Source organism: Kogia breviceps, chromosome 14, assembly GCF_026419965.1.
Source record: "Kogia breviceps isolate mKogBre1 chromosome 14, mKogBre1 haplotype 1, whole genome shotgun sequence".
NCBI classification, from domain to species: Eukaryota; Metazoa; Chordata; class Mammalia; order Artiodactyla; family Physeteridae; genus Kogia; species Kogia breviceps.
Window position 1 is genome coordinate 82,405,165 of NC_081323.1, and position 279,599 is coordinate 82,684,763.

Below are 279,599 nucleotides of genomic sequence, written 5' to 3' on the forward strand. Positions count from 1 at the left end.
CTCTAACCCAGGCACCTTGCCAGTAGCCAATTCCAGGCCATAGCAACGGGGGGAACCTGAGTTCTAATTGTCTTTGCCACTTAACTGCATTACCCAGACAACAGTTTCTTCATTCGCATAATGGGGGTAAACACAGAAAGGGGGATGCTGCCGCCAGAGGGCGCTGTCCTGCGCGCGTGGGAGACTGGCCAGCGCGACCGGATTGGGCAACTCTGCACGGGGCGGGACGTCGGGGAGGCGGGGCTTCCGGCCACCTCCTCCGCTGTTGCCATGGGAGACAGCCGCAAGGAGGCGGAAAGAGCCGAGAATCCGTCTGAGCCGCCTAGGGGAGCGCGAGCCTTGGAGGCCATGGCGGCCTCGGAGCCCGGGTACCGGAGCTGGTCCTTGTGGCCCGAGGTGCCATCCGCCACCTTCTTCACCGCGCTGCTCTCGCTGCTGGTGTCTGGGCCTCGCCTGTTCCTGTTGCAGCCGCCCTTGGCGCCCTCGGGCCTCTCGTTGCGGTCCGAGGCCCTACGCGACTGGCAAGGTGAGCAGGGCGGGGCCGGGCCCCGGGTGGCAGCCCTTTTCCTCCGACCTCGCCAGGCCCTGGGCTCTGGCCTCCCAGCATCCACGCCACCCCGTCTCCGTCCGCATCATCATTCTGCCCACCTGGAAGACCAGCCCCATATTCCACGTCTTTGTGCAGAGCCCCATCTTCGTCATCACTGTAACGCTTCCCTACCCAGATTTGTTCCTTTCCCTGCCGCCATCCGACTGGTCAAGGCCCCCATATCCATTCGTAGCAAATAGGTTTCATTCACCCCTGCTCGATCACCAAGGAGGATTTTTCTGTTCCCCTCGTCACATTCACACCTACGTCAGCTTTAGGGCCCAACCCCCCACTGAAAAAATGTTTTCTTTCGCCTTCGTCAAGACACTTGAGCTTTATCTGTGGCCACCCCTATAAGATCCTGGCTTCCTGGGGTTTAGAATTTCTTGTGCTTCTTCGTTTTTATCTTAATCCTCACTCCGATTCCCTGCTCATGGTGGGAAGGGGGTATCTTGTACCTTTGGGAGAGGTGTTTGTTTTCTCGGGGAGGGTGAGAGATTTTGCAGACCAATTAAGTATAAACATCTGCTCATAAAAGATGTTCCTAGTCTCTGTTTCTTCCCCATTCTTTTCTGGGGAGGAACATGGGAAATTTGTATGACTTGTTGTTTTGCAAAGCACATTCACATGCAGTAATCTCATTTAATCTTCACGGTGATCCCATGACGTAATGTAGGCTTTATTGTTGCCCATTATTTAGATGAAACTGAGGCTTAATGCGAAGACTAGAAGAGCTATTGAGTTATATAATTGACACAGGAATCCAGATTTTTCTTTTTATCGTGTGATGTGTTGGAACTGGAACCTTGGGGTTTACGATCCCCAAATTATATAGAGTTGCTTCCAGAATCTTCACATTTGTACTTGGGATTTCAGTGTCGGAAGTACTCAACAAGCAATGAAGTACTCTTCAGATAATGAAGCCTTACAGAGATGGCCTGACTGAGGTACATGGTTCATAGCCTGCCTCCCTGCTCAAATCTAAAACTGGTCCCGCCCAACCCTACCTGAGATACACACAGCACATCTGTCTTCAGAGACAGATGCAAAATGCCAGCCTAAACTGAGCTCCCTTTTTTTTTTTTTCTTTACTTCACGGCTGCTCTGAGCGTGGGGCTCACGGGCAATGTGAGTATTAGACATGTAAGAGACCTTTGAGGGCCTCGAGTGTATGCCTGTTATTATACAAAGAGAGAACTGAAGCCGATAGGGCCTGTGACTTGACAGAGCTCAACCAGCCTGGATGTGTTAGAGCCAAGATTCCACTCCAAGCCTTTAGGCTCCCAAGTCCAATGTAACTGCCACTTCCCCAGTCCCCCGCCTTCACTTTAGTATTTTGGCCTGTGGGGATGTAAAAGTACATAAGAGAGAGGACTGGTTCTAGAAAAATCAAAGTGAGATTCTTTGCTGTCTTATTGCATATAAAGCATGGCTCTGCCTCGAAGACTGGATCAGCACTTTTAAGAAAGACTTCTGAGTTCTGTATCTACATTATTAGTGATAGTTTTCTAATCTTTGCAGGTGCAAAATAATTCATGGTCCCTTTTTTCTTCCTCTGAACAGCCACTATGGAAGGAGAGGTCAGGATTACAGCCGAGGAGACGGGCACAAAGAGTGTTAAGTGACACCCACTCAATCCACCTGAAGCCGTTACAATTAATTAACCCTCAAACTGCCCGGTGAGATAGGTCAGTATTAAAACCTAAAAAAGGATTATAAAGCACATTACAAATTTAAAGACCATCCCATGCTAAAAAGTGTTATTTTTTTCCCCACGTGGAAGCAAGTCACAGATAAGACTTGCTCCAGGTCTGGGAAAGAGCAAAGATCAGACGTCCACGCCTCTACTTTGAATCCTGGGTCCTTCGTTATTGCCTTCCTCTGCTTACCGCACTGGCTCCGGGCTGATTTTCACTGGCAACGAGAGCCAGCTACTCCCCGTTTCCTAGGTGGGTTGTAACCTGGCTTTCCCTGCTTGGAACAACCCACCCTTGGGCCTCTAACTCGGTTCCCTCTGCAGTTTACAGGCTGGTGACTTACATCTTTGTCTATGAGAATCCAGTCTCCCTGCTCTGCGGCGCCATCATCATTTGGCGCTTTGCTGGCAATTTTGAGAGAACCGTGGGCACCGTCCGCCACTGCTTCTTCACCGTGATCTTCGCCATCATCTGCGCCATCATCTTCCTGTCTTTTGAAGCTGTGTCGTCGCTGTCAAAGCTGGGGGAGGTAGAGGATGCCAGAGGTTTCACCCCAGTGGCTTTTGCCATGCTGGGAGTCAATTCCGTCCGCTCTCGGATGAGGAGGGCCCTGGTGTTTGGCCTGGTCGTGCCCTCAATGCTGGTGCCATGGCTCCTGCTCTGTGCCTCCTGGCTCATTCCCCAGACCTCTTTCCTCAGTAACGTCTGTGGACTTGGAATTGGGCTAACATGTATCCTTCCTAGAAGGTAACTGTAGAACAATGACGTGCCAAAGGGTGGACCAAGTTGTAGGGCCTGGGGGTGTCGAGTAGATAGAGCAGTGAGCTCAGATGTAGGTAATCTGTGTGTTAGCTTCAGCTTTGAAAACCGTGTGGCCTCGGGCAGGTCACTTCCCTTCTTTAGGCCAGAGTTTGCTCATCTGGAAAGATCACTATAGCTCACTCCTCACACTGGCTCAGCACTGCCAGTTAGTAAAATATTCAGTATTGATTTTTTCCAAGGTGTAAACCTACATTTGACTAATTTTTTTTATTGGAGGAACCTGAACTACCCATGGGCTGGAGATGTTCCATGAAAGGAATAGGAAACAGGTTTGTTTGGTTTTGTTTGGCTTAATCTTTTTCTCAGAAGAAAAATGAAAAGTTTTTTTATGGTAGGCTTTCACCATATGGGTAGTTAAAAACTTAGGATAAGCCTCATATTCCTTGTATAAATATTCTGGCAATTAGGGGAAAGTACTCTAAAATACAAAGTGGATTTTTTTTTTAAACATCAGAATGGTAGTGTTTGGACTTGGACAAGGTGCATTCCTGACATATCTTACAATTTGTGATTCTGTGAGCTGTTAGTATGGGTAGTGTATAAATCCACATTGATAACATTGTTCTTCTTTATCTTATTTTTAAATTCTAGTTTAATTTCATTGGTTTTAAACTTTTTTTCCTAACATGAAAATTTAAAGCTATACACTCCCCATGTAAGCACTACTTTAGCTGTATCCCACAAATTTTGATATGTTGTGTTTTCATTATCACTCAGTTAAAACTATTTTCTAATTTTCCTTGGGATTTCTTTTTTGATCCAAGGGTTATTTATAAGGGAGTTGCTTAATTTCTAAATATTTGGTGATTTCCCAGATTGCTTTTTGTTACTGATTTCTTATTTTATTTCATGTGGTCAGAGAAAATTCTTTGTAAGATTACAGTCCTTTTCAATTATTTCTGGCCCAGCATTTGTTACATCTTGGTGAGTGTTCTGTGTGTACTTGAAAGGAATGTGCATTCTGTAATTGGTGGGTATAGTGTTCAGTATATGTTAGTTAAGTCAAGGTATTGTAGTGTTCAAATCTTCTATATCGGGCTTCTCTGGTGGCGCAGTGGTTGAGAGTCCGCCTGCCGATGCAGGAGACACGGGTTCGTGCCCTGGTCCGGGAAGGTCCCACATGCCGCGGAGCAACTAAGCCCGTGAGCCATGGCCGCTAGGCCTGCGCGTCCGGAGCCTGTGCTCCGCAGCGGGAGAGGCCACAACAGTGAGAGGCCCGCATACCGCAAAAAAAAAAAAAAAAAAAAAAAAAAAAAAAAAAAAAAAAAATCTTCTATATCCTTATAGTTATTCTATTTATTACTGGGAGAAGACTGTTGACATCTCCAGCTAATATTGTAGATCTCTCTTTTTTGCTTTCAATTCTTATCAAGTGTTTTGAAGTTCTGTTTATTGGATACATACACATTTGGGATTGTTATATCATCTTAATGAATTTACCCTTTACTATTATGAAATTGACCCTTTAAATCTCTGGTAATATTCTTTGCCCTAAATTCTTCATTGTCTGATATTAATTTACTTATTCCAGCTTTCTCCTTTCTTAGAATTAGGATTCACAAGGTATATATTTTCCCATCCTTATATTTTTAACATGTTTATGTCTACATTTAAAGCATATTTCTTGTAGATAGCATATAGGTGGTTCTCTATCTGACAGTCTCTGCCTTTTAAAGGCTTGTTTAGCCCATTTGCATTTAGTGTAATTATTGATATAGTGGGGTTAAGTCTGCCACCTTGCTTTTTGTGTTCTCTTTGTCTCAAATGTTCTTTGTTACTTTTTACCTCTTTTCCTGCCTTCAAATGCATATTTTTTTAGTATTTCACTTTATCTTCTTTGCTTATTAACCATGCCTCTTTGTTTTATTTTTTAGTGGTTGCTCTAGAGTTTAAATATGCATTTTTAGGGCTTCCCTGGTAGCTCAGTGGTTGAGAGTCCGCCTGCCGATGCAGGGGACATGGGTTCGTGCCCCAGTCCGGGAGGATCCCATATGCCACGGAGCGGCTGGGCCCGTGAGCCATGGCTGCTGAGCCTGCACGTCTAGAGCCTGTGCTCCGCAACGGGAGAGGCCACAACAGTGAGAGGCCAGCATACCACAAAAAAAAAAAAAGCATTTTTAGTTTATCACAGGCTACATTCAGATAATATACCACTTTGTATATAAGAATCTTATTTCATTGTATTTGTTTTCCTTCTTTCCATCCTTTGTGTTATTGTTGTTATATGTTTTACTTCTACATATGTTATAAACCTCACAATACATTGCTACTTCTCTTGTTTTAAACAGTCAATTATATTTTTTTAAAAAGCAACATTTACTCACATATTTATCACCTCTAGTTTTCTTCATTCTTTTGTGTAGATCCAAATTCCCATCTGGTATCATTTTCCTTTAGCCTAAAGAACTTCCTTTAACATTACAGTAGGTATGCTGGTGAAAAATTCTCTCCATCTTTGGTTCTTTGAAAATGCCTTTAGTTCACTAAATATAGAATTCTAGCCTTCTCTGATCTCCTCTCACTTCTAAAGATGTCCTTGCGTTACTTCTGGTTTGTATCGTTTCTGATAAGAAATCAGTAATCATTTTTATTGTTTCCCTGTATAATTCGTTGTTTTTCTCTGGCTCATTTCACAATTTTTTCTTTATCATTGGTTTTTAGCTATTATCTTGTGCCTGGAGGTGGTGTTTTTGTGTTTACCTTACTTGGAGTTTGTTGATCTTGGATTTGTGAGTTTAGAATTTTCATCAAGTCTAAAAACATTATCATCATTATGTCTTGAAGTATTTTTTTCTATCCTCTTTTCTCTTCTCCTTGTAGGTTACCAATTACATATATATAAGCTACATGGTATTTTTCATTGGGTCACTAAGGCTGTTTGTGTTTTTTTTTAATTTTTGCCTTTTTTCCCCCTCTACATTTCAGTTTGGATCATTTCTATCACACTGCCTTCAAGTTCAGCAATCTCATCTTCTGCAGTGTCTACTCTGCTGTTAAACCCACCCAGTTAGCTTTTTATTTCTCATGTTGTATATTTCAGTTCAGGAGGTTCTTCTTTATGGTTTTCATTTCTGTATTGCAATTCTTTGTTTGTTATGTTTATGTTTTCCTTTAAACACATTCACTTACACATTTATAATAGCTCTTTTAAAATACTTCTCTCTTAATACCATCATCTTTGTCCTTTCTGGACCTGTTTCTTTTGACTGTTTTTCCTCTTGATTATGGACCCTATTTTCTTGCTTTGTCCCTTGTCTTGTAATTTTTTATTTTTTGATAAACATTGTGAATACTGTGTTATCAAGGGCTGAATATTGTTGTCTTCCTCTAAAGAGTATTTTTTTTCCTAATAGGTCATTAATTTACTTGTTAAGGCATTGCCTTTTGGGGGTCTCTTCTGAATGTCCTGGGTGTTCAGTGAAGTCTCTTTACTCTGGTTAGAACTTGAGCATGTCCCTGTCCTGTGGGAGCTCCAGGAGTTGTTAATCTTACAGCTCTTGATAGTTGTTGTTTCTTCAGTAGCTGTTCTTTGCCTGACTGGAGGCGTCTCAGCCTGTGTACGTCTACATTAGTATTTAGCTAAAGACTCAGGGAACCTCTTTGGGCCCAAGGGACTTGTGGCCCCATCCAGAAGAAGAGGAGGAGCTTCTCCCTCCTCTCCATTACTGACCTGTAAATCCCAGGCATTTTTTCCTCCCTGAACTCTTTGTCTCTCCAGCTCAGGAAAAAATACTGTACTCTGCTTGGATTCCCAGTGCTTGCTTTGGCAGCACGTATACTAAAGTTGGAATGATACTTGGATTCCCCTTCCTGTGCTGTGGTTTAGAAAGTGCCTCTAGGCAGAAAGCCAGCTTGATCTTGAGGCTCACTTAATTTGTTTCCCTTTTCTTAGGTATCACAGTTTGGTAGTGTTTGTGGTCCAAAGTCTGAAAACAATTGTGTAAAATTTTGTATCCTGGTTTATAGTAATATATGTGGGAGGACTAGTCTAGTATTATTACTTCATCAGAGTCAGAAGCAGAGCAAATTCTTGAGATCATTCTGAAGTCATCAGCCATGACAACTTTTGACTTCCTTACAGCATTGGTTACCACCTGGAATCAGTATTTGGAAGCATACTGTCATCCCTGAAAGAATTTAGAAATAGCAAGAGTGTATTTGTTTATCACAATGACTAGGTACTACTACCATTTGGTGGCTGGTGGCCAGGAATGCTAAACTTCCTATGACGAGTGGAACAGTCCAGCCCAGCAGAGAATTATCTCGCCAGTAGTATTCTAGTTAAGAACACTGCCTCAAGGAACAGTGTTCTTTTGGTGCTTCTGTACAGTCTTCTCTCTGCCAGCACCCCCTCTTCTAGCTATTGCTACTCACAATTTAGGCTTCAGCATCCACATCACATCCTTGGAGAAAAATTTCTCAGATCTCCCTAGGCTAGCTTAAGGTCCCCAGCGTGGTCATCCATAGATAAGCTTTTGCTCGTGGCCACTTATTCTACCCCAGTACTTGGTATATACTAGACGTTCAATGAATATTTGTCAAGAGGATGGATGGATGGTTGGATAAAGGCTGACTCTTTTTGGCTGTCTAGGCAGTGATGGGCTGACACAGGTCGGATGACCAGAGTACCGTCACATCCCCGGGACCTCCCAGGGCTGCCACAGAGGCCCACAGGAAGCTCACTTGGTCACACCGAGACAAGGTTCCTTCTGTTTGGGACAAAGTACAAGAAGATGTCAGGCCTCCCAGAGGGTATTAGGACAGCCTCTTGCTTCATCCCCCCGGAAAGACAGAGATGTGTGCGGGCTTCTGACTGTGATTGAAGGGGCCAGAGGGGCTCAGGAGACAGGATGGGTGTGTCTAGGGGAAGGTGAAATGTTAGCACCTGTCTGCCCTCTCCTGTTGCTGGGTCATGTTCCCTCTGAGGTACAGGGGATAGAAACTCAACTCTTGGTTTCCCCTGAGCTTGAAACTCCAGGCACATATCATGGTGGAATAAGCACTTAATTCCCCTGTACAATCAATGTGGGCACCTGTATCCTATGGGGAGTGTTCAGCCCTCCTCCCTTTAGCTGCCTCCAGTTTTCCTTAATATGCCAACCTCAGATGGCTTCACCTACTGCTACTCCATCGACCTCCCAGAGCGAGTTGCACTGAAGCTCGACCAGAAGTTCCCCTTCAGCCTGATGAGGAAGATTTCGATGTTCAAGTATATCTCCGGCTCTTCAGCTGAAAGAAGGGCAGCCCAAAGCCGGAAGTAAGTTATAGAACTCTGTGCTTTATTCCTAAAGCAATTCCTGGGCATCTAGAGAGTGTGACTCGTTCACTGTCCTGGGGAATAGGGAAGAGGGTGTGGGCAGCCTGGGCCCAGAAAAATCTGTGCACAGATTTCTCCCGAGCACCCTAGAGTCTGCCCAGCTGCATCTGAAGTAGGGACCGAGCAGGAAGGGGCTCTTGAGCGTAATCCCAAGTGATATGTGGCCCCATCCAGTGGCATTAACAGCCCTCAGCGCTGACAAGCACTCTGTGCAGGTGGGATTGGGCTCCTGCGTGTGACGCTGGTAAGAAGCACAGTCCACGCGACTGACCGGGAGCCTTAGGAGGTGGCACGGCCCGAACCTGAGAGGTAGTGTTTTCTTGGCCACCTGGCAGGAGAAGGCGAAGCTTACTGTTTTCCAGTCCAGGCACGTTGACTCTCAATGGAAAGTCCTGGGCAAGCCGCCAGAGCTCACGTAGCCTGACTCCCTCCTTTCAGAGAGAGGGCCCGAAGGGGACAAGAGTCCGTCTCCAGGTAACACAGAGTCAGAAGAGCCCAGTCTAAAGCCAGGGGCTCCTGCCTCCGGGTCCTCCTCACTCCCTGTCGCCGCGGCACACACTGCCGGCCTCGGGTGGCCTTCACTGGCTTTTGCCAATGCTGAGAGTTCACGATGGAGGAGCTTTCCTTTCCTTCAAGTCCCTCCCAAAGAACGCATCCAGTACAAAGTCAAGGTGCTCTGTCAGTGCCCCTTTTCTGCTTCAGCTGTGCAGTACACCTGGCCCCCGCGCTGGCCTGGAGGCAGGACTTTGGCTGAACTGGAGTCTGCTCCTTGTACTTTATTTTAGGAGGTGGACACTCGCAGCCCTCAGCAGCTCGCAGCCCTCTGACCATTTCTTTTTTATTTTTAGTTTTTTCACCAGGCCGCACGGCTTGCAGGATGATCTTAGTTCCCTGACCAGGGATCGAACCCAGGTCCCCACAGTGAAAGTGCCGAGTCCTAACCACTGGACCGCCAGGGAATTCCCCACTCTGACCATTTCTTAAAGGCAGGGACGGGTACTGGGAAAAACAGAAACGCACACTCACCCATTTTGTTTCAGGCAAGTAATTCCTAGAGTCTAAATGGGTGAGAGGTGTTTAAATTTAGAATTAGGTGTATTGTAGCTTTTTGGCTCTTAATTGCTGTTCTCACAGAATCTAGAGAGAACTTAAGGGTCCTCGTTTGCAAACGCTCTCTCCCCCACCCTGTCCCGTGAAGGAATCCCCTCTAAGACAGCTGATGATGTTCACCCCTGGCGGCTGGGGGCTAGCTCTCCAAGGCAGCCCCTGATGAGAAAGGTCTTCCACGCTGAATCGCAGTTACTTCTCTGTAACTGTGACACCGTGGTGCCGGGGGATCCTGCTTCACCGTGACGCGCAGATCTGGCCAGGGACCATGGTGACCCTCTCAGCTCCTTCTGTGTCCCTTGCATGGCGTGGTGTTCGATCCCTCGTTATCCTGGCCTGCTGTAGGCACCCGGGACAGAACATGATGTTTCGGATGACCTGACAACGGGACAGAGGTGGTATTACAACACGCATGTTTGTTTTGGCAGTGGACCTGACTGCCTAGACAGCCTTGCCTCCCTGGAGGCTCTTGTCAAGCTTCTTAACGGCCAAAACCTCTATATTTTAAAATGCCAGAAGTGCTGTTAAGTGTCCTGTATCTGTACTTAAGCCGCTGATTTGTAAGCTTAGGTTTGGATTGAAATGTATACGGGTCTAGTCTAGTTACCTAACACAGGTACCAGTGGTGCTGACATTTGTTCTTCATATTTGGAACCCCACACGAAGGTCACAGGCTAAAACCCTTAGAATGTGTCGCCCTTGGTGGCCCCAGCCGCACGCGTCTGTGGTGGGGTCTCCAAACTCAGCACAGACAGCTCCCCACATCTGTCATGTCGGCTCCTGCCTGCCGGGACTTTGAGTTGTGAGTCTTTATTCCTGAAGACACGGGTAGAATATCTCCCAGCAGACAAGGCCTGGGCCCAAGCCCTGTGTTACCAGTTAGAGCCCTCCCCTCCTCCCTCCCGCAGAGGTGGATCCATTCTCTCTGGGTCCAGTTGCTGAGCCGACCACAAACACACTGACTGCTGTGATCTTGTCCCCACCTCCTTCCGGTCCATCCAGTTTGCAAGCTGCTCTTACACCTCAGGGTGTCTCAGGCGTGGGCCCGATACCCCTTCTTCCTGCTGGCTTACTGCAGGACCATGAGTAGGCCCTGCCCCCTCTGGGCATATGTTTTCTGTCCAGTTGAGATTGACCTTCCTCCACACTTGGAACTTTTACAGGTGGTTATAGGAACCGTCCACAGCATGCTGTAACAGAAAGCAGTATAGTGACCCACGCTTCGCGCCTGCAGATCGAGCGCTGGGGCTGCTGTGTGCCCCGGCAAGAGTGGCTGAGTGACCATTTTCTCTCTGTTCCTTTCCAGGCTGAACCCTGTGCCTGGCTCCTACCCCACACAGAGCGGCCACCCTCACCTGGCCCCGAACCACCCTGTGGCCCAGATGCAGCACACCAGTGGCCAGAAACTGGCCCCCTGGCCGTCCTGGGTCCCTGGGCACACGGCCAGCCTGCCTCCGTACCAGCCCACGTCTGGCCTGTGCTACGTGCAGAACCATTTTGGCACAGTTCCCAGCTCCTCTGGTGTCTACCCGGCTTCTGCGGGTGCCTCCCTGGGCGTCCAGCCCCCTGCGCCCCTCAACTGCCCCGGCACAGTGCATTCCGGGACCCTGGCCAGTTCGGCGGCTACCGGCTCCAAGGAGTGCTCAAGGGTCCTGATCCCCTGAGAGAGAGTTTCCGGGGAAGCGATCTCCCATCTCGGCCTTCCGAGGAAGGTCCTCTCTGAGCTGAGATGTTCTTGACAAAAAGTTACTTACTGAACACCTCTGTGTGCCAGGCTCTGTGTTGGGTATTTTGATGTGTGTCCCTATTTCAGTCTCATTCATCCTCATGACGACTCGGTGAAGTACAGCTTGTCGTGCTCAGTTTACAGATGCAGAAAGCGCAGCGCTGTGTGAGGACGTGAGGTCACGTGGCCTTGTAGTGGCACAGCTGGGGCGCTTGGCTCCAGGCCCAGGCCCCGCCCACGCACTGTCCCGCCCCCCACAGGACACCTGGGAGGAGAGGGCATTGGTGGTCAGTGGCTCGTTTCAGCTCTCCGTTTCCTTCCCGTCCTCGTACGTCGTGCTCGTGGTTATGCCGTGTTCGTGTGTCTGCGCGTGCCCTTTGGGAGCTCCCAGCTGGTGTGCTCGCCAGTCCCCAGGCCTGTGCAGTGTTCCTCCCTTGCGGTGACCCCCCCCCCCGCCCCACACCCAGACTTCTGCCCCGGAAGTGGTGCGACGGGCCGGCGTGAGCCGCAGCAGCATGCTTATGGATCCACAGTGTTGATTACCTTTGTATAAAGAAACAGCCTCCACCCTGCCCTCGGTGTGTGGTGTCTTTGTGGTCTGGCCGAGGAATGCGGAGGGCAGCAAAGAGAAGCACGTCCAGGTCAAATCAGGCAGATGACTCCCCAGCGGGCATCTGACGTGAGGGCGTTAGTTGAGAAGGTCCCCAGAGAGCTGGAAGGACAAACGGGAAGGTTTGGCAACCCTGAGATTGGCAACAGCGGGCAGCCACTGTGGTGTTGCCAGGGCTCCAGGCTGGGTCACCACGAGAAGGGCTGCCTGCAGGACCTTACACCGGGGAGTGACACAGGCACCGGCCGCGGTGGCCTCTGATGCAAGAGGCGGGGAGGAGAGCCCTGGCTTCTTTGTCGCCTGATCTACCCGCAGGGTCTCCTGTGGGCCATATTAACCAGGAAACCTTTGGCAAATGAGCCCAGGAAATGTAGTTTGCAGGGGTCAGGCCCCACGCACACCACGCAGGGCGGGACAGGGACAGAGATGTGACTGAGCCAGCAGGCGCCCGACCAGGCCGAGGGGAGCTCCTGGCCCCTGATCAGCCTTCAGCTGAGCTCTTTGAAGTGGGCTCACGTTGAGGAAACACGCCACATGCAGGTGTCCTCACAGATACCAGCACACGTGGCCTTCGTTTACTCCTGGAGCTGGGTGGCCTGCTCGGGGCTGGCTTCGGGGGAGGCCCTGGGTATTAGAGATGGATAAGACACACCCACAAATCTGCAGCAGTGGACAGGGCAGTGAGTGGCCTGCACTGGGGCTGGGGGCAGGGATGAAGCTGAGACGGTGGCTCCTGAGCCGGATTGTGAATAGGATTCACCAGCCGAGGAGCTGGGGGCCCAGGCTGCAGCTGAGACCCGTCTGCAGTCCCAGAGCCTGGTGTCTCCAGCCACACCCAGCATCTTTCCCTTCGTGCTCACTCGCTGAGTGCAGGCTGCTGGGTGTCCTTGGACACTTTCCCTCCAGTCCCAGCCTGTATCCAGAAGCAGGCGAGGTGGCCACCTGCTCCAAGTGTGACACAGTCACCTCCCTCACGTCTGGCCTTCCTGCTGGGCTGTCTGGCTGGAGCTGCGGAGGCCTTGGGCCTTGGGGACGGTCAGGCTCCAGGGCCCTCACGCGATCCCAAGTAGAAAGCCGAAGGGCCCTCAGAGGTCGTTCTGTTCAGCCTTCTCCTCCACCCCAGCTTTCCCTGACGGGGTTCCAGGGAGGCAGGATGGGTCTGGCAGAGCAGCTGACAGCAGCGCCGGCCTTGGGCTGTGGCCACAGCCGCTACGCTGAGACTGGTCCTTAGTCTGTTCCCCTGGACTTGGCTTGGGCCTCAGCAGGCAGCCGGGAGCCAGGTCAGAGGGGGCATTTCTCCCCCGAACACGCATATGAGAGGACCTGGAGGGGCTCCCAAACCCCTCCCCAGCGCCTGTTGAATGATCCGCCAGTGTGCCTGCCCCCTTCCGCAAACACCAAGTGTGTGTCAAGCCTCAGGCTGGGCCTGGAAACGGAAGAGTGAGCTCCGTGGGGGCAGAGAACCCGGGGCTGACACGCAGTAAAGATCTGTTGAGCAATTGAATGAACTGGGATACCTGGCCTTGGGGAGTTCAGTCTGGGGGTGGGGGGAGTGGATGATTAAAGAACTGTAATTCCGCAACGCTGTTCAGGCGCTCCCAGGAGGCGCCCAGACCAGCCTGGAGAGCGGGGGGGGGGGGTGGGGGGTGGGGGGGTGTCGGTCTCGGATACTCAGCACACACCCTTCCACGGGGGCGAGGGGGTGACTTTGGAGGGAGGGAAAGAGGAAGCCCCTAACCACTGGCTGTTGTTCGGAGGATGAAGAATACAGCACATTCGGGAAGGCCATTATTCCCCGCACACCAGAAACCTCTCTCCTATCCCAGGCCAGGCGGGAGCCACTGTAGCCAGAGAAGCTTCCAGACTTCATCCAGTTTCCCCTTTCTCGTCAGCAGGGGGCAGCAGAGAAGCAGCCCCTTGGCCGCCTCTGAGACGTTCCCTGGGGCCGGCGCTGGGGGTACAGGAGGAAGAGGGGTCGCTCCCGGGAGGGGACCAGCTTTGTGGTTAACCGTGACTCAAGGGCCTTGAGAGGCGTGGACGCCCTGCCCTGCGAGGCCTCCCTCCTCCACACGCCTGCTCCTTCCTTCTAACGTTTAACAAATGCTTTGTGAGCAGCTGCCGAGTTCCAGGCCTGTGCTTGGCTCTGGGGACGTGAAGCTGGAGAAGAGTGAGCCCAGCCTTCAATGCACTCACAGCCCACCAGGGGAGACACGCTGAATGGAGCGAGAGCAGCCAGGTGCAGAGGTGAGGTGAGCCCACCTTGCGGTGAGGTTGTCAGAGAGGAGACTTTCGGGAGGAGGAGAGTTGCCCAGCAAGGGCAGCGCCCGGAGGACGGAGGGTGAGGGTGACAGTGTGAGCCGAGACGGGAAGGCGGGGCTCCAGTAGGCAGGGCGGAGATGTGAGCCCGGAGGCTGGGAGGGCAGGTAGGAAAGAGCTGGACGTGATGGGAGCCCATCCTGAGGCCCTGGCCCAGGGGTGGGACAGGCAGAAACGGAGCCTAGAACGCAAAGTGACTTTCCGGCGTCACACCGAGCGTGTGGCCGAGCTGAGAGCGTGTGCACAGCTCTCCCATCCGAAGTCCAGAGCTCCTGCCCTGCCTGAAGGCGCCCGCTCGCCCTCAGGTGGTGGGATGGGGGAGGGCCCCGGGTAGGGGTGGAGGCAGGACAATCCTGTAGGATGAGGTTCCCCCAAGCGTGGAATGAGGGGACTGGGGAAGGGCAGAGCTGGCCTCAGAGTTGGGTACTGGACCTTGGGCTCCTGAGACCCGCAGGGGCACCTCCCCTAGTCCGCATCCCAGGATGCTCCCTGGCCTCTGCTCTGCCCATCTGTGCCTGGACAACCGCCGGCTGCAGCAGCCGCGTCCCCCAACCCGGACCCAAAGCTCGGCTCCTGAGGCGCCTCCACACCATCTCCAGATCCCAGGCCACCCGGGATCTTGCTCTGTTTTGAGCCTGGAGCCCCTCCCCAAGAAAGCTTGACTGTCCAAGTCACATCCCAAGGCTGCTTCCTTAACGGAACTCCTCCTCCTGGGAGCCTGGCTTCAGCACCCCCAGAGCCAAGGATCAGGCGGGCTACCCATAGAGATGACACGGGGACAGCTCAGGCCTTCCCAGGGCCCGGGGCTGTTGGGACACAGAGGGCCCACACAAATACGCACACACACAAACACACACACACACCAACACAGGCACGTGTAAACACGGACACGACACTTGGAACTCACAAACCTGGGCCCTTACCCGCACATAAATTCAAGTTCAAATAGGTAGGTACCCAACCACAAAAATGCACACGTATGTGGTTAAGTCACACACCTATGTGTATTTGCACCTGTACACGCACAAAATCGTGCATGGGCTGGTCTGTGCCCCAGTACATGCTGTACATACATGCATGTGCACCTGACACGTCACAGAGCAAGGCGAGCCCTTGGGTGGGAACCCCAAACCCCCTCTCCTCGACCTTACCCGACGTGACCCTAGCCTCCCTCCCCAATCTCATCTCCTACCACCCTCCTGCTTTCCCCCGACTGCTGATGGCACTACGTGAGATGACCAGACAGCTGGCAGGAAGCTTCTGGAGATGAGTGAAATCTTTAGGAGCAGGCATGGGTGGTGAGCAGGGCAGCAGGAAAAGCCCAGTGGGCTGAACCTCCCTTCCAAGCGCCTATCACGCGCTGCCCGGAATTCCACTATCAAAGCCATTCCTGTGGATTAGGCTCCCCCGACATTGAGGTAACCCTGGAAAAGATCCTGAGTCCAACCCTCACATTGCACTTGGGAACGTGAGGTCCAGAGAGGGGAAGTTACCTGGCTAAGGACACCCAGTGGATCCATGACAGGGCCGGCACCGAACCCGGGTCTCCTCACTCCTGTTTGCTCTACTGTTCTGGTCGGTGGGTGGAGAAGTGGGCTGGCGGGCAGCTGGGGTCACAGGCAGGCCCGGGCAGCGGCTCTCATCCGGCCCAGCTGAGCCCACTCGGCTGTGCTGACGCCAGGAGTGGTGGCAGGGGGTCTCGGTCCTCACTGGGTGTCCTGAAGCCCCCTTCAATCAGACTCTGCTGCCGAGGCGGGGTGGCCTCGGTGTATGAGAGCTCTCCGAACCCTTCCAGGATGGTGGCACCTCTCCGGAGAGATCAGGCGCTCAGAAGAGCAGGTGAGACCCCTTCTCCCATCAGGCTGGGCCAGGTCCTGGAGGCAGGACACGCAGGACCCCTTCCCAGCCCCATCTGCAGCCTGGGGTCTCCCTGGGGAGAGGAGAGCAGAGAGTCCCCAGCCGCCCCTACCAGGGCTGGACAGGACGGACCTCCACCTCTCCTGCAATCCCATCCACACCTCTAGGGAATTCCCTGGCGGTCCAGTGGTTAGGACTTGGTGCTTACACTGCCACAAGCCTGGGTTCAATCCCTGGTTGGGGGACTAAGATCCTGCAAGCCGCAAAAAAAAAAAAAAAAAAAAAAAAAAAAAAGCTTACCATCCCCACGTCTAGCTCCCCTCGCCGGGCCCACACCCCCGTACACTCACCCTCCTGAAGGGAGATTTCGGGGGAGGCTTTTAGGCCACAGGAGAAACGGTCCCCCCCACGAACCCCAGCGTGGCCCCTTGCCCCCTTACCCTCTGCAGTGGCCAGGCCTTGCCAGGCCTCACCCGGGAAGAAGCGGACCAGGGTGACGAGGAAAGCCCACAGCAAGGTGGAGCCCCACAGCACCCACACACGCGGCCACAGCAGCGAGCCCAGTGCCCGCGCTGCACCCCAGAGCGCAGCTCGGAGAGCGATCGCCCCTCCTCAGGGCTCGCACCTCGGCCCCTACCCCGTCAGGGCGGCAGCCTCCTGGCCCAGCTTAGGTCATCCCCAGGGCCTCCCACTCCGTCGTGCACCCTTTGGTTGGGGTCGTGGGTTGTAATGTGTCCCCCCCAACCAAAATAGGTTGAAGTCCTAACCCCGGTACCTGTGAATGTGACATCATTTGGGAATAGGGTCTTTGCAGATGTAATTAGTTAAGATGAGTCCATACTGGATTCAGGTGGGTCCTAAACCCAACGACTGGTGCCCTTATAAGAAGGCCACGTAAAGACACAGGGACACAGAGACCCACAGGGAGAAGACAGCCGTGTGAAGACGGAGGCAGAGATGGGGTGGATGTGTCTATCAGCCAAGGGACGCCAAAGATCACTGGAAGCCACCAGAAGCTGAGAAGTTAGAAGAAAGTGTTCCTTCCTAGAGCATACAGGGGAAGCATGGCCCCCTGGACACCTTGATTTTAGACTTCCAGTCTCCAGAACCGTGAAAGAATAAATGTCTGTTGTTTGAAGCCAGCCAGTCTGGGGCATTTTGTTACAGCGGCCCTAGGAAGCTAACGCGTGCCAGGTTGTCTCCCCAGGTGGCTACATTCAGCACATCACCAGCCAGCTCAGAATCCCAGGAGGCCCTCAGAGTGGGCTCCTCCCCCCGTACACGGGCCCCCCCGACCCCGCCCCTCGCCAGCTCTCCACCAACAACGTGGCCAGTTCCACAGCATCCTGTGCTCATTCGGTGGCAAGGAACCGGGGGAGGTGAGTAGAAGAGAAATGGCATTTTGAACTCAGGTGACTGAGTCCCTACCGGAAGTAGGGAGGCCAGAAGAGGGAGGTAGACTGCGGGCAGGGGTGTGAGTGGATGTGCCATTTAGGGCCGTGTGATTTTGCAGTCACGAGGTCACGAGGCAGAGATGGCTTGAGGCCTTGGAAAGAGATGGTGCTAGAAGCCAGATTCTGGAGAATATAGACTTCGGCCCCGGGCCCCAGGGAGAGCTGGAATTATAAACTGAGCCCAAGGAAGGAGCTCTGATCAGAAGCCAGAGGGGGGCCTCCAGGCTCCAGCAGCCTCTCCTGGCTATGAGGCCTTGGGCAAGTCACCTGCCTTCCCTGAGCTCAGGGAGAATTGCCTGCGCCACACAGGGAGATTATATAGGTAATACAGAGGGAGGGGGGTTCAAACCATGCTTCTTTCTAGTGTTTGACCTGGGGGCAAGGCACGCATCCTCACCTGAGCTTCCTTCCCCCACCTGCCAAGTGGAAACAGTCATCCCTGTCTTCAGGGAGGTTGTCAGAGGCGCCTGACATGATGTGAATGCAGCTTCAAGGGGTGGGGAAAAGGCTTTTATCAACTGTGGCAAATTGCACCAATTCAGGTGGCCTTCTCCAAGCAGGTGCCTGTGTTTTGCACCTCAGACTCCATGAAAACGGGAACTGTCCGGCTTGGGTTCTCATCCCCAAAGTCTGCCTTCACCCATTCACTGAACATCTACTGAGTACCTACTAGGTGCCAGGCTCTATTCCAGGTGTGGAGATGCAGCAGAGAGCAAGGTGGCCAAATGCCTGCCTTCGAAGAGTTTAATAATCTGTGTGTCAGGGTCAGGGAGGGAGAGAAAGACAATTGGCAAACAGAAAAATAAACAGAAGATAGTAGCTAGTGATAGGGTGGTGCAGAGCATTAAGAAAGGACAATGAGGCATAGAGAGGGGTAACCTTAGATCAGGGAAGGCCTCCTGGAGGAGGTGACTTTTCTGCTGAGACTTGATAGAATCCAAGGAGCAGCCGTGAGAGGATCAGGGTGCAAGCATTCCAGGTGGACAGAGGGACAAGAGCAGAGGGCCAGGTGCGAAGGGTGGAGCTTGGAGGAGAATGGCCTGGGGTGATGCACTCAGTACACGCTCAGTTGATGCTTGTTGCCCTGGGAATCTGCATGTGGGCAGCCTGGGCTGGGGAGGCTACACCCATGCTCACGGCTTGGTGCTCTGAGCCCAGATGACCTGTCCACCTGGCCCACAGAGAGCTCATTGTCAAGGGCACAGTGTCCACCCTCACTCATTCATTTCATTCATTCGTTCATTCCCTTACCAAATAGTTACTGAGCATCTGCTACATCCTGGGCCTCATTCCAGGGGCTGAGGCACAAAGAGGACCACGGCCCCCTCCCATCGAGGTCTGACGAGGGAGACAGAAACCACAGTAACCCTGGGAGGCCCCAGCTCTGGGAGAGACATTTGCTCACCCCAGGCAGAGCACAGACAAGGGAGCAGCCAGCCCTACAGCACCCAGGGAAGGTGTATCAGAGGAGGTAATCTCCGAACCTGGCCTGCAGGGCAGGCCTCCCCAGAAGAGAACGTGCAGAAGGGCATTCCAGGAGGAGAGGACAGCCTGGGCCAAGATACTTGGCCAGTCCAGAAAGTGTGGTATGGAAGGGCCCATGGGGCCCTTCACATCACCGAGAGATCGATGTGAAGAGGCCATGGTGGCCAGGGTGAGAAGGGCCCTGAGGGCCACACTAAGGAGTCTGGACTGGATCCTGTGGGTGGTGGAGACCTCTGTGGGTTTCCCTGCTTGGGTTACCGTGCAGGGGTCTGAAGGGAGCTGCACAAATTCGCGTGACTGAAGCCGGGCTTCTCCCCTGTGGCTGCCCCTGCCTTCCTCGTGTACCCAGGGCTCACGGGGCTGGAGGAGGACATTTAGGGGTGGGCAGAGCTGGCCCTTCCACGTACCTGAGCTCTCTGCCGAAGCCACCAGATCTCTGGATCTCCCTGGCCATTTGATGGGGCAGCCCCTCCCCCACCCCCCGACCCCCTCCCGCCATCAGGGCATTCCTGTGGCTGGAAGAGAAGAAATCTAAAACCCCTGAGCCTTCTTGTCTGTTCTTTGTTGTTCTCCACCCCCAGATATGGTCCCTCTTCTGTTAACTCCCAGGGCTCCAGGTGCACAGAAGTGTTACCTGCCATTACAGGTGAGGTAGAGCAGAGCCAGACTCCACACATGGAAGGATGGAGCCCAGGTGTCCCACTCCCCAGATGCCACCTGCGCCAAGTTCTTCCCCTCTCCGCTGTCTGAGGAAGTGGGCAAATGGAGAAAAGGAGGGTTTTCCAGCCCTCACCTCCTGAGGGCTCTGCCAGGGTGAGGCAAACTCTCCGCCATCTTGGCCGTGGCTGCTGGGGCAGCCCTGAGCCCACGTCCCTCCTGGTCCCCAGCTGTAAGAGAAATCAGCTGGCCTCAACTGCAGGTGTCAAATCCTGCTAATCTGGTATCCCTTCTCCTTATCTGGGATGTGAGGAGGGACAGGAGAGACCAAGACCTCCCCTGGGGCCCGAGGGAGAGGGTGGTAGGCCCCAGTAACGGCATCGCCTCCCCGTCACTCCTCCTCCCCTGGAGGAACCCAGGGGTGGGCGGAGGAGCAATTGAGCGTGTGTATGAGTATGGCGGCTTGGGCAGCTGGAAGGTGGATGCATCGTTGTGTGTGTTCAACGTGGGAGCAGGTGGGTAGGTTTGAAGGTGCGGGCGACCCTGCCTATTAGACATTTCTCCAGTGGAAAAGGTCCTTTCCCGGGCTGGTTCGGCCTAGGGGCACTGATGGCTGTGCAGAAAAGGCCCTTAGATCCCCTCTGGTCCTGAGAGGAAAGAAGCCTTTCCCAGGGCTGCACAGGGAGTAGAGGCAAATCCCACACCCCAGCATCCTGTTCACCCCCAGAGACTTTCTCTCATGAGTGAGAACTGCCGGGGTCCTGCCCTGCCCTGCGTCAGCCTCCACCCAGGCCTCTCCAGTGAGTGTGGCTCAATCCCCCTCGGTGTTCAGCCAGCCCTCTGGGATGTTTGAGGTGGAACTCTCTGCTTGGAGTCTGGCCTTCAGCCTTCATGCTGCAGTCCCAAGTCCTGATGGAAGAAGCCCGGGTCTCTCCGTAGGGCCTGGACCCCTCCCTTCTCAAGGGTGCCAGGCCCTTCTGGTGGCTTCTGCACCTGGGAGAGGGTCAGTTTTCCTGAGAACCAGGGTCTGACGGGGTCAGGTTCCGATTTGCACTGGGAGGCTCCAGGGGGCATTAGGTAACAGTTCCAGCCCTCTCCAGCCTTCAGGAGCCGGGCCCATCCCCCTCCACCTGTCCTGAGAGGCTGAGCTAGGTCAGAGTGAGGGCAGAGGACGGTGAGACCTGGCTTCTTTTTCCCCCGCCGCCCTGCAGGGTCCCCGAGCCTGGCACCCCACACTGGGAGGCAGGGACTCTCACTCCCATTTTATGGATGAGCATATCGAGGCTCTGGGAAGGAAGCCACTTGGCCAGTAAAAGCAGAGTCTTGCTGAACAGCCAGGTCTTCAGCCCACTGTTCCTGCCCTGCTCACAGCCAGGAAGGGGGCTTGCAGAGAGGGTGGCCAAAATACCTGCTGGATGTGGCAGAACAGACCTGGGTCTTCCCAGAGCTCTGTGTGTGTGTATGTGCAGGCATGTGTGTGCATGTACACGTGTTTCTGTGTGCATTTGTGTACATGCGCGTATGCATGTGAATGGGGTGGGGGACCAGATTCCTCCATGAACCCCTCCCCTGCATGGAGCCCACTCTCCCCCTTCCCCTCACAGAACCTCACTCCCCCTCCCCTGTCAGAGAACTCCCCCGCCTCAGGAGACCCTCCCTCGCACAGAACCCCTTCCCAACATATATATAAAGTTCCATGAGGGACTTCCCTGGTGGTCCAGTGGTTAGGACTCCGTGCTTTCACTGCCAAGGGCGTGGGTTCCATCTCTGGTCGGGGAACTAAGATCCTGTAAGCCGTGCAACATGGCCAAAAAAAAAAAAAAAAAAATTAAGTTCCATGAGATCAGAGCCTTGGTTTCATTCACAACGTTATCCCCCATGCCCAGAACTGTTTTGTTCTCCCAGTCCTGGCACACGGCAGGCACTCAACAAATATTTGCTGGATAAATGCAGTAACTCGTTTAATCATTGCAACGATCCTGTGAGGTAGGAATGACTCTCATCGCTGTTGTCATATAGTAAAACCGACACGCAGAGAAACAAAGTAAATCATCAAAAGTCATACAATTAAGAAGCGAGGATTGAATCCAGGAGACAGATGCCAAAGCTCTGGGTTCTAACCTCTGTGCCAGCCCGCTGGGTACGGCCAGGCTCCCCTCGGCTGCAACGTGGCGGCGCTGGGAGTGTCGTCATCAGCTGGGGACACAATTCCTGCTGAGCCTCTCTTGCGGGTCCGCTGGCCCCTCCTGGTCTCACCGCTCCTCCGCAGTGAGAGCCTAGCTGTGCTCCCCCTTCGAGTGGATAGGGCTGCGCCCAGATGGGGACACAGAGAGACACAAGGAAAAGTCCTGGGGAGAAGTCCAGAAGGTTCCTCGCGAGCCTGTGGAAGGCAAAGGGCCAGCTTCTAGCCCAGGGCAGGGAGAACCAGAAAGGTACGCCAGGGTGTCTGCTCCTTCTGCGGCAGAACTTGGTGCTGCAAGTGTGTGTGTGAGTGTGTGAGAGTGAGTGTGTGTGTGAGTGTTTGTGTGTGTGTGAGTGAGTGAGTGTGTGTGTGAGTGAGTGAGTGTGAGTGTGTGAGAGAGTGAGTGTGTGTGTGTGTGTGTGAGTGAGTGTGTGTGTGTGTGTGTGTGTGTGTGTGTGTGTGTGTGTGTGTGTCTTCTGTTGGGAGAGGTGGAGGAGGGGCTGACCAGGCGGGGCTGAGCTGCGGAGAGGGAGGGGCCACAGGGGTGCTGCCTGCTCTCGGGCGTGGGGGGCACCGGCATGGTCCTCAGGAGGCCAGCTTCACTGTGTGACCTTGGTCTCCCTGTTCAGGTCACTCAACTGCAAAACGAAGGTCATGTTGCCCGCCGCGGAGCCTGCCCTGGGAGCTGCGTGGACTGGTACAGCGGCCAGGGGGGCCCAGCTGAGGATGACCCGGCTGCCTGGGAAGACGGTGTGGTCCCGTCACCGAGGTGAGCAGACAAGGGGTGCTGTGAAGGCTGAATTTGCTGTGCTGTAGGGTCCTCAAGACCGTTAACTCTCTGAGAATTTGGGCAGAATTGGGGCAGATCACAGTCTACGTGGGCCTCGTCCACATAATGGGCATTTCTCCCCACTGCTCGGCTTCTGTCTATTCCCTACTGTGTGAACTACACCCAGAGTCAGCCTGTCTCTCCTCTCCTCCCTCCCCACCCCCACACCCGATGTGGTGTGCTCCAAGGACAAAGAACAAGATAAACTCAAGGAGACAATATTGCTGGAACAAAGATTTACAGGACTCCTATCACTCTGTCACAGTGTGACCATTGCAATGTCCCAGAGCCCTCCCAAGCAGCATGCCCTGTCCCTTTCCCATGCCATATAAGGAAAGACATTTGCCGCATTTTTCTCCCGCTCAGCACACTGAAAGTATACATACTCTGCCCAGTCAGCAGATGACTTGCAGGTTCCCTGGAGATAAAGCCAGACCGGCAACCCATGCTCACTGTCGGCTTTCCCTGGCCACCAGGACGTCGGCCCGCTGTTCTTGCAGCGACCCTTCTCTTTAATAAACTCTGTCTTCCTTCCATTCTGCCTTGTGTCTGGAAATTCTTTTCCAACGCCCGCTCGGACAACGACACCCGAGTCATCCTCTGCGGGCTGTACCTCCCTGAGGGCTCTGGGAGGGCGGTAGGTGGTGGGGACAGTGGTGTCAACAGAGCTCACCTCTCCAGCGCTCTGGATCACTGCTCAGAAGCAAACACAGCTGCAAGGTGCCACCCTTCTTCAGGCTCTGGTCCCTTGTTCAGGGCTTTGCTGGGAATGGCTGGGTGTCTGAGGATGGAGAGTGGGCCCCACCCTGGACCCACCGGTGCAGTGAGAAAGCTGTGAACACAGGAAGAAGGCCCACTCGAAAACCATGCTGTCCCTTTCTTGGCCGCCTTTGGCCCAAGCTGGCCGGGGAGGGGGCGGCTGCGTGTTACCACCCTCTTCCTGCAAGGAAGAGGCCAGATGCCCAGAGATGAGCAACACCAGGTGGGAATCAGATCTCTTTTTGCCTCAATGGGGGCCCACCCGTACTGGTCTGGGGTCCTCAGAGGCAGAACCAAAGACCTGAAAGCATCCTATCTGGTCGCCCCTTTCCAGCCTGCCTGTACCTCATCCCCCATTCCTGTCCCCTCTGATCAGTGGCCAACGGAGTGACCGGAACACAGGGAAACAAGCCACAGCTCTTCCCAGCTCACACCCCTTTGATGCCGCCCCCCTCCCCACCCCCCCGCCATCACACACGTTACCCTTTGTTCATCAGGTCATTCAACAGATGTTTAGGAAGGGTCTGCTATGTGCCAGGCGCGGGTGGCAGGATCAGCTTACAGGCTGGAGGGGAGAAAGCCAGTAATCACACAGCCACACAAATGAATATCTAATTACCAACCGCGGCAAGTGCTCTGGGATAAATGAACAGGGTTCAGTGGGGGGTTTAAACCGAGGACCCTGGCTGGCCAGGTAGAGGAGCAGGAGTTCACAAAGGACCCTGAGCAGGAGATGAGGAGGAGACCACCAGAGGGTCACAAGCCACAGAAGGCGAGAGTGGAGGGGCATTCAGAGGGGCCAGATGCCGCTGAGACATTGAGTAAGATGACAGAAAACTGTTCTTGGGGTAAAGCACAAACTTCTTAGTATGGCCATCAAGGCCCTTCAGGATGGCCTCACTGAGAGCTCCAGCCACCCCTGGCCACAGCAGTCACCATGCCTACCTTGCAGTTATTTGCACTGTCCTCCCTGCCTGGAATTCCCTTCTCCTCCTGGCAAACGCCCAATGATCCCACAAGTCTCAGCTCAAAAGCCACCTCCTCCGTGAAGGCTTCCCTGACTACCACCCCTCTGGTAGAGCATGTCACTACATCCTTGGGTGTTCCCTTAGCACTTAGTGCAAACCTCTGTTGGAACACATGGCAGACCAGTTGGGCCTGCCCAATGCCTTCTCCCCTCATCTTCCTTTGGGGAAGCAATGGTCCCAGCCCCAGCAGTACTTTGGGATGGATCTAATCCGATTGTGATAATCCTATGGTCTACTTTTCCAGCCTCCCTTGCAGTTAGAGGTGGCCGTGTGACCCAATTCTGCCCAATAAGACGTGAATATAAATCTATTGCAGCAGGCAGGGTTGGAAAACCTTTGCCTTCCACTCTTTATTCCATCTTGAACACAGATATGATGACTGGAGCCATGGCAGCCATCTTGAGACCATGAGGGAAAAGACAAGGACATTACAGAAATCTTGTTTCTGATACTATTGAACTGCTGAGCCAAAGCTAGCAGCAGACATACTTAGACTTCTTGTTTTGTGTGAGAAACAAAGCCTTCTTCATTTAAGCCATTGTTGATTGGGTTTTCTGTTGCTGGCAGTTGAGTGCCTTCCTAATACCCAGTACTTTACAATTTATTTGGTTGCACGTCTCCTTTCCATACTTGAGAGAAGGGATCCTGCCCCATTTGTCCTCAGGGCCTTCGAATTTAGCAGGGTGTTTGGCAGTGAGTCAGAGCCCAGTAAGGGTCCATTAACTTAAGATTTCTGAGGACCAGGGCCACTCCTAGGTGGAGGTGGAAACAGCAGTGACTTCAGAGGCTTAGTACTAGAGTTGCCAGGTAAAATACAGGATACCCAGTTAAACTGAATTTCAGATAAATCATGAATAATTTTTAAGTATAAGTAAGTCCCTTGTAATATTTGTGTTATACTAAAACTTATTTATTGTTTATCTAAAATTCACATTTAACTGAGTAGCCTGTATTTTTATTTGCTAAATCTACTTAGGGCTATTTTCCACAAAGCGCCCTCACCTGTGTTCAGGGGCACTTCAGTGGGCGTGGGTGGTGGGGCCTTATCCACAAGGGGAGAGGCTATTCCTGGGGCCAAAGCTTGGACCAAATGGGATGAGATGACTCTGGGAGCCTCACCAGCTTTCTGGCTGCAGAATGAGTAAGAGTGAGGCTGGAGAGAGGCCCCACTGTGAGTAACAGCCATTACCAGGAGGACCAGTGAGATAGATGGAGATGTTGGGAACAATGGCTCAGACCTTCCAGAGGGGCAGTGCTGAGACCAAGCCCTTCATGTCCACCGGCAGAGACAAGCATGGAGCCCTCCCCACACTGGCTTGTGGGTTGGAAGTACCGACGAGCTGGTGTCGGGTCCAGCCTGCTTCTCCCGCTCCAGGGCCTCTCATACAACCCACAGCACCTCCTGTCCTGCTTGGCAGGCTGCCGGGTGTCTGCCTGTTTCCCTGTGTACCCGCAAGTCCCTTGAGGGTTCTTCTTCGTGGCCCCCCATCTGGTGTAGCATAAAGGGCTCTGTGATGAAATGTGGAACTTGAGGCCAAGGCAAGGGATGCAGTGCCAGCTTCCTTCAGCCCCAGGAAGGATGCTCCTGGCCTCCCTCCCTGACTCCTTCATTGCTCATTTGTCCTCTGGCCAGTTCCCCTCATGGCCACAAGAAGGCTGCACGAGTTCCTATGTCACCAGTGGACATGACAATATCCAGAGGCCGAAAGGGGCTATTTCCTCTAGTACCTTTCTCTCGGGAGCCAGGAACTCCCTCCCCGTAGCCTCCCAGAAGACCTCCCCTCCTGCTTCACTGGCCAGAGCCAGGTCACGTGTCACCACTCCTAAGCCAGTCGCCATCAGGGAAACCACCTGGGCACAGGGGCTATTGGGAGGCAACCAGCCAGAAAGAGAGGGAGTCACAGCCTGACCATGAGAGGATGTGGGGGACATTTATGGACGGAGCTGGGAAGTGGGGAGAGACTTTGGCATGTTTGGATCAAGCAAGGCGAGATGTTAAGGAAATAAAGTCGCTAAGGATGGGCCTCCAGACCCCTCCCGACCTACTCATCTTTCTATTCATTCCTTCATTCCTTCAAACAGTGATTGAGTAGCTCTGTGCTGGGTCCTGGGTCAATCCTATGAAGTGAGTGTTATTATTTCTATCTTAGAGTGAAGAAACTGGGCCCAGAGATGGCATAAGTTGTTCAGGCTCCCAGAGTACGTGGGGATTGTCATATCTGTCTGGCTCCTGATGCAAAGGTCTGAGTCCCCCCAAGACAGGACCACAGGGAGCTGGGGAGGGTGTGTGTCCCGAATGGGCCTCACTCCACTGGGTCCTGACCAGCCCCCCAGGAAACCCGGGCGTGGCTGGATGGGGCTTCTGTGCTGTTTGTAAGGGGCCAGGGCCTCAGCCAGGGCAGAAGCTGTCTGGGAATCAGCTCCAGCCTCTGCTTCCAGTGCCTGGCAGGGGCACTTGGCAGCGGGGTTGGGGGGTGGGGGGGGGCGTTTCTCAGATACGGATACGGATACATCAGTCTCCACCCCTAACCCCTCACAGCATACCTCTCTGTCCCATAAAAGGCCCCCATGGGCTCGAGCCCTGGGAAGGCAGGACGGTCCTCAGCCCAGGACCTGCCCCGGTTGGCTGGCCCCGCCCAGGGTGCCCACACCTCCAGCTGCCCAGGTAGGTGCTTTCTCAGCATGGGGCAGGGCAGGCTGCAGGGGGGAGGGCGCCAGAGGCTAAGCACTGGAGGGGGCAGTCTTGCTACTACACCCCTCCTTGGCCCTCCAGGGGAGCCCGGTTCAGGGCAAGGAGGGCAGAGAGCAGGCTGCCTGTTCCTGGCCGGTCAACCAAAACCGAGACTGAGGGCAGCTGGAGGCAGGAGGAGGGAGGATACCGAGTGGCTGGCTGGGCCCTGCCCTGCCCTCTGTCCCGTCCCAGCCTGCGGGGTGGTAAGGGAAGGGGGGAGGAAGAAGTTGGTGGGGGGGGCCTATCCCCCACCTGTGTCCAGACCTAGGGGTGCAGCAGGGCAAGTCCTGGATAGGGATGCTGAACCAAAGGCTCTAGTCCCAGCCCCGCCATTCATTCACTCCGGGACCTTGGGCAAGAGCTTCAACCTCTCTGGGCCAAGTTTTCTCATCTGTACCATGGGGAGGTCGCCTGTGATGGTTTTGAAGACTCTTTAGGGCTGACCATCTCTGCTTTAAGTTCGTGGTGGGACTGGATGTGGGTGCCCCACCCTCCTCCATCTTCCGCCCCATCTGCCCTCACCCTCATCCCATCCTGCAGCCATTTCTGACTTCCAGCCTTGCGCCTCCAGGCCAAGGACTGGAGACTTTGGGTAACTTTTCAGGGCCTTGTGGGGCCCAGATCTTCAGGGTCATCTTCTCTCTTCCCCGGAGGCAGGCTGGGCAGGCATTTTTATCAGCGAGAAGGGGAGCGGAATGCCCAAGGCTGCACGGCTGGGGAGGTACAGGACTGGCCTGTGAAGGGCGTGGGGCTGAGTCCCTGGAGAACCGCCCCGAATTTCTCGAGCTCTGTGCTTCCTGGACCACCAGCAGCATGCAGATATGTGCACCTACCTGGCCCCTGGCCTCCGGGATGGGACTCCTTTGCATGCATGGTGCCTGGGGGATTCCTCTGCCGAATAGTTTGGAAGCCACTGCTCTGGAAGACCCAGGAAGCGGTTGGTAGTGAGACTGAGTCTCCTCTGCAAGTAGCCCTACAGAGATGGATGGGGGTGCCGCTTGCAGCCTGGGAGGCTCCTGGACTCTCTGGGAGGTGGGCACCAGCAGCGTCTGGAACTGGGGGCCCCCAGGTACCCGGCTTAGGCCAGGAGTTAGGGTGTTCTCTGGAGACCTTTTAAAAAGGGGAGGAGGGAACTTTCCCGGCGGTCCGGTGGTTAAAGCTCCGCGTTTCCACTGCAAGGGGCGCAGGTTCAATCCCTAGTCGAGAAACTAAGATCCCGCATGCTGCGTGGCATGGCCGAAGGAAAAAATATTTTTAAAATAAAAATAAAGGGGAATAAGTGCTCAATAAATATTGACTGAAAAAGATAAATAAATAAAAAATAAAGGGGAGGAGAATGACCTCGACAAAGGAGGCACCCTCTGCAAAGCAGGGCCGGTGGCCACGGGCAGGCTGGCCAGCCTAAGGCAAAGATGGGAGTTTCTAGGGCTCCTTCCTTCTCCTGCTAAACACTCATCCCTCTTGAAAAACACATTCTGGGGAATGAGGCCAGAGGTGTTTTAATTTCCTGACCTACCACATCCTTTTCTCTTGGCAGACTTGGCAGAGCCAGTGTTGCTAAAATGATTACAATAATCCTGTTATCATCCCCCTGGCTCCGCACAAGTGGCTTTCCTTCCTTGTGGGACGCTACCCTCCAGAAGCGAAGGGTCTCTCACAGGCCCTGGAGAGCGACCTCTGGGGTTGAAAAGTCTCTCTGATCCCAAATGTGGGCAAAGCCCCTCACCCAAGAAATTGCATTGAGGCCCACTTTGCAAAGAATCCTGTGAAAAATAAGCCTGAAAAGCAGAACCCCAAAACAGTGATGGGCGACAAGGGGATGTTCCATTGTCTTTTTCTAGAGAGCTGTCCTCCAAACTCACTGGTTCTACTGGTTCTGTCCCAGAGCTCCAGCTGTGATCTCCCCCCAGGCCGAATGCTAAGCTGGGATTCGCTTCTGCCCCCTCCCCCTCAATAGAAACAATCAACCAGTTTCCCTCATACCCAGACTCCAAGCATTCATCTTTAGAAATCAGAGTATATAATAATATCTCAGCAGATGATTTCCCCTTCTGTTTAATTCTCAGACCAACTTTGGAAGGTGGCTAGGTTCACCCCCATTTTACAGATGAGAAACTGAGGCCCAGAGTCAGAGGCAGATTTCCACAAAGCTAAGTCGCTTAAGTTTCCAGATCCCCATTTGCTGAAAACAATAATATATGTGAAATGATCACTGAAGATGCACTAAGTGAGTTTTACCTTTCTGTCATTACAAACCATCCAACTGTGACTTTATTCAACAAAATGAAACAAGTTCTGGAAAATCGTTTTCTTTTTCTCGAAGGGGACTCCTGTGAAAACTGCTGAGGTCCTGCCAGTGTCTCTTGGGGAGGAAGTGGCCAGACGGAGGCTCCAAGTCAGCGATCTTTCCCTCCACCACCTCCTGTGCTTCCTCCCGCCCCTTCCTACTTTCACCTCATCTTGTTGTTCCTACTGTTTTCAAGGTAATGGGTTGGTATGTTCTACTTGCCTCGTTTATCCGCGAAGGTGGGTGGTAGATTCATGGGAAATAATTGGGATAGATATTCTTACTTTAAACTAAGCCTGTAAACTCTGTTGCGGGGCATTAGACTCACTCATACTGTAAAAGGTGGAAATTGCACGGGGATGGATGTCAGCTCATTCAAAGGGAAACTTAAGCCCGTCAGAGCTTTCACAGATGGATGGACTGCCTGAAAAGGCAGTGAGTGCCCGGTCTCGGGATGTGGGCAAAGAGAGGCTGGAAGTCATTCGTTGTCGAAGAGGCGATTCCGAGTTTAGGGAGGCAGGTGTTCAGGCAGATGCCGTGTAAGAGGGGACCCTGAGAGTCTGCGGGGGGCAAAAGCGAGGAAAGAGACCAACCTAGCGGGCGGGTGGGTGAACACAGGAGAGGAGGTCTCAGGATTGGGGTCGGGCTTAGAAGCCTGGATGGCCTCGGCTGGGGGGCATTATGTCAGCTCAGTGTCCCCACATTGGGGGCAGGTGCTTGTCACCGGGGCTGCTGCTCTTTCTGACCCTACTCGCAGCTCTTCTCTGCTCCCGTTGTGAGGTTTTCATTTCTGCCTGCATATTGTCACTCCGTCCCGACCATGCTGGACACAGTGTAAGATACCTCTGTGTTTCTCCAGCCAGGATCCAGGAAAAAGTATATCTGCTCATTACCTCATCGCAGGTGCTGCCGAGGTAGAATTTGACACCGGGAGGGACCTGAGAATCCAAACCCTTCATAAGCTGTCAGCTAGTCTGCACACAGAGCGGGACAGAGCCTCCGTTCCCTCATCTGTGAAACGGGAACAATAGAGCCCAGCTCTTGGGATTGGGTGAGGTTTTAATTAGATCTGTGGTCCTCAAACTTCAGCCTGCATCAGCATCACCTGGGGGGCTTTTGTTAAAAGCCAGATCTCAGGATCCCCTCTCCCCCAGAATTTCTGATTCAGTAGACTTTGGAGGGAGCCTGAAACGCGGCATTTCGAACAAATTCAAAGCTAACGCTGCTGCTCCTGGTTTGGGGACCATACTTTGAGAACCGCTCAGCTAGACCAGTAGATTCTCTATCTTGGCCAGGAGACCACCAGCCCCTTAAAGCCAGGGACCAGCTCTAACTTATTTCCACTTCTGCTAAGGCCCGTGGTAGGTGCTCTCAGGAAGTGCTGTGGAACTGAATGTAAATGGAAGCCAAGCAGGCTCCTCCTCAGAGGCTCTTTCTCAATGGCTGTCACTGGGCTCCGGTTGCCGTGTCAACAGCTGGAGCAGCAGGCCAGGCGATACGGGGAACGTAATGACGTGGCTGTTTGCAATGGTGAGGAGAGGGGCGGGGGGCCTGACCTAGCCGCACCTGGACAAGAATGCAGAGGTAGGCAGGGGAGACGTGGCTTCCAAAACCTCCCATTACAGAGTCGCCCTCCCATTGGCTTTGCAGAGGCCCCAAACCCAGGAATAATGTAAACTTTCCTTGCATAACAGAGAAAGGAACAAGGGAAGGGGGCTGGGCGGGGGAGGGGCTCATATGTAGGAAACACGAAAGAGGAAGGAACCCTGGTCCCTGAGAACCAACAGACACTTGGCTACTTCATGCCCATTAACCCATTTAATCCTGCCCCAGACCCCGAGGGGCCGCATTACAAGGACCCACGGTACCCCGTCCAAGGTCACACAGATGTCTGGGCCTTGGCAGCTCCAGATTGGAAATCCGATCTGCTGTTGCCAAAGGCTGTGTTTGTTCTTTCATTTCAGGGCTGCCTCTTTGAAACTGTTGAACTTTGGACGAGGTTAGAGCACTAGGGGTGTGGGGTGGCAGGGAGGCTGTGAGGAAGGTCTGGGGACATTTTAACACCCCGGGGGGAGCCAGGCCAGTCATCATCTGAGCTTCTCCTTCAAAGCAACCACCCCCTCCTCTTTATCTGTTTTTGCGTTTGGATCCACCTGGGGTGTGCCCTGCCGTGGACATGCCACCCTCACCCCTGTTCTGGCCCAGTTAACCCCATAAGGCAGTGGTTCTCATATTCCAGTGTGGAGGAGAGTGAAGCTTATTTAAAATGTCAATTTCTGCCTGGCCTCTGGAGAGTCTGGTCCAACGGCTGGGGGTAGGGATGCCCTAGGAAGTGGCAGTTTTAATAGGCCCCATGATGATTCTGATGTAGGGGGCCCATGACCTGCCCTTTCAGACATCCAGCCAGGGCCTCCCCTATCTCCTGTACTTTCACCGTCCCTTCTGGAAGGCCCCAGGTTTCAGTGACTTCTCGTTCTAGCTCCCCACTGCCCCTGCCCTCTCATCCTCTCAGCTGTTCCCTGGGAACAATTCACGTCGTCGCCAGACACTGTGTCCAGACAGGATATCCACAGCTGCCCCCCGCTGGCCAGCTCACCCTGCAGCCAGCAGGCCCACACACCCAACTGGCTTAGCAAGCCCCCGCAGCCAGGGCCTCTGCTCCTTCTCATAAGGACCTGGTTCCTGACCAGCCGGGGAGCCTTGGGGCAGGCTGAGCCAGCTGCCCCTGACATCAGAGGCAACTAGGATGTCTGCCCTTTGTAAAAGAGGTTTGGGCAGAGAACCATCCCATCAAGGGAGAAAGAACAGACTTTGGGTGCACCAGCCAGATGGAGCTGCTGTAGTTCGCTGCCTTAGTTTCCTCATCTGTAAAATGGGGGCAAGACCAAGTGCTCATGGGAGAACTTCAGGAAGTTCAGAGTCCCCCTCGGCACGAGGTCAGGCATGAGGTTTGGCCAGAGGCTTAGAGGTCGGGGAAGCGTGTCTTCAGGCTCCCCCGTCTGCTCCTCTTTGACAATAAGGCTCACCTGGGTCCCTGCCTTCGGCCCTGCTGTCACACATCCATCCTTTGCTCATCACCACGAACCTCAGAGCACCTGGGAGAAGGTGGGGGGGGCGGGACAGGGTTTTTCTCTCCATTTTGCTGGTAAAGAAACCGATTTCTTATCCAGGGAGGCCGTGCATCTGGTTAGCAGTCAGAGCAGAATTTGGCTCCTGATTTCCAGGTGGAGGCTCTGCGCCTCCGTGCTCTGGTGACTGCCGCATCGCTGGCTCTATCAGTAGACAGGACAGCCCCTTTCAGCACAGCTGGAGTGAGTTCCTGCTCAAGGCAAGGGGTTGTGAAGCGGATCTTGGAGAAGGTAAGACTGTGCACCCGAGAAGGAGGAAGCCGGAGTCAGAGGGAACAGGGAAGAGTCAGGCTGGCTGGGACAAGACCCCGAGAGGCTGAACCCTCCAAGGCAGAACTGCCCTGGGTGGGGCGGTGGGGAGCCTCCACCAGCGTGAGAAATGGTACCACTGCGAAGCAAGAGTGGAACAAAGGCCCCCTCCTAGGCTGGGTGAGCTCCCCCGGGGGAAAGGACGGCTCCCAGGGCTGGGGTGAAGTGGAAGGGTTTAGATGTGCTTGACGTGCTCACCGGTGGGTACCGGGCCCCAGTCACAGTTTAAACACTTACTAGTTGTGGGATCTTGGGGAGCTTGGGACACATCCCCTCACATCTCTGAGCCTCTGTTTACTCATCTGTCAAATGGGAATCATCGTGTATACTTTTGAGAGACGATTTGCAGTAACACCCGTAGACCGCTTAGCACAGCGCTCGGGATCTAGTTGGCGCTCAATAAATGGTAATTAGCTCCCCCCTTCTGTCCCATAGCAAGTGGGAGCCCATTGCAAGTGCTCGGTGGACGTTTGGCTCTATAGAGCAAGGAAAGGCTTCAAGGGATCATGGCAATCAAGAGGTATGGATACAGGGTACAGTCCTTAGCTTTGTGGGATGTTATACGTGTAAAAGCTTCTGCTGTGGAGAGCAGCTTTGCTTTAGGGGTCAGTTTCTGGCCCCCCCCCCAGCCCCTGAGCTTTCTTTCTGTTGTAGGTGCCCTGAGCTTTCAGGTTGTTCACGTTCAGAAGAGGGTGTGGGACGCCAGAGAAAGGCCCTATCCCGATGGCCCCCATCTCTCCCTTAGAAGACCACATCTTCCTGATGAGTCCTTGATGCAGTGGTGCCCGCACCTGCACCTGGACAAACCTTCTTCCATTCTGTTCAGTGGAAGGACACAGCCCTTCCAAAAGCGACAAAGCAGTGGCCTGGACAGGTCACAAAGTCCCTGTTCTGCCCTGACCACGGTCCATCCACCTGTCTCCCTCTCATTCCAGCCTTGGCTCTGGCATCCCTGCCCCTTGGACCCTCCTTCTCGTTCACCAAGCCCAAGCCCCTTAACTCCAGGCTGCCTTTCCTGAATCCTCTGTGGCTCAGCCCGCAAATGCCTCCATGCTGCCCGCATCTGGCAGAACCTGGGGGTTGGGAGGCCGAGGGAGAAGAGGCTTCTGAGACAGACCCGCCCTGGAGACACTTAAGACTGACGAGGGCCTCCCTGGTGGCGCCGTGGTTGAGAGTCCGCCTGCCGATGCAGGGGACGCGGGTTCGTGCCCCGGTCCGGGAAGATCCCACGTGCCGCGGAGCGGCTGGGCCCGTGAGCCATGGCCGCTGCGCCTGCGCGTCCGGAGCCTGCGCTCCGCAACGGGAGAGGCCACAGCAGTGAGAGGCCCGCGTACCGCAAAAAAAAAAAAAAAAAAAAGACTGACGAGACATGATTTAAAGTAGGAAATACCCCGGGCCTTGGAGAGCTGGACAGTAGTGAGGGAGCCGTCACTTCTGGAAGGATCAGGGCATCTTCCAGAGGTGGAAGCATCGGTAGGAGATGGACATAGAAACATGGCAGAGAACAACATTCCTAGTGGCTCAGAGGAATAAAAATGCACAGCATATACAAAACTGGATTCATCCAGTTTTGCTACAGTGTAGAATTTGTAGAAGAATGTTATAAAGATCAAGCTGGAAAGATACGTTGGGGCCAGATTTTGACCGCTCTTCCTGCATTCCAGGCTAAGGCAATCCATTCATTCCACAAACTGTTGTGCCCCTTTATGAGAACCGAAACACAGATAGGAATCAGCCTCGTCCTTTACAGTAACCAGTATGGATGGGGGATGGCGTGTGCCTGAGAACCTTGGAGGGAGTCTCAGGAAAAAAGCTCGATACACCAGCTCCCTGGAGAGACTGAGGATCTGTTTCTTTTAAATTGTGCCGGGGGGGCGGGAAATGAACTTTCAGAAAGAGGACACACAGCACGAGCCCTGTAATCATAGGGGTGGTTGGTTTGGCTGTGCATCCCCTGTACAATGTGACAACGAAGTCAGTGCTGCTTGATGACTTGACTTTTAGGCTCAAGGGACAAAGCAAAGAACATACTATGTACAATGCAAATGTTGTCAAGCTCAGCAATGAAAATATGGAAGTTCAGCCAGCTAAGTGGGGAGACAGAGGCGGGGGTACGGAACAAAGGGAAGGGCGAGGATGCTGAGAGCTTCATGGTGCGGCGTGAAAAGATACTGCTTGCGGTGGATGGCACAAGAAATAAAGGTCCAAAGCTATTATTTCAATTATAAAAATGATTAACAGAGGAAGTAAAATAGGTATATAAATAATTATGTTGACATGTGGGCAGGGGAGGTGGGCTGTGGTTTTAATAACCTAACTCATAATTAGCAGGACTCTAGAGGTAACACCTAAAATTTCAGACAACAGGCAGCCACACAAACATTTATTTACCAGCATGGAAATAAGGACCAGAAGGAAGTGCGAAATGAGGTAAGAAGTGATTCTCTCCGGGCAGTGAAGATGAGGTGCAACAGAGGGGAGGTGGCAGGAAACTCTTGTCTATAACCCCACACATGCTGAATTTTGATTTCAGAAAAATGAAGTGGATAGTCACTGTTCTTTACCTATTGGGAGCCAGGAAAAGAGTTGGTTCTTTGGCCAGTGACAAGGTTGTTTGAGTATTTTTTAAAGTATTTACGTATTTGACTTAGAATAAAAAAAACATTCATAAGGCACAAAATGTGAAAGATACAAAGGGTGTACAGTGACGCGTCCTTTGTCCTTGGTCCCAGTTCTCCCAGTCCTCTAGAGACAACCAATGCTATCTTTTCTTCTTTCCACAGAGGTCATACACATACAACCAAATATATCCACACAGTATGTACATTTTTCCCTCCACTTTCCCCCACTGCAATGCTTTTAAAAACACCACCAACAGTAGCATTCTCTGCCTATTGGCCATCTCCTTGTATTTTTCGTTCATCGATTTATCTGAGAGATTGTTCTGTATCAGCAATGAGCTTCCTTATTTGTCTTCTCTTTAGCTGGATGATATTCATGTTTGGATGGGGAAACAATAAATGACAGTGTCTTTTTCCACACAGCTCCACAGACCCTGTGTCATCAAACTTTCAGATTTTGTCATCATTGTAGGTGAAAACCAGTATCTTGGTCAACTTTTAATTTGCATTTTTTCTACGTGTGGGGTTGAATAACTTTTCATATGGTTAAGAGCCATGTGTATTTTTTCTTCTGTGAACTGATGATTTCTATCTTTTGCCCCTTTATATTAATAAGTCTTTTTCTTATTAATTAGTAGAGGCTGTTTATTAGGCAAATATTTCCTCCTGGTTTGTCCTTTGCCTTTGGACTTTGCCTGTAGGTCTTTGTTACACATCAAGTTTTGATTTTTTTTTTTTGAATCAGTTTACCTTTTTAAAAAATTTTGGTTGCTTTGGGTCTTCGTTGCTGCACGCGGGCTTTCTCTAGTTGTGGCGAGCGGGGGCTATCCTTCGTTGCAGTGCACAGGCTTCTCATAGCGGTGGCTTCTCTTGTTGTGGTGCACAGGCTTCTAGGCACGTGGGCTTCAGTAGTTGCAGCACGCAGGCTCAGTAGTTGTGGCATGCGGGCTGTAGAGCTCAGGCTCAGTAGTTGTGGCACACAGGCCTAGTTGCTCTGCGGCATGTGGGATCTTCCCGGACCAGGGATCGAACCCTTGTCCCCTGCATTGGCAGGCAGATTCTTAACCACTGTGCCACCAGGGAAGTCCTAAGTTTTGATTTTTATGTAGTGGTATTCTCAGTCATTTATGGCTTCTGGGGTTTATAGTAGTTTTCTGTCACTTATGGCTTCTAACTCAGAAAGTCGTCTTGGAGATTAACACAATTCCCCCATGGTTTCTTGTAGGACTTTTCCTTTTTCTTCTCTTTTTAAAAATTGTTTACGTCTTTTATCTATCAGGAGTTTATATTAGTGTAAGATGTGTCTCCAACTTACATTTTTTCCCCCAGCTGCCTAGTGAGAATATGTTTTGAGGAGGAAAATTTAAGGGATAGGAAGGTAGGGCACTGAGCAGAGCAGTATAAGGAAGTTTCCCTGGTATAGGTATAGAAGAAACTGGAGGTGGCATTCGAGTCAGGAACTCCTGAGATCATCCAGGTGAAAGGTGAACCCAGGTAGGCCTAAACTAGGGCAGGGAGAGCAGGAAAGATGAGAAAGGGGGAGGGTGGTCCTGGAGATAGGATCCCTAGGACTCAGCTACTGGTTTAATGGTAAAAAGTAAAAGAAGATGCCTGTCTCCTGCCTCAGAGATGCTATTAGCAGAGAGAGAGAACTCAGTGGTATGTGTTCTGGCTTCACAGAAGCAGGGTGCAAGGATTCAGAGGCAAAGTTTGAAGCTTCTCTGGGACACGCAGGGAAGATTGTTCAGCAAGGTGGTGAAAAGGTGAGAGGGAGTATCAGAGATCTGGGGGATGCATTTCCCTACTGCTCTCTTGAGGGCCTAGCATAGGAGTTACACATTCAGCCCCTTAGTTAGACAGGGGTACATCCCACCCTGAGGGCTACTGCGTTCATCCAACCTGTTGGAGAGAATGCAATGGGGGTGAATCAGACATGTTCCTGACTGGAACTATGGAAGCCTAAAACTGGGGCCACGGGAATAATCCTCTCCTTATATAGACCTTTAGTATTTTCAAAGTAATTGGTTGTCGTTGGTGGGTCCCATTTTTAAAGATGGAGAACGGGTTCTGAACGAAGTGAGTTGTCCACTGTTCCAAAAGGAATTCGCAGCAGAGCCTGTAATAATAATAATAATAACAACAACAACTTACACTTCTAGAGCACTTACTATCGCACTGAGCTAAATTATTTATGAACATGAGTTATATCATCTAATCCTCATAATCCTGTAACATAGGAACCACGGCAGGAGGGAGAGGTGGGCTTCTTACCCCCGACAAAGACAGACTATCTTTCCAAACCCGAAGTGCCCTCTGCCCCATCCTGCCTCTTCGGTGCAGTCCTCGCCCCCTGCCTGCTCACTTCCCGCCCCCCGACCCAAGCAGGCCAGCATTCCAGTCCCAGGCTGGAGGGACCCCGACACTCTGTTTATGCAGGTTCGCCATTTTCAGGCGAGGGCACTGAGGATCGTGGAGGAGAAAGAGTCGCGAACACACGCGAGTGGCGGCCGGCAGCAGGAGGCCAGACGGCGCGACTCACGGCTACTGCCCCCACTGAACTGTCAAAGGCGTGAGGGGACTCCCGCCCCCTCCGCGACTACGCGCGGGGCTCCGGGGTCCCTCTGCTGAGCTGGGACGCTGAGGGGGCGTGGCCTTCAGGGCCGTACCAAGAGCGCGGATTCGCAGGGGGGAGGCCTGGCCCCAGAAACAAGGGCACGGCCGGGTTGGGCGGAGCAGCGCCGCCGTCGGCCACGCTCCCACCCCCGCAGCCGGCGCGGGCGGTGGTAGCGCCTCAGTGGTGTGGGCCTGCGTCCTGCTCAGGTGTCCGTACTGCTGCCGGCCGACCGTGGTGAGTACGTGCGTTCGCTGGTGCTGGATTGGCGGGGTCCGGTCGCCAGGACTCTGGGTGCCCGGGCTCCGGGACCCGACGCCTTCTGGCCGCCTCGGCCGCCCGGGCCCTCGGCATGGGGGCGGGCGCTTGGGCCGGGTCGCTGCCCAGTTCGCCAGACGCCGGCGCGGAAAGCGCGGCTCCCATTTCGGCCCTTCTTAGGGTGGCCCTTCCCCTCGAGCGGACCTCTCGCGGAGACTCGAGGGTCGTCGTTTCCACGGCCGAAGGCGCCCTACCGGCCCTTCGGCGGAGGATCGGGTCTCGGCGTGAGAGGGCTCCAGCCCCCACGCCGCCACCCTTGGGCTAAGCCACTTTTCCTCTCCGAGCCTCAGTTTCCCCGTCTGTACAGTGGGCCTCAGGAGGCGGCCGGTTAAACTTGGTTTCACTCACGTAGGACGCGCTCGATGAGTGTGGGTGGGGCCCAAATCTGACCTCGCAGCATCAGGTGGGCTCAGTGGAGCCCGCCAGCCCGACCTCTCCTGGGAAACGTTCTGCGTGCCCGCGGCATTCCTGGGGGACAGTGCTCCTCGCGGGCAGGCGCCTTGGCAGGTGCTTTGCCGGGCTCTGCAGGGCAACCGTGATACCCTTAGCTCGTGGGAGCAATTGGGAAAGAGGTGGAGGTCTTCTGGGCGGCGGGGGCACTTGACCTCGACTTTTTGCTTTTCATTTCTCGATGAGAGTCACCATTGCATGAGCCGGTGACCAGTACTGAGAAGTTTGGGGCCATTTCAAAGAACGTGGCTGCCTCCTCTCTTAGACCGACAAAATACAGCCTTCCTTCTGAGCTTGGCCGAAGCAGGGAATAGTGCTAAGACCAAGGGAGACGGGTCTGGAATGGGTAGTCCTCGGTTGGAACCTTGGCATCTTGGCAGGACACAACTTCTTGGAGCCTCTGTTTCCTACTCAGTAGCCCAGATAGTGGTAGAGCCCACCCTGTAGGCCCCCACAGGGTTGAGGTTCTGAGGCTCAGAAGAGAGGGTCTCGGAGGGTGACACTGAGAACTGTGACATTCCACGTAAGCTGACCTAACCCTCTGGGATCCAGTGTCCTCACTGTGCCGTGCTGAAATTCACAGGCCCACCTGTTTGGGGAGAAAGCACTGATTCATCAACCACTCACAAGTTCTGTCTACACAAGTCCCCTTTGAGTGGTTGTGGGGTTGGCTTGATCAGGAAAAAAGTCCAAAAGTCCAAAATCCCAGTTAGTAAAGCAGTGAACCCGGAAGAAATCACTTTCTTTTCTTTGTGTCCCTCTGCAGAGTTCTCATTTTCCTTTTGAGAGAATGGTCAGTTCTTGATTTTCATACCACCTAGTTTAATCAAGTCTAAAAAAGTGGTCTGCATTTCAGAGAATAGAATATTGGCTTCCAGTTGGGTTGTACTGTTGAAAACTTCAGAGTCATCGTAACTCTCCCAAATCCTTTGTGTCTAGCCCTTGAAAAAGTTACAGGTGGGTTTGAGGTGAAAGGAGTGTACTTCAGCACCTGGAAGTAGCAACCTTGACTGCAGTCAGCATGAGTAAGGCAGGTGAAACTCCTGAGTGGTATGAGTTTGTAAACAACTCATGAGATGTATGAGGTGCTTGTTGCCAGACAAGCCTTAAATTTTAGGACATGCCGGTGACTCTGAATTGATCCTTCCTTAACCCCTTGAACATCAGGATCTGAGTTCAATAAAGTTCACGCATACTTAGGAGATAGACTATTTGAAATCAGAACTGCTTGGCAAATCCAGAACATTTACTTGTTAAACTCATGGAACGTTTCAAGTTCATAAAAATGTAGCCCTTAAGCAACTCTTTTTTTTTTTTTTTTCCCCCTAATAGAGGCTTCTGTAATTGTGGGACTTTTCATGGCTCCAGAGGGCCCAGCTGCTCTGGCAACATCTGCTTCCTCATGCTTTAGGAAGGAGGAGAGCCCTGGATGGGGTGGAGGGTGTGATGTCAGGTGACCTGAGTCCTGGCTCAGTCACTAGCACTGTGTGCCTTTCACCAAGTCACCCCAGGCCCGGGGACCTCAGGTTAGCGCTATGGGGTTTAACTTACATGTCAGATTCATTGAAAAATTAAAATGAGAAAAAAGTGAAATGGAGAAATGACTTTTTATAAAAATAGATTTTATTCTGTTTACAAAATTACTAAGTGCTCATTATTTTTTAAAATACTGTTATATCAGAAGGAGAAAAAATACCATATGCTAACACATATATATGGAATCTAAAAAAAAATGGTTCTGATGAACCTAGGGGCAGGACAGGAATAAAGACGCAGACATAGAGAATGGACTTGAGGACATGGGGAGGGGGAAGGGTAAGCTGGGATGAAGTGAGAGAGTAACATTGACATATATACACTACCAGATGTAAAATAGATAGCTAGTGGGAAGCAGCTGCATAGCACAGGGAGATCAGCTCGGTGCTTTGTGACCACCTAGAGGGGTGGGAGGGAGATGCAAGAGGGAGGGGATATGGGGATATATGTATACATATAGCTGATTCACTTTGTTATACAGCAGAAACTAACACAACATTGTAAAGCAATTATACTCCAATAAAGATGTTTAAAAAAAACTGTTATAGAAATACTCAATATAATAGTGAACATTCCTCATAGCCTTACACTGAGACAAAACAATTACTGCTAGTGGTGTAGTATATATTCTCCAGATATTTTTCTTCACATATAAAAACACTTATTACCTAGATTTTTTTTTTTTTACTTAAAACAGAAGGAATTTTTTACTATTTAAATTTAAAACACAGAATTAAGATGAAACTAGTCATGCTGTTCTGAATCTTGCTTTTTATTACTTAACATGATGTCTTTCTATAGCACTATGTAAAGATCTACCTCATTCCTTTTTCAAAACCTCATTCTTTTAAAAAATGACAGTATCCCAGTAACCAATATTATTGAAAAAAATTTATGTTGTTTGCATTCTTTTACTGTTATGAATTCTGCTACAATGATTAGCCTTGTTCTTTATCTTTCAGCGATTGGACAAATATTTTTGCTTAATGAATTCTTAGAAGTGGAAGAACTGGAACATTTATGAGCTTTTAAATGTATTCATTTAACAGATGTGATTACCTGTGATATATCAGGCACTATTTGAGGTGTTGGGCCTATAGCAGTGAACAAAACACACAATTCCTCCATGGCTCTGACACATGGTTTGTCAAATGATGATATAATTTCAGATTTAACTTTTTACTATATGTCAGATTCATTTGAAAATTGAAATGGAGAAATGACTGTTTTTTATAAAAATGTATTTTTTCTGTTTACAAAATTATTAAGTGCTCATTATAAAAAGTGTATTACAGAAATATGCAACATAGGCAGTGAATGCCCTTCATAGCCTTACACTGAGACAGTTTCCAGATGGAGAAAAATAGTACAGAGGAGTATGTGTGTTTGTAAAAATGGGGTGACTTTCAATGTCAGTAGATATTGCCAAACTTCCCTCCAAAAATGATAATCTTGTTATTTTCCCACGAACAGAGACTCATCATTTTTTTAAAAAAATTTATTTATTTTATTTTATTTTTGGCTGTGTTGGGTCTTTGTTGCTGTGCGTGGGCTTTCTCTAGTTGCAGCGAGCGGGGGCTACTCTTCGTTGCGGTGCGTGGGCTTCTCATTGCGGTGGCTTCTCTTGTTGCAGAGCGCTGGCTCTAGGTGCGTGGGCTTTAGTAGTTGTGGCTCTTGGGCTTAGTTGCTCCGTGGCATGTGGGATCTTCCCAGACCAGGCCTCGAACCTGTGTCCCTTGCATCGGCAGGTGGGTTCTTAACCATTGCGCCACCAGGGAAACCCAAGACTCATCTTTTTTTTTTTTTTTTTTTTTTTTTTTTGCGGTACGCGAGCCTCTCACTGCTGTGGCCTCTCCCGTTGCGGAGCACAGGCTCCGGACGCGCAGGCTCAGCGGCCATGGCTCACGGGCCCAGCCGCTCCGCGGCACGTGGGATCCTCCCGGACCGGGGCACGAACCTGTGTCCCCTGCATCGGCAGGCGGACTCTCAACCACTGCGCCACCAGGGAAGCCCACTCATCATTTTAAAATTCATAATTCTAGGGCCAGTTGCTAACGACTAATGGCAGAGATGCTTTCTTTTTTTTGGCCGCACTGTGAGCGGCATGTGACCTTAGTTCCTGGACCAGGGAATCGAACCTTCGCCCCCTGCAGTGGAAGCACGGAGTCTTAACCACTGGACCACCAGGGAAGCCCAGAGATGCTTTTTTTTCATGAAAATTTATGTGAGACTCTGAGCTAAGTTTGTATTAGGTGTATATATATATATATATATATATATATATACATACACACAAATATATGGCACACAACAGTGTATTCTTTTCTTAGGTTTTCGGACTTTCTTCTCTCTGGATGAATTCATATTTAGGAATCTTACTCTGCCTAAATCTGTGTCATAGCATTTTAGAGCTCTACATCCTAAAAGTGTTTTTGCTTCCCCAACTCCCTCCGCAAGTGAGGTGTTTACATTAGTTGTGTGCCTGCTGGGATGTGTGTGAGTGAAGGTGGCGGAGGAGTCCCATGGCTCAAACCATGGCTCTTTGTGGACTGGTGGCTCCTGTTGGTTGGGTCCACTGGAGCCAAATTCATCAGCCTCTGTTATGCCTGATGCTCGTTGGCATGGCAACACGGTCGGGGATGTTGTGAACAAAGCAGCTGGGGGACCTGGTCCTTCTTCTGGGTGGCTTGTGGAGAAAGCTGCTGACATAGGGGGCTTACTTGTTTTACTTATAAAGAGGTGATGTGGTGGGGGAACATCTAAGAGTTATCCTTTAATTGGAGTGCTGGGGGGTGAGGCATTCTGGTCTGTACGCAGCTGAGGGAATTGTACACGTGCTTCCCTGAAATTAATCTGTTTCAAAGCTAAACTAGAATAACATGATGAGCCAAACTGTGGTGCCATCAGCCGTAGACTGTTTCTCAGAGAACTGGATTCTTTGGGAGATGACCTGCAGTAGGAAAATAGGATGGAAAAAGCTGAGTTTTGGGGCTTCCCTGGTGGCGCAGTGGTTGAGAATCCACCTGACGATGCAGGGGACACGGGTTCGAGCTCTGGTCTGGGAAGATCCCACATGCCACGGAGCGGCTGGGCCCGTGAGCCATGGCCGCTGAGCCTGCGCGTCTGGAGCCTGTGCTCTGCAACAGGAGAGGCCACAACAGTGAGAGGCCCACGTACCACCAAAAAAAAAAAAAAAAAAAAGCTGAGTTTTGCCCCCTGGTTTTAATCACGGAGGCAGATGGACTCTGTAAGGATACTCTGATGTGGGGTTGTGTAATCTGCTTCTAGGTGAAAATCAAGAATGATGTTTAGACATGTTTTTAAAAAATCTCCCCTCGTTTTGTCTTCAGCGCCTTTTCCTGTGGCCCTGTGCACCCCATTCCTTTTGCCAGAGCAGCCTGTCGTATCACTCCTTCCTTTGGCGCTTAGGAAGTGACCGAGATCGCTTTAGCATCACGCCACACACCATCACTGCGCCGGCTAGGCTGGGTCTGTACAAAGGTTGGAGGACTGGGTAGGAACACATGAACTCATGCTCACCTTACCCGAACCCGATGTGCTGACTCTGTATCTGTAGGTCACTTGGGGGTCAGTTTGCAACACTGAAAACAGGGCTGGCAGTTCTTGAAGACACAGGAGAATGGATCAGCCAATTGTGCCCGGCTTTTTTCAGAAGTGGGGTTTCGGGTGGGACTTGTGGTCTTTTGAAGAAGGGCGTTTGTTGGTTTCAGTTAGCGTTTCAGAACCTTTGCAGTTAAGAAACCACATGACATTACCTGGACCTGTTGGACACCATCCCTTATGTAATGTGATTTGCAAACTCTGAAAGGTCATTGAGCAAAGACCGTCCCGCCTGTCTGAAACCCCCGCCAGCAAGGTCTCTGCCCCTGCTAGTGACCTCACCGTCCCCTGGTCCCTGAAGCTCTACGGACACAAGACATTTTCCGCTTTCCCCTTGTCTTCACGCTGGGGTGCCTCCAGCACACGGTGCCAACAGCTTTGGTCTTCGAATCTCCCTCCGCTGCTGCGGTCTTACTGTGGCCCCTGTCATTTCCTGCTGTGCCAGCTCTCGAATTGGCCTCCCTGAGTCCACAATTCTCCCTCCCCGCCCCACCCCATCACGTCTCGTGATCTGTCCATGGTACCATTGCTCGCGAAGCCCAACTCTTGTCAACCCTCCTTTGCTCAAGAATTTACAGTCATTCTCACTGTCTTACTGTTTCCTGTTAATTTTTCCGTCTTCTCCGTCTGCTTCCACGAAGAATGTGGAAGTGGCTTATCATGAAAGGAGTGTCATTCTCCCCATCCCTAATGGCAGTATTGGGGGTTGGGGAGGAATGTGGGTTCCTTGAGAACAGAGGATTCCCCGTCACTTCCGTGAGTGTGGCCAGCGCATAGAATAGTGCCGGGCAGGAAGTAGGCCCTCAGGAATACTAACCGGGTGAGTGGCGGATGAGTGCTTATGGTTCCTCCCAGCCAAGTGTACTGCTGAGCTTTCTCCTGCATGTTGACTGAGGTGCCAAAATTGGGTCTGATCTATGTTTTTTAAGATTATTCTAAGATGCGGTATGAACTTTTTGTAGGATTTTTGTTTCCATCTAGGTGTGAATTTTAAATGTGTCAAGTTCCTCCTGCCATTGATAGTTTATTCAATAATTATTTTTTGATTGAAGGAGAGAAAGAACTTGTGTGCTGCCCCTCCATCATAGTATTCTTTGTCTTTCTGGATATTTCTAGATCAGTTACCTGGATGCCAAAAACATGAATAAGTTTGTTTATTTAAAAAATTCTAATGAATAGAAGGGATCTAATCTAACCTTTGAGTGTCTGTTGTGTGTCAGGTATTTCATATCTCATGCGATGGTCATACCTCTGTGGGGGTGGTGAGCAAGGAGACCGAGGCTGAGTAAGCCATGTGCCCGGCGTCCCGTGGTGTGTAGGTGGCACATCTGGGGTTTGAACCAAGGTCTGTCTACCTACAAGGCCCATGTTCTTTTCATGGCTCAACCGGGTTTTATTTTAGGGTTGTTGCATTTCAAGGCCCACACCCTCCTCAGCAAAACCAAGAACCGGGGAAAGAACCCAGTAATTGAGAGAAGGTCCCAGGACGCAGGTAATTGTACCAAAAGACAGTCAAGGGACGTCATTGTGATGGAGCACAGAATTCATCTCAGCGCTTCGTGGAAGGCAAGGAAAGAGGACGGGATTCACAGCAAACATGATGGAAGAAAGGAAGTGCATCAGTTTATCACAAGAGGCACTTTTCCTTGGGGCTTCATATAACGGTCGCTGAGTAAGGCAGGGGGCAGCAGCCTCCGTACTCAGCAGGCGTTTGAAGAGCCCCTCGTGTGTACCAGGCCCCCTGTGAGGTGCTGGGACTGCACTGTGTGTGGACAAGATCGACAGGATTAGATAGATGGCTTAGGCCAGGGTGGAGGGAATGTTCTAAAAGAACGGAGGAGTGTGACCACAGGTCACCCTTTCTGGGACCCACTGGGGTAAAGGCAGCGAACTTCAGACTCCCTTATAACACTGTCAGGGCAGCTCTTTGGGGGATGGGAGCCAGAGAATAGACCCAGAGTGGTGTATTTTATCAGGCAGGGGTAGAGCAGGGGAATCTGGGAGAGCGAGCGCGGAGAGACCCTTTGCCAGAGGTGGAAGGCAGGGAGTCCACAGCGGAGGCCCTGAGGCTCTCAGCGCATCCTCCACGCTGTGTCTGGCTATTTTGCCGTGAAAGTTGGAAAGCCTGGCTTGCCTTCTCGCCCCTTACCGGGTGACTGCAGGCAGGGAGTTCTCAGAAGGTAGCGCCGGTTACGGTTCAGTGTTCCCGGCTGAAGGGCCAGCGTTCTGTACCAGCGAGTGGGTAGCGAGAGAGACCCTGGAGCTTTTGTGGATTCGGTCGTGCAGCAGGTAGACGGTGAGGGCTGTGTCATGTCAGGCCTCCTGAGCACGAGGGCTGCTGAACGGCAGGGCAACCCCAGCCAGACACCAGCCCAGTGATGCTGTCACCTGATGGTGTAGTCAGGGTATTAAACTGCCAGATGAGTCCCAGGCCAGACGGTGAGGTGGCTTCTGTCTGGAGCTTGGCCTTGTTCTGAAAAGGTGGTGAAGGGCATGCAAATGGATGATGGAGTGGCTCTGATGCCAGTGGGTCTGGGTTTGACTCCTGCTTCTAACGCCTGTCAGCTCCCCGACTCTGGACAGGGCACTCTAATCTCTGTGCTAATTACAGCTCCTGTACCTCAGAGCGTTGCTGTAAGGAGGGCATTAAGTAGTAGAAAGTCATAGGGTGAATGCTTCATACCTGGTAACGGCTGTTACAATTAGTATTTATTTAGAAAAAAATAGATACAATGGCAGGTGGGGACCTAGGGATAAGATAGCGTATGGCTGCTCAAGGCTATTTGGATTTGTCCCGGGTTTCCTGATGTCCAGAGCAAAGCCGGGGGGGGGGGGGGGGGGTGGCGCACATCAGGGGTGGGAGTGGCTGCTGATGGGTACAGAGATTTCCTTTGAGGGGTGGGGGTGATGAAAATGTCCTAGGGTTAGCTAGTGGTGCTGCTTGTGCAATGGGTGAACATACTGAGAACCACTGAATCGTACACTTTAAAATGGTGAATTTGGGGGGGGGGGCGTGAATTATATCTCGATTTTTAAAAAAATAAATATTTATTTATTTTTGTCTGCGTTGGGTCTTCGTTGCTGCGCATGGGCTTTCTCTAGTTGCAGCGAGCGGGGGCTACTCTTCGTTGCAGTGCACGGGCTTCTCATTCAGGTGGCTCCTCTTGTTGCAGAGCACGGGCTCTAGGCGTGCAGGCTTCAGTAGTTGTGGCACGTGGGCTCAGTAGCTGTGGCACACGGGCTCTGTTGCTCTGCGGCACGTGGGATCTTCCCGGACCAGGACTCGAACCCGGGTCCCCTGCCTTGGCAGGCGGATTCTTAACCACTGTGCCCCCAGGGAAGTCCCAGTATATCTCGATTTTTTAAAATCAGGTTTATCGGTCTCAAGTCCTTGAGCAGCTAGACTCTCACTAGTTCTGCTACTGAGTCCCCATCACCTCGAGTGAGTTGTGCACACCTGCGGCAGACACATTCACTGTTCATGGCGTATTTCTGTCCCCACCCTCCCATCCCTTAGCCCTCTGGAAGCTAACCTCAGCTAACGCCCTGTGAGTGGGAGCGCAGTGTGTCCCCTCTGCCCTAAAGCATTTAAGGGTCTGGGACCAATCCCTCCCAGTCTTCTCCCCATCACAGAAGCCCTGCAAGTTACATGTTGAGTTGGTGGCATCACAAGGAAAAAGCTGCGTGAAGCACCACGTCCCTTTACGGAGGCCAAGAACCTGGCAGAGACACCTGGCCTCCACTGGACATCGTGCAAACTTATGCATTACATGACTTGGGGCATAGTGCAGGGCTGGGAGGAAGACACCTTTCCCCGGTGCTGTGGCCTGTGTCCTCATAGCCCCTCCCTCATGCGTGCTGTGTGATGTGGGTCTCTTCTAACCGAAGCCACAGCCGATGCACTGGGACCCGAGTGTGTCCCCACTGCTGGCTGCAGCCGAGTTCACAGCCCTGTCTGTCAGCGGGAGCATTAACTCAGCCTCTGGGAGCATGTCGAGTGATTGAGTGTACCTGCCCCAAGTGACAGCGTGGTATAATGTCAGGCCAGCATTTTGTATTCCTCCCCCACTAAGAGAACGTGGTCAGGCAGTCAGAAACTCGCAGCAGCTCCTGGTTTCGTGCGGGTGGCGTAATAATCGTGGACACTTTTACAGACGCCGTGAGACAGTCCTCTATCCCCGTGGGGGCTGGTTCTTACCGACTGGCTCATGCTGTTCTGTTGTGAACTTAGATAACCCCACTGCCCACATCCTACTATTTAAAAGCATGGTGTGACTTGGCAGGCAGAGATCGCAGAGACGACCTTCCCTTGGTGCTCAGACACACTTGATTGACACCAGCCTTTAACGCACGGCAGTGGCCTAATGTCAAGGCGAAATGCCAGCAGAGCTGGGGATCAGAACAGCGCCATCGGGCTTCCCTGGTGGCGCAGTGGTTGAGAGTCCGCCTGCCGATGCGGGGGACACGGGTTCGTGCCCCGGTCCAGGAAGATCCCACATGCCGCGGAGCAGCTGGGCCCGTGAGCCATGGCCGCTGAGCCTGTGCGTCCAGAGCTTGTGCGTCCGGAGCCTGTGCTCCGCAATGGGAGAGGCCACAACAGTGAGAGGCCCGCGTACCGCAAAAAAAAAAAAAAAAAAAAACCCAAACCAGTGCCATTGAAGGCCCGAGCCTGATGGCAGTCTGGCCTGACCTCATGATAAAAGCTGGCCCCTGGGAAGTGCGTGGCCACGTGTCTATCTGCCGTCCTCCGTCAGCGCCTCCATCACCGCGTGTAGCTGCTGCCCGCAGCAGCCTTATGTGGCTCCTGTCCTCGCCCCACCCCGGCAGAGACTCCGTCTTCGCTGAAGGGCACCGTCTCCTGCTGGCCAAGCCTGGGGTGACAGGCCAGCCTGGGAACCAACCAGGACGGTGATGAGCCAGGAGATGGGCCACCCCTGTGCTCATCTGCAGGTAGATGATGACTAGAGCTGTGACAGGAAGTGACAGAGAGGGTCTCGTATGGCCCTTAAATCTCCCTCGTTGAGTTGCTGGCTGTGGGGCCTTCAGTGATTTACTGGTTCCTTAGGTCTTCAAGTCCATGTCTGTAAAAATGGGTGAAATATTTATCTAAACAGGCTAACCAATCGTAAGAGTCAAAAGAAAGTGGTTGTGTAAAGCACCTAGTGCCGTGCTTAGCACGGGGTGGCCGTGGTGTCGGTGCCGTCCCTGTGCCTGCCACCTGCTTAGTGGGCAGGCAGCGCACGAGGTGCTGATGAGGGCTCCGCAGCCCCTCTCCCCTGCAGTGCTCAGCGCTGGGTTTTTGAGAGTCACGGTTCTTACTCAGCTGATGAGTAAGACATAACCAGCTCAGGGAAGCGGACGGGGAGGTAACTGACTCTAAACGGAGGCAGAGGCTGCCAGGTGCCTGAGCTCAGTGTGCGTGTGAAGCCGGCAGCCAAGGTTTTATGGAGCAAGTAGCATTCGAGTTAACCCGTTCAGATATAGCTTTGATGGCTACGGAAAGAAAGGGAAGAACGTTCTTAGGAGGGAAAACAGTGAAGCAGAAACAGGCAGCAGTGTATGAGGTGTGTCTAGGGGAGCTGATAGCAAGGCCTCACAATAAGGATGCTACTGGATTTTTTTAAAAAAACTTTTGTTTTTATTTTATTTTTATTTATTTTATTATTATTTTTTTTTTTTTGCGGTAGGTGGGCCTTTCACTGTTGTGGCCTCTCCCGTTGCGGAGCACAGGCTCCAGACGCGCAGGCTCAGCGGCCACGGCTCACGGGCCCAGCCGCTCCGCAGCATGTGGGATCTTCCCGGACCAGGGCATGAACCCGTGTCCCCTGCATTGGCAGGCGGACTCCCAACCACTGCGCCACCAGGGAAGCCCAAAACTTTTGTTTTTAAACCAATTTTTGACTTACAGAGAAATTGCAAAAATGTTGGCTTGGCCAAGAAGTTCGTTCGGTTAGCAGATACATTGTTCAATAAAATTCTTGGCGAAAATGAAGAATGTGTATTTTATTTATTTTTTAATTAATTAATTAATTTATTATTTATTTTTGGTTGCATTGGGTCTTTGTTGCTGCATGCAGGCTTTCTCTAGTTGCAGCGAAAGAGAGCTACTCTTCGTTGCGGTGCGCGGGCTTCTCATTGCAGTGGCTTCTCTTGTTGCGGAGCGCGGGCTCTAGGCGCAAGGGTTTCAGTAGTTGTGGCTCGTGGGCTCTAGAGCACGTGCTCAGTAATTGTGGCGCACGGGCTTAGTTGCTCCGTGGCACGTGAGATCTTCCCGGACCAGGGCTTGAACCCGTGTCCCCTGCATTGGCAGGCGGGTTCTTAACCACTGCGCCACCAGGGAAACCCGTGTCTTTTATTTTTACTTAAAACTGAATGAACTTTTTGGCCAACCCCAATAGTTCAGAGTTTTCTTATATTTCTCACCCAGCTTCCCCTGAAGCTGGGTTAGCTTGTTAGCGTCTTGCAAAATTATACTAAAGTTAGCAAGAACAGGCAATTAAGATTGGTAGAGTATCATTAACTATAAACCAGGTCTCGACAGACTTTTTCTGCAAAGGGTCAGATAGTGAGCACTTGAGGCTTTGTGGGGCCAGAAGGTCTCTGTCACGGCTCCGAAGTCTGTTGTTTTAGCAAGAAAGCAGCCGTAGATCATCTGTAAATGAATGAGCATGACTGTGTCCCAGTAAAACTTTGTTTTCAAAAATAGTCAGCAGGCTAGGCTTGGCCTGCAAACCATAGTCCACCAGCCCCTGCACGAAACCCTGCCCCTCGTTCGAGTTTCACCAGTCTTTCCTCTCATCTTCTCTCTGCTCCAGGATCCTAGCCGGGACCCCGCCTGGCACTGAGCCGTCATGCCTCCTGAGTCGCCTCCAGTCTGTATCAGTTCCTTCTCCTTTCATAACCTTGATGCTTTAGGAGAGGGCTGGTCCATCATTTTGTAGAATGCCCCTAACTTTGGGTTTTGTTTGGTTTGGTTTAATACCTTTATTGGAGTACAGTTGCTTTACAATGTTGTGTTAGTCTCTGCTGTGCAGCAAAGTGAATCAGTTACATGTATACATGTATCCCCATATCCCCTCCCTCTTGAGCCTGCCTCCCACCCTCGCTATCCCACCCCTCTAGGTCGCCACAAAGCATTGCGCTGATCTTCCTGTGCTGTGCAGCAGTTTCCCACCAGCCATCCATTTTACATTTGGTAGTCTCACTTTGAGTTTGACCAGTGCTTTCTTGTGATTGGAGCGAGGTTATGCATTTGTGGCAAGAACATCACAAAACTGGTGGTGTGTCCTTCTCAGTGCCTTGTCTCAGGGGTTCATTACAGGTGATGCCTGCCTTGACCTCTTGGTTAGGTTGGTGTCTGCAGGGTTTCTCCACTGCGAAGTTTCTATTTTTCCCTTTGTAGTTAATAAGTATCTTGGAGGAAATACTTTGAGACTATGTAAATCCTGTCCTCCCCACCCTACCCCACCTCAGCACTTTTTGCCCACTGATTTTCACACATCCATTGGTAGATCTTGTCTGCAACAGTTCTTAACTGTGGTATTTGTCTAATGGTAATTCTCTGTTTTTCTCTTTCCTTCTACATTTATTAGTTGGAATTCTACTGTGAGGAAGAGTTGTTCTTTTTCTCCCATTTATTTATTTCATTATTTATATCTGGACTCATAGATGTTTATTTGTTCTATGGTTAAAAACTGCACTAGCAGTGAACAATCCAAAGAGGAAATTAAGAAAACAATTTCATTTATAGTAGCATCAAAAAGAATAAAATACTGAGGAATAAATTTAAACAAGGAGGTGTAAGACTTCTACACTAAAAACTGCAAAACATTGCTGAAAGGAAATAAAGAAGACTTAAATGGAAAGACATTCATCTTCCTGGATCGGAGGACTTAATATTGTTCAGATGACATTATCCTCGTGCTCCCCACCCCCACAAAGCAATGTACAGATTCAGTGTGATCTCTGTCAAAATCCCAGTGGCTTTTTATGCAGAAATGGAAAAGCTGATTCTAAAATTCCTGTGGAATTGCAGGGGACCCCAAATAGCCAAAACAATCTTGAAAAAGAACAAAATTGGAAGACTCATTAATTTCAAAACTTATTTCAAAGCTGCATAATTAAGACAGTGTGGTACTGTCATGAGGATAGACAATGGATAGGTCAATGGAATAGAATTGAGAATCCAGAACTTAACTCATACATATATGGTTAATTGATTTTTTTTTTTCCACAAGGGTGCCAAGGCCATGCAATAGGGGGAAAAATAATGCTGGGACAACAGGATATCTGTATGCAAAATAATGAAGTTAAACCCTTACCCCACACCGTATACAGAAATCAACTGAAGATGGATCAAAGACCTAAATGTAAGAGCTGAACTATAAAAATCTTAGACGAGGGCTTCCCTGGTGGCGCAGTGGTTGAGAATCCGCCTGCCGATGCAGGAGACACGGGTTCGTGCCCTGGTCCGGGAAGATCCCACATGCCGTGGAGCGGCTGGGCCCGTGAGCCATGGCCGCTGGGCCTGCGCGTCCGGAGCCTGTGCTCCGCAACGGGAGAGGCCACAACAGTGAGAGGCCCGCATACCGCAAAAAAAAAAAAAAAAAAAAAAAAAAAAAATCTTAGACGAAAACATAGGGGTTAATCTTCATGACCTTCGATTTGGCAATGGTTTCTTAGGTGTGACACCAAAATCACAAGCAACAAAAGAAAAAAAAACCAGATAGATTGGACTGTTATGGACTGAATGTTTGTGTCCCCTTAAAATTCATATGTTGAAATCCTAACCCCCAATGTGATGGTATTAGGTGGGGCCTTTGGCTGGTAATTAGGTCATGAGCATGAAACCTTTGTTAATGGGGTTAGTACCCTTATAAGAAGAGACATGAGAGTTTGCTTCCTGTCTGCTCTCCGCCATGTGAGGATACGAGAAAGCAGCTGTCTGCAAGCCAGACAGTGGGCTCTCACCACACACCGGATCTACTGATGCTCTGATCTTGGACTTGCCAGCCTGCAGACCTATATAAATGTTTGTTGTATAAGCTACCTAGTCTGTGGTATTTGTTATGGCAGCCTGAGCTTAGACACAGACTTGTTGTTTCTATAGCTGGATAACTGAGATCTTATTCATCAGTCTGCTGAACTGTCCCTTTCTCAGAAACAGAGATACCATCCAAAAATTTTTCTGATATCCTTGTTTTTAACTGTTGTGGCTCGTGAATCCAAGCAGCTGAGTTTGATAGACGTTCACTGCCACCTCCTTCAAGAACTAGCTCATCTTCCTCGGCTTGAGATAGCGAACAAGCAACGCCTGGCCTCATCCGAACCCTGCGGATGTATTTTTTGCCCAGGAAAATTGGGATTTCAACAAGAAGACTATTCTTTTGAATGACAGTGTGGATGGGGAAGTGAGAGTTCAGAGACCGCATCTTGTACCGGAAGCCCAGTGTGGCACCCTTGATCGTGTGCTGTATGTGACTACAGATAGTGCCAACGATAGCCAGGTCCTTTCTGCTTCCCCACCATTCGTCACCCTGGAGCCTCTTTCTCTTTCCAAGGAGGCCGAGTTCTACATTAATGTGGCTGAAGACCCTCACAGGGTGCCCCTGGGGCCCGTCACAATAGCCGTGTGTCCCTTCAGGTGATGTCCACTTTTTCTGGAGTGTTAATAGTCTGCTAAACCTGGGCTTCTCCCCGCAGTAGATGCAGCAGAGAGGACACAACTTTTTTTTTTTTTTTGGCCATACCACACAGCTTGTGAGATCTTAATTCCCCAACCAGGGATTGAACCCAGGCCCTTGGCAGTGAGAGCATGGAGTCCTAACCACTGGACCGCCAGGGAGGTCCTGACATGGCTTATTTTAATCTGCTTCTGCCCTGAAGAATACGAATGGGAGAGAGAAGTAATCCACCAAGGTTCTTTGAGTGCCCACCATGCATTCTGTGCACTTTTACCCGTATTATCCTCGCGGTAGCCCTTTCAGAGTTACCAGTGACGATGATTCTCCATTTTAGATAGGAAAGCAGCTGAGGGAAGTTGAGTTTTGCCCAAAGGCATAGAGAACTGTAAGTGGCAGAGAAATTTTGAACTCGTTTTTATTTTTCTTCAGACCTATGCCCCCATTTTCCCTTTAGGCCCTTCTGGATCCTCTTCTCCCCCCGCCGCCCCCCACATCACTGCCATTTTGCACCCTCTCCCATCAGGAAGCCATCCTAAGCCAGCCTCTGCCCAACCGTGAGCTGCGCCGGCCAGAATCTGTACTGTTCATTTCGGCAAGGAAGTAACCGTGTGCCTTGTCTCTTTCCATAGAAGGGCAGGGGACATCCCCTGACCTCGTTTGTCTTCGCCTGTGTAGCTGGCAGGGTGCTGGGCACGTGAGTTACCCGATGGACGTGGAAAAGCCACTTTTGATAGGAGTGGAGTGTTTCTCCTCGAGGCACTTTCACTTTGGACAGCTGTCTTCAAATCCACATCACCATCAATGTTTCTATGATACTTTGCGGAATGTTTCCTCAAGCATCATTTGTGCAAAAGCCAAACAAGGATTAAAAGCGCACCTGGGGCTTCCCTGGTGGCGCAGTGGCTGAGAATCCGCCTGCCGATGCAGGAGACACGGGTTCGTGCCCTGGTCCGGGAAGATCCCACATGCCGCGGAGCGACTAAGCCCGTGAGCCGTGGCCGCTGAGCCTGCGCGTCCGGAGCCTGTGCTCCGCAACGGGAGAGGCCACAGCAGTGAGAGGCCCGCGTACCGCAAAAATAAATAAATAAATAAATAAAAGCGCACCTGGTTGGCCGAGGCTCAGTGAGAAGTAATTTGCTAAGGTGGTGGTCAAGCCAGTCTCCCAGTTTGGTTCTCTGAACTGCCGCCAGGTCCCACACCCTTTTCACTATGTCCGCCTGCCCCAGGTTTTCTGCTTTGTAACCCAGTGGGCTGGAGAGAAATCAGAGAGAAGATGGGGCTCTTTGGCTCCCTTCAGTGTTATGGTCCCTCCTCTGTGAAACCGCTTCTAGTTAGAAAAGTCACGATTTTTAGTTGAGATTCGAATATTACTTTCGGAAGGTGGTCTTGGTTTCCTATGATATGACTGAAAAGTAGTCTTACTTCCAGAGTCAACAGATGATTTAGAAAAAAGTAGTTACTCCCTTTCTCTAGGGGATACTAAGTAGAGGCATTTGGAAATGTGATGTAATACCGTCATTGTGAAGGAGTAAGTAAATAGAGGTAGGTAGGTTTTTATTTATTTTGTTGTGTTTTATTTTCCTGTTAAGATGGTTCGGAACAAGGACAGGTTACCCTTCACGCCAGAGCAGACCGCTGAGTGTGGATAGAGGTGCCGTCACCGTTCCATGCTGGCCGCTGGAAGTTGACAGAGGCTGAGCTGACCTTGTCTGCTGATGGTAGAAAGATGCGGACAGAGGAGCACTAGGGTTTGGCAGGGGTTCCGAGTCCTATCCTGTGTGTTCTTAAAGCCCAGAAGAGCTGTTGCTGTGCCTTTTTGAGTCATTTCAGACCTTCCGAGCTCCCTTCTGGTCTGCCCTCTGCCAGGCACCGTCTCCCGTCTCCTCACAGCAGCTTCTGGGGCCTGTGTCCACCCCACCCCCCCGCCGCCCCACCTTCCATCCCTTTAGTTAGAGGACTTGTATTGCATCAGGTACCAGGACCCAGGTGCAAGTCAAGGTGAGCCCATCAAGAATGGTTGAAAGATGATGAATTGAAACTCAACGTGCTGCTGTCGGCAGGGGTTGCGGGCAGGGCAGTGGGGGAGGGCGGGGGGGTGGTCCTTCCACTGCAGCGCAGCCTGAGGCAGGTCTCTGGACGAGGCCTCTGATGGCTCAGGTTCCCTGAAAGGCGGGACGGGGCAGACTCTGGGAGCTCTAGACGTCCGAACCCAGAAGCTTACTTTCCTCTCGGTAAAGGTCGGGTTTCTCCCGAGCTCTTGGGTGTCTCCAGACCATATTTCTCTAAACTCTTGAGGAAATCCAGGAGTTTCTGGGAGTCGCCCAGACTATGCTTTCCCAGGACTCTGGTTCTTTCTTTCCGGGTCACCCACTGCCCTGCCTTGACAGTCTCCCCTCCAGCCTTCACACCGAGGTGGGCTCAGGGGACTAAGGAGCCGGTGATGAGTAATTCACAGCAGCAGGAGAGCTGAGAGGTGGAACTAGCGCGTCTCCAGGCTGTGGTCCCCAGTTTGGTGTGTGGTTGTGACCTGGGCCAGCACCTCCCTCTGCACACTCTTCCCACTTAGTACCACAGAGGGTCTCGTTTACCGGGTACGGTTTCCGTGGTGGAGAGCACCCATCTTGTCTGAACTTGCATCTCTCCAATTTCTTCTCTTTGCCCGTCCTTCTGGGGCACAGGTGTTCTGGCCTCCCTGGAGTGCCCACTGATTCTCATATGTAGGGGGTTTTTTGTTTTTGTTTTTTAAAGAATCGATTTTACTTATTTTTGGTTGTGTTGGGTCTTCGTTGCTACGCGCGGGCTTTCTCTAGTTGCGGCGAGCGGGGGCTACTCTTCATTGCAGTGCGCGGGCTTCTCATTGCAGTGGCTTCTCTTGTTGCGGAGCATGGGCTGTAGGCACGTGGGCTTCAGTAGCTGTGGCACGTGGGCTCAGTAGTTGTGGCTCACGGGCCAGGCTCAGTAGTTGTGGCGCACGGGCTTAGCTGCTCCGCGGCATGTGGGTTCTTCCCGGACCAGGGCTCGAACCGTGTCCCCTGCATCAGCAGGCTGATTCTTAACCACTGCGCCACCAGGGAAGTCCCCATGTTTTTGTTTTTTTACCTTGCTTCCCTCTCAGGCTTCTGGGGATGCAGTGCTTTGTGGAGTTACTCTCACCTCCCCAGGTTAGCAATATGTCTTACAGAGGGAAGGCTGTAGAGAAACGTTGAAAATAAATTGCTTTTTGGAAAATAATTTGACAGTGAGTCAAGAGTCCTAAAAATATTTATTCCCTTTGATTCGGAAATATTTCTAAGATATATTCAGAAACTCAATAATCAGAGGTTCTTTATCTTGAAAAGATATCAGTCATCCTGTTTATGGTGGTGTTGTTTATAATAGTGAAAATATCCAGTAAGCTGCTCTATATTCATAGGCTGGAAGGACATTTGAGATTTTTTAAGCTTCTCAATTTAATAAATGAAAAAAGCAGGACAAAATTATATGTAGTATAAAACCAATAATGTTAAAAATAAATATATTTTACAATATACATGTAAAAAGTGGGTGGGACAAAAACAAATAGGTGTTTGGATTATGTTTTCTTTAACTTTATGGTTTTAAATTTAGCATATTTTCTTCAGTAAGCATGTATTTATTTATTTATTTATTTATTTATGTATTTATGTCTGCGTTGGGTCTTTGTTGCTGCGCATGGGCTTTTCCTAGTTGCAGCAAGCGGGGGCTACTCTTTGTTGTGGTGTGCCGGCTTCTCATTGCAGTGGCTTCTCTTGTTGCGGAGCACAGGCTCTAGGCGTGTGGGCCTCAGTAGTTGTGGCACGTGGGCTCAGTAGTTGTGGCTCATGGACTCAGTAGTTGTGGCTCGCAGGCTTAGTTGCTCCGCGGCATGTGGTATCTTCCCGGACCAGGGCTCAAACCGTGTCCCCTGCGTCAGCAGGCGGATTCTTAACCACTGCGCTACCAGGGAAGCCCCGCATGTATTTATTTTTAACTTTTTTATTTTGAAATAGTTTCAGATTTACAGAGAAGTTGCAAAAATAGTGCAAAGAATTTTTGAATATTCTACGCAGATTTCCCCAAATATTACCATTTTACCTTATACTCTCTCTCTGTCTTTTAAAATTGAAGTGTAATTGACCTACAGCTCTATGTTAGTTCCAGGTGCATGATATATTCTATACATTACATAATATTTCTATACATTACAAAATGATCATCATGATAAGTCTAATTACCATCTGTCAGCATGCAAAGACACTACAATAGTATTGGCTCTGTTCTGCATGCTGTGCATTTCATTCCCATGACTCGTTAATTTTGTAACTGGAAGTTTGCTCCTCTTAATTCCCCTCAGCTATTTCATCCCCCCCTTCCCCCCCCCCCCTCCGCCGCCCGCCCTCTCCTCTGGCAGCCACCTGTTTGTTCTCCGACTCTGAGTCAGTTTCTGGTTTGTTTTTTAGATTCCACATATAAGTGAAATCATACGGTACTTGTTTCTCTGTCTGACTTATTTCACTTGGCACAGTGCCCTCTAGGTCCATCCATGTTGTTGCAGATGGCAAGGTTTCATTCTTTCTGATGGCTGAGTAATGTCCATTTTATACATATACCGTCTCTTCTTTATCATCTATCGATGGGCACTTAGGTTGCTCCTGTATATTGGCTGTTGTAAAAAATGCTGCAGTGAACAGAGGGGGTGCATATATTTTTTAAAATTAGTGTTTTTATTTTTTGGGGGGAAAATACCCAGAAGTGGGATTGCTGGATCATATGGTAGCCCTATTTTTAGTTTTTTAAGGAACCTCCGTAGTGTTTTCCGCAGCGGCAGCACCAGTTTACATTCCCATCCACAGTGCACGAGGGTTCTTTTTTCTCCACATCCTCGCCAACGCATGTCTCTCTCTCTTTTTATCATGTCTTTTCCTGACCTTTTTGAGAATAAGCTGTACATTTGGACATATGAATTACTCTTAAGTACCTCAGTGTTTTCGTTTCTAAATTTCAAGGGCACTTTCTTACATAGCCATAGTATAATGATCAATATCAGGAAATTAACATTGATATACTATGTTGTCTAATCATAGCAGTTATTCAGATTTCCCACTAATGTCTTTTATAGCAAAAAAAAACCAAACAAACTTTTTTTTTCCCCTTGGTCCAAGATCGCACTGAACTCTAACCACTCTTCAGTTTCCTTCGATCTGGAGCAGTTCCTCAGTCTTTTTTTTATCTTTCATGACCTTGACATTTTTCAAAAAGTCAGGCCATCTCTTTATAGAATGTCCCTCAGTGTGGATTTGTCTGATGTTTCCACGTGATAGGATTCAGATTATGTTTTGGGGGCAATATCACGGAACTGGTATTTTATCCTTGTCCCAGTATTGGACTTTGATCCCTTGGTTACAGTGGTGTTAGCCCGGCTCTCCACCAGGGAGTTCTGTTTTTTTTCTGATGGAATCAGTAGCTTCTCATCAGACTTTTACCCACAGGTTTTAGCACTCACGATTCTTGTCTGAAACAGTTATTACTATGGTGGTTGCCAACTGGTGACTGGTGACTTTCTAAGCCCTCCATTCTTTCTGCATTTGTTAGCTCACATTCTACTCTGAGGAAGAACTTTCCTTTCTCACCTGTGTTTTTATTTATTCATTTATGTATTTATATCAATATTGACCTTGCATTATTTTTTTACCCTTTGGGTTATAGTCTGTTGCTGGCGCTCAAGTCGTCCCAGATGTCCCAGTCAGACCCCCCTCGTGTAGACCCCTATGTTCTTTCGCCACGTCCCTGTCATTCTTCAAGCCCTTCCTTACCCTTTAGCACAGCAAGGCGACCCGGGTTCATCCACTACTTTTCCTGCCCTTATCCTCAAGTCAGCCACCTCTCCAAGGAGCCCTGCCTTCTTTGGATGGAGAATGATGTTTAGAAACCAAGATTTGGGTGCTAGATGGCTCCCTGCTCCTAGGGTATCATTACTTCTAGGCCCTCGCAGCAGACAAAACCAGGAAATACACACAAAACATATGCATTTCTATGTCCATCTTTATATATTAAGAAACCATTGTGTATACTGATATCTCCAGGTTCAGTCCAGCCCCACAGCGTTCATGCCCCAGTCTCTCTTCCCATATTTGTACCTCCCTCCTTCAGCAGCCAGAAATCCAGCTCCCATGTATTTAATTTCAGAAGTAACACGTGAATACCAACCATCTCCTTATAAAGAACAGGCAAAGCAAAAGTCCCTTTAGACACCCCAATCATATTCTAGGTGTTTCCTAGAGGAAATCACTATTGTATATATCTTCCTGGATCATATTTCTGGAGAAATACCTGATTTTTCTTTTATTTCATTAACAGTTTCCTAATGAAAATATAACTTTCTTTTTTATTTAATATATTTTGTCAGTCTTGCAATGAGAGTACCATTAGCTCCGCGTAACTATTTTTTAACCGTTGCATAGCATTCCATTACTTGGAATGGAAAACATAAGCATCCAGTTTGGGGCTGGTATAAGCAGTGCTGGGCTCAGTGAGAGGCACAGTTCAAGAAGAGAGTCACCAGACCCAAGGATCTGGGCATTTTTTTTTCCCCATAAGAAAACAGCTTTAAAAATATTTTTCTGATTAGGTAAATAGCCATTATTTTAAAAGAAGCAAGTAATACATTAAAAATAAAGTGGGGGGCTTCCCTGGTGGCGCAGTGGCTAAGAGTCCGCCTGCCGATGCAGGGGACACGGGTTCAAGCCCTGGTCCGGGAAGATCCCACATGCTGCGGAGCAACTAATCCTGTGCGCCCACAACTACTGAACCTGCGCTCTGGAGACTTTGAGCCACAACTACTGAGCCCACGTGCCACAACTACTGAAGCCCATACGCCTAGAGCCTGTGCTCCGCAGCAAGAGAAGCCACTGCAATGAGAAGCGTGCGCACTGCAACGAAGAGTAGCCCCCACTCGCCACAAGTAGAGAAAGCCCCACGCGCAACAGCGAAGGCCCAATGCGGCCAAAAATAAGTAAATAGATTTCTTTTTAAAATAGTAATAATAAAAGAAAAATAAAGTGGGGGATAAAATTAAAATCTCACCCCTGAGATAATATTTTGGTAATCCTTTCACATATCATCTTATGTTTATACATACATAAATATTTTTACATCATTGGGCCATAGTACCTATGCTGTTGTATTGTGGATACTTATTTTGCAGTGTGACTTATATACAGTGTATATAATTATATTCAGTATGATCTTTAATGATGAATTCTTACGTAGATAAACTCCCCTGTAACTACCACCACAGATAAGCTACTGCACATAGTCCAGCATGCCAGAACCTTCCCTTGTGCCTCTTCCTCCACTTATGACCCTTGACCCACAGATAAAGGTCAACCTCTATCTAAAGATAGAGGTTCTGACCTCTATCATCATAGACTTTTTGCCCTTTCTTGAAGTTCAGCTGTAAACGGAATCCTACAATAAGGTACTCTCCTGTGTTCAGCTTCCCTCCTTCAGTGTTACATCTGTGAGATTCATCTGTGTTACGGCGTGCAATAGTTCATTCTTTTTCATGTCTATGGGTACTTAATACTTCTTCTTGTTTACTTCTTGTCATTCAGAGAATTTTCCATAGTAGTAACAGCTACATTTATTACAGCACATATACTGTACTAGGCACTGTTCTAAACCCTTTACAGGTTCAGCTTGTTTAATCCTCACAATAACCCAGTGAAGTGGGTGCTACTATTATTATAATAACATGTCCATGACTCTTTATCAGGTTGAAGAAGTTCCCTGTTATTCCTAGTTTACTGAATTTTTTCATCATGAATAGATGTTGAATTTCTCCATCCATTGATGATCAGGTGGGTTTTTTAAAAACCTGTTTATATAGTGAATTACGTTGATGTTTGGATATTGAACTAACCTTGTATTCCTGGAGAAAACTCCATTTGATCATGACATAGCATCCTTTTTACATATTGCTCAATTTGATTGACTAATATTTTAGATTTTTGCATCTGTGTTCACGAAGCATGTTGGTCTGGAGCCTGCTTTTTTGTACTGTCTCTGTCTGGTTTTGGTATCAGAGTAGTACACACCTCATAAAAGAGTTGGGAAGTCTTCTACTTTCTGAAAGAATTTGTACAGAATTGGTATAATTTCTTCCTTAAATGTTTGATATAATTCACCAGTGAAACTGTCTGCTCCTGGAGTTCACTTTTGGTGAAGGTTTTAACTAGTAATTTGAATTCTTTTAGAGGAGCTCTTCAGCTTATCTATTTTTCTCAAATGAGCTCTGACAGTTTGTGTATAAGAAATTTGTCCATTTCATCTAAGTTATCAAATGTTGACATAAAGTTGTTCGTAATTTCCCATATTACCCTTTTAATGTCTGTAGAATCTATTGATGTCCTCTTTTTCATTCCCTATATTGGTGATTTATGTCTTCTTTTCTTCCTGATCATTCTGCCTGAGGTTGATCTATTTGAGAGCAATGTATGTGTCAAGAGTTCTAAGAATTCAAATCTAGTTGAGAATTTAAGGATTTTTTTAAATTAATTTTTTAAAAAATTTTTGGCTGCACTGGGTCTTAGTTGCTGTGCGCGGGCTTTCTTTAGTTGTGGCGAGCGGGGGCTACCCTTCGTTGCAGTGGGAGGGTTTCTTATTGCGGTGGCTTCTCTTGTTGCAGAGCACGGGCTCTAGGGGCGTGGGCTTCAGTAGTTGTAGCACACAGGCTCAGTAGTTGTGGCTCGTGGGTTCTAGAGCGCAGGCTCAGTAGTTGTGGGACACGGGTTTAGTTGCTCCGCGGCATGTAGCATCTTCCCGGACCAGGGCTTGAACCTGTGTCCCATGCATTGGCAGGCGGATTCTTAACCACTGTGCCACCAGGGAAGCCCTAATTATTATTTTTTAATTTTTAAAATTTATTTTATTTATTTTTGGCTGTGTTGGGTCTTTGTTGTGATGCTCGTGCTTCTCACTGCGGTGGCTTCTCGTTGCAGAGCATGGGCTCTAGAGCTCAGGCTCAGTAGTTGCAGCACGCAGGCTCCGTAGTTGTGGCTCACGGGCTCTAGAGCACAGGCTCAGTAGTTGTGGCACACGGGCTTAGTTGCTCTGTGGCAATGTGGGTTCTTCCCGGACCAGGGCTCAAACCTGTGTCCCCTGCACTGGCAGGTGGATCCTTAACCACTGCGCCACTAGGGAAGTCCTAAAATTTATTTATTTTGGCTGCACTGGGTCTTAGTTGCGACATGCGGGATCTTCACTGGGGCATGCGGGATCTTTAGTTGCAGCATGCAGACTCTTAGTTGCGGCATGCATGCGGGATCTAGTTCCCTGACTAGGGATCGAACCCGGGCCCCTGCATTGGGAGCACAGAGTCTTACCCACTGGACCACCAGGGAAGTGCCCAAGGATTTTTTTTTTTTTTAAGAGAAAGATTTTTGTTTAAAGATACTTTTCTTAATATTCTTTAGGGAAGAAATCAGAATAGACGTCAGTAACAGACACACATTTTAATTCAAACTGCACCCCTCACCAGCTGTGTGACCTCAGGCGCACCACTCAAACCCACCTGAGTAGTGCTGTCATCGTTATAAGGAGATAATAGCAATTTCCGTGTAGAGTGGCTGAGACATTGACGTACACCCCAGAAGTGCCAGGCCCCGTGCCTGCTTACGTGGGCACCCGTGCATCTGTTACTCAGAGTGAGAAGTTGGAGGCGACCCTGCCAAAATCATCCCTGTGTGCAGTGTGCCCGCGTTTCCCTGGAGCAGCTACTCACTTCTCCCCTCTGTCCCCACAGCACTTTGTGAACAGTGATTTTTATAGCATTTCTCACATTTGACCGCAGCGTCTTCTGTGTTTCCTTGACCAGATTGCACACTGCTGCACAGCCGGGCCACGTTTTTCTCATCTTTTCTCTCTGTTGCCCATATAGATTTAAGTGCTCAAAAATGTTTTAATAAACGCAGAGTAGGAAAGTCATTACATGATGGTACACATCAAATCAGTGGACCATCAGTCAGCCAAAGAAAATATCATTATAAAGGATTCTTTAGCAACGTGGAAAACTGTGTTACAAAGTAGAATACGTTTTATCTACTTGTTTTAATGAGTGTACGTAGATGCACGTGTAGAATGTATTTATACATGGAAACAATGAAAGAAAACTCGAGAGAGAAAACAGCTCTGTGGGTAGTCAGCTTCTGCCTGACCTTTCATCCTTTAAGATAACCATTTAAGCAGGGTGAGCCTGGGATGGGAGGTGCTGAGTCCCCTGTCGCTAGAGGCTGTACAGGCACAAAAGAAATCACTGGAATCACAGGGCACAAAGGGCTGTCGAGGTGCCTGGTCCAGGAGGCCTGAGGCAGGCATTCCTTCCCTGCCACGGTTTAGCAAGTCCTTCGTCTTGGGGCCAGAAGGAGCAGTGAAGTCCCATCAGGGAGCAGCACTTGTGTCTGTGCAGAGGGAGTTGGGTTTGAAAAGATGTCATGCAGACGTGATGGCGGCGTGCTTGGGGGCTGAGAGACTCATTTACCCCTGAAGCGGCTCTTCCTTAAAAGCCGAAAGCCCAGCTCTGCGGGAAGCACGGACTGTCCTTGGGACCAGTTTCTTGATCGGTAGAGTTAGTACTTCCCCCTTTTTTCAGAGTCCGCCCTGTGCCTCCCCCTCTCTCTCCCTATTTCCTGAGTCCTTAGGATGTGCCGTGGATCACGTGTCACAGCGTCATTGTCTGCTTTCGCTTTCCATAGCTGCTCCTGTTCAACATGAACTAGAAGCGTGTGTGTGTGTGTGTGTGTGTGTGTGTGTGTGTGTGTGTGTGTGTGTGTGTGTGTGTGTGTGTGTGTGTGTGTGTGTGTGTTTCAACGCGCTCAGGGAAAGAAGGTCCAGGAGTCAGTGTTGAAGTATTAACTCAGGTCAGAGACTAGGGGTTTTCCTCCTGGCATCGTCACCAATCAGCCGGTTCAGTTTAATGATCAATAATTTGGCAGGTCTGTGTCCCAGGCCCCTGGATTGGCAGGCACTCTGTCATTAAGCACAGATTACCTCGCCTTGTGTTGACACATCTCCAGGGATGGAGGTGGGGGGCCACGCCTCACAACAGCTCATTTTCTTTCTACATACTTTGGTCAGAAAGTTCTTCCTGGAGAGTGTGTGAACCTCTGTCCCCCGTTACCGCGCAGGGTGAGGGCTCAGTCCCTCCAGACTGCTCGCCACATCCCGCTTCAGATGCCACTCGCAAGTCCGGGTTGTCACCTGCGCTTCTGACCAATCAGCCTGCTACTCGGGTTTGATGAATTTGCTAGAGCAGCTCACAGAACTCAGGGAAACATTGACTTACGTTTACCAGTTTATTGAAGGGAATGATGAAGGATGCAGATGAACCGCCAGATGAAAAGATACACAGAGTGAGGTCTGGGAGGGTCCAGAACCCAGGAGTTTCTGTCCCTGTAGAGTGAGGGTCCCTCTCCCAGCACGTGGATGTGCTCACCAGCCTGGAAGCTCTCTGAGCCCCGCACTTCTGGGCTTGTAGGAAGGTCTCCTCATGTAGTCATGATCAGTCATTCACTCCATTTCCAGCCCTTCTCCCCTCTCTAGAGAAAGGGGTGGAGGCAGGGACTGAAAATTCCAAGCTTCTATTCATGGCTTGGTCTTTCTGGTAACCAGCCCCTGTGCAGGAGCCTACCCAGAGTTGCATTTGAACAAAAGATGCTCCAATTTCACTTAGGAAATTACAAGAGTTTTAGGAGCTCTGTGCCAGGGGCTGGGGGCAGAGACATATATGTGTGTGTGTGTGTGTGTGTGTGTGTGTGTATGCATATATATGTGTGTGTATATATTTCACTCCTTCACTCCTGTGAAGTCTCTTGTACCCATAAATTGCCTTGTGCTAACTTTTAGTAGGGTTACTAAGGTATACCCTCAGAATGCCCCAGAGTACATTGCCTTAGGGCATCTGTGGGTTTGCCCCACTTGGAGTTCAGGCCAGGTGGCCGAGGCCCCAGAGAGGCTGCTAGAAACAAGCCCATGTGGCTGTCCACGACCGGCTGCAGTTCTGTGGTCAGCGCCTGTGGGGCTTTGTCAGCTCCGTTTGTGCTGAGTGATGCTAGGTCTTCCGCCTGCTTCTCGCCAAGTCATGCTTTCACAGATCCAGCTCCCCTGGCTGCCTTCCTCTTTCACGTCATTGCATCAGACACAGTGCCAGTCGTGCGTCTCCACATCCCACCCGCAAGCCCTGTTAAGCGGGGGAAAGGTCGTCAGCTGGGGCATTTGGGCATCTGCATGGAGTGTTGGTCTGAGAGTGTTCTAGTCCAGGATGCCTTGGTCGTAGCTCCGTGTCTGCATTGATCCTTCGGGTGTGACCACTGTTGAGGGTTACCACCCTATGACATGGTTCTGATCATGCCACACCCTCGCCCTGTCGTCATCTCCAACCGGGGCTCAAAGACCTTAGACACATGGAGGGCTCCTGGGCCCTTTGCAAACTGGTCTTAATCTGTTTTTAAAGGCCATTCTCTTCCTCACCAACCTTTTACCCATACACACACACGCATCTCATCACACCACTCTTGAGTCACACTAGGTTCTTGTAACTACTGCTCTTTTATCATTTACACCTTGGCATGTGCTTCCTCTGTCTGGAACGACTCCTACCTCCTTTTCTTTTTTTCTTTTTTGGCCGCATTGGGTCTTCATTGTGGCCTGCGGGATCTTTTCGTTGTGGCTCACGGGCTTCTCTCTAGTTGTGTGTGGGCTCTGTAGTTTGTGGCACGCGGGCTCTCTCGTTGAGGCACGCGAGCTCAGTAGTTGTGGCTCGTGGGCTTGGTTGCCCTGCGGCTTGTGGAGTCTTAGTTCCCTGACCAGGGATCGAACCCATGTCCCCTGCATTGGAAGGCAGATTCTTTACCACTGGACCACCAGGGAAGTCCCGACTCTTATGTCCTTTACCTGACTGTTGGACCCTGGTCATTTTTCCTTACCTGGCTCAGAGTTTGGCCCCTGGGTGACCCTTCTTTGACCGTTTGGACTATCTGACCTTCTCCTTCCTCAGAGCTCCATTTTCCCCTACGCCTGGCCTCCCCATGGTGTTGAAACCATTGGGATATGCCTACAAATCACAGCAATGAGTTGGTGCCCTCCATCTCCCACCGGTGCAATGGTGGAAGAGGCCTGACAAAAGAGAGAATTTAAATAAGATTTAGAGTGTTATAGTACCCAAAATGTTCAGGATACAATTTTAAAAATCACCATACTGAGACCTAGGAGAATCTAAACTTGAGTGAGAAAAGACCATCATACAAGATATAAAGAAGAGCCAAACAGACATCTTAGAACTGAAAAATACTGTAACAAAAAAAAATTTTAAAGGAGAAGAAAACCCAAACCCAGTGTATGGCACCACGGCAGAGTGGAGACGGCAGAGGGAATCGCCAGCGAACTTGAAGACAGAACAATAGAAATTACCCAGTCTGAGCCACAGAGAGAAACTAGACTGATCAAACTGAACACACCCTCAGGGACTTGTGGGACTAATGACAAAACACATTTATGTCATCGTGGTCCCTGAAGGAGAAGAGAAAGAGGGTGGGGCTGAAAAAGTATTTGGAGAAATAATGGCTGAAGAGCTAGTTCCTAAACCTACAGATTCAAAAAGCTGAGTGAATCCTAAACAGGATAACCTCAAAGAAAGCCACACTGTCCTGTCTCGGTTTAGGTGATTGACGAGGTAGACACTGTAGCTAGAGGGGAACACGTGCCAGCTGCACTGCTCTCAGCAGGCTGCCTTGGGGAGGCACTTTCCCCTGAGTAGCTCTCAGGCCCTGGAGGATGAGCTGTTAGACAAGAGCAGGCTTGGTTTCCCTGAGGATTTTCCCCTGTGTTAAAGCCTCTGAACCATGGACGAGTTTTGTGACTCTGGACAGACCCTGCTCCCGCTGCGGCTGTGGGGTCTGGGCTTCCTGGAGGTGGCAGTGCCTGTTCGCCTGGGCTCTGTGCTTGCTAAAGGGGCTGACTGACTGACTCGCTGGCTTCCTTCCCTCCTGTTGCTGCATCCACGGCCGGCTCGCTGTGATGTCAGTGCCAGCTTGGTTGATCGGTCATTTACTGACCAGAAGTTACGTACAGAGAAGGCAAAGCCACAGATACTTCCTGGAGGATGATTTTACACCCCTGGTGTTGTAAACAGTCCGATGGAGAAAGAGCCCTTCTGTTCTTGCCTCGTTTGCCCTTTCAGAAGCTGGCGAAGCTCCCACCATGCTCTTGGCCTGGGCGACCAGCAGTTTGTCCGCCCTGCTCTGCAGGGTGTCGGGCTGCCTGGGGACTGGAGTGGCTGCCTTTGACCTTCAGCATCAGTGGGAACTGGCTAATTGGTGAAATTCAGGAGGAATAGCCCCTGTCTCTCTATCTATTTTATGTATCTATCTATCTATGCCAGTTTCCGAATGCACATTGTCTTTACGATAAAAGTGAAAACTTATGTACAGACCTACTTTGTAATAAAAGATTGACTCAGACCTGCTCTATTTGAGGTGGGCGAGACCTACTTGGCTAGTCTTTTGGTGTACCCCCTTTTTCTGTGCCTAACCTTACAGATGAGGACATGCACAGGCCTACTGCCAAGTAAGGGATTTGCACAGCTGGAGGCAGAGCTGTGGCAAGAGCCTGGTCTAGTTAAGAACGTACTCTATTTTCTCACGACCGTTTTGGGTTTTTTTGTTTGTTTGTTTTCTGTTGCTGACAAATGTTGCTTTTGGCCCCATGGGCTCTGTAGTGTTTGACTAAGTGTGAAAGAATGGTTGATTAATGGGCAGAAAGATCACACAGGGCTCCCGGAGGCTCCTGGGAGGGCCTGTGGGGACCTCAGACTGTCTAACGGCCACCCTGCCATGCCTGAAATGGAGGGACACTCACCAAGCAGGACGGGCAAAATTTTCCCATCAGAATATTTCACACAGCAGAAGAGAGTGATTTTATGTCCCAGGGTCTTGTTTCCCAGACTGTACCGAGGTGCCTCGAGGCACCATAGCCGGCGCCCAGAGGTGCTCAGGGAGAGTCAGCGTCTGTCCCCGTTGGTGCAGCTTGGGGTGATTCTCAGTATCAACGTGGGATCGTCTACATTCCTTTGATCCTCTGCATTCCTTTTGATACTTTGTGTCTTTGCAGAGGTGGGTTTTCAGGGGTTGTTCGGATCCAGCTACTCCTAAATGGAACAAGATTAGGTATTTCTCTTGGCCTGGGGATACCGTGAAAATTTCACTGAAATGTCAGGGGTTCCATGACCACGAGCTGAGAAAGTTTGGGAACCTGCGTCCTGGAGGACTGCCACACGGGCTCACTGCCAGTCCCAAAGTTCTTTTCAATCTGCAGGCTTCACATTAGTGGTTCATGCAAATTTTACGTCCTGTGTGTTGTAGTGAATTCACTGACTCCCTTCATTCATTCCACGGGGAGTTACGGAGCACTAGATTATGTGCCAAGCACCGTGCCAGGAACGTGTGACGCCCGGAAGTGACGGTCGAGCCGAGGTCTGAAGACTGAATAGGAAGCAAGTAGAGGGGGAGCACGCCAGGCACATGTAAAGGCCCTGGGGCAGGGATGCAGTGACGCAGGCTGGAGAGATGGGCAGGCGTGTCTGTGTTCACTTCAACGTGACGATGATGGTTTAACAGCTTGCTCTCGGCTTCAGCCCCCACGCACGCTGCTCCGATCCTAGTGGCAAGCGTAGGGTGAAGGTTTTTCCTCCCATGTTGACTTCCTTCTTGCCAGCCTGCCAATCCTTCCTTCTCACCATGTGCCAGATACAGAGGTGCCTCTGACACAGATACACGTGTCCACTCAGTCACCCCACTTAAACGGGTAGTGAGCACGGCCCTCCCCTGGGAAGCTGGCGCTCCTTTCTAGTTTGCCGCTTGGGTGAGCTGCTTACCCCTTGGACCCTCCGACTCCCGGTTGTAGATCAGATGCTCTCCAGGGTCCTTTCCGCTGCCCTTCTGCAGCTTTTGTCTGTCTGACCTCAGAGTTAAAGCTGCTGGGGACATTCTCAGGTCTGTGGAGACCTCAGGTCTGAGTGCTGGCCGTGTGCAACACGCTGGTGAGGGCCTGCTGCAGGGGCTCAGTCACATTCCCTGTGCGGAGCGCCTGGTCATCTCTGCAGTGGCACAGGAATTTGTGGTGTCCTGACTCTGAGCTCAAAGGGAGAGGCCTGGGATGCTGAAGGAAGCAGCAAGTCAGGTGTTCAAGACAGAGGGAGAGGGGAGAAGAGTGAACATAGCCTAACAAACTGCATTGTAATCACGTGTCTGTGTTGTGCTTTCCAGAACCTAAAACCGCTCCATAATTGTATGCCACACTTTGCCAGCCCACCTACTCTAGAATCTGATGCTCATTCATTGAACAGTTCTATTCAGTTGCTATACCTGATGCTCATTATCTGCCCTTGTGGGCTGACCCTGTAGTGAGGGAGATGGCCAGTGGGCAAAACGTATAATATAATGTCAGGTAGTGATCAGGGCTGTGAGGGGGGGAAGGGCAGGGAGGGTGACCAAATACTATAGCGAGGCCAGGTCTCTCTGAGATGGTGACCTCAGAGCGGAAACCCGAATGAAGCAGGGGAGAGAACCCCGCAGGTAACTAGAAGAGAGTCCAGGCAGCCGTATTAACACGTGCAAAGGCCCTGGGGCACGAGCAGGCCCGGAGGCTTGAGGAGTAGTAAGGAGGCCAGCGTGACCGTGAAGTGTGAGGAAAGGGGAGAGCAGTGAGAATCGGGGTGGGAGTGGTACCCGGGGGTGAGATCGAGTGGGACTAATCGACCAGGTTAAGGACGTTAGATTTTGTGCTGAGTATGACGTGAAGTCATTTGAGGGTATTGATTAGGGAGGTGACAGAGTCTGGCTGACTTTTTCAAAGCCTCCCTCTGGCTACTGTGTGGAGAACGGCCTGTTAGGCACCTCTCGCAGGGTCGGGCGAGTGGGAAGGCCGCCATGCAGCTCCCCTTGCCCTGCGCGCCGTCGCTTTAGACGCCTCCTCCAGGGCTGCGCTTTCTCTTCTGATTGCTGTGGTCGTCTGGTGCGCGTGTCGAGAAACAGTCATTTCGTTTGGTGGGCATCAGTCACCCCTCGGTAAAGTAAGGGGGGCCGGGGGGCCCGAGTCAGAAAGGTGGCCGGACAGGGAGCGCGCGGTCGTTGCTGCGATGTGAGGGGCGCCAGCGGGGGGCTCTCCGGAGTCAGCGCGTCGTCCCTGCCCAGAACCCCAGGCTTCCAGCCGGGCTCTGAGATCATGTGGGACAGGTCCCCTCCCCTCCGCTCCTCCCTGGCAGTAGGCTTGTGGGCCAGATGACAGTGCCACCGCCAGGGTTGGATAGAAAGACGTGACTAACATTGAATAAATATTCAGTGTGTTTATAAGTTAATGCTTAAATATAAACAGTACTCTCTGGGCACTAGAATTAAGATTGTCCCTTAACGTCAGATATCAAAAAGGGTAAGCTGAGATGACTCAGGAACTCAGCATGAGGAAAGCCCCTCAGATTAATAGCGCAGCCAAGAACCAGGCTTGAGGGCCGTCCTGAACGGCCTGTTCCTGGCAGGTCACACAGCTCAGCGGGGCTGATGCCCGGCCCTCAGATGCCCGGGCGCTCAGCTGCAGGGCCCAGCGCGTGCCTTCCTGGGGGCGGTGGCGGCTAAGGGAAGTCAGATGCGCAGTAATCTCCCGTTGCCCAAGTTGCCAAGCTGTGACTGAGGAACTCCTGACCGAGTCTGGGGCCATGGTTGCGGTGGGAGCCGCCCGCTCCGTGACAGGGCCCAGTGCCCAATCCAGAGCCGAGCCGGGCCTCGGCGATAAGAGGCAGGAATGCGCCGCCGGGGTTTTAGGTCCTCTCGCCTCGGTCTTTGTTGGCTCATATCTGCATACCCGCCAGGTTTCAGTGGCGGAAGGTCCAGCTGAGCACCTTCCAGGGAGCTAAGTAGGTTGGTGTGCTGGGCTCCCAAAGACCACCCTCTGGCTCGGTGACTCACCGGGACTTGCAGAGCTCGGAAAAGCTGTTTTACTCGCAGCCACAGTTTATTGCGGCAGAGGGAGGCAGACTGAAATCGGCAAAGGACAGAGTCTCGCAGGAGCCAGGCAGAAGCTTCCAGTTGTCCTCTGCCAGTGGAGTCACGCGACCGCGCTTGCTTCTCCCAGCAGCCACGTGTGGAAGCCCACTCGAGCCTTGGCGTCCACGGTTTTTATTGGGGGTCAGTCTTGGAGGCATCGGGCGCCCAAGTGCCTAAGCTCACCTCCTCAGCCTCCAGCCCCCCAGAGGCGACACCAGTGTGATGTGATTCGGAGCCCCAGGTGTTCCCCTAAATCACATCATTAGCATAAGCTATGTGCGTGACCCAAGGCCTCAGGTATCTGGAGACATCTCACCCGGCGGCACATTCCGAGGCCTCGGGTTATTCCCTCGGAGGCGTCCGGGGGCCGGTCCTGAAGACCTTTGGAATCTGCAGGGTTTGGGGCACCCCAGGCCTGCCACACAGCTGGGGAAGGGGTTCGCTGTGAAGCGGCCCCTCTGTCGTGCGGAAGCAGTGCCTCCGCTGTGCCCTTGTGGGGCCGGAGAAAGCTGGTACGGGGAGTGTGCGGCTTCCGTCCTCTGCGTTCGCAGGGGGCCCAGGCCCAGTTCCAGCCGTCGGCTGCACCCAGGTGTGCCCAGGGCCGTGCAGGCCACGTGTGCCCTTAGTCCTGGTCCAAGGCTGCAGCTGCTGCCCCGAGGCTCTGCTAGTTGCTGCAGCCCTTGGGCCGTGAGCCCCAGACCGCAGCCATCAGGGGGCTTCCCAGCAGGCCTCAGGTGGACCCTGCTGACGTCTGTCGTTCTGTCTCCCAACAGTTTCTTGATCAACATGGGAGACTCCAGTGCTGAGGCTGGCGCCGCTGCATCTGACACGGTGGCTGAAGAAGTGTCCCTTTTCAGCACGACAGACATGATCTTGTTTTCCCTCATCGTGGGTCTCCTGACATACTGGTTCCTCTTCAGGAAGAAGAAAGACGAAGTCCCCGAGTTCACCAAAATTGAGACCACGTAAGTGACTCGCTCAGAATCCCTCTAGAGCGCATCTCTGCCATCCCAGCAGTGCCTGGGCAGGAGCGAGCCAGCTGAGAGATGCAGGGTCTCTCGTATCGTGTTGGGCTGCGTCTTGGGTTTTGCCTTATTGCTGGACTCTGCTTTGGAACCACCTTCCTAATCCCTTATGTTTATACGGCGCTTCAGTGTTCAGAGTCCTTTGATACCTGTTTCTTATTCAGGCTTCACAGGAACCATTCAGAGTAGAAGGCACCTTGCACAGACAGGTGACCTGAGGCTCAGGGCATTAAAGGTCATCGGCGTAGGGCAAGGTGTGGGGAAGGGGCACAGAGCTTCCATGCCTGCTCTGGGGTGCCGCCCTCCCAGCACCTCCGTGTGTTCAGCAACCCCGAAACTCTCCAAACCCCATCCTTTTGGGTTTTTATGAAGGTTTTGTTATGTAGACATAATTGATTAAATCATTGACCATTGGGGATTAGTTCAGCCTCCAGGCCCGCTCCCCTCCCCGGAGGTCAGTAACCCTAAATGAAGGCAGTGACCCTGCCCTCACCGGGCTCTTGTGGGTGACGGTTATGACGTCACCTATAGCACTGGTCCTGCCGCAAGGCAGCTGCTTAGTGTTTGTGTCAGAAAGTATCTCGTACCAAGCACCATGCTGGGTGCTACAAGTATGCAAAGGTGGCCTTTATGTTAAAGAGGCTAAGAAGTCAGGACGTTGAAAGATACTTTGGAAAAATGGTTTGTGAAATGCTTTCGCGTGCATGATCTAATCAGGGCCGTTGCGACAGCAGTGCCCACTCGGTGGGCGGGGACGGCCTCATCGCTCATGATGGAGGGACACACAGGCTCTGGGGACTCCAAGAAGGAATTTCTCCTTGGAGGGATCGGGAAGGTGTGCTACTGGAGGAGGGCCGCGCCCTGAGGCTTCGAGGGCTTTGTCAGCAGAGGGCCAGAGGGGAGCTGGGGGGCTGGGCAGGTGAGCAGGGCCCAGCCTGTTCCCTCGGGGCTGGACAGGTCCATTCCTGGTGTGGCAAAGTAGTTTTGCTGAAAAGATACGGCACCCGGGATAAGGGGGCCAGTGTCCAGGGCCCATTTTTCAGTAGCCCTGCGTTTCCTTGTCTGTAGGATGGAGGTGTGTCCCCAACCCCATCCCCAAGTGAGGCTGAGCCATGGGAGAGCATGGGGCTGCCAGCCTCCCTGTCCCCAAGATCTCTGGCCTTGCAAGATGGACTTGAAACAAAACTCCTGGACTTGTATCATGTAGATTCTAATTGTTTCTCTTTGCCAGGATGCTGAAGCGATATTTCCCTCTTCATAATCCTAAAATTTTAACCCTATATGTTTAAATCCCCTTCTCATCCCTTATTATATCATGTTGAATATCCCACGGCCAGGGGTTCTACGTGTACACTGTACAGGGAAACTGTTACAGTGCAGTGGTTAGGTTCTAGGCCCTGACACTGGGTAATGAAGTGTCATTAGGTTTGAGTCCTGACTCTACCATGTATTAGCCGTATGACATTTGCCCTTAATATGACATTAATCTTTTGAAATCCGTATCCTCAACTGGAAATTGGAGATAATAATAGAACTTACCTTATAGGGTTATAAAAAATAAACGGCATAAACCATCGTAGAGCTCTTTGCCCAGGTCCTGGAGCCCTCCAATGGTATGTATTCATGGTGTGTGGGCTTCTCATTGCAGTGGCTTCTCTTGCTGCAGAGTACAGGCTGTAGGGCGTCTGGGCTTCAGTAGTTGTGGCACGTGGGCTCAGTAGTTGTGGCTCACGAGTTTAGTTGCTCTGCAGCACATGGAATCTTCCCGGACCAGGGATCGAACCCATGTCCCCTGCATTGGCAGGTGGATTCTTAACCACTGCGCCACCAGGGAAGTCCCTGTTCTTATTATTAATACCATCTCCAGTCTTACAAGAGCCCTCCAAGGACACCATTATTACCCCATTTTTCAGAGGAGGAAACTGAGGCACTAGTGATTGAGGAGTTTGCCCGAGGCTACCTAACTCACAAGTAGCAGAGTTGCCTTTTGGACCCAGATCTACAAGCTCCACACCCCCTGTTGTCCCCGCTTTGCCATGCTGTCTTCCGTCTCTTAAGAGGTAGTTAATATCCCTATTTCAAAGATGAGAAAGCTGAGATTCAGAGAGGTCACTTAGCTGATACATCTGGGCCACCAGCTAGATGGTGGCCGCCACCTCCTGCTAGAACTCCCTCACTGTCGTCCCTGCCCACTTGTACTTTCAGTGAACACAGGTGGTTTTGGCCACGGCACAGTGCCTCCCTTACCCCACCAGGTCAGTGGAGGGTGATTAGTGTGGGGACTGTACACACCCAGGGTTGTATCAGGAGTTCTCACCACGACCCCCAGTGGCTTCTAGTTGGTCTTTTAAGGCCTTTTCAGGCCTTCACCTCCTGGGATGGTGAGTCCAAACCTTGGGGCATGGATGTTTTTTAAAAACCGAGCCAATGGGAACAATTGTGTCAGAGCAGCAAGCCCAGGACGCACACCTGCAGCCCCCGACCCTGGACTTACAGGTGCACGGGACTCAGAAGGAGTCCCTGCGTTCACAGGTGAATCTCCCAGGCATGCTGGCCTCTGGGGCCCTCACCACCAGGCTGGATTTGGCTTCAGAACCTCAGGAGCCCAGGGAGGGCTTAGAGGGAAGGTCAGTTCTGGAAGGCCTCCTGAGTTTTTTTCATAAACTATTTACTGAAGTACATAATAGGCAGACATAAAAGTATACAGATCATAAGCACACAGTTTGTCACAAAACGGATAGAATCATGTAAGAAACGACCCCTCTTCCCCCTCCAATCCCACCACCCCCAGGTCACCCACTCTCCTGACTTCTCGTGACATAGACGAGTGTTGTCTGTGTCCCGGGATATGTAGTATTTGGCCATTCTTTCTGAGATTTCTCCATGTCGTGTGTAGTCGTAGTTCTCTCGTTCTCATTGTTGCATAGTGTTTTGTTGTGGGAATAAACTGTAATTCATTCATTCCCATCACGATGGCCCTTTAGATTGCTTCCAGCCTGGGGCACTGTTACCAACAGTCCTGCAGGGAACATCCTGGTACATGTGGGTGTGGTTCCTGTGTGGACGTAGCTCTGTTGGGTATGTGTTGGATGTGGAGTTGGGGGTCAGAGGGAAGGCTCAGGTGCAGCTCTGTTAGATATAGCCAGTTTTCCAGCATCCAGTCCCACCCCCAGCATGTGGGGTTTCAGTTGCTGCCCATCCTCACCAACACTTATTTTTGTCAATTAAAAAATTTTAGCCATTCTAGGGAATTCCCTGGTGGTCCAGTGGTTAGGACCCCGTGCTATCATTGTCAGGGGCCCAGGTTCGATCCCTGGTCAGGGAACTAAGATCGCACAAGCCGTGCAGTGCAGCCAAAAAATTTTTTTTTAATTAAAATGAAATGAAATAAAATTTTAGCCATTCTAATGGGCATGTGGTGGTAATTGTTTTAACTGCATTTCTCTGATGTCCAGTGACTTTTTCATATGTTTATTGGCCACTGAGGTATCTTTTGTGACGGTACATTCAAGACTTGGCCCATTTTTTTCCTGTTGGGCTATTGGCCTTCTTGTTGATTTGTTATAGCTCTTTATATATTCTAGATCTGAGCCCTCTGTTAGATATCTATGTATTGTCAATATCTTTCTGTAAAGTTGCCTTTCTGCTCGCTTCATAGTGTCTTTTTGTGATCAGAAGTTGTTGCCTTAAACTGGCCCAGTTTGTCAACCTTTTGGTTGGCCTTCACCTTTACGGTTAATGCTCTTGTGTTCAGTTTAAGAACTCTTATCGTATGGTCATGAAGCTTTTCTTTTGTATTTTCTTCTAAAAGCTTCACTCTTGTAGTTCTTATCCTTAGATCTGCCATCCAGCTGCAATTGATTTTGGTATCAGCAGATTGTCAAGGCGCTTCGAAAATCATTTTTTCCTGTGGTTATCCATCCACTTGACCCAGCACCATTTATTGAAAAGGGTTATTCTTTTCTCACTGCACTAAAGCATCCCTGTAGATATAAATCAGGTGACCGTATAGATGGGGGTTGATTTCTAGACTACTTGTTCTGTTGATCTGTTTTCTGTCCTTTTGCCAGTACCACATGTTCTGCTTTCTATGATTTTATAGTAACTCTTGACTTGGTAACTGGTAGTCTAGGTCCTCCAGCTTTGTTCTTCTCTTTTAAGATTCTCTTGGCTTTTTGGGGGCCCTGGGCATTTCCATATAACTTTTAGAATCAGCTTGTCAAAGTCCACCAAAACAAACAAAAAAACCTTCTGGGATTTTAGTTGAGATTGGGTGGAATCTATAAATTAATTGGCATCTTCCAGTATTGAGCCTTCTAATCAGTGAACATGATTTTATCCCCCGGGGAGGTCTTTGGAATGGTATATAGCAATTAAACACTGGTTAAAGAGGAGCAGTTATGAGCAGTGCATTCTCTTAATCATAATCATTTTAAAAGTCGCTCTTTCATCTCTCCTCCCACTGGCCCCTCAGCCTTTGCTCAGCTTGTACCTCTGGGCAGAGCAGCAGGGCCAGGGCAGCTCCTGATGGAAGGGAGCCCAGAGGGATGGTGGCTCCCAGAGGAGTCTGAGGCTCGAGGAGCCTCTCTGCGCCCCCAAGCGCTTTGTTCGTGCATGTAATGCAACACTCCTCTGGCTGGGTGGGAATTTGTTTCTATTTCTGTCTCCCATAATGCAGAGGGAACGTCCCATTCCTGTCTGGGTCCCTCCCTCTGTGCAGGGCCTGTCGGAGTGAAGAGACTCAGAGAAAGGCCGTTGAATTAATAAATGCTAAACCTGCATGTGTGTCTGCCTCTAAGGCAAACTAGCTCACAGTCTGGGTGTGGCTTATGTTAAAGTTTTTTTAATTTTTAAATTAGAACATTGAAAACCCTGGCAATTCCATATAAAAGTCACTTACAGCTTCTTTTGAAAAACAAACAAACAAACAAACAAACAAAAAAAACAGAGGACCTGACCCTAGGGTGCCCACCGTGACACCTGCCAGCAGGGAGGGGCTGAGGCTGAGCGGGGCCACCCTTCTAGATGGGGCCTGCACCACAGCCTGTGCCCCCCAGCCAGCCCTAGCTGTCCTCCTGGGCTCTGCTCACAGCCCCCCACCCCCCTGCAGTCTGCTTCACTTGCAGCGCCTGAGTGCTTTAAAGAAAAACAAAGCTTTTTATTATGGCACACTGCAAGCGAACGCCAGAGCATGGAGCATAGGAGAGGGAACTCATGCACCTGTCACCCAGTTTCAACAACTGTCCGCTCCTGGCCAGTCTTACTTCCTTCCCCTTCCCCACTGTTGCTGGATTATCTTAAAGCAAGCATATAATTTCATAATTAATCCTATAATTCATATGAATTATGAATAAAGAAATATGATTTCATTGGAAATATGAACTACAAGAATATTTCAGTCCTCTCAAATTCAGGGACTCCCCTTTTTAAACCTAACACAGAGCTATCCTCCCACCCCTGTAAGTTCACAGTACGTCTCAGTATCATTGGATACTCAGCCGGCATTGTTTGTAGCTCCCTGAGTGACTGATCAATTTTTTTTAACCCTTTTTTTTTTTTTTTTTTTTTTTTTTTAAAATTCAGGATCTAAACCCACACATTGCAATTGACTACCGAATCTTTTAAGTCTCTCTTTCGGAGATCAGGTCTATTGAGGTATAATTCACATGCAGTAAAATTCACCTTTTTAAAGTGTACAGTTTGATGCATCCTGACAGGTGTGTGCTGTTGTGTAACCAGTGTTGCAGTCAAGATACAGGACACTCCACACCCCAGAAAGCGCCGTCCCCCGCCCCCCCACCCCCCCGCCGCCACCCAGGTCCCTTTGCAGTTGCCACCTCCCAGCCCCACCTCTGGCAACCACCAATCTGGTTTTTGTCCCTGTAGTTTTGCCTTTTCCAGACTGTCATGCAAACGGGGTTATGTCATCACAGCGTCTGGTGCCAGGCTGCTTCCCCTTAACAGAATGTCAGGCCTCTCTCAGTCCGTGGGCTTCCTTCCATCCCTGTGATTCCCTCGCGGCATTTTCGTTGAAGAACCCAGATCATTTGTTTCCCAAAGTTTCCCACAGTCTAGAATTTTGCTGCCTGCATCCCACTGGGGGTTGCTTCTGAGAAGCCACAAAAGAGCTCATTTTCCTCCGTGACCTTCGTTTGACGGCCTGCTCTTGCCAGAAAGGCCGGGAAAGCCAGGAGTCAAGGCTACCGGCATCATCTCTATCCATCTTTATCTCCTTTTTCCACACCCAGCTCAGGGCCACTCTTTCTAGAGAGGGTCCTTGGCTCTGCCGAGCACGACGATAGAAACACCGATGGGTTTTACAGAGAGAAGAGCGCAAGGAAAGGCCCCTGAGGCCGTGGAGGGTGGACAGTGCCCGAAGTGTCCTGCATCTGTGGAAATGGCGAGGCTGTGGGCTCAGGACATTCACGCCGCCCCGCAAGCACAGGCGTGGGTTTTCTGATGCCACCTGACCACCAAGGGACCCCTCCTGTCCCTCGATGAGATTGGGGTAGTTTTGCCGTTCTAGCCAGTGCCCGAAATCTTGAACGTGGCCTGTCTGGGAAAGTGATACAGAGCCGAGTGTCATCGGACCTTCTGACCTCTCTGGGCATTACCAGGGCACTCGGTGCTGGTGGCTCCATCTCTGTGGGCCGGGCACGAGGGCACAGGGACATGCGGCATCCTCGGGGGCTCACGTGCAGTTGGGGCACGTGAGGATGGTACAGTGACGATGCTCGAACAGCCCAGGGCGCCACCGGGGAGGGGGCTATGTCAGGATGGAGGTGCCCCCCCGAGCTGAGTCCGGGAGGCTGAGTAGGAAGCTGGGCCAGCGCTGCATGTGCAGAAGCCCAGGGCAAGGAAAGCAGGGCCTGCTCTGGGAAGGGCGCATCTTGGTAGAGTCTGGGTGTAGGTCACCAAGGGAATCAGGGGTCATGAAGGGAGCTGAGATAGAGCAGAGGCCGGAGGATGGATCTACAGGGCCTTGGGGTTTTACCTGACCTCGTGGGGAGCCGACGGGAGGACTGGTGCCAGGGCAGCCCTGAGACCAGCCATTCCTGAATGCAGTTTGGAGTGGATCGGAGGAGGCGTTGGCGCCGACCGGGGCCCGTGGTACAGACGGCAAGCAGGGCACGGAGAGCAGCAGTGCCAGTGGCCCAGAGAGAGGGTGTGTGCTGGGGCTTTCTAACACTTTAATTCTTGCATCCCTGTTTTGCAAGAGGCAAAGCTGATTCGGGGGGGAGGTAACTTACCCAGGGCTGAGAAGGAATCAGCCCCAGAGCAGGACTTCACTCCACATGCCTTGCCCCCACTCCTGCTAGCTCCCCGGCCCGGCCCTGTTGCCATCGCCCCTCCCGCCCCACTCTCCTTTCAGGGCCACTTTGTCTGTGACTAGGGCCACGTCATCCCAGTGTTGGAGGATGTGGCTTTTCCTCTGTCCTGGACAGGCGGGGTGACCCTGAGCGGTTTCTTGGGCCTCGGAATCTGCACAGTAGCACTAGCCCTGCCTGGCACCCAACCGGCCCAAGAGAGGGCAGGCCACCCGGGCCATGGCACGTTGTGGGGTCCCGACAGGCACGGTGCTGAATACGTGTTGAAGGCTGTGTGGGCAGGGGGTCCACCAGGGGAACAGCAGCCCCCTCGAGCCTTGGGGCGCCCTAAGTGACAGGGAGGAGGCTCCCTGGGAGGGGCAGTGGAGTGTGAACGGGGCTGCCGTGTCCTGCATCCTGACCGATGGCGTGGCCAGGGGAGGTGCAGCCTTGCCCTGCACAGTGGGGGCAGATGCGAAGCCGCGGGGGTGCTGGGCTTTCACAGGCTTGGAGTTGCTGCTTCAGCCCCGAGCCTCACTCCCCTCCGCTGTCACATGGGGTAGAATCCTTTGCCACTTCACAGGGTGGGGACAATTAAGTGAAGTAAAATTACACGCATACAGGAGGTACTCAGTAAGTCGTAGTTCCTAGTCCCTTTCTTGTCTTTGACCGGTGGCCTCTCACACCTGCTTCGACCTCCCACCTGTCCTCACTGCCTTCCGTTGGCTCTGGTTCCCGTTCTTGGCCCCGTCCGTGGAGAGAGCTGCTGGTTTTTGTTTAAGCTCCAGCGAACCACTTTGTCTGCACCAAAGGCAGCTCTTCCAAACCATTCGCTTTCTGCCACGAGGCTCCGGGCGGCTCTGCCCCGTTCCAGCCGCCTGCTCAGCTCTCGTCCCCTCTCCCGTTGTGCTGCCCTGGGGACCAGAGAACTTGTCGCCACACGCTAGGCTCTGGAAGGGAGCCGTTCAAAAGCAACTGCCCTGTGTGTCGCCAAGGGCAGGGGAGAGTCTCAGAAGAAATCAGTTCCACTCTGCAGAAAAGTTAAATTTCAGAGTAACCCTTCTGAGCCCTGCGTGGGGCTGGAAACAAAATGAATCGTGCTGGGCCATGGGGTTCATCTCTGTCCGAGTGACTCAGTGCTTCTGTCCACCCTGCCTCTCGCTTCCCCACCCGGCGGGCTGCAGTTGACTTCCGAAGCCTGAACCAGAGACACTCCTGCTCCCAATCTGGGAGCAGAGAGCCCTAATTGGAACCATTTGTGCTCCCTTCTGGAGCGGCGTGGTCTCTGGGCTCCGCGCCTGGGTCGGCTGCGGCCTCTCCTGATGGGCCGTTTGTACTTGGGTGCCTTCGAAGGGGGCTCCTCACTTGCAAACGTCTCAGCAGCGAATGCGGTGCCCACCTTGCTGGGCGTTCCCGGCGCCGCGCGACAGGAGGCCGAGACGTGCGGGTTCCACGGCGCGCTCTGCCCACAGGCGACTGGACCCAGCGTCGCAGGCTCCGTTACCACAGTTCTTCTGTAGGGAGGGAGGTGGGAACCAGATCTAGTTTAATATGATCCTGAGGCGCCCCGGCAGCAGGCTCGCTGCGCTCCCTTTATGGGGAAACGGCCCTGCCATAGCAACCTGCACCACCGCCTTCCAGGGTCCAGAGGAGCTTTGTTGCGCCCGCACCACTTACTTTTTTCTTTCTTTTTTTTTAATTGGAAAGGGGGAGGATGTGGGGAGAAAGGGCTCTGATATAAACAGTTACCAAGGAGACCCGAGCCGAGCCGGGGTTGGAGAGGTTTCCTCCTTCCCTCGGTCCATACAGAAGGAGGAGGGCTGCGTGCCAGACGCAGGGGCTCACGGGAGGTTCCGGCCCAGAGTCCCGGTTCCTCCCTGCTGGAGCCGCCAGACGCAGCAGCTCTCCCGGGCTGCGGGGACCGAGGCAGGCAGGGGCTCAGCAGGGCTTCCGAGGGCACCAGGGCGCCCGGGAGGATGTTCGGTGTCCGCGGGCCAGTCTGCCCGCTGCCGGCACTGGTAGAGAATGGACAGAGCCCGACTCGCTAGCTGCTGGCTCCCCGCCCGTTTCCAGGAGAGCGGCGAGCTGCCTTGTCCCTGCAGCCCGGAGTTGAGAGTAAGAAACCATGGGGTGCGCGTACTCATCTCCGCAGGACGAGCCCATGCTGAGAAGGTCAGTTCCAGACAGTGTCCGGGCAGGCGGCGTGGATGCCCGCGGGCACCCCTACTCAGTGTGGACGGAACTTCTTCCCCGGGCAGGGATGCCTGGAGGCACGAGGAGGGCGCCGTGTAGAGGTGACCGCAGACCCCGGGGCAGTCCCGGGGGGCTCACCCAGGCGCGGCCGCCCCGGCTCCTTCGGTCCTGGTTTGCAGGCTGCACTTCTCTGCTGCCAGAGGAAGGGGTTTAGACCGGAAACCAGAAGGGCCCCCGTCACCCACTCCGCGGCCTGTGAGAGATCGGGTTCCGAGCGCCAGTCCCGGCATGAAGCTGTCAGGAGGGGTGAAGCCAGCCGAGGGCGCCCAGGTGCGGACCTGCTCGGGGCCCGGCAGCCGGGCGTCGCGGTGGGCAGCGGCGGAACCCGCCTGGTGTAACCGGCGGGAACGCGGGGAGCTGCCCGGCGCCGGGCAGTGACGAGAGGCACGGACAGTGTCTTCGCCGCCTCCGCGGTTCCGCTTTTCCCTCATGGGGCTCTGGGCGTGATCCTCCTCTTCCCCGCGGGCCGAAGCTAATGACGGGACCAGTGCTGCCTTCAGAAGTGCACGCCCTTCTCAGGAGCACCCTTCCCCTGGGGGCGGGGGCCCTAGCACCTCCTGCCCGCCCTCTGACTCCCCCAGCGAGACCTGCGTGGAGGGCGCCCCCCCCCCCCGCGCCCTTGCTGCTGGCCCGGATCGTCGGCCCCGTGCAGCTGCGTGGGTGCCCCCCAGCCCTCCTCCCCAGAGCTCAGCTCCCACCCGCTGCTTGGGTCTCGTCCAGGAGCCCCTAGGCTGCCGGCTGCCACGGCTTTCCCTCCTGGGAGCCGTTTTCCTCTCATTAGAGCCCAGCTCTTCCGCGAGGCCTTTCCTGGGTTCTTCGGCCGCAGTGCCTCCTCCCTCAGAAGCCCCGGCATGGCGCCCGCTCCGTCCATTTGGTCTTCGCACACCTCACCCTGTTGAAATCAGACAGGGACCCAGACAGCTCTCTTCTGCCCTCCTTACCCTCGAGAGTTAAACAAGTATCCAGGTGCTGGGCGTGACCGTGGGGTGACTGCAGATGCCGAGGTGAAGTGTTTTCCGTAGAGGAACCCGAGGCCTCAAGAGGCCCGACTCGTCCGGTCACTGGCCCATTTGGTGGCAGAACCAGAATTTGAACCCAAGTCTCTGCTCCTGGTGTGTGGCCCCTCCCCTAACTCCGTGATTCTCCTGGGCTCCTTCTGCAGCCTGGCAACGAGCCCTGGGAAGGTGGAGGCTGCCTCATTCAGTCTCATGCCCTCGGCACCGCCCAGTGCACACGTCACCCGGAGATGGAGAAAGGGCAGCCGGGGGTGCTCCCTGGGCGGTGGGGGTCCCTCTGGTCCCTTTCTTCAGCAGGGCCCCAAATCTGCTCAGATGCAGCTTCTGGGGAAACCTCTGCCCTTTGAGAAGAGAGCTTTTCTACTGACGTCAGACCCTCACAGGTGGGTAGGGGAGCCTCCAAAGGCCTCCAGGCCGCCTCAGCCAACCTTCTGCTGGGCAGAGACTCAGGACTGACCGCCCGAGAAGCCCATAAAGCGTCACGTGCAGAGTGCCGGCCATTGTGCTGATTGCGAAGAGATACACAGGTAGCTCCCCCCAGATTGTGAAATGCAGGCCTCAAGTTGAGCAATGAGAACGCGCTGAGGCAAGCGCCTGGACGGAGTTCCTGAAGACGCACTGAAGACGGCGACAGACGGTCTTCTGCCTGGGCAGCAGGGGAAGCTGCTCTGGAGAGGAGCCTAGGCCTAGCGTCTTCAGGGATAAGCAGGCGTTGGTGGCAAAGGGTTAGAAGAAGGACGTGCTAGGCCACGGCGTGGTGGGTCCAGGGGCACAAGGGAACCAGGGAACGGCGGGCTGGTCATTGTGGCCAGAGCACGTGGAAGGTGGAGGGGGGTGGGTTCGGAACCGGTGGGCCCCTTGCTCTCACTTAGAACAGCTTCTCTGATGGGGCTCTCTACCCAGGTGCAGCTCTTCTGGTCGCCCTCACCAGCCTTCCAATCAATCCATCTCTATCCCTGGGCAGCGTTTCTTAAAATAGCAAGTAATTTGTATCTTCTTAGTACAAAAGCCTTACATTTTCATTGTAGGAAAGAAAAGAGTGGAGGAGTGGGGACGAGAAATTAGCAAGAAAAAGAAACAAGACGCATAATTGTTCTTAACACATCAGCACCTACCCTTCTGTACGTTGCTTTCACGCACAATCGGGATTGTGTCACCTGTGTTACTTTGTAGCCTGCCTTTCCCACTTGACAAGAACGTCAGGTGATGGTCTGTGCGGTTCGGGACAGAGCGGCGTGCGTCACAAGGCACTAGGCTGTTCAGCCTCTCCCCTGTCATTTGAATATAAAACGTATTTTTAATTATAAAAGTAACAGAAAACAAAAATTTGGAAAATTAGGGAAACCCTCTCACCCGTCATCCTAACGCTCCCGTGTCCTCTGTCTAAGATGCTGGTGTGTTTCTCTTCAGGCCACTTTTCTGTGAACAGTTAATCATGTGCGTTCCCCTTCTAAGGACACAGATTCTGCTTTTCCTCGAAGAGGACAAGTGTGAGGGAAGGTGCATCGGTTACCTTGCTGGCTTGTTTTTCTCTTGGCTTTGCGTTGTTGAAGTTTCTCCCAGGGCGTCCACTGTGGCCCGTCCACACCTGGGGAACTGGCAACGGTCAAGAAATTGACGAAGAAGCGGTCCCTATAAGTGACTGTTCCAAAACTCAAGCCTGGCCCCTTTTAGGCATCACCTGAATGCGTTTACTTTGTTTTCATTTTTTTAATTGAGGTGAAATTCACACCCCTTAAAACTCAGGGCTCTCACCATTTTACAGCGTATAGCTCAGTGGCTTTTAGTATCGTCATCGTGTTCTACAAGCCTACCACCGCCTAGTTCAAAACCTTTCATCCGCCCAAAGGGAAACCCTGTCACTCCCCACCCCTCCCCCCAGCCCCTGGCACCACTGGTGCACCTCCCCGTCACTATGGATTTGCCTATTCCAGATGTTTCCTATAAATGGAAATTGCATTTACTTTTGTACCTGCTTTTTTTCTCATGATTTTTCATCAGAAACATTTGTCTAGGTTGCTGGTATTTAACCATCAGTTTAAATTTACATCTGATTTTTTTGTTTAGTGGGTAATATATTCTCATGACTCAGAATTCAAAGCTACTCAGCGGTGGAATTCGTGTCATCGTGCGCCTTGCTTCCTTTCCTAATGGTGTGTCTTGGTGAGCACGCCGTGTTAGTGCTCAGACAGACAGACAGACAGGGTCGTAGGTTGTGTTGTAGTTCAGGCTGCACACAACTAGAGGGTTAGTGAAGATGCGGCCATTCGCGGCTGGGCGTGGGCAGAAGTTGGACATGTGGCCAAGATGCTAGACACAAGACCCCTTTGCAGTGCAGGTTGGAGCTGGGCGTGGGAAGATGGGGCCAGGCCTGAGCGCCTCTGCTCATTCGTGCTCCTGCCCTGGCCCTGCTGAGGTTAGGGATGGGCCAGCCCGGGGATGCCGGGATAAATGGGGAGTCGGGGATGGCGTGCTCCGGGTTCCTGTGCAGCTGGGCCCTCGCTGGGTGGGAAAGTCTGGGTGGCCGGCCCCCCGCTGCCTCCCTGCTGCCCCTCGTGGGGCTGTTGCACCGAAGGGACCTCGGGACGGAGGAGGGAGGCTGGAGTGGCCAAGCCGGGCACCAGGCCTCACCTCCCCCTGCAGCCTACCGTGATGTTATTCAATGCTAAGACCCTGAAAATAGCATTAGTCCTGCACCTACTAACCTAGTGAAGAACCCAGCAGGAGCCTAGACGTGAAACTTCTGATACCTTTATGTTTACGAAATACCTGTCTGAACAGCTTTGCGGGGGCATCCTTAAAAGAAACCTTCACTTACATAAGTTTTTCCACGGACTCCAGGCCTCTAGCCCTGACAGACGTTGCTTCATGCTGTCGTGATGAGTGTGAGTGTGTGTGTGTGTGTGTGTGTGTGTGTGTGTGTGTGCGCGCGTGTGTGCGGTGGAAAGAGCAAAGAACGTGTGTCTTTCGTTCCCTGGGTATGAATGCAGTCTGTGGGGCGTGTACCAGAGAGTGAATTGCTGGGCTGTAGAGTCACGGGAGGCACTGCCATGCCAAGCCACGTTCCAAAGTCGCCGTGCCGTATCGCCCTTTCCCAGCTGCGTGTGGGAATTCCCATTGCTCCACAACCTCGCCTGTTTGAGATCTCGCCTGTCTTGTCGGTTTTAGCCATTCTTGCTGGGTGTATGATAGATCTCACTGTGGTCTTAACTTCCTTTTCTCCGGTATCTAATAGCGTCGAGCACCCTTCCCTATGTTCTTTGGCTGTTTAGATGCTCTCTTTAAGAAGGTACCCGTTCAAGCCTTTTGACAATATTTCTGTCGCAGTATGTGTCTTTTCTGATTGATTTGTAGGGATTTCTCATATTCTCCACCCTAGTCCTCGTCAGTCAGATATGTGTACATTGCAGACACCTTCTCCCTTGCTGGCGCTTGCCTTTCATTCCCTTAATGGTGTCATTTTAAACAGAAACAACGGTACTTTAGCGTTCAGATTTGTCGCTTGGTTCAGACCGGCCATATTTCAAACATCCTAAATATTTACCATCCAGAGATAAATCACCTTTTTGTCTTAGGCCTGAGAGTCCCTCGGGGGGGGGCTCCCTGGGTTGCTTTAGATGGCTCTGCAGGCCTGGGGCAAGGACAGAGAGAAGGAAAAGGACCGGAAGTGGAGAGGGAGGGGCCGGAGGCCAGAGCCAGGAGGTGGAGAGCGGGCGGGCGTGCGGGCAGGGGTACTGCTCGCACCACTGTGTAGCGGGGATGGGGTCCAGGGCAGGGCTTTAGAAGGTGACAGGGTCACGGAGAGCGGAGCAAGTAAAAGTGGCTCCAGGGCAGGGGAGGACTGGGGTGGGGGTTGCGTGTCTTGGGAATCCCATGGGACTTGCTATTCAGGTGGGGTCTTGCTGGGGAACAGGGGTCTGTCGGGTGAGGAAGTGGAGTGAGGCCGCTCTGGGCGGAGACAGTGGTGTTGACAGAAGTCTAAGGACCGTCATGGGAGGCTGGTGTGTGGAGGGGAGAGGCAGGCGAGCTGGGACAGGTTCTGAAGGGACCTGGGCACCCCTGGTCCTGTGGGTCATGGGAGCCGTGGAAGGTTTCAGAGCGCAGCAGTAGCACGGTCAGAGTCTTACCTGGGAAACTCCTGGTTGCCTTGAGGTGGGGACCATTGGCTGTGGATGGTGAGCGGCCGGGGGGTGAGCCTGACCCTTCGTTCTCGTGCTCTCCTGTACCCGGGTGGGTCAGCCCTGGCCCTGCGAGGCCCCGGAGCCTGGGTCCTGCCTCTTCCAGCCCCGGCACCGGACCAGAGGCGGCTGCTGGCGGGGGCACCACGGAGTGGAGCAGGCGGAGCTGGAAATGCCCCTCGCTGCTGCCACGTGCCTCCCGTGCCCATCAGACACTCTTATTTTTCAGGACCTCCTCTGTCAAAGACAGCAGCTTCGTGGAAAAGATGAAGAAGACGGTGAGTTTTCTCTTTGCGCTCGGCCCTGGTGGGCGTGCGGGGGCATCCAGCAGAAGGCCAGCTTCACTGGACGGGAGGAGAAGCCGGGAACCCGGCTCAGCTCCCCGTGTGTGTACTTTCTGGGCTAAGCAGAGCCTCGAGGCTGCTCTGCTGTTGCTGGGACAGTTTACTCCGCTTTTTGAATGTTTACTTCTTGAACAAACCAAACTGTAAGAACAGACCCTCCCTCTGACTCAGATGCCACCCCATCTCCTCCCTCCCAGACCAGGCTGTGTCCGTGAGCATATGTAAACCTCACATAGCTGTGGTCCTAGCACAGCTACAATTTTATCTGTTTGATTTTTGTTTAAGTGTTGAATTTTATGACCAGGTACTTCATTCACATGGTTAAAATCCAAAACATAAACTATTTAGTGGAAAGCTTCTCTCCTATCCCTGTCACCCATCACTGTCCTTAGTATTTTATAGATCCTTCTAGAGCTTCTTTATGCACATATAATAAAAACAAATACAGACTTTTATACTTTTAAGACACAAAAGGTGGCACATCACATACACTGCTATAGATCATTTTTTTCCCACTTAATGGTATGTCTTGGAGCTCCTTTCACAACAATTCAAAGATACCTCCCGCATTCCTTATTATAGTTGCGTGATGATTCCATGTGTAGCCACAAGTACTATAATTTGTTTTAACACTGCCGTGTTGATGGGCGCTTGGAATATTTCTAATCTTTAGCTCTTACAGATAGTGCTGCTGTGACTGTGTAGATCCGTTTGCGTACTTGCAAATACAGTAAAATCCCAGAAGTGGAATTTCTGGATCAAAAGATATACATACGCATTTGTGATAGAAACTGCCAGATTGTGCCCCACCCCTGTAGCGGTCCCACCGCGGGACCGTCACTATCAGTGTGAGAACACCTGTTCCCACAGCCTTGCCGACAGAGTCTGCTATCAAAGTTTGGGATTTTGCCAGTTTTCTAGGTTACAAAAAGGTATTTCTGTGGAGTTCTAATTTGCATTTTTCCTATGAATGAGTTTAAGCAGATTTTCATGTTATGCTGGCTTTTCTTTTCTCTCTCTTTTTTTTTTTTTTTACAGATTCTCTGTTCAAGTCTTTTGCCCACTTTGCTGTTGGGATTGATCTTTCTCAAGGAACTCCTTAACTTATTAGGGTGATGAATCCCTTGTCTGTGATATGAGTTAAAAATATTTTTCCCAGCTAACAGTTTGTGTATCATTCGGCTTATTGTGTGTTTACTTGTCGTTTTGCCATGTTAAAGTTCCGTAGTCCATTTAACTATTCTGTGACTTCTGGACTTTGAGTCATCATTTCATTTGAAAGGCTTCCCCACCCTAAAGAGATAAAGGAATTCTTCCTTTTTTTTTTTTCTAGTATTTTTATGATTTTGTTTTCCATATTTAAAATTCAATCTGTTGGGAATTTATCCTGGTGTAAGATGTAAGGCATGGGTCCAACAATTTTTTACACAGCTCTCTAAATTCTGTGTAATAAAGTCCATCTTTTCCCCACTAGTTTTATCATAAATGTAATTCCCATGGGTATTTGAGTGTAGTTCTGTATTTTCCTGTTCTGGTACTTTGATCTAGCTGTCTGTGTATAAACAATATCATACTGTTTAATTATTATAACATTGTTGTATAATTTTTATAACCTGTTTTAATATCTGTAGTACTAGGCACTTCCTCCCTCCCCCCCCATCACTCTTATTTTTCAGTTTTCCTGGCTATTACTTCATACGTATTCATTTATTTTAGGTAGCAGTTTTATTGAGATATAATTCATATTCCGTACAGTTCTCCAATTTAAAGTTTACACGTCAGTGATTTTTAGTATATTCCCAGTTGCACAAACTGTCACCACAGTCCATTTTAGGGCATTTTCATCATCCCCCAAAGAAACCCTGTGCCCCTCAGTAGTCACTCCCCATTCCCCCACCCTGAGCCCTACGCAACTATTCATCTGCTTTTTGTCTCCGTAGAGTTGCCTATTCTGGACACCTCATGTAAGCGGAAACATACGGTATATGGCCTTTCGTGGCACCTTTCGCTTAGCGTAATGTCTTCAAGGTTCATCCGTGCTGTAGCACGTGTCGGCACGTCATTCCTTTTTATTGCCAAATGACGTTCCAGTGGATGGATTCGCACTTATTTTTCCACAGGATTTTTAGGATCAAATTGTTGATGAAAAAAGAGTTGTTCAAGTTTTTATTAGGGTCATGTTACGTTTCTGTACTGATAGAGGGAGAACTGACATCTTGTACGTGGAGTTTTCCTGTGCAAAGTCAGAGTGCCTTTCCATTTGGTTGAGTCCTTTGTCACTCGGTAACTTCTCACATGTTTCTTGTATGGCTTATCTCTAGGTACTTTATATATTTTGATGCTACGGTAAATATTTAGCTACTGTTTTATATCCTGTTTTGCTCCCTTGACATCATAAGCATTATTTTAAAATACCTTTTTAAATGATCTTAAAATGATTTGTAGAAAATCCAGGAAATGTAAAAGGTATGAGGACACTTTACAGCAATTGCAGTCCCTGTGTTTTATTTTGTCATTTGTACCTGTCAGTCAGGGCTCTGTGCAAGGCCAGAGACCAGGCATTTGGGGCACTGGAAGGCTGCCGCAGAGAAACCTCATGTCTATGGAAAGGGAGCGGGGAGGTGGCCTGTGCCTTGCTTCCACCTTCCAGATCTTGGAGAGCACATCCAGGTGGCTGGACCTAATTTGCTGCATCCCTGGCTGCAGGGAGTCTGGGGGATGGAGCTCTAGCTTCTCCAGAGCTGCTGCGGTGGGCACAGTAGGCAGGTGGGATGAAGAGCCTGTGAGCCAGTCTATGTGGTACCTTTCCCCATTGTCTAGATTTTTATAAAGCACACGCGTTACTTTTGTAAACATCCAGAAAAACTCACCACGATTCCCCATTTGGAGACTCTTGGTATATTTCCCGCCATTCTTTCTCCCTGTGCATTCATATGTATAAACCTACGCATATATGTGGAGTGGATATGTAACAAAATTGGATTATGCTATACATAGTCCTTGATCACTTTTTTCTTTTTACTGAACGTCATTTCTGCATTTTTACACGTCCTTAAAAAATCTGCCCACAGTGTGATTTTGAGCAGCTCGTGTGTGTAGGAGTATCTTGATGGCTCCAGCTGAAGTCAGCTAGGTGGCCTCTGACCCCATGCGCTGCAGCGGCTGTGGCAGTGAGATGCTAGCCCCAGAGCAACTTAGAAAGGACCTGAAGCAGGCAGGAAAGAGGGTGCCCTTGAGGGACCTGCCTGCCCCTGTGGTCACCTAGAGCCTCCAGTGAAGCCTGTGGCTCTTGGCCCCTCGCTGATCCCGTGTGTCTGGCCGTCCCTAGGGCAGGAACATCGTCGTGTTCTACGGCTCCCAGACGGGGACCGCCGAGGAGTTTGCCAACCGCTTGTCCAAGGACGCCCATCGCTACGGGATGCGGGGCATGGTGGCAGACCCGGAGGAGTATGACCTGGTGAGCTCTCGCCGCGCCCCGCCCCCCTCCTCCCATGCAGTGCGGTCCAGGGCATTAAGGAAGTCGCGTCTGGACCGTGGAGACGCTTAAAGGGCGGAGTTAGCCAAAGGGACAGACAGGAATAGGCGTCTCTTGTCATCGGTTCCAGCAGCCAGGTGGCCCCAGTTTTAAGGACATTAAGAACACCTGGCCCAGGTGTGCGCGTATGCGCTCTCAGCAGTGCTCACGCTTAGCCTTCCAAGCTCTCCACCTGCAGGCTTTGCAAGTGCTGGGCAGGTGCCAGCAGAAGGGACTCGGGCACCTAGTGGATTGGTTGTGGCTTAAAAGATGAAAAGGGTCTCAGCAAGTCAGGAGACGAACTGTTTCTTATCTCCCCTCAACCTCCACCCGAGAACTGCGGTGCCAGGAGAGCTGGGCCGAGGAGTCGGGGGGGGGTCTGGGCTCCCGCGCCACTCCGCCCTGACTGCCCGCGTGACCCTGAGCGAGTGCGCACCGAGGGCCTTCCTCGACTCGCCCACAGGGAGGCAGTGAGGGCGTCCGGTGAGGCAGCTCCAGGAACCCGTCAGCCGGGCTTTGAGATGAGGCTGTAAGCTTGCACGTGTGGGCTTGGGGAGGGCCCAAGAGAGCCCAGGAATCGAGGGAAGGGCCCCCATCTGGAGCTGCAGGATCCCCGCCTTCTCCTGTCCGCCACCCTTGGCACGTGGCTCCTCCGGGCCAACACGGGACTGTCTGCAGGACACAGTCCCCGCTTCCTGGCCCCAGCTGCACCCAGCCTGCCTCTGAGGGCGGTGGGGACCCGCTCACCTTGCTCTCTCTCCCCCACACATCGGCTCTTTCGCTGGTCGTGGCTCTCCAAAGGACAGGAAACTTCCAGCAGCCTGCTTGCCTGTTTCTGAGACAGCCAGGCCAGTGGCCCAGGTGGACTCAGTGGGCAGGGAAGTGGGGGGTGGTCCTTAGGCACCCAGGAGGGGCAGGGCTGGCAGGTAGTCCTGCGGAGATGCCCCAGGGAGTTGCCTTCCTGCTTCTTCCCTGATGGGTCATCGCCACACATCGGGGCGGGGGAGGCAGTGTCGGGCTCTTGCGGCTCCAACAACGTGATAAATGCACTTTCCCTTAGAACCGCGCTCTTCTGAGGGCCAGCTGCTTCCCGCCCGTGCCGCTCCATCTCCCACAGAGAACCACCCCACCCCCCCCCCGCGCCTACTCCCCACCCCTGCCCTCGGTCTTGGGGACAAGCACCACTACCCGCCTGCCTCAGGACCTGGGTTTCGAGTTGGCGGAGAGTTGGTTAGGAAGTAGCGCGAGCCCAGGTCCTGCTGTGCCCCAGGGACTTTGTGGGATGATGAGGTTCTCCGGAGGTGGCCCAGGGCACCATGTGCCAAGTGCCAGCCCGTGGCCTGGAACCCAGCATACTTCTGTCAACACCCCAGGCCCTCACCTGTGCTCTTCTGGGCCTGCTGTTTGTTCCCTTTGCTCTTGAAATGCACCCCGTCCACTTGAACCCTTGACTCGCCCATCTGCACCCCTGTTGGGAGCGGGCTTAGTCCTGGTTGCTGGGCCTGGCCCTGCCTTTGTCTCCCCAGGGCGACCTGAGCAGCCTGTCAGAGATCGAGAACGCCCTGGCAGTGTTCTGCATGGCCACCTACGGCGAGGGGGACCCCACTGACAATGCCCAGGACTTCTACGACTGGCTCCAGGAGACGGACGTGGACCTCTCTGGGGTCAAGTACGCGGTGAGTCACCCGTGTGGGCTCGTGCAACCTCCGGAACCCCGTGTCCAAGGGGAACTCCTCCAGTTCTCACCTCTTTTCATCAGCTAGGGCAGGCCCAGGCGCCAGCACAGGGGCTTCGAGCTGAGGGCCTGGTAGGGAGCTCGTGGCAGGGAATCCCAGGAAGGCCGCTCATGGGGCGACACCGTCTTCCGCCCGGGCCCGGCCCAAGAGCTCCCCGTCCCATGTCCCAGCCCCACTTTGCTCGGGAGCATGTGCTACTGGAGACTGAAGGCAAGAAAAGGGAGGTGGGCTGGCCAAGATTCGGCTGGGCAAGGAGAACCTTGAATGGGTGGGGTGAACTGCCCTGCTGCCGCCAGGGTCAAGGCCAAGGTGGTTGAGGAGGGGCCTGGACTGCAGTCACCAAAACAAAGCCGCCTCTGGGGCCTTGCAGTGCGAGGCGTCTGGCAGGGGCCGCTGACCACTGGCCCCTCATCCACACAGGTGTTTGGCCTTGGGAACAAGACCTATGAGCACTTCAACGCCATGGGCAAGTATGTGGACAAGCGGCTGGAGCAGCTCGGGGCCCGGCGGATCTTTGACCTGGGGCTGGGCGACGACGACGGGAAGTGAGTGACACCCTCCCCCCCCCCCCCAAGCAAGGGCCCCCGCCCTTGCACGCGCCCCCAGGCTGTTGTGTGTCGGGAGCCACAGCTTAGGGCTGGCCAGGGCACAGGAGGGGAGGGCAGAGCCATGATGTCAGCGCAACTCCGTGACCCGCCTCACCACAGGGGAGGGAAGGCCATCCCCCCCATCGCCAGTCCCCACCTTCTTTGCTCATCCACACCCTCCCGGCTCACCTGGGGCCTCCGTGGTTACTGCAGACCCTCTGGACGCTTCCTGACGCCCTGGGTTACATCACTGGGCGGGCTGGCGTGAAATGAGCCCTCCAGCTTGGAGGGGTGATGGGACAGAGAGCCCGAGCTCTCCCGGCAGCCCCATCTGGAGCCTGGCTCATCCCCTCTCGTCCCCAGCCTGGAGGAGGACTTCATCACGTGGCGAGAGCAGTTCTGGCCGGCCGTGTGCGAGCACTTAGGGGTGGAAGCCACCGGAGAGGAGTCCAGGTGAGTGTGCGCAGGTGGGCCGGGGCCTCGCGTGCTGCCTGGCGGGTGTGCTGGGGCTGGAGGAGGCTCCGTCAGGGTGCGGGCGGGGCGGGGGCCCAAGCGCTTGGACTGTGCCTGCAGGTGACGGTCAGGACGGGCGTCCTGGCCTCCTCAGGGCAGAGCCTCAGGCCTGCTGACGGGCCGCCCGGCCCTCCGAGCGTCGTGCGGGCCCCTCCTGCCTCCCACGCTCGCGCGTCTCCTTCCTCGTGGGTCACGCCCCATTGCCTCACAGCCCCACTCCCTCCTTGGGACCCGGCCCCCGGCCTCACCCCGCGTCTCCCCTTTGCAGCATTCGCCAGTACGAGCTTGTGGTCCACACAGACATAGACGCGGCCAAGGTGTACATGGGCGAAGTGGGCCGCCTGAAGAGCTACGAGAACCAGAAACCGTGAGTGGAGAGCGTGGCTGGGGCCGGACAGCTGCCCATCCCGTGCGTCCCTGCAGGGCCTGTCCTCCCAGGCCCCGTCCTGTGGGGCTTCTTCACCCCCACTGCCAGGAGTGGGCCTGGGGGAGGGCACCTGCGTTTCCATCTCCACCGCACAGGAGGGCATGAGGCCTGGAGCAGAGAGATGGGAGGCTGCTCTGGGCCCGGGGCCCTGGGGACCGCTCCGCTCCACTCCCAGGGGTCCCCCGCCCAGGGCGTGGCCTTGGGGGGACTGGCCCTTGCTCAGCTTGTACTTCATTTGCCCTGTAAATACCCTGGGGTGGGGGGTACCCACCAGTTCCTGGACCAGGCCAGTGAGTTCAGCTCTGGGTCTAGGTGGAACTTGGGCAGAAGGGCTCGCTTCCTTTAACTCTGCCTCGAAGTCTGGACGTTTTGTCCAGAAACATAGTGTTCTTCTCTGGGGCCCCTTACCTGCCCCTGGGTGCCACCCAGAATCCTGCTGGAGCCGCCCAGGAAAGACCTCCTAGGACCACCAGACTTTGAGACCAGCAGCCCTGCTGCAGCTGTAGCCAGAAAGCCCGGCATCTCAGCGGCTTCACCGAGCGGAAGCCCCGCTCCTGTTCACGTACAGTCCCGGGCGCGTGGGCGGAGGGGGCCTGGCCCGCACAGCCCCTCGGAACCCAGGCCCGCTCCGTCTTGCGGAGCCGCCTCCAGGGGCCGGGCCCTCCTTGTGCTCTGCTCACCAACGTGTACAGAGTGTGAAGGGTCCCCCAGGTTTTTAGGGACCAGCCTGTTTCCACGTCTGAAACGGGGACACTGATAGCCGAGCTCTGCCCCCTCGCGGGGAGCCGGGAGCGCCACTGCGGATTAGGCCGGGAAAGCCCATTACCAAGTTGAAGAGGTTTCCTCGTGACCCCTGGAGGCCGGCTCTGAGGTTTCCTGTGTCCTGTGTGGCCAGAAGTGTCCCTTGGGGTGGGAAGGTCCAGACTGAAGGCCTGGCCAGTCACTGAGCTGCTCTCCCCACCCAGCCCCTTCGATGCCAAGAACCCCTTCTTGGCTGTCGTCACCACCAACCGGAAGCTGAACCAGGGGACCGAGCGACACCTCATGCACCTGGAATTAGACATCTCAGACTCCAAGATCAGGTTATCAACTTGTTGCCACCCCCCACCCCCTCACACCTTTCACTCAGGCCTCCTGTTTGGGTGCAGAGCTGTCCTCCACCCTCCTCCTGAGCCTCGCATCTCCCCCAGGTACGAATCTGGGGACCACGTGGCTGTTTACCCAGCCAACGACTCTGCCCTGGTCAACCAGCTCGGCGAGATCCTGGGCGCCGACCTGGACACTGTCATGTCCCTGAACAATCTCGACGGTGAGTCCTGGGACCCGGGCCTCGCCACCTACCTGGGCCTGAGGTGGCTGGTGGGAATGGGCCCCTTGGCAAGGTCCACAGGTTGAGCTTCTGCTTAGGCCTAAAGCCTGGTGCCCTAGAAGCCCTCATAAGCAAGACCCCAGTTACAGGTTGTAGAACAAACTCAGGGTCGGGGGGAAAGGTAGCTGCAGGGTCTGGCGCTCTCCCTTTTGGGGTTCCCCCATCCCCTCACTGCCATACTCCCTTGAGGGAGTGTGGGTGCCTGGAGACAGAGCCAGCCCGTGTCCTACAGGGAAGAGGGCCACAACCGGCCACTGAAGGCCTCTCCGGCTCCAGGGTCTCCTCACCCGTGAACGCAGTCTGATCCGAGTCAACAGTGCTGATGGCCCTCCAGGTCCACTCAGGGTGCTCAGAGTGCAAGGGGCACTACCGCGGGGCAGGGCTGCCCGGCCTGTGAGTGCCCCCCGTGCCCCTACTGCCCACTGACCTGGGGCTCGGCCTGGCCCCGCCCCTGCCCCACTCACTCTTGTCCTCAGTGACCTGAGCCTGGGCGGCTCCTCCTCAGCAGCTCCGGAGTCCGCCTCGAGAGGAGCTGCATGAAAGGGGGCTGATTGATAGCGGAGTTTGTTGTGCTGGCAGTTGGACTCACGGTCGTGCACGCGTGGGCCTTTCTTGCACTGGGGGGCACGTCTCTTGTGCCATCCGAGGCAGGGCCTTGCTGGGGGTCAGCAGGGGTGTTGGCGCTCACTCTCCCCCAGGAGACTCTGGGCGCCTGTGAAGAGCCGCTCACTGCCAAGAGCTGCTTAGAGAGAGGGCTGCAGAGGCTCAGAACTAGAGGCAGAAGTGGGGTGGTGGAAGAAGTGCCCACACCTGCCCCTGTAGTGCAAGGCCTGAGCCCTGGTTTCTGGGCTTACACAAGAGGGTGCCTGGGTGCGGGGAACACCTGCTGCTTGATGTGGGTGCTGGGTACACGAGGACTTTTCAGCTCATGAAAATCCATCAAGCATTGTCCTGTGACTTGTACGCTGTACGTAGGTCATACTTCAGTACCAAGTTCAAACCCCTCCCCAAAATAGACCCAAGCCCCTAAAGGCTGAGCCGTCCTGGGCCAGCGCTTCTCCTCTCCATGTGGCTCGGCAGCCTCGCGGTTCCACGGGGCTCATTTGTGCACAGGAATAAACGCCCCTGCAGTCATGCCTCTAAGACATGGAGCTGCTCCTGGGTCCAGCCCAGCTCTAGCCTGCTTGTGGGGAGCTGTCAGTAAAGCCAGCCTGTTGACTGTGGCAGTGGAAGGCCCCTGGCAAGGGCTGGCGGGGGCTCTGTGCCAGCAGCTGCCCCTGAGTGTACAGGATGCTGCCCCCAGAGCTTGGCCCTTGGGTGACCCATGCACAGACCTCCACGTGTGTCCAAGCATAAAAACTGACCTGGAGGGGGCTCTGCTGTCACAGCTGAAGGTCCGGTATTGGCATCGCACAGTCATGAGCCTGGAGCCCCCCCTCACAGCGGACCAGGTCCAGCCCGCAGGCAGGCAGGACACACTTGGGGAGCTCCCCCCTCTGCAGCCCTCTCTCTGAGCAGCTCTTGGCAGGGGAAGGGTCCCCGAAAGGGCTGATTCTCCTGGGTGGGGACAGTGACTGCAGGCCCACCCCGGCAATACCCTGCCTCCGATGCAGACTAACTACCTGTCCAGCGTGAAGCCCGAGGGTAGTCGAAGCCGGACGCTTGGCCCCCGAAGTCAAGGAAGGACCAGAAAGAGCTGGTCTTGCTTCCAGTGCTCCCTGGGCTGCCTGCTTCCTGAGAGCAGGCCTGAAGCTTTGCCCACCCCATCGCGTGGCACCCTGCCCACCCTGGGGGTGGCCGCTAACCCCGAACCCTACCTGCCCTCTCCTTACAGAAGACTCAAACAAGAAGCACCCGTTCCCCTGCCCCACCTCCTACCGCACGGCCCTCACCTACTACCTGGATATCACCAACCCGCCACGCACCAACGTGCTCTACGAGCTGGCCCAGTACGCCTCGGAGCCCTCGGAGCAGGGGCAGCTGCGCAAGATGGTCTCCTCCTCAGGCGAGGGCAAGGTGGGCCTGCCACTCGCGCCCCAGCACCCGCCACCGCCTCAGCCCTGCACCGCGGCTCCGGCCAGCACCCCTGGGCCATTCCCCAAGCTGCCTGGGCCCAACTTCAGCCCTGTCCCCCAGGTCCCCGTGTCTCACCTACGTCTGCATCTCCCCAGGAGCTGTACCTGAGCTGGGTGGTCGAGGCTCGAAGGCACATCCTGGCCATCCTGCAGGACTACTCGTCCCTGCGGCCCCCCATCGACCACTTGTGTGAGCTGCTGCCTCGTCTCCAGGCCCGCTACTACTCCATCGCCTCGTCCTCCAAGGTGTGAGCTCCACGCCTGCCCGCTTATAGGAGACATAGTGTTGGCTCCTTGGGGGGGGCCGGGGTCCCTGGGCCACAGCCCCAGCTCTGCCCCCCGTGCCCAGGGCAGTTCACTCGAGACTCCTGGGCTGTGTGTCCAGTAGGCTGGACTGTAAGACTGCAAACTGCTCTCCGGCCCCAGTGCCGAGAGCCAGTCAGGAGAGCTGCCAGGAAGGGGCCTTTGAACAGGTTTGGGCGCCGCAAAGGGTGTAGAGGCGCTGAGCAGGGACCCCCGCGGCAGGGTGGGTGGCAGGAGGGAGGGGGCCTCCGGCACCGCCACACTCACCCCGACCCTGCCACCCCGCCAGGTCCACCCCAACTCCGTGCACATCTGTGCCGTGGCCGTGGAGTATGAAACCCAGTCTGGCCGCGTTAACAAGGGCGTGGCCACCAGCTGGCTGCGGGCCAAGGAGCCCTCCGGGGAGAACGGCCGCAGGGCCCTGGTGCCCATGTTCGTGCGCAAGTCCCAGTTCCGCCTGCCCTTCAAGGCCACCGTGCCTGTCGTCATGGTGGGCCCCGGCACCGGGGTGGCCCCCTTCATAGGCTTCATCCAGGAGCGGGCCTGGCTGCGGCAGCAGGGTGAGTGTACGGGCCCTGGGCGGGCGGGCAGCGGGGCTGGGACGGGCGGTCCGCGTCCCCTTGACTGCCGCTGCCCCAGGCAAGGAGGTGGGGGAGACGCTGCTCTACTACGGCTGCCGCCGCTCGGACGAGGACTACCTGTACCGCGAGGAGCTGGCCAGGTTCCACCGGGACGGCGCCCTCACCCAGCTCAACGTGGCCTTCTCCCGGGAGCAGCCCCAGAAGGTGAGGCCGCGGGCAGGCCCCGGCGGGGCGGAGGGCGGTGTGGCCGTCCCTCCTCACGGGCGCCCCCACCCCCAGGTCTACGTGCAGCACTTGCTGAAGAGGGACAGGGAGCACCTGTGGAAGCTGATCCACGACGGGGGCGCCCACATCTACGTCTGCGGGTGAGTGAGGGCAGAGGCGGGGCGGGGACGGGGCCTACCTGCCCGTGGCGGGAGGGGGGCCCCCTGCCCGGCCCCCAGCGCCACCTCCTTCCCGCCCTCAGGGACGCTCGGAACATGGCGAGGGACGTGCAGAACACCTTCTACGACATCGTGGCCGAGCAGGGGGCCATGGAGCACGCGCAGGCCATGGACTACGTCAAGAAGCTGATGACCAAGGGCCGCTACTCCCTGGACGTGTGGAGCTAGGAGTCACCCGGGCCCGCCGTGCTTTGCTCCTCACGCCCTACAGACTCGCTGCCCCTTGTAATCGCTTTCCTCACTCCCTTCTGCCAGTCGCCTAGACGGGTCCTGCTGGGCCCTGCCACAGGAGGCAGGCCCGGTGACCGACGAGAGACTGCTCCAGGCCCGAGATGTACCCTCGGAGCCGCCAGCCCCAGGGGGCGTGGCGAAGGGTGACCGGGCTGCGGCTCTGTGAACACCTCGGGCCCTCGGTGGCTGAACAGGAGGGGTTCCTCCTCTCAGCTGAGTGGGGCCTGGCCCCTCCCTGTGATTTTCAATGAGTGTAAATAATTTTAAATAACCTCTGGCCCTTGGGATAAAGTTCTGTTTTCTGTATCTGCCTGGTATTGCTTGCGTAGATCTGGGGCCTCCACCTGGGTCTCCTTAACTCAGACCCCAGAGAGACCTCAGGAACCCCGAGACCCCATGCTGTGACGGCACAGAGGCCCCCCAGACCCCTGTCTTACCAGCAGTAGAACACACACCGAGCCAGTCTGAGCTTCTCGCCCTTTATTGAGGCCGCTGGCCCCCGGCTCCCGCAGGAGGAGACACTAGGCCTGAGTCTTCCTCTCCAGCGCCGCCTTCAGGGCCCACAGAGCCCACAAAACCCAGGGGAGAGCAGACAGACCCTCCCAGACAAGAGGAGCCCCCACCCCCTCAACACATGGGGTTCAGAAGCCCCTTCCAGGCCGGGGGTGCAGTAGAGAGCTATGCCGGCAGGCAGGGAAGGCCCAGCCTCATTCTTTCTTGCTCCCGTGCTGCTGGTTGTGGAACTTCTGGTGTACAACCCGCAGGGTGGTGAAGAAATTGCCGAGGAAGAGGAGGAGGAAGGGGAAGCCACACATGAGCACCTGGGGGAGGAATCGGGGTCAAGACCGAAGCCGGGCCCGGCCCTCCCGCGTCCTCTCCAGGGGCCCGGCTCACCTGCCACTCCTTGCACTCGGGGTCCCGGGCCAGGCTGAACAACGTCAGCGCGTTAAAAAGCTGCCAGAACTGGGAGGGAGGGCGGTTTTTACACACAGTCCCTGCTCGAATCAGAGCCAGGGACGGAGAGCCCAATGGACGGGGACAGAGGTACAACTTACGTGTCCAAAGAAGAGGAAGGGCAGCAGGAAGGTGAGGCCCCGCCACATCCAGGACTGGAAGCCCTCTGCGGGGGCCACAACCGGGACAGAGACGACCCCATCACTCAGGCCCGGGTCAAGAGGAAAGGACTTTTCCCTTCCAGCTCCCCCGTCAGGATTCCAGAGAGGGGCGGCCACGCCCGACTCACCCACAGTGAGGTCCATGGTGTGCCTCTCGCCCAGGGCCCGCAGGCGGTACAGACAGCCGCTCTGGTAGTAATACTGGAGGAACTGCACAAAGCCTGGAGGGCGGGGGGACATCAGGACTGGGCTGGAGTCCCAAGTCCCTTTCCCACCCCTCCCGGGGGGGTGGGGGCAGCCCTAAGCTCAGCAGGACCTCTGAGACACTCACTCTGGTACATGGAGAAGGACAGGAACTGGTTCCGGAACTTCTGGTACATGAGGCCGTCGGGCCTAAGGCAGAAAGCAGAGGGAGGGGTCGGGGCTCGGGGATGCCACCTCTCCCTGCCCCGGCTCCCCCGGAGACCCTGGAGCCAAGCTGGCCCACTCACCATGTCAGCATGACTCCTGACAGGAACGTGGACACGTAATGATGGAAAACCCACCAGCCTTTGATCCTGCATCAGGAAGCCACCGTCACTCCTGTCCCCTCCGCCCCCACGATCAGTGCTCCGGGACAGGAAGTGGGAAGAAACCAGTACCCCCGCCAGTGCCCGCTTCTCAGAGGGCGACACCCGCCGCCCCCACCCCGCTTTCCAGGGCAGCTCCAGTGTCACTCCCCGCGCGCCCATCCCCGGGAGCCGGGCTCCGGCCCTCGCCCACCGGGAGCCGTTGTTGATGAGGATGCTCTCACGGATGGTCAGGGTGCAGTAATACCAGACCAGCAGGAAGTTGAAGGCAGCGTCTGTCACCCTAGCAGGGGGCACAGAAGGTTGGTGCCAGAGCCTGGAGAGGGCACAGGGTCCAGCCCCGCGCAGCAGGCCACCCACCTGGAGTTGAGGAGGAAGCGGCAGGTGAAGGAGATGAGGATGAGGATGATGGTGAGGTAGAGCTTGAACTTCTCGTACTCGTCTTTGTAGGCAAACCTGGGGAGGAGGGAGGGGTACACACTCGTGGGACAGGCCGGGATGCTGGCAGGGCCCACCCACGCCTCTGGACACACTGCTGTGGCGGCATGGGGCCAGCGAGGGGGAGCAGCCCCTGAACCCCAAGCTTAGCCAGGGAGGCTGGGGCAGACCGGAAGGGGCCTGGGGCGGGGGACGGGGAGTAGGGTTGAGACCCTGCCCACGACCACAAATTACTTAGCCTGCTTGCTCAGGAGTGTCACGTTGACGTTTCCCAGTACCAGGCTCAGATACAACCTGGGGGGGGGGGGACACCAGGTGAGGAGAGGTAGCCTTCAGCCCCAAGTCCACCGCACCAACCCACACCTGGACCACACCACCCTCCTCCCAACCCAAAAGGGCCTCCTCGGAAACCCTGGCTATACTGTGACCCCCGAGCGCCCAGCCTCCCACCCACAAGGACCCTCCCCCTCACGGACGCTCCCAGGCCCTCCTGACCCTGGTCTCCCTTCCGGAGCCAGCCGCGTCACCAAGCCCTCCTTCATAACACGGAACCACTTTCTTGCCAATCCTCGCATTGCCGTCACCCCACCATCTAAGCTTGTCTCGTCCTTCTCTGCCAGAGGAACTCCGTGAGGTGACTGAAATTTACACTCGTGTATTAAGCAGCTGTCCCCATATGGGCTCTTGTTCACACTCGAGCCGCATCACAGGCTCAGAGGGCTTCAGGGACTTGCCTGAGGCAGCGCAGATTATGGGGTACAGCGGGACTGCGACCAGGCTGCCTCTCAGCATCGCCACGGGCTCCCTCTCCCCTTCTCAGCAGTGGCCTCATCCAACCCTCTCCCAAACCCTCCATCCCATCTCCCTCCGGGCAGGTGACATCTCCCCTGCCTGCCTCCTCACCCTCATCTCCGCACCCCCTCATCCCAGACAACAAGGGCTTACACCCCCATTTCCCACCTCCGCAGGGACTTCCCCCATTGCTCAGTGCACCTCTCTGGGTCTCTCCCTCTGCGGGCCCACCTCTCAGCAGGCAGATATGCTCAAGTCTTTGCTATGTACAGAGTTACACACACACCCAAACAAAAGCCACTCCTCAACTCTCGTACCAAGTTCCAGTCACAGGTTTCTAGTTACCAGTTGCTCCTTCCACTCACAGCCAAGCTTCTGAAGCATGGCCTAAACTCGGCTGTCTCCTCAGCTCTTCTGTCATCCCCAATATCAACTTCCACCCCTACCCTCCTGAGAAGCAGTTCTCACCAAGGTCACCTTGACTTCCAGGAAACACTTCCCCTTCTGTATTGCATTTGACTGACTCCCATACTGCCCCGGGCCAACTGAGCCGAGGCTACTGGCCAGTCCGTCCTTCCTTGCCTTCTGGGACACGCTCTCTCCCAGTTGTCTTGCCGCCTGCAGTCTCTGCGGGATTGTTTTCCCTAAGCCTAGGCTTCTGCCATGTCCTCTGCTGTGACTGCAGCTGATCTAAGTGCATGATTGACCTGTCACTCTCCCCTGACCACTGGGCCAGAGGGGAGCTCTGCAGGCTGGCTCCCCCTCTGGCCTCGTTGCAACCTCTCACCTCCTTCTGTGAGCTACGGCCATGATACCTACTATTTCTGCCTTCCCGGGTCTGCCTGGCTCGCTCCTCTTTATCCCTATGACTCAGCTCAGGCATCACCTACTCCAGGAGACCTTCTCCGACCTCCCAAGTGGTTAGGTAACCCTCGCTGTGCTCCCCCATTCCCTATACTTCCCCCACAGACCACTCATGGCAGTGAGCTGTCACTGTCACTCGGGCTGTCCCTGAGATAGGACTGTGTCTGACTGGTCAGCCAAGAGTGGGTGCAGGAAACCAAGCAGAGGAAGACGGTGCTTCAGGCCTCCCTCTCAGAAATGGCTGTGGCCTGAGCTTGGGGGAGGAATCTCACCCATTCTGCTTGGGCAAGTAGGCCTCCATATCAAAGAAAAGGCCTTGTCGCTCCTTGATCTGGTTTTCCAGCTCCTGCGCAGCTTTCTTGGCCTCTGACGGGAGGGAGGGTTTACATCTGCAGGTGCGGCCACAGAAGCCAGAATCAGAACAGGGGAGCCCCACGTGTGATATCACACCTGACACCTGCGCGGCAGGAGAGCAAATGCAACCCAGAAGCCATGCCCAGGGACACCTGGGAGTCGGTGCCAGCTCCCTACCCCACCAGGTCAGACACCCACCCCCAGTCCGAGGCCACAGGGTATGGGGGGGTGGGTACGATGAGGTATGGGAGGGCATGGGGGAGTATATGGGGACAGGTCCTAACTTCTTCAGGACAAGGGCCAGCTCCTGGAGCTGCTTCTTCTGCCGAGTGATGGAGCTGGTACAGTTGTTCTGCAGCTTGGTCAGCTCCTCCAGCTTCAGGCGGTACAGCCGGTGGGTCTCCTGAGAACCAGGTCAGGGTAAGGCTCAGGCTGGCTAGGGGACTCCCGAGCCAGAGCCTGCTGGGAAGGAGGTGGGGCATAGACTCCTCCAGCGCTCCTTGGGAGGGTCTCAGCAGGAAAGGAGACAGCCAGCTGTGCCAGCCCAGGGAACTCCGAGGGTACTCTCTCTCCAAGACAGGCAAGGAGGCAGGGGTCTGCCTGTAAGCCCAGAAGCCCCGACAGTACCCCTCTCCCAGAAACAGAGGACTTACCTGGAGATTTTCTTAGTCTCAACCCATCTACTAGTTGTTCCCACCCCTCTCTGGCCTATCCTGAATCTGGATTCTAGGCTCATGGGTCTACCTTCTGGACCAAGCAGGCTACCTAAAGCCATCCCTGGCCCTCTCAGATCCTCCTGCCTAGATAGCCTGCAAGCGCAGGGAAAGATGAGGTTGTCCAAGATGCCTGCTGCTCTGGCACTCCCAGCATCTTCCTCCCAGAGTAAAGGTCATCAGGCTTTAGCCCTTGGACCTCTTGCTATAACCATCCCTCTACACTTCCCCCAACACCTTTGACCCAAGGCTTCCCAGAGCACTTTGCCCCAATGGGTAAGTCTTGAGAAGGAACAGCCTAGAGATGGGGCAAGGAGCAGTGTGAGGAAGGTCAGGCAGGGGCTGAGGCCAGGACAGTGGTGACCAGGCTGGGAAGGACTAGTGATAGCAGCTTGGCCAGGCCAGGGGCAGTCAGGCTTCAACATGGACAGGAAAGGGCTGGAACCAGTCCAGGAGAGGCAAAGTCCTGATCAAGTGCCCAGCTGACCTAGGCTCTACCCTGCCTGGGTCTTGTTTCTCATGCCCAGGAGGGGCCACCTCAGCCTACCCCCAGCCACCACTCTCTCCTGTCTGCCTTTCCACAGAACAGCACAGTAGCCCATACCAGCCAGATCCAGACGATTCCTCCCTTGGCTTCCCACTGGTCTCAGAGAGATTCCAATCCCTGTCGGCCCGTGAGGTCTCTTAGCAGGGCCTGGCCCACCCACCTTTCTCCTCACTCTCTGAAGCAGCCACGTGGTCCTGTCTCGGTGGAAGCTGTCCTTCACCCTGGATGGGCCCCGCCCCTATCCAGGGACTTCATCTAAACACCACTTCCCCCGACCCAGGCCAGGCTGCCTCCCGGACTGCTCCCCAGCCACACTCAGCCCAGACCGCGCGGCCCGAGGGCAGGGAAGGCGCTGCTCGCCGAGATCCGGCCCGGCCGGCACCCACGGCGCATTTGCTCAGTGACTGACACAAGACTGGCCCTGGTCAGCTCGGACTCTCCTGGGAGGGGACCGGGTCGGAGTCGGGGCCTCTTTCCGATGCCTCAGAGGGAGGCCGGAGGTCCGCCTGGGTCAGTGGGGTCACTCCGGGGTCGCGGTGGCCGTGCGGGAAGAGGTACCGCCGCCGAACATTCATTTGAGGCCGAGGGGAGGGTCCAACCGGGGACACCAGGACCCGGGGCCTCGCCGCTGTCGGGGGCGACACCAGGGTCCCAGACCCCTGATCCCGAGCTCCCCGCTGCCCGACCCGGGGCTACCCGACCCTTGACCCAGAGCCAGATAGACAGGGCTCGGAACCAATGGGGGCCCGCATCAGCACTTACCTGGATGCCGTGGAAGTCCTGCTGGAGCTCCTCCCAGTCCCGCAGGCAGTCGCCCAACGGGCCCGGAGGCGGGGGATGCATTGCTGCCGGGCCGTGAGCCGGACGAGAGGACAGAGCCGCAACCCCGGCGGGCCCGAGGCGCCTCCGCCGCCGCCTCCTCCTCCTCCTCCTCCGCCCCCGTCAGCTTCCGGGCTCGAGCTGCTGCGACCACCAATGCGGAAAAGCCTGGAGCAGCGGCGCGCTGGCCCCGCCCCCTACCTGAGCCAATCCGGGCCAGGGGTGGGGCGTAGGCGGGGCCACGTGCTCCGAGGGCCGCTTGCCCGGCTGCTCCCAGCTTGGAGGGCGGTGGCGGCCCCCAACCGGGGCACTCCCGGTGGCGCCAACTGTGTGGTGCAGCCAGCAGTGTCCTTGCCTGTCAAGCAGGGAGTAAACCAAAGCCCAGGGAGGTGCCACCTGCCTCAAACACTTTCCCCCTTGGGAAGCTGCTCTTTGGCAGGGAGGGAATTCCGAGCCTCTTACCTCGCTTGGATTTTTACAAGGGCCCCTTTACTGTCTCCCTGTCTCCAAGTTCACCGCTAGTGTCCCTTCCCACAGCCACCAGACTGCCCTGACTAAAACACAAGGCGAATCCCCACCATGTCCCTGCTGAAAACTTTTCTAATGGCTCTGCCCTTCCTGCCAGGAGGTCCCTAAGCCATCGCTCTGCAGCCATCCCAGGCTGTTCCAGTTCAAGTCCCGACTAAAGCCTGCACTTCCTGAAAAGCCCTTACCCCTCTAGCAAAACCCCACTCTTTGAGGGCGTGGGCTTCTATTGGGGCACGGCGTAGTGCTCCTCTAACCCTCTGCAGAGTCCTAGGAGGCCACATGGCGTTCACCTGTATGTCCTCAGCCCTGCCCAGGTGTCAGGGAATGTTTGCTGGATGAACATGGACCGACATGTTAAATTCTCCATCAGGCCCCTTGTCTCCCGGCTCCAGGCTCGTTCTGTGGGTGCTGCCAGTACTCGCAGCACTCAGAAGCGCAGTCAGAGGAAAATTCCTTTTGAGACCTGAGGAATTTCTAGAAACCTGGTTGTGAGGGATGGGAGGGTGAGAATCTTCTTGGTGAACACAGCCAGGCAAAAATGAGTGAGGAGCAAGGAAAGGACATCTGTACAGGTGATGGAGCAGCAGGGAGTGCTGAAAGTGGGGATGAAGCAAAGGTATGCCCTTGTGCCAGGAGCCTCTCAAAGCTGTGAAGCCTGCAGCCTGAGCCTTGGCATCTCTGGGGCTGGGGGATCTCTGCCCATGGGTGGGCATTGTGACATCCCCTGTGGAGCAACACAAGGCTGGGGGAACCCTTGGAGCTCCCACCAGGCAGCCTCCAAAGGGTCCGTGTTATGGGGGACATGAGGGGCAGCTGCTCTGGCAGCCAGATGCTCCTCCACAAGCAGCTTCAGGAGTGCAGTGGGGGTGGGTCCAGGATGCCCCAGGGATGGGGGTTCTCGCTGAGTCTGAGCACCTCCTGTGCTGGCACAAATGAGGAACCTGGGAAGAACCACTGCGGGAGGCTGACACAAGGCTCCAGGCAGCAAAGGCCTTCTCATTCCTGGTTACACACCCTGGCCCACTCTACCCACAAAAAGCTCCCAAATCAGCTTCTTCTGGACCCACAGCTGGGCCACAGAGAAAATCAGTAGAGTGGATCCAAGATGTCTGTGACGATGTCTCCAAGGACAACCTTCTCCCACTCTGACAGCTGAGCCACCAAAGCCCGATTTGGACGCATGTTGGTTTTACACTTCTTGACGTAGGCCCAGGACCTCTGTGAACCCAAGGAGAGAAAAGCAGACTTCAGGATTGGATCTAGGCCCTTTCCACCTTGATCACAGCCAGCTCAGGAGGGACAGGAGGCACTTGCCCAAGGGTCAGCAACATAGCTTAAGGGCAGGACAAAGAAACAGCAGCAGCTTGGGGTTAATAGATTAGGGCAAGGAGTTGTAGGAGCTGGCTCTGCCTGGGGCAAGCCCCTCTGCATTCTGAATATAGAGACAGAAATCATTCTTATGTCAGATGGCTCCTGTGAAGGTTGAGAAAACATATGTGAAACCTCCTGTGGACAGGAAAGCACCATGCCCATGCCTGGCACTCAGTGCTGCCTCAACAAAGATTTGCATTGTAAGTGGCTAAATGAAGGGAAAGGGGAAGAGAACTTCAGCAAATTCTCTGAAGAAGAAAAACTGAAGCTGCCTTCTTTTAGGTGCCCACCCCAAAACGCAGGAAAGGTTATTACATGAAGGAAGGCGACCAGCTGCTCCATCTGGATTGAGGATAGAGGAAAAAGGAAAAGGCAAAAGCAGTTCCTCAACAAACTATGGAATAGAAGGAAACTATCTTAACATAATAAAGGTCATATATGAAAAGTACACAGGTAACATCGTAATGGTGAAAAACTGAAAGCTTTTCCTCTGAGATCAGGAACAAGGCAAGGATGCCCACCTTCCACCACTTCTATTCAACACTGTACTAGAAGTCCTAGACAGAGCAATTAGGAAAAAAAGAAAAGGCATCCAAATTGGAAAGGAAGAAGTAAAATTATTTCTGTTTGCAGACGATATGAACTTAATGATCTTGTATGTTGAAAACCTTAAAGATTAAACACAAAAAAACTGTTAGAAGAAATGAATGTAACAAAGTTGCAGGATACAAAATCAGTTGTGTTTCTAACTAACAATGAACAATCCGAAAAGGAAATTAAGAAAATTTCATTTACACTAGCATCAAGAGAATAAAATACTTAGGAATAAACTTAACCAAGGAGGTAAAAGACCTGTACCCTGAAAAATGCAAAATGTTGCTGAAAGAAATTAAAGAGACTAAAATAAATGGAAAGACATCCCAGGTACATGGAATAGAAGATTTAATATTGTTAAGATGCAAATATTACCCAAAGTGATCTAAAGATTTAATGCAATCTCTATCAAAATCCCAAGAGCGTTTTTTGCAGAAATAGAAAAATCCATCCTAAAATTCATATTGAATCTCAAGGAACCCCGGAATAGCCAAAACAATTGTGAAAAAAGAGAGACAAAGTTGGGGGTCTCACACTTCGTTATTTCAAAACCTTTTAAGTTATTACAAAACTATGATAAAAGAATGTGGTACTGGCATAAAGACAGACATTTAGACCAGTGGAACAGAATAGACAGCCCAGAAATAAATGCTCACATATATAGTAAAATGATTTCAACAATGGTGCCAAAACTATTCAATGGAGAAAGTGTTAATATGAGGAATATATAAGGAACTTCTAAAACTCAACAACAAAAAACAAACAACCCAACTAATAAATGGGCAAAGGACTTTGAATAGACATTTCTCCTAAGAAGATATATGAATGGCTAATAAGCACGCAAAAAGAGGCTCAACATCACTAATCATTAGGGAAATGCAAATCAAAACTACAATGCTATACTTCCTCAAACTGATTACGATGGTACTATAAAAGGAAAGAAAGAAAGGAAGGAAGGAATGAAGGAAGAAAACAACTGTTGGCAAGGATGTGGAGAAATTAGAACCCTTGTGTACTGTTGATGGAATGCATTAGATGGTACAGCCACTGTGGAAAACAGTATGGAGATCCCCCCAAAAAATTAAAATTAGAACTACCATATGACCCAGTAATTCGTCTACTGGGTATATACCCAAAAGAGTTGAAGGCAGGGTCTCAAAGAGATATTTGCACAACCATGTTCACAGCAGCATTATTCATAATGGCTAAAACGTGGAAGCAATCCACGTGTCCATCAATAAATAAATGGATACGCAAAATGTGGTATATACACACAAGGGAATATTATTGGCCTTAAAAAGGAAGGAGATTTTGACATACGCTACAACATGGTTAAACCTTGAGGACATTATGCTAAGTGTAATAAGCCATTCATGAAAAAACAAATACTTTATGATTCCACTTATATGATGTACTTAGTGTAGTCAAAATTATAAAGACAGAAAGAAGAATGGTGGTTACCATGGGCTGGGGGAGGGGAGAATAAGGAGTTATTGTTTAATAAATATAGAGTTTCAGTTTTACAGGCTAGGTGGTGGTGATGGCTGCACATTATGAATGTATTTAATATTACTGAACTATATTCTTAAAAATGGTTATGAAAGGGGCTTCCCTGGTGGCGCAGTGGTTAAGAATCTGCCTGCCAATGCAGGGGACATGGGTTCGAGCCCTGGTCCAGGAAGATCCCACATGCCACGGAGCAACTAAGCCCATGCACCACAACTACCGAGCCTGCGCTCTAGAGCCCGCGAGCCACAACTACTGAGCCCTTGTGCCACAACTACTGAAGACCTCATGCCTAGAGCCTGTGCTCCGCAACAAGAGAAGTCACTGCAATGAGAAGCCCACGCACTGCAACAAAGAGTAGCACCCGCTCACCACATCTAGAGAAAGCTCGCATGCACAGCAACAAAGACCCAATGCAGCCAAAAAAATAAATAAATTTATTTTTAATAAATTATATTAAAAAATGGTTAAGACAGTAAATTTTATGTTATGTACGTTTTAATGCAATAAAAAAGAGAAAAAAAACTACGAGATATCACCTCACGCCCATTAGGATGGCTACTATTTTTTTAAAAAAGAAAATAATAAGTGTTGGTGAGGAAATGGAGAATTTGGAAACTTATGTACTATGTATGGGAATGTAAAATGGTGCAGCTGCTATGGAAAACAGTGGTTCCTCAACAAAGTAAAAACAGAATTATCATATGATCTAGAAATTCCATTCTGGGTCTATACCCAAAAGAATTGAAAGCAAGTGGCCAGTGGGGCTTGTGTTCATGGGTTTAACAGGACAGTAGTAAAGAAACAGTTCTTAACTGGAGTATCAGCCCAGGGCTAAGTGCAAAGAAAGCATACAGAAACACCCTTTTTCCATTCTTCCCCTGAAAGAGATATATTTGCGTACTTTAAAAGTTGCTGCCTGAGGGTCTGTCTTCCAACCAGCCTGAATCTAGGTGCACACTGAGATCCTTCCCTTTGGAAGACTGACAAGTCTTGGCACACCCTCAACTACTGGGAACCACTAAGAACAAAGTAAGCTGCTTGAACAATCACAAAGGTGTGAGAGATAACAAAGAGATAGGGAAGGATTGGACAATGCAGTTCATCTCTTACATGAGACTGTTCCTTCAACACTAGGAGAGGTGGCTGTTTCATCTAATGCATAGAAACCAACACAGAGGGTTAAGGAAAATGAAGAAACATAGGAATACGTTCCAAATGAAACAAAAAGAGAAACCCTCACAAAAACACTTCAATGAAATGGAGATAAGTGATTTACCTGACAAAAGTTCAAAATAACAGTCATGAAGATGCTCACCAAGGTCAGAAGAATGCCTGAACAAAGCGAGAATCTCAACTAAGAGACAGAAAATATAAGGAAGTACAAAATAGAAGTCTCAGAGCATGCAATAACTGAACTAAAAAATACAATAGAAGGAAAAAATACAACAGAAGGATTCAACAGCAGATTAGATGAAGCAGAAGGCTCAGCAAACTCAAAGACAGTAGAACTCATCCATTCATAGCAGGAAAAGGAAAGAATAATTAAAAGCAGGGAAGATATTGAAAAAGAATATATACATGTATAACTGAATCACTCTACTGTACACCTGAGACTAACACAACATTGTTAATCAACTATACTCCAATATAAAAGTTTAAAATTAAATTTTTAAAATCAGTGAAGATAGATTAAGGGACTTAAGGGACATCAAAAGGACCAATATTCACATAATAGAGATCCCACAGGAGAAGAGAAAGAGGAAGGGACAGAAAACTTATTTGAATAAATAATGGCTGAAAACCTCCTTATCCTGGGGAAGGAAGGAAACTTCCAGATTCAGGAAGTCCAAAGAATCCAAACAAGATGAACCTAGAGAAACCCACACCAAGACATTATACCTAAATTGTCAAAGTTAAAGACGAGGAAAGAATCTTAAAAGCAACAAGAGAAAAACAACTTGGGAACCCCCATAAGACTGTCAGCAGATTTCTCAGCAGAAACTTTGTAGGCCAGGAGGGAGTGGCATAATATATTCAAAGGGCTGAAAGAAAAAAATTGCCAACCAAAAATTTCTTTACACCTGGCAAAGTTGTCCTCCTTCAAAATTGAAGGAGAGGTAGAGAGTTTTTCAGACAAGCAAAAGCTGAAGAAGTTCATCACCGCTAGGCCTTGCAAGAAATGTTAAAGGGACTTCTTTAAGCTGAAATAAAAGGGCAGTAATTAGTAACAAGAAAACATATGAAACTATAAATCTCACTGGTAAAGGTAAATATATAGTAAAATTCAAAATAATCTAATGTAAAAGTGGTGGTTTAATAACTTCAGATGTATGGACACACACAGACTGAAAGTGAAGGGATGGAAGAAGATATTCTATGCAAATGGAAACCAAAAGAAAGCTGGGTTAGCTATACTTATTCGGACAAAAATAGACTTTAAGACAAAGACTGTAGTAGACACAAAAGTAGGTCACTATAAAGGGGTCAATCCAACAAGAGAATATAACACTTATAAATATTTATGTACCCAATACAGGAGCATCTAATTATACAAAGCAAATATTAATAGTCCTAAAGGGAGAAGTAGACAGCAATATAATAATAGTGGGCTTTAATACCCCACTTTCATCAATGGATAGATCATTCAGAAAGAAAATCAGTAAGGAAACACTGGACTTAAACTACACATGGACTTAACAGACATTTACAGAACACTCCATCCAAAAGCAGCAGAATACACTTTCTCTCAAGTGCAGATGGAACATTCTTCTGTATAGACTATATATTAGACCACAAAACAAGTGTTAATAAATTTAAATTTAAAATCATATCAAGTGGACTTCCCTGGTGGCACAGTGGCTAAGAATCCACCTGCCAATGCAGAGGACATGGGTTCAAGCCCTAGTCTGGGAAGATCCCACATTGCCACAGAGCAACTAAGCCTGTGTGCAACAACTACTGAGCCTGCACTCTAGAGCCCACAAGCCACAACTACTGAAGCCCACCCACCACAACAAGAGAAGCCACCGCAATGAGAAGCCTGTGCACCACAATGAAGAGTAGCCCCCACTTGCCACTAGAGAAAGCTGCACACAGCAACAAAGACCCAGTGCAGCCATAAATTAATTATTTAAAATGTAAAAAAAAAATTTTTTTAAATCATATCAAGCATCTCTTCTAATCACAATGGTATGAAACTAGAAATCAATTACAAGAAGAAAACTGAAAAATTCACAAGTATGTGAAAAGTAAAGAACATGCTACTTAACAACTAATGGGTCGAAGAAGAATTCAAACAAGAACTCAGAAAATATCTTGAGACAGATTAAATGGAAATATAACATACCAAAACTTATGAGATGCAACAAAAGCAGTTCTAAAAGGGAAGTTCATAGCAATAAGTGCCTACATTAAAAATAAGAAAGATGTCAAATAAATTACCTAACCTTACACCTCAAGGAACTAGAAAAAGAACAAACTAAGCCTAACGTGAACAGAAGGAAGGAAATAACAAAGATCAGTGGGGAAATAAATGAAATAGAGACTTAAAAGACAACAGAAAAGATCAATGAAACTACGAGCTAGTTTTTTGAAAAGTAAAACAAAATAGACAAAGCTTTAGCTAGATTCACCAAGAAAAAAAGGGAGAGGACTCAAATAAATAATACCAGAAATGAAAGAGGAGACATTAAACTGATACCACAGAAATACAAAAGATAGTAAGAAATCAGACAACCTAGAAGAAATGGATAAATTCCTAGAAACACACAACTTACCAGGACTTAGCCATGAAGAAATAAGAAAATCTGAACAGACCAGTTACTAGCAAAGAGACTGAAGCAGTAATCAAAAACCTCCCCCGCAAAAAAAGTCCAGGACCAGATGGCTTCACTGGCAAATTCTACCAAACATTTGAACAAGAATTAATACCAATCCTTCTCAAATTCTTCCAAAAAACAGAAGAGGAGGGAACACTCCCAAATTCATTCTATGAGGCCAGCATTACCCTGACACCAAAACCAGACAAGGACACCACAAGAAAACTACAGGCCAATATCACTGATGAACATAAATACAAAATCCTCAACAAAATTTTAGCAAACTGAATTCAACAATACATTAAAAGGATCACACACCATGGTCAAGTGGGATTTGTTCCAGGGATGTATGGATGGTTCAACATCTGCAAAACAATCAATGTGATATATCAAATTAACAAAATGAAAGGTAAAAACCATATGATCATCTCAAGAGATGCAGAAAAAGCATATGACAATATTCAACATCGATTTATGATAAAAATTCTCAACTAAGTGTGTACAGAGGGAATGTACCTCAACATAACAAAGGCCATATATGACAAGCTGACAGCTAACATCATACTCAACAGTGAAAAGTTGGAAGCTTTTCCTCTAAGATCAAGAAGACAAGGATGCCTACTCTCACCACATTTATTCAACATAGTATTTTAAGTCCTAGACAGAGTAAGACAAAGATATCCAAATCAGAAAGGAAGAAGTAAAACTATCTCTCTTTACATACAACATATATATAGAAAACCCTAAAGACTTCACAAAAAAACTGTTAGAATAAACAAATTCAGTAAAGTTACAGGATACAAAATCAATATACAAAAATCAGCTGTTTCTATACACTGATAATAAACTATCAGAAATAGGAATTAAGAAAATAATCCCAGTTGCATCAAAAAGAGTAAAATACCTAGGAATAAATTTAACCAAGGAGGTGAAAGACTTGTACACTGAAAACTATGATACTGATGAAAGAAATTAAAGAAGACACAAATAAATAGAAAGATATTCCATGCTCATGGATTGGAGGAATATTGTTAGAATGTCCATACTACCTAAAGCAATCTACAGATTGAACACAATCCCTATCAAAATCCCAATGGTATCTTTCAGAAAAATAGAATAAATAATCCTAAAACTTGTATGGAACAACAACACCCCAAATAGCCACAGCAAACTTGAGGAAGAAGAACAAAGCTAGAGTCATCACGCTTCCTGATTTCAAACTATATTACAAAGCTATAGTAATCAAAGCAGTATGGTATTGGCATAAAATATATACACATAGATCAATGGAACAGAACAGATCCCAGAAATAAGCCCATACATATATGGTCAATTAATTTAGGACAAAGGAGCTAATAATATGCAATGACGAAAGAATGGTCTCTTCAATAAGTAGTGCTGGGAAAACTGGACAGTCACATGCAAAAGAATGAAACTGGTGGGAATTCCCTGGTGGTCCAGTGGTTAGGACTCCGTGCTTCCACTGCCAGGGGCTCAGGTTCAATCCCTGGTTGGGGAACTAAGATCCCGCAAGCCGCACAGTGCGGGCAAAAAAAAAAAGAAAGAAAAGAAACTGGACCACTATCTTACACCATACACAAAAATCAACTCAAAATGGATTAAAGGCTCAAATGGAAGACCTGAAATCACAAAACTACTAGAAGAAAACATAAGTGGTGAACTCATTGACATCAATCTGATGGTAACTTTGGATTTGACACCAAAAGCAAAGGCAACAAAAGCAAAAATAAACAAGTGGGACTACATCAAACTAAAAGGCTTCTGCACAGCAAAGGAAACCATCAACAAAATGAAAAGGCAACCTAAGAAATGGGAGAAAATATCTTCAAATCATGTAACTGATAATGGGTTAATACCCAAAATATATAACGAACTCATACAACTCAATAGCAAAGAAACAAAAAATCTGATTTTTAAAAGGGCCAAGATTCTGAATAGACATTTTTCCAAAGAAGACATATAGATGGCCAACAGGTACATGGCAACAGCCAAAATGCAACTCCCTTGGAGAACCCTGAACAGACACTGGTCCACAGACTGACAGCATTGGGGGACACACAGATGGTGCTGCTGGCCACAGCCTTGCCCAGCCTGAGTCCCTGGGCCTGCCCTGTGTGCCCAGCCTCAGGTCTCTAACCCAGATCTCGGGTTCCTTCCCTTTGATGTGGTATGCTGGGTAAAGCCCTGGACTTGGGGCTCCCCTCCCTGACCCTTCCCTCCCAAACCCCCCATCCCCAATTAAGGCCCCAAGTCGGTGCTGGAGACCCATTCCTCTGAGGTGCAGCTCTGACCCCACCTCCTGGACCAGGGAATACATACCTTCAGGGTCTGCTCATTTCGGTGCATAAGGTAGGCCAAGATGGCCGCACAGCTGCGACTGATGCCCATGGTGGAAAAGACCAGGATGACAGAGCCAAGCTCCAGGTGAACTTCTGCAAATGGAAGGAAAGGTGTGAGGTTGTGCATGGCCCCCTTCCTTGTGGATCTGTAAGATAACGGGCCTCAGTGGGTCCAAGAGTAGGTTCAGAACCAGCACACCATGGTCTAGGCAAGTCACGTGACATCTCTAGGATACTGTTTCATTGCCTGGCAAATGGGGATCCTCAGACCTAGCTGGCACTTCAAGAGAATCACGCCTGGGCATTCGGCATTATCATGCAAAAGCCTTTTCTGGGTTATGCAGGCTTCCATCCCAGGAAGGTCTGCTACCAGTTGACCTCCCCAGGTGGGGATAAAAGAACTATACCCCAAGGGCACTTGGGTGCTGATAGAGGCAGTGTAGCCTGGATGTGAATCACAACCAGTAAGTACTGGCTGTCGGGCTTGGGCACTCTAACCCACAATTTCCTCATCTGGAAAATGTGATAACAGTACACTACCTACCTGATAATATTTTGCACTGTGCTTAGCCCAGTGCCTGGCACACAAGTGTCAGCTAACCACACTCAATAATGCCCCTGGGGCTGTCAATCTCACCCAGTGAGGGGTGGGAAGGAAATCTAAGCTGGCATCTTAGGCTGGTTGGTAACCCCCAAGAACTGAAGATAAATATACCAAGTGCAAAATCACAGACTATCAGAGCTGAAGGATGACTCAGATGATTAAGGCCAACTGCCTCATTGTATGGATAAGGAAACTGAGGCACAGAGAAGTTAAGGGTTGGCTCAGAGCCACCCAGTGAGGTGGGGCTGGAGAGGGGGCTTCTTTGGGCCACAGGGCTCTGCCACCCCATGATGGGACCCAGGGAAAGTCTCAGTCTCAGCTCCTAGGCAAGTGATAGTTACAACCTCCCAGAAAAATAAAGGATGTCTAGGCCAAAATGCCATTCTCAGGCTGGGGGCCGTGCTGGTGCTGAGCAGGCCATCCTGGGGTGGGCCTCTAACTGGACACAACCTTGCTCTCTCCAGGGATCTTGCTCTCCTTAAGATGACTGAAAACTCCACCCTCAGTGAGGCAAGCGGCTGGTTGGCACTGCTGTGTGTGGTAGGAGAACAGAAGGGGCACTGGGCCCACACACTGGGGACCATGGAATTCAGAGGTGGAAGGGCTCTGGAGTCTTCCTTCTACCCCACCACACTGACCAGATAGGAGGGCCGGGACAGAGTGAGATTCACCTGCAGGTCACGAGAGCCTAGCCCAGAGCAGGTCTTCATGAACATATGCACCCAGGATGGGCCAGCACCCTCATTTCACAACAGGCACAGTGATGCCAAGACTGGAGCTTGGCCAGGCATGAAAGGGCATAGCGATCCAGCAAGGGCCAGAACACAGGGCTCTCAATCCACAGTCTGGGGCTCTCATTTGGCCCCACTGCTCTCAAGGTACACACGTGGCTGCCCATATTGCCAATGACCCCCCCGGGAGGCAGGCTTGTCCCGGGGCTTGGCCACACCTGGCTGGGCATGTGCTGGGCCCTGCCCTTCTTCTCCTGAGAGCTGGGGGCGGCAGTCAGCAATAGGCACGTGGATGAGGTACCACAGCCCCTCTGCTCCCTGGGCACAGACCAGTTGCTGCCTGGTTAAAGAATGCTCCTTACCAATGAAGTGACAGAGGTGGCGTAAAAAGGGTGTAATGTTGGCTTCGAGGGAATCTTCTATCTGGATGTGCAGGAGCTTGTCGGCATCACCTACAAAACTAAATGGAAGAAAAGCACAGGTAATCAGGCAAACTCACACAGAGCCCCACTGTGGCATCCTTCACCCACAGCAATGGGATCATAGGGGAAGGAGGCTGAACTAGCATCAGGGAGATATGGGCAAATAAATGAACCCCTCTCAAAAAAACAGCACCTACCTCATAGGGGTGTTATGTAGATTAAGTCAATTAATCTATGTAAAGCATTCAGCAATCTGCTTGGCACACGGTAGTGCCCAATGTGACATTATTATTATTAAACAAACCTGATGCGTTCCTAGAACACAGTGAAGATAGTGAGGGTGGAAAGGACTATGTAATGAAACTGCTATGTTACATGGAGAAAGCAAGGTGAGAAGGATGGAGAGTGGTGGGCCTGCTATTTTCGATAGGATAGTCATGGAAGGCTTTACTGAGGAGGTAACATTTGGGCAGAGGTTTAAAGGAGGTGACAGAACAAGCCAGGCAGTTGTATGAGGAAAGAGTATTCCAGGTAGAGAATACAAGTGCAAAGGCCCTGAGGGCAGTATGTTTCACATGTTTGAGAAACAATAGGGAGATCAGAGTGGCTAGAGCTTTATGAACAAGGGGGAAAGAGAAGGGAGATGAGGCATGTGGCATGTTTAATGAGAACATGCCCACAAGGAGATTGGCACAATGCCTAGTGTGCAGTGAGCACTTGGTAAATGTTATCTATGAAGACTATGGCCTACTGGGGACATTCATTCACTGTGGTGTGCAGAAAATTGCAGCAGATTCAGAAATGAAAACATCCTGGTTTAGTTTCTGCATGAGCACTTGCTGTGACAAATACAAGCGCAATTCACCCTGCATTCATTCATTCGTCCATTCATCCTTCCCTTCCCCCTCATCCCTCTCTCCCTCCCCACCTGACCACCCATCCACCATCCATTCATCCATCTATCCCCAACCATTCATTCTTTCCTCCGATACTCACTCAATGCGTATTGTGTGCCAAACCTTGAGCTGGACCCTAGTGTACACAAGATGAATCAAATAGGGCCCCTCTCAGCTTCAAGGAGCTCCCAGTCTGATGGGGGAGGCAGGCACATAAACAAATGGCCCCAATCCAACTGGCTAGGTTTTAGGATGAAGACCTGCACATGCTACTGAAGAGGAAGGGCAGGGAAAAGTTGAGGGAGCTGGGGAAAGCCTTACAATGGAGGAGACATCTGGGTGGAGAAGACTGAAGGATACAAGGTTAATATATATAAATCAACTGGATTTCTATATACTAGCAACAATCAGAAATTTAAATTTTATTTGATTTTTCTTGGCTAGGCCGCACAGTTTGCAGGATCTTAGTTCCCCAACCAGGGACTGAATCCAGGCCCCAGGAGTGAAAGTGCGGAGTCCTAACCACCAGCAAATTCCCAAGAAATTTATAATTTAAATATACCATTTATAATCACATCAAAAATATCAAGTACTTAGGAAGAAATCTGCTACAAGATGTGCAAGAACTGTACACTGAAAACTATAAAACACTGCTGAAAGAAACCAAAGAGCAAAGTAAATGGAAAGATAGACCATGTTAATGATCAGGAGATTCAACATTTTTAAGATGTCAATTCTTCACAAATTGCCCTATGGAACCCATTCAGTCCCAGTCCAAATTCCAACAAGCTTCTGTATAGAAACTGACAAGTTGATTCTAAAATTTATATGGAAATTCAAAGGAAACAACTTTGAAAATCAACAACAAAATTAGAGGACTAACACTACCTGACTTCAAGATTTATTATAAAGCTACAGTAATCAACAGTGTGGAACTGATAATAAGGTCCTACTGTATATAGCACAGGGAACTATATTGAATATCCTGTGATCAACCATAAGAGAAAAGAATATGAAAAAGAATATATGTCTATAACTGAGTCACTTTGCTGTACAGCAGAAATTAACACAACACTGTAAATCAACTATACTTTTTAAAAAATTAATTATTTAATTTATTTATTTGGGCTGTGTTGGGTCTTCATTGCTGCGTGCAGGCTTTCTCTAGTTGCGGCAAGTGGGGGCTACTCTTCGTTGCAGTGTGTGGGCTTCTCATTGCAGTGGCTTCTCTTGCTGCAGAGCACAGGCTCTAGGTGCGTGGGCTTCAGTAGTTGCAGCATGTGTGCTCAGTAGCTGTGGCTCACGGGATCTAGAGCACAGGCTCAGTAGTTGTGGCACACAGGCTTAGTTGCTCCATGGCATGTGGGATCTTCCCGGACCAGGGATCAAACCCATGTTCCCTGCACTGGCAGGCGGATTCTCAACCACTGTGCCACCAGGGAAGCCCCAATCAACTATACTTTAATAAAAAATTTTTTAAAAAAGAAAAAAAAGTGTGGGAAACTGGTATAAAGAAAAACATAGATCAATGAAAAAGAACAAAGAATCCAGATATAATCCTGTACACATATAGTCAACCAATTTTCAACAAAGGCATCAAAGCAATTCAACAGGAAAAGGATCACCTTTTCAACAGTGATGACTTCCACATGCAAAACAATAAACTTTGTTCCGTATCAGGCACCATATACAAAAACTGATTTCAAAATGTACCACAAGGGACTTCCCTGGTGGTCCAGTGGGTAAGACTCTGTGCTCCTATTGTAGGGAGTGCAGGTTCGATCCCTGGTGGGGGAACTAGATCCTGCATGCATGCCACAACTAAGAAGTCCACATGCCACAACTAAGACCCGGAGCAGCCAACATAAATAAATAAATATATTTTTTTAATGTATCGTAAAATGTGAAGGTTAAAACTACAAAACTTTTAGAAGAAAATATAGGAGAAAATCTTTGCATAATTCAAGTGTCCGCATATGCATGGGTCTGTGTTTGGATTCCATTTTGCTCCATTGGTTTATTTTTCTATCTTGTACCAATATCACAATGCCTTACTTGCTGTGTTTTTTTTTAAGTCTTGGTATCTGGTCAAGTAAATTTTCCCATTTGTTGTTATTCACTATTCAGCTATTTTTTGCCCTTTGTATTTCCATATAAAACTTAAAATTACTGTATCAATTTTCACAAATCCATTGGAATTTTATTGGCATTCCATTGAATCCGTAGATCAATTGGGCAAGAATCAACATCTTTACAAAATTGATTCTTCTAATCCACAACTACGGTATATCCTGTTTATTCAGGTGATTTTTACAAACATCCTCTAGCTATTCAGATAATCATTAGTAATTCACAGTAATGCTGTATACTTTTCTGTGTAGAGATCCTGCACATCCTTCAACAGGTATAATCCTAGATATTTAATATTTTTGTCCTATTATAAATTATATGCTTTTAAAATTTCAGCAAACTTATTTAATTCCAATAATTTATCTGCAGGTTGTTTTGGCTTTTCTGTGTGTACAATTAGACTGTGTATAATGAAAGGTATTTTTCCCTTTTGAGTCCTATTTTATTTCTTTTACTTGCCATATTTCACCAACTAGAACCTCCAGTACAATGTTAAATAGAAGTGGTGATAGTTGCATCTTTGTCTTGTTCCCAGGCTCAGAGGGAAAACTTTCAACATTTCATCATTGTGATGTTTGCTATAGAGATTTTTGTAGAATTTTATTTTTAGATCAAAGAAGTTCCCTTCTATTCCCAGTTTGCTAAGATTTTTTAAAATCATGAATGTATTGTGAATATTATCAAATGCTTTCACTGCATTTACTGAGATAATCCTCTACATTTCCTCTACATTATCAATATGGTAAATTACATGGATGGATTTTGCGGTGCTAAAACCACCTTGCATCCTTGGAATAAACCCAATTTAGTCATCATGCATTATCCTTCTTATATATCTCTGTATTCAACGTGCTAATATTTTACTTTAGGATATTTACATCTACTTTCATGAAGAAAATTAGCCTATAATTTTCCTGTATTATAATGTCTTTCTCAGGTTATGAAATCAGAGTTTATGCTGGTCTCATACGACAAGCTGAAAATTATTCCTCTTTTTTATTCTTAAAAAAATTTTAATATTGGGTTTATTTCCTACTTAAATATTAGGTAGAATTCATCACAGAAGTTATCTAGACCTGGAGTATTCTCTATGAAAAATTTATTAGTTATTGATCCTAATAAAATTTTCTATTTTGTCTGATGTCAGGTTTGATAGGTTGTATTTTTTTGTTCAATACATCTAAATTATGTTTATCACAATAAAGTTTTTATAATACCCTCAAGATATTTTTTATATCTGTAAGATATGGTAGAATCCCCTTTTACAGATGGTTATTTGTGCTTTCTCTCTTTTTTGCCAAGGGTTTATTAAATTTATTATTTTTGTAAAACTATTTTGACTTTCTAGATCCTATTTTATTGTTTCTAGTTCATTTTATCTGCTTTTATTATTCCTTCCTTCCTTATTTGAGTTTAGTTTGCTGTTTCTTTGGTAATGTCTTGAGATAAATGCTTAACTAGTTGATTTTTAGCCTTTCTTCTTTTTAATAGATGCATTTAAAGCTATAAATTTCCCTCTAAGCACAGCTTAGCTACATTCCACAAGTTCTGATGTATTCTATTTTCATTATCATATAGTTGAAACTATTTCATAATTTCCATTGTGAGTTCTTTTTTGATCCATGAGCTGTTTTAAAATTTATATCTAAGCTTCTAGGAATTTCCTAGTTATATTTTCAAATTATTGCTTTCTACATTAATTCCACAGTGGTTGAAAGCCAACTCTATATGATGTGAATCTCCTGAAATCGGTTGAATCTTGTTTTAGGGACTATCATATTGTCAGTTTTTATAAATCTATTTCTTTTTAAGTAAGCATTGGTAGCTTGAGTCTTTTGAGGAAATTGTTAATTTTTCAAATGTATTGGCATAAAGTTGCTCATAATCTTCCAAATTATTCTATTTTTAATTAAAAATTTTATTGAGATCAGTGTAGATGATCACTTATAGTTTTTATCAAATTTGGAAAATTTTGGCCATTGTTTCTTCAAACATGTTTTCTGTTTCCCCATTCTCCTTTCCTTTGGAGATTCTAATTACACATGTTAGGCCACCTGAAGCAGTCTCAGTCTCACTGAAGTTCTAGTTTCTTTTTAAAGTCTTTTTCTTCTCTATGTTTCACTTTGTATACTTCTATTGCTGTCTCCAAATTCAGCAATCTTTTCTTCCACAGTGTCTAATCTTTTAATTCCATCCAGTATATTTTTCATTTAAGACTGTACTTTTCATCCCTAATATAGGGCTAAGTTTTTCCTTACTACTGAAGCAGTAGTCTTCTGAGTACTCTGTTTGATGCACTGTTTATTGTGAGTTTTGTTTAATCTGACTGGAAGCACAAACTACTCCTGGCCCCATGTAATCTCTGGGGATTGTACGTCCTGTTGATTTCTATTGGTTTTTCTCCCTGCCTTGAGTAGTTTTCTCACATGCATGTGCTTATAAGTACTTAGCTGAAGACACAGGAGGACTCTCTGCAGATGTCCAGTCTTTCTTTATACTCCGCTATTTTCCATGCAGGTCTCCTGCAAATTCTAGCCAACTCAACAGCTCTGAGTCCTCAACTCTGAACCCTCAACTCAGAAAGAATAATAGGATCTGTGTTGGCCCCCTCCCTGTACTATGACCTGCAAACAATCTCCAAGCAATAAGCTGGTTCGATTGTGGAGCTCACCTTTTTTTTTTTTCCTCTCAGGAATCATTGTCCTGTGCTGTCTGTTGGCCATTGTCTGAAAAACCCTTGTTTTAGATGCTTTGTCTGAGTGTTTTTAGTTGTTTAAGGTGGGGTTGTAAATCTGGCGCCAGTTACTCCATCATGGCCAGAAATGGAGATTCTTCTCACTTACATTCTTTTTATTTTTGGCTGCACTGGGGCTTCATTGCTGCAAGTGGGCTTTCTCTAGTTGCAGTGAGCGGGGGCTACTCTTCATTGCAGTGTGTGGGCTTCTCATTACAGTGGTTTCTCTTGTTGTGGAGCACAGGCTCTAGGCACATGGGCTTCAGTAGTTGTGGCACACGGACTCAGTAGTTGTGGCTAGCGGGCTGTAGAGCGCAGGCTCAGTAGTTGTGGCGCATGGGCTTAGTTGCTCCATGGCACGTGGGATCTTCCTGGACCAGGGCTCAAACCCGTGTCCCCCGCATGGGCAGGCAGATTCTTAACCACTGCGCCGCCAGGGAAGTCCTCTCACTTACATTGTTGAAGGATATATTCTCTGGGTACAAAATTGTGGGTTGGCACTTATTTTCCTTCAGTGCTTTAAGATTCTATTATTTATTGCTAGTTAACAAAATGTCCTAACACTCAGTGGCTTAAAACAATAAAAATTTATTATCTATCAATTTCTATGGATCAGGAATCTGGGAGCAGCTTATTTGGGTACCACTGGCTTAAAATCTCTCATAAAGTTATAGACAAGCTGTTGTCATCTGGTCTCATCTGAAGGCTCAATTAGAAGCTAATTCACATGACTGTTGGCAGGATTCTGTTTCTCACAGGCTTTTTGACTGAGGGGCTCAGTTCATCGCTAGCTGTTGGCTGAAGACTGTCAGGTCCTTGCCATGTAGACCTCTCCATAGGACAGCTCACTGCATGGTAGCTGATTTCCTTCAGAATGAGTGAGCAAGAGAGAGTGAGCAATACTGATGCCACAGTCTTTCGGTGACTCAATATCAGAAGTGACAGCCCATCACTTTTGCTTTATTCTATCCATTAGCACACATAAGTAAATCTAGCCCACATTCAATGCTGTGAATGGTAGGAGGTTGGGAATCACCAGAAAGGCTACCGACCACAAAGACACATTCCATACTTCCTTCCAGTTGCAGTGATTTCTGTTGATAAGTCAGCTGTCAGTCTAATTATTGCTCCTTTGAAAGTAATGTCTTACTTCTCTGTTTCTTTTATTTTTTAAAATTAATTGTTTTTTTTTTGGCTGCGTTGGGTCTTTGTTGCTGCATGCGGGCTTTTCTCTGGTTGCGGCGAGCAGGGGCTACTCTTCGTTGCGGTGTGTGGGCTTCTCATTGAGGGGGTTTCTCTTGTTGTGGAGCATGGGCTCTAGGCATGTGGGCTTCAGTAGTTGTGACACACGGGCTCAGTAGCTGTCACTCGTGGGCTCTGGAGCGCAGGCTCAGTAGTTGTGGTGCATGGGCTTAGTTGCTCTGCAGCATGTGGGATCTTCCCGGACCAGGGCCCAAACCTGTGTCCCCTGCATTGGCAGGCGGATTCTTAACCACTGCGCCACCAGTGAAGCCCTCTGCTTCTTTTAATATGTTCTCTCTTTCTTTGGTTTTCAGCAGTCTCACTAAATGCCTAAATGCGATTTTCTTTAGATTTATTGATTTTTATATAGTATTTTTTATTACCAGATGCCTTACTGAATTCTTGTGTTATTTATATAAATTCTCTCTGAGCTGGATTTTATTAGCTTTGATCAGGAGCTAGAAGAGGTAGGTTGTACAGTGTGGGGCCTTGGTGATCATGACTGACACAGCTGGGAAAATACAAGCTGACAAGCAAGGCTGTGCAGAACTTTCCTGCTCTTTGAACAATGATGAGTGAGGGTGTGTGTGTGTCTGTGTATGTATGTTCCTAGCACCAAGGAAAATCTGAGGCATAAAGGTTGCTGTATCAAATGTTTCTGTTCTCTCAAAATTCATATGTTGAGGGCTTCCCTGGTGGCGCAGGACATGGGTTCGTGCCCCGGTCCGGGAGGATCCCACATGTCGTGGAGCAGCTGGGCCCGTGAACCATGGCCGCTGAGCCTGCACGTCCGGAGCCTGTGCTCCTCAACGGGAGAGGCCACGGCAGTGAGAGGCCCGCGTACAGAAAAAAAAAAAAAAAATTCATATGTTGAAACCTAATCCCCAAAGTGATAGTATTTGGAGGTGGGGCTTTGGGGAGGTAATTAGGTCATGAGGATAGAAATTGAAACCCTTATGAGTGGGATTAGTGCCTTTATAAAAGTGACCCTAGAGAGCTTTCCCCCTTCTGCCACGTGAGGATGCCATCTATGAACCAGAAAGCAGGCCTTCATCCAATGCGGAATCTGCCAGTGCCTTAATCTTAGACTTCCCAGCTTCCACACCGTGAGAAATTCTGTTGTTCATAAGCCACTGATCTACAGTATTCTGTTATAGCAGCCCAGATGGACCAAGAGAGGGGTCACTTCTCAGAGGGCCTGAGTTAAGTACCAAGAAAGTATTACTTTTGGTAAGATTTAAGTATGGGATAGGGGGCAAGTGTGGGGTCTCAGTCAGGGGCAGAGGATGCCATGGCCATGCCAGGCAATGAAGTGCAGGCCAGGAATAGATGAAAATAAATGCAGACCCTACTCCAGTGTATGCTGACTTCTAAAAGCCCTTTCAATCTGTCAGTGCATGCCACTAGGAATCTTATATAAATAAATGATACTAATATAAACAAAAAAACAAAAAAAACAATGGTGTTTCTACTTACAATGGCCCTGTCTCCATGGAGACGTTGACATGTGCTTTGATTTTCAAATCCTTCTGAATTTTAGGGTCGCAGGCTTGCCTGAAATTTCCCAGGTAGATCCTGCCTGGCATTATCTCAACAGGGTACGGCTGGAAGGCATCCAGTTCCTGAGGTGGAGAAGGAGAAAGGCTGCTATGATAATAATCCCCAGAGAAGAAGTTGTTTTTGTTTCGTCTCTTGAAATGTGGCTCAGCAAACAAGCTTAGAAAGACAAACTGGGACAGTGAATGAGACTAACCCAATGTTCATTGTGGCACTATTCACAGTAGCCAAGACACGGAAGCAACCTAAATGTCCATCGACAGAGGAATGGATAAAGAAGACGTGGTACATGTAACACATGGAATATTACTCAGCCATAAAAAAGAATGAAATAATGCCCTTTGCAGCAATGTGGATGGACATAGAGATTATCATACTAAGTGAAGTAAGTCAGACAGAGAAAGACAAATATCATATGATATCACTTATATGTGGAATCTAAAAAGGTGATACAAATGAACTTATTTACAAAATGGAAAAAGACTCATAGACATAGAAAACAAACTTCTGGTTACCAAAGGGGAAAGGTAGAGGGGGGAAGGATAAATTAGGAGGTTGGGATTAACATATATACACTACTATATATAAAATAGATAATCAACAAGGCCCTACTGAATAGCACAGAGAACTCTGCTCAGTATTCTGTAATAACCTATATGGGAAAAGAATCTGAAAAAGAATGGATATATGTGTATGAATAACTGAACCACTTTGCTGCTGTACACCTGAGACTAACACAGCATTGTAAATCAGCTATATCCCCATATAAAATACAAATTAAATTAAAAAAAATAAAAACAGGGACTTCCCTGGTGCTCCAGTGGTAGAGAATCCACCTTCCAATGCAAGGGACACGGGTTCGATCCCTGGTCAGGGAACTAAGATCCCATGTGCCGTGGGGCAACTAAGCCCAAGCACCACAACTACTGAGCTCACGCACCTCAACGAGAGAGCCTGTGTGCCACAAACTACAGAGCTTATTCACTCTGGAACCCGCGCACCACAACTACAGAGCCCACACACCCTGGAGCCTGCACGCCACAACTAGAGAGAGGCCCGCGCGATGCAACGAACAGCCCACGCCCCAACGAAAGACCCCTCATGCCTCGACAAAGATCCCACGTGCCGCAACTAAGACCCGACACAGCCAAAAATAAATAAATAAATTAATTAATTAATAATAAATAAAGCTTTTTTAAAAAATTAAAAACAAAATTACCCTTTGATCCAGCAATCCCACTTTTGGTATATATCTAAGGAAATGAAATCACCATCTTGAAGACATATCTGCACGTGCCCCACCCCCCCAGGATCATTTGAGCATTATTCACAAAAGACATAGAAATGACCTAAGTGGGCTTCCCTGGTGGCGCAGTGGTTGAAAGTCCGCCTGCCGATGCAGGAGACACGGGTTCGTGCCCTGGTCCGGGAAGATCCCACATGCTGCTGAGCGGCTGGGCCCGTGACCCATGGCCGCTGAGCCTGCGCGTCCGGAGCCTGTGCTCCGCAATGGGAGAGGCCACAACAGTGAGAGGCCCGCGTACCACAAAAAAAAGAAAAAAAAAAAAGAAATGACCTAAGTGTCCATCCATGGATGAATGGATAAAGAAAATATGGCATATATATATACAATGGAATACTGTTCAGCCATAAAGAAGAAGGAAATCCTGTCATTTGTGACAACATGAATGGACCTCGAGGCCATTGTGCTAAGAGAAGAGAATAAGTCAGAAAAAAAACAAATATTGCATGATCTCACTCATATGTAGAATCTAAAAAAGTGAAAGTCGGGACTTCCCTGGCAGTCCAGTGGTTAAGACACCACACTCTCAATTCAGGGGGCACAGGTTCTATCCCTGGTCAGGGAACTAAGATCCCACATGCCACATGCCGTAGCCAAAAATAATAATAATAATAATAATAAAATAATAAAATAAAATAAAATAAGAATAAAAAAGCGAAACTCATGAAAACGAAGAGTAGAGTGGTGGTTGCCAGGGGCTGTGGGGGTGAGGGAAATGGGGAGATGTTGGTCACGGTTATAAACTTCCAGATATAAGGCAAATAAGTTCTGGGGATCTAACGTACCACATGGTGACTGCAGGTAACAACACAGGACTTCCCTGGTGGCGCAGTGGTTAAGAATTCGCCTGCCTATGCAAGGGACACAGGTTCGAGCCCTGGTCCGGGAAGATCCCACATGCTGTGAAGCAACTAAGCCCTTGTGCCACAACTGCTGAGCCGCACTCTAGAGCCCGCAAACCACAACTACGGAAGCCCGTGGGCCTAGAGCCCATGCTCTGCAACATGAGAAGCCACTGTGATGAGAAGCCCGCACACCGCAATGAAGAGTAGCCCCCACTTGCCGCAACCAGAGAAAGCCCACGCACAGCAACGAAGACCCAACGCAGCCATAAATAATTAAATTTATTTTTTAAAAAAATACAGTATTATGTACTTGAAAGTTGCTAAGAAAGTACATCTTAAATGTTCTCATCTCACACACAAAAAAAATGGTAATTATGTGAAGTGACGGATGTGTTAATCTTATGGTAATCAACCTGCATATATGTGTATCAAGTCATCTTGTTGTAAACCTTAAATTTACACAATGTTATATGTCAATTATATATCAAAGCCAGGGGGAAAATTACAAAATTTGGTCATTTCCAAGGAAAGATTATTAGAGCACCAATCAGGTGTTTAAAAACAATTATCATCAAATAATAAGACTAATCTTATAAACAAGTTGGAAAACAGCCAAAAAAGCATGCCAGTCTAAGACCGTTCTCAAAGCATGCCTCCAGGAAACTGAGACCTAATGAAAATTCCCCTAACGGTTTCTTGGGTGACCTATTACAGTTCAGATGTCTGTAATAAAACAGTGGCTACACATCTGTTGTTGGCATGGATTGAAAACTTACCTGTTACATTTAGTAAAATAAAACCTAGGCATAACCCCAAAAGAAAAGAAAAAAAGAAATCCACTAACATTGTATGAACTGATGTTTCTAATATGATCTGTTTAGAGACCCTTTGTTCCCATCAGTTCTCCATGGGAAATGCTAACCTACATAATTTCAAAGGTCAAACCAGCTCTAAAATGCCTCTGGCTCCAAGTCTGACTCAGAAATAACATATTAAGTACCTCAAGCTATCTTGCTGTCCAATTGAGCCTTTCAGAGCCTTCTGGCTTCAGCACATCTCCCCTCACCGTGAACCTACCACAAGCCCACATTCCTCCCAAACTGTTAGCCTCAAAAGCCTTTACCAATGAGCAGACACCACGCTGAACCAACCCTCAAGTTTGTGAGACACACGGCCCTTCTACATGCAGGAAGGCCCACTACTTGCGGATGTGACCCAAAGCACTCCCCAGGGTTCAGGGTGACCCCGCCCAGGACGCTCAGCTTGCCAGGGGCCAGATGAAATCCTCCTGGTTTCATTCGGAAAATCTCACACAATACCCACCACAAATCTGTCAACTCTTCCTGATGCTTTCGAACCAGCTTCCTTTCCTGTGGTTGTAACAGCTGTCGGGGAGCGGGTGTGGGACGGATAAAACATGCTCTGCTGTTCATTCTAGAGGACACGATTTTGACAACCACATCGACAAATGTAAAAGAAACCGGTATCACGAATTAACATGCCCACACCGAGCCCGCTGCCTTCCCCCAACACTGCCACCGCCTCCTCCTGTGTCCCCTTCTCAATGAGCCACGCCACTGGCCACCTGTCACCCGCACCTGAACCGTGGCATTATTCTAGACTCCTCCCTCTCCCATGCCCCCCGCCCCATGTCTAACCAAAGCCTTTTCCTAAGCATTTCTTGCATCTGTCCTCTCCTCTTCATCCCCGCCTCCTACCAGGTCTCCCCAGACCCACTCTGCCCGCACTGGTCTAGGCTCTGCTCTACAATCAGAGTTGATCATTCTCAAGGGTAATCTAACCAGGTGCCCCTCCCCGGACTTAAAACCACCCAGTGGCTCACCAGCATCTCTCTCTAGTGTGGTCTTCACACGTGCCCTAGTCACAGAACCCCTTTGCTCAAAGTGAAATCTTATTTAAGGGGTGCCACATATAAAATGGGAAATTAGAAATCGCTGTGTCTAAAGGAGCGGGGCAGTCTCAGAGCCCAAATCCTGTGCCTCCATCTCCCTTCGCAGGAGTTCCTTGGGGAGCAGTAGGGACACTCCTGCTTTACACTGTGTCAGAACACGTAACAGGAAGGGAGTGGGGCTTTCACTCTTGCCCCTGAATCAATAACAAAGGTCCCAAAGCAGGGAGTGGCAAACACTTGGAACATACCTTCTGAAGAGGGCCACAAACAAGCAGAGTAGAACTCACCCACCCAGGCCCTGCTAGATACCTCCAGCCACCACCCTACCCCCCCTTCCTAATCTACTTAAGAAGGTTGGGGGCAAGGACAGGTCTCAGGTGTATACCCGTCAAAACTGACCAAACTGTACATTTTAAATAGGTGCAGTTCATCCTATGCCAATTCCACCTTCCTAAAGCTTTAAAAGAAAAATAAAGAAGGTGAGGTATCAGCATGTGACATCTGCAGACCAGAAAGACTCCCTCCCATCACTGCAAAGCCAGTAAGGGTGCTCCTCTAGGAGCGAGGAGGAGTGCCTGGCAGGACAGAGAGGCTGGCTGTACACCTGTTGAGCTGAACTACCATAGCTCAGTGGAAAAAGGAGAAGAAGGCCTTTGGAGAACTTGACATATATACCCTGCATTTGGGAACAGGTATGACCCCAGACACAGGTCCCTACCTTTTCATAGAGGTTGACTGGAGCAGCCAAGCCAGCAAGGCAAGAAGGGGCCTCCCCCCCCGACTGTCACACTCCCCTGCGGCTCATTCTGGGATTCAGGTGAAAGAATATGGACGTGGTGGGAGGTCATGAGCTACCAAGGGAAGGGCAGGGAATTGGGGTTACTCCTGTCAGGAATTCTCAGCTGGCTCTCTCTGAAGGCTGCTCAGTAACAGACGGGGCCCCCTGAACAGCCCCAAGAAAACCAGCAACAAAGGCCAGCAGCAGCACACAGACCCTGGCTGCGGCAGATGAGAAGAAGGCACTTCCCCACCACTGACAAACAGCCAGTCACACAAGACAGGGCCCACACTGGACCCCCAGCCCCAAAGGGACCAGACCCAGAAGAGGGGATGTAAGGAAATGTCCATAAAGCTATCCCACACCCCTCCCCACTCCCAGCCCTCGGCCCCCAGCAAATGGAAGGCTACCCAGCTCTGGAAGATGAGAAGAGAGGAGATTTGAGTTGAGATTGGAATGTTAAACTAGCCTAGATTGTACTGGACTGTTTTTATGCCCTTTTCAAAAAATTACTTCAAAAACACACAAAAGTAGAGAGAATAGTATAACAAACCTTGGATCTATCACCCTTCTGCAAGCATTATCATCTAATGGCCCATTTTGTTTCATCTATACCCCTGACTTCCCAACCCTCCCCAGATTATTTTGAAGGAAATTCCAGACATCGTATCATTTTAATTATAAATATTTCATTATGTATCTCTACAAGATAGGGACTCATATTTTTAAAATCATAGCCATAATAATGTCATCACAACCTAAAGAAATATATAACAATAATTCCTTACTATCATCAAATTCCAGTTCATAGGCACATTTCCCCTGCTGTTTTATAATATGACTAGACTGAAATTTTCCATAACCAAAAGCGGCCAGAAAGTATGGTATCTGCCCATGATGCTGCAAAGGGCAAGAATGAGAGCACAGTTGAAGGCAATTGCCGGAAAGAATGAAACCTCTGCAGGTTCACACTCCATGACACTCGGACCCTTCAAGAAACCAGATACTATAAAATGCCCCCAGGGACCAGTCCCTGCCTGCCTATCATTGCCACCCAGTGCCTGCCCTACCCTCACCCCATTCCCTTCTGGTTTGGCTCCAGGAAGTAAGTGCTCCTCTGGGCTCCAGACATCTGGTACACCCCTTCGCCACACCTTATCACAACCCGTCTCCCCCTTTTTACTGTATCCTCTGGACCCAGCCAGTGTTTGTGAGGCCAGACGGCTAAGGAAGGCGAGGCAGCCTCGAATCAATCATGATGGCCCTGCCTGCCCGTGTGACTTTGACCACGACCCACCATCCAGAACACCCTGCCCCGGATCCCTGCCCTCTGAACCAACCTCATCTATGAAGCACCACCCTGGATTTTGCCTGAACCTGGCAATTATAAATTCATCACACTGGACTGCAGCTCCTGGCTGCCCCACGCCCATTCGCAAGCCATCTTTGACATCTCCTCCATCTTTTCCATGTCATCTGTCTCCTTCTCCTCTTTCTCCAACCCTGCTCCCTGCCCCTCGGTCCCCAGGGGCAGGCCACGCTCCCATCCAAGCCTGCCCGTGCTCAGCTCCCTGCCTTACCTGCGGCATCCAGATGACCTTCCGTGTCCGGATGAAGTGGTACTTGGCCGAGAAGCTCTCATAGCCTCCTCTCAGGATGCGGATGGGGTGGCGGGAGAGGTGAGTCAGGGTTCTGCCACACTCAACGGCAGCTCCAAGCACAACTCCTAAGAGTAGAGACCAAAGAGATCAACGTCCCCTGTGTGCTCACCATTTGCCTAAAGGACCAGTGGATAGGCACTCCATTCTGAAAAGCAATTGTCTAGAAAGCTGAAGCAAATACAAATAGAGATGAATGGGGCTTCCCTGGTGGCGCAGTGGTTGAGAGTCCGCCTGCCGATGCAGGAGACACGGGTTCGTGCCCCGGTCCGGGAGGATCCCACATGCCGCGGAGCAACTGGGCCCGTGAGCCATGGCCGCTGGGCCTGCGCGTCCGGAGCCTGTGCTCCGCAACGGGAGAGGCCACAACAGTGAGAGGCCTGCATACCGCAAAAAAAAAAAAAAAAAAAAAAAAAAAAGAGATGAATGTTACAATTAAAATTTAAAAAGCAATTCACCACCAAGTAAGCTGATCTTTTTCTGTAAACTCCGAGATTTCATTTTTTTTTTCATATTGTCACAAGGAAGGATGATTCAACATGAGGGGAATGTGTATATACAACATCACATATTATATACCATACAATTCATCTATTTAAAGTATATAAATTAATGTTTTTTAATATATTCACAGTTTTGTAACCATCACTGCAGTCAATTTCAGAACATTTTAATCACCCCCAAAAGAAACCATGTACCAGTTAGAGGGTTTCATTCTTCATTTCCCTCCAAACATCCAGCTCTAGGCAACCATTAATCTAATTTCTACAGATTGACCTATTCTGGACACTTCATAGAAATTGAATTATACAATACACGGTGTTCTGTGTCTGGTTTCTTTCACTGAGTATAACGTTTTCAAAGTTCATCTATGTTGCAGCAAGTGTCAGCACTCCATCCTTTTTCATAGCTGAATAATATTCCACTGCGTGGCTCTCCACCTTTTGTTTATCCATTGATCTATTGATGAATATTTGGATGTTTCCATTTTGTGGCTATTATGAATAAGGCTTCTATGAACATCTATGTGCAAGGTTTTGTGTGTACATGTTTAATTTCTCTTGGTATATACTGTGGACAAAGAATGTTGCTTGCCATATCAGTAAACAAAGGATGCCGCGGCCATCAAGCCATCAGCCACTGCAGCTGCCCCCGACTGTGCAATCTGCCATGAGCGGGCAAATTATATGCGTGTGGTTTTTGGGTTTTGTTGTTCTGTGGTTGTGATTTCTTACCGAGTGAGGATGGGGGCTCCATAGCACTAAAGTGAGGTCAGGTATGGACTGTAGAGGGCGTTGTCTTTACTGACCAACATTTCCTAGGATTTCAGGGTCCAGCCGACAATCCTAGGATTGCAGACTGGAGTCCAACAGGATGAGCTTAGGGAAGAGGGGACAATTTCCTGGCTAAGGACCTCCTGAGAAGAATGGTTTTATTAAAGGTGGAAGCCTAGCGCCACCCAGTGACCGCTGGTGTGAATGCCCAACCCATGGAACTCCACCCATATATATTAGTCACTGAGCCACAAGCAGCAGCAAGGGGCGGTCAGCCCAAAGCAGGGGCTGAATGGAGAATGCAGTGGAGCCCCAGTGAAGCAGATTAGAACTGACCACGTTCCAGCATGTGGCTGGAGTGACTGTTCTCCAGCATCACTACCCTGGCCTTAGGAGACCAGACAGAGCCAAACTGCCCAGATTTGAAACCTGGCCCCACCACTTACTAGGTGTGGTGGTTTAAAAACTCTCTCCACAAACCTAGAAAAATGGTAAAGATGAACCGGTTTGCAGGGCAGAAGTTGAGACACAGATGTAGAGAACAAACATATGGACACCAAGGGGGGAAAACCATGGGGCGCTGGGGAGGGTGGTGTGATGAATCGGGCGATTGGGATTGACATGTATGCACTGATGTGGATAAAATTGATGACTAATAAGAACCTGCTGTATAAAAAAATAAATAAAATTCAAAAAAATTTTTTAAAAAACTAATACTACCCGGGCTTCCCCGGTGGCGCAGCGGTTGAGAGTCCGCCTGCCGATGCAGGGGACACGGGTTCGTGCCCCGGTCCGGGAGGATCCCACGTGCCGCGGAGCGGCTGGGCCCGTGAGCCGTGGCCGCTGAGCCTGCGCGTCCGGAGCCTGTGCTCCGCGACGGGAGAGGCCACGACGGTGAGAGGCCCGCGTACCGCAAAAAAAAAAAAACAAAACAAAAAACTAATACTAAACTTTCTTTGGGTTATTTGTATGGAAATATGTTCATATAAATGCTTCAGACATTACATGAAATTCCTAAAAATCTTACACGTTCTGGTATAATGTTATAAGTCATAATTCTACTTATTATTTTTAAATGTATGTCTCAGAAATAACTAAATTTCCTTGTTAATTGCAGTATTATGAACTTTCATCAAATCTTTAACTGTGGTCATTTTTAAGTCTTTTGTCATTTACAGACAGTTCTGGGTGTACTCTGATGCTTTTGCAAATACGTTCCTATAAAAGGGTTTCATCTTCAAGGAATTCATGGAAAAGACTGACAAGTACAGGTTTCTGGTAACTGACTGCACTGCTGAAGTGAATGAATAAGCATTTTCAGAACTCTAATGGAAAACTGATGAATTCACAAAAGTGTTCACAAAAGATCAAGATGAAAAAAAACTTAATTACATGGGACTGAGTAAACTGATGAGAATGATTATAATTTTTGTGACTTTCCGTTTGAATAAAAAAAAACCTCTCTCCACAAATTCTTTCAAACGCCTCCCTTTAAAAGGTTGAGTTTAGGGACTTCCCTGGTGGCGCTCCCAACGCAGGGGGCCCAGGTTCAATCCCTGGTCAGGGAACTAGATCCCACATGCATGCTGCAACTAAGAGTTCGCATGCCACAACTAAGGAGCCCGCCTGCCACAACTAAGATGGTGCAACCAAATAAGTAAATAAATATTTTTTTTAAAAAAAAAGGTTGAGTTTTAATTCCCCTCTCCTTGAGGGTAGGCTGTACTCAGTGACTTGCTTCTAATGAATAGAAAGTGGCAAGAGTGACTGTTTAAGTCCCAAGACTAGGTCATAAAGGGTACATGGCTGTCCCTTTCTCTCCCTCTTTCTTGGATCACTTGCTCTGGGGTACACCGGTTGCCCTGTCGTGAAGCCATCTAGGCAGCCCCAGGCAGAGGTCCGTGCAGTGAGGAACTGAAGACTCCTAGCTAGTCCCACTCCTAGCTAGTGACTCATCTCAGAGGCACATTATCCTGGCCTGGCCAAACTTTCACAGGACAGCAGCTCTGGCTGACGTCATGACTACAACCTTAGGACAGGCTAGCACCTCCCGGCTGAGCCACTCCTGAATTCCACAGGAACAAAGAGATAATTAATGTTTATGGTATTAAACTACTGAGTTTGGAGGCAATTTGTTACACAGCAGTAGATACCCATGGTCCCACACCTGGGGAATGAGTTACTTCACCTTCCTGGACCCCAATTTCCTCATCAATAAAGTGGGGATGTTACCTATTACGGCATAATTCTCCATGGTCTTTCATGTTTCTACATACCCTCTGAACAAAGGCACTGGCTTTTCAAGGATATGTGTATAACAAACAGCCTTGGATGACAGAGACAGTTTCTGCCTCCAGAGCCAAGGGCGGGCAGGTTTTCTGCCCATTTGTTAAAAAAGATTCAGGCACCCTAAGCTCAGAGTTCTCCATAATACCACCCACTGCATTCTGGCTACTTTTATTGCTCTGAGAAATAAAGCCCTTTGTCTCTGACCCAGGAGCCTCATGTCTTTTGCCAGCATCCATGAAATCATGGCAGGCTCACTTGTCATCTTGCAAAGAAGGAAAAATCCCAGACCCTTCCCAGTTCCTGACACTGCCATCCTCGTCGGGTTGCTCTGCAGATTGCACGAGGTGACCCAGGCAGAGCTCCTGGCATGTGACAAAAGTGCTCAATAACTTAACTCATATTCTTGCTGCTATCGTAAAAACCCACCTTGATCGCCTTCATCAGAGCTGTCATCATCGTCACCTTTTAGGGTTACCTTCAGGGAGCTGGTGTTGTTATCATACACCACACAGTATTCCACACACTCCAGATCCACAGAATCCGGGATAAGATATTCACCTGCCCTCTAAAGAAACCACAAAAGAAGGCTATTGGCGGGTGGGTTCAGCTGAACCCATATTCCCTGTACACCAGCCCTGGGAGGAGCAGGAGGTAGGACGGTGTCCATCTCCCTGACCACACACAGGCACGGAAGCACTGACAGTGGACCAGAGAGTCTACTAAACTCCAAGGATCTGCCACACCCATATTCTCTCCTGATGGAAGCTGACCACAGCCGACTGGGCCAGAGATAATGCCTGGCCAAAGAACAGTGGTCTATGGACCAGCTCACAGCCCATGAGGTGCCCTGGCATGAGTGCTATGAGAGCGGTCGTGGCCCCCTTAACTAATGACATTCTCTGTCTGGGGGAGAGTGTTGGCGCTGGGGACTGAATCCAAAATCTGCCATGAAGAGGGCAGTAAGCAGAAGGCTTGAATGGACAGAAGTCATAAGCAAGCAGGTATAATGAGGCAGACTGTAAGTTCAAATGGAAGCTCTGTGAGAGCAGGAACTTTTGTCCCTTTATAGCCACTGATGTAACCTGAGCTTCCAGAACAGTGCCTGGCACACAGTAGGCCATAAATATGGTTAAAGAAAGGAATGGGCAAACAGCAGCAGTGAGGTTGTGAGGAGGAGCTGGGGACTGGCTGAGGTATCATTATGCTGGACCATAAGGGCAAGAACAACAGGTGCCTTCTGCCAAGGAGGTGATGACCTCTCCCAGTACCAGAACTGCCCAGGACTCCAAAGGGTGTCCCAGAGCTCGGGAAGGCCCAGCTGGTAGCAGCAGAGAGGTGAGTCTTCACTTGTTCACAACGCTTCCTGAAAGCCCCCACTACTCAGGGGAACCTGAGCCTGGCTCTGTCCCTTGTGACCTGAGCTGACTGTCATAGAGGCCTTGACAGAGGATATTCAGGTGGGATAGGACGAGTGTGCATCTACTGTACTTCAAGGTAGAGCAGTAAGGCCCCTGGAAGTACAGACCCAGGACGCTCTCCAGGATTCTAAGGATAGAAATCACATTCGTTTAACAGAATTGGGAGACAGACGGCGCTCAGAGGATGCGCAGGGTTTAGACAGGTGCTAATGAGCGGGTAGAAGGCTCTGCGTATGGAGAAGAGCACGAGCAAAGGGGAAGGTGAGAGCAGCCCCTAGAGGCTTGAGCAGGTGTGAGCACAGGAGAGTTGTGGCCGAACATCCACTTTTACTTCATAAACATTTGTTGAGGACTCACTTTGTACTTACACTGTGCTAGGTTCTGAAATACGGAGATACAAAAAAAAAAAAAGAAAAAGAAAAAAAACAAAAAGGGAAATGCCCGAGTTGGCCTGGAGGACTCAGAAGGGTCTCGTGGGACAGGAGGCATTTGAGATAAGACTGTGAGGGCAAGTGGAAATTTGCCAGATGGACAAGGGCTGGGGGAGCATTCCAGGCTGAGGGAACACATAGCCGTCATTCATTTTTCAGTTAACAAATAGGTTCCAAGCACCTACCAGATGCCAGGGAGCAGAGTGGGCACCCGGGATACAATGATGAACAAAGCATACACGCCCCTGGGTCACAGAGAGCAGAGCCCAAGGGACCACACATACTGTCATTTCCTAGATTGTAAGAGACCATCGGTTGTAAGATGCACCACCAATTTCATAACATTTGCAATCAGGAGTGTACACAGAAGGAGAGGTGTGTTGGCACATGACGCTACTTCAGGCAGGGCGGGGAGCAAGTGGTTCTGGGAAGACCTGAACTGGTGATCTAAAGCCCAGACCTCCTTCCTGGGCCCTGTTGCTCTCTGTGTCCCCTGCACACTGGGTTCACCTTCTCAGACCACTTTGTCCTGAAGCCTGAGTCACGACCACCAGCGATCCTCAGACTCCCATCCTCCAAACTCCACCACCAGAGTAGGAGGAGCAGCCTTCCCTAACGCCAATTCTGATGTGCTGTTTTCTTCCCAGGCCAATCATCGTGGCCAGGGTCTGGATCTTATTCTAGGGAGCACCACTAGACCCCCATGATTTAAGCAGAGAGAGGAGTTCCCCTCAAAAAAGTAGAGGCACCAGGCAGAAAAACAACAGATGTTGGCCACATTCACTTTTGGGGGAAGAGACTTTGTCACTTTAAGGTGCAAATCAATTGTAGGATATATTCCAATCTCAGAAGTGTTAAAATACAAGGACAAATGAGCATCTAGAACCCAGGAAACACGGCAGGACAAGGTTGTGGAGGTGTCAGGGGAGAGTGGAAGCATGCCGGATGAGGCTGGAGAGAGACGCGGAACCAGATCCGGTGTGTGAACACCGACTTGAGGGCTGTATGTCCTGCTGATGCTGGGGTTCCCTTCCGGCCTTCAGGCCTGTAACCTCCTGGCCAGAAAGTAGGGGAGGGGAGGTGTGAGGTGTCAGCCTGGCCGAGGGGCTGAGGCAGAGGGAATGCCTCTTTTCCAGAGCTGGGGGTACTGCCAGAATCAAAGGAACACACAGATTTGAGAGGTGAGTTGGAAGCTGAAGCCATACAGGATGAACAGGCTCCGAATCAGCTGCAAAACACCAAGGAAGGTCTGCCTGAAATGGAGATGAAGAGCTAGAGTATGGAGCCGGAAAACTGAAAATCCAGAGAGGAAAAAAGCAGATAATGACACACTAGGGTGGGGAAAGGGAGGTGTCAGGAGCAAGCTTATCCCAGAAAAATGCTCGAGGCAGGGCACAGGCTCCCTGGCAAGTTGTGTGGGAGAGGGCCAGAGGTGGAGTGCACAGCAGCACGGTGGCAGTGGGAACAGGGAGAAGGGGGAAATATGGCAAGACAGAATTTTGGAAGTAAAACTGACGGGATGGCTAACTGCATGTGGACAGCTGAAGCTGTAAGCTTGGATGAAATCTCGGAAGAAAGCATACTGACCGACAGATATACAAGAACAAAGTAGTGGTTTCTTCAGGAGGCAGCAGGAGAAAATGAAGCTGAACCAAAGAGGTAGAGAAGAAACCAAGGAAGCAAGGGAGACCCTGCAAGTCAAGGGCAGAGAATGTGGTCAGGATGGGAGAGGTCAAGGTGGAGCCCAAGTGAAGGCTGCCAGGCTCAGCAGGGACCAGAGAGAGAAGACTCCCCATGGGGCTGGAGGGAAGGGCTTCACTGCAGGAGCGAGGCCGGTGACTGTCTGCAGGGCCCAGTCATTACAAAAGCTGGACCGGGAATAGGAAGACAGGATGGAGATGGAAGGGAGGGGAGGGAAGGGGTTTCTGTCTCTGGGTTATACTATTTCTATGGCTTGTTGTCTGTTACCCGAGTAGAAGAGATGCTCCATGAGGCAGGGAGAATGAATTAAGGGCATCTTGTATTCTGTTGTATCCCCAAGGTCTGGAACATTGCCTGGCAAGTCAAGGAATTAAAGCAACATCTGCTTAATGAAGGTGTTGACGGTGGGGGGCAGTGGGGAGACCTTAAGGACTGTGAAACAGTGTAGGAGACCCTCATGGTGGACACACAAGGGCAGTCCTGTCTCTGCCGCCCCCAGTGTCCAGTAGTAGGTGCTGCCTCCTGGACCTCGGACACAATCTCCCATTCTCCCCACCCTCCTGTAAGGTAACCCCAGATTCTGACTCTGCCCATATACCTTCTTCACAAGACGGGCTGTAATCACATGGCTTTCATCATACTCCCGTTTGGAACGCACATCTGAAAAGGAAAGGTATTTAACTAATAATTGCACTTGCAAAGGAACACATGACCAAACTAGAGCACTTACAGAAGCATTAAGGTATATTTGTTTGGCAGTTAGGCAACAGTTGTCGTGAAGTTAAAATTCAAAGCATGTAGTTGTCCTATTCTAGGCTGCCCACAGAACTCCCCTGCCCCCTCCTATCCACACCCACATCCCCCGTAAGGAACAGTGAGACTCCGCATCTAGGATTTAGGGGGAGTTCTCTCTGAGGTCGAAAAAAGCAGGGAGGGGAGAAATCAAAGTCAGAGTAGCCTCATACTAAATGCCCCATGGAATTTTAGACCCAAATTCAGACTCTAGAACCTAGGAGTTGAGGTTCTAATGCCCCTGTGAGGACAGAAGTTGTGGTATTGATGTCCTCTAAGCTGGGAGGAACATGGAACATAAATCCTAAAAAAGAACCGTTATGCATAAATCTTAAAAAGGACTGTTATCCAAAATACACCAAGGATTCTTAAAATACAAGAAAACAATCAACTCAATTTTAAAATGGGCAAAAGATATGAACAGACACACCACACCAAAGATGAATGGCAAATAAGCATGTGGAAAGATGCTCCACATCGTATGTCATCAAGGAAATGCAACTTGAGACATGAGACACCACTACATGCCTATCAGAAAGGCAAAAATTCAAAGCACAGACCACCAAATGCTGGTGGGGATGCAGAGCAACAGCAACTGCCATTTGTTGCCGGCGGGGATGTCAAATGGTACAGCCATTTTGGAAGACAGTTTGGCAGTTTTTAATAAAACCAAACATTCTCTTAACAGCAGTTGTGCTCCTTGGTATTCACTCAAATGAGTGGAAAATGTATGACCACAGATGCTTATAGTAGCTTTTTCATAACTGGCAAAACTTGACAGCAGCCAATATGTCCTTAAGTAGGTGAGTAGATAAATAAACTGTGGTACATCCAAACAATGAAATATTAATGAAACTGAAAAGAAAAGAGCTATCAAGTCATGAAAAGATATGGAGGAAAGTTAAATGCATATATGTGACAGAAGCCAATCTGAAAAGGCTTCATTTCACACTATCCGATTCCAATTATATGACATTCTAGAAAAGGCAAAACTGTAAAGATCAGTGGCTGCCAGGGGTTAGTGACAGAGAGGGATGGATAGGCAGAACATACAGGATTTTTAGGTCAGGAAAACTATTCTGTGTGATATTATAATGATGGATATTTGTCAAAACCCACAGAATGTATCAATACATCAACCCTAGTGTAAACTGTGGGCTTTAGGGGATAATGATGTGTCAATGTAGGTTCATCAACTGTTAACAACTATACCACTCTGGTTTGGGATGCTGATAGTTGAGGAGGCTGTACCTGTGGGGTGTGGGGGGAGTCAGGGGTTATATAGGAACTCTCTGTACTTTCTGTTCAATTTTGCTGTGAACCTAAAACTTCTCTAAAAAATGTCTATTTTTTAAAAAAGACATAAGCAAGCACTAACCACAAAAGAAAACATTGATAAACCTAATCCTATTAAAATTTAAAACTTCTCTTTTCATTAAAATACAACATTGAGGGGACCTCCCTGGTGGCACAGTGGTTAAGAATCCGCCTGCCAATGCAGGGGACACACGTTCAATCCCTGGTCCAGGAAGATCAACTAAGACCGTCCGCCACAACTACTGAGCCTGTACTCTAGAGCCCGCGAGCCACAACTACATAGCCCACGTGCGACAACTACTGAAGCCCGCACACCTAGAGCCCGTACTCTGCAACAAGAGAAGCCACCGCAATGAGAAGCCCGCACATCGCAATGAAGAGCAGCCCCCGCTCACCGCAACTAGAGAAAGCCTGCACGCAGCAACGAAGACCCAATGCAGCCAAAAAGTAAATAAATAAAAAATTTTAAAATACAACATTAAGAAAGCAAAAGGGCAAGCCAGAGACTGAGAGAAAATATCCCTAATACAAATAACTAGGAAAATCTCGTATCCAGAATTTATAAAGAACTTACAAAAATTCAGACATCTGAAGATATCTTTATCTGAAGATACCTGTATTATGAGACACATTTAGAAACAGCTCAAGACCACATCCCTAAGCTGACTCCAGCCCAGTAAAGTGCCTGCCTAAGGAAACTCAAGGCTTCCAAAGAACTTACTGTTTATTCCAGCCAGCACCTGAAGATAGGGCCCCTGTCTCCCAGGCCCTGTGGAGGGTAAGAACCTAACTCGGATAAGCACCAGTTAGCAAACCCCGCTGGGTTTCACATGGTCCAACTCCCATACCCTTTATGTAGTTTTTCGCTTCCCTGAGTTCCACTCATCTCCCTCCCTATTCCCTCACTCTCCCTTTAAAAGGCCCAGTTGCCTCTGTGCAAATTGAGGTGGAGTTCCATTCACACTGGACTCTTCCCTATGGCAACAGTATACTACCGATTAAACTGTGTTCACCACTCTGACTAGTGTCTGGCTTTGCTTATCTTTAACATTATTTAACAACAAAGAATGAACAAACTACAGTATAGCTACATACAACAACATAAGCGAATTTTAGTCATATAATTTTGAGCAAAGGAAGTCAGAGACATGGTCTATATGGCTTAAAAACAAGTGAAACTCAGTATAGTATATTATAAGCTTGTTTCACTCTTAAATATAGATGCAAAAATCTGAAATGAATAGGAAGCTAAACCTAACAGTGTTCACAAAAAATAATATAATATGATCTAGTAGGAACTCTGTCATACTAGAAAATCTTTAAGATATTAAAGAAGGCACTTCCTTGGTGGTGCAGTAGTTAAGAATCCGCCTGCCAAAACGTTAAAAAAAAAAAAAAAAAAAAAAAGAATCTGCCTGCCAATGTAGGGGACACGGGTTCAAGCCCTGGTCCGGGAAGATCCCACATGCCGTGGAGCAACTAAGCCTGTGCGCCACAACTACTGAGCCTGTGTGCCACAACTACTGAAGCCCGCGTGCCTAGAGCCCATGCTCCACAACTAGAGAAGCCACCGCAATGAGAAGCTCACGCACCACAACAAAGAGTAGCCCCCTCTCGCTGCAGCTAGAGAAAGCCTGTGTGCAGCAACAAAGACCCAAAGCAGCGAAACATAAATATTTTTTTAAGATATTAAAGGAGAAAAACTATGTTCATTTTAACAAATTAAGAAAATTTTCAATTCATGTCATGAAAAAAATTCTTAGTACATTAGGTATACATGGTAACTTCCTTAACGTGATAGGTAAATTACTCAGTATCTACAGTAAACATCATACTGATCGATAAAGTGAGAAACAAGACAAAATGCTCACTATTACTCTAACAGAGAAGAACAAACCTGACTCCATATTGGATCTATTCCTTTATCTCTAACCTTTGTGCTCTGTTGCCTGTGCTTAGTCATGCTGGCTCTACAACTTTGTAAAGGAATGTTGCCTATAGCATGAAATATATATAATAGCCCTTTCTCAAGGTTCTGACTCCCAGGCTTGACCTTTAAAAGGTATAACATTTGTCTTGTTGGAGGTTTACAGGAACATTGTGGACAGCTGCAAGAAGAAAGGATTATTACATACACTCTGGAGTCTGGCCAGCATCAAGAAGTTTGCAATAACCAGCCATATGCCCTCCCCTTTTAGTATAAAATGGGCCTGAATTCTAACTCAAGTAGGATGGTTCTTTGGGACACTAGTCCACTATCTTCTCAGTCTGCTGGCTTTCCAAATAAAGTCACTATTCCTTGCCCCAACAACTCATCTCTTGATTTATTGGTCTGTGGTGCAGTGAGCAGTACAAGCTTGGACTTGGTATCATCACTGTTCTTTTTTTTCTTACACATCTTTAATGGAGTATAATTGCTTTACAATGGTGTGTTAGTTTCTGCTTTATAACACACTGTTCCTTTTTAATACTGTACTGGAGGGGAAAGGGTATAGCAATGTAGTGAGACTTAAGAACTGAAACAGAAGAAATAAAACGTGTTATAAGCAGATGATTGTTTTACATAAAATCAGAAAATAGCAACAGAAGGGGCAGATAAGAGTCTTGCTGGTTTTGCTGCCAGTATAAAGGAATCTACTGGTACTTCATCCTCTGAATAAAACCTGCTTTTACCACTGCTTCTTCTCCCACCAATAGAAAAATGTGGAGCAGTGTCTAGAACTACACTGGCATCACATCCTGTTACCATGTCGATAGATGAGTCTCAGGATACTGATGAAGATGCATGCATCCACAGTCATGATGGAAGTGACCTAAGTGATGACATGTCAGAGGGTAGTGATGATTCTGGACTTCACAGGGCTCAGCCAGTTCTACAAGACACTAGAAGAAATGCGAAGAAGGTCTTGGCAGTCTAATGGACTGAAGGAGATTTTGTTTGTATCTTCTACGCTTTTTTTTAGAAAAGAAAAAGATCACAGCAAACATTTCAATAGTGCACACGTCCTTGAAAAAGCAGCTGAAGGAAGAAGTAAACTTTGGACAAGGCTTTAGTACCTAGTTTGTAAATCCATTACATTTTATATTCATTCACAGTAATAGACAATCTTTTATTTTGAAAATTGCTTTGATAGTTTCCGATGTTGATTTTTAAGTGGTACTCTTTTCCTTAGGACTTTATGTATACCTATTGATTGTTGTATAAATTTTAGCAAATCCAAGAAAGTTAGTATGCTAAACTAGCAGACATCTAATCTGTTAGCTCATGCGTTTAACTGAAATGAGAAGGCCAGGATGGCATTTTATTGCCTTGTGCAGCTACAACTTGTTTTTCCCCATGTCTATCTTTTCCTGTTTCACTTTATTCTCAGTTCCTTGTTTAGTTCTATAAAAATTGGCACTTAATAGCAAATTATTTGAAGAATTTGCCTGCTTTATATAATTTTAGCATTAAAAAATTTTTAGAGATGATAAGACATTTAAATTGAAGTAAACATAAACCAAAATGTGAGAAATGGAGACCTGATTGAAACAAAAAGGTGTTTATTTGGGCTTTGTTAGGACTGCAGCCCAAGAGACACCAATTCAAGAAGCACTTGAATTGTGTTCCGCCAGATTAAAAAAATGAGGGAGGCTTATAAAGGGCAAAAAAACTTCACAAGGTTACATACATTGTTTGTCAAGAATTAGGATTGGAGTTGGCAAGAGGTAAGGGCACTTGTTAAGCAAGGATTGGTTGGGGATTGAGATGATTACACAGTTTCAGTGCAGGAAGAGGGGGCTCAGACTTTGACACTACAAGGGTGAAGCTAGCAGCTGCTAGCAGATACTGCTTTGAAAATGGCTGGTGGTGTCCATGAGTTTTATACAGTTCAGAAAATTCAAGCTCTCAGTGATGTAAGAACATGTCTAAAACCACATCCACAGTGGCCACCCAGATCCATTTTGGATGCCTGAACCATAGATACTCCATTTTCACTTTTAAATGATCTTAAATATGTCATCAAAAAGTTTTTTCAACAACTGACATTGTATCAGTCCAGGCATTTATTTCCTGAGTTTTGATCAGTATTTCTTATTTGGGTACGTTAATCACCATAAAAACAGTGATTTTGATCCATTTTTGCTGCTGTTGCTGTTGCTATAATGGCTTAAGATGTTGCACTGTCATGGTTTTAACCTATGTAGTTTTTTCTAGAAATAACATGTGTTGAACAGTAACACTTTATACCTATATACACGTTTACTCTGGTCTCTTTGGAGGAATGCTTTTAGCCTTATTTGCAAAATGTCATTTTTCTTTGCTGCAATTATCTTTTGCAGAATATTAGTGTGTGCAAGTTTGAGCAATGAAACACGAAATGTGCAAGTTCAATCCACTGCATTGATTTTCACATCTTTTCTCCATGCCAGAGTCTGTATTTTATATGCTACTTATTTTGAATGGATGTAAATTCACAGCTCTCAGCTTTTATTTTGCAATAACTCAACCCCTAGGCTCTATAGTGAAAGGATTTTCATCTTAAATACCAGCCATCAGTAATTTCTTTTTGTTTGTTTGTTTCTTTTTGGTCTGTTTTGGTACAGCTACTTCCTAAATGACAGTGTTAAGTCATATATTTGAGAAAAAATGGTTGGTATCTATATGGCTACTCAACTGAATAAAGAACTCGAAGTGATATTTGGAAAGTGCAAACCTGGAATGAGGAGACATGATAATTCCTTCAAACTATACAGAAACTCACTTTTTTTTTTTTTTTGTGGTACGCAGGCCTCTCACTGTCGTGGCCTCTCCGGTTGCGGCCTCTCCCGTTGCGGAGCACAGGCTCCGGACGCGCAGGCTCAGCGGCCATGGCTCACGGGCCCAGCCGCTCCGCGGCATGTGGGATCTTCCCAGACCCAGGCACGAACCCGTGTTCCCTGCATCGGCAGGCGGATTCTCAACCACTGCGCCACCAGGGAAGCCCCAGAATCTCACTTCTTTAATAGCTACCTATGGCTTCAGAATTTCACAACAAACTCAGGATAAGAGAGACAGTATGACTGCTGGCAGACCAGCTGCAACTTCCTATGAACACAATGAAAAAGACTAGTGAAACTCAAGTACATTCTAGATTTAAAATCCACACTTTCCCAGGGATCTCCACAAACTAGTACATGTCCTCGTTGTCCCATTGAGACAGGCTGGAACCTGGGACCCTTTGCTGCAGTATTTGCACCTGGACAAAAGTCTCCTCCAGCAATAAATACAAAGAAACTATAAGGGACTAAAAATAACTACATGCATGCCCAGTTGGGAAAATTATGAACAACAAGATACAAAAAGACCAAAAACCCAACTGCCACTTCTGAGGAGTTGAGAGCAAAAGCAGGGTGCTACACACGTACCCTGCACACAGCACTACCAAGGGGGCAGGCAGACCACCTTATTATTATAATTCAAATATATACTCTCTTACTGACGAAGGTGACACAAAGCAGAATTAAAAGCCAAATATGAAGATTGGTTCAAGACGGCAGAGTAGAAGGATGTGCTCTCACTCCCTCTTGCGAGAGCAACGGAATCACAACTAGCTGCTGAACAATCATCAACAGGAAGACACTGGAACTCACCAGAAAAGACACCCCACATCCAAAGACAAAGGAGAAGCCACAATGAGACGGTAGGAGGGGTGCAATCACAATAAAATCAAATCCCATAACTGCCAGGTGGGTGACTCACAAACTGGAGAACACTTATACCACAGAAGTCCACCCACTGGAGTGCAGGTTCTCAGCCCCACGTCAGGCTTCCCAACGTGGGAGTCCGGCAACAGGAGGAAGAATTCCTAGAGAGTCAGACTTTGAAGGCTAGTGGGATTTGATTGCAGGACTTCGACATGACTGGGGGAAACAGAGACTCCACTCTCGGAGGGCACACACAAAGTAGTGCGTGCATCGGGACCCAGGAGAAGGAGCAGTGACCCCAGGGGAGACTGAACTGGCCTACCTGCTAGTGTTGGATGGTCTCCTGTAGAGGCAGGGGGTGGCTGTGGCTCACTGTGAGGACAAGGACACTGGCAGCAGAAGTTCTGGGAAGTACCCCTTGACTTGAGCCCTCCCAGAGTCAGCCATTAGCCCCACCAAAGAGCCGGGAAGGCTCCAGTGGTGGGTTGCCTCAGGCCAAACAACCAACAGGGAAGGAACCCAGCCTCACCCATCAACAGTCTAGCAGATTAAAGTTTTACTGAGCTCTGCCCACCAGAGCAACAGTCAGCTCTACCCACCACCAGTCCCTCCCATCAGGAACCTTACACAAGCCTCTTAGATAGCCTCATCCACCAGAGGGCAGACAGCAGAAGCAAGAAGAACTACAATCCTGCAGCCTGTGGAACAGAAACCACATTCACAGAAAGACAGACAAGATGAAAAGGCAGAGGGTGATGTACCAGATGAAGGAACAAGATAAAACCTCAGAACTAAATGAAGTGGAGATAGGCAGCCTTCCAGAAAAAGAATTCAGAATAATAATAGTGAAGATGATCCAGGACCTTGGAAAAAGAATGGAGGCAAAGATCGAGAAGATGCAAGAAATGTTTAACAAAGACCTAGAAGAATTAAAGAACAAACAGAGATGAACAACACAATAACTGAAATGAAAACTACACTAGAAGGAATCAATAGCAGAATAACTGAGGCAGAAGAACGGATAAGTGACCTGGAAGACAGAATGGTGGAATTCACTGCTGCAGAACAGAATAAAGAAAAAAGAATGAAAAGAAATGAAGACAGCCTGAGACCTCTGGGACAACATTCGCATTATAGGAGTCCCAGAAGGAGAAGAGAGTGAGAAAGGACCTGAGAAAATATTTGAAGAGATTATAGTTGAAAACTTCCCTAGCATGGGAAAGGAAATAGCCACCCAAGTCCTGGAAGCACAGAGAGTCCCAGGCAGGAGAATCCCAAGGAGAAACACGCCGAGACACAGAGTAATCAAATTAACAAAAATTAAAGACAAAGAAAAATTACTGAAAGCAACAAGGGAAAAACAACAAATAACATACAAGGGAACTCCCATAAGGTCAACAGCTGATTTCTCAGCAGAGACTCTACAAGCCAGAAGGGAGTGGCATGATATACTTAAAGTGATGAAAGGGAAGAACCTACAACCAAGACTACTCTACCCGGCAAGGCTGTCATTCAGATTTGACAGAGAAATCAAAAGCTTTACAGACAAGCAAAAGCTAAGAGAATTCAGCACCACCAAACCAGCTCTACAACAAATGCTAAAGGAACTTCTTTAGTGGGAAACACAAGAGAAGAAAAAGACCTACAAAAACAAACCCATAACAATTAACAAAATGGTAATAGGAACATACATATTGATAATTACCTTAAACGTGAATGGATTAAATGCTCCAATCAAAAGACACAGGCTTGGGCTTCCCTGGTGGCGCAGTGGTTGAGAGTCCGCCTGCCGATGCAGGGGACGCGGGTTCGTGCCCTGGTCCGGGAGGATCCCACGTGCCGCGGAGCGGCTGGGCCCGTGGGCCATGGCCGCTGGGCCTGCGCGTCCAGGGCCTGTGCTCCGCAGCGGGAGAGGCCACGGCAGTGAGAGGCCCGCATACCGCAAAAAAAAAAAAAAAAAAAAAAAAAAGACACAGGCTTGATGAATGGATACAAAAACAAGACCCATATATATGCTGTCTACAAGAGACCCACTTCAGACCTAGGGACACATACAGACTGAAAATGAGGGGAGGGAACAAGATATTCCATGCAAATGGAAATCAAAAGAAAGCTGGAGTAGCAATACTCATATCAGATAAAATAGACTTTAAAATAAAGAATGTTACAAGAGACAAGAACACTACATAATGATCAAGGGATCAATCCAAGAAGAAGAGATAACAATTATAAATATATACGCACCAAACATAGGAGCACCTCAATACATAAAGCAACTGCTAACAGCTATAAAAGAAGAAATAGACAGAAACACAGTAATAGTGGGGGACTTTAACACCTCACTTACACCAAGGGACAGATCATCCAGACAGAAAATTAATAAGGAAATACAAGCTTTAAATGACACAATAGACCAGATAGATTTAATTGATATTTATAGGACATTCCATCCAAAAAACAGCAGATTACACTTTCTTCTCAAGTGCACACAGAACATTCTCCAGCATAGATCACGTCTTGGGTCATGAATCAAGCCACAGTACATTTAAGAAAATTGAAATCATATCAAGCATCTTTTCTGACCACAACACTATGAGATTAGAAATCAATTACAGGGAAAAAAAACATAAAAAACACAAACACATGGAGGCTAAACAATACATTACTAAATAACCAAGAGATCACTGAAGAAATCAAAAAGGAAATCAAAAAATACCTAGAGACAACTGACAATGAAAACACAATGATCCAAAACCTATGGGATGGAGCAAAAGCAGTAATAAGAGGGAAGTTTATAGCAATACAATCCTACCTCAAGAAACAAGAAAAATCTCAAACAAGCAATCTAACCTTAAATCTAAAGGAACTAAAAAAAGAAGAACAAACAAAACCCAAAGTTCGGAGCTTCCCTGGTGGCGCAGTGGTTGAGAGTCCGCCTGCCGATGCAGGGGACATGGGTTCGTGCCCTGGTCCAGGAAGATTCCACATGCCACGGAGCAGCTAGGCCTGTGAGCCATGGCCGCTGAGCCTGTGCGTCCAGAGCCTGTGCTCCACAACGGGAGAGGCCACAACAGTGAGAGGCCCGCATACCAAAAGAAAAGAAAAACCCAAAGTTAGTAGAAGGAAAGAAATCATGAAGATCAGAGCAGAAATAAATGAAATAGAAACAAAGAAAACAATAGCAAACCTGGTTCTTTGAGAAGATATACAAAATTGATAAACAATTGGCCAAACTCAACAAGAAAAAGAGTGAGAGGACTCAAATCAATAAAATTAGAAATGAGAAAGGGGTTACAACAGACAGCGCAGAAATAAAAAGCATCCTAAGAGATTACTACTACAAACAACTCTATGCCAATAAAATGGACAACCTGGAAGAAATGGACAAATTCTTAGAAATGCACAACTTTCCAAGAGTGAACCAGGAAGAAATAGAAAATATGAACAGACCAGTCACAAGCGCTGAAATTGAAACTGTGATTAAAAATCTTCTAACAAACAAAAGTCCAAGACCAGATGGCTTCACAGGTGAATTCTATCAAACATTTAGAGAAGAACTAACACCCATCCTTCTCAAAGTCTTCCCAAAAACTGCAGAGGAAGGAACACTCCCAAACTCATTCTATGAGGCCACCATCACCCGGATACCAAAACCAGACAAAGATACTACAAAAACAGACAATTACAGACCAATATCATTGATGAATATAGATGCAAAAATCCTCAACAAAATACTAGCAAACAGAATCCAACAACACATTAAAAGGATCATACACCATGATCAAGTGGGATTTATCCCAGGGATGCAAGGATTCCTCAATATCTGCGAATCAATCAATGTGATACACTATATTAACAAACTGAAGAATAAAAACCATATGATCATCTCAATACATGCAGAAAAAGCTTTTGACAAAATTCAACACCAATTTATGATAAAAACTCTCCAGAAAGTGGGCATAGAGGGAACCTACCTCAACGTAATAAAGACTATATATGACAGACCCACAGCAAACATCATTCTCAATGGTGAAAAACTGAAAGCATTTCCTCTAAGATCAGGAATGAGACAAGGATGTCCACTCTCACCACTATTATTCAACATAGTTTTGGAAGTCCTAGCCATGGCAATCACAGAAGAAAAAGAAATAAAAGGAATACAAATTGGAAAAGAAGAAGTAAAACTGTCACTGTTTGCAGATGACATGATACTATACATAGAGAATCCTAAAGATGCCACCAGAAAACTACTAGAGCTAATCAAAGAATTTGGTAAAGTTGCAGGATACAAAATTAATGCACAGAAATCTCCTGCATTCCTATACACTAATGATGAAAAATCAGAAAGAGAAATTAAGGAAACACTCCCATTTACCACTGCAACAAAAAGAATAAAGTACCTAGGAATAAACCTACCTAGGGAGACAAAAGAACTGTATGCAGAAAACTATAAGACACTGATGAAAGAAATTAAAGATGATACCAACAGATGGAGAGATATACCATGTTCTTGGATTGGAAGAATCAATATTGTGAAAATGACTCTACTACCCAAAGCAATCTACAGATTCAATACAATCCCTATCAAATTACCAATGGCTTTTTTTTTTTTTTTTTTTTTTTTTTTTTTTGTGGTACGCGGGCCTCTCACCGTCATGGCCTCTCCCGTTGCGGAGCACAGGCTCCAGACGCGCAGGCACAGCGGCCGTGGCTCACGGGCCCAGCCACTCCGCGGCACGCGGGATCCTCCCGGACCGGGGCGCGAACCCGCGCCCCCTGCATCGGCAGGCGGACTCTAAACCGCTGCGCCACCAGGGAAGCCCACCAATGGCATTTTTTACAGAACTAGAAAAAAAAATCTTAAAATTCGTACGGAGATACAAAAGACCCCGAATAGCCAAAGCAGTTTTGAGGGGAAAAAATGGAGCTGGAGGAATCAGACTCCCTGACTTCAGACTATACTACAAAGCTACAGTAATCAAGACAGTATGGTACTGGCACAAAAACAGAAATATAGATCAATGGAACAGAATAGAAAGCCCAGAGATAAACCCATGCACCTGTGGTCAACTAATCTATGACAAAGGAGGCAAGGATATACAATGGAGAAAAGACAGTCTCTTCAATAAGTGGTGCTGGGAAAACTGGACCGCTACCTGTAAAAGAATGAAATTAGAACACTCCCTAACACCATACACAAAAATAAACTCAAAATGCATTAGAGACCTAAATGTAAGACCAGACACTATAAAACTCTTAGAGGAAAACATAGGAAGAACACTCTTTGACATAAATCACAGCAAGATCTTTTTTGATCCACCTCCTAGAGTAATGGAAATAAAAACAAAAATAAGCAAATGGTATCTAATGAAACTTAAAAGCTTTTGCAAAGCAAAGGAAACTACAAACAAGACTAAAAGACAACCCTCAGGATGGGAGAAAATATTTGCAAATGAATCAACGGACAAAGGATTAATCTCCAAAATATATAAACAGCTCATGCAGCTCAATATTAAAAAAACAAACCCAATCCAAAAATGGGCAGAAGACTTAAATAGACATTTCTCCAAAGAAGACATACAGATGGCCAAGAAGCACATGAAAAGCTGCCCAACATCACTAATTATTAGAGAAATGCATATCAAAACTACAATGAGGTATCACCTCACACCAGTTAGAATGGGCATCATCAAGAAAATCTACAAACAATAAATGCTGGAGAGGGTGTGGAGAAAAGAGAACCCTCTTGCACTGTTGGTGGGAATGTAAATTGATATAGCCACCATGGAGAACAGCATGGAGGTTCCTTAAAAAACTAAAAATAGAATTACTATATGACCCAGCAATCCTACTACTGGGCATATACCAGAGAAAACCATAATTCAAAAAGACACATGTACCCCAATGTGCACTGCAGCACTACTTACAATAGCCGGGTCATGGAGGCAAACTAAATGCACATCAACAGATGAATGGATAAAGAAGGTGTCGTACATATATACAATGAAATATTACTCAGCCATAAAAAAGAACGAAATTGGGTCATTTGTAGAGACATGGATGGATGGATCTAGAGACTGTCATACAGAGTGAAGTCAGAAAGAGAAAAACAAATATCATATATTAACACATATATGTGGAACCTAGAAAAATGGTACAGATGAACCGGCTTGCAGGGCAGAAATAGAGACACAGATGTAGAGAACAAATGTATGGACACCAAGGGGGGAAAGTGGCAGAGGGGGCGCGGGGTGATGAATTGGGAGACTGCCATGTATACACTAATGTGTATAAAATGGATAACTAATAAGAACCTGCTGTATAAAAAAACTAAATAAATTTTTTTTAATAAAATAAAAATAAGCCAAATATAGTATGGACACTGAGGCTTTTCCCTTGTCTGTAGCCTCCCCAATCTGTTACCCTGAAAGGGCCTTTCCCACATCTAATTAACCAGTAGCTGCTCTCAGGAAAGGATATCATCCACCACTCCTTGGGAATATAACACTTAAGAATTCAGTGTTATCACTTATTGTCTTGAAAAATGATAATAAACTTCTTCATGACCTGGACCTGAAATTCATGACCTGGATAGCTGTTCATTCTCAGAGGGAATTATCATGTGTTTACTAAAATATAAATGTTTTAGGCTGAAAATAAAAGAGCCCTGAACCTGATAGATTCACTGGTGAATTCTACCCAACATTTAAAGAAGAATTAATATCAATCCCTCTCAAACTTTTCCCAAAAGATTGAAGAGAAGGGAACACTTCCTCATCGTATGAGGCCAGCATGACCCTGATACCAAAGTCAGACAAAGACACAGCAAGAAAAATACAGATCATATTCCTTATAAACACTGATGCAAAAATCCTCAACAAAATGCTAGCAGAGCACTTTCAACAGGATTATACACCATGATCAAGTGGAATTTATTCCTGGAAGGCAAGAATGGCTCAACATTCAAACATCAATTTAATTTACCACTTCAAACGAATGAAGGAGGAAGAAAAACTACATGATTATCTCAATCAATGCAGAAAAAGTATGAAAAATTCAAGATGAAAACACTTGACAAACTAGGAATAGAAAGAAGTTACCTGAACATAATAAAAAAACATATATGAAAGACCCACAGCAAACATTATACTCAATGGTGAAAGACTGAAAGCTTTTCTTTAAGGAACAAGACAAGGATGCCCACTTTCACTACTTCTATTCAACAGAGTGGTGGATGTCCTAGACAGAGCAATTAAGCAAGAAAAAGAAACAAACGGCAACTAAATTGGAAAGGAAGAAGTAAAATCATCTAAGTTCACAGAAGATATGATCTTATATGCAAAAAAGTCCTAAAGATTCCACACACAAGAAAACCTGTTAGAATAAATGAATTCAGCAGAGCTTCAGGACAGAACACCAACACAGAAAAATCAGTTGTACAGTTGACCCTTGAACAACATGAGTTTGAACTGCATGGGTCCACTTACACGCAGATATTTTTCAATAATAAATATTACAATGCTAAATAGTCCATGGTTGGTTGAATCCACGAATGCAGAAGAACCACAGACACAGAGAGCTGACTATAAGTGATACACAGGTTATTCCCCACGTTGTTCAAGGGTCAATTGTATTTCTATATACTATCAATGAACAATCTGAAAAGGAAATTAACAATTCCATTTTCAATAGCATTAAAAATAATAATATACTTGGGAATAAAATTTAACGAAGGATGTGAAAGATTTGTACTCTGAAAACTACAAAATGTTGCTGAAAGAAATTAGAGGCAAAAAAAAAAAATTCTGTGTTCACAAACTGGAAGACTTAATATTGTTAAGATGTCAATACTACCCAAAACAATCTACAGATTCAATGCCATCCCATCAATACTCCAATGATGTTTTTTGCAGAAATAGAAAAATCTATTCAAAATTTATGTGGACTCCCTAGGGACCATGAACAAGAGAGTCTTTTCAACAAATGATGCTGGGAAAACTGGATATCCACATGCAAAACAATGAAACTGGATGCTTATCTAAACATCACATACAAAAATCAACTCAAAATGGATCAAGGACCTAAATGTAAGGCCTAAAAGTATAAAAATTGTAGAAGAAAACATAAGGCAAAAGCTTCACGACACTGGATCTGGCAACAATTTCCTGGATATGACAAGCAACAAAAGAAGAGATAGACAAATTGAACTTCGTGAAAAATTTTAAATGTTGCATATCAAAAGACAACATCAACAGAGTAAAAAGGTAACCCACGGAAGGGGAGAAATTATTTACAAGTCATATATCTTGTAAGGAATTAATACCCAGAATATATAGAGAACTCCTAAAACTCAAAAACAACAACCCGATTCAAAAATGGGCAAAGAACTTGAATAGAAATTTCTCCAAAGAAGATATACAAATGGCCAATAAGCACATGAAAAGATGCTCAACATCACTAATCATTAAGAGAAATGCAAATCAAAACTACAATGAGATACCACCTCACATCCATTAGGATGGTTACTAAAAAATAAAAATAAAAACCCAGAAAAATAACAACGTTGACAAGGATTTCAAAAACTGGAACCCTTGTACACTACTGGTACAAATGTAAAATGGTACAGCTGCTACAGAAAACACAATGGTGGTTCCTCAAAAAATTAAAAATAGAACTACCACATGATCCAGCAATTCCACTTCTGGGTATATTCTGCAAATAGTTGAAAGCAGGGTCTCAAAGAGATATTTTGTACACCCATGTTCATAGCAGCATTATTCACAACAGCTAAAAGGTGGAAGCAACCTGTGTCCATCGATGGATGAATGGATAAGCAAAATGTGGTATATACATACAATGGAATATTATTCAGTCTTAAAAATAAAGGAAATCCATGGGCTTCCCTGGTGGCGCAGTGGTTGAGAGTCCGCCTGCTGATGCAGGGGACACGGGTTCGTGCCCCGGTCCAGGAAGATCCCACATGCCGCGGAGCGGCTGGGCCTGTGAGCCATGGACGCTGAGCCTGCGCGTCCGGAGCCTGTGCTCCGCAACGGGAGAGGCCACAACAGTGAGAGGCCCGCGTACGGCAAAAAAAATTTTTAACAAATTTAAAAAATAAAGGAAATCCTGACACATACTACAACATGGATGAACTTGGAGGACATTATGCTGAGTGAAATAAGCCAGTCACAAAAAGACAAATACTGTATGATTACACTTATATGAGGCACCTGGAGTAGTCAAAATCAGAGACATAAAGTAGAATGGTGGTTACCAAGGTTGCAGGGAGGAGGGAATGGGGAGATATTGTTTAACGGGTATAGGGTTTCAGTTTTACAAGATGAAAAGAGCTATGGAGATGATGGTGTACCACCAAACTGGACATTTAAAAGTGGTTAAGATGGTAAATTTTAAGTGTATTTTAATCACGATGTTTTTAATTGTGGGGAAAAACATCATAATACAAGTTCATGCCAATCAGAGAGCAAAAAATTTAAAGGGTGACAAAACCAGGTATTGGTAGGTATGTTTCTTACACTGCTGATTGGAGTATAAAATTGATACAGTGTCTTTGGAGGGCAATTTGACAATAATGTAGTGAAGGTGAATATGCAACTTGGTACTTCCATTTCTGGGAATATATCCTGAAAAAACTCTTGCACATGAATAGGGAGAGAGATACAAACTGTTCACTGCAGCACTGTTCATAATAGCAACACAATGCAAGCAACACATCACAATCAATTAGGAATGGATATATATTGCAACTACCAGTTAAAATAAACTAGATCTTCATATACAGAAATGCGGGAAACAGATGAACCAGTTTGCAGGGCAGAAACTGAGACCCAGATGTAGAGAACAAACGTATGGACACCAAGAGGGGAGAGCAGCAGTTGGGGGGGGGGGTATGATGAATTGGGAGATTGGGATTGACATGTATACACTGATGTGTATAAAATTGATAACTAATAAGAACCTGCTGTATTAAAAAAATAAATAAAATTAAATTTTAAAAAAAGTTGCAGAATCACTGTACATTATGGTACTGTTTATGTAAATGTTTGAACCATACATTATTTTAGGATGCCTGCCTATGTAGTAAACATGTAAAAATACAGAGGCAGTCATCTTTGGGGAGGGAAAGGAAGAGGATCAGGATGGAGTACAAAAAGAGGGGTACATTTGTGTAACTTTTTATTATGTTAAATCTGAATGGTGGGTACATAAGTGCTTATGTGTATTACTATGTGTTTGTTAGATGTTTAAAATATTTCACTAAAAACAATAGTAAGAGGATCAAACGTGAGTCCTCCGGGAACTTTTCTTCTAGATTTATTTAATCTGGTAATATTCCAAGTCATGTTACAGTTAATAGTAGCATTTTGAGCTATGCCTAATTAGTTTAATAGTTTTCTAAAGTAATTTATTACCCTTCAAAGTTTGTTAATTCATGAAAAATAGTCTTTGAAGGACACTGTTCACAACATTTTTTAAAGTACTTACCCAATAAACAGAGATAGTTGGGTTCAGTTAATCTGGATAGTTTTGTGACCTGATTCAAGATGTTGTAAAGCTCTGTTGGTTCACACAAAACCAAACCAGTCATCCTACAGGGAAGAATCAATCATGTAAAAGCTTAATGCATCTTTCTATTTTAGACGAATGACCACAAAGTAAGATAATTAAACTCTTTCCTAACATGCCTTCAAACAAAGGTGAAAATAATCATGAACGTGATCAGGGAAAATTCCAAAATTTATAGTGAAATGTGTGTAGGGGAGATAAACATTGCACATGATGTATCTGAACCATATAAATACAAAGCAGGCTGTAAAATAGTCACCAATTCTCTCTTTCAGTAAATAATTACTGAGCACTTACCACATGCCAGGCACTGGAAATAACTGTGGTAAACTAGACCTACCCTCATGAAGGTTACAGTCTAGCATGGAATGCAGACATTGGACAAAAAAATACACTGTAAGTAGGAAAAGCGTTATAAAAGAGTCAGCATTCAGTGTCATGGGAGATGCTAATAGGAGGGCCTCACCTAGCTGGGAGTAGAGAAGGGCTGTCTGAGATGTGATTGCTAAGCTGAGACAGGAGGTTAGGCAAGACCTAGGCAGGTGGAGGAGAGAGAGAGGATGGAGGAGGTAGGAGCTGAGAACAGGAGGGAACTTAGTATCTGAGAGATTTTCAAAAGGAGCCTGGTGTGGCAACAGTGGGAAGAGAGTAATGAGTGAAGACCGTGGGGGGGCCGACACAGGTGCCCTTGTGAGGGGCTTTTAGGGTTATGATGAAGATCATGATGGTCTGTGGAAGGAGAATGGCTCACTTGTACTGACAGAGCTGCCCAGCCAGCCTGGGCTCTGGCTCCTGATTACAGGGCTGCTCTTGGGACACTAGTTCCTTGGCACAACTGTCTCTGGTGCCCCACGGACACGGAGGTGGAAGGCTGGGCCCGTGCAGCAGCTTCCTGCAGGGAGGCTACCTTTTAGCTGGGGTGGGGGCAGCCAGAAGACCTCTGAAGGCCAGTCAACTCCAGGGGTAATCCTACTCAAAACAGTTAGGGTCCACTTCAGAATTACCAGAACAATGCTCCCCAGAAAGGCTAACCCCTTGACTTGGGCCCTGGATCCTTCTCACTTGCTCAGGGACTTCAGCTCTCAGCCTCCCCTCCAGCATCATCAGTTTCACCCTCCATACAGGTAATTCCTAGTGGCACGCAAACATCCTCTGTACCAGGCTCTGTTCTCCTTTACAGCCAAGCTTTCTCAAAAGGGTGGTGTTGACACGGCCTCTATGTCCTCACCTCCAAACTCTAGGTCCAAACCCCTGCTGTGCCACCTACTATTGGCTGCCTGACTTGGGGGAATAATTAGCCTCTCTGTGCCTCAGTTTCTACTTCTGTAAAATGGGGGTAAAAATAGTACTGCCATTTCCGTAAAACAAGGATAATGGTACTTGTTGTGTGTGGAATAATGAAATTACACATATAAGACATTCTGAGCAGGGAGGAAGTGTTCAGTAATTGTTAGCTATTGGTACAACCTTCTCCCCTGGAACTTCTGACCCCAAACCACAGAAACTGCTCCTATCAAAGTCATCAAAAATCCTCATCTTGCCTAATCCACTAGTCATTTCTCTTTGTGCTCAAACATGGAGCCTCAGTAACCCAGCTGAGCGCTCCTCCTTCCCCCAACACTCTCCACTCCCAGGACACCCCACTCCCCAGGCTTCCCTCCTACCTCTCAGACAGGTCCTGCTCTAAATCTCTCCATGAGAATGCCCTTGGGCACAGTCATCTCTTTTCTTCTCTATCTACACTCTCACCCTGGGACAGAGCTTCTCAACCTCAGCACCACTGACACCTGGGGCCAGATTATTCCTTGTCGTGGGGCCGACCCGTGCATTGTAGGCTGTTCAGCAGGATCCCTGGCCTCCACCCAGTAGATGCCAGTAGCAACCCCACCCTCCAATTACAACCACCAAAAATGTTTTTAGACGTCACCAAATGTCCCCTGGAAGAGGGGCAAAGTCACCGTCAGTTGAGAACAAGCATCTAAGACCTAGAGTCTAGGTGATTCATCTAGCCCCTTGAATACCCCCTGTACAATAACGACTCCCCAACTATGTCCCCCACTTGACCTCTCCACTGAGCTCCAGGCTCCACTTGGACGCCTGATGGACATCTCAAATAAAACATGGCCAAAAAGGAAGGTTTAAATTACACGTGCCCATACCTCCAATATGTCTTTTAGTCTTCCCTGTCTCGATAAACAGCACCATTTAGCCACCTAGTTACTCAAGGTCACATCCCTAATCTCTCTTTCTCTCAGTCCCTCACATCCAATCTATTAGCTCTACTACTAAAATATATTCCAAACCTAAGTCCAGGGCTAGCATCCTAGACCAAGGTACTAGCATCTCTCTCCTGAGGATGCAATACTTCCCAACTGGGCTTCCTGCTTTCTCCCTACAGTCTAATCTTCACAAGGCAGTCAGGGTGATCTTTGCAAAATATGAGTTCGTCTTCACCTGCATTATTGCACTCCTTTATTTGCTTGTTTTATCATCAGTCTCCCCACAGTGGAATATATGGCTCCTGAGGGTACGGACCTTGCCCTTCTTGTTCACTGCTGCGTCCTCACCCAGTGCCCAGGATTTTTGATGCAGACTAGCGCTCAATAAGCATGTGTTGAATGACTACATTATTACTAGTCACCATTCCTGCCGTCACCAATGGGGCCATCCTGACCTGAGGCCATACTTCTAGGTGCTACATAAAGATCCTCCCTAAGGGGGCTTCCCTGGTGGCGCAGTGGTTGCGAGTCCGCCTGCCGATGCAGGGGACGCGGGTTCGTGCCCCGGCCCGGGAGGATCCCACATGACGCGGAGCGGCTGGGCCCGTGAGCCATGGCCGCTGAGCCTGCGCGTCCGGAGCCTGTGCTCCGCAACGGGAGAGGCCGCAGCAGTGAGAGGCCCGCGTACCAAAAAAAAAAAAAAAAAAAAAAGATCCTCCCTAAGGACATCCCAACTCGTACCCCCAGGTCCTCTGCCTCTGAAAGTCCTGATCTCAGGCCATTCTGGAGGTGGTGAGCATAGGGGAGAGAGGATGGGTTTTGTGTCTAGTCCCACAACTTTGTTAAGCCAACCTAAAAGCTGGCTCCTAACCTATCTGGTCTATTGCTCAGAGCCCATCCTCACACTCGCACCTGCTTTTTTCCCCATTACAACCTCCATCTCTTTATTCACTAGCCAAGGGATTGTCTCTGGGTGTTCAGGTAAAAACCCATCCAGCCCCAGCAATCAACTCCCTCAGACATCTCCTTCCCAAAGGGGGCACTCTCCCTTGTCAAGCAAGAGCTGCCTCACTGGGACTTCCCTGGTGGCACAGTGGTTAAGAATCCGCCTGCCAGTGAAGGTGACACAGGTTCGAGCCCTGGTGCAGGAAGATCCCACATGCCACAGAGCAATTAAGCCCACGCGCCACAACTACTGAGCCCACGCGCCTAGAACCCGTGCTCTGCAACAAGCGAAGCCACTGCAATGAGAAGCCCGCACACCGCAGCGAAGAGCAGCCCCCACTCGCCGCAGCTAGGGAAAAGCCTGCGCGCAGCAACGGAGGCCCAATGCAGGCAAAAATAAATAAATAAATTTATTTAAAAAAAAAAAAAAGAGCTGCCTCACCTGCTGGTAAACTTCAGGAGGGTAAGTACAGTCCTGAACCTAATGGCACACTTCTGAGAGAAGACACATCCCTGTGAGCCGTGATGAGGAGGGCCACTAGCCCAGGTGGGTGGAGGACTGGACGTAGCTAACAGCCCTTTCAGCACTACTCCAAATTCTGAAAGGTGTAAGATGTTCTTGGCTCCACCATTTGGGCCCTAAGAATATTTTGATGTTGAGCTTTTATATAGAACCATTAAACAAATGTCGGTGAGGTTTTGCAAAAAGTATTTTTCTTAGATGAATTCCACTAAGCCAGTTTAACCTCTTAATTGATTTTCTATATTTCAGTTAACCAATTCCAATTCTTTTCATTTTCAATTTTGTTTAGCCAAAATTATTTCTCCCAAGATCAAGTCTTGTTTCCCTGTGAATTTTACAATAAATATCTGATTCCTTAATCAGATTCTTATTGTATCGGATTTTTACCGAGTATGGTTTCTGCCACCGTGAGTTTCATTTGTAATGATTATTTCTACCAAGTCTCATTTCCTGGTGATCTATTCGAAACAGTGGAGTCAGGATGGCAAGTTTAAGACATCCCCCTTTAGCCTCTTTTAGCACAGCACAGCTCTTGAGACTTTCAGGGCATTTAGTGCAATAGCTCTTGCAAGGGTGATGGGGCAGGCAGGTAGGAAGGGAGGTCCTGGGGACGTAGCTTAATAGGGTGAGAGGAGACCAATCTTCCTATGAACTGACCCATCTGGGAAATCCACACAGATTTTTGGGTGGCAAAGAGCCACCTACTGTCAGGAGAGCAGGGTGCCAGCACAGGCCTCATCTCTGCACACTGGACACACCCACCAGAAGGAAGGTTCTTCACCCTCCCTGTAATGATCTGGCCTGAACTTCAACCTAGGGGGCTTGTGTGGGGCTCCCTCTCTACGGGTCCAGACACAGCTGGGCTGGCGAGCTCAGCTCCAGTAAAAGACCGTGTCTATCTTTGAGAAGGGATGTTTCATTAGGGGTCATCATAGCCTGAGACTAAGGGGAAACTGGCCAGATCCAGGCCTTCTTGCCTCCTTATGCCTGACCAATTCCATTCTGACTGATGACGTCACTGTCAGAGGCTGGGCCTGACCCCATCCTTCGCACAGGCATTCCAGGGTACTGAGAGCTTGGTCTAGTGCTCAGGCTCAGACTGTCCAGGTGGACACAATTGATGGGCATTTGCTTCTAGTGGAAAAGAGGCATCACTCAACGCTCCTGGAGAAGTCAGACTGTAAGCTTTACTCTGGGTTCCTGGCTCAGGCTGAGCAGGGACCAGAGGACTGCACAGATATGAGTCAGGGTCCACAGCCAACCCCACTATGCCCTGGTTCTGTGTGGGAAACTGAGGCTGTGCCAGGATGACCCAGGCTTAAATACAGTGACAGGCATCAATGGTCTCACCTGTAAACTGAGGCAATAATACACACTGGAAAGGCTGTAGAAATGTTATGTTGAAATAACAAACATAAATTGCCCAGAACTGGGCCCAACACAGAGTAGGAACTTAGGAAACAAATTCCTTTACTCCTACTTTCTCTTTTCAATTTCATCTAGGAGCCTCCGGATGTCCACTAGACAGAAAGCACCATTCAGAGAATCTCAGGCCAAAGACCAGAGTGGGAGCTGGCCAAGTTTGTAAGCAGGGGGATCCAGTGATGCTGCCTAAGGGTCAGGCTCCTAAGGGATCTGGTATAGTCTTTCCTCAATCCCAACCAGACACCTTCCTTGTGGTCTGAACCCTGACAAAGCTAGAGGACACAGTCACAGGCCGCAGTACCCCAGAGCTGTGGAGGCTGCAGAAGTGGTCCTGAAACCATTTCTCAGCTCAGAGAAGCTCCAGGTCCTGTGGCTAGTGAGGCCACCAGTATCTCCAGAGGCCCAGACTCAGCCACCACATCCCTGTCCCTTGTCTATCTTGCCTTCATTCCCATGGCCCCAAACCTAGGCCCACGACACCCCCAAGAGGTACCCTAGTGGTCCTGGGAGGGTGACAGGCCTACCCATGCAGCAGTTCACATGTCAAAGGTAGCGGCTGAGGAACTGCTACACAAAGGCTGTGTGGCCACCAGGTCTGGTCTCACCTCCTCCAACTCTGTCTCCAGCACTCGTTTCTCCTCTGCTCAACTGGGCTAGTGCCCCACCTTCTGCACCCGACACGGGTTCCTGGACACGATCAACCTCTGGGCTCAGCTTTGTTCTCACTTCCCTGACCTCTGACTGGCCTGGAGGACTGCAGGCTTTGCTCCCGACTCAGATCTGCCACCATCGGCGACTCTCAGCTCTTGGGAGCTCCTTGCCAGCAGCTTCTTGCTGCCTCTGCTGTCACCAGTCCACCATCTCCTAGTTGCTCTGCTGGCATATATCTTGGAAAGCCACACCCTCTGACTTCCAGCTGGGCCACAACTGAAAGTTAAGCTATATATCTAAACAGTTCTGTTTTAAAATTTTATGTCCCCATTTGCCGATATTCTAGAGACCCTAGAGGAAAATAAAACTCTCATGTAGGTGGGATGATTACCACCTTTCTAATTCTTCATTTTATCTCCAGGGATCTCAAAGGAAACATTTGAAATACTGCACTTTGAGGTACGATTTTAGGGTTGAAGAGAAGGTAGGTTAGCATAGAGTATGTGCACCTAAGAGCAAAAATCTGACAGCTCGACTGTGGCCTCAGCCTATTGTAAGGAACAAAATGGTCAGTATAGGCGCACGTGTGCGGCTTGTGTGGGGGTGTGGCAAGGAGGACATCGATGTATTTCTATACTGTGTATAAAAACATGCAATGAAGAACTAGTGAAATTAATCTATGGTGATAGAAGTCAGGAAGTAGCTGTCTGGGGAATGGGGCATGAGGGAACTTTCTGGAATAATGAAAATGCTTCTATAGCTTGTTTCGGGTGGTGGTTAGAAGACTACAAACTGTCAAAACTACCCAACTGCACACTGAAGGTCTGCATACTGTACTGCATGTAAAGTATATGGCAATAATTGTTTTTATCCCCCGTATAGAACCATGTGTTTATTATGTGTTCAAGGATACAAATGTGTGGGTGTGTGGCCCACCTGTACATCCACGAACTTGGTGTGGAGTCTGGGCTGTGAGAAGCCACGTGAGCTTGGGCACACAGAAAGGACACACTGCAGACGTTCAGCTGGGCCCCCAGAGCTGTCAATGAATCCTTTTCTCACAGTTCCTGATTTTCCCAGCATTTCCCCAATGGCTACAACTGTCATCCAAACCTCATCACCATGCAGCAACTTCCCTCATTTTCTAGGTCTTGCCTGGGAAGGCTAAGGCCACGGGATGCAAACTGCCCTACCTCACCAACTGCCCGCTGGGTGCCCTTCAAGCTTCTTCCCAAAATCAAAGGGATAAGTGTCCTCTGACCTCATCTTTTCCCACCTAATCCTTTTGTCTCTTGACTTCTAGCATCTCAAAGCTCTTCACCTCTATTATAGTCTCTTTCTCCCTGATTTCAAATATTCACAAGTCTGAGCTTTCTTGAAGCAGTTCACGAAACCAGAAAGAAAACCCCTAGAATAGCTTGGCCTCTGCCCTCTGAAGCTTGTGCAGGCATGGAGGCTGGTGGTGGGCCCCTGCCTGGAAAAATCGGAGGCTGGTTAGCTGTTAGCAAAGAGCGGCAGCTGCATTTGAAACAGCCTACACCCCCAGAATTTGTTGGGGTGAAGGATACCTATGTGTCTCCTGTAGACCAGATGTGGGCCAGGCAGGAGAGAGGGCCAACTAGAAGCAATCTTAAAGGGCCTTTGCCCAACAGGGCCACTTGGACAGACAATGGACCAATCTCAGGTACTGGAGGATTCCAGAAAACAGGGGTTGAGGGAGCAACTGGAAACAGCAAGGCTGAGGTGTAACCACCCCGGTCAAGGGAACTGCAGGTAAGAGAGACCCACAAAAGCACCCCATGGAAGTGTCAGCCACAAACTCCCGTCAAGCTCAGAGAATTCTTACTAATGCCAAATGGACCTTTCCTGCCCCTATCTTTATTCTCACAACCCCCCTCCACCAACACTGATGGGCCTGAAGCCTGTCTTCAGGGATGAGGGGTAGTGAGGAAGTAAGATGGAAAAATGGAGAACTCAACGCGTCTCCACTCCCAAGGTGGGAGCCTGAAGCAAGCTCAAGAGGGGAAGGGGAGAAGCTTTAACATTGAATTAAAGTTCAGAGTTTTGACTATTCACGTGAACTGGATATTTAGGCTATTGCAACAAGTCTGTCCTGGTGGCTAGCCGTAATCCAAAGGCAAGCAAAGACTTAAAGGAAGAATGGGGATGAAGACATACAGCCGTTTTCTGACCGCACTAAGCTTCCTGATTGAGGCTGTGCATGTTCGCGGTTAACAGTTACACTTGCAAAGCAGGGCATGGTGCCTGGCACCAAGTAATGCCTGATACAGTAGCTGCTAAGAGTGTTATGAACCATTTTGCAATTTAAAGGGAAGCAACTAGGAGTTGAATGTGAGGACGTTTTCTAACAGTCAAGTGGCTGGGATGGCCCAAGTAGAGGATTTGGGAGGTAGTGATTCCTTGCTGTGGACATGCTGACAGGGGCTGACTGACTTGGCAGGGATGGGAAGGAGTTCCAGCCCCAGATGTGGGAGTGAGCATATGAGAATGTGACTCTAGTTTCTCTCCCCTGGCCTCAACTCTCCCCTTTATAGGGATGACTTCAGCCCTGGCCTCTCTCAGAGGTTTCAATCCCATATTTCCTCTTGGACTAATTCCCCAAGTGTCCACTGATATTCCTATATGGACAACTCACCATCACTTCCAATGTAGCCCATCTAAAACAGAGCTCTTTACTTTTTCTCCAGCCAGCTCTCCTTCCTCACAACCCCTGAATTCCATTTCTGTACATACACACTTCTCTCAGGCTGGTTTCCCACATCACTTCCATTTGTTTCTTAAACCCAGATGGGCACAAACGCTGATCAATTCTTCCCTCTCCCTCATTTGGCCCCACTTCACTATTTCTAAAACCATCACTGTAACTCAGATATTTATCATCTCATTAGATAGCCTCCTGAACAATCTCCCTGCCCTGCACATTTTTCCCTTGGAATCTTTAACACACCAAAGTCAGTCTAATCTTCCTCAAACACAGTTCTGGTGGCATCACAAAAGCCTTTGATAAATACCTGCTTCCCGAGGAATAAATCACAAACGTCTCAGCTAACATTCGTTAAGTCCTGCACAATCTGGGTTTTCCAGCCTCGTATCTAAAACCACTCAACTCTCCCCAAATTCAGAAACCCACTCTCAGCCTGGTCAGGTGCTGGACAATAAATAGATGAAAGAACCTGACAGTTTACCTGTCTCCCCACTAGACTCTGAGCTCCCGGAAGGCAGAAAATGTCTGGATCTTGTTCATAGCTGAACACCCAGCTCCAAGATTGGACTTGCACATCTTAGTAGCTCAATAAACAAGTGGAAAGGAGGGAGGAAAGAGTAAGCCAGTCACCATGCACTCCCTCCTGCGGATAGGTTCTTCAGCACCTGTGCTAACTGTTCTTGTCACCGCTGATTCCCCGACCACTGTCCCCAGGGAGGCGGTCACTGGTCCCCCCACTGGGTTCGTACACTCCTCTAAGGTAACAACCTGCAACACACCTACCTGTCCCACTTGACCATGAACTCTTTGTGGGCAAGGAATTCTCTGTATGCCCAGAAAACAGCAGTGAGGCAAACGAAGCTCATAAGGATACTGATCAACTTAAATACGCTTCTTGTGAGTAGAAACGGTACCTTTACTTTCTTTCTGGTAGACTCTGAACGAATCCACTTAATTGAGCTCAGCCATGGTTTCTTGGCCCCTAAAGCAGAAACAGTGTGGCCGGGTTCACAGCACGGCTGGACAGACCTGAGGGGCAGGAACTGGGTGACTTCGCGGATTATCACCTGTATACCTGTTTCCTCATCTGTAACGCGGGACTGCTTTCCTGTAAACTCGTAAAACAGTGTCTCGCGCCACGTCAGTGCTCAGGGTGGGCCATTCTTGGTAGGAGTGTCTCTAAAGCTTTGTAAACTCTACTAGAAGGTCCTGGGCACCGGGAGGGACGACGACACTAGCGGGTGGACGGGGTGTGTGCGATGGGGGGGGGGGCGGGGAGGGGTGCACGGGAGTGACTGATTAGAGGAGCCTTCATCCTCCACCCCAACCGTGGGACTCGCAACCTCCCCTCCCCCCTTTCCTTTCCAGAGCTTCCAAAGCTCGGAGCCCCTCCCGCCTCCAGGGACAGGAGGGGTGGGTTGGGCTGAGCTCGAGGGGCTCGAGCCGCACCCATTCTGTCGGGCCTGCGGCGCGACCTCAGCCGGTCTCCCTGTCAGAGCCTCTGCCTGGGGGCCCCACCTACAAAATCGCTCCTCTAACGCTCTTCCAGCCTAAAGCCGGTCTTCTTCCACCTCTCGGGTGCGGACTCTCCCGCCCACTCCGACCGCGTCCCCTCACAGGCCGCACGGAGCCCGACCGCACTACGACCCACCCCAGGACTGCGCACGCGGAGCGTCCCTCCGCCGGCCTCCGCGACAGCCCGGATGTGGCCGAGATACCGCGAGATCTAGGAGGTGGGGCGCCGGAAGCCAGGCCACTCTCGCAGAGCCGGGAGGTCCGGTGCAGCGTGGAGGTCGTTGGAGTCACTGTCCTGCTGTCAGCTCCTTCGCCGGCCAGTCCGCGCCCCGCCCGTCTCAGCCATGCTCTCCGCCCTCGCCCGGCCTGCCAGCGCCGCTCTCCGTCGCAGCTTCAGCACCTCGGCCCAGGTAGGTCCTGCGAGGGACTGCCTGCAGGTGGAGGCTCCCCGACCTAGGCCACGTGTGTTCCTGGCTCGCGAGCAGCCTTGACCCCCGGGCCAGCCTGGACCGCCGGGCCACCCGGGGCTGGTCCTCGGCTGTGGCGTCCTGGGCCGGCCCTGATACCGGGCAGGAGGTGCGGGGGAGAAAGCCCAGGAGTCGGGGGTGGGGAAGAAGTCCAGCTCCAGGACCGGGGCGCTTCTCCGAGCCTCCCAGTTCGTCCCCGGGCCCCCCAGAGGGTCTACTCTTGACCTGCGCTCCTTCAAGGTGGAGAAGCCAGGGCTCTAGGGCCGAAAGTAACTTATTTTCCATAGTATTTTGAGAGACTAACCTCGTTCTTGCAGCGCCCGTACAAGCATTGTGTAATTTTTAACTCCGTAGTGCAGACAGGTAGAAATACCATGGGCCGAGCACTGGTCCAAGGTTACACAGTGTTTTGTTCAGAGGATTAAAATTCAGCTCTCCTGACCACTGTGAGTGACTTTTTGGATCATCAAGCCTTTCCTCTGAGAAGCTGAAGACTCTGCTTCCTCTTAAGGACCTTTTGAAGGCTCCTTCCTGCGGTGGGCGGACTGGGCCTGCCCCCGGGTGTTGTTAACTGCGCGGCTTGGCCTGGGACTACTTAAGCCTAAGCTATTTTTAGCCGTCGTCTTCTAGGGCAGCGATTCTCAAACTCTGGTATCAGAATCACCTGAAAGCTGGTAAAGATCAGAGGCCGAGGCTCATTGAAGGAGGGTAGGACCTGGGCCTCCGTGTTTTTTTTACCGAGTTCCCCAAGTGATTCTAATACAACCAAAGTTAGAACCCAGGAGATGCCCACATTGCCTCTTAGAGTATCACACCCCAAAAGGGAGGTGATTATTAAATGAGGTTCCACGTTTCTTACTTAGCTGTTGTTCGTCAGATCAGTTTCCTGTGCATTCAGTTCATTCGAAAAATAAATATACAAATGAGTACATTTGAGTATCCGTGTTGCCCAGAACTGTGCTGGGCGCTGCAGGTGATACCAGGATGAGTGAGAAGTAGCACTTAAGCCAACAGTGAGTAAACAAATGTAGGACAGGTGGAGGTGATGAAGATTGATGCTGAGGAGTGGGGGAAGGGGGTTAACTGCAGGTAAGACAGTGGGATTTGCTGATAACGATTTCATGAGGTGTATGGAGAGAAAGAGGAACATGGAGAAAGCCAAGGCTTTGGGTTTTGGAGTTGAGGTTTGCTGAGGTGGGAAACACTGCGAGAAGAGAGTGATTGTAAGGGGGTGGGTATCAGGAGCTCAGATTTGGACATGTTGAGTTTAAAATGCCTATTGGACATCCAGGTGGAGTTGTTGACGTATATGAGTGTATAAGTCAGAAAGATGAGCTTGAGCCAGATGGTGCGTTGGCCTAGGGAGACTTCAGCCTCAGTGTATTTCTGTCTCTCCGTATGTAGTAATACGTATGACACAAAAACCAGAAATTTAAAAGCCATAACAGATTTTAAAAAGCAAACTTATGAGTGAAGGAAGTGTTACTATATATCCTTTTTCAAAGCCCCATTGCTAAACAGTATGCTGTTGCCAACCACTCCTCAATGTGTAAAAAGATATGGAGTTTGGAGACAGCTTGTTTACAAAGAGATCGTGAGCTAACCTGCAATACCAAAGATTCTCATCTCACTGTAAAGATATCACCACTTACAAGTTATGTTTTTATACATATTAACTAAGTTGATGAAACCTTATCATATACAAACAACAGCATCACCTCATCACACTGAAAGCGGTCCCCTCTTCCCTCTCCCTGTGTTGTGTGTTCGTCTTGTGTGTCACATGGGACTGATTCACCGAAGGACCCTAGTTGAGAGCACCGGGTCACTCTGTTTCTGGGTAGAGTTTAATTCTTCACCTGATAGATAAAGCTACAGCCTTGACATTGACATCCTGCACACCAAGGGAGCTGTCTTATGCTCCCCACGTTGGAGCCCTGGTCAGCCTTGGGAGCCAGGCTGAGTAATCAGGGCATGAGGAACTTGAGAAGATTTTTGCTCAAGGAAATGATTAAGACTTTGAATTTTTGGAAGGGTGGTTTAGAAGTGGAGCTGAGGACCTAAGTTAGATAATGGAATCAGGATGGAAATCAGGGGCAGGTTGGGAAGATGTTTGAGATGCCAAGTCCTTTCGTGTCCTAACTGGCTGTCTCCAGTCAGGGAAGAAGCAGAAGATAGCTCTGAAGTTTTGAATCTGGGTGAACACGGACGCCATTTGGGAACAGGGATGGGAGAGATAGTAAGGACAAATTTATTTACACAGTTGGGTTTGTGGGACCAGTGGTATGCCTCACAGAACTGGGAACGTGGAGTTGGAATTTGGGAGTCCCTAGGATTCGGGACAGGATGTGGGAGTGATCGTTGAAGGTCTGGAGGTGGGTGAGATTGCCAGAGCTCAGGTTCTGGGTTGGTCCAGCTAGTTTTCCGTGAAGTCAAGGGTCCACCTTTAAAGTACCAGCTTAAAAACAAACAAACGAAACCTGAATTCCAATCTTAGATGTAATATATGCTTTTTAGAGTTTTAGTTTCCTCGAGCAGATTACACTGTGTGGTGGTGGTTTGGGTTTTGGCTTGAGTTTGAGTTTGTTTGGTTTGATTTTTGTTTTTGATAATGGAAGCCTGTTATTACTAGCACCTGTCGCTGTGGAACACAGCGTGCAGTGATCGTGTAAAGACCCGGAGTGCACGGCTGCCCTAGAGGACCGCGCGCCGTGCTTTGAGTGCTTGTGGCTGCTCTTCTCTCGGTTTGTCTTCTTCCCTGGCAGCTCCGTGCCTGCTCGCCGGCATAGGCTCCCCTTCTCATTTGTGAGTTTAGGTTAGAAACAGCCTCACTCACAATGGTTAAGAATCCGCCTGCCCATGCAGGGGACACGGGTTCGAGCCCTGGTTCGGGAAGGTCCCACATGCCGTGGAGCAGCTAAGCCTGTGCACCACAGCTCCCGATCCTGCGTTCTAGAGCCCGTGAGCCACAACTACTGAGCCCACATGCCACAACTACTGAAGCCCATGCTCTGCAACAAGAGAAGCCACCGTAATGAGAAGCCTGTGCACCACAACGAAGAGTAGCCCCCGCTCACCCCAACTAGAGAAAGCCCATGCGCAGCAACAAAGACCCAACGCAGCCCAAAATAAATAAATTTATAAAAAATAAAACTGCACATTGAAGGAAAGGCTTCTGTTACCAGTCCAGGTGGCGATTGAGTGAAGTTTGCTCCCCTTTCGGAGGGTACAGGAGTATGCCCCTGACTGTCACAGCATCTAGAGACATGAGTTCTCCCCCATTTTCCTGAGGCAAACCTCTGAACTTCAGAAGGAAAGGGGGCCTTGGGAGTGGTAGGAATATGATCGCATCTTCATTTGGTACTGCTGCAATAAAAGAGACCCGGTGCAGTACTCTGCAGTTTACCATGTGAATCCTTTTAATGCTGATTCCATCTTCACGGTCCTCTCTCTGTGCCTCTTTCTAGAACAATGCTAAAGTAGCCGTGCTGGGGGCTTCCGGAGGAATCGGGCAGCCGCTTTCCCTTCTCCTGAAGAACAGCCCCTTGGTGAGCCGCCTGACCCTCTATGATATCGCTCATACACCCGGGGTGGCCGCCGACCTGAGCCACATAGAGACCAGAGCGACAGTAAAAGGTACTGAGCACGCCGACCCTGGAGAACTTACATCTCTCCTCCCCCGTCGGCCAGGATTCAGGTTTAGAGTGACATTCTTAAGTGAAACGAGGTGTTCAGAGACTTGGGGTTTCCATGTTCATTTTAGAATTAAATTTTATGAATTATTGCACCTTTTTTGACTTGAGTCTACAAAAATTTAAATAGTGTCTTTGAGATTAACAACGGTGGTCTCACCTTACCATTTTTAATTTTTTATAAGTTAACAAGTCATATGAGGATGGAGACGAGGCAGCCTCCTGCAGGGGTGCGGGGGCAGTAAGAAATGCTGCCAGTTGCTCCCCACCCTGGGCCAACCCTCCGCGCCAGGGTTTCCTTTGCCAGCTTCTTCAAAGCATGGCCACCTTAGGAAAATCCAAGGGAAATCTAGGTATGTCATCCAAGAAGTCACTCATAATTAATTACATATAATTATGTATATCCTGCTTATTTTACCTGCACATTATAGCAGCATTTTTCCATGTCACCAAATTCTTGGTAAAACCATTTTTAAAGGTGTACTATAACTTATCATTTATTTGTTATTATACCCACACGGTTGTCTATTGGGCTGTTTCCTGTTTTGCTCTACTGTAAATAGGTAAGCTGTGTAAACATCTTTATCTTCACATCTTGTTTCTTAGAATCCTTTAAAAAAAAGAATCCTAAAAGTAGAATGAGTAGGTATGACTATTTTAAAGCTTTTACTATAAAATATAAGATTGCTGTTCAGAAGACTTGTGCTGCTTTCTGTCTCTGCTGTCAGTGTGAGACTGTTTGATGGTGTTTGCATGTATCTTCGTTTGGGGTAGACAACACAGGAGATTGACTGTCAGATCATTTATTCGTGTGCCTTCCGTGGTCCCTCTGAATTAATTTGCTCATTTTCTTTTGGGCTGTATATTTGAGTTTCCAAAAGCTCCCGCAATAAGGGAGAAGTCAAATCAAAGCAGATTTTGGCCAATTTCCCTGAGATCTTTGAAAGTGGTCCTTTTTTTCCTCAGATGGCAGGAGTAAACAGAATGGATGCTAATATTTAGTCCCTGTTTATCAGCGCGGGGATTTTCTCTCCTGGCCTCCACGGTGCCCTCTGATCTGACTCCGAGACAGAGCTTTTGTTAGGAGGACCGTGCTGTGGAATAAGCAGCTCTTACTGGGAGCTGAGAAGGACTTAGAAGTGCTGGCGAGTTGGGTTGGATAAGGAAAAGCAGCCGACTTGGCTGATTCTGTGGGAACCTGGACGGTTACTCTGTTCCGAAGCGGGGCTGGGCCAGTGAGGCTGGAGGAAAGTGGAGTGAAAGAGACTGTCCTGCCAGCCGGTGTCGTCAGGCCCCCAGTGGTAGTTCTGCAGAACAGGAACCCCCCCCTTCATGGGCGGGCCTTCCAGCCTGTCTTGAGGCCTGTGGCCGGCCTTGGACTGAGGTGGGCCCCTCCTACCCGGGCTCTGTCCCCACAGACGTGCTGGCCTCTCCAAGTCAGCAGTGGTGAAATTGCTCACGTGGGTGTTTTTTCCAGGCTACCTCGGACCTGAGCAGCTGCCAGACTGCCTGAAGGGCTGTGACGTGGTGGTGATTCCAGCGGGAGTCCCAAGAAAACCAGGTGTGTGTTGACCTCCTTGCCTAGCATCTCCCCCACAAGTCCGCTGAGGATGTGGTTTTCCGTGAAAAATGGATCTGGTCAGATCTCTCTGCTGCAGAAAAATTTCCAAAGGCTCCCCAATGCCTGTGGGGTACAGATGAGGCCCTCCACCTGTCGCTGGGTCCCCTCGCCCAGTCTCATTCTGTTCTGTGTGCACACTTTTTGCATGCCACGCCCTTTCCTCCACCTGCCTCCACCTTGGAAGCTGCACTGATCCTTGGTGATCCTCCTCGGGTATAACCCCCCCTCATTCCCCTCCCCACGCTCCACCCTCACAGACCTCTATCTTGGCACTTGTCACACTGGGCCATTTTCCCTACAAGATGGATGTACTTGAAACAGGGACCCTGTCTCACTCATGTTTGAGTTTTCCATAACAACAAACACACACAGTGGGGTACACGTTTGGAAATTCGTCCCCTGCTTTATGGACACCTTGAATTGGATCGTTCTCAGGCATGACCCGGGATGACCTGTTCAACACCAACGCCACGATTGTCGCCACCCTGACTGCTGCCTGTGCCCAGCACTGCCCCGAGGCCATGATCTGCATCATTTCAAATCCGGTGAGTGCCGGCTGCTGATGCCACATGAAAGTCCACCGTTAGCAAAAGTGTGCTTCTGTGCTTAAAGGGGGAATAATCAGGTTCGTGTGCTGAAACGGATAAAGTGGGTGAGCTAATAAGAGGCCCGTAAATTTAGTTCCATGGGATTCCTTCTGGCATAGACCAGGTGAGTCTTAACCTGGTTTGCTCATCGACCGTGTGTGCCTTTGGGCAGACCGCTTCCCCTCTCGGTATCTTAGATTTTCCACCTGGAAGATAAGCCCATCCCGGAGGCTGCTTCCGCCGTGATTGTGCTAGCCTGTTGACTCCTCTTCCCGTGTTCTACTTGGGGTTTGCAATCCCTGCTTCCTGGCGTCCCCTCCGTCCTCGCACTCACACGTGATCCCGTACGCAGCCCCCCAGGCCCTGCTTACTGGTGTTTGCGGGAAGCTAGTTCTTCAGTTCAGAGACTCCGGGTGCTGTGTCCCTCCTGAGGAGTCGGCTGTGGCTCCCACGCCCGCCCTAGCAGGGCCTCGGGTTGCATTTGACAGCAGCCCCTCCGTTCCTCCCTGCTGGTTGATCTGGACTCTGGTCTCCCGAGTACAAGAAGGATCCGGGTGAAAGTGCAGTGATACTGTTGTTGACTCAGGAACGTGGCCGCTGATAAACACGCGGAGCTTGTGCCCGTGGCCTCTGAGAAGAGGCTCCTGCCCTTTCCAACCAGCTCACCTTTCCTCGGGGGCAACTGGTCAGAAGTTCTTGGGGGGCTGATTAACCGGTGCCTGATATAAATCTCGCTGTTTTTGTCTTGTTTTGATTCTTTCTATGTACCAGGTAATGTGTTAAGCACTTGCCACGTATTAAGTCACTTAATCTTCACAACAACCTCATGAGATAGTTGTCTCCCGTTGTAAGAAACTGAGTTCTAAGGAGTTGAGGTAACTTGGCCGGGGTTACGGCAGAGTGACAGAGCTGGGACTGAGCTTGGAGCTTGGAGCTTCTTGCTAGGCTGTCTTTTTTTTTTTTTTTTTTTTTTAATGGCCATTTGGGCTTACTCCCAGCTGGAGCAGAAGGTGCCTCGTGGAGCCTTCATCCCATTTTTAAGTTAATAGTTGAAGGGTCACGTGCATGTTTCAACTTTGGGCTCGGAGGCCACCGAGGGGAAGAGTGCCTCCCTCAGTGAATGGTCTCTTCTTTCTCGTGGTGGGGAAAAGAAGCAGTCTTTCAGAGTAGGGGGCCTTCCATCGTGAAGGTCGCTTTTCAGGGCAATCTAACGTGACAGCTTAGGGCTTGTTAATGGTCTGACAAAAAGATGTTTCCTCCTGTCGCATGGCTCTGCCTTCAGAACGCAGGCAAGTTGTGCCCCTCTCTCTTGGATTTACTAGGTTAACTCCACCATCCCAATCACAGCAGAAGTTTTCAAGAAACACGGAGTGTACAACCCCAATAAAATATTTGGGGTGACGACGCTGGACATTGTCCGAGCCAACACTTTTGTTGCAGAGCTGAAGGTAAGAGCTGCATCGGGCACCTTTCAAGTTACCTTTCGGAACCTCTCTGGCTATTCTTGGCTCATTTACGGGCATGGAGGACACCGGGGCCCTTACAGGGCACGTGTAACCGGAGGGTTTAAATGTCTTTATAGCTCACCTCCTTAGTGGGAGGCAGCTTGCGCGTTTTCTTGGGGAACACAGACAGCAGGCCCCTGCGGGCCGAAACCGGCCAAGCTTGCTCTTCTGCCTGCTGCATCAAGGGTTCGGCTTTCCCTGGGTTTCTCACTGGCTAGACTGGGTTGCGCTCTTCGTGTCCTTGGGCTCAGCTCTGAAAACTGGTCCTAACAGGTTTTACCCGCTAATCACTAGACAAATGATGAAATCAGCAAACGTGAAGAACTTGGGAAAGTGCCTGAAATCATGTCAGAATTCTTGTCGCTGGTCTGTGTTCTGACTCCCTTCTTGGGTACCTGCAGGGACTTACCTCCGTTCTGCTCCTGCTGGCTGCCTGCTTCTTCCTGAGCCGCCAGGCTTGTCCCGAGGGGGGATTGGCACCAGCGCCAGGTCTTGGAGTCCTCGGTACCTTTCACAACTCGCTGTCTAGTCTGTTGGGTTATGGACCCAGCAGAACCACTTCCTCTGGCCCAAATGAGTGTCCCTCCTGAGCTTCAGGCCGTTTTTCGTGAACTCGTGGAGGAGGGGGTCCTCCCAAGTCGGAAATAATTGTCGTGCACACAGCTTAGTGAGAAGGGCGCACACAGAACCATTGACCATTGACCTTCCTCTTCCTCCCCTGCGCCCAGCACTTCTCTTCTGGGGTGTGGACGGTAGGTGCCCCGCTGTGATTCATGCTCTGGCGTGTTCCTCAGGCTCTGCCCTCCAGGTGGGGTCGGATCCCTGAGATGTGGCCCCGGGGCCTGGGAGCTCTGTGAGTGAAGCAGAAAGAGACACTTTAATTCCAGAGACAACTGAATCAGCATTCCAGTGCACGTGTGTTTAGACTGTGGTTGTCTTTGAGTCAGGAAAGGCTTTGCGGAGCGGGGTCTCGGCGAAGCCGAGTCTGAACGCGCCCAGGCCGGGAGGCGGGGGCTTCCCAAGGCACACACCCCGGTTCCTGGAAGCAGCGGTGCTCGTTCTGTAGGGCTTCCGTGGTGCTGCTAGCTCCAGGGGGAAGCATGCGTTTCCCCCGGGCCCCTAATCCTGCTGCAACAGTAGATACCTGTGGCTATTAGAATTAATGATAATAAATTAGAAACTGTGGTCCTCTGTTGCACTAGCCACACTTGAGATGCTCCAAAGCCCCACGTGGCTGCTGTGTTCCCACAGAGAGTTCTGTTAGACCGTGGAGGCTTGGCCTCGAAGCTTTGCCATGTGAGGTGGGGAAGCATGTCTCCGCCCTGGCGGGAGAATCTAGCGCTGGATGCGTCAGTTAAGGAATGCGCCCTTTCCCTCAGGCTGCCTGGCATTCTGAAAAGTTCCTGAATTGCATGGAGAATGAAAGGCTGCCCTTAACCTCGCAGCCTCTGGCTCCCCCCTCGGCCGTCTCTACCCCCGCCTTCCACTGGGCTTGCCCTTTGCACTTCTTGCTCTGCTGCTGGTACGTGCTCTGTGAACCCCCAGGTCTTTGTTCTTTCTGCTCCTTTTGCCTAGAATACGCTTCCCTTGGTGGAGTCCTGCTCCTTCCCAGGTGAAGCTAGGTCTGCCCGTGGAGGCCTTCTCTCAGGTGCCTTCCAGAGCCACCCTGTGGCTGGCTTCACCCATCGCATTGGAGCGCCTGTTTGTGTCTGTCTCATTTTGGACAGTGAGCTTCTCAAAAGCAGGGGCCCTTTCTGTTCGCGCCTGTATCCCTGGTGACCGGCGTGGTGCCCTGGCCCGTAGACGCTGCCGTGCACGTCCATTAACTGTGCTGCTGGGTCTGCCCACCCTTGTGGCTGGGCTCCGCAACCCAGGCAAGGCTGGTTCCTAACTTACGGGGTCTCTCTTTAGCAGCGGCAGCATTTGGGGGAAGGTGGCAGCATTTGGGGACTGCTCACCCCCTCCCGTTACTCCCACCGGCTTCTGTTTTTGACCGTGTTAAGAAATACCTGGTTCGCAGATTCCTGGGGGCAACGTGCCTCCGGTTTAACAAATGACTCAGCCGTCCCAGCAGGCCCCACTTAATGAACCTTGGCGTTGTGGCCCCTTTCAACTTGGTTTCCTTCTTTCTGTTCCAATCACTGTGTGAGTGGACAGGCTTCTCACCCCTGGGTGTTCTGGAATCTTGCTCTGGTACGAGGTATTTGTTCTCTGTAACAAAGTGTGGGCACCTAAGTCCGAGCTAACGCGTGGGGATGACATCAGGTGTGGGAAAGAGGATTGTCATCCTCTGATCCCAAGAAGCTATCGGACTGATGGGGACCAACTGGGACCCTTCAAGAAGGCAGTTTTCAGCGCACTGTGAAGGGAAAGCCTCGGAGTGACCTCACCAGACACCGAGTTACTCACCGCATGTGTTGCAACTGACGTTAGGCCGCGCAGGGGGGGCCTAGTGGGACATGTGAGCGCGGCTGGGGTCAGGCGGCCTCTTGCCCGCTTTCCGGGTTCTGTGGACTTTTCCGGTATTCGTGCTTTAGGTGCCTATGACATGTTTGACACTCAAAGTGCTTGTTGAAAGTTAATCAAGCTCTACGCTTTTGGTGACCAGGGTTTGGACCCGGCCCGCGTCAACGTTCCTGTCATTGGCGGCCACGCTGGGAAGACCATCATCCCCCTAATCTCGCAGGTGTGTGCGTCACCCTGCCCGGAAGCCTCGAGACCACGAGCACAGTTCAGAGGTTCACTTTGGGGCCCTCGGATCAGGCTGACACGGGTCTCACCACGTGTCGTTACTTTGAAGGGATTCCCGCTGCGGGGCTGCGGGGCTGCGGGCGGCGTCCGGGGCTGGGCGAGGAAGTGTGGTCAGAAGGCGTTCACAGCGGCCAGCTCCTGCACAGTGAAAACTAGTGGCGGAGACACCGCTGCCCTCCTGATTAGGTCAGAGCAGGCAGAGCTGCTTTGTTTCCGAATGAGGAGAGACAAGGTAGACACCACTGAGAATAAGATAAATCACGTCATCACCTCGGGAGAAAATACTGAGGAAGCACCTTTTAAATCTCAGTTGATGGACATCCTACAAAGCGAGCATTCAGTACCCTTGACAGGTGTCCTGAAAGCCAGGGGAGGACTGCGGAAGCGGTCAAAGGCGAGATCCCTGGGTGCTGGTGGGTCCTGGGCAGGACCCTGAACGGAAGGGACGGTAGTGGAACAGTCGGTGACCGTTGAACGAGGTCTGCGGTTTAGTTAATTTCCTGCTCTTTGTAACTGCACTGCGGTTATGTAAAGTGTTGTCAGGGCAAGCCAGGTGAGGAAAATCTTTCTGCTATTTTTACGACGTTTCTCTAAGTCTAAAATTAGTCCAAAATAGAGAAAGTTTTTTTTTTAAATGAGTAGAGAACTCACTACACCTCCCAACGAAGTCGGCTTTTTCTTTAAAGAAAAGGTCTTGATTTCCCATGTGGCAGTGATGCCGGGGCCCGCTGGGCGTGGGACTGGGAGGTGACCGGCGCCTGGCCCTGCTCACATGATCCCTGTGACTTCCGCTTGCAGTGCACCCCCAGGGTGGACCTCCCCCAGGACCAGCTGGCCACCCTCATCGGGCGGATCCAGGAGGCCGGCACGGAGGTGGTGAAGGCTAAGGCCGGAGCAGGTGGGTGCTCAGGCAGCCCCAGGCTTTTAGAGGCAGAGCCGAAGACTCACGAGGGCCCAGCAAGGAGCGGGTCCTTTTCTAAGTTTCACCTCCATCTGCTTGATAAGCAGCCCCCCCAGAGTCAGAGGGCAGCGCGGCCTGCTGGGGGGCGTGGAGTAGTGTTTGAGGTCAGCAGAGCTAATTCCATGTCATCTGCGGGTCTGTCACTTCAAGGGATGCTGATGTAAATTCCTGATGAGACTGGAAAGCTGGAGGTTATGCAGATGGGGTTTTCGCTGGCGGGTAGCTCACCTGGATCTTACGTTCGCAGCGCTAGCTTGGCTGACCTGCCTTTGTCCTCCTAGGCTCTGCCACCCTATCCATGGCGTATGCTGGAGCCCGGTTTGTCTTCTCCCTCGTGGATGCGATGAACGGAAAGGAAGGAGTTGTCGAGTGTTCCTTCATTAAGTCCCAAGAAACGGACTGTCCGTATTTCTCCACACCATTGCTGCTGGGGGTATGTATCCTGGGGGCCAGATCTTGGCCGGCAGGAGGGGCATTTTCTGTAGCTGAGACTCAGCAGCTGTGCTCCGTGCGTTCGCTCCACGATTCAGCAGAAACTGCATCTCACCACCTGGCCTGTGCTTGGAGTTTTGAGGGTAGAAGCATCGCAGAATCAATCAGGAGCGGGGAGAAACAGTCTGTGGGGCTGACGGGAATCTCACGGCGGCGGCAGCGGGCCAGCAGCGGCCGCCTGGGTGTCTCCCAGCGAGCCCGTCGCTGTGTCCGAGGCGGCCCACGGACAGCCCTCACGGAAGAGGCCTCCCCGCGCCAGGCTGTGGCTGTCCTCGTTCCGGCCTCAGGGCCTGCCGAGGCGCGTGCCCTTGTTAGGCCCTCCAGGTCAGGCGTTCCTGGGTCAGGCCCTCCAGGTCAGGCGTTCCTGGGTCCTGCTCCTTGTCCCACTGGTTTCCCTTCTTGAAATGCACTGGGACGGGGCCCTTCTAGTCACCTTGCCGGCTTCAGCCAGGCTGGTTTGGGGCAGCTCTCTGTTCTGCTTGACTCCTACCGAGTCTTCAGTGAGCAGGTTGCCACGTCTTAGCCGAGGGCACCCGCTGGAATCGGGCAGACGTGTGCTCGCCTTCCTCATGCCCAGAAAGAAGCCCTTCCCCAGACAGCCTGGTGTCCAGAATCCCTGAGACCGACACCAGCCTGCAGAAGTGACTGGGGTCAGCTCCAGAACCAGCTGAGCGCGGCCGAGCGCGGCACGGTGGGGCCTGTGGGAGAGGCCCCGAGGCTGACGGTCCTGGTCAGGGAGGCTCCGAGGAGGCGGCCTGGACGCCAGCCTGCTGTTTTCCTAACGTCCGACGTGTAGCTCCTTAATTACGCTGGATTCAGGTGGCTATCAAAGTGTTTCTTCAGTCCTTTACCAACTTGGGAAAAAAACTAGATCCCAAAAGTACGCTCTGTGTCAGGGAGAATAACTCAGGCGCTACTAATGATTGAGTTATTTGTGTGCCAAGCAACCCACGTGTGTCCTCACAGCCTCCTGTGGGGTCGATAAGGAAACACGCTGGGCGGGTGCGTGACAGGTGCGCACACAGTGAGTGCCAGAGCCCGGCTCCCAGCCCAGGGCTGAGTGACAGAAGCTGAGCTCCTGCCCCGGCTCACGCCCGTCCTGCCCCGTCCCCGGGCTGTGCGGCTCCCTCGGCAGGCTGCCCAGAGGCCACCGGTTCGACAGGCGAGGCAGGGCTGATGAAGTTACGAGCGGGATTTTCTGTAACAAACCCATTCATGGAAACTTTCTTGTAAAATCTTAACCACCTCCCCTCTCTCCTTCAGAAAAAGGGCATCGAGAAGAATCTAGGCATTGGCAAAATCTCCCCTTTCGAAGAGAAGATGATCGCCGAGGCCATTCCTGAGCTGAAAGCCTCCATCAAGAAAGGAGAGGAGTTTGTAAAGAACATGAAGTGAGAAGGCGGTTAGCGAGCAGGCCGTCTCCGTAACTTATTAAGGCATCGTGTCGCTGTAAAGCCACTTCACACACCTTGGTCTTCTCAGTTTGCTTTGATGATGAGTATTGTATTAGCGACCTACCCCTCCCAAATCTTGGGTCAGTCTGTCGGTGCATCAATAAAAGCAGGCTTCGATTTTCTTTTTTCAAGGTCTCCGATTAAATACTGTGCTTTCAGAACCCCACTGGAGCTGACTGCAGAGTGTGTGTCTGGCATCTCTTCCATCACGAATCAGAATTAGGTGTTATCTAAAAAGTAGACTGAAACATCATGGTCTCATCAGTAGCTTCAAGTCTGTAATCTTCATCAGTAACTGCTCTCCCAACCCTGCTCTTTGCACCATCGTGTCCCTCAGGGGTGTGAGCTGAAGGAAGGGCCAGCTTGGGTCTGATTCCTCGGTGTCCTCTCGCCCGTGCGGGTGGCAGCTCAGTGGCCGACGCTGGGCCGCTGTCTTCTGTCGCAGGTTCTTTCTGTGTGTTTTTTGTGGCCAAGCAGACAACACCACTGGCTGGACTTCATCCTCTTCTGATCGAGCCCCGATATTCGGTGGCAATGACTAGCCAAAGAGAGAATTGTGAGGAGGGCTGGGCAGGGGCAGGAATAACCAAACCAAAACACCAGCTGCAGCCACAGGGCTGAGGACACAGGGGAGGTGGCTTCGTGTCTTCATCAGTGGCCAGAAGGGACTTTGTTGCATTAGCTGGGCTTAGGATACATGTGGGGAATTAAAGGGAGACCTGATTCCCTTCGGGTACAGTCTGCTCCCCAGAAGCCGTGGCCGCTGAATTGGAAACTGAGAGCTCAATACCTGAGAAAGAACTTTCTGACAACAGGTGGTGACCTTCCGGTGAAAGGGCAGGTGGTCATCGAGCTACGCCCAGTAGACAGAGACCCATTTATCTGCAGCTTTTTTTTTTTTTTTTAACTAAAACTGAAGTGGATTTTATCAAGTATGACATCATTGTTTTCTTATATAAGTGATAATGTTCATTGTTTAAAACCTAAAATGAAGCCAAATAATACAGGAAATTATCTCCGATAATAGTATTTCTGCTCCTAATTTTGCGTATTTCAAAAGTTGAGATAAAGCTGCTTGTGCCATTTTGCAACCTGTCCTGGTTATTACTGTGTAACACACACAGTTTAGTTGCTTTTAATCCAGTATTTTATTGCATCTCACGATTGTGTGGTTGGCAGGGTTCCGCTGGAAGGGTCTTCTCCTCCAGGTGAGGGGGGCTGGCCAGTCAGGCACGTTCAAGATGACGGCTCCGGCGCATGGCTGCTGTTGAGGGGATGGTGGGGCAGCTGGGCTCCACGAGGCCCCCACAGCAGGGAGCGCAGATTTCTTACTTGATGGCCTGGGGTTCCCAAAAGTGCAAAAGCAGAAGCTGCCAGGCGTTAAAGCTTAGGCTCAGAACCGGCACAGCGTCGCGGTTGCCAGATCCTCGTGGCTAAAGCGAGTCACCAGGCGAGCCCAGGTCCGTGGTGGGAGGGGCCTCAGGGGTCCTTTGGGAGCCAACGCTGGAGATTCTCTACCGCACGCGCACAGTTCTTTTACTTTAAGTGTGTCCGTGTCTTCCCATATCGCTTGTTTAATAGCTGGACGATCCTTCGGGTGAATGTACTATAAAACGTATTCCACTGTTGGATCATTAGGCGGTTTAGGTTTTCGCTACTATGAAGACCATGGCTCTGAACGGCACGGTGCTGTTGGACTAATGCCTCCTGGAGGTTCTGTACGTGAGGCACCGTGCCAGCTCGGGGGTGCGTTTGCTGCTTCCTGGCGTCCTTGTCACAACCCTGACAGGCAGCACCTAGTGCGATGACTCCGCAAGTGGTCTTGGTTTAGGCTGGTCAGGTCGGCGCCAGTCTCCATACACCGGTGGTTACCACATAAGGCCCATCCAAGGGGTTTGCTTAAAATGCAGCCGTCTCCTGCACTGTTGTTGGAATGTAAGTTGGTGCAGCCACTGTGGAAAACAGTATGGAGGTTCCTCAGAAAGCTAAAAATAGAATTACCATATGATCCAGCAATCCCTCTCCTGGGCATATATCCGGACAAAACTATAGTTTCAAAAGATACACGCACCCCTGTGTTCATAGCAGCACTATTCACAATAGCCAAGACATGGAAACAACCTAAATGTCCATCGACAGAGGAATGGATTAAGAAGATGTGGTACATATATATGGAATACTACTCAGCCATAAAAAAGAACAAAATAATGCCATCTGCAGCAGCATGGATGGACCTAGAGATTATCATACTAAGTGAAGTAAGAGAAGGATAAATACCGTATGATATCACATGTGGAATCTAAAATATGACACAAATGAACCTATCTATGAAACAGAAACAGAATCACAAACAGAACAGACCGGTGGTTGCCAAGGGGGAGGGGTTGGGGGAGGGATGGAGTGGGAGGTTGAAGTTAGCAGATGGAAGCTTTTATGTATAGAATGGATAAACACCAAGGTCCTACTGTAGAGCACAGAGAACTATATTCAATGTCTTATGATAAACCATAATGGAAAAGAATAGTTTTTAAAAAGAATGTATACATATGTATAACTGAATCACTTTGCTGTACAGCAGTAACACAGCATTGTAAATCAATTGTACTTCAATTTTTTTAAAAAAAATTTTTGACGCAGGTTTCTGTGCCCACCCCTCCGAAGTTCTGATCTAGCAGTCTTGAGAGGAAGGACCAAGAACCTATAATATTCCAGATCCCTCCAGATTCCGCTGAGGGGGATGGGGTAGTCAGTGACCACACTTTGGACACTGGCTGCCCCAGAGCTCTTTTCACTATATAAGTCTCCTGCCTTTCAGGGCTTACAGATAAGTCAGGGATGAGAGAATCAGAAAAATGCAGATCAAGTACCACAGGACTCAGAAGAGGACGTGGTTACTTCTGGACATCTTGGTAGAGGCCAGGATCAGAGAAGACTGCCCCATCAAGATGGCCAGGAGGGAGGAGGAGGAGAGGGCATTTGAGCTGGCCCTGTAGGAGGGGTAGGATGCTGGCAGGCCAGGAGGGCAGGGTGGTCACGGCAGGTAGGCAGGCAGGCAGCGACAGGACCAGGCTAGGCTTAGGAGAATGGGCTCGAGAGGGTTTGAGGAATGGCCAGTGTTCACACGATGAGAGGAGTGAGGCCATCTGGGGTGGGGGGGTGGGGCTCTTGCATGCAGGCTGCAGAGCTCGGACCTTGTCCTGCGGGTGGTAGGAACAGGGAGGGTAAAGGCGCTGAGCAGGCTGGTGACACGATCCTAGGAGGGGGCTTGTTAACATACAGATTGTGGCCCAGGAGCCTGGGGAGGGGTCCAGGTGATGTCCTTGCTGCTGGCCACACTTTAGTAGGAAAGATGTGGCAGCGGGGACTGCTCAGGACGCTTTGACAGCAGAAGGGACAAGGGCCCGAAGCGGGGTGGCAGTGAGTGGGAAGGGAAGGAGGACGGGGACATGGAGAAAACACCAGCATCTCCCAGCCCCATCTCTACCACCCAGAAGTCCATCAGCCCATTGGCAGCGTGGGTTAAACTCACCACACCCCCACTTTCAAGCTCCAATTATACACCTCCCAGTCTGTGAACTGGCTGTCATCCCTACCTTCCGGTGGCCTCCTGACACACGACTCCTCTCCGCCTCAGCAAGGAACAAAAACCCGGGGGCTGAGCGGATGGTGTTAATGCCCTTGATGAGCTGGCTGAGCCTTTGCCAAGGGAAGCCAAGAACCAGGGCCAACTTTTCCTGGCAGCCCCTGGAAACCCCTATCGACTAAATCACCCCGCAGGTGTGCAAGCTGTGTCCCCCTGTCCAGGCCGTGAGCACTTCTCCCTCTCTCACATTTGCTGAGCACTCACTGCTTCCCAGGCCTCCTAGTAGAGGCCGAATAATGGCCCCCAGAAACGTCGGTTCCTTATCCCTGAAACCTGTGAATATGTTACCTTCCAAGGGACTTTGTAGATATGATGAAGTTAAAGATTTTAAGATGGGGAGATTCTCCTGGATTATCTGGGTGGGTCTAATGTAATCACAATGGTCCTCCTAAGAGGGAGGCAGGAAGAGCGGAATCAAAGTCAGAATCAAAGCAGTGGGGCTTCCCTGGTGGCGCAGTGGTTGAGAGTCCGCCTGCCGATGCGGGGGACGCGGGTTCGAGCCCCGGTCCGGGAGGATCCCACATGCCGCGGAGCGGCTGGGCCCGTGAGCCATGGCCACTGAGCCTGCGCGTCGGGAGCAGGCGTTGCTGTGCAACGAGAGAGGCCACAACAGTGAGAGGCCCGCGTACCGCAAAAAAAAAAAAAAAATAAGAAGAATCAAAGCAGTGGATGTGGTCACAGAGGTGGTCAGAGCGAGAGATCTGAAGATGCTACATGTCAAGCCTTGAAGAGGGAGGGAGGGAGGGCCCACAAGCCAAGGAGTGTAGACAGCCTCCAGAAAGGCAGGCAAGGAAATATTCTCCCCTAGAGCCTCCAGAAGGAAAGCAGCCCTGCTGACACCTTGATTTTAGAAAGTCTGACCTCCAGAACTGTTAGATAATAAATGTGTGTTGTTTTAAGCCACTAAGCTTGTAGTCATTTGTTACAGCAGCCATGGGAAACTGGTACACCCTCCTAGGCATTTTGCACACATATTCCCTTTTATCCTCATCACAGTCCTCTAAGGTGGCTACATGAGCAAGAGAAGTGATGCCCAGAGAGGTTGAGTAACTTTCCAAGGTCACACAGCAGGTCAAGGGAGCTGGGATTTGAACCTAGGCATTCTGGCTGCAGAGCTTCCTCCGCCCCAGTCAGCAAGGTGCCTGCAGCCTTGGGGAGGGCAGGGCTGTCTGAATGTGGGGTGGTTCTGTGCCATGAAGCCAGAGCCTTGGATTTCTTGGATTCTTGGCTCACCGTGCTCTGATGTTTTATGTGCTTTGGGAGTTGGGGGGTTGCCCTATGTGCCTCTCACCGCAAGACAAGATCGTGGGGGCACTCCACAGAGGATGGGGGGACCATTGACCCCACATCGGGAGCCTGAATGGAGGGGACCAGCCACTCACAAAGGAGCTGGTGTGCCCTCAGGAAGTCACAGAGCCTGCCACTGCCCAGCTGCTCTCAAGGCCTGACGGAGAAGCCCCGCCCTGCTCCCACCCTGTGTGTCTGTCTGTGGGTGGGGGCAGGTCTGTCAGCTCATGCAGAGCCTTCTCCCCATTTTAGAGCCATTGCACATTCTCCCAGCTGGCAACCCAGCCCAGTGGGACAGCTCTGGTAGGAAATCTTGGCAAATCCCTCTTTCCTTCTCTCTGTCCCCTCCCCTCCTTCCTAAGAGCTGGCCTGGACCCTCTTAGGAGAGGCCACAGCCAGGCTGCCTCACCCCCTGACCTGAGCCCTCCATCACTCTGTGAAGACTGCCCCTGCTCCCTAAGCCACCAGCCCAGCTCAACTACAAACCCCACCTCCGTTGCCTAAAAATAACTCCTCCCCGCCCTGCTCTCTCCCTCCCAGGCTCCTGCTGATGCTAATATTCTCCCAGCCAGGCTGAGAGCCTCTTGCCAGGCAGACGCAGGCCAGTAATTAGGTTAACTCCCTGCCAGAGATGGAGGTCGGCTGGCTGTGGCTGGGGTAGGGGTGATTGGGAGTGCTTCTTTCACGGGCTGGGGTGATTCTGCGTGATGGGTGTGTATGTGTGGGCTGTGTGTGCGTATATGTGGGGTGTATGTTTGGGGGGACTGTACGCTCTGAAATCGGTGACTGATGCCAGATGTACCTGGCCTGGGCTCAGGGAAAAGCTCTGGCTCAGGAAAGGGGTGGGAGGCAATAGGACCCTCAAGCGCCTCCCACTGAGCGCTTGGAGCGGACCAGGCAGTGCCTGTTTGCATCACAGAGCATCTTGTCCTCACCTGGAACCTTTCACATCTCACAGCTGTTACAAACGGGAAAGCAGGGAGGGGCTGCCCGGGAGCGGCCCCCTTTCCCCCCCTCCCGATGCGAGCCCAGTGCAGCTTTAGCCGCCTTTACTGGATGGCTACTCTGTCCCAGGCACCTCCTGGGCACGGGTACGTGTAGGGTAATTAACAGACTGAAGCTCGAGTCAGGTGACCTTGTGGGCGGTGATTGGCGGGTGGGGCCTGAATCCCTACCGATGCCTGAGCTGACCCCAGCCCCGGGCACTTTCCACGGGGGAGGAACACGGTCATCCGCCAGCTGCTGGTGGGGGGACTGTCCCAGCAGCTGTGGGAGAGGCTGAAGGAGGAGGCCACTGCCCAGGCCAGGCCTCTCCCAGGGACCCTGACCTGACTTAGGACGTTTCTTGTGACAAGTGTCTCAATGTCGAAAACCAGCTCATCAAGCCTGCCACACCCTGGGCAGCAGGGCTCAGAGGAAGCTGAGCACAAACAGGAACTGATTTCCAGAACGAGTGAAATAGCAGCACAGAAAGCACTTACAGGAGCAGAAACGTGGAGACAGGACAGGAATTGCGGAAGTTTCAGTGGCTCCGTGCTACGTTACAAATTTGACTCCACGCTTCCCAGTGCGACAGAACCTTCCGGAAGGAGAGTCCAACAGGGCTGGAGTAGTCTAGAAGGACAGCCTGAGAGGTGAGGCTGCTGAGGGCCAACAAGGGGTCACCTCACTCCAGACCCCAGACCTCCTCCCCATGCCCAAGCCCCCAAGGCTGTGCAGCCTTGAGCAAATTACTTAACTTCTCTGGGCCTCGGCTTCCTCACTAGTAAAATTATGCCCATTCCCAGGCTTGCTGAGAGGATTTAGTGTCTAAAATCCACAGCAAGGACTTCCCTGGTGGTCCAGGGGTTGGGACTCCGCCCTTCCACTGCAGGGGGCACAGGTTCGATCCCTGGTCAGGGAAATAAGATTCCACATGCCACGTGGTGAGGCCAAAAAAAAATTTTTGTTTAACTGTTCTTTTTTTTTTTTTTTTTTTTTTATATATATATATATTTTTGGTTGTGTTGGGTCTTCATTTCTGTGCGAGGGCTTTCTCTAGTTGCGGTGAGTAGGGGCCACTCTTCATCGCGGTACGCGGGCCTCTCACTGTCATGGCCTCTCGTTGCGGAGCACAGGCTCCAGACGCACAGGCTCAGTAGCTGTGGCGCGCAGGCTTAGCTGCTCCGCGGCATGTGGGATCTTCCCGGACCACGGCTCGAACCTGTGTCCCCTGCATTGGCAGGCAGATTCTCAACCACTGCGCCACCAGGGAAGCCCCCCCCAAATTTTTTTAATTAAAAAAAAAATAAAGTCCACAGCACACAGTAGGCACTCAATAAATGGTGACCATCCTTGCCATATTTCTCACTTGGAGGTCAGGGCCCTGCTGGGGCTCCAGGTCTGAGGGTGAGGGGCTACTGGGAGGAGGGCTCTGGCCAGAGATAAGGAAGCTAGGGTCCTGGGGACAGCTCCAGGCAGAGCACAGGCGCAGGGCCCTCCCACCCCGCAGGGCTGGGCCAGCCTGGGCTTTGTCTGAGCTGGCCTCAACTCGGGAAGCAAATTTAGCCTGCTGGGGTCCCCAGAGGGATCATTAAACACGGCCAGGGGAGAGAAAGAGGGAGGCTTTTTGGTAGCGTGCAATTACATGCATCACGTTTATACCAATCTCTGCGTGTGTACACACACAGGTGCAAGCCTTTCCCAAGCAGCCCGCTCTTTCACCGTCCCCGCCTGACAGCCTGTCCCAGGCCAGCTGCCCTTTCCCCAGAGCAGTCGGAGAGGGCAGGCCCAGGCTGGTGCAGTCTAGGACCCTGGAGTTCCCCAGCTGCTCCCACCTGGCTCTGCCTTCCAGCCCTGGCCCCAGCTCACTCTGGCTGCCACTCCAGCTGGGGTGGGGCTGGGGGGCTTCTCTTAGGCCACTGAACAGTCAGGAAAGTGCCCATGAAAGACATGGCGCCCAGGTTAAGACCCGCCCCCTAAAGAGACCCTCAGTTGATCCCCTCCTGCCTCTGGGTGCCGCGGGGGTCAGGTTCAGTGTGGGTGCACGCCTCCTACAAGCCGTCTCTAGCCATCTCTGTCCCAGGGTCTGATGTGTTGGGGGGCGTATTTATGCACGGATGCACACGTGTGGGGCCCATGTTGACGCGGGAGTGTGTGTGCTGTGTGTGTCTCAGGTGTGGGTCGTCCAGGTGTAGAGATGTAACAATGTTCCTGAGTGTGTGTGTGTGTGAGTGGATATGACATGTGTCTGGGGCTGTGTATGGGACTTAGTGTATGGTGGGTTAGGTGACTGGGATCACTTCTGCTGGCAGACGAATGTTGGAGATGAAACTGGGTCACAGCCTCCAAGACAGCCTCAGCTGCCGTCTCTGCGGCTGCATCCCCTGCCTGCCCGCCCTGTCCTGATCGGAACACATGGACCCAGGTGTGGTGCTCAAGGCCTTTAAGAAGAGCTCACTGCATACTCCTTGGGGATGGGAGTTCCCAGAACAGGGGACCTGCCCATTGGGACAACCTGGATTCTTCCTGGACCTGGATGCAGTAGGTGCCCAGTGTAGGATGGAGAGACGATGGGTGTTGGGTGAGGGTCTATTGTGGCCTGCCAAGAAAAGAAGGGAGGTGTACATCCCGGGCTATAGTGATGGGTGAAGGGGCAGGGCTGCCCTCTGTCCACCTGCACCCCTCCTGTCCCTCTGCTGACATTCTCCTGTCTTCTTTTACTCTTTTTGTCTCCTCACCCTAACCCTCCCTTCTCCTGGGCATTTAAAATTTTTTATTAAAATACAATAATACATAAAGTATGGAAATCATACATATACAGCTCAATGAATTTTCACAAACTCAGCACAGCCACGGACCAGCATGCAGATCAAGAAACAACATTACCAGCCCTCCTAAACCCCTTCTAGTCGCGCCCTCCCCAAGGACGACCACTTATCCTGACTTCTAATACTATAGTTTTGTCTAAGTAGTCACTTTTAATCCCAATACCTGCCTGAGTCCCTCCCCCAACCCCAGAGCAACATTAACTCCTCCCTGAATAGGAGACGTGAGAAGAAAGCTGTGAGGTCATACCGTCTATCCCCACCACCAGCAGGCAAAGGATGGAGCACCTACTGGCCCTTGTCACAGATGCCTGTCGAGGGTCTCCACAGCCCCTGTCTAAGTGTTTCAGGGATGAGTTCCATAGCTTGGCCATGAATAATTAGCTTCTGTGAGTGTGTCACTTAAGGGGAACGCTAGCTGCTATAACGAATAAATATAACAAATAAATTCTAAACTTTCTGTAGCTTATCGTTACTTTTTTTTTTTTTTTTTTTTTTTTTTTTGCGGTACGCGGGCCTCTCAGCGTTGTGGCCTCTCCCGTTACGGAGCACAGGCTCCGGACGCGCAGGATCAGTAGCCATGGCTCACGGGCCCAGCCGCTCCGCGGCATGTGGGATCTTCCCAAACCAGGGCACGAACCCGCGTCCCCTGCATCGGCAGGCGGATTCTCAATCGCTGCGCCACCAGGGAAGCCCTATCGTTACTTATTATTTCTCATTCTCAGTCCTAGGCTGATGTTCCTGGTCAGCAGGCAGCTCTCTTCCTCATGATGATACAGGGACTCAGGCTCCTTCCATCTTGTGGCTCCCTCTCCCCTCCCCAGGGCCTTGGAGTCCTGTACAACCTGCCAGCACATGGGGGAAGAGAGGGGAGAGAGGAAAGAGAGCGCACACCTGCTTCTTAGGTGCCTCTTCCAGGAAAATGGCCTGCAGGCCTACTGCCTGCACATCATTGGTGAGAATTGGTCACATGGTCTATCTGTATGCAGGGAATGCTGGGAGATGTAGTCCCTGGATGGACATTCACATCCCATTGACAACTTGGTGGGCGTCTCTGCCACAGTGGGCCTCATGGGGAGGCAGAGCCCAGAGAGGACACAATCTCTTTGCTCCTGCCCTGACCTTGCCTGGTGGACGAAGTTCACTGACTCAGTGCCTCATTCACGGATCCATTTGAATGACTTCTCATTCACTCACTCATTTGCAAATGTATTCACTAAGTTATTCACTCACTCGTCTATTCCCCAGGCCCTTGACACACATTGTATCCACCCATCTGTTCACACACATCCACACACATATCTACACCTCCTGTATACCTGTAAGACCCCAAGGGGCAAAGTAGCTGGGCCAGCCAGAGTCACACCCACCATGTGGACAGCTCAGGGTGGGTTTAGGCTCTGGGGTCCCAAAAGGTCCAGGGGGAAAGGGGGACGCATTGAGGAGACAGGGAATTGGCAACCTGACTCTGGGAGGTCTGTCCCTCCCACAGGGCCCACACTGGAGGGTGAGTTGCAGCCTCAGGGAAGCGGAGGAACTGTGTGCCCTGGTCAGGAGCAGGAAAAAGGAATAAGACTGTGCTCAGCTCTGAGGTCAGTGGTTCAGGGGACAAGCTTGGCTCTGAGTCGGACAGATGGTGGCTCGAGTCATGGCCCAGGTCACCGATGGGCGGGGTGGCTGTGGGCAGCGCTGGACCTCTCTGACCCTCAGCGTTGCCGTCAGTGAGACGGGACAGCGACCCCCATCTCAGGAGCTCACTGGAGGATGAGAGGTAATGAGGCTGAATGCAATTGCTGGGATAAGGCAGCGTTCAACGTGCGGGACCCTCTCACTCCGGCGCTCAGGCTGAGTGGGACCTGGGTCTGTGGGGGACTTGATTCCAAGCACCCAAGTGGGTGAGGCCTAGGCTGCTGATGACGCCCCCCAACTCCAGCCCAGTATGGCTTTGGGCCAGGGGTGGGGCTGAACCATTGAGACAATTATGAGGCCTCGGTGGGAGGGGGATTCTTGTGTAAAGGGAGGCAAGCTGAGGAATGGGGGAGGCTGCTGTCTCTGCTCATTTTTTATTAAAGATCTGCTTCAAGGTCAGCCCTGCCCGTCTGCCACAAGGGACTCCTCAATTTCCCAGGCTCTGCAGAGAAAATGAGAGTGATGCGCTACGAGGAGGGGAGGGAAATGGAGAGGAAGAGGCCTGGGGTGGGCCAGGCAGAGAGGCACCGAGAGAAAGAGGCCCGGTGGTCCCTGAACGCAGAGTGGACCCAGCAGAGTTCTGGGCTCTGAGGGGGCCCCCAGGCGACAGGGAAGGGAGCGAGGAGACAGACGGGGTAACAGGAGGGAAACGCTTTGGGGTTGGACCAGGGGAGAGGAGTGAATAACTAAGGTCTCAGGACCCGACACTCAGGTTTTGTCATTTTCCAGATAAAAGACAGCAGAACATCACTGGCCTGTCACCTGCATTACCAATTCACTGCAAGCTATGACCACGAGATGACCTATAATAATTAGAAAAGGAGCACAACCCTCAGAGACAGGTATTACTAGCCCCATTTTACAGATGAGGAAACTGAGGCTCAGTGAGGCTTAAATCACTTTCTCAAATCCACAGTTAGTCAGCAGCACATCTGGGCGTCAGACCTGCATCCTGACTCCAGAACCCACTCCTCCCACTGGGTCAGTCATACCTTCCCCACACTTTGGAATCAGCTCAAGAGTCTCCCTCCCAGGTTGCTCCAGTAACCGTGAGGCAAAGGAACAACCCAGGGGATGAGGAGTACAAGTTCTAGGGCAGATGGGAACCATAGCATTCTTCAAGTTCTTCAAGTTCAGGGACATGATTGTGGGTCTACCCCAAAGATGTGACTCAGTAGGTATGGCTGATTAAATATGGCCACCAGGACTTCCCTGGTGGCGCAGCGGTTAAGAATCCGCCTGCCAGTGCAGGGGACACGGGTTCGAGCCCTGGTCTGGGAAGATCCCACATGCCACGGAGCAGCTAAGCCTGTGCGACACAGCTACTGAGCCTGTGCTCTACAGCCCACAAGCCACAACTACTAAGCCCACGTGCCACAACTATTGAAGCCCACGTGCCTAGAGCCTGTGCTCTGCAGCAAGAGAAGCCACCGCAATGAGAAGTCCACTCACCACAACGAAGAGTAGCCTCTGCTTGTGGCAACTAGAGAAAGCCTGAGCTCAGCAACAAAGACCCAACGCAGCCAAAAATAAATAAAGAAATTAATTAATTTTTTTTAAAAAAGATGGCCACCAACTCCTTGCCCCTCCTCCCATCAAGAGCAGGGGATCTATGTCCCCTACCTCTGGATATGAGTGAGAAAGCACTACTTTATTTATTTATTTATTTTATTTTTTTTATTTTTGCAGTATGCGGGCCTCTCACTGTTGTGGCCTCTCCCGTTGCGGAGCACAGGCTCCGGACGCCCAGGCCTAGCGGCCATGGCTCATGGGCTTAGTTGCTCCACGGCATGTGGGATCTTCCCGGACCGGGGCACGAACCCGTGTCTCCTGCATCGGCAGGCGGATTCTCAACCACTGCGCCACCAGGGAAGCCCAAGAAAGCACTACTTTAAATGGAGTGCGCTCCGTAACTGCTTTGACCACTAGAAAATGGGGAAAGTGCTGTGCTTCCTGAGCCTTGGTCTCCTTAGGAGTTTGGTAATGTCTACTTCCTCTCTTTTGGAACACTTGCTCTCAGAGCCCTGAGCTGCTGTGTAAGAAGGCTGACGACTCTTCTGGAGACACCATGTGGAGAGCCCTGAGATGACGCCGAGAAGGAGAGAAATGGAGCTGAGTCCAGCCCTCCAGCCATCCTCACCAGGGCCTGAGACATGCGAAAGAAGGCATCCTGGCATCCTGGACCTTCCAGTCCACAACACATCCATCACCTGAAAAGCACCTAGTGACCCCATTTAATGCCTCGTGGAGCAAAAGAATCACGTAGTCAAGCCCAAATTTCTGACCCACAGGCTTGAGAAATACAGTAAAATGGTTGTTACGCAGCAGTAGATCACCATTAGAGTAGGTCTGGAGAGACTCAGATACCAGCACATTCAACAGGCACTTCAGGCGGTTCTGATGCAGAGGGTAGAGGAAACACTTTGAGAAGTGCCAGAAGAGAGGGGCTGACTCCAAGGCCAAGTGCCCCAAGGTGCATGTCTACATCACATCATACAGAAGGATAAGTGGAAAGAGACAGAGCCAGAGAGAAAGGGAGGAGTCGATTGTTTGAGGAGTGGAGAGGCAAAAAAAAAAAAAAGTGGGAGATGGGGACGGGGAACAGAGAAGAGCTTGGAGGCAGGCAGAAATCCAGACAACTCAGCTCAACGAGCAATGATTCTTGCCTCCTCCGTGCTAGGGTGGGAGATGGGAGGTATGCACAATGCATCCCCGCCATCATGGAATTCACATTCTAGACACAGGCTGGCCCAGAGAGAGGGTGTCAGAGACAGGGCAGAATAAGAGAGAAAGGGAAGGGCCAATTCTGAGGTCAAAGCCACCGTAAGCCACTCTCTGGGCCTGGGAACTCTGGTGAGTGAAGCACCCCAGCCTGGCCCGGTCTGGCCTCTCATCACAGGGTCTTTCCTGCTCTTGCCTCTGGGCATGAGGCCCCTAGGAGGGGTGGTCAGGCATGGCACCTGGAAGGGGAGCTCCCCCTGGAGCTGAGTGTTGAAGAACAGGGGAAGTAGGGAAAGGTGCTACCGTTGGGAGGACAGCAAGTATAAAGGCCAGTGGGGGAGGCAAGGGTTGCTGGGGAGGTGGGCAATGTCAAATCCAGTGACGGATTGAAGGCCAGGGAGTCTGGCTATGCGGGGAATGGGAAAATATGAATCTGCTGCAGGTGCGGGGCTCTGAATCAGACCCTGGATCCCGTGTCTGGAAAAGCTTATTCACGGCACTATTGTTTTCATAATACAAATGGCAGAATGGAAGACAGACAGAATTTTGGCTGGTGAGGCTCGGCAGAGATGGATGGAGAAAAGCATCAAGGGGAGAATTTAGACATTTGATCAACAGATGTTTATTGAGCATCTACTATGTGCTGGAGCTGGGAAGACAGCAGTGAGCAAAGGCCTTGCCCTCGTGGAGCTCAAGGTCCAGAGTGTGAAAACAGGAAAAAACACAAGTGGATGAGTAATACGATGGGTGGGGATAAGATAAAAAATAAGGGAGGGTACCCCACAGAAGACAGACAAATAACCAATAAGCACACAAAAAGATCACATCACTGATCATCAGGGAAATGCATCAAAACCACAATGAGACACCAATTCACACCCATTAGGATGGCTCTCCTAAACAACAACAGTGACAGAAAATAATACGTATTGACAGGGATGTGGAGAAATTGGAACTCTTGCGCATTGCCGGTGGGAAGTATAATGGTGTTAGCTGCTGTGGAAAACAGTATGGCAGTTCCTCAAAAAAATTAAACATAGGACTTCCCTGGTGGCTCAGTAGTTAAGAATCTGCCTGCCAATGCAGGGGACACGGGTTCGAGCCCTGGTCTGGGAAGATCCCATATGCCGCGGAGCAATTAATCCCGTGTGCCACAATTACTGAGCCTGCGCTCTAGAGCCCGTGAGCCACAACTACTGAGCCTGCATGCCACAACTACCGAAGCCCACGTGCCTAGATCCCGGGCTCCGCAATAAGAGAAGCCATGGCAATGAGAAGCCCGCGCACCACAACGAAGAGTAGCCCCCTCTCGCCACAACTGGAGAAAGCCCACACTCAGCAATGAAGACCCAACGCAGCCAAAAATAAAGTAAATAATTAATTAATTTGAAAAAAAAAATTAAACATAGAATTACCCTATAATCCAACAATTCCACTTCTGGGTATTACCCAAAAGAATTGAAAGCAGGACTCAGACAGCCATTTCCACACTCATGTTCATTGAAGCATTATTTACAATAGCCAAAAAGTGAAAACAACCCAAAGGTCCATTGATAGATGAACGGATAAACAAAATGTAGTCCTTCCGTGCAATGGAATATTATTTGGTCTTAAAAAAGGACATTCTGACACATGCTACGACATGGAAGAAACTTAAGGACATTCTGCTGAGTGAAATAAGCCAGACACAAAAAGATAAATACCGTATGATTCCACCTATGCGAGGCCCACGAGTTGTCAGATTCATAGAGATAGAGAGCAGAATGGGGGGTACTAGGGGCGTTTCATGGGTACAGAGTTTCAGCTTGGGTTTGGGTGATGGCTGTACAACATTGTGAATGTATTCAATGCCACTAAGCTGTAAACACTTAAAATAGTTAAAACGACCAATTTATGTCATGAATAGTTTACCACAGTAAATTTTTCTAAAGGAGAATAAGAGGGAACAAGAGCGCTGGGCTGGGAGACGTTATTTCATGAGGTTCATTGGAAGGGTTCATGGATCGAGTGCTATCCAAGCAGAGATGCATGTTTCAGGGGGGAGTGAATGGGGAGGGAGCAGGCACTAGGCCGGGGTCCAGGACCAAGGCTTGGGCCAGGCAGGCGGTGAAGAAGAAACACAGTTCCAGTAGGTAGAAGGTCTGCAGGGAGAAGGGGTAATTGTAGGGCTCAAGGACTCACAGGGCTCTGGCCTGGAGACTGGACTTGAGAGCTAGGGTGCATGGGCCAGGAACCCAGAATGAAGTCGACAGCACCTCCAAAGGTTTAACAGAAGAGAGCCTGATGAAGGGATTATGCACCGAGATGGGGTGGGGATACGAGAATGGACCACCGAGGGATAGAGAAGCACCCAGAGACTTATAACAGCAGGAGCCATTACCACCTCTGGGCCTGAAGTGTCACAGGGAGGAAACTTAATGCCAGAGCTTGACTAGAAGAATGGAGCCGTGGATGAGGGGACACTGGACAAGAGCTGGAGAGGAATAGGCAGGAGAATTAATACTTAACTTCTTTCTCCTCCCGCCCTTCATTCTCCTGGTGATGCTTCCCCTTGGATGAACCCAACCAGAAGCCAAGAACAAGGGAACCTGGGTAATCAGTCTGCAGAGGTCAGTCTCCCAAGACCCAGAACAGGGCAGAGAAGGATGGGAATGGACCAGAGGGGCAAGTGGAGAAAAACCAGGGCAGATGGTGACGCCATTTGTTGAAATAAGTAACACAAAGGAAGGAGCTCTTTTCGGAAAATTAGCAGGCTGGTAGGGAAACCAAGATAGAGGTCTATTCCTCTGAGCCAGGGCACAAGAGTGCAAGGGGTTAGGGGGCTGCCGGGGCTAAGAGACTGCCTAGCCTTCCAGGGCTCCCCCATCCCTGGTCTGGTAGAAGAGAGGGCCCAAGGCAGCTGGGGAGGTTTGCTTGCAGCCAGCTTGCAGGCCCCTCTCCCCTTCTCCCCTAAAGCAGCCCCCACTGTGAAGCCAGGGAGCAGGGGTTGCAGAGGCAGATGAGGGGAGGGCAGGAGGAGGTGTGCCCAGCCGGGGCAAAGTGTTCCCAGGCACTAGTCCCAAACAGAGTTGAGGTGGGGGCTGATCAGGAACCAAATCATGCGGTGAGGTTTCAAAAACCTAATTTGATTTCGTTTAAGGCATGGGCTTCGCTCTGGGAGGATGCCGCCTCCCTGCACCTCCTCCGGCCACCTCCCCCACCCCCCGCCCTCCCCTCCACACACCCAGCCAAGGCTCCCCAGGCAAGGCAACGCCTACTACCCCTCTGCCTCGGGAGGCCCAGCCAGGCAAAGGGGGCAGCCCCTCCCAGGCAGGGGGAGCAAACACACTGGTGCTAGGCCAGCTCAAGGCCCCAGCATATGAAATATTCATGCAGCCAGAAGGCAGGAGACCAGCAGAGGACTCACCCCTGGGGCTATGGGGCTGCAGTAATGGCAGCAGCAGCTGTAGCCCAACCCTCTCCCCCCCACCTCAAGCTTTGTTCTGCAGACTCAAAGGGCCTGCAGTGCCAATATCCCAACCACACACACGCAGACCCCAAGATACACTCCAAGGACACAGGTAGGTGAAGAAACTTGGGGGAAAGGAGAGAGGAGGGGAGGAGGGCACACACAGACAGGAATATAGAAACAGACACGTGCATAAACACGTGCAGATTCATAACAAACATTCACTTGAATGACCCCCAGTGTCGTGCAAAGGCCTTCTTATAATCTGTGCCCCAGGTGCCTCACTTGCCTCATCCTAGTCCCTGCCCTGCCTCAGGTTTGCTCTGGCACTTCAGCCCTGCTTCCTGAGACAGCACAGGGATACCACTGGTGGCTCCAAGCGAAGGCCTCCTCGTTCCTGGCCTCCTTCCTACCACTGAAAGGTCTCTGTGCTTTCGATGCTCCTTACAGAGCCCGCCCCACCCGAGTCCCTTCACTCCACCGCCTCACTGTCCAGCCAAGGAAGCGGAGGCGGGAGCTGCAGGACAACAGGCTACCAGGGTCCTGACTTGAACTCAGGACTCCAGACAGCCAACCCAGCACCACAGAAGGTCCAGAGATTCCAGTCTCAAAATCCTCTCCCCTTTGGGATGTCTCCCACCACCCCGCCTGGCCTCGGTCAGGCCACCAGGATGCACGATGAAAGAGGGCATCCCAGGGGGATCCCGTGCCCCGGGCTCCTGCCCCATCCCCTACCCGTAAGTCGTGGAGCAGGTCACTGCCGTGGAGGCTCCGGCTCCCCGACAGATGCCCAGTCCCTTGGCTTGGCTGCCGTCGGCCTCCAAGACTGTGGGGGGCGCTGTGGACGCCGGGCCGCTCTGGCCGGCAAGCGGGCAGGGAGGCCGCCTCCATGGTGGTGCGCTGTCCAGCATTTCAGCAATCGGCGGCGGCGCCCGCGGAGAGACGGAGGGCGCGGGGCCGCGGGGGCGGCAGAGCTGCCCTGCCAAGCCGAGCCGAGCCGAGGCGGCGGCCCGGAGGCCGCCCAGACAAGCGGGGCCAGAGGGCCTGGCTCCAGCGCCCGGCGGAGCGCAACAATCAGCAGGGAGGTGAGAGCCCCTGGCGGGGCGGGGGCATTTCCCAGAGGGGCTGGGGCTGGGTTGAATCTTGGGCCTCCCCAGAGGGACCGGGGCCCACGGTCCACAGATCCCAGAGCAGAGGGTAGAGGTTGGGGGACTGTTAGTGTGTTTGGTCGTGGGTGCGAGGCACCTGGGGAACAGAGATGAGAAACGTTTTTCATTTTGCTGAGAGGGATGGAGAAAGTGAGAACCGTGCCGGGTCATGGTCAGGACTGCCCTGAGTCATAAATGACCGTGGCCCGGCCCATAAGGATGATAGAGAGGCACCCAACTGCAGTCCAATTGCTCCCCCCCCCCCAATTGAGGAGCAGGACCTTCTCCCTAGGGAAGGGAAAAACCAATGAAGGACCCTGTGAAGATGCTGGTCACTGGCAGGGATGAAATGAGCAGGTCCCCACCTGAATGCTGGGCTGCTGTCCAGCACAGGGTGGCAGCATAAGGGACAATCTCGCCCCTTTCCTAGCTGTCCAGATGCCCCTGGGGAGGCCGAAGCCGGCAACGAGAACTGGGTCTCACACAGGATGGCATTTACTCTCTCACTGGGGAGAGAATGGAGGGCACAGAAGAGATAATAGCCACTAGGAATTTGTGTGTGTGTGTGGGGGGGGGGTTCTCCGTGGTCTCTCTGGATGCCCAGGGAGAGTTTCTGGAGCTCAGAGTGGGCCCAACCAACCCCAGAGCAAATTCCTGGTTAAAAAAAAAAAAAAGGAGAGATAGAGAAGAGACGCAGCCTCTTTCTTGTATCCTCCTCCCCCTCCATCCCAGAGCTCCTGCTTGGACAGTGTTGAAGCCTCCTGCAGTTCCTGCTCTTGGCGGCAGGTCCATTGTGGGGATGGACTGGAGGGGGGCGGCAAGGGAAGCACACCCAGGTCTGACCTGGTACTCTAATGCCTGTTCTCTATCCCAGCCATAACTTCTCACTCTCCTAAGACCTCCCGCACTCATCCACTTCTGGCATCAAGGGGCCTGGGCTGGTCTTTCATCCTGTGACAAGAGAAGGCAGGTACTTTGATGGAGAGCAGGGCAGGGTTTGGAGAGTTTCTCTGTCTAGGGGGCATCTTAAGGTCACGGTCCCAGCATGTGCCAGATCCTTCCCCAGGCAGAAATAGGACCAAGCTGGCTAAGAAATTGCTCCCACACATCAGCTTTTTGGTTCCTTAACTTTATGCCCCATCCCACTCTCCCATGAGGGATGGAGGAGAAATTCTTAGAGAGCGAATAAAGAATGGTTTGGGTTTTAAAAGGTGGGGTTGAATGGGTAGGGAGTCATGGACTTTGAAGTGTGAGAGACATGGGTTTATATCTAAGCTATGTGACTTCAGGTAAGCCACTTAACCTTTCTGAGCCTGTTTCCCAATCTGTAGAACAGGTATAGCATTAACAGTATCTACTTTGGCGGTCAAAGACATAATCCAGCTATTAGATAGGAAACTAGCTGTAAGCTGTAAAATGCAAATCAAACACAAGTAAGAATTTCTTATGGAGGAGCTAGACAAAGGTGGAAAAGTTTCCAGCACTGTTTGAAGTACGTCTTTCTCTTCCCAGAGGAGGTGGACACTGGCTGAGGGCCTCGTACCAGGCTCCATAATAGGCACATATGAGGCTACAGTTAACTCGGTTCATCCTCACGAAAACGTGACAAGAAACCCATCAGTGTCCCTATTTCACAACTGAGAAATGAGACTTGAATGACTTTTCCAAGGTCATGAAGCCACCCAAGCTGTCTTCCCTGGGGCAGTTGTGGAGCTGATAATCTGTCCTGGCCCCTTGATATCAAGACCCACTTAAATGCCGGTTTCTTGATTCATGAGGCCAGCTTTCCAGGTGAGGAGGCTGTAGCATATGGGTGAGGGCGTGCAGCGCAGTGAGGCGCTGACTCCCCCCAAGGTCACTGGGATATTTGGAGGTGGAATGTGCTTTGAATTATCCAGCTGTGTGCTCCCATCACAACCCACCCCCGCCACCATCATGCCTGCCAGAGGGGGAGGCTGGGTCTGGCAGGCCCCATCTGCCCACCTTCGCACCCAGTCTCACCTTCTCTGCCTGCCAGCCTCTTGCTGACCTTGGCAAGCCGGTCACTGCCTGTTCCTTTCTGAGCAGTTAGCCCTCACCCTCTGTGATGGGGCCACGGTCACAAGCAACTGCCAGCAATGCTGGGGTCAGCCTCGCCCACTGACTTTTCCTCTGCCTGCTTCTTGCTGCCAGTGGGGCAGAATCACAGCTCCTCCTGTCCCAGTAGCCAGCCATGGGTGCTGCTGAGGAGACGGGGGAGAGCCCACCCTTTCTCTCTTAACTCCTACACACACTCCGAGCCCCTGCCATGGGCCTGTCACTTCACATACAGTATCTCATTGCATCCTCACGTAACCTGGTGCCAAAGGTGCCACTGTCTCCCTTTCACAGGGGAGCAAAACAAGGCCTGAAAGTGACAGGACTTTCCCAAGGTCACAGAGCAAGGTCTTGGTGCAACTGTAGCCCACTGCCTCAGGGGCCCAGCGTGGCTTCCACAACACCACTCAGCCCTCGATTCTCCAGGCTCTCCTGAGTGAAGATCGGCCAGGACACTGTGGGCCAGTAGGGGTCGGGGGGTGGCATGTGATGGAGTCCAAGGACCTTCTTTCTGGGCCCATCTCTGACCCTGGCTCCTTGCGTAACCTTGAACAGGTCTCTTCCTGTCTCTGGGCCTCAGTGTCCTCAACCATAAAACGATGGGGCTTGACCAGATGACCCCCCAAAGGCCCTGCCAGCATTAAGGTTTTTTGCTTTTTTTTTTCAGTACATGGGCCTCTCACTGTTGTGGCCTCTCCCGCTGCAGAGCACAGGCTCTGGACGCGCAGGCTCAGCGGCCATGGCTCACAGGCCCAGCCGCTCCACGGCATGTGGGGTCTTCCCGGACCAGGGCACGAACCCGTGTCCCCTGCATCGGCAGGTGGACTCCCAACCACTGCGCCACCCGGGAAGCCCAGCATTAAGGTCTTAAGATCTCTCTGCTCCATAAATCTGTGCGTCCGGAAGCCTGTGTTTCCATCAGCAGAGATCAAATTCACCTCCAATGTTTGAAGCTTAGGTTTATTAATTGCAGCTGAGATATAAAATTCACCCATCCCTCCTAACTACAAACTTGTGGTCTTAACTCAAAATGGGAAAATATGGCTTGGAGAGGCCCAGTGGCTCACCCAGAGATCCCAGGACTCTGTGGCAGAGCCAGGATTGAGCCCTCCTGGCCCAAGATTTAAGATGACCTGCAGGGACACTGAAGATGCCCTCCACACACCTCCCAGAGTTGTTCAGCAATGTCCAGGAATCCCCCGGGACACATAGGCTCAGGCCCCACATCCAGGGAAGCAGCAACGGTACGGTGGTGGAAGCTTATTCATAGAATCTCGGGGAGAGGGAGGGATCTTTACAGCTGATGCTCTAAAGAGAAGATGCAGGGCCCTGCCACAGGGGTGGGTCGGTATGGACACTAGTCCAGGCTGTAATGGGGGAGGAGCAGCCAGGCAAGAAATGGGGAAGTTCCTTCTCAATTCTAACACCTGGGCTCAGGGAGAGCGGGAAGCGTTTAAGGAAAGAAAGGAAGAGGTCACTCGCTGAAGGAAGGGGGCCCCGTGGGGTCTTGGAGGCTCTGGGAGGGGAAGGAGCTCAGGGAGGTGGTACTTAGAGAAGGGAGGGCAACTGGTTAGTGGAATGAAGTTAGAAGAGGGGATGGAGGCTCAGTAGGGGGCAGTGAGTTCAGAGAGGACGAGGCCCTTAGAGAGGAGAGAGAGGGGCATGAGAGCGTGGGAGGCCCAGAGGAGCCCATGACAGGGAGGGACCATTACCAACAGTTACAGACCCCAGCCTGGCCCAGCCGAGGTCTTTACTGTGGCTTAGTGCCTGCTGACACCTCTGGGTTCCTGTCTCTTCACGTTCTTCTGGGTCATGAGCACAGGAGGGTGACAGCTCCATCCCCAGAGGCCAAGCCCTGTTGACTCTGTGTCATCCAGAACGGGGCTCTCAGGGGGCCTGGCCAGGTGAGCCAGGCCTAGGCTGCCTGCTGATCTGGGAGAAAGACCTCAGCGGACATGAGTGCCTGGGCTCCAGAGCAGCCCCCAACCCCCAGGGTCTCCCTGCTTACAGCCCAAAGCCGCCAGCCCATCCGTCTGTGGCGCTGCTTCCTAGGCAGTCAGCCTGGCCTCAGCATCCTGCCGCCCCCGCCCTGGCCTCCTGCCCACTGCAGAGGCTGCTGTGCCAGCTGGAGCTGGCGGGCAGGGCCACAGCTCGCTCAGCATCCTGCCGGGGCCTGTGAGGACTAGAGGGGGGCCTGAGCCCAGGGAACCAGACCCTGAGGCCCAGGCAGGCAGCTTACTGAGCTGGGGCACTCTTGGCCTGCCTATTTCTAGTGTTCGGAATAGCCTGTGGTTCTGAGACTTCTCCCTGTACTGAACCCCATTCCCACCACCATTCCCAAGAACTCCCTAGGATGGAGACAAGTAAGGTTCGTTGAATTCTTTTGATCTTAAGAATGGCACATCCTCACTGTGCTAGGCTTGGGAAATAGAAAGCCAAGGAGAAAAAAGTCGTATGCGGTCCCGCCACCCAGAGACAGCCACTGTGAACACAGAGGGGTATTTCCTACCAGGATTTTGTCCATGCGTTCATAGATACGTAGCATTAAATAACTGGGAACACCCTGATGAGGGAAGTCGGCATGCTGGTTTTTTACTCTATAGTGAGAATTCTCGGATGTCTTTAAAGACTCTGCAAAAAGCATACTTTTCAAGGCCACATGAGCACTGGGCACAGGTGGACCAGCTTCCCAGGGAGCCCGTGAGAGCTGGGGGGAGAACTTGCCCCTCCCCTGCCCTCTCGGGTGGGGCACACCTTGGGGATATGCTGTGGGCCGTGGGTTTCCCTTGGAGAGGATGGCTCTGAGGCCTGTGACAGGTTTAGCCAGGGACTGAGGTGGGCCTGCTTCCTCAGGACACCCCTCTGCCAGGGACCGAGGTGGGGAGGGCCAAGGCTGCCAGGGGAGGGGAAGCACAAGAGAGTCGTACATCCCCTGGGCGGGCTGAGAACTGGGACCCACCCAGACCTTCGGAGAAGGAGCTCAGAGCTGGGAATCGGGTGATCGCCAACCTCCTGGCCTCTGATCACATCTAGGCCCCAACCTCCACAATCAGATCTGTCTCTGCCTCCCGTGAAAGGGGCACAACAATACCCACCTCCAGGTGCGCGCTGACAAGTGGTTCAGGTAATGAGTGTGAAGAAACCCAAGGGGAGATGAAACCCAGTGCGCTGCCCAGAGGTGGCGGTCATTTGAATGTGTGAGGCCACACCATTAACATCTATTGAGTCCTTCTGATTTTCTGGGCATTGTCTGAACACCGGGGACATAGACGTGAATCAGACACCAACCCTGACCTTGAGGAGCTCCCAGACTAGTGGGAAAGGGAGGCGTGAGTTAACTGACAGTGATGACCATAGAGGTTCTGCTAGGACTAAGATGTCCACAGTGACGTGGGCAGCCAGAGGAGACTGGGGAGAGAGACCGTTAAGTTGGGCTTTGGAGGATGACAGGAGAGGTGCCAGACAGAGAAGGTAGAGACAAGGCACTTCAGACAATGGCGTGGGCCGTGGCACAGGGGTATGAAAAGTCCTAGTGAACGAAGGGGATAGTCAGTGATCTAACAGAGCCATGGCACAGAGGGCGTGCCCAAGGATAGAGCGCAGCCCCGGGGGTGTGGCGAGCCAGGTCAGGTCCTGAAGGACCTCGAAAACCACTGTAAGCGCTGCGAGTTTATTTGGAAAGTGATGGGAGTCAAGTAGCCTTTGGAGCAGTGTCATGAAATGAGCAGATTTGCACTTAAGGAAGCCTACTCTGGCTGCCTTCGGGAGGAGGAGGAGGATGAAGAGAAAGAGCCCAAGGGCGAGAGGCCAGGGAGGAGATGATGGCACAGCAGCAGGTGAGACGGGTACCGGAGATGCAGCGCTGGGAGGTTTGCCAGGGCATGTGCACGTGCTCCAGGCTGGGCTCACCAGGGGCAGGGTGAGAGGTAGGGCAGCTTTGGCACAGCCATCAGCACCAGAGAACCAGGCTGGGGAAGTGGGCTTCAGGACGGGCAGAGGGGCCCAGTATCCTCTTCTCCCAACAAGGGGCCGGAAGGGGCCTCCAGGATGGAAGGGAAGCTGGGGCACTCGGCAGCTCCTGCCTCCAGGCAGCCCTGTCCCCCCTCCCTACCTGGCATAGTCTAGCACATGCTTCTTGGCCCCTGTGACCCACACATCATTGTCCCCAGAACAGCTCTCTTATCTGCCTCCCGGATTCTCTCTTCCTCTGTCCTCTGTTCCTCAGACATCAGAAAGCAGAGACGGTCATTCCTTCATTCATTAAACATCCGCTCAGCAGCTCCTCTGAACTGAAAACTCAATTATCCTTGTCATCCCCAAGCCCTGTGCTCAGCGCTGGAGAAAGGGAGGCGCCGCCCTCCGTCCAGTGGCGAGCAAGGCCCGTGAGCTGGTGAACGTTTAGGGATGGAATATGGGGTATGGGGGACCATCCCGGGGGCTGCCTGGGCACTGGTGGGTGGGGGTGGGCAGTTGCCTGCCTGATTGACTTTGGAGCCAGCATCACAGATGGTCCTCATAGGATGAGTACAGGTTTGCCAGGGGGAGAAAAAGGGGAAGGGCGTTTCTGGCAGAAGGACAGCATGAGCAGAGCCATGGAGGAGAAAAGAGCCCCGGCACTTAGGGAACAGTGTGGCTGGAGAGGGGGGGCCCCGTGAGGGGCCTTAATGCCAGTCAGGGGGGTCCGGCCTTTCTCCTGAAGGCAGCAGAGAACCCAAGCGATGTTTCCAGCAGGTAAGCACACGGCCAGAGCCGTTTCAGGAAGGTCACCCCTGAAGGGCAAGCGTGATTGGACAGATGGAGAGAACAGGGGGGCCTGCGGTATGCTTTCGGGACATGGGTCACATGGCCTGATGCAGCTCTGCTCCTCCCCTCCTGGGACACCCAGAAACCACGGCAGCCATGGTCTCTAGGTGCAGAGTACTTACCTGCCTTGGCATTTCCCAAACAGTCCATGAACCGCAGGTTCCTGGGAGCCACCCATTCAGAATCTGAGCGTAGGGCCTGGGAGGTCAGGATTTTTGAAAGCTCCCCAGTGACGCCCCATGCTAGCGGGGAGAATTGGCACCTCATTGCTTTGCAGATGCTGCTCCCTTTGCCTAGATGCCCTTCTTCCCTCTTCCTCCACCTCCTTGCCCTTCAGCCTCTACTCCCACGTCTTTTGTGCGATGCCTCGTTCCAAGCTCCCTCTGTGTGCCCCCAGGTGCCCGGGACCACCTCTCTCTCAGCCGCTTTTATGCTCTGTCCTGATCGTTGCTTACCCTTCCGTCTCCCTCGGTAACCGTCACGAACATTTGGAATCTCCCGTGTGACTGGCGCCGCTGCAAGGGCTTCATGTGTCCTAACTCACTGAGTCCTCACAACATCTTAGGACGGAGCCAGGACACAGCAGAGGATATTGAGGCACAGAGTGGTGGTTAATGTCACCAGCATCATCCAGCTAAGATGCAGCAGGCTGCACTGTTCTGTGACGCCCCAGACGAGGAGCTCCTTGAGGGCAGCCCCCCTGGGCTGTTTATCGTTGCAGGTGCTCAGTGGAAGCACAGGGCCTGGCATATGGGAGGTGCTCAGTTTCCTCATCTGGGCTTCAGGGTGACAAGTCCCCTCCAGGGCTGCCCTGCAACTTGGGAAAGTCCATGGCCCTGGTGGGGGTGGTAGGCTATGAGGTGTGTGGTCTGGGCTGGGGGTTGGGCTGTCAGCAGAGGCAGGGACTCCTCGCTAGGATTTTGGGGTGCAACAACTTCCCAGACAGGAGGCCTTTCTCCCTCCTCTGCTGTGCTGAGGTTCAGCCTTTCTCATAGAAATCAGACCCTCTCAAACCCGGTCAGGGGCCCGGGAAGGGTTTGTGGCCGGGGTGGGGTCGGACGCCCTGATGAAGATTCCGGGCCTGATGGCAGAGCTGCACGAGTAGCCCCCCACTCCCAACCTGAACTTAAGGGGCTCGCCTCTTCCCAGAGCAAGGAGGGCGCCCGCCCCCTGCCATTCCTACCTCCCACCCACAATCCCTCGGGAGCCATAGGTTATTGTCAATGATGTTGTTAATCAACTGCTTAATTAACTATTTAGGCTAATCAGATTAATTGACATTAATTGGTTACCATTTGTCAAGGACCCTGGAAAGCTGTGCCTCTCAGGGTTGGAGTGTGTGACTGGGTCTGGGCAGGGGAGGCAGAGAGGAATTGTCATTGCGCTGCTGGGAGGAGCAGGTGGCAGGCATTGCAGGACCGAGGGCACCGGGCCAGCTGCCCAGGGGCTGTGCGTCTCCCGGCAGCTCTCAGGGCTGGGTCCTCGGACTCCCGAGTTCTGGGTCTTTACACTTTGGGAAGTGCATCACCTCTTCCTATCCCTTAGTTGCATTTTTTAAAAAAGGTCTGATGAGGGACCAGAGGTAAGAGTGAGACATTTTCCATCCCCAAGGACTGTAAAGACCTCAGAGAGGGGAGAGACCTTAAAATCCTAAATAAGCCGCAATATAAGTAGGTCACCACATAACAACTGTGCAGATGACTTGCACATACTCAGTTTTTTAAAAAGAGAAAGACGAGCAGTGTAGGGTAGATCAAAGATGCAAAATATTAAACTGTGATAAAATGCTCAGATCTGCATTGTTTAGTCAATTACAGCCCCCAAAACCCACAGTACATTTTCATGCCTGTTTTAAAATACAACTTACTTTTAAATTATAGCACTTGAAACAAAAAAGAAAAAACTACTATGAAATGCATCCTACGTTTTGGAAAAAGAAAAAAAAAAAAAAGCCAACCCACTCAAAACTGGGAGTGTGAATCTGTCTTCGGTGCCATCCTCTCGAGATTACACGATTCCCACATCCAGTCCAATGCTGGGCTGGAAGACGGTAGCCTGCAGCCCCATCTGGACTTTTTCACTGACTCCTACCCCACACCCCCAAGGGTCCCTTCCCCTCTCTGGTGAATCCCTGGCCTGTCTTCCTGATAGAGTGCTTACATGGGACACAGGAGGTGTGGATTTCGAGTATTCTGGAGCTGAATACAAATGTGAGGGGAGAAAAGGGGGTCTGTTTTGGTGGGAGGGTCAAGTTCCCAGGATGGGGGGCCCTTCCTGGGCAGGAGGAGGGCTCCTGGCTTGGTGACAGAGATCTCTAGCTTGGTAAGGGGAGAGCTAGAGAATGAACGTGGGGTCTCTCTCCCCCTTTACTGCCCCATCCTGCCGCCCCTGGGGGAGGAAGGACCAGGAGAGACTGGAGACTGTTGCCTAGCAACAAGAGGCGCATCTGGATCGATGGGAATGGCAGATGAGGCTCTAGCCCCCAGCCCGGCTCTCTCTTTGATCTCACCCAGCCCAGCAGAAACCTGGTGGGGGGGAAGCCCAGGGCAGCCTGCCTGATTAAAGCTGAGTCAATAGAGGGAATTTTCCATAATGAGATTGTGTGGGCAGTGGAGGCAGCTGCCCTGTCTCCCCACTTCACCCTCCCCAGTGGGTGGAAGGTGCTTGTCTGTCTGTCCAGCACACACCCTTCCTGCTGATAGCTCCTGGGAGGGAAGGCACATCACCACCCAACAAGTGTTGGGCTGCCAGGGACTCAGAGCCCAGCCCTACCCTGGCCCCACTAGTATCCAGGTCCTGGCACTTAGTCCAGATGGGGAAACTGAAACCTGAAAAGGGAAAGAAATCTGGTCATACAGCTTCTAGCCCATCTTCCCCTTCCTCAGCCCAGCTCCCGGGTGTGAACCTGGGCGGGTCTGACCTTTTCCGGGAGGAGAAGCGGGTAAAGGACGTAATGAAGCTGATGACAGCACAGGGCTCCTCTGATTTTACTCCAGGGTCAGCCCTAGAGGCCAGCTTGGGAGAGTCCTCCGAGAGCATGACACCTAGGTGGCTCTCCTAGGACACCTCCCTAAGGCCATCTGGCTTGGACCCTCCCCAGGACACAGAGATCACCATCTCCCTGGCAGCCCAGGCCATCAGTGACAGCTCAGCCATGAAAATGTTCTTTCTCAGTCCTCTCCCTGCAATCCCAAATCTCTACTGGAGCTCAGGCAACCCCGGGGAAGCTGCCCGCTCCCTAGCTGGGAGGCTACAGCTCCTTGAAGGCCACTGAGGGCCCTAAAAAGCAACAGAGTGGGCTGAGTGGGTGCAGGGATTCCTTTGTTCCACCAGAACGCAGGAGAGGGAAGCCTAAAACACTGCTTGCTGTTTGATATCAGTACTGGTCTATACACGCTGCCTCCTGAGTTAAACTGGTCTGTATTATTTTCAATGACCAGTACTGTGTGTTCTGCTCTATTCCACTGGCCTAGAATACTGGTGTGCATGGGTCCGTGGGTTCCCTGATGTATCCAGTCTGAATTCTTGGTTCCTCTATGGCCTGTCCTGGGCTGCGGTGGTCTGCACTGGTCTCATTTGGGCTATATTGCCTATGCTGTGGGCCCCTCTGTAGGGAGCAGACAGCTGAGGCCTCTTTGTCCCTGGGGACCTGCCATCCAGATCCTCTGCTCTGGGAACCCAAATCAGAGCCAACAGGAATAAAGACAGGGCCCTGGCTTGATGGGCAGGAGCCTAGGTGCCAGGTGAGTCCTTCCTATCCATTCAATGACAGAGCTGGACTCCAGGGCTTACAAAGTATATGACGATGTGGCCTTTGCAAAGATTAACACACATCAAGTCTGGGCATATTGAGAGCGGTAACCAGGGACCTTTCCCACTGAGGTCCCCAGAGATGGAGATGGTTTAAAAAATAAGTAGTGAGCTCCCCGTCAGTGCAAACACAAGCCGGGTTTCAATACATATTCACAGAGGGCTGCTTTGTGCCAAGCTCTGTGCTAGGCGGTAGGGACAGAAAGATGGACACACCCCAGTCGCTGCCCTTGGACAGCCCTCACTCGGCCAGGGAGCAAATAGTCACAGCAGAACAAGGGAAACACTGAGAGTGGTAACCAGAGGGTAAGGCTCTGGAAGCAGCCTAGAGGCACATCCCACAGTGGAGGTCAGGGAGAGCTTCACAGAGGAGGTGATGCTTGAGCAGCGGGCTACAGGGTGAATGGAAGGGGAAGGACATTCCAGGCAAAGGGAGCGGTCCGGGCCAGCATGTTCTTGGGTGGAGCCGAGTGCCGCGTTTCTGACATACAGGGGGCTGGACAGGTTGCCCGGGACGCAGGTGCCAGCTAAGCTGCCTGGCTTTCTCCTGTGGACAGTGGACAGGCCCTCCCTCCCTTGCCTACCCCCAGACACCCCCCCTTGGATCTGGGAGCTGGGCCAGCCTGCCCCCACCTCCGTTCCACAGCACCGTCTGAGTCCGCAGGGAGCGGGGTAGCTCCAAGCCTGCCCAGGCACGGCTGCCCCCCGCCGAACCCCGCAACCCAGGGCTGGGGGCGTCTGGGAGAAAAGGCAGGAGCAGGCCCGGGCTGTGTGCAGGCCAGGCTGCCCGTCCTGCCTGCAACCAGCCCTCCCCTCAGCCCAGCCAGACCCAGCCCGGGGGCTCTGGCCAGGGCCTTCCTCCGGCTCCATCCGGGCGGCAGGAAGCTCCAGCTGCTGAATAATTGAAAAGAAGGCTTTCAGCTTTCTCCCTCCCCACTGCAGCGTCTTGAGGGTTGGGTAACAAACAGCAGTGCCAGCGCCTCCTGAGAGAGACTCCCAGAACGCAGGGAGGAAGCTTGCTCTGCTAATCCACTCTCTGCCGCCTGCCCAGCGCCTTCCTCCCAGGCCTCGCCCGCAGCATCTTCTGACCCTCGAATACTGGTCTCTACGGGTCCGCGGGGGTTGGTATCTACTAGTCTTCACAAGTTGGCACTGATTTGGTACATTATCTACCTTACGTGTTCTGATTTATACTGATCTATACGTCTTCCCGGTTAACTCATGCCTGTAGTGGTTTAGACTAGCTGGCATTGTTTACGGGTAGTACTAACAGTTAACACTTATACATAGAACTTAACTACCTACCTGGGCACGGCTGCACTGTACATATGTTAATTCCTTCACCCCTAATGGTGGGGGTACTTATATTAACCCCATTTTACAAATGAGGAAACTGAGCACAGAGGTCAAGTCACTTTAGGGCACATAGTAATTGATTTGAACCCAGCCTGGCTCTTCTGTCACTTGCTGATCCGTACAGATCTGTCTTGGTTAATGTGGACCGGGCTGTCTCTGAGAGTCAGACCTTTCTCCAGGGCAGAGGTCACCAAAATCGAGGGCACCAGGCAGCAAGAGAGATCTTTTTGAAATGCAAAGCTAACTGTGACCTCCCCAGTTCAGCAGCCTTCCTTCACTGGCTCCCGGTTGCCTGCAGGGCATGGTCCTAGCTCCTCCAGCCCCTCCTGGCCCACTGTGCCTGCCTGTGCATGAGCCCATGCTCTTCTTTTTTCCTCTCCAAGCCTTCTTCCCACACGCCCCACACTCTGTGCAAGACATCCTTCCTCCCCTTCTACATCCGCCAGCTCCTACTTATGCTTCAAGAGTCCTCCTCCAGGAAGACCTCCCAGCTTTGATCCTCCCCAAACACACTCCAGCTCAGTTGATGTCTCTGCCACATCCCAGCACTTATCTTGCTACCTCACAGTGCTTCTCCCCCTGCATCTCCTCTGGTGAGCCTCAGACTGGCCACTCACCGAATAGCTGTGACATGAATGAGGGACCCGCCCCTAGAGCTGAGGGCCCATCTCCCAGTCCTGTACAGGGCCCTTACTCCCCAGCCGCACCCCCTTGGGCAGGGAGCACAGGGAGGGCTTCTAGTTTGTTCCAGCCATGACCTGATTACCTTTGCCACCTCCCCACGCTGGTGTTCACGGGCTGGAGGTCTGGAGAAGGGTCCCCCCCCCCCCCGGGAAAGGGAGGGGTTGACAGGAGAGCCCCCTCCCCAGAGTGCTCTGGGGACACACCCTCTGTTGTCAGGAGTACAGCCTGGCTTCAGGGCAGGGACTGGGGTGGGGAAGGGGCACACCCAGATTCCTTGGACACAGTGGAGGTGGGTTTTCTTTGCCAGCTTCATAAAATACCTTGACAAAACCATTGTTGTTACACACTTATTTTTACAGAGACCCAGACTTAGTTTCACAAGCTAAGTGCCTGGTTCCATGTGTGTTTGTCAGTTCCGTCACGTTTCTGACAGTTACAAAGAACTCTTTCCTCCAGGAGCCTCGGGAGGCACGTCCCTCCCCACCCCCTCTCCCCACACTGAGCTTTTTCTCTGGGCGGGCTCACCCTGTATCAGTAGCCCCCACCTTCGCGGGAAGGCTGCTCCCCCATCATACATCCCACTCCACCGTGACCCTCTTAATCCCAGGTCGCTGGACCTCGCCGTACCTTTGCCTCCAGCCCGTGCCGTCCCCTGCTTGGACTCCCCCTTCCTTAGACTCATCCTTCAAAGGACCAGTGTAAACACCCTTGCCTTTGTGAAGCCTTCCCTGACCATCGCAGGCAAAGGTAGACCCTCCATGGTCTCTTTTTTGCTCCTGTAGCATTGGGAGGGTGGGGGGCGAGGGGTCATCAGGATCTGTCTTCATAACAAGCTTGTCACTGAAAGAATGAACAATCCCACCACCTTATGAGCTAGGGAGTATTGTCTCCATTCTACAGATGAGAAAACTCAGGCTCAGGGAGGTTTGGTGACATTCCCTGATCACCCAGGGAGAAATGGTATAACCAGAATTCAAGCTCAAATCTTCTGATTCCAAACGCAGTGCTCCTTGTTCCTGAGCCAGCGGGAGCAGAGAAGGACCTTAGTGGCAAGAAGGTGGCTACACTGTGTATGACCACAGGTCAAGAGTTTACTTGACGTTGTAGGAACCTGTACCTCTGAGGGTGCAGAGGCCCCGAGTCCTGACATCATCACCGGGTAGGAGGGTCTCTGGCAGGCAGGGGTGGGGAAAGGAGCCCCCAGGGGACTGAGTGCTGCCCCCTGGGGGAGAGAGGCTCCTGAGCCCCAGGAGCAAAGGGGGCCCCTGGTTTGGTGCCATGGGGGCTGGAGGCTGAGACACTGAAAGTGAGTTGGGAGGGGTTTGCTGAGGCCAGCGGGGATGGGGGAAGGTGGCCCAGGTCGCCCTTGCCCTGGGCTCCGGCCTCTGCCCTCTTCTCCCTCCACAATCAACAACCTTGCTTACCCTTGGGTCTCAGTCCCCAGCTATGTGATGACATCCCCCAATCAGACCCAGAGCTCAGCCTTCTGGACATGTTCACACGGATGTCCAAGGACCCCTCACCCCCACCGTGTCCAAAAGACGACAGTCACCACTGACAAATAATCATCGCCATTTATGAGACATTCATTGTGTGCCAGGCCCTGTGCTAGCATTTCACATGCATTAGTCCTTTACCAAGACCCTACGAGGAGGGTGCTATTATTAGTTCCAATTCACAGGCAAGGAACCTGAGACACATAGTTTAAGCCACATGATCAAGGTCACTCAGCTCATGAGTTCCCGAAGAGCACGGCCCTGTCTCCCCGCCTCAAACCGAGTTCCCCGTGGCACGACCCAGTCTCCTTCTCAGACACATATGTGGTCCACGGTTCCCTCTCCCCAGACCTGGTCCAGTCACTAGCACCCTTAGCATCCTATCCCTCTGAGCCCCAAGGTGAGTGACGATCTCATTAGCTGAGAGGCCTCTGTGCCTGTCAGCAGGCTGGACCCTGCAGTACAGATGGGCTATTTCTCCTTCAATTAATCTCTACCAGCAGGACTGGACTTGCAGGTACCGGCAGCCAGACTGTGTTCCATCCTGTCCTCAGCCAGGCCTGCTCAGGGGACCCAGGCTTGGGACTGAGGGAAGGAGGCAAGCGCGGGGACTCAGGAGTGAGGCTTGGAAGTCAGGGCTATGGCCCTTTAACCACTTCCCGGCTGTCGGAAGGGGAGATGCGCCCCCCCCCCGCCGCGCCCCCCACCGCCAGTCAGACAGCATTAAATTCATGACTTAATCTGAGCATGGGTTTGACTGGCCCAGCATCTGGGCCTGCCCTTGGGACCTGACCCAGTGCTGGGGACAGCCTCAGGCTGAGCTCTGGGGGGAACTGGTGTGGCCCTGGCCACTGGCTATAGCAGCAGGAAGGAGGTGGACTGAAGGCTTGGCGGTGTACGTACATAGTCAGTATTACCTAGATTTCCAGAGCAGGAGAAGACCTGTGGGGTCTTTGAGTCCAGTCCCTCATTGTCCAGTGGGGAAACCAGGGTCCGGAGACGGGGAAGAGACTCGCTCAGGGTCTCACAGCCAATCAGGGGTCAAGAAAAGACTTCCCATGTTGCCACCCTGCCTCCAAAGAGACACAGCATCAATGTCCCCAAGGACCTTAACAAGTCAGGGTCAGTATTATGGCTTTAGACCTCATAGCTGCCTGCTTGACCCCCAAAAGCCCCTCACCCTTAACACAGCCCAGTTTGCCCTCCATTTTCCCCATCACAGTAAACGGCTGCACCATCCCCCTGGCCACCCAAGCCAGAGACCCAGTGTTATCCAAGGTGCCTCCCTCCACCCCACACCTAGGCCGCCTACAGTCCTGCCCAGTCTGTCCATTTATTTCTTTTTCTTTTTTTTGCGGTACACCGACCTCTCACCGCTGTGGCCTCTCCCGTCATGGAGCACAGGCTCCGGACGCGCAGGCTCAGCGGCCATGGCTCACGGGCCCAGCCACCCCGCCGCTGCACGTGGGATGGAACCCGCATGAACCCTCGTCCCCCGCATCGGCAGGCAGACTCCCAACCACTGCGCCACCAGGGAAGCCCTGTCCATTTATTTCTTGAATTCTGGCCAGGGCCCAGCTGCTCTGGTGTCCCTGTCTCCAGCCCCTCTCACCCCTTCTGGGAAGCCTGCCCTGACCAAGCAGGTGGAGATACAGACACTCCTCAAATTCTCTTTTATCACACTACACCGCGATAACTACTGGTTTCCCAAACCAGCCTGTGAGCTGCCAGAGGGTCAGGATGGGGTCTTGCTTGTCTCCAAATCTCCAGCATTTGTTGCTGGGGGAGGGGGCGTGTAGATGCTGGGCAAGTGTTTGTTGTGTTTGTTGAGTGAATATAATAGTTTATCTCCTATTTGAGTAGTTCCTGTAATGGGGAACTCACTCATCCTGGGAGGAACTGCTTAGTTTTTTAAAAGTTTTGTTAGGGAAAAAATCCTACCTTGGATTTAGCTGAAGTCCACTCAAGACGACTTCACCGCAGGAGTCCTGGCTTTGTCTTCTTGTCTTCAGGAAGCACCCAGATTAGCTAGGGGCTTGCTCCCTTCAGTGTGGTTCAAGGTCCAGCACAGGTGAAACTTGTTAGAAATGCAAATTTTCAGAGCCCACCCCAGATCTACCGAATCAGAAATTTCAGGGGTAGGCCATAGCCATCTATGGTTTAACAAGCCGTCCAGGTGACTCTGCTGCCTAATAAGATTTGAGAACTGCTGCTGTAGAACCGGCTCCCAATTGCTGGTCTACAGATGCTCTATATCAGAATCACCTGGGGAACACTGACAATTTCACCCCCAGAGATTTTGATTCAGTAGGTCTAGGTAGGAATCACATACAAACTACAAGACACCCAGTTTAGTTTGAATTTCAGATGAACAATGAATAATTTTCTTTTAGTATAAGGATGTCCCAAATATGAAATTCATGAAATTCAAATTAATTTAACTGTGCACCCTGTACTTTTATTTGCCAAATCTGGCGACCCAACCCACTTCTCTTTTAGTCAATAAATTTATTTATTTATTTATTTATTTATTTTTGGCTGCTTTGGGTCTTGCTGCGCGCGGGCTTTCTCTAGTTGCGGCGAGTGGGGGTTACTCTTTCGTTATGGTGCGCAGGCTTCTCATTGCGATGGCTTCTCTTGTTGCGGAGTACGGGCTGTAGGCATTGCAGGCTTCAGTAGTTGTGGCACACGGGCTCAGTAGTTGTGGCTCACGGGATTAGTTGCTCTGAGGCATGTGGGATCTTCCCGGACCAGGGCTTGAACTTGTGTCCCCTGCATTGGCAGGTGGATTCTTAACCACTGCGCCGCCGGGGAAGCCCCACCCAACCTACTTGCAACAAGCTTCCCAACAGATTCTACCAGGTTTGGCCTAAATCCTCTACAATCCTTCAAGTATCTGCAGATTGGGATTCTGACCGCGTGTATATTCTTATCATCACCTCCCCATTCTAGACATATTTTTGTTGATGTAGCCTAAGATAGCATGTACTTTTGGCAGCCACATCATGATACTGACTCCAATTGAGCCTGTGACCACTGAAAACCCCTAAATCCTTCCTAAATATGCTGCTTCTAAAGTATGTCCACCTCATTCCAATTTTAGAAAGTTAATTTGGGATCCAGCTTCAGGATGTGGCATTTCTCACTATCCTGTTCCACCTTCTTAGACTCCTTCCATCTTTTCAGCCTGTTGAGTCCTTTCAGATTCTGACTCCGAATTTATGAGCCTTCTCAAATGGTGTCCGCAGTGAATCTGATCATCAGGTTATCAGAGTTCCATCCAGTCAATGGTGAACGTATCGGATCAGATGTGGGTGAGGACAGAGCCCTGTGGTCTTCCACTAGATACCCCCATCTAATGTGACATTGACGCATTAATCAGCTCCCTTTGAACATAGGTTAATCTATCTACCAAATAAAAGAGTACAGAATGTTAGTTTCCACCAGCACAATGGCTCTTTCTTCTTATGAAACCTCACAAGGATTCCGTAATAGATAATATCAGACACCCCGCAGAGAGACTCGGTGCCTGCAGTAACTAACTCCCTGGTCTGCTGGTCCAGCAACCCTGACTTGGAAAGAAGTGGACTCAGTGGGCAATCACTTGTTCTTAGGGTCCTGGGCTCTCCTCTAGGGGTTCAGGGGTCATCCTTTCAATAACGTGCCTCTGATTCCTGCCTGGCCCCCTCCATCACCAGGTGAAACTGCTAGAGTCCACCGTCTGTCCTAGTGAAAATCCAGACAGCATCTGCCCTCTGTCTTCACATTCCTCTCCTTTCCTTCAGTCACTCCTGAAAGATTGCCTACAGCCGCCTAGCCATCTTACCCAGGCATTCTCCCAGTGCCAGGGATAGGATTTCTCAAGGTCTGGAGATCTGAGTGCATTCAAAACTGCTCCCACCAGCTTCCCCTCCCCTACCCTCAAGGAGCTCAGGCCAAGTTCCAGGCTGGGGAGCCTCTCGCACATCAGAGGGAAAGCATGCAGAGCAGCATTACTCAGAACCTGGCTCCACGGGCTCTCGCTGGGACCCAAGCACTTTGTCCCCACACGCTCAGTGCACCTCCTGAGTTGCCAGGTGCTGGGTAGTCTCTGGGGAGCCAGAATGAAGGGATGGATGGTCCCCTTCACTCAAAGGGCTAGAACAGTGGTCAGATGCAAACAATAAATTGAGCCTCAGTATCTGAAGAGGTGAGGACAAAAGCTGTGGGGGCACAAGGAGAGAATGACTCATCCTTCCTCAAAAGCAGGGAAGGCTTCCCAGAGGAGGTGACATTTGGGCTGGGCCCAGAAGGATGTGCGGGAGTTCCCCAGGTGGAGAGAAGAGGAAATGGAATTCCAGCACAGGGGAACCGCGTGGGCAAAGGCACAAAGGAGTGAGAGCACATGTTTGGGGACAGATGACCCAGGCTGAGGGGCTGGATGTTGGCTACAGGATGAGGTGTGGCACGGGATGAAGTTGCAAGATAGCGTAAGGCAAAATGCAAAGGGGTCTCGCAGGCTGTGTCAAGGACTGCCCAGCATTCCTCTGTCCCACCTCCCTTTTTGCCTCCTCCTTGTTCTACCCCGGGGTGCTGGGCTCCACATGTTGCAGGCACTTTGCTGGCCCTAGGAGTTGAGGGATAACTGTCCTCAGCCCTCCGGGGGAGCCAGACCTGTGTGCCCACAGTGACACAGTGAGTGGCTAGAGCTCCAGGAGGGTCGCACCAGCCAGAGCGGGGAGGGGGGACTTCCAGAAAGTGGGGAGGCCTGTGAGCAGTGATTTTGAGGTCATGCAGGAGTCAGGTGCAGAGCATCCCAGGGAAAGGGAGCAGCAGGGGGAAAAGGCCTGGATGCAAGAGGGTCGGAGAATCTGCGTGGGAGCAGCAGGGGGACGGCTAGTCCAGGAGACAGGCCATGTCGCGACTTGAAGCCAGAGTGACAAGAAGCCACTAGAGGCTGTTAATCAGGGCACGATTGGCTGATTTGCTCCTGGACCAATCTCCCAGGTTGCTGAGGAAGATGAACAGAAAGAGGTCGGGGAGGTGGGGACAGACAGGATGCTGGGGCCAGAGTGGACCAGAGGGAGAGGCTTGAGCTGAGGCGGTAACGAGAGAGGAGGCGATGGATAGATGTGAGCAATGTTGAGTAGAGGGAATGAGGGAGCAGACTTGACGTTGGTGAGCTGTGGTGGCCCAGGACGGGGGGGTTCTCCAAGCTCCACGCGTGTCCCGGGCTGGAGGCCGTAGCTATGCACTGGAGCCAAGGCAGGTAGCAAGCAGGGATCCCAGAGCTTTGTGTGGGGCTTGGTGAGTGGGTGATGCCTGTGGGGTACCCAGCAGAAGGCCTGGTGGAGCTGGGGTGCAGGGCTGGGCTAGGGACAGACGGGAAGCAGGGTTAGAAGGACAGCTTTGTTCTGTAAATCCCCAAGAGCCCTCCTCTTCTGATGAATCTGGGTGATGCTCAGAGAGGAGCAGTGACATGGTCAGGGTCACAAAACAAGGAGCAGGGAAGCCTGACCTAGAACTCAGACATTTGGGGGGATGGAAATATGAAAGGAGCTTGTGCTCCCATTACCATTGTCACCTCCTGTCACTCTCCCCTTCAGAGCCTTTTTCCTCTCACAGTCCCCCTCTCTTCCCTGCCTTTCAGACTCCACGGCTCTGAACACCCCTCACCCGCCATCACTTTGAAGCCAGTGAGGGGAGTATGTGTTTGGGCGGGGGGCTTGTACCGAAGGAGGGCCCCATCTGGGATGTCCAGACATGCCCAGTTCCTTCTCTTCTCACCTCCCTCCACCCCTTCCCTCCCTCCCATCCCACTCCCTGGGAAGGAGGCCTCCCTGTTGCTTAGCAACTAGCAGAGCCTTGGAGAAAGGAAATGGAAATAGCTCAGGAGGTGCCTCCCCTCTGCTAAGATAAGTCCTTGGGGTGTGTGTGTGTGTGTGTGTGTGTGTGTGTGTGTGTGTGCACGCGCGCTCACACATGCGCAGGGTGCGTGCAGGCACATGCTCTACTTTGGGTCTAGCATGAAGCCACAGCTTCTCACCTCCCAAGCCATGCTGACTCCTACCCCATCCCAAGCCGGCAGGAGGATGTGGCTGCCTGGACAGTTAATGTCAGGGCCACTTTTGGTCACATCCTCAGAAGCAGTGTTCCCAGAACAAAGGAGGGGACAGTCCTGTGGGCTTCAATCAGGCCCCTGCCTGGAATGGACTTTGGAAAAGTTAGCCAAATCCAAGTGGGAACTGAAAACTGCATCTGAGGTGGGAATGGAGTTGAGCCTGGAGAAGGTTCCATCTTCCCGTCTGGGCAGGGCTGTCCCAGAGCAGCCTGGGAGGGGGGAGCACATGTGGTCTGTGACTCCAGGGGCCAGAGCCAGGAGAATGGGCACTGGGGAGTGAGAGGGGGGTGTTAAACTGAGCCTGAAGGAAAAACAAGAATAAAACCAACAAATTCTCCCAGAGACCGACTTGGTTGCCTGGGGAGCTGGCAGCAGGCGTGCAGCAGGCACGGGCCAGGCAGGCAGGGGCCAGGCATTGGTACAAGGGAGAGAGGGTTGTCCTGAGTGGTACTAGGTCCCTGGAGATGAGAAGGTTCCTTAGAGGCCATCTAGTCCGGCCTGAACTCACCCACCTTACAGATGGGAAAAGCCCAGTGTCCGTCCGATTCCCCCTCATGCCCTGGGGTGTGACCAAAGGTGCAATCCTGTCACCAGCCCGGCTCTGCAGCAAGAGGGGAAGCGGATTAGAGCCGTGAGTGGTCCTTTAAATCTCCAGGATTAACCCGCGCCGAGAGGAGCTTAGCAGGTGGCCGAGAAGTGACCATCCCGCCGGGTGTCTGTGTCTACCCCGCAGGGCCGAGGCCAGCAGCTCCGGGAGCAGCCACCATGTCCTCCACAGTGAACAACGGGGCGGCCAGCATGCCGTCCCCACCCGACGCGGCGAACGGCTTTCCGCAGCCGGGCGCTTCGTCGGCGGCCTGGCCGCGGGCAGAGGAGGAGCTGCGCGCCGCGGAGCCCGGCCTAGTGAAGCGCGCGCACCGCGAGATCCTGGACCACGAGCGCAAGCGACGCGTGGAGCTCAAGTGCATGGAGCTGCAGGAGATGATGGAGGAGCAGGGGTGAGTCGGGAGGGGGCGGGGCCGGGGCGGGGCACTGGGGGCGTGGAGGGAACCAAGAGCGGTGCCGGGGGCGGAGCCAGCGTTGGGACCCGGGAGCCTGTAAGGTCAGAATTTGAACCATTGCAAGCCCTGCCGAACTTTCATTCATTTATTAGTTTATTCTACCAATAAGCCATCTTGAACTCCTGCTCTGTATCAAGCTCTTACCTGGGCTCAGATTCGCAGAAGCCAAGGAGACACAGTCCATGCCTTCCAGAAATATCCAGCCCAGTGCAGGAGATAGGCCTGTAAACATCAATGATAAATCAAGGCCTCAGTTTCCCCTTCTATAAAATGGGTGGATCGAGCTGCCTGGTCTCTGCCAAGCAGATGCTGCAGCCAGGCAAGAAAGCACAGTGGGCCCCTACTATGTGTGAGGGCTACCTGTGGTTTCAGCAAAGAAATCCCACCCAACAGCCACACCCGGAAGCTTAGGTTTCACCCTATCTAGTTCAGAACCAGTCACAGGGGCACACAAGTGTGCCAAGCACTGTGCTGGGCAACGCTGGACCCCAGAGCCGAATCGGAGTCACTTCCTCAAAGACTGCCCTTCCAACCCCTGTTCCCCCACCTCAGAAGGGAAACAAACATGTTAACAACCAACTCCACCATAAGACAGATTAGAATCATGGTTATAGGACAGGACAGGAGAGGGTCAAGTGCTTCAGGAGCTCAGAGGGGAGATTATGAGAGAAGACATTCGAATGGGCCTTGAAGGACGTTTAGGAGTTCGTCAGGCTGAGAAGGAGGGGTTGTGCATTAATCAGTAAGGATTTAGGGACCTCCCCCCGAAAATCCAGTGGAGACAGGACAGCCCTCACATGCGGAGCTGGAGGCAAAGAAACAGAGAACAAAGCCATTCCCATCTGTGCAGCTCCAAGGAAAGCTGGTATTCCCAAGCCTCCCTTTTGCATCTGCCCTGAGTACTTTGAAACTGCTGGGCCGGCTGTTGAGGGAGTCAAAGTGGGGAGCAGGGCCTGCCCATCAGGCTTGCACTGTCAGTGAGCTGAGAAATCAGAAATGCCCAGTGCATTAGGGCCTGGAGCCACATGGGGACAGACAGCCTGTGTACAGCAGTCCTTCCAAACCACACCTTTGTCTGTTCATCCAGGCCTCCTGGGTTCCCTAAGAGGCAGCCAAGACAAGGCTCACTGTCCCTTTGGAGCCCGGAAGACACCGAGGCTCAGACAGAGATAGTCACCACCACCCAAGGCCCTCAGGAAGGCAGGGCCAAGGCTGCCAGGCAGGGCCGCTTGTAGGAAAAGAAGGGGGCACGGGGACTTGGTGTTCACCTCCAGGTGGGGACCAGGTGGGGGTGGGGAGGGTCCCTGCAGAGAGGGATGGATGGATGGAAGGCTGCTGAAGACAGACAGAAAGGAGGCTTCCAGCTGGCAGGGAAAACAGGTTTGATGAGCTGTGGATGTGGCCAAAGAAATGAGATCCCCAGGGGCAGGGTGGAGTAGCGGCTGGGAAATGGAGTATCCTTCCGCAGAGAAAGTCCCAGGCCTTAATTAAACCTGCAAATCCTGCTGAATTGGGAGACTCGAGCAGTGGAGGGAGTGGGGGCGTGGCTGGGAAACAATTACTGGGACAGTAGAGAACCAGCCTTCTGTGCTTCATTCTAGGAAAACACCCCTTTCCCCTCCCAGAGCCCCGCCCCTTCCCCGTCACAGGGCCCCGCCCCTCCCTCTCACAAAGCCACGCCCCCTTCCTAAGCCCCTTCCTCTTCACTGAACCTTCCCCTTCGGAAAGCCCTCCCTCTCACAGAGCCCCAACCTTTCAGGGGCCTTCCCTCCCCAGCCGCCCCACCCCGCCGGTTGAATCTCCCCCTGCACTGGGAGGCATATTATCCGACGAGGGCAGCCTCAGGTGGAGGGGGACGGCATTTGGCCGTGTCCTTGGTGTCCGTCCCCTGGCATCAAGGACTTACGCCTCTCTAGGAAGCACCCATCAGGCCTCCAGCTGTTCCGTCAGGGGCCCTTCCCCCACCCAAGCTCTCACTCCAAGTGGTCCTTAGACTGGAGTCTCCCACAAAGCTAGCTCTCAAGTTACCATCCACCTCCCCTCCCCATCTCTTAGCGGCTGCGCGGTCGGTAGAGGGCACAGCCACTCTGGAGCCCAGCAATCCGGGCTTCCAGCCCTGGCCTGTGACCTTGGGCAAGTCACAGCTACTGGCCTGTTAAATAGGGAGTTGTTGGGTTCCCCTGGTGGCGCAGTGGTTGAGAGTCCGCCTGCCGATGCAGGGGACACGGGTTCGTGCCCCGGTCCGCGAAGATCCCACGTGCCGCGGAGCGGCTGGGCCCGTGAGCCATGGCCGCTGAGCCTGCGCGTCTGGAGCCTGCGCTCCACAACGGGAGAGGCCACAACAGTGAGAAGCCTGCGTACCGAAAAAAATTAAAAAAAAAAAAAAAAAAGAAAGAAAGAAAATAGAGAGTTGTTCTGGGAATTCCTTGGCTGTCCAATGGTTAGGACTCCACACTTTCACTGCTGAGGGCCCAGGTTTCCATCCCTGTTCGGGGAACTAAGATCCTGCAAGCCGGGGTGGGGGGGGGGGAGCGGGATGGGGGTGTGGGGATAAATAAATAAATAAAAATAAGAATTAAAAGTTTAAAAAAAAATTTTTAAGGTGGGGTGGGAGTTGTTCCGAGTGTCCTGTGGACTAAGGGACATGCAGGGCTCCCGCACGTGGAGCCAACCCCCAGAAAGTGCTCCACAAATACTAGAGACCTTTGCTGTGTTATAAAATCCAGCCATTAATATCCATTCCTAGAAACGCTGGGTCATTCGCATTTATTTACCAGCTTCTCAGGCATTTGACAAACATTCCCACTAGTCACAGGAACACACATTCTTTGGCCCTGTTAAAAAGAAATCCCTTCCTTAATATTGATGGATGGCGGCTAATTCACTGGTGATTGACCCTGCCTTCGGAGTCATCTTCCTGGGCAGCCTCCACGTGCAGCCGGCAACCACCTTGGGGGTGGGGACAGCGCCCCCAGCCTTTGTGATGTGAAGCTCCAGCTCCGGCCCCAGACATCTCCCCACATCCTACCCATGCCCCTTCCCAATGAGGACACTCAAGGTGGACAGAGCACGGCTCTGCCCCTAGCTGGGTTTGGAGCTTTGAATCCTCCCTTCTCTCTGTTCTGTTTCCTCATCTGTAAAATGGGAATAGTAAGGCCACCCACCCCCCTCAGAGCTGTGGTGAAGATCAAATTAATGACCGAGGAAATAATTACCTAGGAAATGCAGGATCTGGGCAAAGACAGGCAGAATGAAACATTTTCAACTCCGGGACCCTCTTTTAAAATGCACTGTTGGGACTTCCCTGGTGGCGCAGTGGTTAAGCGTCCACCTGCCGATGCAGGGAACACGGGTTCGAGCCCTGATCCAGGAAGATCCCACATGCCGTGGAGCAACTAAGCCCATGCGCCACAACTACTGAGACTGTGCTCTATAGCCCGCGAGCCACAACTACTGAGCCTATGCACCACAACTACTGAAGCCCACGCGCCTAGAGCCCGTGCTCTGCAACAAGAGAAGCCACCGCAGTGAGAAGCCCGTGCACTGCAACGAAGAGTAGCCCCAGCTCGTCGCAACTGCAGAAAGCCCGCGTGCAGCAGTGAAGACCCGACGCAGCCAAATTAAAAAAAAAAAAAAAAGGAAATGCATTGTCCCCCCCACCCCAGCCCAAGAGGGCAACCCAGGAAGTCCCCAAGCAAAAATGAATTTGGCACATCCTTCCCGAAGAGTGAAGCGGCAGTGAGGGAGCCAGATAGACTTGGGAAGCAGCGGAGCCAGTAGGCTGCGGCGCTGAGACAGGCAACCTTGCCCTGCCTACCCGCTTCCCCTGTCCAAGCCCTTGACTTCTAGCCAGCCAGGCCTCCTGCGTGGCCTTAATTTGGCAGGTGCTGCCACATCTGCAGGGAGTGGATGATTTGGATACCAGCCTCCCTCTCCTCAGCCTTTGCCTCCTGGGAGAGCAGAGGGGAGAGGCCCAGGTGATTCCTGACCCAGGACCACGCTGACCTGGGAGGGGTCTAGGGTAGGAAAAGGCAGGGAGCCTGGGACGACTAGACCCTTTGTCCCCACGGCTCTGGGACAAATAATCCTCAATCAACTCCATTTCTGGAGCACCTACTACGTGCCAGGCACTGCACAGAGTGCTTTATATGCATCATCTCCCTTAATCCTGTGACGACCTTGAAAGGCAGGTTACTATCCCGTTTCACAGATGTAGAGGCTCAGGCTAAGAGAAGTATGCGGACTTGTCCAAGGTCACAGAGCTAGAGAGTGGGGGCTCTGGGATTCGAAAACAGGATGGCCTGGCTCTTCTGCCTCTCCTCGTAATGCCTCAGCTGAGAGGTGTGAGGGGAGAGGAGACACCAGGGTCACACTTGAGACCACTTCGCCCAGTCACCAGATGTCCTCCCTGGGTCCCAGCTTCTCCCAGCAAGAAACCCCGGCACATAACCAACAGTGGCGCCCCAACAGCAGGTGCTGGCGTTAGTCACCTCGCCTTACACCTGCCGGCTCTGGGATGAGCCCTAAGTCCCTGCACACGTCCTGCTCCAGGTCTTCATGAAATCCTGGACTTCGCTCCCACCTCCCAGCCTTCACATGTGCTGTAGATCCCCAGGCATGCGGCTTGGACCCTGGCCTGAAGCCCCTCCCACACAGCTGGGGCTCTGGCCCCCGCCTTGCCCTTCCCGACCCTGCCAGGTCCCAGGCCCCCTGCCGATGGCCCAGCCAGCTGGTGTCTCCCTCCCAGGGGTCTCTGAGTTGGGGGCTCGGCGGTGCTGAAGGGCCGGTACTGTTTTTCTCTGTGCTGGTGACAATGACAAGCTGAGGTCTCCTGAGGAGAAGGTGAGATGGAAGCAGTTCCTCTGAGCCTCCACTGCTCAGAAAAGGACCAAGGATGTGACTCAGGGGATGTTTACAGCAGGAGGGATTCCCTCCTTCAGAGCCCGGTGACCGAGGGCTCTGTCCTGCCCAGCAAGCGAGGCCCAGGGACCTCCGGCTGAATGCTAAACAGGGACCAAGGTGGCCACTTACAAGCCAAGGGCCAGGGCTGCTGAAGCTGGGTCGGTGGTGTCAGTACAGCAGGACCTGAGACACACACACTCCTGCGGAAACGGTGGGGGGTTGGAAGAGACGGGCTCCTCCCCCTGCCAGGCTGGACTCCATCCTCCCTATGGGGAGGGTTAAATTAGGAGATTGGGATTAACATGTACGCACTACGATATATAAAACAGATAACCAAGAAGGACCTGCTGTATAGCACAGGGAACTCTACTCAATATTTTGTAATAACAAAATAAGGGAAAAGAAGCTGAAAAAGAAAAATATATATGTGTATATAGAGCTGAATCACTTTGCTGTACACCTGAAACTAACGCAACATTGTAAATCAACAATACATCAATAAAAAAAAAAAGAAAAGAAAAAAATGGTGAAAAAAACTCCTCCCTGTAGTGGGCCACAGAGGTGCCCAAACCTATAGAGGGTGACACCCCAGCCGGGGGTCAGGGGACACATGGTGAAGAAGTAGGTAGTGCTCCCCTCCTAACCGCCCCCCTCCCGACATATTCAACCGGTTCCCGAGTCCCAGCCGTCCCCACCCGATGGCATTTCGTCCGCTTCTCCCCCTCCATCCTCACGCCCACTCTCTAGCTCTGACCTCAGCACCTCCCCCCTGAACCCCTGCCGTAGGCCAGGGCCAGCCTCCCTCTCCTCCAGCCACACGGCCACCAGAGCCATCTTTCCAAAATGAAAATCCCACCTTCGAACTCTTCAATCCTCTCCATCACCATCTACTCATTTATCAAACACTTTTGCCTGCCACGTAAGGTGCCAGGTGCTGGGGACACAACAGCAATTCAGACAGACAAGGCCCCTGCCCTCGGGGAACTCCCAGGCCAGTGCAGGCTGCAGAGGAGTCAACGGGTGGTGACTAGCACACAAACCACCTGCCAGGAACCGGGAAGCTCAGTTTGCTATGGAAACACAAACGCCGACACCTAACCTGGTTGGGGGGTGGGAATCCATCGTGCTGTAAACACGCCATGAGTCACATCTTTGTGCTTAGCCACGGTTACTTCCGCAGCAGAGCCAACCTGGAAGTTAATTTATGAGTCAAAAGCTGTATTCATTTTTCTTTAAGCCTTTTGAAAAGAATTGCCAGATTGCTCTCCAAAAAGGCAGGGTCGGCTTCCCTGGTGGCGCAGTGGTTGAGAATCCGCCTGCCGATGCAGGAGACACGGGTTCGTGCCCTGGTCCGGGAGGATCCCACATGCCGCGGAGCGACTAGGCCCGTGAGCCATGGCCGCGGAGCCTGTGCTCCGCAACGGGAGAGGCCACGACAGTGAGAGGCCCGCATACTGAAAAAAAAAAAAAAAAAAAAAAGGCAGGGTCAATCCCAAATGCTTGCTGCAGGAGAGGAAGGAAGGAGAAAAGAGATGGGGTCCCTGAGAGGGAACAATGTACCATTTCCGTGGACAGGCTGAGCGGGGCGGGCTGGGCCTGCTGTGTGCACAGAGGGTGGATGGTCAGATGACACAGAAGGTGGGACCCCGGTTCCTATGTGGTCACCATATTTTCTATCCAGGACAATGACCTGCAGCCCAGGAAGGGGAGAGGGTGGGAGCCTGGGACCCCGGGACCCCAAGACTCAATCAGCAGCATCCACTGGACAGCGGCGTGTGCTGGGCACAGGGCCGGGGGCTGGGTGAGCACAGAGCAGCAGGGACATCTGTCACAATGGTGGTGTGAGAGAGGTTACAACCAAGCCCAGGGTGCGGGAACAAGGATGAGGGGTAGGTAATTCTGGGCTTTGGTCCCTAGCCTCAGGGAGGGAGGGAGAGCGGAGCAGAGAAGTCGGGACCTTCCAGCCAAGGCCCATCCCAAGTTGGGAAGCAGTGGATCTACCCCCGAGATCCTTGGCCAGCCACCTGGCAGCGTAGGATGTGCTGAGGATCTCCCCAGGCTCTTGCGAGGATCAGAGGTCCTTGAGGCCAGGAAAGCAGAAAAGGCCATGTATGTGTCAAGGCCACGGGTCTCACTTGTCCCCTAAAATGTCTCCAGAGAGTGACTGCAGCCTGGACGTGGGAGGGAGGCCTGCCCTGGGGTGGGGGAGGGCCAAGAGGAAGGGCCCCGTCTCCCCTGGTGGGTCTCCCCACTTCTGGGAGCAACACTTCCTTTAGTTTATGTGTTTGTTTGGCTGGTAGTTTTGTTTCCTTAGTTGATTGGTTGGCTGAGTCGGTGCAAAACAGGTAGGCCTTGAGCTTCCCCAGCACTGAGAATCCTGGTGGTGGCGTGACCTTGGACAGGTTGTTGCAAGCTGGAAAGTGCCCGCGTGACTGAGGGCTGGGGGGATGGGCTGGGGGTCGGGCAGGTGGGGAGGAAACCAAAGCCAAGACAGCAGTTCTCATCTTCCCTGTACCCCACAGGTACTCAGAGGAGGAGACCCGGCAGAAGGTCAGGACTTTCCGGCAGATGCTGATGGAGAAGGAGGGAATGCTCACCAGGGAGGACCGGCCCGGGGGCCACGTGTGAGTGCTGCCTGGGTGGGGCAGGGCACAGGGAGAGGGCAGGCTCAGGCAGCGGCTGGGGGCCAGAGGGGCCTTTCCCAGGGATCCCTAGGGTGGTCGGGGCTGGAGGGGGGAGAAAGAGGAGGAGGAGGAGAGGGCATGGCTCTTGTCCACTGGCAGCTCTGGCCTGGCCCGGGGCACAAGCAGGAGCCGCTGGGCACCTGGGCATCCCCGAGGCCCTCTCCCTGTGCGCTGGGTTCTATCTATCGCCCAGCGGTAGGGGAGGCGCCCCACATCTCAGCTCAGGGAACCCTGGGCTGCGAATCAGGAACTTGAGCGGCGTTCTCACCCCAGTGTTGTCAGCGGTGGGAGGGCGAGCCCCTCTGCCCCAACTCCCACCCCCTGTGACGTGACCTCCAGAGCAAGCACAGACTCTGGAAAATAAGAACTACTGCACCCAATGCCATTGCTGGCTTAGCCAAAGGCTATCGGGGACAGAGGGCATGGGCTCTGCGGCGGCCACATCTCTGCAGCTGTCACAGGACAGGAGCAGCACTGGGGTGCTGTGGCCCCCCCGGGTGGGCTTTGGATCAAACAGGGGAGTTACAGGGAGGCAGACTTTGTCTCAGATTACAGGAGAACCAACCGTCAACCACTCAAAACCCTATGAAATGGAGCAGCTGCTCTAGGAGGGCGGGGACTGCAAGTGTCCAGGCATGGCTGGGCGATGGCATCTTGCTGGGTCCCTAAGTCCCTGTGCACCTTTACTGGCACAAAAATACAACGACAGCAGCACCTTCTGAGCGACCTTCCTGTTGCCGTTGTCTTGAGGGCAAACAGCATGGCAGGAGTGGACGGACCTCAATGGGCAGCGGGGAAGCCCTTTCTGCAGAAATTCTAGACTGCTGGGGGATCCCCTCCTAACCCCACTTAACCTCGCCTCTCTGGCTTGAGCAGGAACAGAAGCAGAGCAGGGGGCGGGGGGGGGTGCTTTCCGGGCGGCCCAGCGGTCAGGACTTGGCGCTTCCACCGCAGGGGGCGCGGGTTCGATCCCTGGTCGGGGAGCTCGCATCCCGCATGCTGCACAGCGCGGCCAAAAAGACAAAAGAAAAAAAGAAGAAGCAGAGTCATGGCAGCCTCGGGTTTTGGGGGGGCTCATGGGTGATCTGGGGGAGCCTGGCTCAACGGGCATGCTCTCTCCTCCCCAGAGGTGGGAAGAAGTCACACCACCACCACCTCCTTCTCTCCAGCTTCCCAGAACCCACAGCACCCCTCAGCAACTGCTGTGGCCACCTCACTGATGCCCGAAGGTGCCCCCACCACCAAGGGGGCGAGCCCTCCTCCCTTCCCTTCTCAAACTTCCTGACAACCACATCCTCCCTCTGCAGCCTGTACCACCTCCAAACCCACCAGGTCCTGCCTTTCTGACCTGTGTCCCCCCAGATCCCCCCAGGGCTCCGCTGGAAAATCAGCCACCCTTTCCTCTTCCATCCAGTGTGAGGGCCGGAGGCCTCGTCCGGAATCTACCTTTGCCACCTTCTCTGGGCCCTTCCAGCGATAACCGCCCCTCCAGCCCAAACCTGCCATCCCACCTGCCCTCTCCTGGGCATCTTCTTAATCTACTCCCTGTCCTTCCTCAATTCTGCTATCTCCTCCAGCTTCCAGCCCACATGTTTCTCTCCTTTTTCCACCAAATTTCTGCAGAGCATATGGTACACGTTGTCTCCACTTCCTGAAGCCATGGAGGTCTGGCTTCTTGCCCCCATGACTCCAGCGACCTGCTTGGGCTGTGGCTGCCCGAGCCCCACTTAGCATGGCCCGGCCTCCTCCGCAGGCCTGGCCTCTCCGGCACATGCCACCGCTGTACTGCCCCGGTGGAGACCTGCTTTCCCCCTGGCTTCCAAGATTCAGTTCTTTGTGAGCTTCCTCCTACCCTCTGGTGGTTTCTGTTCCTCCCTCACTCCTGCGCACTTCTCAGATGTCGGCTGCCCCCAAGGATCTGTCACGTCCTCAGGTCTCTTCCTCAGGTCTTCCTTCCCTCTGCTTCCTGGGGAATCTCATCCATCCCCCAGCTGGAACGCTCTCCTGTTAGTGGATGACTCCCAAGTCTTTTCCAGAAGTCCTGGTCTTCTCTTTCCTGGAATGAATGAATGATGCATTTGAGAACTGGGACACATGGGGCGGGATGTCGTGGAGAGGCTGCAGTGTCCATCATCAGAAGGAAAGTCCTCGAGGGTCTGTGCTGTATGCCGACCCCTGCGCTGGTGCTATGAGGGGGGTGGGCTGGGGGGAGGGAAAGGCTGCCCCTGCTCCCTGGGTGGAAACACAAACCTCCAACCTGAAACCCGGAATTACCGGCAGCCACGGACAAGAAGAACCAATGTGGCCACTTGAACAACTTAGTCTCAAGCTCTGTGCGTGTTTGGTGGGGGAAGAGAGACAGGCTAGGGCGGTCGGTCAGGAAGCGTTCCTCGGAAGATGCAGTGTCAGGAAGACTTGACAGTCCAGGAGGACTCCTGCTCTGGAAGCAGAGCAGAATCTAGACTTGGCAGGGTCCTGGGATCCTACTAGAATATTAGAAGCCCTTGAGGACAAGTTGGTCACCAATTTTGTTTACCGCTGCATCCCTGGTGCCTAAAACAGTGCGGTTTGCCCAGCCTCAGTTTCCTCCTTTACACAGGGAAGGGTTGAGACCAGAAGCCTTCTTCTAGCTCAGGCAGCCACAACGGTGTGAAAATAGCGTTGCAGTGACTGCAGCAGTGATGGTGGCCTGGATTACTCCCGGGCTGGGAAGAGTCGTTTGTGGTGCTGGACCCAAGGCCAGAGGCGGAGAGGTGACAGAGGGTTAGCAGCAGCTTGGTCATATGCCTTCCTGCGGACCTGGCATCCGACCAGGTCTTCAGTTCTTAGTTCAGAGTACGGGCTAGTGGAGGGAGAGCGTGTGCCCTGGCAACAGACACCCCACCCCTCTTAACCTCTAAGTTCCATATTAACCCCCTGAGCTCCGTATCCCAGCTCCACCACACCCCAGCTGTGTGACTTGGGTAGGTCCTTGATTTCTGTGGGCCTTCATTTCTTTATTTATAAAATGCAGATATTAGTAGCATCCTCGAAGGACTGTAGAGGAAATCAATGAAACAGTGACTGTAAGTGTCAGGATTAGCGGCTGGCGCACAGCAGACGTGCATCACCACTGGAGGATCGCCGGCACTGTCTCGGGCCCCTCGGGCTGCTGTAACACAGGACCGTAAACTGGGTGCCTTGATCTACAACAGAAACTTACTCTTCACTGTTCTGGAGGCTGGAAGTCTGAGATCACGGACTAGTCCCCTCCAGTCTGCTCTCCACACTGGACACCAGAACATCACACCGCCATGTTCTGGGTGTGGCCCCGTGGATGGTAGGAGCCAGTGGAAGGCTTTTGAGAGGTGTGATGCGGTCAGACGGGTGTTTAGGGACTTTCTCCTTTGGCACATGGACCAGGTGGGTGAGACTACAAGGAGAAACAGTGGGGCAGCTGGCACTCTAATCCGGCAGAGAAGTGATGGAGAGTGTGGTCCCAGGGACACTGAGAGAGGACATGCTTTTGTCTGGAACCTGATGCATGTGGGGAGTCCTATTTTGCCCCAGAAAACTTCCGTGGTTCCCCACCCTCCAGGCAGTCAAATTTGGATTCCCTGGCCTGGCACTGAAGGCTCTCCACACTCTAGACCCAGCCTGGCTTCCCACTCCCGGTATCACGCAGTAGCCAGCCCGACCTGCTGGCAGCTCGCAGCCACGTCCTGCACCTTCTCACTTCCACGCCTTTGCTCATCCTGGGCCCTCAGCCGGAAACACCCTTGTGCACGGTCCGAATATACCCCATCATTCAAGGCTGCCTCTAAAAACCACTTTATTCCTGGGATAAAAGTAAAATCTTCTCCTCTTTGGGATATATACAATGTTTTCTTTACTTCTATGTCTGTTATCAGTTCTTTGTTCTTTTTTTCACTTTAATAGGCAACCTTTAAGACTAATTGTTTTCATCACTATATAATGCACATCCCACATACGGACATAAGATTACATTGCATCTTGGTTTGTGAGAGCGCAGAACCATTAAAGTTTACTCCGGATACTTTAAAAAAAGAATAATTGTTTTCATAGTTATGTAATATAACAAAATGTTTGGGAGAGAGGGTTTCTGGAAAACAATATTCATATGCTACTTCCTAAAACAATGAGCAAATGCCAGTGTTTTTTTTTCTCCATGTGTCTAATTTTATACACACTGTGACCTCTCCATGCCTCCTATTTTTGCTATGAGGATATCAATGATGATACCCACATCAGAGGCTTGTTGAGTATTAAATGACTGAATGAGATTATATAAAGTGTTCAAAACAGCACGCGGCACCTGCCTGAGATGAGTAGCATATGCACCTGTCATATTTTTGCCCTGTGCTGTGAGGAGCTGCAGGAGAGGCCCCAGGCCTGATGAGGCAGGAGAGGCCCTTGTTCCTGCCGCCGCTGCCCCCTCCCCCCGGCCCCGGGCAGGCCTGGCACACAGGCTGAGCGAGTGAACAGGGCGGGCAGCCCCTTTGCCTGCAATCCTCCTCCTCTTCTGTCTGGATTCATTCATCTGTCAATTGGCCATCAGGCTCCTGGCAAATGGGAAACAGAACCAGCTAATTAGCGAAACTGCTGTCAGGAGGAAGAGCGTATGCCTGGCAGTCTCTTCCCAGGTCGGAGCCCTTCCTGGGAGGCCTGTCCAACAGGTGTTCCATGCAGTGCTGGGTTCAACCTCGCTTTGCCCTTGGTCCCTGTGCAGTGGACTCCAGCTGGGCTTACTTTGGTCAGCTCTGTGGGGTTCAGTTCGTTCTGTCACGGGGGAGAAACGCCTCCCCGGCCTATTCCGCAGTCGTGGTGAGGAGTAAAGTAACTGACAAACGTGAACTTAAGAGCAGGAAATGCTAAACGAATCTAGAATTCAGTGCGCACACCCACAACTGTGTCTACAGAGCAGGGAGGGGACGGCTGAGCTAACATCCGCAGCAGGGAAGCCCAGCCAGCAGAGTCGAGGGCCGTCCTGTTTGCACCTGAATTCTCAAAGCCAATTGCATAGGTGAACTTAACATTCTTAATCAAAGTTTCCCCCCAAATAGGAGATGTTGCTTTCCCTCTCTGGGCCTCAGTTTTCTCATCTATGAAGTAGGGGCGTGAAGTAGGCAAATTTCTCTAAATCAGGAACTGGTTCTGAGTGGGATTTGAACTGTGGAGAGCCATCTAAACATTAGAGAACATTCTTATTGGTGATATTATCAGCCAGGAAGGTCAGGACAGGAGAATCCAGTGTTCTAGCCCTGGGAGAGCCTGCAAAGTGGACATAATGGTACCAGCTGCATAAAACCAGCAAGAGAGGCCTCAGCATAGGCCCATTTATACCCCTGGAACTGCCAGGAAAAGTCTTACCAGAAGGTTCTGAAACCTTGTGCATCTCCGAGCCTGGATCTCCCCACGCCTGTCTTCCAGTGCTCCCAGCAGACAAGATCAATCTCCCAGAAAGGACTGGAAAGTGAGAGAGGTCAAATGATAAGGTCCCAGGGAGGGAGGATGGGGCAGAGGGGAGGGAGCTCTGTCCCTGAGACAGAGGTAGAAAGGAAAGATGTCTCTAGGGGTGCCGCCAGCAGAATGAGGGCCCAGTGAGGGCCTGTATTCAGTGGCTAACCCACCTCGGATATTAGGAGGCAAAAGGAAGGATTCCTGCAGAAGGCAGGGCCCAAACTGAGCTGTTTTCGTTTGTAAATAACCTGCATCATTTTTGTGTTAGGATAAACGGAGGCTGCCTCCAGCCACTGGCTCACCCACTCAATGTTTGTGGTGCCCCTCAGTTTTGCTAAAGACTGCGTTTTATGTGTCAGGCGTTTGTATGGCTGAGGGCTGTGTGGGGGCAGTGGGCCCTGGGACAGGCCCAGGAGTTGGAGATTTCAGGGACAGGAAGTAAGAGGCCACTGGCTTCGGGAAGAGGAGCTCGGGGAAGAGCAGAGAGCTTTGAATGAAGGGATGTGTGGCTGTTTGGCTCTGCAGGGCTAGGGGAATGACGTGAGCCTCCATCACCCCAGAAACACCTCCCGTCACACCTGTGTGACTTCCAGGCTGCCAGGGCCAGGATAGGGTTTGGGATCCAAATGACATTCTTGACACAGAGCCTCAAGGCTAGCTAACCCTGTCAGATATGGGTTACATTCTTTTGTTTTTCAAATACAAAAGTCAGTCTTCAAAGAGCTGCTTAGTGGGTGCTCTGCTGGAGATTTGTCCCTGAAAATTCTTTCACCTTGTAGCTGTGATCTACCTTCCTTGCTGTTTCTCTTTCATGTGTCAAAACCGCTTTTCTCCCCGGAAGAGGAGGTGTTGGCGCGTGAGTGTCTGACAGAGGTCCCTCCATCTAGCAACGGTGACCGTGTGTGCAGGACAACAGTCGCGGGCCAGGCCTCACGTCGGGAGCTTCATAGACTCTTACTTAATCCTCTCCTCAAAGCTGGGATATTCTTTTCCTCGTTGTACAGATAAGGAGCTGGAGGCTCAGTGAGCGTGGTCGTGCCTGAATTCAGCCCTGTCTGTGTGAATCCAAAGCTTCTGTCACGTCCTTAATGCTCTGCCATCCAAGCCCTGGCCTCCCTCGCTCTGGGGAGGAAAAAGATGAGCCTGGTGAAACCAGGGCTGAGCCTCCATCTGGGAGGGGCACTGTCTAAGCCGGCACGGAATGAAAAACGGAAGGTGGGGGGGGCATCACCCTGGAGCTGGGCCTTTGGAGGGTTATTTCCGGGCGTGTTCAATAATAAACAAAGTTACACAGCATCTGGGACCTCAGTGAACTGTCCCAACAACGCTACCACGTAATTAGCATTCTCATCTTGGAGAAGAGGCTCAGAGACAGGGCATGGGTCACACAGTGACTCGGGGACAGCACATGAGGGCACATCTGCAGCTTCAAAGTTCCTGCTCTTGCCTGAAGCCCAGCGGCCTTTAGAAAAAATCTCCACTCTTCCAAGTGCCCGCAGGGAGCAAACATCTGTGGCAGAAGATGGCTGGGGGCTCCCAAGCCGGTAGCAGGGACAAGATGACGCGGCCCCTGCTGAGTGAAGAGGAGAGCTCGGCAAGATGGATGGGGGCATCGGGGGGCCTGTGCCGACTGCCACTGGGCAGTGATTGATGACAGCCTGGCAGCGGGAGAAGAGCCCGCCAGGCCTCCGGAGGCTGCAGAGAGGAGGGCGAAGAGAGGCTATGAATATTTCAGAGATGCAGCAAGGGCTGGAAGGAGGCACTCGGCAGGGGAGGGGGCTCGGGGACCGCGGGATTAAGGACGGACAGATATCAGAGAGGGGGCAGCTAAGAAAGAGGGAAGGGGCTCTCTGAGAAAGCGGGGATCAGTGAGGGAAAAGGGGAGCTGGGGAGGGGACGGGGGCTCTGGAATAGGACGCTGGGGTTAAGGCTGCAGGGATCCGCGAAAGGGGCTCAAAGAGGGAAGAGGGGGCTCAGTGGGGGGGACTGGGGCGCACTGAATGGGACTGAGGGACAAAGAATCAGTGTCGGGAGGGGCCTCGGCGAGGGGAGGGGCCTCACTAAGGAGGAGGGGGTCTCCCAGAGGGTGAGAACTTCGAAGGAGGAGGGCTAAGTGAGGGGGGAGGGCTCCGTACTCTTCTCTCTCTTTTGCAAAATAGGGCATCGTTGAGGCTGGCGCCCTGTAAGGGAGGCTCCCGGTCGGGTTCCCCAGATCCCCGCCTGACCCTCTAAAGGTCGGGGCCGCAGACCCGGGTGTCGGCGCATTCCGACCTCGCCGCCCGCCCGGCCAGGCCCCGGTGCGCCGCGCGGAGAAAGGGGCCGCCGGAAGGCCGGGCCGCAGTGGCGGGTGCTGAGCTTCCCTGTCGCCGGCAGCGTGGCGGAGACCCCGCGGCTGATCGAGGGCACCGAGCAGGACCTGGAGTACGCGCCCTTCGACGAGGACGACGGCCCGGTGGACTGCGACTGCCCGGCCGCCTGCTACCAAGGGCACCGGGGCTACAGGTCAGCGCCCGCCGCGGCGGGGTGGGGGGGTGGGGGGCGCAGATGGGTCCCCCCCTCCCCCCTCACCTCTGCCCCACCCCCACCCCCCGCCCCTTGTCACCCAGGACCAAGCACTGGTCCAGCAGCTCGGCGTCGCCGCCTCCCAAGAAGAAGAAGAAAAAGAAAGGCGGCCACCGGAGAAGCCGGTAAGAGCTGCCACGGGCCAGCGGGGACGGCAGGAGAACGGTGGGGCCCCCAGGCGCCCATCCCTCGGCTGGCAAGGCGCCAACGCCTCACTGTGGGCCCCGCCCCTCGCTGAACCCCTCTGCCTTTACTGAATCCCTCCCCCTCACTGCGCTGGCCCCCCCCCAGAGCCCCTCCCCTTCACCAGGCCCCTCCCCCCACTGAGTGCCCACCCCCACCACTGGCAACTCACCCGCCCCAGAACTGGACACACGGACCCAGCCCCCCCACCCTCAGTGCACCTGCTCTTCATCCCCCAGCACCCTCCCCAGGGGTCCTGCCTCCACCTCCAGCTTGAGTGGCCAGGGGAGGAGGGGTTTGGCTGGTGTCGTCTGCGCTTCCCTGTCTCTGAGTTCCTTCTCCCCTGGGCTAAGTGAGACCCTGGCCTCTGTCTGGGGCCCCAGCTAACCCCGCCCAATTGTCTGTCTCCCCTTCTTTCTCCCCCGGCCCTCAGCAAAAAGAGGAGACTAGACTCGGAGTGCAGGTCAGTGATGAAGGCGGGTCCGTGATGGACGGGCTGGGCCTGGAGAGGGTGTCTGTGGGTGGGAGAGAGGCCACGGCCGTCCCCCAGAGGCCGGCGACCTGCCAACCTCATGGACCCTGGACAGGGCCAACATGCCAGCTTTTCCCCACAGAGGCCCGAAATGCCATCACTGGAGCCTCTAACCTGTGGGTTTGAAACAGTCCTCTCTCACAATGCCCACAAGGCTGGAAAGGTGACAAGGGGACAACACAGGCAGCCCCATCAACTACCCTTAGGGACCTTGTGGACCTCAGGGACCGACCCTCAGGGCCTCGGTTCATTCTGTACGATGGCAGGTGGCTTCAAGCCCTGGAATCCCCTTTCCGGCTTTGAGGCCCCAGGCGCCCGGGGTTCCCCAGCCATTTCCACCGCCCCTCATCCCAGGGCCCCAGTTCACTAGACCCCCACCACCACTGTGTCCGCAGCTGTGGGAGCTCCTCACCCCTGCGCAAGAGGAAGAAGAATGTGAAGAAACACCGCCGAGACAGGTACCCTCGGCCTCCCCCGGGGCCTCCTCTCACTTCCGCCGCCCCCCCCCCCACCGCCCTGACCAATGCTGTGCAGATCCCGCCCTCAGGCCACCCCAGGCATGTTCAAGAGAACCCTTTTATGGCCCTACAGGTCTGATTCTGGGTCCCGGAGGAAGAGACGGCACAGGTGAGTGGCGCCCTTTGGAGACGGGACAGGAGGATGTGGACAGAGGCCAGTGCCCCCATGCAGGGACCGAGGAGGCCGTGATGGGAGGGGTGTTGCCAGGGTCCTGTCCTGCTCCATCTTCCCACTCCAGGGACTCCTCCCCAGAGCCAGACAGGGGACTGGGGGGCGGGGGGCGGAGGAGGAAGGCCAGCTGCAACCCTTGCTTGCCCCATGAGTCAGCCTTGCCTTGGGGGCCCCAAGAACTTCGAGACAACACAGCATACTGCTCCAGTGTGCAAGGAGCGCAGCCGTGGAGGTGCCAGTTGGGAAGGCAGAAGCATCAGGACCCCAAGTTTGCAGGGAAAGGGCATGGCAAGAAGGGCGTTCTTGAGCCAGGGAGGCTCCGGGGGTAGGAGACGGGGCGAGTGGGCTATGCCTACAGGTGGAGCTTCTGGGGGGCAGGTATCAGCCCCCCACAAGCCTGACTGCCAGGCTATGAAGCCCCCGCTCAGGTGGGGCTGGGAGCCAGCGGGGGTTCTGAGCAGGACAGTGACTTGTTCAGGACGGACTGTAGAGGGGAGAGGAGGTGTAAGGCCGGAGCCCAGGCAGAGGTAGGGGTGTGGAAAGTAGTGAAAACTCGGCATGGAGGAAAGGACCAGGTGGGTCACTCACATCCCCACTGTTGGCGTTGGAGCCAGACCCCCTCCCAGCAGCCCTGGGGAGGGGCAGAGTCCCTGGTCCCATTCCCGCAGTGAGAATTTGCCCTCGGCCGCTTGCACGGTGGGGGAGGAGCCTAAACAAACACCTCCTCCTGTCCCTCCAATTTCCCGTCTCTCCCCCTTGTACCGCCTCCCCTCCGGTCCTTCAGGGTCAGCGTGGGCCCCTACTGCCCCCCAGTGGTCACCAACCGCTTGCACAGAGCCTCTGTCCCGCGCCCATCAGTCCTGGGAAAGACCTAGAGGTGAGCTAGGGCCAGACCAGCTCCAGAGGGCGAGACTGAGGCCCAAAGCAGGCGGCAGGAGTTCTAGAACCCAAACCTCTGGACTCCTGGGCCTGCCCCCCACTCAACTCTGCTCTTGTATGAAACACATTCTGGTGTTTCTTAGTATCTTCTCACTTTTTGGTCAGAAGGAGGCATCTGTTCAGGACTAAAGGGACTGAGCAGGAATCTGGTGGCATCAGGGAGGGTGAGGCTGAGAGACCTACAGGGGTGAGATCTTAGAAGCCTGATCAGAAACTCCTCAGTCCATTTGTCAAAAGCAGAGGAGCTGGGCTGTGGGGCTCAGCCCAGAGAGCTGGATGAGATGTGATGGGGTTTGAGTAACCCCAAAGCAGGAAGATCGTCATGTCCAAGGGAAAGCATTTCTCTCCTAAACCCCTGGTGAGCTGGCCCAAGGCTGGGCCACAGTCTGAGGGGACAGAGAGGCAGGAGGCCTGGACCCTACCCTAGAGAGCCCCATCTGAGGGAACCTGGGGCACAGGGGACACAAATGAGGTGTGGAGGGGCCACCCCCACCATGGCAACTCATCAGAGGGGCCTATCCCAAGACCAATGCCAGAAGGAAAGGGCAGGTCACCCCTCCTTCCGGGGCCATAGCCACATCTCCTATGGCACTGCCAGAGGGAACAGCAGTTAGGGCCCAGGCAGGGGGTGACCCAGGCCAGGACTTAGAGGAGAAGGAGGGAATAAGGCCTGGCAGAGTAAAAGGAACAAAAGCAGTGGGGTGGGGTGGGGAGTCTCAGGTACAAGAGAGGAACACATCTCAGATCCATACCTGGACACAGCCAGCTCCAGAGCTCGAATGCGCCGCCCTCCCCCGGCCAGCTCGGGGCTCAGGCTGTGCTGTCACGGTAGCCTCTGCTTTCTGTAGATCTCGAAGCCCCAAGAGCAAAAGAAAAGAAAAGAACAAAGAAAGGAAGAGGTGAGTACCCTCCACCCCTCTCCAGCCCCACAGCCCACTCCCCTTCTCCCCCTACCCCCAGAAAACCTGGCCTTCTAGAAGCACAGAATCAGGCCCTTGAAGATAGCTCATGTTGTCCCCACCGTCCAGAAGGAAAAATTCAGACCAGAGAGGAAGCCAAGAGCCCCCATGAGTCGGCGGCAGAGCTGGAACTGGAACCCAGACCTGTGGCCTCCCAGGCCAGGGTCCTTTCAAGTTCAGTCCTTGTGACTCCCCTGCATCCCCCGCCCCACCACATCCCAGTCACAAGAACACCAACTGAGGGGCGAGTGAGGTCTTGGGGGGCTGGGACTGTCTACAGAAAAGGACGCCTTTTTCCTAATTCTGACAAATGACCACACGGAATAGCTCTGTGCCCAGCATGGGCAGGGTTTGTGTTATTTTTGTATGAGGCTATTTTTGTAAGAAACTACTGTGGGGGGCTGGGGGGGGAGACTATGGGGGCAGCAGCGGGGGGCAGGGAGGTCAGCAGAGGCTTCCATCGGGCCTTCACAGGGATCCCCCCTGGGGAGGTGGGGCAGAACCTGAGTACAGCCTGATTTCTTTCCCAGGCCACATGCAGAGTCCCCAGGCCGGAGGTCCCATCGCCACAGCAGCGGCAGCTCCCACAGTCCCTCACTGTCCTCCCATTACAGTGATTCCAGATCACCCAGCAGGTAGGCCCAGGGCCACTGTGGGCGCTCAGGTGTGATTGAGCTCCCTTTCCGCTGGAGGGAGGGGACCTGCAGTTTAAACACTCCCCCATCCCCAGGGCTGGGGAGCGGGGCTGACAGACAGCAGCTCAGCAGCGGGTAGAAATTTACCGGGGCTGAGCTGCTGCCCAATGCCCAAGGGCGCCCCAGACCCTGAATGGAAACCGAGGCAGTGTGAGGGCTGGGGCCTTGCTCTCTCCATGACAGGGTTTCCCGGCGCAGCAGGGGGACGGGGGTGGGGGTAGGGCTGCCTTTCGAGCCTGGCACCGGCCGCTTGCACACGGGGCGTCCCAAGCCGGCTCCCCCCATATAGGCTGAGTCCCAAGCACCGAGACGACGGGCGGAAGACGGGCAGCCAGCGGTCCAGCGGGAGCCGGTCTCCTTCCCCGTCCGGCGGCAGCGGATGGGGGTCACCCCAGCAGAACGGCGGCAGCAGGCAGCGGAGCGGAGCTCACGGGGGCCGCCCCGGCTCGACGCACAGCTCGCTCGATGTACGTACGCTTGGCTTTGCAGAGGGTTCCCGCGCCGCGCGGGCTGCGCCGAGCTGGGTCTGGGCGGAGCTGGGTCGGGCCGGGTCGCCGCGGGGGAGGGGCCAGTGAGTGCGTCACGGGGGCGGGGCCGGCCGCTCCCCCCGCCCAGGCGCCCCTCCCCGCACCCGAGCGGCCAGGAATGCTGGTGTCAGGGTGAGGGGTGCCTGCACCCTTGACCTTGGCAAACTGAAGGTTGACCACAGGGGCGCTCAGCCAGTTGGGTAAAGAGCCGGAAAGGAAACAAGGCCTCCTGCCTCCCTTCCCCCAGGCATATTGGGATGGGAGGGAGCATGGACATTGGTAGGGGTCGCAATCGGGAACAGGATTCAAGAGTCAGGACCTCCCTGGGGCATCACTTGGGCCCTGAGCCTCCCCCTCCCCACAAAGTCCTTTACCCCCCTGGAAAGCCCGCCCTCCCTCAAGCCCCTCGTAGCCCCTCTCCCAGATCCCTCCCCCATCTCAGTCCCCTTGCTGCCACAGAGCTGCATTTCTAAAGTCCCCCGCTCCAAGGAAAATCTGTCCCTTCCCGAGCACTGCCCGCACCTGGACAGGTGTCTCCAACCTGTGGGCTCCACTTCCCATGGCCCATCCTTCCTAAGGCATCTCCCAGCATACTCACTGCTCCCTCAGAGATACTGTCCCCACCCACCACCACCAACACCCCGGGGTGTGGTGACCGTAGGAGCTGGCGGAGCCTTTCCCAGGTAGATGAGCTGGGCCAGGGTGGGAGGCTCTCCCAGGCCCCCGAGGCGGGGCGGGGGAGGCCCACATCCCCTTTTGTCAGTCTTAGAGTCCAGGGTAGAGTCCCCTCAGGGAGAGGGGACTGCAGTGCTGGCAGGGGCACTAGATGGGCACAGGGGAATGGGGGTGAGCAGGCCTGCAGGTCCCCTGCCCCTAGACCTCCAGGCTGCCCCAGGAGCCTCAGCAGGAAGGGGGGAGTCTGCCCCTCCCCAGACCTCAGGTCTCAGCAGCAAACATGTACGTGTTGGTCAGTTTCATTTTGATTTCTGGCTGTTTCCTTTCACTCCCTTTCTTTTCTCAAACACCCTTACTCTCAAGGCCTCAGGGAGGAAAGTCAAGGGCAGCTGACAAAAAGCTCTGAGTCTCAAGATCAATTTTTGTTTAACGACATTACCTGTCTTGAGACTGCCCCACCTGGACAGGCTGGGCAGGGTGCCAGGCACCTGAGCTCCAAGGGACCTCGCTGGGCCACATGGGGAGGATCCCGCCCATATCCCTGGACCTGTCTTAGGAGTGGGAGAGCGCTCACAGAGGTAGCTGAGGGCGGCCCGGACAGGGACTGGTGCCACAGGCCACAGAGGTGATGCCCAATCAGAGCAAACCTAGAAGACATTGTCCCCGACCCCAACCCCAAGGGCACAGAGCCGGAAGAGCGCAATGCCCCAAACACCTTCTCAGTGGGAACTCCACATCCTCTGAGAGGCCCAGAAATGCAGGTTCTCTCCATCAGGGCCCTCCCCGCCCCGCCCCCCCCACCCCCCGCAACCCGCCTCTGCCCTGGAAGCCTAAGCAGTACCCCCCAAGGGCCCAGGGCCTGCGCAGACGAAATGGCATAGCGAGTAAGTAAACCGCAGGAGACAGCAGCCAGGGAAGGCGGCCTAGCTTCTGGCCTCAGGAAGGAAGCCTCGGCATCTTGTCTCCCTCCCAAAAAAATGGGACCAAATTTGGCATCGCCCTGGGAGTTTTCTAGAAGACAGCACTTTGTTACTCTTCTCACAAAGCATGCTCCCCAAATCCTCTCCCTACCCTTTGGGCCCTAAGAGGTCTGGGACTTCAGAACATCCCAGGCCTCTCACCCTCACCTGACCCCCTCTTGGCCTGCAGATCCTTTCTGAGGAGCAAAATGAGACCAGTTCTCATTCCAGGGAGGTGAGATAGGGCCTGGGGTCACAGACTTGGCCATTAACCAAAACTGTCTTTGGGAAAAAGTACTGGAGGGTGGGGTGGTATTCTTGGACGCTACCATTAAAAAAAGAAAAAGAGAGAGAGAAACAAGTGGGAAAAGAAAAAGCTCACCGTTTTTTAACCCCGTCTATGTTTTTGTTTGTTTTTTTTTAGCCTCCCATTTGAAACGTGGTAATATTGTGATTCCATTTCTTGTTTAGCCGGAAGGGAAGAGGGTGGGGAAGTTTCTGTAACTTTTCCTGTTATTTTGTTTCTGTTTGTATTTCCCTTTTCTTTCCTTTCTTTTCTTTTCTTTTTTTTTTCCCTTTTGTAACATACAGAAATGCAAAGTATCTCTCTGTTTTTTGTTTTTTCTATCTTCTATGTTGTTCTAGAATTTTGCTTTTGTGCGTGTTACTGTGGGAACTTCTCGTAATGCAGAGATGGTTTTTGAATCTCAAGTGAACATTAGTCATATACATGTCTCTCTATATTCTTTTTCCTTTGTAATCAGAATTTAAAAGGGAAGATAACTTTAAAAACATGACTCCCACACCAATAGCTCCTGTCAAATCTTTGGCAGCAGCCAGCCCTCTCCTCAGCACCGGGGCATGAGCTGGGACTGCTTCAGCTTTTAAATTAACAAAAATGGTGCAGCTGGTGCCTCTGTGTCTCAGCCTATGAGGAACCTTGGAGAGAAGCTGGGAGACCCAGGGAAGGGGAGAGACTTGTCCCAGGTCACCCGGGTTGCTTCCCAGAGCCCTGAGCTTCCTCAGTTCCATCTAGAATAAAATGGCTGCTCAGCCCCTTCCTGCCAGGCCTCAGATCCTTGGGAGGCCCCAGAGGAGGGAGCTGAAGGCACCTGATAGAGTTTAACTCAGGTGAGGGCTTCAAAGCCAGATATTCCCAGGCAAGAGAAAAAGTCCATCCTGGGCTTGAGACTGAGGCCAGCGGGGTGCTAACTCCCAACACATCTCTTAGATGTCCCATCCCAGGCCAGGGCTGAGCCCCAAAAGGATTTCTGGGTTCTGCTGCTTACTGCTGTCTGTGGCTCAGAGAGGTCAAGTGACAAGCTCAAGGTCACACAGCTTTTTAGAGGTAGATCCCAAGATGTGGGAGAGTTGTCAATAGAAAACACACTCCAGGAGCCCTGAGCAAGGGGAGGAGGACGTGGGAAGTGGCTGCTGGTTGTCTCAGCTCCTAGGTTCCCCCTGAGGACCCCGCCAGATGTCAAGGGCATGCTCCCAACTCTCCCGATTCTACACGATTGCTGCCTCAGAGACCCAAGGAGCCCTGCGCCCTCACAGTTCACACACATGTAGGGAAATAAATCGTGAGGCACAGAGAGGAAAGGGAGTGGCTCAAAGTCACACAACGTGGGACGGAAGAGTAAGATGACCTCACGGGACAAGTCCTTCCATCCCATCTCACCTGCCTCCCCCCACCCCCAAGAACACAGACTGGTGCTAGCTTAGCCCTCCCAGCACATAGGCCAGAAAGGCTGTGCAGGGTTTGCACCTGCTTGGCTGCACCTGCCCCTAGCATGTGAAGTGTTGAAGGAAGCCTCATTGTTTGGTGAGGCTGGCAGAGGAGGTTGCCGAGCAAGGCCCCCGGGCTCTCTCTGGCGGCTGCCATGGGCTCAAATCTCATCACTTAATGGGGAGCCTAGAATGACCCCAGGAAGAGGTGCCCGTGACTCTCCCTGACCTGCCTCATCCCAGCCTGCCCCCTCCCGACCCCCAGGAAAGAGCAGTGACCACGGCTGCGGTGGGGCAGTCAGGATAGGAAGGGACATCTTGGCATTTCTTCCAGGATGAAGCCAGAAGACAGGAGGGATACATTTTGCTGAAATGATGCTGAAGCCAGGGGGAGAGGGGAGTTGACTTGAGGCTGAGCCAATCCTCCACATTCAATCTGTGGCTGCCTTCCCTTTTAAATGCGTGATTCCCTTTCACCCCATCTGTCCACTCTGATTGCCCTCGTTTAAACAGCTTTTCTCTCTTCTGTCTGGGTCCACCTTCCCCTCTGTCTTCCTGCCTCTCTCTCTGTTTCCTTCTGCCTCTGTTTCTTTGTTTCTCTGTCGTCTGTCTGTCTCTCCCCCCGTGTCTCTCTGTCTCTTCCTGGCCATCTCTCTCCCCTGACTTGGGCCTCTCTCCACCTGCTGGCAGCCCCTCCTTCACCCATGCTGTGGTTCTGTTTCCATCAGCTGCTTCCTGCATGCCCTCTGGAGGTTTTCTGTTGTTTGAAGGTTAAGGAAAGGTTGGCTCTTGGAGCCTGTGGGTTTAAAAAAAAAGCAGCAAACAGAAATGGCTGGGCAGGAGCCCCCTCCCCTCCCGGGGACTAGACCGAAAGCCGCATGGCTGCCCTGTGCCGATTCAGAGGGGGAGCGCAGCTTAGAGACACCGCCTTCCCCCGATTCTGCATTCCCAATGCGGAGACCTTCTTTTCTTTTTTATTATTGCATTCCCGTCCCTGACCACTGAGAAGGTAGGTATCCTGGCTCCGCTGTGCGCCTCTCCCATCTCCAGATAAGCCCCGCCACTCTGCTTGGTTTGAATGTGGTTTTCTTTCTCTCTCAATCTCTCAATCTCGCTCTGGTTGGTTTTCTCCCCCTCCCTTTTTCTTTCTACTCATTTGTAACTTGCATTTTCTCCAAATGAGCTACAAAGCTGTGTTTCCTGGTTTGTCGTTTCGTTTTCTCGACTTTTCCTGACAACTTTTCTGGTTCATTCTTCCCCCCTTTCCCACCTTCCCCTTCTCCGTCTTCCTCTCCCTCCCCGCCCCCATCCCCCAAGCCTCCCTCACGCCCTCTCTCTCTCATTTTGTTGTCCGAATGCATTTCTGTGTGGTTTAGCATTCCGAGTTTGTGTTCCCTTCCTGAACTGTATGCTGCGGTGAAGCCAGTTTGATTTCTGTTGTCTGGAGTAGCTGCTAAGCCCCTCACCCTCGCGCCTGCCAGTTCCCGGGGCCACCTTGGGCAATAAGCAAAATGGTGGAAGGGCCTGTGCTGGGCCTCTTGGCCTCCAGATCTTGGAAGGAATTCTGGCTGAGGTCAGGCCTGAGGAAAGAGCTCTGTCCCACCCTCCAGGGCCGGCCGGGCTCCCACGGTCCTGCCCTGGTGGCAGGTGCAGCAACTGGCACCAGGACTGAACCTCACCGCTCCATCTTTTGGGCGTAATGGTAGTTGAACTTCAGGGGTGCTGTGAGCTGGCCAGGAACAGGTACCGGATGTAGACGACCTACTTAGCAAAGTCTCTGTGGGGGCAATTTGAGAGATGGAGGGGACGCTCAGCTCTCCCACGCCCTGCCTGGACCACAACCCAACCCAGCCAGGGGCTCCCTCAGTCCCCCGGCATCCTTCCATCTTCCAAATGTGGGCGAAATGTGGCCCCTCAGTGCAGACGATCCAGAAGGGACAGTCAGTAGGGGCCGGGGTCCCTCAGGATGTTGATGGAGAAGCAGGTCTAGGTCCTGAGACCTGTGACTCCCAGCCCAGTGCTCAACCAGCCACACTGAGGATACACGTCAGGAGCAGGTCCTCAGGGACCCCATCTCCCCATACTTGCCCTTTTAAACTGTTTCCTGTCCCACCTGGGAGCCGCTGCAGAAGTTTGACACCCCAACCCTCGTGAGGCCTGTGTGGGCCTCCATCCTCAGCTTTGAAAAGAGAAAGCCTGGCTATTCCTCCTCTCCTTCCCCCATGCTGGTCCCAGGGGCAGGTCCTGGGGAGCTCACCCACCAAAGCACCCCTCATCCCTGGGTGGTGCTGGAGGGCAGACAAGGAAATTGTTCAGGGAGGGAGAAAGTGCTGCTGGTCTGATGGAGGAGACTCCATCCCAGCCTGATGCGGGAGTGGAGGCCTCGCCTTCAAGGAGTACCTGATGTCACCAGGGCCCCCCAAATAGGGTTTTCAGATGCTGAGTTAGAGGGGGTAGTTGTTCCAGATGCTCACTTGGTCTTGTCCTTAAAGATACCAGGACTGGGCAAGCACCCTGTCCCTTGCTCCTCTTATCTTTCCCCTCAAAAATGTCTTACATAAGCAAAAGACGTCAGGTAGCAGGTGGTACCAAGGAGCAGAGGTGCCCCTGGGAGCAGGGCTCAGAGGCAGGCGAGGTCCTTCACTCACTCACTCACTCATTCATTCGTACATGCACACACTAGGCCAGCACATGCTGGCACTCCTCCGTCCCAGGCCCCATCTCGGTGTCCATGCTGGGGGAGAGGCAGGCAGAGCTGGCTTCACAGGCCCCGCCTGTCAGCCTGGAGGAATGATGGAAGTCACCCAGAACGAGGAGAGGGGAGAGCTGAACCATGGACGGGGAGCTCCTGCTGGTCACGGTGGCCCCAGCCCTGACACAGCCTGGCAGAGTCCATACTGAGGGAAGGAACAAGGGTCTGTGGGATCATAGAGGAGAGCACCTGACTCGGGGTGAGGATCAGGAGAGGCTTCCTGGAGGTGGTGACCGCTTGCTGGGGTAGGGGGGTGATAGGCATTAGCCGGGGGAAAGAGGCAAGAGGGACACGAGTCACAAAGAGCAGGCTTCTGGGGATGTTTGGAGGTCCCTGGCCACCACAGTCCTGTCCGTCCATGAAGTTCCATGGTGTCTGGACTTGGATCTCCCTCAATTCCTGGGAAGAATGAGACCCAAGCTGGGGAAGAGTCTCACCCTCTGGCAGGATCACGGCGACTCTTTCTCCAGGGCTCCTGGAGGGATGGGTGGATAAGGGTGAGGCTGGCTCTAGAATTCTCCCCAGGGAGGTGCTATCTGCCACCCTACCCAACATAGCCTTCCTCCCATCCTGCTCCATCCTGGCACTTGGGAGATACCCATGGGGCCCCAGGCCTTCCTGCCCTGCTCTGACCCTATTCATCTGTAAGGGGACCATGAGTAAGAGCTGTCCTCTGAAAAGAACCTCTCAGCCCCTATACAGGCCCACCTAGCAGAGAGCCAGCTATCCCCCACTTTACCAATGGGGAAACTGAGGTTCCCAGCGTTGGTCTCGTCCTTAAGGTTTCACAGCAAACTCATATCAGAGCTAATCCCAGAGTGTTCCACTTTGCCGATTACTATCATCTGGGGGCTCTAACAGCCATTTGGCTTGAAGGAGGTGAGAGGGAAGTGGAGAAGAGCTTGGACTTCAAGACATGCTAGGCAGGAAGCTTCCGGCTCAGCACAGGGAGTCTGGCCCGGGGGCTTGGATCTCAGTGCTTAGGATCCTGGAGACTTCTTTCTCATTTGCCTCCTCTGGAGGGAAAAGGATGCTGGATGACAGAACCTAGTTCTGGGGGCTTGGACGCTGTGAGGCACTGGCCGCCTGCTGGGGTGGAGGGGGTTATGTGTTAGGGAAGACAAGTGTCTCCTGGTCTACTGAGAATGGATTGCCATTTCAGAGGGGCCATGGCGGAACAGCCAGTGTCCATCTCTCCTAGCGGAGGTAAGCTGGTGATCAGGAAGTTCAGAGTGCCCAAGGGGCACCTCGGTACCCAGTGATATCCATTCTGCCTGCCTATGTCTGCCCCTGCCCTAAACAGAAGTCTCTCCCAGGTCTTCATGGCCCATTTGCCTCTGGACAGCTGCTCTCCCTGCTATGGCTGGTGTTCATTGGCTGCTGCAGCCATCAATCACGAGCTAGCTGTGCCCTGCCCCAGAGGGAGCTGACTTCGTCTAGGGATTCAGGCTTAGCACAGAGAGGTCTTAATGCCACACCCCCACCCCCTCCAGGAAGCACCCAGGGCCATGCCAAGGAAGCCACACTCCTTCCAGTCCCTGGCAGCAAGGTGCGCTGAGGCGTGGCAGCTGGTTTTGCTCTCTCCTCCAAAAAGGCTGCCAAAAGAGCTTGACCCAGACCCTGCCCCTTTCCTAGGACTCCCTGGTTTGGCCCTGGCCCTTGTAAGGGCATTTCTTCCTCAGCAAACCGCACTGAGGCCCTACTAGATGCCAAGTTCTGTGATAAAAACTGAGGTTACAAAGCTGAATCCAACACCACATTGGCCCTGGAGGTGCTCAAAGTCAAGTTGGTGCTGGTGATTGGGGGGTGGGGAGGGATGGGGGACAGACTTACAGACAGACAAGTGCAATCAACTGTTATGGGATGGAAGCCCAAGGACAGGAGGAAGGGTCAGTTCTGTGGAGGGAGGGGGATGGAGAGGGTGGTCAGGGAATCCTGGAATATTTGCTCTGGAAGGGACATCCAGAAGCAAAGCCTGACCGTCTCATTTTGTGGATGGGGAAACTAAGGCCCAGACTAGGGAAGTGACTTGGCCAGGGTCACTCAGTGAGATTGCGGCAGGCTCTCAGACCCCTGCTTCCCAGCCAGGGCCCTTTTGACGGTACCATGTGCCCTTTCTGGTTTTCTGTAGCCCGATGCTTGTGTCCGGACTCCACTTTTGGAAAAACATTCGACATCTCTATCCAGTGGTCACCCAAGAGGTGCCTGCTCAGGCCCGAGGAGCCGGGCACTGCTAATCCTTTCTCCAGAGGTGGCATGGCCTCCTCTTGGCCTAGAATGGGGTGGTTGCGTTTTTCTCTCTCTCTCTCTATCTCTCTTGCATTTTTGTGAATCTAATGATGAACTTACGCTACCACACTTTTCCCTTCTCTTACACATCTTACCTACTAAAGGAGGAAGTGCCACTTTATTGGTAAGTGGACGTTAACCAAGAGGGACTTAAAAAATCAGAACTTAAAAAAAAAAAGAAAAGAAAAAGAAAAAGAAAGAAAAAGAAAAGAGAGAAACAGAAAGACAGTCGGGTGCTACTGACAGCTCCACAGATCTCTGCAGGGCCGGAAAACAAAGAAAGAAAAAATGTTAACAGAAAAATGTCAGTTCCCCAGGAGTTCAGACATTGTTTTTGATTTCGGTATCTAATGACATTTGTGGATTTTGTTTTTTATTTCGTTTTTCCTCCCTTTCTTCGGTTCAGTTTTGAGTTCAGTTGTCCCGCCTCGCCCCCACCCCCATCTGTGTGCCGTGTGCCCCCTCCATCCCCTCACCCACCCCCAAGCGCTGGGCGGCCTGGCCTGGTGGGCTGGCCCTGGCCCGGCCTCCCGGTGCCGCCCTCTCTCTTCTCTCTGCCGGGATCCTCCGTCCCGTCGAGGGGGGGGGCAATGCCAGCCCCCGTGCCCGTCCTGGATCCCCCCCTCCCTGACAACACCCCCCCCCCGCCCCACCGCTCCGTCCCTCTTGTGTTTTGCATGCCGAGAACCTTGCATGAGCTGCACTGTTGAGGCCAGAAGGTGGACACTCAGGAGAGGCAGAGGCAGGGCAGGCGCGGGGAACCGTGTGTGCGATGCTCCGGGACTGGCAGCCCCCGGCCTGGGCCCGGTGAAAGCCCCCTCTCCTTCTCTCCCCCCACCCCGCCCGCCCACTCTCTCCCCCTCGGCCTCTCGCTCCTTCTCTGCATCTGTCCTCCCTCTCTCTGTCTCTCCTCCTTTCCTGTCTCCGCTCTGTCTCTCTGCTTCTCTAACCTCTCCCCGTCTCTTTCCTCTCGGCTCTGCCTCTGCCTCTCCCCCTCTGGATTCTCCGTCTCCTCTGTCTCTCCGTCTCTGCCCGCCTCTGTCGCCCTCTCCGTCCCCTCTCCACCCCCTACGTGCCCTCTCTGCCTCTCTCCCCGTCAGAAGCCCAGCTCGCCCTCGCCCAGGGCCCGCGACCAGGCGGAGGCCGGCGTAGCGACGCCGCCCGCGCGGGGGAAGGAGAGCCCGAGCCCGCGCTCAGCGCCGTCGTCGCAGGGCAGAGGAGGCCGCGCGGGCGGCGGGGCGGCCAGGCGGCGGCGGCGGCGACGGCGGCGGCGGCGGCGGAGGCGGCGGCGCTCGCGGTCCTCGGCGTCCGCGCCCCGCCGCAGGGGCCGCCGGCGCGCCCGGCCCGCGCCGGCCCGGGGCTCGTCGCGCTCGCTCAGCAGGGCCCGCTCCAGCAGCGACTCGGGCGGCGGCGCCCCCAGCCCCGGGCCCGAGCCCGGCTCCGAGCGAGGTCACGGCGGGCACGGGAAACGGTGAGCGGGCTCGGCCCCTGGGACCCGCACGGGCTCCCCTCCCCCACCCCTCGCCCCACCGAGCCCTCTCCCCTCCCCGGTCATACCCCCTCCCCGCGCACTGAGCGCCCCACCACTGACCCCTCTCCCCGCAGCGGACCTGTCCACGCGCCCCCGCGCTAAGATCCAGATCCTCCTCCCACAACAGAGCACCCTCCTCCCGTACTCGCCCCCCCACCCCCCGATCACTCTCCCTCGACAGCACGGAACAGCTTCTTCCTCACTGATTCCTCTCCCCCAACCAGAGCCCCCTTCCCTCCTCCGGGAACCTCTCCCCGACCCCCAACACAACATCCTCGGTCCGCACTAACCCCATAGAACCCCTTCCCCTCCTGAGTCCTTTCCCCCCCAAGGCGCCCACTCACTCTCCCTAAGTGAGCCCTTCCCTGTCACCGGGCCCCCCTCCGCCCGCTCCTCCCCTGCCCGGGGCCCACTGTCTCCCAGCTGAGCCCCCCCTGTCGCCGTGCCCCTCCTCCAGGGCCAAGGAGAGGCCCCCGCGCGCCCGGCCCGCCAGCACCTCCCCGTCCCCGGGCGCGCACGGCAGGCACGGCGGCCCGGAGGGGAAGAGCTCGTCGCGCAGCCCGGGCCCGCACCCTCGCTCGTGGAGCTCCAGCCGCTCGCCCTCCAAATCCCGCTCGCGCTCCGCGGAGAAGAGGGCCCGCAGCCCCAGCCGCTCGCCGTCGCCCAAGAAAACCGTGGGCCGGTAAGTGCGGGCCCAGGGGTGGCGGCGGGACCGGCCGGGGCTGCCGGGCCGCGTCGCTCATCTCAGGCCGGGCCCCGCAGGGACAAGGACGGCGAGGGCCGCGCGAGGCACGCCGAGGCCGAGGCCGCCCGAGCCCGGCGCCGCTCCCGCAGCTACTCGCCCATCCGCAAGCGGCGCCGGGACTCGCCCAGCTTCATGGAGCCGCGGCGCATCACCAGGTACGGAGGGGCCGGGGCCGGGCCGCGGGGACCTTGGGGGTCCTCGACCAACCGCACCTGGTGCGGGGAGGGGAGGGCGCCGAAGGAGAGAAGTTGAGGGGTGGGAGAGGGAAGAGGGCGCTCAGGCTAGGACTGAGGTGCGGGGCAGGGGTTGGGACCCGAGAGGTAGAGGTGCAGGCTCACTGCGGGGAGGGAGGCCTCCAGAAGGGAAGCGTCCTGAGGGCCATGGAGCGGGGGCGGGGGGGGGGGGCGGGGGCGGGTCTGGGGTCTGGGTACAGCAGCAGGCAAGGAGTTCAGCTCTGGAAGATTCCAGCCATCCCTCTTGGAGCCCCTCCCTCCTCCTGCCCTCCCCACATTCATCTCCTGGCAATGATGTGTCCTTTTCTCCTTCATCTCAAGGTCCAGCCTGCTGAGTGGCCTGTGGCCAGCCTGGGGGCCGGGTGGACCCCCTCTCCACAGGCTGCAGGGGAGATGCCCATGTGAGCTGACTGGCTCTGCTCAGCTGTCTGTCTGCCTCTCCTTTTCTCACTAAGCTCTCTGCTCACTTCCCAGTCCCCTGGGGAATTTGGAGGAGGGGGCACCGGCAGTCTGTGCTCTGGGGCAGCTGTGAGGGGAACCGGCCCCTCCCACTTTGCCCACACAGTCTGCTGGGACTGGAGGCTCTGGGCCTGGGTCACCAGGTGAGACGATGGTCTGCATTTGTGGAAATCACCCTGCAGCCCTAGATCCCCGACATGGGGTAGAGGGCCACAGGCAAAATTCTGAGCCCAGCTCTGCCCTGGCCTTGCTGGGCCGCCATGGGAGATCAGCGTGCCTCTCTGGGCCTCAGTTCTCACATCAGAGCTAGAGGCCAGGCTGCCAGGCTTGGGACCCCCCCCCCCAGATACCCACTTAAGCAGGGGGTCCTAAGCCTCCACAGCTTCCACCTGGCACCCGCTTCAGCCCCCTCCCAGGCTGCCTCCTCCTCCTCCCACTAACATACACCTGTTTTCTTCCTCAGAATTAACCCCACGCAATGGGGCATTGTCGCCCCCTTAACTCTGTTTTCTTTTCTCTGGGTCACAGTCTCCTGGCTTCAAACTAACTCCGGGCCAGCGGGAGGTAGCTGAGTGAGGAGTGGGGCCGGCAGGCCTGGGCCAGGCCCTTGGGCATGGGCAGCAGTGGCCAGGGGGCTCCTCTTGTTCTCTCTGAGTGACCTGAGAACCAAAATCCTCCATCCCGTGGGGAACAAAGAAGCAGGAATGGGCCATATTCGCAAAGCCTCCCACGCACAGAAGCCACTGCTTAGCTTGGCTGGTGTGAGTTGTCTACACTTAAAAGTTGCATCTATTCAACAAATTTTTATTGAGCACCTACTCCAGTCAAGCAGAGACCTGGTCCCCTTTCCCTGCAGACAAGTGAGGAAAAACAAAGTGATCAACATGAAATTGGACCACTGCATGTCCAGTCTTGCTGGGGCAGGGGTGGAGGCGGGGAGAATTCCAAGGTCAAGGCTCAGGGGAAACTGAGGCAGGGAAGCCCTGGCCACTGCTGGGGAGGGGCTCAGGGCCTGAGTGAGGGCCCAGGACTGGCACAGCTCAGGGCCTTGGCTGGCCTGTAATCAGCTCTTCCCTCCCGGCAGTGCCCGAAAGCGTCCCATCCCCTACTACCGGCCCAGCCCCTCGTCCTCCTCCAGCTGCCTGAGCAGCGACTACTCAAGCCGGAGCCCCAGCCCGGGCCACAGCCACGGAAGCTACAGCAGCCGCAGTCGGACCCGCAGCCGCACTCGCAGCCCTTCCCGGACCCCCAGTCCCAGCTACCACAGCCGGAGCAGCTCAGAGAGCGGGGGCTTCTGAGCCCAGCAGACCCAGTTTCGTGCCCCCTGGCACAGGGAGAGGCGAGGGGTCAGGACCCAGGAGCCGCAGGGGGCCTGCACCCCACTGCTACAAAGAGGTGCCGGGTCCAGGGAAGACCTTGAGGGCGGGGGCCCTGAAGACAAAGAGGAGCTGGATTCTGCTGCTTCCAGAGGCCCCGCCCTCACCTCCTGCCCACCCACCATGTCCAGGGAACAAAGAGCCGTTTCGAACACAGGGATCACCCTGCCCCGCTTCCTGCTTGATGCCAGCTCACCAGGCTGGGGGCCTCAGCTCAGTGGACCCAGGGACACCTTTGACGGTGCCAGACCTGGGAGCCTCCCCTGCCACCACATAGGACCCTCAGCTCCTCTCTACCACTGGGCGGACACGGAGATGGGAAGGCAAGTCGCGGCTAAGTTAGACAGGAGGAAGAATGGCCTGACCCTGGGTGCACCACCATCCGGGCTGAGGAGCAACTTCCTTCCAGCCGGCTGCGGGCTGGAGGCTGGCCCCAGAGCCCTCCCAGACCCCTCCCCCCGGCCCAGGATGCCCAGACTGGGTGGGCCCCTAAGCCCCAGCCTGTGGGGCCAGGGAGCTCACCGTTGGTCGCACGTCTCCAGGCCAGGCTCTCCCCTCCAGCCCTCGCCCCGTGCCCTGGGCCAAGGCCACGCCAGCCAGGCCTTCTGCATGACGCGAGGTGGGATATACAGACCACAGCTGCATCTGACCCGGAGATCAAAAGGCGTTCGGGTCAGGAGGCGGAAGAGAGAAGCCGTAGATGGAGGAGGAGCCTGTGAGGGGAAGAGCAATGCAGGCGTCTGACTGAGCAGGCCTCGGGGAGTCCCGGCGTGCCCAGTGGCTGGGACCTGGGCCGGATGGCAGCAGGCCGAGGATGACGTGCCCTTTGGGGCTGCCCAAGGGAGCAGGGAGCCAAAGGGAGCGCTTCCTCCTCCTCTTCCAGAGAGGGGTGCCACACCCCTTGGAAGAAAGGGTAGAATCTAGACTGTGGGCCTTGGCCTGGGGCATGGATGGGGAAGCAGCTGCCCCCAGCTCTCTACTGCTGCTCCCAGCCCCCTCCTCCTGGGGCCCTCAGGGATCTCACGAAGTCTTCCTTGGCCCAACGGGGCAGATGCCCTGGGCTCTGGTGGGGGGAGGGGTCTGGGGTCTGGTCCGGGTTCCCCCTCTGTTTCCCCCTCCTTCTCCGCGGTGCGGATACAAATTGGACTCTAATAATAAACACTTGGTGCCCGGATGGCAGGTGGTGAGACCAGGCCTCTGTGGATTTGGGTACCTGGGGAGTGTGGGGAAGGCAGAGGGTCCTGGGGTCCTTGCCTCTGAGAAATGAGGGAGACTCAAGACTCCTCGGGATCAGGAGAAGAGCTGGCACCAAGGGACCAGGACCCAGCACGTCCACCTCGTGTCTCCACACATGAGTCTGTGGAGCCTGCAGCTTGGTGGGGAGAAAAACAGGGACCCAAAAAGGCCTTCTTCCTAGCCGGGAGGCCCTGTGGGCTTTGAATACCCCCATTCCGCCCAACGCCCAGACACCCAGCCTTGCTTCAGCGGTGAACGGGGGACAGGACAGGCCCACGCGCAGGACCCTCCATAGCGGCGGAGTGTCCGGAACAGCTGGTACACGGCGCAGAGCAGCACTGGCTGTGAATGGAGGCTCCACGCGGGGCTGTGAGGAAGCCGAAAGGGGGTGTTGGCCTCAGAGTGGGCGGCACAGGGCCTGCCACAGCGCGAGTCATAAGTGGCCGCTTAAAAGAAAACACCGCGTGTCCAGCCCCGATGGGCGCTAGGATGGGGATTGGGAAGGGAGAGCTTGGTGTGGCTTTTTACTCTTTAAGAGCTACTCACACTGTCTTTCCTTCTTTTGTAGCGATCTAAACCGACGCACACATTCTCCTCCCTCCTCCTCCTCCTCCTCCTCCCCATCTTCTTTTCTTTTAGAGTGGCAGATCTTAACCTTGCTTTGAAGCAGCTGCTCTTTGGGAATCTGATGGAAGTTGGGAACCCTTTCCTCAGAAGAATGTGCGCACGCCCACCATCTGTAGGCAACTTCAGACCTCACAGACACTGCAATCCTTTAGGGCTCCACAGGTCAAGAACCCTGGCCCACCTCTACTGAGAGGGCAGCGGACGTGGCCACGGCTCTGGGCTGCGCGTACCACGACACAGGGGATGTCCTTGGTCTGGTCTGGGCTGCAGAGCAGGGGTGCCGTGCTCTGAAGGCTATGGCTGTGTCAGCACATGAACGCTCTCTAGTTTCTATTCCCTCAGACCGGAAGGGGCACCTGAGGAGGCCTTTGGCCAGCGGCTCTGTTTCTGATCTGAGGAAGCTGGTCAAAGAAGTGTCAGTGATCTCTTTAATGCTTTACACAGGTTCAGCAAAACTAGGCCTCAGGCTGGGAGTTCCCTGGCGGTCCAGTGGATAAGACTTCATGCTTCTGACACAGGTGGCACGGGTTCGATCCCTGGTCGGGGAACTAAGATCCTGCACGCCACGTGGCACGGCCAAAAAAAAAAAAAAAAAAACAGCTGGGTAGGGGTTGGGGCTATAGGGAAAGCAGACTTGGCCCTGCTCTGGAGATGCCACCTCTTGGAGCGGATGGGGGCATGAAACATACCCCAAGGTGGGCATGAAAGTTCAGCCTGTCTCACACGAGCCCAAAGCTACCCCTTCCCCTTCCCCCCTTCCATTCCGTTCACTGCCCAGCCGGACCGCCTTCCTCATCTGCACCCCGCAGCCAGGCTGCAACCAGGTGACCAGGCAGTTCCACTTCCTTTTCTGCCCCACCCCCACTCCCGGCCTCTAACCACGACCCCTCCTAGGCCCACCTCCTCACCAGCTGGCCTGCCTAGGTCTGTCTGGCCCCATCCAGTCCAACCCACCATATCTACAATTCAAATCTGACCATTCCCTCCCTCTTTCCATACTTGCTTACTCAACACCTACTATGTGCCATGCCCAGTTCCTGGCTCTGAGGACACAGTGTGGAATTAAGGAAACAGAACTCCCCACCATGAGGATCCCGTGACCACGTCCCCCAGCTCGTAGCACTTGGAAGGCCTTCCGAATGGCCAATGGCTCCACCTGGAATTGCCATCCTCTCCCGCCGCCACCCTCCAACCTCGGCTCCCACCACTGTCCTTGACTCCAGCGGACCCTCCTCCCCGGGCCCCCTCGGCCCCAATGCATGCCCTCTCCACCTCCACAGGTTCCCGAGAGCTCATGGCTCCAGGCCCAGCTCGGCTGCCTCCTCCTGGGAGCCTTCCCATCCCCAGCTGCAGCGGCCACTCCCGCCTCTGGATTCGTCCAGCCCTAGGTCTGTTCCTGCCTTTAGGGTATCAAGCTCTTGATCTAGTTATTTGTTGGCGGGTCTCTCTCTCCCTGAATCTGTGAGCTTCTGGAGCCCAGGCCATGCCTTCTTATCTATGCATTCCCCAAACAGTCACCCTTAAGATGTCTGTTGAATGAGTGAAGGAGTGAACGAGGCAACTATGGCATGAGGAGGGGTTCCAGCAACCGTGGGGGAGGGTGGAGACCGAAGGCATGGTGGCAGCAGGAAGACCCCAGAGGGCGACAGAGAGAGAGGAACAAAAACTGCTGCTTGGCGGCGCGCCGGAAGGGCTACACACCAGGCCTGGACAGAGAGGAGAGATTCCTGGGGGAGGATCCATGGCAGCCTGGAAGCCTGAAGCTCTCGTCCTCAGCACCTCCCTGGCTACCTGGCGCCCGCTCCGCTGAGAAGGACAGGGAGGGCACCAGGCCCCTGTCCCTCCCGCAGACGGAGGGTTAAGACTGAACTCTTCTGCTCTTACCTTGGGAAAAGGGAAAAACACTGGAAGGCAGGCAGGAAAACAGGAAATTCCAATTCTATGTCGGGTAACAAGGAGGGGGAGACGGGGGCAGGAGTGGGGGAACCTTGGCTAGATGTGGCATTTGGGGCATAGGACGTCCTCTCCTCACCTCTCTCTCTGCACTTGGGGCCTCAGGGACCCCTCCATCCTTCCCCTCCCCGCACACACAGCAGCCAGGAGGCTGGACAAGGCTTTCCCGGGTCCTGGCAAATTCGCCCCTTTTTCTTCATCTGTTTCCTACAGCCCCAGACCCAGGGTAGCAAGTCACAAATGCACAGGCCCAATTTGGGGGTCCCAGCTGACTACCCCCCTCCCCTGCCTCTCTGCGGTGCTCTTGGAAGCCCCCTGGCCTACTCCCCCCCACCCTCCCACCCCCGCCTCTCTCAGCCGAGGGCATATTCAGCAGACCGACCTTATCACCAGGCGCCTACCCTTCCTTTGCCAAGGGCCCCTCCACCTGAGAAAGGCTCTCAGGACACCCAGCACGGGAGGGCGCTCCAGCCACAGGGCCTCCCACCTCCATGGCCACCACAGGGGATGCCCCATCTCCACATCCTCCCTCATCCTCTGTCTCGACTCACCATATACACATCCCCGGGGTGGGGTGGGGGGTCGTGGGGGATGGGGGAGAGTAGAGAGTGGCGGAGAAACTGTTGATTCACCAGCGCTGGAAGGAGCCTTCGAGAACATCCAGTCCGATGGTCTCATCGTACAGATGAAGAAAATGAGTCACACAGGCCGGCCGTTGGCCAAGGTCACAGAGTTAGAGACATATACGTCCCCAGACTCCCAAGCTAGACAGATTCTTTCTACTGGACAGCAGGGCGAGAGAGGTAGAAGGATGGATCCCCAACCCTCCCGCCCGGCCCCTCCCCGGCACCCCTTCAGCAGTGATGGAGGCGAGGTGACCCCAAGGCCAGCCAGAAGCCGAAGGCCTAGGAGATGGGTTTTGGGAAATGGACTCCCGGAGGGGCAGTGTCTAGACACTTCCAGAAAGATCCAGAGCCCCCCCACCCCCATGCACCCTAATACGGCTGCCCACATTCTTAGTTCCCAGCAGGCCCAGCGGCTGGCACTTCATCAGCTGTTAGGCCTCTCCCGGGAGATTGGCCAGCTGCCTGAACACTCTCGCACTTTCTGAGGCTGGGCCAGGGAGGGAAGGGCTGTGGCAGCTGGAGTTGGCAAAAGCCTGCCGAGGGAGTGGCTAGTGTGGCCAAGTGCTCAGGCGCAGGGCCAGGCCAGGAAGCTGGGAGGCTGTTCTGGAAGCTGCGGCAGAGTAACGGAGCCTCTGGGGCTAGGGATAGGGGAAGGGCCTCTGATTAAGGAATCCCTGCCGCGTCCTCCTGCTCCCCAGCCCCTTGGCTTCTGGGAGATCCCTGCGGGTGGCATTGTCCTCTTAGTCGCAGAAAAACTACCCCTGGGAGCTCAGTACCCTAGAGGAAGGGTGCTTGGTCAGGGCTGGAAGTGCACCCAGAGAGGCTGGCCCAACCCTCCCTGTCCCACAGGTAACCCTGGGCTGCACACCTCACGCTGGGCCTGCAAGCCACAGCCCACGGCCCCCCCCCACTGGGCTGCCTGGGAAGTCTTCCCCCTGCCGGATAAAGAGGCAGGAGGCCTGGGTTCCAATCCAGCTTTGTGACCTTGGGGCAGTTGTGACTCTGTTTTCTCATCTCCAGGATGGGACTCTGATAAGATACTCGAACATGCTATAAAGCACATACAACCAGGTAATTCTCATTAATCGAAGTCTCAATATCCAAAATTAAAGGCCCTCTTTCCTTAGTAACAACGAACACTTCTAAGCACCAGGCACTTCACGGGACTTATCATGTTATAGATTCACCGCAGCCCTGCAAGATGGGTGTGTTTAAAAAAAAAAAGATGGGTGTGTTTTAAAAAAAAAAAGATGGGTGTGTTATTAGCTATGTCTTGCAGATGGGGACGTGCCAGCTCAGAGAGGTCACCAGGCCAGTAAACAGCAGCAGGTTCAAGCCCAGCCTTGTCTGGCTCCAAAGCCCAGTTTCTCCTCCACCCCTACCCCTTCTTACTACCACCCAGAGCTACCCAGTTCCCCTCCCTTGTGATTGGCAGCTCTGATCTGAGAGTCCCTCGAGAAATGACCCATTGAAGATGGAAGTGGAGAATTCCCTGGCAGTTCAGTGGTTAGGACTCCACACTTTTGTTGTAGCAAAAATAGAAATGAGACTTTTCTGATAAACAGGAAAATAAGGAAACAATGAACAGGCTGGGGAAACAACATAAACAGGCCTGAAAGAGTTAAGCAATCTTGGTTATTCTTTAGCTGTTACTACTAACAAACACTTGTAGCTAGACTCGTCCTTCACAAAGATGATTGCTCTCTGACTCCATACAAATTACCCTTTGCAACTGGCATTTCTTCTCCCCCTACACTCCCCTGTAGCACTCTTCATTTCAGAGAGAAGGTCACGGGCCCATAACTTCAGGGACATCAGACCCGGTTGCTGAGCCACCCTATGCCAACTTTGGCCATGAATTTGCAGAAGAAAAGAAATGCAAGACCTATACCCCGGACTGCGAGCCCCACAACTAAAACCTTCCCCGATTCCCCAAGGAGGGGGCACAGTTCTTGAGGCGTTAGCCTACTGTGTCTTCCCTTTGCCTGGCAAAGAAAATTAAAAGCCTCTCTATTTCTTATCTTCCAATTCTCTGTCTCCGTATTTTTATCCAGCATCGGTGCCCAGGGAGCCAGATTTGGCAACACTTTCACTGCAGAGGGCCCGGGGTTCAATCCCTGGTTGGGGAACTAAGATCCCACAGGCCACCCCAAGCGTGATCAAAAAAAAAAAAAAAAAAGATGGATGTGAATTCTCAGTTCTGCTGCCTCCACCTCCATGGGCTGGGTGCTGGGGGTGGAGTCCTGGGTTGCACAACTTCCCCGAGCACGGAGGCAACAGTGATGAATCCTCCCCACCTTGGTTTCAGGCAAAATGAAGGGAGCTCTGAAGATAGCTTCTGTCTACAAGGTGTGGTGGCCAGGCAGGCAGCCCCCACCCAGAGCATGGCTGGGCCACACTTGAAGGCACCCATGATTACATTTGACAGCTCCCGCTAGGGTGGGGCCCCTGGGCTCCAGTCTGGGCCAAGGTGGGCAGGCAGGGACGCATGAGGGCCCTCCCTGGCTCCTGACCTCACCCTGACTTTAAGAGCTGGGGATAGGTGGGGCTGGGAGTGCCAGGGCGTGAAGGCCTGGGGCTTCCTGAAGCTGAGACCCTTGGGGGGCAGCGAGTAGCGCCCCATGGAGACTGGGCTCCTGACGTGATCCAGCAAGAGAGGCGGGGCAGAGGGCAGGCATCCAGTCTGCCTCGTCTCCTTGGCCCACGAGAGTTCCAGGTGCTTAGAGGCCTTTCCAGAGATGACCTCAGATTTGTGGCCCAACCCCAGCTCTTTCCCGATGGGGAGCAGGTGGGTAAGAAAGAAAGACATCTAGGAGTGCTCTCTCTTGAAGAGGAAATTGAGGCTCAGAGAGGGCATGAGACTTGTTGCTACCCCAGCTCATTTTTTTTTTCTTTAATTAATGAATTTATTTATTTTTGGCTGCGTTGGGTCTTTGTTGCTGCGCGGGCTTTCTCTAGTTGTGGCGAGCAGGGGCTACTCTTCCTTGCGGTGCGCGGGCTTCTCACTGCGGTGGCTTCTCTTGCTAAGGAGCACGGGCTCTAGGTGCACTGTCTTCTATAGTTGCAGCACGCGGGCTCAGTAGCTGTGGCTCGCGGGCTCAGTGGTTGTGGCTCACGGGCTCTAGAGCGCAGGCTCAGTAGTTGTGGCGCACGGGGTTAGTTGTTCCAGGGCATGTGGGATCTTCCAGGACCAGGGATCAAACCCGTGTGCCTTGCATTGGCAGGTGGATTCTTAACCGCTGCGCCACCAGGGAAGCCCTACCCCAGCTCAATGAGGTGAGTGGACTGGAGTCTGGCTTTTAGCCCCTCAGGTGTCCTGGGTGGGGTGGGGCAAGTCCTGCGTGGAACAGGCAGGAGTACAGCCTCAGCCCAGCCCCGGGAGACGGGCAGCAAACAGAGTGGGTCTCAGAAGCAGAGGAAGTAAGGGACTCCAAGGTGGGAGCCCCATGAGGGTAAGAGCCCTGAGCACTAGAGAGGCAAGAGCCTTACCCTGCTAGTGTCTTACAGGAGGCCGTAGGCCAGTCACCTAATCTCTCTGAACCTCAGTTTCCCCATCTAAAAAGGAGGGATAAAAAGACAGAAGTCAGGAGAAGGAAGGCTGGACTGGGGTCATGCCAATGAAGGCAGGAGAGAGAGGGAACGTTAGGATTATGGCAGGACCCTAGGGGCAGCATCCTGTCCCAGAGGTGGGAGGGGGGATGTGGATCCCATAGGTGGTCAGATAGGAGGTGGGGCAGGCCTCAGGCTTCAAGCAAGTTTGAAGGAGTTGTACTACCAGGAGCCCCCTCTCCCTTTGTGCTGTGGGAATATTAAACAAAAGGGGCTTTGAGATCATAATCTGCAAAGAGGAAAAGGAGACGCCTTGGCCCAAATCACACAAAAAATCACTGGCAAAACCCGATGAGAATCAAGGTTGCTGCATTTCAAGTTCCCTGTCCAGGGCTTCTCAAGAAAAATAGATATAATGGGGAGCTTTGACAGTAAACTTTCTCCTGACCCCCCTCAGCACGGGTCCTCAGGGTCTGTGATCTGGATCTGCCCCACTGGGAAGTCAAGGGGAAAACGGCCAAACCTACACACGCCACCGCCTCTGGAACAGGGAGACATACACGCTCTCTTTCCTCCCCACTCTTTCAACTCCAAGGAGCTAAGAATAACAATAATTCATTATCATGTACCGGGTCCAGGACTAAAATGTTTACTTGCATTAAGTGGCTGAATCCTCACACCAACCCAGTGATGGAAGCATTTTCATCATCATCATCATCATCCCCATTTTCCCGATGGGGAAACTGAGGCACAAAGACTCGCATTTGCACAAGTTCATCCAGTGAGTGGCAGGACCTGGATGTGAACTCAGGCGGTCTGGCTCCCGAGCCCACACTCCTAACCATGCTGCTTCTTAAGACATTATTTCAGACACCCTGGGGTCCAAATCCCGGCTCTGCATATTCCTAGCTGTGTGGCCTGGGACAAGCAGCCTGACCTCTCTTTCGGCTTTATCCTCCTGGACTGTCCACAGACCGCGGCCTAGCGGTTTAGCACCCAGGCCTGTGAGCGACCGGCAGCGGGCACTGCACCAGCACCGGGGCTCCAGTCATTTGTTTTCTCAAGCAAGAGAAGGTTCCAGATGTGGGTAGGGCCTTCCTCGCCCCGCCCCGCGCCCGGGTATGCAGTGGGGGGAATGCAGGGGGAGGGGCTGCTCCGGCCCGTCACTGCCATTAATAGCGACCTGAAACACGCCTGCTAAAAATACCCGGCTGGAGGCCCATAAAAGCGCTGCTGGGGTGGGGGCGCCCGACACTTCTCGCACTACTCCGAGCCTCAGCCGGACGCGCCCAGACCAGCCAGCATGGCCGAGCGCCGAGTCCCCTTCTCGCTCCTGCGGGGCCCCAGCTGGGACCCTTTCCGCGACTGGTACCCGGCCCACAGCCGCCTCTTCGACCAGGCCTTCGGGCTGCCCCGGCTGCCCGAGGAGTGGTCGCAGTGGCTGAGCCACAGCGGATGGCCGGGCTACGTGCGCCCTGTGTCCGCCGCCGCGATCGAGGGTCCCGCCTACAGCCGCGCGCTCAGCCGGCAGCTCAGCAGCGGCTTCTCGGAGATCCAGCAGACTGCCGACCGCTGGCGCGTGTCCCTGGACGTCAACCACTTCGCCCCCGAGGAGCTGACGGTCAAGACCAAGGACGGCGTGGTGGAGATCACTGGTGAGCCCCCCCGGGGACTGGGGGCGCCGGCCCCCGGCCTCTCGCCGGTCCTGGGGAGGAACCCTGGTCAGGGACCTGGGTTGAAATGCGGGGCGGGGGGCGGCGGGGGGGGGGGTTGGAAAGTGAAAACTTAGCAGAGGACCCGGGGGCAGAGCCCGGGGAGCGGGGCGGGCCTCCTTGCCCTGCCCCTGGCCTGTATCCCCTTCTCTGGAGTTGGGGGATGCTGGTAGCTCCTAATGGATCTTTTAGCCCTAAAGAGTCTCCGCTAAGGGAAGAAACGCCCCCTCCCAGCGGAGACCCCCACGGCCCCAGCCCCACCCCACCCCCAAGGGACCAGGTCTCCCCGCTCCCACCCGCGCCTACCCACGCCGGCCTAAGGTTGGTAGGAAGAGGGCGTCGCCGCCTGCGCCGCGCCGTCTCCGCCCCTAGCCCGTGTCCGCGGAGGGGGCGTGTGCGTGTGCCCGGCGCTGCGGGCCCCCCTTACCGCTCCCGAAGCCCCTGAACCGAACTTTCCAGAAGCTTCTGAGATCACGGGACAGCCAGGAGCACCCAAATCCCTTAGTCAGTCTTGCCTGTCCTGAGTGCTGGCCGCCAGGTGGGACGCGTTTGGATGTGCGCCAGCTGGAGGGGCCGCCCCTCCCTGCCTCCTCTGACCTCCTTCCCCACCCCCTCCACTCCCCTCTCCCTCAGGCAAGCACGAAGAGCGGCAGGACGAGCACGGCTACATTTCCCGGTGCTTCACGCGCAAATACACGTGAGTCCCGGCTCCAGAGGTTGGGGGGACGGGAGGAGAGCACAGGGACACACAGGTGTGTAATGCTTCTCCCCCCTTTCTGCGTGTCCAGGCTGCCCCCCGGGGTGGACCCCACCCAGGTCTCCTCCTCCCTGTCCCCCGAGGGCACGCTCACCGTGGAGGCCCCGTTGCCCAAGCCAGCCACCCAGTCGGCAGAGATCACCATCCCTGTCACCTTCGAGGCGCGCGCCCAGCTTGGGGGCCCAGAAGGTGGGAAGTCTGAACAGCCTGGAGACAAGTAAAGGCCCTAGGCCAGCTGCGCACCCCACAGTAGCCATCGCTGACCATCCCCACCCAGCAAACCTCTCTACTCTTTTGATATCTTTACCTTCCGTTTTTCTCAAATAAAGTTTGAAACAACTGCCTGCCACTGCCTCGGACCCTGGTGTGTTTGTGGAGACATAGGGGTTGGTGGTGGTTCACACGCTCATCGCCTTTGCTGAGGGCCTGCTGTGTGCCAAGACCCACGCTGGGCCCCGTGGGTACAGGTGTCCATCACAGGGCACAGCCCTGCCCTCCAGTCCCTCGTTTATTAAAAGAGAAACAGTCATTGTTTACGGCAATTAAACACCCCCAGGGCTTTAATTGGGGCTTCCCTGGTGGCGCAGTGGTTAAGAATCCATCTGCCAATGCAAGAGACACTGGTTGGAGCTCTGGTCTGGGAAGATCCCACATGCTGCGGAGTGACTAAGCTTGTGCACCACAACTACTGAGCCTGTGCTGTAGAACCCGCTTGCCGCAACTAGAGAAAAGCCCGCATCAAAGACCCGATGCAGCCATAAATAAATAAATAAATAAATAAATTCACGATAAAACAAACCAAGCCAGGGCCAGGTGTGGGATCCGAGGAAAGCAGGAGATGCACCTGGCCCTGGCTTAAGCACTCAGGAACACCTGGGCAGGGGGCAGGTAAGGGGGGACAGGACAGGGTCTAGGGAGGAGAGCTTCCTGGGAGCTCAGAGTTCCTTCCTGCCCTCCTCATAACTTCATTAATCCTGGGGAAGACGGGCAGGACCAGGTAGATGGTATGGGGGGGGGGGTGGCCACCCCAGGTGGCATTCTGAGGGGAGATTGGCCTCATCAAAGGACCTTTCCCGCCAGGCCAGGCCGTGCAGGTAGCAGGGGGCCTGGGTCCTCAGGCCTGAGGGTGCCCTGCAGAGAGCGAGGGCAGGTATGGCCCAGGTTTTGGTGGAAGAGAGGCAAAGACCTGCCAGGGGAAGCAGTGGCTGCAGGAGGGCCTGCCTTGACTGTCCCCGGCAGGAACACCCACACCTACCTCAGCCTTTGTCCTTGTCCTCCTCCCACCCTGTCCCCTGCCCGAGGAGGGTTCTGGGCTGGCTAGGGGAGGGAGAAAGTAGATGGGGGCTTTGGAGCCCAGTCTGAAAGTAGATGGGGAATTTTGAGACCCCAAATTCTCTCCACCAGCAAGGTCCCGGAGCCGGGGGCTATGGCCAGACACCTCTGGGCACATGGCCCTAGTTTGTCAGGGTCCCTGAGGGGAGCGACACCCACAGGGAGGGGCCTGGGGCACCCATACCCCACCTCTCACGCCGTCCAACTTCTCAGTTTCTCCTCCCTGGTGCGGGCTCCCTGTTGGGACACCACGATCTGGAGCAGGTGTAAAGCCAAAGGAGGGCCCCGCCGAACCTGGAAGGAGGCCAACAGGGAAGTAAACACCTGGAACAAGGACGGTGCCGGCCCGGCTGGCAGCACAGGTATGGGCCCGTTAGCCGGGACACCGCCGAGTCCACCCACCCTCCCACCTGGTTTCCTGAGCTCTGATCGCCTAAATCTTCCACCCTCTCCCCGAGACGCACACCCCCCACGTCTCAGATGTCTCCCGGATGCCTCCACGCTCCTGTGGCCACGACCAGAGTCAGCCTGTCCAGTTCTCACCCTTGCTCCGCTGGCCAGTGCCCTTGTGGCTGGCAACAGGATGGGCCTGACCTCCACGGGGGTGGCCGGGTGCCCCTATCTGGTCGGAGAGAGTGCAAGGCTGCCGGGCTGCCAGCTCCTCCACTGGTGCCCGGAACGTGTGGGAGAGCTAGTTCCAAGCCTTTGACCAGGTAATCCTCACATCAGCCCCAAGAAGAGGTGCGGTTACTGCTGCTTGACAACTGGGCAGTGAGCCTCAAAGAAGTGAAGAGGCTTGCCCAGGTTCACACAGCTCGTCCTGGAAGGGGCAGAGGACCATCTGCGTCGCCCCAGACACAAGAGGTCAGATTAACTCAGACACAAGGCTGGCAGGGGGGCTCCACAGCTGGAAGTGCTGCTGCATCAGGCTCCGTGGGGCCTCAGGAGGAGGACGGGGATGCAGCTGAACCTGGGGGCCAGGGCCACTCGAGGGGGCGAGGCTGCAAAATGGCCCGGAGAGAGCTACCCGGTCTCAGGCCCAGAGTCCAGGGCCATGGCCTGGGGTAGGCAGGGGTCAGCGCCTGGGTGCTGTCGGTGCTGTAGGAATGGAATATAGGTCCGGGGCTCAGGCCATCAGCTGGGGCACAAGGGAGGTAGGAAATGAAGAATTCAGTCCCTGCAAAGGAAACAGGCTGCAGGCTCCGTGGGAAACCAAAATAGGAGGTGAGGAAGCTGAGGCAGATGCCCTATAGGCGGCCTGGCCACACAGTGGGGGGCGGAGCAGAGGCAGGAGGGGAACCTGGGGCTGGGCTGGCCCTACGCCCAGAGCTCATCTCAGAAGATGTGGGATCTGGGCAGCACCTCTGGGCGGAGTGGTGGGTGGGGCAGGCTGGCTTAGGTCGGAGGGGTCTCCACGGGGAGAGACCAGTTCTGGATATTAAGATGCCTGGTGAGTCCCTGCCCTACGGATGTCCCCGGCCTCTCCAAGCCTTTCCCTGATTTTCAGTGGGTTCCTCTCTAAACGCCTCTGATGACATCCAGGTCTGCAGACTCAGACACTGGCCTCGGTTCAGTGAGTGCTAGCATCTGGGGCCCTCTGCTCAGCCGAACGGTGCCTGAGGGGCAATGCCCCCGCTCCAGGCCAGTGACAAAGGCGCCCTCAAGGACCTCAAACCCCTGTGGCGGCTGCTCCCCTCTCATCAGCTCCAGCTCCCCTAGGGATCCGTGGGGTGCACAGCTGCTCTCAGTCCCAGGCCGATCCCTGGCTCTCTCCTTTTCTCTCTCCCTCCCAGTTATGAAATCTGCCCTCCCTGTTGGCACCTTCTCTGGGCCCAGCACCCAGCCCGTAGGTCCAAGTCCCTGCTTGAGCTCAAGGGGGCAAGCGGAGGACACAGCCCAGTGACAAGCAGCATTCTACCATTAGAGAGGACCCAGGACAGCCTGCGGAGTCTCAGTGGAGCGGGAAAGAGGGATTTCCAAAGGTGACCCTTGTGTGACGCGCAAGGGGGAGTTGCATGGGCGAGGGCTGGAAGGCTGGTGTGGTCAGGCTGGAGGAGGGGCTGCAAGCAGGGAGGGTAAGTGAAGGAGGTGCGGGGGCCCCATCTTGGAGGGCACCGAAGGCCACGCTAAGTGCAGGCTAAGCAAAGGGTTTAAGCATCCCTGCTTTAGAAACAGGGTTCCAGACCTTAGAGCAGAGTGCTTGAGAGGGGCAGCCGTGAGGCACGGGCAGTGTGCTGCTGGGACGAAGTGGACATGGGTCCTGCCAGGGAGAGGGGGAGAAGGGGATCGCACGCCAGACGTGGCAGCGGCAGGCTCCGCAGTGTGGGGTGACACACCGGATGTCGGGGTGCTGGGGGGTGGGGGAAGGAGGGGACCTCTAAAGTCCTGAGCTCCCTGCCTGGGGCTTGCTGACTTCAGTCTCTACAAGGTCAAGCAGCCTCCAGACCTTGGCTGCTGGGGGAGTGAATTGTTTCCAGCTGCCCTCATCTTCCCTGCTACTGAATCAACCTGGGGTTTGCCAGGGAGGCTGCTCTGTGGCAAGGGTGGGGTGGGGAATAAAAGCTGCCCAGAGAATGGCTGCGGAGGATCCCAGCGCTGGATCCAAAGGGTATGGCCAGAGCACCTTGTGATGGGGGAGGGGCAACCAAGCGAAGGAAGAAGAGGAGGGTAGGGTTGGACTGGAGCCCCCGCCCAGGGTTGACCAGGAGGTTGACCATTAGTGACCCCACACCCCTGGCTGGCTGGCAGCCACACAAGCCCTATGTGCCCTGGCAGAGCCCAGGGCAGGGCAGAGATCAGCCTGGAGGGGGTTCTATCTGCTGGCCTTACCCCAGACCCCCTGCGTCTCTACACTACACCCAATCCCCATTTGCACACAGTGGGACCTGGGGGTTTGGGACAGCCCTGCAGCCAGGACTCGGCGCTGGGTCCAGACGTGCACAGCAGCGACTGAGCTCCAGCTCAGGACCAAAGCAGGGAAGGAGGATGCAGCATGGGTGAGGGCAGCTGGGCGAGCCTGGGCTGGTCTTAGCCAGAGTCTGCCCCTGGGCCCTTTAGCTCAGACCCTGATGAAATGGGGGCTAAGCCCTGCCCTCATACTGTTCTCCTAGGGAAGTGGGCCCTGGGAATGTGTGCCCCCCCCACCCCAAAGTGTGTACTGTCTGTCCATCTACCACGCCCCTGTGTTCCAGCCTTGAAGAGCACAGGAGCCTGGGGGCGGGAGTTACTCCATCCCTGGCAAAGATCCTCTTAGTCAAGGGCTCTGGGTCCTCCCCTCCCTCCTCCACCTGCCCAGGTGACATTGACTTCATCATACGCATCTAACTCTGCCTCCTAAGGATGAACCATGTTCTCATGGGCCTGTTACGAGACAGCTCTGCCAACAGCTAGTTGTGCAGGGAAAGCTGGAAGCATGAAAAATACCAGGAAGCCCAGGCCTGGCTACGAAGGGACGGCTCCAGATCAATAACAAAATCTCTGGATGGTCTCAATAGGAGCGTGGAGGGCGGAAGAGCCTCACTGGCCAGTCGGCCACTTCCATCTCTTCTGAAGGGCAAGGGAAAGTCAAGTGCCCAGACAGGGCTCCCAGCTTGCAGCCCAGGGGCGAAAGGTAATATGCGGGGACGCTGGCGAAACCTGACCCGCCCTAGGAGAGGTCCCTGCAGTTTAATAACCTCCTACTCTTCCTTCCAGCCTTGCACGCCTACCAGCTTGCAACACCTCCCTGCCCAGGGTAAGTGGCAATGGTTGGGTCAAGATGCAGCACTGGTGGTCCAGGGGCTGTCTCAGTGGAAGGAAGTCTACCCTCACCCCCACCTCGGGCTGAACAGGGCAGAGCCTGCCAGGAAGGTTTAAAGAATAGATAGGGGTTGGGACTTCCCTGGTGGCGCAGTGCTGAAGAACACACCTGCCAAGGCAGGGGACACGGGTTCGAGCCCTGGTCCGGGAAGATCCCACATGCTGTGGAGCAACTAAGCCCACGAGCCACAACTACTGAGCCTGCACTCTAGAGCCCGCGAGCCACAACTACTGAAGCCCACGTGAGAGAGGGAGACCTGCCTCACCCTCTGTGCCTTTGCTGCATAGGTCTTCTATTACTAATCACTCTGGCGTGTACTGGGCACCTGCTAGCTGCCAATCAATCACTCCTTAGCTTATTAAATCCTCACAGCAACCTCATGCCATTGAGAGGCAGCAGAGGATTACAGTTGTGCTTGTGGCCACTGGTCAAACTGCCTGGGTTCAAATCCCCACTGGGGCACTTACTAGCTGTGGGACCATGGGCAAGTGACTAAGTCTGTTTCTTCCTCTGCAAAATGAAGCTGATCATATGAATTAATACATGTGAAGCCTTTATTTTTTGAGTAAGAGAGAAACACTCACGGGAATTAATTATGGGAAGATAACTTTGATCTTATTAAGATAATAATATGGAGATCACCCTGATTAGAGAGTGAAATCACTGGTGACCTTCCCAAAGTTGAGGGAGGAATTCCCTAGTGCTCCAGTGGGTTAGGACTGCATGCTTCCACTGTAGAGGGCAAGGGTTGGGGAACTAAGATCCCACACGCTGTGGGCTGTGGCCAAAAAAAAAAGGTTGAGGGAAATATGAGGAAATGGTAACCGTTCTTTCAGTTTTGTTACAAAAGGGAAGGAAATGGGACTTGAGCTTTAGAAAATAAGTGTAGAGAAGATTTCAAGACTAAAGACACTTAATGAGTTTAAATGATGTGAGGATGGATGGAGAGAAGCAATGGAGAAGTTGATAATGGAGATTTAATTTATAATCAGGGATATAAAGTTCTGAGAAAGAAAAGAACAGACTGTCAGGGACTTCCCTGGTGGTCCAGTGGTTAGGACTCCGCACTCCCACTGCAGGAGGCACAGGCTCAATCCTTAGCTGGGGAACTAAGAGCCCGAATGCCACACAGCACGGCCAGAAAAAAAAAAAAAAAAGACTTAAAAATTTTTTAAAAAAGAAAGAAAAGAAAACGGAGTTAGAGTAGATGTGACCATTCAGTATTAACGAGAAGAAAAGGAGTGTTAAAAAAACAAAATTCAGCTGAGTAAATTTGAAGCTCTAGCTGGCTTTAGCCAATTATTCATGAATTGGGCAGCCTCGCATCTAGGATAGAAAGGAGCTCCCCAAAGTGAAGCCTTGGAGCAGTGTCTGGGGCACCCAGGAAGCACTCAGTCCATGCTAGGCATCTTTATGAGGTAGTCTGTAATATTCTCATTCTACAGATATGCAAACTGACCTCTGAAGGACGAAGGAACTTGAGAAGTTACGCCTCACAACTAGGACAGGATGGGTTGAGAATTCAAATCCTAAACTCTTAAGCTTTCTACCACTTTGAGCCCTTCATTTGGAAAATGACACACGTTGCTGAGTGACGGAAATCTCACTTTTCTAAACAGTAGCCACACTGAAGTTGGTCTTCAATTCCTAAATCCAGGTTTGACTGTGCCTTGAGCAACCCATCTTCCCTCCCGGCCTCAGAATACACAGCTCTATGTTGGGAGATGAGAAGGGCAGAGATTGGGGTGTCTGCGCTCCCTATCATTTCTGAAATCTGATTCTGGGGGAGAGCTCCGGCCGGCCACCACTCAATTCCCAGTTAGGAGCGTCTATCGGGGAGTGCGGGGGAAAGAAGGGTGTTCAGCCGGGACGGGAGCTGGGCTGACACCGGGGGCAGGCGGCAGGCGAGGCTGGAGAGGAGCTGGGGCCTGGCCGTGGAGGGCCTTGAGTGCCAAAGACAGGCAGGAGCTGGCCTCAGTGTCCCTCTGGACCTTGGGGCCCGCGTGTGAGGTGATGGAATCTGACAGACCCCAGTCGCCATCTCCCTTTGAGTCCCTCCAACTGCTCTGTGGGACGGGCAAGCTGTAGAGAGACCCGGCTTCCTCTGCAATGTGGGAATAACGTAGACCTCCAGGGGCTGGCTCCAGAAAAAGCGATACGTAGGTAAGAAAGCATGACGAACCCGCAGTGGACTTTAGAGGCTGCGTCGTTGTTCAGACGGTGAATCTGAGGGGCAGGTACGCGCTCAACGGCCCCGCAGAAGCCTGAGCTCCGCCATCCCACACCAGCTCCTTCCACCGACCACGGCAATGGACAAGGCCCACAGATGTCGCTAACGCCCTATAAGGCGTTGTAACGCCCTACAGAACCCAGGCAGGCCAGGTTACTCCGGGTGACAAAGGCCCACACGGAGGGCGGAGACCAAGGAAAGAGTGAAAGATGGAGAACTGGGGCGGGGGGGTGGGAATTATGAAAGCCCGTCGTGGGAGGAGGGCCGGGGCACCGCCGGGCAGATTACGGCGCAGAGCCCTAGTAACAGGCCGACCATTGGAGGAGCGGGGCAGGCTAGCTGTGATTGGCTCTCGCCGCTGCCCGCGATTGGAAGGCGGCTGCGTCCCTGCCATGCTCACATCCGGGTGTCTGGCCTGGCCTGGAACCTTAGCGATCCCGGGTTGTCAGATTTCCTTGGCCTACAGGGCAGCGCCGAAGACATGCCAGGCGAGCGCGCAGAGCGGTGAGGCTCACCCACGCGGAATCGCAGGTGCGGGTACGCGCAGGCGTGCCCGCGCAGAGCTGAGGTCCCGGGCACACGCAGACAGCGAAATCCTGCACTTGGGGCCCAGATGTTTGCGGATAGGTGACCGAAGAGAAGGCCGAGGGTGGAGTTACCGTATGAGTTGGAACTGGGCGCGGGCCGAGCTCGAGGGCCCTACTGCCGTCCCAGGATCTGGGCCCAACCCGGGTAACGCGAAGGCTTGCAGGAAGCCGAACCCAGCCGACACCCGGGGGCCCGGGCCTGTGGCTGACGGGCCTGCTGCAGAACCGGGCGGCGCCCAGCGGGGGGCAGCAGAGGACGGCGCCACTGGAGCCGGCCCTTGCCGGGGAGCGGGGGAGCGGGGGTCCGGGACCTGGAGAGCTGCTGACTCCTCCCAACTTCGGGGCCCTGAAAATCATTTGGTAACCCAAGTAAATTGGGCAGAGGCGGCCAGACCAGTCGCTGGTGCATTCTTGGGTACTGAAGCCCTGAGAAATGGACGAAGGCTGTTTTGTTATCTAGGTTCGTTTTGGCCCTATCACCACTGGGCTAAATAAATTTTAAATCCTTAACATTTAGGGTATTAGGGGAGTATTGCTCCTTTTGCTTTTGCCCAGCAGTGTAATGAAGTGTCTGTTTGATCTTGGGGATCTGGACAGCATTTGGGGAAATTACATGGAAAGGAACTCACCCAAAAGGCTTGCAGTTAGCCACAAGCTGCTCCTCCTTTATACGGGTTACCCAGCCATTACTTTCCAAATCTTGTGTATTTGAATGTAATGTCTAATTTTGGTCAAGAGAATATTTTTCACTTAGTCCATCCACTACCCTTTCCAACCTAGTATTCATCATTGAGGAACCACAACATTCCCCAAAAGGAATGTCTGTTTGAAAACTCAGCAGTTTCCAAACTGAGCAGGCAAAAACCACTTATAAACTGTAATAACGTTAACACCTCCATATTTTGGGAGGCAAGGACTTTTGGAAGGCAAAATGCTTTCATAACAAACCTAAGGGAATCCAAAATGAGCTTTCAGTCAGGCTTTAAAGAACTGACCAACCATCAAAACCCCGGCCCTAAAAATCTGGCTTCAGGAGGCTAAGAGAATGAAGAGATGGAAGGTTTGATGTCTCGTGTTGGCCCCTTATCTGAGAGCCAGTAAGTAGTAGGGTAACTTGTCCATCGTGGTGGGAATAACCAGTTAACACCAAGACCGTGTTAAATGTCTAGGTTCATTCTCCCAAGGTAGATCCAATATGAAGGCAGCCTCTCAGACATGACTGCAGCTTCCTGAAAACTCTGGGAGTGGTGGGCTGCACTATTTTGTCACCTCTGCCAGGCATAGGGGCAAACAGCTGCAGACCACCAGGACTCACCAGGTCAAGTGAGCACATGTATGAGATGGCTTGCTGAGTCAAAGCACATGCTGAGTGGGCACCTATCTAGTTCTTTTCCCATCCAAGGGAAACGGGAGAGGATTCTGAGGAGGCAAAACACCCTAACCTAAAAGACTACTCAAAACAAGATGGTTCCTCTGGGTGACAGGCAGGCAGCTTTGTCCTCGTGGGCTCAGGTCACAGGCCCTGGTGCTGACCGCTGCTTAAGGCCACCTGATTCTGGTGGAAGAGCCCTGGGCCGGCCACCACTCAATTGAAATTCAGTTCCACCTGAACCAATGAAAAGGCTGGATGGAGGGACAAAAAAATCTTTATGCAAGACCAAAAAAAGTGCCCTAACACGAACAGAAATGAATCAAATGACATAGGAGGAAACAGACAGAACCCAGAATGTGTTAAGACCACCAAGTAGCCTGGTCTCTGGAAAAGTCAATGTTATAAAAAAGAGGTGGAAGGAGTAGAGGCTAAAGAAAACCATTATGAAATCCAATTAATCGATTTCATTGGATCAGAGGAGAGGGGGTTAGAAAGTGCTACCAAAGGCATTCTGGGTAAAATCTGGGGAGATCTGAATATGGGCTGGTATTAGAGAATTATTGTGATTTCCTTAGGTGTGATGACAGTGTGGCCATAAGAGAATGTCCTTGTTTTTAGGAGAAATATCAACATAGGGAGTGCAATGTCATTACTTTCAAGGTTCCACAAGACAAATATAAAATGTCACAAAGCAATGGATATTTGGTTTATCCCTGTACCATTCTTTTCAACGTTTGTGCTTGAAATTTTTCAAAATATATAAAAGGTTGGGGAGGTCAAGTCCCCCGATAGCACCTAGATATCCTTTAAACAGGGTTAAATCTAAAACAAGAGGCAATTACTGGGACCACCAGTTTCAAATATCCACATTTAAAAACCATAAGCCAGGGAATTCTCCCACGGTCCAGTGGTTAGGGCTCCACGCTTTCACTGCCAAAGTCCTGGGTTCAGTCCTTGGTGGGGGAACCAAAATCCTGCAAGCTGCGCAGTGCAGCCAAAAAAAAAAAAAAAAAAAAATCACAAGGCAAAACCTTATATGACCCACGGGTCACTTAATGCTCAAAAGCAGCAAAAATCCTTCCATCTCAAACTGAGGCAGGTGATGAAGCATAGAGGACAGTCACTCGTTACCTCTAGGAAGGGAAATGGGTGGCTGGGAAACAACCATGGGAGACTTACTGTTACCCGATGTCACCATACTACTGTCCAGATAGTAAGTATTTTAAGTTTCACAGGTAACATACTGCCTCTTTGCACTTTCTTTTTCCTTTACAGCCCTTTAAAAATATAAAGCCAGGTATCGATTAAGTATGAAGATGAAATACCCAAAATCCTATGAGCTGGTACTGAGGAGTCCGGCAGTGTGATCCGGCCACTCTAGCCCCAACTCTTCACTGACCACAGGTATCTGGTTAATCAGAGGTAGGGTCTGTGGCCATTCAGATCCAACCACATTTACCCATACCAGAACTGGAAAGTTCAGACTAGCAGGCCTATTAAATTAGTAAGCTGCTACACCACATTTTAATGTTGATTAGGCTGGAGACCACTTAATGTCAGCTCCTAGAAATAGAGGACAGTGTCACCCGGCTTGATTCTCCGAGTTTGCTTTGGAAATTGCACAGGAAGAGGGAGCTGCCATTCTTAGCCACTCAGGTCAACCAGTGTGAGTCAACAGGCAGGTTCCGCTGACCAGCGCAGAGGCCAGTGCATGCGGTCGTTACATATAAATAGAGTGGAGGGAAACTGCACTTGCTTCACCAGGCAACTTATTTGCTCCACTGAAAGGCTCCCTGCCACTAAGTCCCATTTGATATCGCCTCCACTCCACCTGCAAAGTTCTAGGAATGCAGAGAACCCTGCTCTGTGGTTGCCCAAAGCCAAGGAGATCATTCACTCCTTTACAATTACCCTCCTGCCCATCACCTGTATTTAATTCCTTCCCACTATCAGTTATTTTTTAAGTTCTGAGTGCGTTGAGGAAGAGGACCTCTATCATTAGTGCCTAACCTGGGGTATCATTCAATTCCTGAGTTAGGAGAGCTTTCTTAACCTCAACTCTTCAGGGCCATTCTTTTCCAACTGCTTATCACTGTTACGCAAGCCCCCCACCCCCATACTTCACATTGGAAATACGTCACAGGAGCCTGAATGCAGAAGGAGCTAGAAGAGTCCAGATGACTTCTACTAAGAGTCTGCGAAATCGTAAAATAACACTACTCTTCTATTGTTTGTTTTGGAGAACAATTACTTTTCATGAAATTGTTATGTATCTCAACATGTAATAGGTTTCCATTATTTTTAAACAAATGAGTATTTTCAGTTTCTAGGTTTTTTTTTTTTTTTTTTTTGGCGGTACACAGGCCTCTCACTGTTGTGGCCTCTCCCGTTGCAGAGCACAGGCTCCGGACGCGCAGGCTCAGCGGCCATGGCTCACGGGCCTAGCTGCTCCGCGGCATGTGGGATCTTCCCGGACTGGGGCACGAACCCGTATCCCCTGCACTGACAGGTGGATTCTCAACCACTGCGCCACCAGGGAAGCCCAGTTTCTAGCTTTTGATACAGTCTACATAAGAGTTATGTAAAGAGGTCCTGAGATGAAAAATTTTAAGAAACACTGCATCAACGAACTGTTAAAACTGGGTGGAAATGCAGCAACAGACAGCATTTTATCTCAAGTCTGTGGAAAATCCTATGGGCAAATTCCAGTCTTATGTCAAATTCCAGGCACTCACGATGGAACGTTACACCAAAGGAACAAGGGTGTAAGAGCCACACCTTCCAGGAGCTGCCCTTCTTTCTGAAGAGCCTTGGTGAGCCTGTACTGATCTTGCCCATCTCTCAACGCCCCTGGCTGGTGAGACGTGTATGACTTGCCTCTCTCCCAGTAACCCCCACACGGAGCTCTTGCTCCGTCAGCGCGCTGGGTGTGGGCTGCTGCTCAGGTGTTATCTCCTAGAGCAGCAGCAGCCCGGTGTCAGGAGGCGAAGCTCAGGAGGGGTGAAGATGCGGGCTCCCACGTGGGTCATCAGTGAGTTGTGGGACCTCAGGCACATGGGTCATTTCTGTGTCCACAGAAGTGTGGGCACCCTCACGGTGGTTCTGAGAGACAATGAGCCAAAATAGGTGAATTCATTAACATGGCAAAAGCCTAGTCACACACAGTGTTTATTCCTAAAATGTGAATTAAAATTTCTCAAAAAATTGAAAAGCCGTCCTCTTCCGCTGCATGAACCAGTGCAGCCCCTCCCTGCCTTGCTGGAGCACACCCAAGCCAGTGGAGGAGGAACGCCTTTGCCCTAGTGTTCCTTTCTGTAGACAAACCCCTCCTCACAGCTGGTCAGGGCAGAACACCCCACATGTCCAGGGATGTGATCTGAGCCGTGGGCACATCCTGACAGCTGCCATCAGAAACAGCAGGCTGCTGAGAGAGCAGCCCACGTCAACTAAGGCTGCTGACCACCTCAGAAAGACTTAAAAACCCAAGACAATATATTTACGAATGAACATCTTAAAATGCAAAATCCCACCTCATCTAAAACATGATGAGATCTCCAATGGGCACCTGAGAAATACCAAACCAGGCACGTGACCCAGTTTTCATTTAGACCTATATCCCCCACCCCCAGGGCTCAGAAGTTTAGTCACTTGCCCAAGAATCAAAAGGAGTCATGATTCAAACTTAAGGTTCGTTTCATAAGAGAAACAATGGAGACCCAAAAGGTGCGATCATTTTTTAAAGGCAGTAAAACCCAGGTCTGATTCCCAGAGATAGGCACTTTCCAATATACACCGTTTTGCCCCTTTCCCCCGCAGTCCAACCTCATTCTTTGAGTGGGGGAGAACACCCATGTCCAATCAAACCTTCAAAAGCAAAGGAAAATTTCAACTCATTAAATAAAACTAGCACTGACATCAGATCTGTAAGTTTATTTGCTCAATGTACGACAGCTACATAATGACTCACATTCATGATATTCCATCACTGAGGAAAACTGCTAAGAATGGTCCGTGTGTGAAATAATTCCTTAGAGAAACACGGAGTTGGAAAAATAATCACTGATTAGACCTTAAAAATAGTTCACTGCATAACATGACAAAAAGCACAAAGGCTCATTCAGAGAACATATTCGTTGTTCTCCTACACTGTAATAGTTATAATTTCACCATGACAAACACCAGACATTAAGATTAAGCTAACACTGGTGTTTCTTTTGCTTCCCCCCCACCCTTAAAAACAAAATATATAACTGCATGTCACTATAGCAACATCCAAAACAGATCAATTTGTTACGATCACTATTTGGTAGAGCAAACTTTACCCCCAAAAGGAAAAATTAAATTAAAAAAACTTTAAAAAATTTGAAGACTTAATTTTTTTTGTCATAGGAATACATAACACCTACAGTATAAGTTAATAAATTTCAAGCTACTGTATAGAAATACAACACTAGCATGCACAATATTGTATCAATAGAGTAATGGAGGAGTAATCATTTCACTGGAGAGACAGCATCATAGGCAAGTGCATTTCTTTAAAAATAAAGAAAAGAAAATAAACCATTCAAGCTGCTTAAATATCAAGTCTCCCATTCCCTCCTTCATTTTTAGCCCTCAGATATGGTTTTATCTTGCATTATTCTAAAAAGCAGCCAGAGCCAAAGCTGAAATTTAAAAGAAAAATAGGTTTTGTAATTCCAGTAAATCATTTCCAAATGCTACAAGGAGGGACACAACACTGCTCACTGGACATGAAGATAAATTAAGGAAAACCCCACCAACCCCCACCCCCACCCCACAAATCTGTTCCCATCCGTGGCATTCACCTTAGGCCCCTGTTAGGGCACAGAAGCTATAAAGCTCTCTTCTGTTAGTTCTTCTGGCAGGTTTGGTTAGTTGGGACTTCTGCTCTAGCATATGGAGGGGGCCTTCTAAGGAAAGTCATGCTGGGTAACTGTGCCACATTACAGAGCATCGTCACACTCTTCTATCTTCACTGTCACCCGGATCCTGGTCAACACGTGCATTTCACAACTGGAAGCTCTATTTTGGTTTCAGCAAAAGCAACTGTCAGGTTTTCCTCAATTACTAGTCATTCCTCCTCTCCCTGCCTAAATAAAACAAAGAAACAAACGAGTCTGGTGTCATTACCTATCTCAGCAGTTCACGCTGTTACTGACTTTATAAAAAAGCCTGAATGCACATGCAAACTGGTCGTGTGTTAAGACTTATCCAAAACGAGAACCAAGGACCCTAAGGCTAACTGAAACAAACTTGTGGAAATAGCATCGTGGTTTCCTTCAATTCTAAAACGTGTACAGATGGCACAAATCAATTTCCAACTTCTATGCTTTCATTAAAAAGAAAAAAAAATACATAGAAAAAGTTTTGGTCAAATAGGAGTTAAGTATTTATTATCTGATAATGATTTTAGTTTATTTTCCTACAACGATTATTTGGGGAAGGAGTGTTTTCAGGGAGGAAAAACTGACACACGAGGCTCCTGAAATTGGACAGAACGTTTATGAATAGAGCTCTTCCTTTAGGATTTTTCTACCAGTAAGCTCCTAGCACCTGAATTTTCACACACTGCACCACAAACTTTCTCAAAACCACCAACAACTTCTACAACCCAACAGCTTTTCAACCCACCCGAGTGCGTGCCCTGGGCACAAGGTACAGCAGGGAAGACTCAAGTGAGGAGTGAGACGGCAGTGCAGTCCCTGAGGAAGGAGCTATGGCAGCTGAAAAAACTCAGGATTTCTCTGGAAATATCAGCACAATAAATGGCATACAGACCTGTATTTTCTCTACTTTTGTGGTGTTTAACGTTTCTATTAAAGTGATTAATCATTTTTGTGGTGGATTTAAGTTAAGAAGA

General features: G+C 51.9%; 8 protein-coding genes, 5 long non-coding RNA genes and 1 pseudogene across 33 annotated transcripts in view; 8 read left to right on the forward strand and 6 right to left on the reverse strand.

The window, feature by feature from the left end:
- The first annotated feature begins 141 nt into the window (after window positions 1-141).
- On the forward strand, window positions 142-11,830 carry RHBDD2 (rhomboid domain containing 2). 2 transcript variants are annotated; one of them, XM_059037249.2, is made up of 5 exons: window positions 2,153-2,277; window positions 2,373-2,538; window positions 2,610-3,017; window positions 8,215-8,365; window positions 10,839-11,830. In XM_059037249.2, exons 3-5 carry the CDS (start codon window positions 2,855-2,857, stop codon window positions 11,194-11,196), a joined length of 672 nt encoding a protein of 223 aa, XP_058893232.2. In that variant the 5' UTR covers window positions 2,153-2,277; window positions 2,373-2,538; window positions 2,610-2,854; the 3' UTR covers window positions 11,197-11,830. The 2 variants fall into 2 exon arrangements, with proteins under 2 accessions (XP_058893231.2, XP_058893232.2); XM_059037248.2 differs by lacking the exons at window positions 2,153-2,277; window positions 2,373-2,538 and adding an exon at window positions 142-526.
- LOC131740910 (uncharacterized) lies at window positions 8,367-15,984 on the reverse strand. The gene is made up of 2 exons (XR_009331026.2): window positions 15,678-15,984; window positions 8,367-11,970 (listed from the first exon to the last, which is right to left on the reverse strand). It is a non-coding gene; the product is annotated as an uncharacterized lncRNA (long non-coding RNA).
- Window positions 15,985-21,750: 5,766 nt separating this feature from the next.
- LOC136792608 (uncharacterized) lies at window positions 21,751-23,184 on the forward strand. Its single transcript, XR_010836630.1, has 2 exons — window positions 21,751-22,069; window positions 22,449-23,184. It is a non-coding gene; the product is annotated as an uncharacterized lncRNA (long non-coding RNA).
- A 7,729-nt stretch (window positions 23,185-30,913) lies between these two features.
- On the forward strand, window positions 30,914-100,024 carry POR (cytochrome p450 oxidoreductase). Of its 11 annotated transcripts, none has more exons than XM_067013851.1 (18): window positions 30,914-30,983; window positions 32,624-32,812; window positions 33,326-33,410; window positions 72,590-72,781; window positions 87,825-87,873; window positions 91,268-91,396; window positions 92,980-93,129; window positions 93,610-93,734; window positions 94,140-94,229; window positions 94,558-94,656; window positions 95,682-95,798; window positions 95,907-96,025; window positions 97,920-98,101; window positions 98,257-98,406; window positions 98,753-99,023; window positions 99,103-99,248; window positions 99,324-99,409; window positions 99,511-100,024. In XM_067013851.1, the coding sequence occupies exons 3-18, from the start codon at window positions 33,397-33,399 to the stop codon at window positions 99,653-99,655; spliced, it is 2,064 nt and encodes a 687-aa protein (XP_066869952.1). In that variant the 5' UTR covers window positions 30,914-30,983; window positions 32,624-32,812; window positions 33,326-33,396; the 3' UTR covers window positions 99,656-100,024. The 11 variants fall into 11 exon arrangements, with proteins under 11 accessions (XP_066869952.1, XP_066869953.1, XP_058893212.1 ...); XM_067013852.1 differs by lacking the exon at window positions 30,914-30,983 and adding an exon at window positions 31,423-31,452; XM_059037229.2 differs by lacking the exons at window positions 30,914-30,983; window positions 32,624-32,812; window positions 33,326-33,410 and adding an exon at window positions 38,200-38,359.
- On the reverse strand, window positions 53,173-55,249 carry LOC131741624 (large ribosomal subunit protein uL6-like; annotated as a pseudogene).
- Window positions 100,025-100,183: 159 nt separating the features above from the next.
- On the reverse strand, window positions 100,184-106,099 carry TMEM120A (transmembrane protein 120A). 3 transcript variants are annotated; one of them, XM_059037257.2, is made up of 12 exons: window positions 105,873-106,099; window positions 104,135-104,253; window positions 103,769-103,885; window positions 102,075-102,134; window positions 101,763-101,858; window positions 101,596-101,685; window positions 101,325-101,390; window positions 101,165-101,226; window positions 100,962-101,054; window positions 100,774-100,838; window positions 100,613-100,681; window positions 100,184-100,539 (listed from the first exon to the last, which is right to left on the reverse strand). In XM_059037257.2, exons 1-12 carry the CDS (start codon window positions 105,951-105,953, stop codon window positions 100,426-100,428), a joined length of 1,032 nt encoding a protein of 343 aa, XP_058893240.1. In that variant the 5' UTR covers window positions 105,954-106,099; the 3' UTR covers window positions 100,184-100,425. The 3 variants fall into 3 exon arrangements, with proteins under 3 accessions (XP_058893240.1, XP_066869962.1, XP_066869963.1); XM_067013861.1 differs by having other exon boundaries at window positions 100,184-100,464; window positions 105,873-106,078; XM_067013862.1 differs by lacking the exon at window positions 100,613-100,681 and having other exon boundaries at window positions 100,336-100,464; window positions 105,873-106,078.
- Window positions 106,100-106,809: 710 nt separating this feature from the next.
- Window positions 106,810-172,133, reverse strand: STYXL1 (serine/threonine/tyrosine interacting like 1). Of its 7 annotated transcripts, none has more exons than XM_067013864.1 (9): window positions 172,050-172,133; window positions 158,317-158,420; window positions 140,633-140,694; window positions 136,911-137,049; window positions 132,844-132,989; window positions 126,345-126,490; window positions 117,807-117,904; window positions 116,090-116,202; window positions 106,810-107,675 (listed from the first exon to the last, which is right to left on the reverse strand). In XM_067013864.1, exons 2-9 carry the CDS (start codon window positions 158,417-158,419, stop codon window positions 107,544-107,546), a joined length of 939 nt encoding a protein of 312 aa, XP_066869965.1. In that variant the 5' UTR covers window position 158,420; window positions 172,050-172,133; the 3' UTR covers window positions 106,810-107,543. The 7 variants fall into 7 exon arrangements, with proteins under 7 accessions (XP_066869965.1, XP_058893224.1, XP_066869964.1 ...); XM_059037241.2 differs by lacking the exon at window positions 172,050-172,133 and adding an exon at window positions 169,172-169,412; XM_067013863.1 differs by lacking the exon at window positions 172,050-172,133 and adding an exon at window positions 168,537-168,609.
- MDH2 (malate dehydrogenase 2) lies at window positions 168,278-182,061 on the forward strand. 2 transcript variants are annotated; one of them, XM_067013860.1, is made up of 10 exons: window positions 168,610-168,810; window positions 172,335-172,503; window positions 174,037-174,120; window positions 174,616-174,725; window positions 176,090-176,215; window positions 178,881-178,958; window positions 179,073-179,255; window positions 179,822-179,921; window positions 180,266-180,417; window positions 181,740-182,061. In XM_067013860.1, exons 1-10 carry the CDS (start codon window positions 168,745-168,747, stop codon window positions 181,869-181,871), a joined length of 1,200 nt encoding a protein of 399 aa, XP_066869961.1. In that variant the 5' UTR covers window positions 168,610-168,744; the 3' UTR covers window positions 181,872-182,061. The 2 variants fall into 2 exon arrangements, with proteins under 2 accessions (XP_058893241.1, XP_066869961.1); XM_059037258.2 differs by lacking the exon at window positions 179,073-179,255 and having other exon boundaries at window positions 168,278-168,810.
- Window positions 182,062-199,451: 17,390 nt separating this feature from the next.
- SRRM3 (serine/arginine repetitive matrix 3) lies at window positions 199,452-255,125 on the forward strand. Its single transcript, XM_059037233.2, has 15 exons — window positions 199,452-199,609; window positions 220,731-220,995; window positions 228,483-228,584; window positions 236,478-236,606; window positions 236,711-236,791; window positions 237,283-237,312; window positions 237,777-237,839; window positions 237,973-238,008; window positions 239,859-239,909; window positions 240,500-240,604; window positions 240,954-241,131; window positions 250,695-251,065; window positions 251,583-251,807; window positions 251,888-252,025; window positions 253,647-255,125. Exons 2-15 carry the CDS (start codon window positions 220,763-220,765, stop codon window positions 253,858-253,860), a joined length of 1,956 nt encoding a protein of 651 aa, XP_058893216.1. The 5' UTR covers window positions 199,452-199,609; window positions 220,731-220,762; the 3' UTR covers window positions 253,861-255,125.
- LOC136792618 (uncharacterized) lies at window positions 229,361-239,909 on the reverse strand. Its single transcript, XR_010836674.1, has 3 exons — window positions 239,763-239,909; window positions 230,497-230,700; window positions 229,361-229,643 (listed from the first exon to the last, which is right to left on the reverse strand). It is a non-coding gene; the product is annotated as an uncharacterized lncRNA (long non-coding RNA).
- Window positions 255,126-258,680: 3,555 nt separating the features above from the next.
- Window positions 258,681-260,408, forward strand: LOC131740908 (uncharacterized). The gene is made up of 2 exons (XR_009331024.2): window positions 258,681-259,451; window positions 260,147-260,408. It is a non-coding gene; the product is annotated as an uncharacterized lncRNA (long non-coding RNA).
- A 2,629-nt stretch (window positions 260,409-263,037) lies between these two features.
- Window positions 263,038-264,742, forward strand: HSPB1 (heat shock protein family B (small) member 1). The gene is made up of 3 exons (XM_059037279.2): window positions 263,038-263,584; window positions 264,275-264,338; window positions 264,430-264,742. Exons 1-3 carry the CDS (start codon window positions 263,233-263,235, stop codon window positions 264,617-264,619), a joined length of 606 nt encoding a protein of 201 aa, XP_058893262.1. The 5' UTR covers window positions 263,038-263,232; the 3' UTR covers window positions 264,620-264,742.
- A 4,299-nt stretch (window positions 264,743-269,041) lies between these two features.
- Window positions 269,042-271,439, forward strand: LOC136792524 (uncharacterized). The gene is made up of 3 exons (XR_010836434.1): window positions 269,042-269,340; window positions 269,424-269,463; window positions 270,975-271,439. It is a non-coding gene; the product is annotated as an uncharacterized lncRNA (long non-coding RNA).
- Window positions 271,440-277,628: 6,189 nt separating this feature from the next.
- YWHAG (tyrosine 3-monooxygenase/tryptophan 5-monooxygenase activation protein gamma) overlaps window positions 277,629-279,599 on the reverse strand; it is a 27,297-nt gene continuing 25,326 nt past the window's right edge. Inside the window, exon 2 of the mRNA XM_059037166.2 lies at window positions 277,629-279,599. This exon is cut by the window's right edge and continues 1,459 nt beyond it. The gene's annotated coding sequence lies outside the window, so the exon portion shown is untranslated.

Coding starts and splice junctions, on each gene's coding strand:
- RHBDD2 (XM_059037248.2), top strand. CDS start 145: ATGCTGCCGCCAGAGGGCGCTGTCCTGCGCGCGTGGGAGACTGGCCAG. Junction 527..2,609: donor GGCCCTACGCGACTGGCAAG/GTGAGCAGGGCG, acceptor TTCCCTCTGCAG/TTTACAGGCTGGTGACTTAC. Junction 3,018..8,214: donor ACTTGGAATTGGGCTAACAT/GTATCCTTCCTA, acceptor TGCCAACCTCAG/ATGGCTTCACCTACTGCTAC.
- POR (XM_067013850.1), top strand. CDS start 72,091: ATGTGCGTGACCCAAGGCCTCAG. Junction 93,130..93,609: donor TCTCTGGGGTCAAGTACGCG/GTGAGTCACCCG, acceptor TCATCCACACAG/GTGTTTGGCCTTGGGAACAA. Junction 99,249..99,323: donor CCCGGGAGCAGCCCCAGAAG/GTGAGGCCGCGG, acceptor CCCCACCCCCAG/GTCTACGTGCAGCACTTGCT.
- TMEM120A (XM_059037257.2), bottom strand. CDS start 105,953: ATGCATCCCCCGCCTCCGGGCCCGTTGGGCGACTGCCTGCGGGACTGG. Junction 102,135..103,768: donor TACTTGCCCAAGCAGAATGG/GTGAGATTCCTC, acceptor CCCCCCCCCCAG/GTTGTATCTGAGCCTGGTAC. Junction 101,391..101,595: donor CTCATCAACAACGGCTCCCG/GTGGGCGAGGGC, acceptor TTCCTGATGCAG/GATCAAAGGCTGGTGGGTTT.
- STYXL1 (XM_067013864.1), bottom strand. CDS start 158,419: ATGACTGGTTTGGTTTTGTGTGAACCAACAGAGCTTTACAACATCTTG. Junction 137,050..140,632: donor CAGCCCGTCTTGTGAAGAAG/GTATATGGGCAG, acceptor TGGTTTCTTTAG/AGGGCAGGTGAATATCTTAT. Junction 117,905..126,344: donor TCCATGGAGACAGGGCCATT/GTAAGTAGAAAC, acceptor TCTTCCATTTAG/TTTTGTAGGTGATGCCGACA.
- MDH2 (XM_067013860.1), top strand. CDS start 168,745: ATGCTCTCCGCCCTCGCCCGGCCTGCCAGCGCCGCTCTCCGTCGCAGC. Junction 168,811..172,334: donor GCTTCAGCACCTCGGCCCAG/GTAGGTCCTGCG, acceptor GCCTCTTTCTAG/AACAATGCTAAAGTAGCCGT. Junction 172,504..174,036: donor GACCAGAGCGACAGTAAAAG/GTACTGAGCACG, acceptor TGTTTTTTCCAG/GCTACCTCGGACCTGAGCAG.
- SRRM3 (XM_059037233.2), top strand. CDS start 220,763: ATGTCCTCCACAGTGAACAACGGGGCGGCCAGCATGCCGTCCCCACCC. Junction 236,792..237,282: donor GGCGGCCACCGGAGAAGCCG/GTAAGAGCTGCC, acceptor CCCGGCCCTCAG/CAAAAAGAGGAGACTAGACT. Junction 240,605..240,953: donor GATTCCAGATCACCCAGCAG/GTAGGCCCAGGG, acceptor CCCCCCATATAG/GCTGAGTCCCAAGCACCGAG.
- HSPB1 (XM_059037279.2), top strand. CDS start 263,233: ATGGCCGAGCGCCGAGTCCCCTTCTCGCTCCTGCGGGGCCCCAGCTGG. Junction 263,585..264,274: donor CGGCGTGGTGGAGATCACTG/GTGAGCCCCCCC, acceptor CCTCTCCCTCAG/GCAAGCACGAAGAGCGGCAG. Junction 264,339..264,429: donor TGCTTCACGCGCAAATACAC/GTGAGTCCCGGC, acceptor CTGCGTGTCCAG/GCTGCCCCCCGGGGTGGACC.